This window comes from Haliotis asinina, chromosome 2 (assembly GCF_037392515.1).
Source record: "Haliotis asinina isolate JCU_RB_2024 chromosome 2, JCU_Hal_asi_v2, whole genome shotgun sequence".
In the NCBI taxonomy this organism is placed as follows: domain Eukaryota; kingdom Metazoa; phylum Mollusca; class Gastropoda; order Lepetellida; family Haliotidae; genus Haliotis; species Haliotis asinina.
In genome coordinates, this window is record NC_090281.1 from 139,784 (window position 1) to 428,141 (window position 288,358).

General features: G+C 40.6%; 1 protein-coding gene and 2 pseudogenes across 2 annotated transcripts; 2 read left to right on the top strand and 1 right to left on the bottom strand.

The window, feature by feature from the left end:
• The first annotated feature begins 2,933 nt into the window (after positions 1 to 2,933).
• On the top strand, positions 2,934 to 236,941 carry LOC137273094 (G-protein-signaling modulator 2-like). 2 transcript variants are annotated; one of them, XM_067805542.1, is made up of 15 exons: positions 2,934 to 3,055; positions 19,150 to 19,349; positions 60,674 to 60,897; positions 119,823 to 119,958; positions 157,102 to 157,244; positions 191,444 to 191,567; positions 196,360 to 196,475; positions 198,656 to 198,920; positions 201,510 to 201,601; positions 201,711 to 201,775; positions 202,346 to 202,422; positions 211,866 to 212,015; positions 213,455 to 213,620; positions 221,106 to 221,299; positions 234,216 to 236,941. In XM_067805542.1, exons 2-15 carry the CDS (start codon positions 19,344 to 19,346, stop codon positions 234,399 to 234,401), a joined length of 1,944 nt encoding a protein of 647 aa, XP_067661643.1. In that variant the 5' UTR covers positions 2,934 to 3,055; positions 19,150 to 19,343; the 3' UTR covers positions 234,402 to 236,941. The 2 variants fall into 2 exon arrangements, with proteins under 2 accessions (XP_067661643.1, XP_067661642.1); XM_067805541.1 differs by lacking the exon at positions 2,934 to 3,055 and adding an exon at positions 5,953 to 6,077 and having other exon boundaries at positions 234,216 to 234,764.
• On the bottom strand, positions 151,828 to 155,341 carry LOC137272176 (uncharacterized; annotated as a pseudogene).
• A 261-nt stretch (positions 236,942 to 237,202) lies between the features above and the next one.
• On the top strand, positions 237,203 to 238,373 carry LOC137273095 (uncharacterized; annotated as a pseudogene).
• The last annotated feature ends 49,985 nt before the right edge of the window (positions 238,374 to 288,358 follow it).

Genomic DNA, 288,358 nt, shown 5'->3' on the forward strand with positions numbered 1-288,358 from the left:
TCTTGATATATTCTCCCCTTTCACACTCATCATAGAAGTCTTCTTTTCCTATTCAGGCAATGAAAACACCTCAAGAGTACACCAAATTTTACCCGGGGTGTCAATACACTGGTTTGACGAACACATAGACCAATATTGTCGTATTGTTATACAACGGGATACCACGGGTCCTATAAACCGCTTAATAAACCTCAGTGGGGTTTTTATTACAACAGAAAATTCTATTAGACTCTCACCTATTACCCTGACTACTAGAATAGAACTTGTAGACTTAAAATTAATTTATAGAGTATTAACTGAAACCCAATTAAAATATCTTTCAAAATATATATTATAGGATGGGTCTGTACCCAGTCGTAGAGGAAGTAGCGAAGACGCTGGAAACCGTAGATGGGTTCCGCTTGAGGCAGTTATGTGATGTGAAACGCCAACTAGAACAAGACCGTGACACGCGGAAAGCACTATGTAAAAAGTACAATAGAGCTTTCAATATCGTGGACGGGGCTGACACTACCCTTATGGTAACCAGCATGGGACTAGGTGCGGCAGGCGTTGGGTTGTTAGCTACCATCGTGGCCGCACCTATAGTGCTAGGTATTGAAATAACAGCTGGGGTGGCAGGGTTGGCAGGGTTGGCGCTTAAGCTAGTATCACGCAGACTGCATCGTAAGGCATTGAAACACGACGAGATCAGGGTTCTGGCCGAAGCAAAGCTCAACACAGTGAGTGAGCGTATTTCCACGGCACTCTCTGATAGTAAGATCTCAGAAGAGGAGTTTCGTTCAATCCTCTCTGAACTCACAAAATATAACGGAATGAAACAAGATATTCGGTCCAAGTCTCGTAAGTCTGCTATCAGCGAGGACGAGAAAAAATAGTACATAGAACAGGGGATACAAAAAGCCCAGCAAGCCTTTATTACGAACACCAAAGTGATCGTAGGCGGTTCACGTTAAACTGTTTCATCGATATAAACGTGACATAGGCCGCCAACTTTTTGTAGTAGGGGTAATAGTAGCAAGAGCTAAGGGCCCAACCAAAGCCTTAGTTAGTAAATAAGGCGTTGTAGAGACTTTTTTTAAAAAGTGGGATCCAGATAGGGCCCTAGTGAGGTATCTATACCAGCCGGGGGAACACGAGGGTGATAGCCGTAAGCGGGCCACCGATCCTATATGGTCAGTCAAAACTTACAACATAGATAAAGTGGATATGAAAGCCGACGAACCTAACTTGTACTACTTGAGGGATGGGCCGGGTAGGGGGTTTGTAAGAGAAGAATTATTGATCGTACCGTACGGCACAGTGTTACCTCCTACCAACACACAGTAAACTGTTTCATAGGCACGCCAACTTTTTTGTAGTAGGGGTAATAGTAGCAAGAGCTAAGGACCCAACCAAAGCCTTATTTAGTAAATAAGGCTTTGTAGAGACTTTTCTTGAAAGTGGTCCAGAACCCCCATTGTATATACTACTTCAACACAAATTACATTATGAGAAAATTAATGCCCCCTCATAAAAATTGGACTTTCCAAGTTTGAAATGTTTCACGGTTGAGATGCAATCATATAAACAAAATTTTGCAATATTGTACATGTCAGTGCAACAGTATTGTTACAGGAAAGACGCTTAATAAATATATGCTCCAAGTCCTAATATTTAAAGTCCTTTCCCCGCAACTCTCAGTCAATAGAACATCTGGAACTTTTGTCATCATGAGAACACAGGGAGTGCCAAAGAACATGCAGAAGTTTGGGTATCTTGGCATCAGGGATCATACATTATTTCAAATTTGAGGCTGTACTTACGGGAAAGAATAATATCTGAGGGACAGCCACAAAACATGTCTCATTTTAAAAAAAATATGAAGTCCTTATGTGTGTGAACTAAACAGTTAATACACAGCCCCCGAAAGTTAACTAATTTAGTGAATTTGTATCAACATTGATGAAAAATTGCAATAAATTTGAAAAAATATTTATGTAATTGAGCAGGGACAAGAATTCCTGCATTTTTTAAAAACGACTCGCTTATAAATGTGTATGGTGTGGCGAGAACATGCCAGAGTGGGATACTGTGAATCATCTGTAGCACGCCATTTTTTGTTGTAAGCCCGCTAGTTTGCAAAGCTTTATGTTAAGTTGTTATATTGAGGGCTTCCTCAACTTTCATAACAAAAATCACGTGTACGTCCGGGTTTTCTCACAGAGGCTACGCCCCTGATGAAGCCAGCAGGCACACTATCATGTCATGCTGTCACGGTATGTGGGTCTGTGGTCAGTAGCATCGTGTTTCCATGTTTATTATGGAAACTCGATTCACATAGTGAAACATCATTCAACTATGTCGACAGCTGACCTTCGAGTGAAGATAAATGTCAAATTAGAACGTGATTATGAAACCATTTTCGAATAACTGAGCATGAAGTGTGAACCTTTTCATGGTCTTATGTCAGTGTAGTTTCACAATGTTCAACAGCTAATCCTCCGAAAAGCCACTTCATGAATCACAGTATGCGAGCAAATGCAGACTTCGGTACGTTCTTACACTAGGTTTTCTTCTTACAACATAATTTTAAATGATAGCGCGTCTTTTTAGCAAAGCTCAACACAGCGACTGACCTAACAGGTACAGACGTCGATAATGAAGCTGGCGGTAGCACGCCATGAACTTGAGCTTGTATTTTCTCCCGCGATGCAGGAAAAGGGAACTAGTTTCCACAGAACGTACTACATCCTAGAATCTATCGATTCACGACAGCGAACGAGGCATCCGGATATAAATAACTTATACAGAGGTGATTGACTTTTTTTAAACGCCCTTGATTGTCCTCTTTTTATCAGCCCTGCGGACCGTATTTGTCACTGTTTGTAAATGTGACCTACATGTAGGACGAGCCCTCTGTGATATGTCTGTTGGCGTGTGGTTAAAACCACACATAAGGTACAGTGGTGCCACTAGTGATAATGATGTTTAGGTTGTTTAGTTGCACATACAGGCTTCTTGACAAGTGTGATGAGATTGTTTAATTGCACTTACAGGCTTCGTGAAAAGTTTGGTAAGGTTGTTTAGTTGCACGTTAAAGGTTCATGAGAAGTGTGTCTAGGTTTAGTTGAAGTGTGGTGAGGTTTAGTTGCACGTACAGTCTTCGTGACAGGTGTGGTGAGGTTGTTTAGTGGCACTACAGGCTTCATGACAGGTGTGGTGAGGTTGTTTAGTGGCACTACAGGCTTCGTGAAAACTTTGGTTGCACACGTTAAAGCTTCACGAGTTAATTAAGTGTGTCTAGGTTTAGTTGCACGTTAAAGGTTCATGGCAGGTGTGGCGAGGTTGTTGGGGGACATATGACTTGAAAAAAAATGTGGTGATGTTTATGGAGGGCATAGGCTTTGAGAAAAATGTGGTGATGTTTATGGAGGGCATAGGTTTTGAGAAAAATGTGGTGATGTTTATGGAGGGCATAGGTTTTGAGAAAAATGTGGTGATGTTTATGGAGGGCATAGGTTTTGAGAAAAATGTGGTGATGTTTATGGAGGGCATAGGCTTTGAGAAAAATGTGGTGATGTTTATGGAGGGCATAGGTTTTGAGAAAAATGTGGTGATGTTTATGGAGGGCAAAGGCTTTGAGAAAAATGTGGTGATGTTTATGGAGGGCATAGGTTTTGAGAAAAATGTGGTGATGTTTATGGAGGGCATAGGTTTTGAGAAAAATGTGGTGATGTTTATGGAGGGCATAGGTTTTGAGAAAAATGTGGTGATGTTTATGGAGGGCATAGGTTTTGAGAAAAATGTGGTGATGTTTATGGAGGGCATAGGTTTTGAGAAAAATGTGGTGATGTTTATGGAGGGCATAGGTTTTGAGAAAAATGTGGTGATGTTTATGGAGGGCAAAGGCTTTGAGAAAAATGTGGTGATGTTTATGGAGGGCATAGGTTTTGAGAAAAATGTGGTGATGTTTATGGAGGGCATAGGTTTTGAGAAAAATGTGGTGATGTTTATGGAGGGCATAGGTTTTGAGAAAAATGTGGTGATGTTTATGGAGGGCATAGGTTTTGAGAAAAATGTGGTGATGTTTATGGAGGGCATAGGTTTTGAGAAAAATGTGGTGATGTTTATGGAGGGCATAGGTTTTGAGAAAAATGTGGTGATGTTTATGGAGGGCATAGGTTTTGAGAAAAATGTGGTGATGTTTATGGAGGGCATAGGCTTTGAGAAAAATGTGGTGATGTTTATGGAGGGCATAGGTTTTGAGAAAAATGTGGTGATGTTTATGGAGGGCATAGGTTTTGAGAAAAATGTGGTGATGTTTATGGAGGGCATAGGCTTTGAGAAAAATGTGGTGATGTTTATGGAGGGCATAGGTTTTGAGAAATATGTGGTGATGTTTATGGAGGGCATAGGTTTTGAGAAAAATGTGGTGATGTTTATGGAGGGCATAGGTTTTGAGAAAAATGTGGTGATGTTTATGGAGGGCATAGGCTTTGAGAAAAATGTGGTGATGTTTATGGAGGGCATAGGTTTTGAGAAAAATGTGGTGATGTTTATGGAGGGCATAGGTTTTGAGAAAAATGTGGTGATGTTTATGGAGGGCATAGGTTTTGAGAAATATGTGGTGATGTTTATGGAGGGCATAGGTTTTGAGAAAAATGTGGTGATGTTTATGGAGGGCATAGGTTTTGAGAAAAATGTGGTGATGTTTATGGAGGGCATAGGTTTTGAGAAAAATGTGGTGATGTTTATGGAGGGCATAGGTTTTGAGAAAAATGTGGTGATGTTTATGGAGGGCATAGGTTTTGAGAAAAATGTGGTGATGTTTATGGAGGGCATAGGTTTTGAGAAAAATGTGGTGATGTTTATGGAGGGCATAGGTTTTGAGAAAAATGTGGTGATGTTTATGGAGGGCATAGGGTTTGAGAAAAATGTGGTGATGTTTATGGAGGGCATAGGTTTTGAGAAAAATGTGGTGATGTTTATGGAGGGCATAGGTTTTGAGAAAAATGTGGTGATGTTTATGGAGGGCATAGGTTTTGAGAAAAATGTGGTGATGTTTATGGAGGGCATAGGTTTTGAGAAAAATGTGGTGATGTTTATGGAGGGCATAGGTTTTGAGAAAAATGTGGTGATGTTTATGGAGGGCATAGGTTTTGAGAAAAATGTGGTGATGTTTATGGAGGGCATAGGCTTTGAGAAAAATGTGGTGATGTTTATGGAGGGCATAGACTTTGAGAAATATGTGGTGATGTTTATGGAGGGCATAGGCTTTGAGAAAAATGTGGTGATGTTGTTGGAGGGCATAGGCTTTGAGAAAAATGTGGTGATATTGTTGTAAGAAGAAAACTGTCGTGGGATGGTAGACCAGGAGAAGCCTTGTGATCACGAAATTGTCCGCACTTTGTGGTCGCATCTATTAGCGCAGCTGCAACCCTCCCCATGGTTTTGTGATGCGAATGCTCTTAAAAGCAATATGGTCTCTTGGCTAAACAACCGAATGCACGCCAGAAATACACATATTCTTAGTCTCTGAAATAACTCCCCTTTGAAACCTGTCGGTGACAAAACAATCCAAGTATCACTTATGCGACAATGTTAAAATGTTAATGTCTAATGATATGAAATAACGCAGCATAAGGTATTAACAACAACTGTTCAAAGATCAAACATGTTCATTATTTTCTTATACAGTTCACTACCTCTTGGAGATGACGGGCTAGCAAAAGTCACATATGACGTCATTTAACTGTTTTTGTGAAACTAGTACATAATGACCTATTGTAATTGTTAATGACGTCACTATATTGCAGGCTACAATATGCTAGTGACAACAAATGAGAAATATGGAAACAATTTTCTAGAACAAAGCCAAACTCGGTAGGGTCGTATTCGTTCAAAGTTAAACCGGGCCGCCAGGAGTTCGGACTGGAGGCCGCCAGTGTAATATTGCGCGAGGGTAATAGTACAACTCTAACAAACGGCCTTCCGCCCGAAGCATCAGTCATGTCAATGTTTACTAAGTGATTTCAGTAATCAGCTGGTAATTATCAGTGGTTGTGCACAAAATGAACGATGAATCGAAGAATATGGTGAGTTGGTATTATATTATTCCAGAAGGTGTGTCTCAAAATATACCTTATCTCCGACGAAATATTTAACGCGGCTAGCATCTCACCTGTCACAAATGATTATTATCCGTGTTACTTTAAATTCTAAATTCGTACCGGTATACTGGCGTTATTCCATATTCATCTTACTAACACAAACACCTTATCTTACTTATGGTAAGCGAATTGATATGAAATGCCTAGCATTGCATCCATCAGCTACATTTCAGCTTTGTTTGCACAGCAGATTCAGGATAACCCAGCATATAGCACTCCCCACAGCGACAGTTATCACTAGGTTCAGTTTTACTATTGAACATTTCGCAAGCGTACTTCGGGGAAATCATCATGAACGCCCCTAGACATTAGACAGATAGCGACTGTTATTAGCCCCAAATTGCCATGTGTGTACTGGAAATAAAAGAATGAAATCTGCTTCATGTGTGGAATCCTGGTAGTTCAACATGATCCAGAAAGTAAACAGTATGTAAACCGATTTTGACAACACTCTGTTAACTTCTTTGAAAGGTATATCCTGGCTTTTAACAAGTTAAAACTGCCTGCGTACCAGCTGTCTCCACTTCCTTGTTACAGCACATGTACATATCTGATTGTATCAGATTCTTTGTTTTTTGGAACAGCATTTTCAGAAGGATCTTGGATATCCCAAAATATTTCCATTCATTGGTTTCACATTAATTTCAGACTCTCTGTGCGCATGCGCAGAGCGAGTAAAAATATTTACTGGTCAAGTTCCGGTTTGGTCGTATGCTTACTGATAGTGTAAATACACTCAAAACAAAATGATTAAATAATAATTATTTACTAGTGACAACTGTTCACAGCTGACTAAATACATCGATTTACATATGCTTTTCAGTTATTGATGTCCTATTTTGGTCGCAGTTGCATCAGAAATGTGTGTTTTGATAGTAGTGAGAAGGGGATGTGCGGGAAGAATGGAAGTGGTGAGATGCGTTTATACAAGAACAATACTGACATAAATCAAACTATTTATTTCACTACTCCAGGTCTTTTGTACATACAGGTATAAAAATAAGTTGTAATAGACCTAAACCTGTGTATTTGGTTTGATTTTTCGTTTTCTTTAGAGTGTGTTTACACAATTGGTGTACGATTAAAGCAGAACTTGACCAGTAGATATTTTTACATGCTCTGCGCATGCGCACAGCGAGTCTGAAATTAATGTGAAACCAACGAATGGGAAGTAAGCAAAAATTCAAATCAGTAGAAAAAATGTTTGTATTTCACTCAAATAATGATGTCAGAGTCTGGGGATGTCATGTGATTGACATAGCCGGGGGTAACTTACATAAAAGTACTAAAAAGTTAGACCGACACTATTATATAAACTTGTGTTATAATAACATGGTTTTGCAGAAAATTGCAGAAAAAAGATAACTACAGCACCATTTGAACAGTTTTCTGTAACCATTGGCTGTATCGCTGCATTGTCGGCTGTTGGCTGCAGTGATAAATACTGGTTGAGTTGCATGGTTAACACTTAAATAATCTGACAAGATTTATATTATAGTTTCCTGTCAACAGACATATCCACATAATGGATGGTGAGGGCTGTGTTGTGTCTAGATTGGCTGCTGTGTCTGCTGTGTCTGCTGTGTTCCAAGGTTGTGAGTGTGGGCTGGTATCCATAGGAATGTTATATTTTTTATTTGTTGTTGGAGTGAGTGAATCTGTTGGTGATGTCATGAATTAAGACATTTCGTGATTTTGAGTGTTTATTTCAGAGTTGTTTGATGGAGCTGAGTGAATCGGTTATTATTAGGTAGTTAATGGTAGGGAGGGAGGGGGTTAGTTTGAGTGCAGTGAGGATAGCTGTTACTTACATCTTCCTACATAACCTCTGTTCTAATATGACCCTTTGATGGTGCGAGTATTCAAGACTCGTGATTGGGGGCAATCAGATTTAGTAGTGCAATCAGCGACCTTGTTTCTAAAGTGATCGTTCGAAAGATATCGGTAATTTCCGGATGCATCGTGAAAACTAGAACATTTTCCCAAGCGCGATACTCGAATGTTTCTTCTGTCATGTCATGTTTGTTCCTACACATTGCTTGCATTTGTCAAGTTGAAGCTAAGTCGATGGAACATGTGTTCTGATTGGACAGAAAAAAGGGAGATAAATCTGCTGCCATTTTTTGCCGCTAGGGTATTTTATGAGAACTGCGAAATATGGCCGTATTAGAACAGAGGTCCGTAGGAAGATATGACAAGTAACCTCTGTGGGAAGAGAACGAGGCGGCATAGTCCAATTTCAAGTCAATAAGCCTTTATATATCTTCATAAGTGCTTGCTTGTTGGCACCCAAAGTTGTACCACTAATAGCTCTCATGAGGTTTAAATCTTTTTGACCAAGCTATTAATTTGGGGTGTCCATGTTTAGTGTTGGTCAAATAATACCACTAAGAATTTCACTTCTTTTCTGAATTGAATTTCTTGGTTATTAAAGTTTATTTTGGGAGTATAATTTTGCATCCACTGTTTGAATAGTATGCCCACTTTTTTTTACATTTATGTGGAACCCCCATTATTGGGCGCACTTTTGGATCTAATTTAGCATTTGTGTGTTTGTACTGTGACTTGGTTCACTGAGGTTGAGGAAGTCCAAAATGAAATATCATCAGCGAATTAAGCTTTTGAAATTTCTTGCCACTTATCCGTAAAGATAACATTTATCATGAGGTTAAATAATGTTGGTGATATTGTGTGTTGAGGGAGAGAGATATGGGTCCGAAACTTGGTTGTGCGGTCTAAGTAAACTTAGCCTTGGTGCTTTTTGTTACACTTCACTACTGACTAACTGAGTGTAAGAAAACCTTATGGGAGGTTGCATCAAGCAATCGCCAAAGTGGACATTCGCGCACACCTTTTGAACTTTTTTTCTTGAAAAGGATCCTAGGCGAATGATTCAGAATGCTATTTAGCATGCACTCGCTTGCAGGTGATGCACATGGCGCACGTTTCAACCATGACAACGGTGAGTAAACAGTCTCTGAAAATAGTGTTTTTGGCAATATTCAAGGATGTCATCTTGTGGAAATATTAGCTAATGGTAACCATGTCAACAGAATCCCCTAGAGCGTATATACTGCAGGTCAAATATCTGCATTTTATGCGGATTTTTGTTTGTGGAGAGATCTATGTTGCTCAAAGGTTACCCTCTACTAGGGTTTGTTAGACTCAGTGGTGGAGTGGTGGAGACTAAGTGAGACTGCTTTGTTGTGAGATTTGATAATTATTTGTCTGTCCTTTAAGAAATCATGAATGAAATTTAGAATTCTCCTGTTTATGGCATTTTCCTGTAATGTTTTTCAAAAGGCTGTTATGTGAAACCATATTGAAAGCTTTATTGAAATCAATAAAGATGACCAGTGTGTATTGTTTTTTTTGCTTGGGGTACCTTGTTCCAAATGTAAAATATGGTCTAAAGTTTGTGGATTTGGAGTGAAGCCACTCTGGTCCTGCTTGATTAGGGTATGGGTCAGGATGTGATGTTTGAGCCTACTGGTAATTAGGGCTCCTTGCTGCTAAGCAGGAGACCTATTGTAATCATTCGTGTTTTTATTATTTTGTTTTACAGATTGAGATAGAAATGCAGCAGAGAGGGTTTGGGTCATCCTGGCACAGTCAGGCTGGTCAAGCTCATCATCAGCTCAGGGCCCTCGCCCCCTCTACATGCAGCCCAGACAGCGAATGGGACTTCTCCAAGGAAACACTGCCTAGTCGAACCCACCTAGAACTTTTCGGAGAATATGGAGGCTCTCCAACACTGCAGCCTTCTACATTACCCAGATTGTCAGAAGGGCTGTGATCCCGGTGGAGAACCCGGGCACTCTCCTCATCTGCGCCAAGAGATCAGGAGGTACCAAACCAAAGGCCCCGAAAACAATGGGAAGCCTGACGATAGTGTACTTGGGATGCAATCGAGACATTTCAAAGGCGAGGTCTGCATATTTATCATGCTTTTCCTGAATCTTGCCAATCACATTGCTGTCAAAAGGGACAGAAAATTCTATGATATAAATAATTTCATTGGTTTTATCAAAAAGGACAAGATCAGGTTTGTTAGCTGGAATTCGTCTCAGGCTGTATATTGGCCTATTCCAGAGAAGTTTGAAAGCATCATTTTCCAGGACACCCTGGACATGTTCATGGTCGTACCATGGATGGACCTCGGAGTCAAAGCCACAGGCATGGCGGAGACGATAGTAAAAGCAGCAAGCCATGCCATCATGTCTTTTACGATATGCTGTTTGTGCCAAGGAAGGGCATCCACTGACAAGATGTTGGACAGTCTCTGTAAATTGATTGCAAAGACGACATTTCATATTGATATTTTCTTTAAGAATAACATTGTGGCGATTGCGAGTGGGAAGTGACTGGTCCTGAGCAGCAAAAAGGAAGCCCTCAGTTTCACATTTGAGACCAGCCGACTTCATCCAGGCAAAGGAGTTGGTTGGATTGCTGTTCTGTTCCACACACTGCATGTACACAGGATGCAATGGCTTCTCAGACAACTTCTCCACAAAGGACCAACTCTGGGCAGACTTGGTGAAGGACTTCACCTGGTTTACTCCCATCACTGTACCGTCCAGCAGTACATCACCATGAGCAAAATCAACTTCAAATTTCAGATTGTGTCCAACAACCTTGGCACGCTTAAAATAGCTGTGGAATTCCTTGCTTTCATCATGAGTCTTGACGTGCATCACTAGAGGATCATCTGATAAATAAGTATGTGCAAAAGTGCACAATAAAATTCTATCATGAAGAGCTTCCACATTAATCAAACCCCGACCTCCCGAATTGATTGGCATATATAAGCGATTAAGAGAGGAACGAGGGTGGTGTGCTCTGTTATCAACTACTCCAATGGAATAGGAGAGGACTAACACAGCAAAAGTATTGGTGGCTTTGACCTTGTTTCGAGCATTTAGCTCTGAACTCCAGATTTGCTTTAAACGAGATTTATACTCGGCCCGAAGTTTATCTTGAATCTGGGCATTCTGGAGCTTGTCTCGAGCTTGCATTCCAAGATAGGTGTAGGCCTGATCTTCCACAAGATGCTCAATAACTCCTCCCCCTTGTAACCTGACCAATCCATCATTAGTTACCTTGCCACGTTTCAAATGAAGAGTATTACATTTGTCGAGTCCAAATGTCATGCCGATATCATTAGAGAAGGACTCGACAAGGAGAACCTGTTCTTTCAAATTGGTCTCCCTTTTGGCAAGGAGCTCAATGTCATCCATGTAGAGGAGATGAGTAAGAGGTGTTATGGATCTGTGCTGAGGAGGTCTGGGATGGTACCCTTCCTCCCTGTTGAGGAGAAAACTCAAAGGATTTAAAGACAGACAAAAAAGCAAAGGACTGAAGGAGTCCCCCTGAAATATTCCCCTTCTGATTGGAATAGATTCCGAAGTCTGCACCTGCCCTTGCGAGTACATCTCAAGCTGAGTCGACCAGCAACTCATTAAAGACTTGAGTAAATCAAGTAGTCGTTCAGGGAGGTCAATACACTGAAGAGACTTCAGAATCCATTCGTGAAGGACAGAATCGTATGCCTTTTTGTAGTCTATCCAGCACATGGAGAGGTTGCGGTGGTATGTTTTAGCCTCTTCCAAAATCATTTTCTGTACAAGAAGTTGATCCTTGCACCCCCAACATCCCTTTCTCGCCCCCTTCTGCTCTCTGTAAATTATCTCATTGGAAGAGCACTAAGATGACACGAGTTTTGTCAAACACCCTGTGAATAATTTGTATTGAGTATTTAGACATGTGATAGGGTGGAAGTTTTTGGGATCAGTCAAGTCTCCCTTTTTGGGAAGGAGTATTGTGCGACCTTTGCAGAACCATGGAGGAACATGACCTGTGTCCACAAAAAAATTAAAACAATGAAGTAATGGCGTTTGGACATAGGGAAACAGTTTCCAATACCGGTTTCGAATGCCATCAGGCCCTGGAGCTTTATTAGATTTGGACTTTTTAATGACACTTTTCAGGCAATCTGGTGAGATGTAACAGACAAACGACCTAGTTACTCTGTCATGCATTGTATGGTCATAATCATCGACCCATGGTGCCTCCAGGTTACAGTTGCTGGGTACAGACCACAACTGTTTCCAGGACCTTTCATTGGCATCCATGGGAGGCCGTTTTTCATGCTCATCATCACCACTTGTTTTAAGCTGCCGATAGAATTGCTTTTCATTAATTCTAAAAAGTTTATTTTGTTTGATAAATTTGGTTTTCTTTTACCATTTTTTCTTTCTTTCAGTCCAAACTTTTATTTTTGCCTTAAGGGAATCGACAATTTGGAGAAGTACCTTTTGTTTTGTTGTCTTGTACTGTAATTTTAATTTTCTCCATATTGCCTTTTGCCGTTTAGACATGGGATTCCCTGATGATCTTAATTTCAGGCACAGCTCTATCCAGGAAATATGTTTTCTGGTTTCTGTTAGTTTTATTTGAAACCGGTTTTTCTTTGGTTTATTGTTCTTAGTATTGGGAAACTGTGAAGTTCCACCAAGGTTCGAGCGGCAGCATAGACACAACAATTTACTTTATGTAACGAACAGTCCGCAGGAAGTTTTAAAGTGATAATTTCATTAAGTAAATCAGTTTCATTTTTCGGAAAAGTTGTTTAATTGGCCTCCGTTTCTCTAAAGGTAAATCACAAATTTCCTCATAAATAGAAGTAAACAAAATATAAACAGGATTTTCGGTAAGGTCTGCAACTGAAGAAGAGGAAGAATGAGGGGCCAATTGGCTCTTTCTTGGAAGAGTTTCCACCAGGAAGAGGAAAGAGGTTCACACGGACGTCCATCAGAAGTTTTGGGTCTGCTGCCACTTGAGCATTTTGCTCTTGCAAAGGTTCCTGACGTGCACCAGTTGTGGGCTGATCTGGCTCACGGGGCATGAGATGTTTTAGCTGCCGGAGTTGATCTCGAAGATTTTGCTCCGTCAGGTAAGCATACATGGGCATGGCATTGTCCCAATGCAGCTTAAGCGACTTGCCATTTATGCGTGGATTATCAGGCCATCCAGTCGCCATTGCGCACTCAAGTAGCGTGGATTTTAGATGTTTTGACCAAGATATTCTTGGTCGGGTTCTGCGCCTTCCCCTGGGGCAAGTCCCATCTCAAGTTTGGTTGGTGTCACTACCGGAGGAAGGCTGACTGGGCTGCGGAGTTGAAAGATGGTTTACTCCTTGTCTGTCGGTAACCCAGTAAAAAACCAGCTTCGGGGGGTCAGCCCTAACTGGGTGATGTACGTTTGGTTCAGGGAATAAAATTCCCCTATCTAGGCCCAGCATGAAGAGGCGTACATCATCAGGTCCCATGTTTTTATTGTGTTTTACAGATTGAGATAGAAATGCAGCAGAGAGGGTTTGGGTGATCCTGGCACTGTCAGGCTGGTCAAGCTCATCAGCATGTTTTTATTATTATTATGTTTTACAGATTAAAAATTGAAATGCAGCAGAGAGGGTTCGGGTGATCCTGGCACAGTCAGGCTGGTCAAGCTCATCATCAGCTCAGGGCCCTCGCCCCCTCTACACGCAGCCCAGACAGCGAATGGGACTTCTCCAAGGAAACACTGCCTAGTCGAACCCACCAAGAACTTTTCGGAGAATATGAAGGCTCTCCAACACTGCAGCCTTCTGCATTACCCAGATTGTCAGAAGGGCTGTGATCCCGGTGGAGAACCCGGGCACTCTCCTCATCTGCGCCAAGAGATCAGGAAGTACCAAACCAAGGGCACCAAGAACAATGGGGAGCCTGACGACAGTGTACTTGAGATGCAATCGAGACATTTCAAAGGCGAGGTCTGCATATTTATCATGCTTTTCCTGAATCTTGCCAATCACATTGCTGTCAAAAGGGACAGAAAATTCTATGATATAAATAATTTCATTGGCTTTATCAAAAAGGACAAGATCAGGTTTGTTAGCTGGAATTCGTCTCAGGCTGTATATTGGCCTATTCCAGAGAAGTTTGTAGCTGTCATTTTCCAGGACGCCCTGGACATGCTCAGGGTCGTACCATGGATGGACCTCGGAGTCAAAGCCACAGGCATGGCGGAGACGATAATAAAAGCAGCGAGCCATGCCATCATGTCTTTTAAGATATGCTGTTTGTGCCAAGGAAGGGCATCCACTAACAAGGTGTTGGACAGTCTCTGTAAATTGATTGCAAAGACGACATTTCATATTGATATTTTCTTTAAGAATAATGTGGCGATTGCGAGTGGGAAGTGACTGGTCCTGAGCAGCAAAAAGGAAGCCCTCAGTTTCACATTTAAGACCAGCCGACTTCATCCAGGCGAAGGAGTCGGTTGGATTGCTGTTCTGTTCCACACACTGCATATACACACGATGCAGTGGCTTCTCAGACAGCTTCTCCACAAAGGACCGACTCTGGGCAGACTTGGTGAAAGACTTCACCTGGTTTATTATTATTATTTTTTACAGATTAGAATGAAAATGCAGCAGAGAGGGTCCGGGTGATCCTGGCACAGTCAGGCTGGTCAAGCTCATCATCAGCTCAGGGCCCTCGCCCCCTCTACACGCAGCCCAGACAGCGAATGGGACTTCTCCCAGGAAACACTGCCTAGTCGAACCCACCAAGAACTTTCCGGAGAATATGGAGGCTCCCCAACACTGCAGCCTTCTGCATTACCCAGATTGTCAGAAGGGCTGTGCTCCCGGTGGAGAACCCGGGCACTCTCCTCATCTGCGCCAAGAGATCAGGAGGTACCAAACCAAGGGCACCGAGGACAATGGGGAGCCTGACGACAGTGTACTTGGGATGCAAGCGAGACATTTCAAGTTATTATTATTATTATCATTATTATTATTATTATTATTATTATTCTTATTTATTATTCTGCCGGATTTTGTACCAGAGCTACAAAGAGCACCAGTGGACAGAATCGCTTGAAAAAAATCAGGCAGACGCCCATCGAGGTGTAGATATACTCCATTAAAATCTCATTGCTGTAGGCCCAATAGCAAAGGGGAGATAAATCAAAATCGATTAAATTTTTTCAATTTCAACTTCAAATATCTCCAAAACTACTGATCCTACAACTTCCAGAATTCTTGAGCAGATGCGCAATCGAAATGTCTAGAATTTCGCCTGGACGGGTCGAGTCGCTAAAATACATTGTTTGGCCACTATTTTGGATTCGAGTTTTTGGTGCTGTTTTTCAAGCAAAATCCCGACTGCTTTGCTCCCAAAATCTGCTGCACTCAAACTACAAGAGCTACGGCTTTCAAACTTTCCAGACTTTGTGGCTATCTTGACAAGTTAAGTCGCTAAAATGCACCCTCTGGCCACTGACAGAGCATGCTTTTAGTAAAAGATCAAAATGACATTTGACACGTGCCCCAAATGAATGATAAGAGTGCGAAACAAAGTCGGTCACAGCTTCAGACAGGCAACAGCGGTAATCATGCAAAATGGTTTGAAAGAATGTACCAGGGACGATATACAATACTGGCTCTAAAAACCTACAGGTTTCGACAGATTAAGGAAATAGGCACTTCTTTATATCACCGACGGCCCAGGGATCCGCGAGGGAATGTTTGTAAAGTTCCTGGAAATTACCCTCACTAAGCATATGACAATTATAGCCGCTTCTTCAATCACTCTGGTGAACTGTTTCATGGAGACAAGTTAGAGGACTACACACCACCACTCACCATAGTCTGCATGTTCAAAGTTGAATAATATATGTATAAATATATGTACTTTTGTGTATGTAATAGCAATTCTGATATTTAATGTGTGAATGGGTTGATACGCCAGCAGTTTAATGAGGGGGGCCCTTCCGAAGCGCAGTTGGTGTAATCAGGGAGCCTATATATATAGAGAGAGTTGTTGTAGAGTGTCCCTGGTGTGATCGCTAATACACTCGGAAACGTATGGAAATAAACTACTTACCCCTCATTTTGAAAAAAGAGATAATGGTCATGTTTGTAACTGATTTTTGCAATATAAATTGTTTTCAAACCTTTGCTGCATAAATGCCGACTCAGTAGTTGTACATTTCATGTCTTTTCTTATCCGACGCATGATTTTGCATGTATTTCTCGTGCAGGAATGTGCGTTTCTCCTCTCGTAGTGTGGTGGTATCGCCAAGTTATCGATATGTTTGAGTACTTTATGCACATAAAATATGCGCATCGTAAATGTTAAAAGTACTATCGCTAACTGGATAAAGTTTAAAATGGTACAAACGCTGTGATTACTGACAGTTAAACGTGATTCACAGCTTGTCAAGTACGTTTCGGCATGCAATGCAGATGAAGAGTATAACAATGTAATGTTTGGAAAAGAACGAATAATAGTAAGTTTTGAATACTTTAGCAGTATTCAGTAGACAGGAGCAGTTTGATTGACACATTTATATGAAAAGGTGTAAGAATCTTGTATTGACTCGAAGGTTAGCGCTTGTGTTGTTTCTGATCACTTTTTAGTTTGGGCCACGATCCATGTCATCATTATTTTGGACACATTGGAGTGTGGTCAATTGTACCTGGGTAATATTTCCAAATGAGCTATTTACAGTCAAGTCCTGCTTCTTATCTCTGATAACAATATTCCACTAACAAGGATGAAACTGTCGTTACATTTTCTTACAAAGTGAACAAATGTATATTTGGTCACGGATATTATAAACCAAACTTTCTTAGTAACACATCTATGTTGAAGCTGACTGCAGCTGTTCCAGATGCAGAGGAGCTAGACGGTGAAGAGCTTTAAGCACAAACATCAGTTTCTGAAAGCCTTATAAGATGGCCGTAATATGCTTATGTCTGCATGCTCCTTTTATCAATCTTGCTGCTCAGTTCTCTACCTTCTGAAGTTTGCTCAGGCATAGTTAATTGATCCAGACAGCAATGAATTACAATAATTAGGCCATAATTTCACAAAAGCGTGGACAAGTGTCTTAGTTTCCGCAATGCATAAATGCCACTTGATTTCCATGATAATTCGCAGGAGGTAGTAAGCAACTGTGCTTCATGTACTGTGTACAAAATGGCATCCAATAAAAGGCATTCGTCACTGAAGCTGATATCATTGGCCTAAACCTGACAGACAACTCTGTATCATCTGCATACTAGGGAAACTTGTTCTGTTAATAAATTTTCTAGTTTTGTGACTGTTTGAACAAAGATTCCTTTTCTTTTCAGATTCATGATATCTAAATGATATTTTTCAATCAAAGAGAAAAGGTTTTGAGTACAGCTTCTAAAAACTTTCAGTAGTTCCAGACGAAGAGCATTCGAGTATTAGTGATGTCATTCATATTAACTAACCATTACTACTTTCAGTGTTAACATATGAGTTACAAACAGCTGAGTTGTATTCAAAGCAAGGAGCCTTCATCGTTGCTTGCAACTATATTTCTAGTTTTGTTACGGTTAAAAATGTGCTGTGACAAATGGTGTAAGAAGTCCCTTTAAATCCAACACAATACATCACCAGGAAGTCTGATATTTTCAATAATTTGTATTCAGCAGAAACAAAGGCAAGATACAAAAGATTCACAAGAGAGGTTTCATGTGCAATGCAACTGAGTCAAATCTAAAGTAATGGGCCACAAATATAATGTCAACTCACCGAAGTCTTGATGTGTGAGTGAGAAACAGTTTTTTGAATGTAACACAGCAAGCGGTCAGGCAGCAGTTATGTAGGTCAACCATTCACAGAGGCAGGTTGATATACTCCAATTAATCTGTGTGTGTCCCCCATGTTAACACGACAACCAGCCTTAATATATAAAGTCATACGACCATACAACCATCGCCATCAATGTAGAATTCTCTGGGTCAGCCATGTGTTTACCTCAATACATTTTCAAACGGAGGTAACTCTAGAGTACTACCTTAAAGACCTGCCGATAAAATAATACCACTCAACATTTATGATTTGAGATGTGACCAGTTATAATTATCATTCAAAACTTTAAACGTTGTGTCCCAAATAATAATTATTACTTAATCAATAATACAATTTACAAAAAAACACTCTCGTAACAGTTTCCATTGTTTTATGTAAGTGGGAGGTGAGTGAGATGGGTCTGAAAGAATCTGGAGAATTGGTGGGTTTCCCTGGTTTTAGGATTGGCACCACCTTTGGAGTTTTCCAAGAAGTAGGTAAGTTTCCTAAGGTCCAGATATGATTGAACAGTGTGACAGTGATGTTTAGCATGTTTGTGGGGAGTTGATTTAGTTTTGTGTATGGTATGTCATCTGAGGCTGTTTTCTATGTTGAAGTGCTGATTTGAGTTCATGGATGTTGATTAGTTTCTTGATGGGTAGGTGTCTGTGGGGTTGCTCCGGTGTGTGGGGTGTGTGGTTCTTAGTGTTGTCTTGGAATTGTAGTGTGCAGTTGGTGGAGCTGCATATGCTTTATCTTTATTTGTAGGGAGGCCCGGAAGGTTTGGTTGAATGTTGTTTTTTTTTCAAATTTGTTCCACAGTTTCCTAGAGTTGATTTTGCCTCAGGGTTGAGCAGAATTTACGCCAATGTTGTTTATCTGCCCTGATGATTTGTTTTGTTTTGTTTCTTCGTGTTTTCACCATATGTAATTTTGAATGGTCCCTGATAGATTGATTGAGCACCTTTTTCTGCCTTTCTGGCTGGAATCTCCTTCTGTCATGGTGATTATGGACCATACGTATCATTATATACTGATGGCGATAGCAAAGAGTGTTCACCAACTTTATTAAAAAATCTAAACATCTTTAATCCCTGGTTTGGGTTTGTTTCCTTTGTTCGCGCGCTTGAGAGAGAGAGAGAGAGAGAGAGAAAGAGAGAGAGTTTTGAGATTATGAATGTCTAACTGGTGGCATCTCCTACTGTCATGGTGATCTCTGATTTGTCTGTTTACATATGTGTGTGTGTGTGTTGTAGCAGTGTTTTAAATTGTGTGAGTTCACGTTATGAATGCCTAGCTGGTGGTATCTCCTACTGTCATGGTGATCTCTGATTTGTCTGTTGCAGTGACCTCATCCCTTGGACTTGATGGTGCCACCTTCGTGCTGCCACAGGCCTTCACCTTTGTGCTGCCATGGGCCTTCACCTGCATGCTGTCATCATTATATGAGGCTGCAAAATTTTTGAACCATAGCTTTTTACAAATATAACCTTTACCTTGACAAGAAGTGACATAGAGAGGACGGAAGGACTCTTACACAATGCAGGTTAGACACTTTGGATTGTTTTCACACTAGTAGTTTTTGTAACGTGTCAATTATGTCCGACTCTGTCATAATGTGTCGGCGTCACTGTCATGTTTCTGTGACTCTGTCATGATGTATCTGTGACACTGTCCTTATGTTGTAGTAACACTTTCATGGTTCCGTGACACTGTTATGTTGTGTCTGTGACTCTCATGGTTCGGTGATACTGTCATGATGTGTCTGTGACTCTGTCATGGTTCTGTGACACTGTCATGATGTATCTGTGACCAGGGATAATCTACAACAGGGATTGGTCACTCCCTTGCTTTCTCTACCATTTGTACCTATTAACGTGTGTCTCGTCATGCTCCAACTTACTTGGCTCGTTCCCAGCACTACTTTAGCTGTGCTTACCAGAACTTCAGCTGGTTTATTGTATCAGTCGGAAATTTACAATGAATGAATGAATGAATTATAGTAAGAAATATAGTTGCAAGCAACGATGAGGGCTTCTTGGATGTTATTCAATACAGCCATTTGCATCTGTGTCGTACTTCCAATAGTAGTCATGGCTGCAGATAATATAGATAGATACTACTGCCAGTAATGGAAAATGCGTAATTCTTTATCTTTAAATTCATGTTGGGTTTGAAACACATTCTACCAGTCTTAAAACATCAAAAGAAGAAAGATAATGGTTGTCACTTTGAATTCTTATTGGCTTTGAAACAGATGGTACTTGTATTAGAACATCAAAAGAAAAAAATACTTGGTGGTTGTCCATTGAGTAATCAAAGAATGCATATGGCACAGCGATCTGTTCAAAATGTCCAAAATATTCAATGCTGGTACATTTCAACTCGGCTTACACAGTGCACACACTCTTTTTAAAAAACAATTTAGTCCACACGCAATGAAAATAAATTTCAAAACATCTTGAGAAAGAATAATTACATAGATATAGCACCCACATGACTGAATAACTCAACCTATTCATGGTGTGTGATAAGTGAGTGGAAAGCTTTAATCTGGCCTCTCCAAATGGACAAATACTAGTATATTACTCCAGGACCGGTGTTGTACAAAAGATATTAAACCTATAGAATTCCACTGAAATTTCTACACCACATCTATACTAAGAAGGAATTAATGTTTATGAACCTAACTGACGATGATATTTGCTCTTTAGGAAGACTTGTCATTGTGAATATGTAAAACAATTTTGGGAGAGTTTGGAACTGTTTTGAATGCCCATATTAATATGGATATAACTTTGGATATGAATCAGTTCCTTTTGGCTATCGAGGCCAACATATTCTGCTGAATCACTTAATCCTACCGAGCAAAAGGCATATTTTTCTATGCAATCTAAAGGGTAACACCTTATCAATGGATAAGGTTATAAATAACATAGACAATTTTATGCCATTGAAAGGTTTATTACATGTAAGAACAACAACTATAATGCCTTTGAAAACAAATGGCCTCCAGTCACCCAAAGATTAATTACAGATATTACATATAGTATTGTCTTTCAGCCATAGTCACTTCTCGGTGTTAACAATGTACAATCCCTGAACTCTGCAGTTCACGCATACCTTACAACCTTAATTAGATGAATTATGTATGATTGTTGTAGACCAAACTGTCCCTGTGATGACCTTATTAATTACGACGTGGAAAACGTTATAGCATAAGTAATAGACAACTTCTCAGTTTCAAGTTAATTTATCTATGGAAAAGCAGTAAATAAGCTTTGAGTTAAAAAGTACATGAACTTGGGCGCATTCATAGGAAGTCTGTTGTATTTAACCAAGTGAACATACTCATTTGTGATTTTGAAGAGTTTGCAAACAGTTGCAATTATGATTCTCTAAGGAACTTTTATATGCTTGAACTTGAAATAGTACGAGCAAGTTGGCCTACCACACTGCTGCTTAGCGAGACGCTGCAGATTTGTTTACTCGCGACCTTGAACGAATTTCACGTGCATTTCATGCTCATGCAAAGACAATGAGGGTGAAAAGGAGAGAGATGCAAGAAAATTGATTTCTAATTAGCCTTGATCTTGAAATGCATTCAAATGCATGTAAAATCATTTATAATATAGAAGGAATACGGAAGCTTATCGGCACGAGATACATCAGGTTGTAGATATGCTAAATCACACACCTAAGTATTTTAAATGACTAATAAAACCTGAACAAAATGACTATTTAATCTTTCTATGGTTGATGCGGCGTAAGTTATGGTTGCGTATGTTTGGAATGTAGCTCTTTGGGCTGTGCTGTAAAAAACTGATTAGTGATTTATACATATAACTATACACACCATAACTATCAAGACAAGACATGTATATAGAACCGAAGGCAAAATACCGCGGTTCTACTTATATCTCGGTTTATCGTTTCACAGATGAGAAATTGCCAGTTTCAAAAGGATGAGTGAAAAATCTATGGGACCTGTAAAAAATGTTATTTTACTTCTGGCATGATGCATAATGACATGCATATATTTTTTGCACATTTAATACATTTTAGACCAGCCACTCGGCTGTGTCGGATTTTCAAAAATATCTAATCTTTTGCGAGACGCATGGAATTATTGCCTACATCTGTTCCTCTTTGAAGTGGAAAATAATTGTAGTTTAGGTTCGCAAGCTTAAAAGCGCCATATTCGAAAGTTAAGTTTGTGTGTCAAAAGTTTAATTAACGCTTATATATCATAATTCTAATAGGGAATTTTTATAGTGTGACACGCTACACAGTGTAGATTTGTTAACATCTGTGAACTCGTTAATTAAACCATGGGCTGGAACTCAGTGTGAAACAATGCCATTTGTCGGTCATTTCTTTAAATGACACCGGCAAGTCAGCCTATCGCATCGGTGCCTGGCGAGACGCTCCCGATTTGTTACCTCCCGGCTTGGAATGAATTTCACGTGCATTACATGCTCAAGCAGAGATAATGAGGGTGAAAAGGAGAGAGATGCAAAGAAATGAATTTTTACTTGATCTTGATCTTGAAATCCATTCAAATGCATGCAAATTATTTATAATATTGAAAGAATACGGAAGCTCGACCGAAAATATAGTATAAGTAATTATAAGTTACATTCATGGTTTCCTTGCGGCATCGGTAAATATCCACACTGTTTTAGGCAAGGAGACTCATCGGAGGCTCCAAGCCTAGAACAGAAGGGATGTTAACTGATACACTTCGGCCTTTGCTTCTTGATGAATTTACTTCTATGAATCGACGTCTGCACTACAGAACACACAAAACCTTTAACCTTTTCGCATTTTGAGTTAGTTGTCAGATATATTCATAGGCCTGTAAAAGGAGTTTCAGCAAATAACTCTAATTAATTTCCAGTTGAAGCTCAGATCAAATGTATCTGGTAAGCGCTAGCTCTTTTGACATACACAAAGGCACGTTATATTTATATACACAGAACTCATAGATATCGCCAACTTTGAACGGAACGACTGAACTTAGAGACAATAGTGAGTGCTGGTGTGCGATCCTGTGAGAAAGGTGTTTGAAAGAGCAGCCGTAATCGTGCACACGCTTTCCTTCAGATTTTCGTGCTCTTTCCAAGGGTTAAACGTTAAATGTTGCACCAACTTTTGACACATTCCGCCGCGTATCCCTGGGCCGTCGGTGATAAAAAGAAGTGCCTATTTCCTTAATATGCAGAAACTTGGGGATTTTGATGGCTGGTATTGTTTATGGTGATGTGTACATAGAGGCAAGCACTTTCGATAGATATTTAAAGCGGTCTAAGCAGAAATATTAGTAAATTTCCTGCGCACTCTTTTCTTTCATTTGGGGCATGTCTCAAATGTGTTGTCTTCGTTTTAGCTAATGCAGCGTGTATCGCCGTCAAAACGGTGCATTTTAACAACGATGTCGTTGCGTAGGGTGGTGCCTAGAGACAAAGCATGGCAAGTTTGAAAGCGGTAGCTGTTGTAGTTGTAGTGCAGCAGATTTTGAGAGCAAAGTAGTCAGAACTGGGCTGAAAAACAGCAGCAAAAACTTCAATCGCAAATAGCGGCCAAACGGTGCATTTTAGCGACTCGACCCGTCCAGGCGAAATTGTAGACATTTTGATTGCGCATCTGCTCAAGAAGTTTGGTAGTCATTGCAGCAGTAGTTTCGGAGATATTTGCATTTCAAATGGAAAATTTCGAATTAATTTTGATTTATCTGCCCTTTGCTATTGGGCCCACAGCCTAGAGATTTTAATGGGGAATATCTACACCTCGGTGCGCATCTGCCTGATTTTTTTCAAGCGATTCTGTCCACTGGTGCTCTTTGTAGCGCTGGAACAAAATCCGGCGGAAAAATAAATAATAATAATAATAATAAAAACATCAGCAATTACAATAGGTCTTTTGCCTTATGGCAAGACGTCCTAATTAAGAGCAAGAATTGCATGAATGGAAGAAAGAAAGAAACAATATAAGAAAGAAGTAGGTGAATGAATGAAAAAATACATGATACACCACAGCCTTCCCTCCCCCAAAAATTGTTAAAGAATGCAAAAATATCGCGAGAACAGATGTGTTAACTCCAGCTGTCCTTTTTAGAAGTCTACTTTGAGACGTTTTTGTTCACATTAATAATTAATTCAGATATGTTATTCCATCCGGGGAATGGAATGGACATTAACAGAATGTTAACTGACTCTGTCACACACCCCTCAAGAACAGAAAGTGTAAAACTGTCACAGAGCGTTCTAAACACCTTCCAAATAATAAGATCAACAAGAAAGAAATAAGTTATGGAACTGTAACATAAGCATCAATGACGGACCAGATCAGATCGGCGATATGTCATATTTTTCACACACCTCAAATGCACCCTAACATTTTGTTTTAGATTATGAAACTATCACTATTACTTACAAACACATTTCACCTGAAAGTTTATTCCCCTCATAAGAATTAACGGTGTATGTGAAAGGTGCTTTTGAAGCTATAACTAGAAACACTCAAACAATGGCGAGTTGTATTTCAATGGCGGATCAGATCAGCGATATGTCACTTTTTAACACACCCCAAACACACCCTAACATTCTTTTCTAGATTATGAAACTATCACTATTACTTGCAAACACATTTCACCTGATAGTATGTTCCCCTCATATGAATTAAAGGTGTATGTGAAAGCTGTTTTTGAGGAAATAACGGGGAGTGCTCAAACAACGGCGTGTAGCATTTCAATGGCAGGTCAGAACAGACTGGTGATATATCATATTTTTCACACACCTCAGTTACACCCTGACAAGTTTTTTAAGTCATAAAACTATTACTGCTGCTTGCAAATACCTTTCAACTAAAGGTATGTTTCCCTTCTGAAACTTAATCGAATGTATGAAAGTGGTGAATCGAGAATAGAAGTGAATCGAGAATAGAAGCCAGTGAGCTATAACATACCAGTCTAAGTAAACTTCAGCTATGTTCGCATGGTACATGATTTGCACATGTGTAAGCTTGCACCCTAATGTATATTTACATACATATGCAAAAGCGAATTTACTATGCGTTCGCATGAAGAAAAAGGTGTGTGTGTGTATTGTTAGGGGGGTAAACAACTTGTTGCCATTTGATCATTCAGTCTCTAACCTTTCCCATGTAAGGATACCATGTAACAACCTGGTTCTAGGGCAGAGGAACAGATACAGAATGGATCCATACTATGGCTAACCTGTTTGGCATGGGCAAGTCAACAGTGTATGACTTTATACACCAAGTGTGCCATATCCTAGTGGATCACTTAATGGAGACCTATGTTATCTTACCCAAGGATGAGGAGCTGGATCTTGTGATCCAAGGTTATGAAAGGCGATGGAATGTTCCAAACTGTGCTGGTTCCATAGATGGTACACATATACCCATCAAGTACCCCAAAAGAAGCCCACGGTGATTACTTGAACCGAAAAGGCTCTTACTCAATTGTAATGCAAGCCATGTGTGATCATCAGGATGTATTCCGTGATATAAACATCGGTTGGCCGTGTCCATGACGCTAGAATCTTTGTAAATTCAGAAATATTTCACAAAGTTGAGTCTGGAAAACTGTTTCCTCAGTTTCACAAAAGGGTTAACCCCCCAGGAAGAGATTTTAATCTCTCAACTGTTATTCTCGGATATGGAGCCTACCCTATGACGAAATGGCTTCTGAAGCCATACAGCAATAACCATTTCTGTGAACCCTGCTCATTATCCTTAGCTGAAAACAATGAGTGCTTTCGTGGTGATTGAATCTTTGGAGGAGCATCCTCTGTTTCAGGGTTTATCTGCACTGGTTAAAGGTCTTGGCTCTTGCTCGTGGTCAGAAGGAAGAGTGTTATCCCTTTTTGTCAGCCTCTGTATCACCAGTAACCCCAGACACTTCTGCATCAGGACCAACCTGTGTATCACCAGTAACCCCAGACACTTCTGCATCAGGACCAACCTCTGTATAACCAGTAACCCCAGACACTTCTGCATCAGGACCAACCTCTGTATCACCAGTAACCTCAGCCACTTCTGCATCAGGACCAACCTCTGTATAACCAGTAACCCCAGACACTTCTGCATCAGGACCAACCTCTGTATCACCAGTAACCTCAGCCACTTCTGCATCAGGACCAACCTCTGTATAACCAGTAACCCCAGACACTTCTGCATCAGGACCAACCTCTGTATCACCAGTAACCTCAGCCACTTCTGCTTCAGGACCAACCTCTGTATCACCAGTAACCTCAGCCACTTCTGCATCAGGACCAACCTCTGTATCACCAGTAACCTCAGCCACTTCTGCATCAGGACCAACCTCTGTATCACTAGACACATCAGTAACTATGTCATCGTGGGTTTTATCTATTGCAGAGTTTTCAGTGATCTTCACAGGAGAGGACGAAGGTCTACATCCGAATATTTCATCAAGTTTCTCAAAATGCTTGCAGAGTGAACGGCCTCTACCATTCTTCTTCAGTTTTCCCTTACACATCCTGTAGCTTTTTTTGAGAGCATGCAATTTCACTTTACATTGTTCTGGTGTCTTTTGAAATCCATAGTCCTAAAGGACTAAAGAAATAGTCCTGTAAATACCTGTATTGTTGGTTTTAGGATCATCTAGGCTTTCCTCCACATGTAACTCATGTCAGATGTTCAACAAAGGTAGTGTTTGTTGTTTCAAAGGCATTTGAAGTTGGTGGAATCAAACTAAAAATACTTTATGGTTCAACTTCTTTATTATACAAGGTCACAACGTTTCGAGACAGTTCCTAGTCTCTTCTTTGGGTGAAGTGAAGAAGAGACTAGGAACAGTCTCGAAACGTGACCTTGTATAATAAAGAAGTTGAACCATAAAGCATTTTAGTTTAAGGCTAGTGTTTCATCGTCTGACCAGGACGTGCCCCGCATCTTGACCCTCTCTGTCATTTTGGAAGTCTGATGCACGAAGAAGCACTGTGAGGGAGACGCCAACAATTCCCGCCAAATTTGTAAATGGATCTTATGCAATCCTGGCCTCTATAAAAGTTTTATAAAAGTTCATCTTTCGAGACAGAGTTATTTTGCACATGTGCAAAGTTATTATGCGTTTGCATGGACCAATTTGCTTGCCATGCAAATTTGCACATGTGTAAAAGTATATTTACACCTGAGTCAAATCAGATGCAAATTTACTTCCAGTGCAAATTTGCATGGTGTGTAAATTGTGTCCGCATGAACTAGTTTGCACATGTGTATTTTATTTGCGTACGTATGTATATTTACATGGTGTGCAAATGGGTCCATGCGAACAGGGTATATTAGTCTCAGAGTATTTCGTTAAACTCCCCCACTGAATCTAACAAAACCTAGTAGAAGGTCGCATCAGATAACCATCCAATCAAACGCGAGTCAGTTAGATAGATTTAACCATTTAACAACGTCTGTAGCTGAAACATTTAATCATTTCGGATTGGGATACATATTTTGTAACTGACAAATTTAATCGTTTCGGATTGCGATCCATATTTTGTATGCCCAAGGGGCAAGGGAGGTAACTTGAAAGATGGGAATGATAGTGGACCATGTGCTTCGCTGCGGTGAAGATGGAACTTTGTGGGTTTACAAATTTTGTGAGTATAATTTTTTAATTACAAGTAATGTAATACGCAGTTTGTATCTATTACAGTTATATGCATAAACCTGCTTCATTTAGTCACAAATGTGCAGCTATTTCAGTTTAGGAACGTGTGGGTTAGCCAAGCTTAGCGTCATGTTTTTCACGTGTTTATTTTTTCTTGACTGTTACACGTGAATAGTACCCTCATATTTAGGGTCTTTGGACATGTAGGAATTTCGGTTGGTCTCGCAGAAATAATTTCACACTCTGTCATGAACTTGTGAATCATAATGTTCCATGTTTAATGCGTTGCATTACACCAGCCAGTGTTTGTAATGTTCGTTTCTGGCTACTAGAGTAAGTGTATTTCATCTACAAAACATTATCCGAGGATACATTGTTTACCATGATTATGTAATTGGGGGGAACATTTGTCAGTAGGTATTATGTACTATAAAGTATAAAACATCATGTTTTAGCTTGAACCGACTGCCGCGATGACGACGGCGATGATGATGATGATGATGAAGATGATAATGTGGAAGAACACGAGAACTAATGAACACTGTGGTGTATGTAATGATGATGAGATGTCGAGTACAAGAAACAAACTGAACCCATTTGTTTGTTGAAGTATAACAACGGCTACTGTTTAGGGATCGGAAAAATCGGATCGGATATTACAAAATATTCAGGTTACCGACACTGATCTCTCCACAAATAAAAGTCTGTATATAACACAGTTATTTGGACGTGCTGTATCTGCACTTTGAGGGTTTCTGTTGACATGGTTACCATTAGCCAATATTTCCACAAGATGACATCTTTGAATATTGCCAAAAACACTATTTTCAGAGACTGTTTACTCACCGTTGTCATGGTTGTAACGTGCACCATGTGCATCACACGGAAGCGAGCGTACGCTAAATAGCATTCGGAATTGTTTGGGTACGAACCTCTTCGAGATAAAAAGTTCAGAAGTTATGTGCAAATGTCCACTTTGGCGATATGCTAAGCTGTGTTCTGATTGGTCAGCCTCAAAGGTTACCTGACGCAACCTCCCATAAGGACTCAGTAGTGGAGTGTAACGAAAAGCACTGAGGATAAGTTTACTTAGACTGATAACATACCGGCTTGAAACTGTAGTACAAATCTACTGTCCTAATGTGGACACTAATACCAATTATTTGACTTAAAGGTCACATGCAACGTAAAACATAACTTTGCAGATTCTGATACCTTTCGGTATGCACTTACAGAAACAAATCATAAAAAATGCCAATTCAACCTATAAAGTTGAAAAAAATGCGATGGAAAAAAAGCCAGCGAAATCAGAGTTCAAACGTTTCACTAAATTCCCCCCAACGCTGGGGGGAAAACTGGTTTCAACAGGTGTGCAGCAAAGAAGTAGGTTCGCGGAGCTTGAAACGGTATGCATGCCCAGCGTCTGAGGTCATGAGCAGTAGTCTAATCTTGGCTGTGTACACAAAGAAGTAAATAATCTACTCGTTACGTAGAAAAACTTGTTGATTGTGGTAAGCAGTCTCTGTCACAGAGAAAGCTCAGTGTCTGGTTTATTCACACCTATATATGTCTGCCTGCCCGTCTGCTAAAGACAACATGCAGTACACAGCTTCAATCATTGACCACGTGCAATTTGAACTTAACACCAATCAGACTATACGACATAAAGAAAATAAGTTGATTTATGACTCGTGCACCCGAGTCCCGTCTCTGCCACATTATGTAATCAGGCACGTGTGATACACATGGCATGTTTTTATGTCTGTGGGTTGCAAACAAACTACATTAATTTTTTTCGGATGACTGGATCTGATAGAAACTGGTGCAAACGCTTGTCAGTTTCAAGTCCTGCTTTGTACTTTGACGAATGACAGATTCCAACCACACAGTAGTTTGTCTCTACTGACATGATTTTTGATTGGATCGAGCGCAAATTCAGAGAACATGTATTTTCAAAACCCAACATCTCTATATACATTCGTCATGGATAACGACTTGTTTTAGTGTATATGATTTTGTTTGACGATAGTATATGAATCCATACTGAAACAACGCATCAAGCACACAAAAAGAAGTTGTTAGAAGTTTGATGGGCAGTTTATTCGGTTCCTCATATAAAACGCATCCGGCTGTCAATCGAGTAATTCAGGTATATTAATGAAAATTTACATTGTTTATGTTTGTCTTGTAATTAACCTCTGTACGTGTGAAATTATCTGGATATTTTTTGATAATAATGTTTATTTTTCTATCTAGTACTAATGAGCCGAATATTTTTTCATTTGTTCCTTATTTAGTGACACACAAACTGTTTGAAATCACACACCCTCTTATCAGCACCTTATGCTGAAATTAATTCAGCAGGCTAGAGGTTAAACAGGCTTGCTACTAACAAAGGTATCAAAGTTTTGATCATCTGCGTCAAGCTGTCAAAGTAACAAATAAGTCAACAAAATTAATCTCTGTATTTGTCATACCCAATTTAGGGGCGGTGGGGTAGCCTAGTGGTTAAAGCATTGGCTCGTTACGTCGAAGACCCGGCTTCGATTCCCCACTTGGGTACAATGAGTGAAGCCCATTTTCTGGTGTCCCCCGCCGTGATATTGCTGGAATATTGCTAAAATTGCTGCAGATTGTTAAGGAAAATGTCAATTTTTACTTCAAATATAAACTTAATGGTCCTAATGTGAGCACACAGCAAATCTAGATTTGCAAAGACAAAGACCTACTAGATATATTGGGTATTTTCAAATTTGTATTGAATTGTCTTTGCAGTTACATAACTTGTCTCTCCAGGAACAACCTTTTACAAAAATAAGTATAGCTGCATTCAGAAGAGAAAGTGTAAAACATGTTTCAGTTTCAGCATATATTGACCTTAGATCTTTATCACAATTAAGCTGTTAATGATTTTGACATTAAAATAAAAAGAATATGTGACTAATCAAGATATGTTTCTTTGAAGTGACGCTGAAGGTCTTTCCAATAACATAATAGCTGTTACAGAAAAGACTGTTATTTGAGAGACAAATTGTAAAAGTAAATTCAGAAAAAAATAATGACTATTCCCTTTCCCATTTCAGACAACATCCTTGTGTTGTAATTATGGTTCCAAATGCAAAGAGAAACACATATTTTTGGAAAATTGTTTGTTTCTTTTGTTAATTAATGTTACTTAAAAGACACCCATACAAAATATTTGCAAATGTTCACCTTTTCAACTTTAAGAGTTTTGTCTTGAACTTAACACCACATGTTTATCACTCTCAACCAGAAGCATGAGGAGATAGGGATAGGGAGTTCCACTTTCACAGGATGAGAGATCGCTGATTATTTCATACTTTTATGGAACTGTTACAGAAGACATTTTTCTTGTATACAAGAGAAAAAGATTTTTTTTACTTCAAAATTCAGCTTGAAAATCACAAACATCTGCCAGAAATGGGGAAAAGGTCTGTTCTTTTCAACTACTCCAGAAACAATATTTTCCTAAATGAAATTTAGTGCACAGCAGACACCTGATATTAGGTTTCTGCACCCGATACATGACAAAATGTATATCCTTTGTTATCCCCCCCGGCATGTAATGCGGGGGGATATATTCGACACCTTGTCTGTCCGTCCGTCCCCCGTCGGTCTGTCCGTAGTCATTTTGTTTCCGGAGCATAACTCAGAAACTGTTGAATGTTTTTAGACCAAACTTTATAGATATAATAATTTCAGCCTATGGTTGTGCCTTTTGCTATTTACAGATTTTTGGCATTTACATTTGTTTTGTTTTTCCATGGAACATTTTGGTGTTATGGCAGGTTGGCTTCATTTCCGGAGCAGAACTCAGCCTAAAGTGGTGCCTGTTGCTATGTACAGGTTTTTGTGATTTATTATTTTCTTTGTTTCCATGGAAACATTTCGGGTATAGTCTCAAAAGTGAGAGGTGTGTTCCATTGCCGGAGCAGAACTCAAAAACTTCTTAATATCTGTCATTGTTAGTTTGTAGATATGTGTGGCAGACCCCAAAGTGGTGCCTTTCGCTATTTACAGGTCTTTATGATGTATTATTTTATCTTTTTCCATGAACACATTGCTGACTTCGTTTCCAGAGCACAACTTGAAAACCATTTCATATGTTTCAAAAGATCTTGGCAGATATACGAGACAGATCTTGAAATGATGTCTTTTTCTGATTACAGATATTTGGCATTTATATTTTTCATGAGTTCCATGGAAACAATTCAGACTTGGTCTAAAAACACAATAAGTAACTGTCAGATGATTTGTCCTTTCAAATATGTGGGGGCCGGGGGGATATGTTATCTTCTGATGACTCTTGTTACAAAAAGGAATAAAATAAGAAGTATTTGGTCTTTTTGTTTGTCATAAAAAATTCCCGAGCTAGATTAGATATTGCTAATGAAGGAGAAATCAGATTTTCATCCCCCTCAGCATGTAATGCGGGAGGATATAGTCGACGCCTCGTTTGTCCGTCCATCCATCCGTCCATCTGTAATCATTTTGTTTCCGGAGCAGAATTCAGAAACCGTTCAATATTTTTAGACCAAACTTGATAGATATAATTTCAACCTATAGTTGTGTCTTTTGCTATTCAAAGAGTTTTGCCATTTTTATGTTTTTTGTTTTTCTATGGAAAATTTTGGTGTTAGTATAATTTTGGGATGGGCTTCGTTTTCGGAGCAGAACTAAAAAAACGTCCAATATTTTTCTGCAAAACTTGGTAGATATGTGTGGCAGACCCCGAAATAGTGCCTTTTGCTATGTACAGGTTTTTGTGATTTATTATTTTCTTGGTTTCCATGGAAACGTCTCAAAAATGAGAGGTGTGTTTCTTCTTAGTATCTTTCAGCAAAACATGCCAGATATTAGTGGCAGACCCCAAAGTCGTCCCTTTTGCTATTTGCAGGCTTTGGTGATTTATCATTTTCAGGGTTTCCATAGAAACGATAGTGACGAAATCTCAAAATGGAGGCATGGGCCTCATTTCCGGAGTACAACTTGAAAACTATTTAATATCTTTCAGCAAAACTTGGCAGATCTTTGAGGCAGACCACAAAGTAGTGCCTTTTGCTATTTACAAAGTTTCGGCTTTAGATCGTGACAAACCAACATTGTTTTACGAGGAAAAGCTTGTGAATGGCTAAAAATTGCAGTGACAAAAGGTGTAAGAAATCTTCTCAGAACGGCCAAGATATAACACTGAGAAGTTTGAAATTTTCAATATTTTTATATGCAGCAGACAAAGACAATAATGTACAGATTTCACAACAGACGTTTCATATACAATGCAAATTGAGTCAAATCTACAATAATTGGTCACAACATAATGTCATCTCACCGAAGTCTTGGTGTAAGAGTGAGAAACAGATATGCAAAATGTAACACAATGAGCGGTCAGGCAGCATTTATGTAGATCAGGCGTTGACGGATATTGGCAGAATAATATACTTCGGTAAATGTGTGTAACCATGTATGTCAACCATGTTGACAACATGTCAACTAGAATTTATATATATATACATTCAGTCATTTCCTGAAACTATCGAGCACATATGACCATCGCCACTAACATGGAATGCTCTAGAACAGTCTCCTGGAAGTAACACAAATAATCGAGGTATAAACTCTAGAGGAGGTAAATTTAAAGCACATCCGGAAAGCTTGCTGCAAAATATGAATACCGCTGAACATTTATGATACGAAATGTGACCCATAATAATTATCATTCAAAACAATAAGCGTTGTGACCTAACAATAATTATTACTTAATTAATAATACAATTTTTAGAAAATACACTCTCATAAAACAAACCAAAATTATTTGAAGTCGCGATGGCTGAACGCGCTAGCGGCTTTACTAAGAAAGTGAAATCCCAAATATGACGTGATGCAAAATTAGTTCACTCGGGACATAAACTTGATATGAAAGGGGAAGCTCGTTTATTATAGTGACCTCTCTAAAATGAAAAACGAAACACGTGCAACCATGAACATCAGGGTAAGTATATACAGAAGCATTCTCATCAGTTTTCAGCTTGATCTCTGACTAAATAATCTGATGACAGAAACCTGAACATCATGAAACCTTTAGATATTCCTGAAAAGCAAAGGCACCAATTCAGACTTTCATTTCTGTACCTGCATAGTGTCAAAATGGAATGCCTTTACATTACAGATATCCATATATTACAAAAAACGAAAAATTACTGTCAAAGGGACGAATGGATATAGTCCGTTTGGCTCAAAAGCAGACCGATGAATTGCAATCTAGCTCAAAAACTACTAAACATAACATCCTCAGTGAAACGCTGATCAAAATCAGAACATCATACCAACTCTGTGAGGTTTTTGCAGAATATTTTTTCTTAAAATAATAAAGTTGTTCAACCAACTATCATAAAAAATATTTACACAGTTCACTATTTGTTACGAGGGAAGAGTGCAGAGAAAGGGACAGCCATGAGTGCGAGAAAGTTTGGAGACAGCACACTACAGGTTGATTAATAATAACTTTCTCGGCACTTGTGCCTGTGCTTCCCGTACACCTTGCTCTGCCTTTCTCTGCACTCCTCCCTCATAATAAACAGTGAACTCTGTCAATATTTTCATGATAGTGTATTAAACAACTTTATTATTATTATTTTTTATGTATTATTTACAAAAATTCTGTAAAAACACTATAGAGTTTTTACGATGTTTAATCATGATCAGTGTTTCATAGAGTATATCATGCTTATCTGTTTTCAAGTTACATAGCAATTCATCGGTCTGCTTTGGAACCAAACGGACTATAGTTGGGGGTGGTATATAACCATGATGAAGGAAAACCAAGTTCTGTGGATAGTTCCATGGGTGCGACGTTTTGGCATAGGTTCTAACACCGTTAACAAGCAAGTGATGTGTAGGCATTAGTACCTACACTAAAACGTCGCACCCATTGCAATAAAGAAGTTGACTATCCATAGAAGTTCTTTTTCCTTTATCTAAACAACTTCTAAAATGCCTTTCAAAGAAATATAACCATGACATTGATTTTAATGTTTGATTTAATGACATTTTGTCTTTAACTTTAAACGCATACATAAAACACAAGATGTCAACGTAAAATAACAGGTGAAAACCATTCATTAATATTAACTGCAGATAGTATAAATGACACGTGTCTCTTCTCATCCCATAATATTCTTACCTGGCGATTTCTTATTCTTTTTCTGTAAAACATATGTGTTTTTATTTATTGTGTTGTCTTTACTGGCGTATCTATCATGATCAATAGGCAGAAGTGGAAATAACCCATTGCCTGACTTCCCAGTCGAGTTTTTTCTGTTGGGCAAGCTAATTTGTATATCACGCTGTACCGGTGTCCAGTTGACTTTCCATCGTTAATTATGTTGTTTGTTTAAATAATCAACAAGAGAATCTGCTGGTATAGTAGAAAAATTATCAGGGCAAGTGATTTTACAAGTGCCCCTGTACTGGGCTACATTAGCTTCAAGAATTATTTCCATGCCTGATAGGGAACAAATCCTTCAGAGGAATTAAGTGTTTTGTTTTTCATCACAGTTTCGGTGGAAAATGGATACCCTTCAGCCGATTTCAAGAAAATGCTGAAATTCACTGAAGTCTGTCATAGTGCAAACAAAGCACATGATATTATACTACATGAAAAAAACCATTTCAATTAGTCCCTGTTAGTGGTACTGATCAACCCCATTTCAAAGGTCTGGCCCATGGACTAGTTGCTCAAGAAAATGCTGAAATTCACATAAGTCTATCATAGTGCAAACAAAGCACATGATATTATTCTACATTAAAAGCACCATTTCATTTAGTCCCTATGAGTGGTACTGATCAACGCTATTTCAAGGGTCTGGCCCATGAACTAGTAGATACCTCCTTAATAGTTTGAACATGGAAGTTTTATTTTGAGTGTTTCCGTTTACCGGTAATTACCAGTATTTTACCGATAAAATATGCCCTGTACCAGTAATCTCAAACGCTGTCGGTTCAGCGTACCTGTGAAAATCATATGCAACTAGACTAGTGGTGATAATCAGATGTTAAAAACACGCTGAACAATAACATCATCTGACATTTTGGTCTCGTCACCATGGTGAAAAAATGATAGTGGAAATACCTCTGATCTAAAGATAGAAGTCACCATAGTAACCTTGACATGCCAATGATTCAGACTGACTGAGAAAGCGATTCGCAACAACTAGTGTCTGGCAGAATTATACGATTTGTTACGGTTGGCTTTCAAAGCACATGTCAAATGGCAACAGGAACGCAGCTGACATTGTCATCTAGTTTTTGGTTGGGGTCAAGGTCATTTGCCACAATGTAAGGCTAATGAAAGCGAGGAAGCAACTGGTGACATTTATAATTAATAGCAGTGTAATGGTGACTGGTTTCACGAATTTTCCTGTTTATGAACAAAAGAATGATCAGAAAGGGAGAGTTCCAGTCTGAGTAAACTTAGTCTCAGTACTTTTCCTTAAACTTCACTACTGAGTCTAACAAACCTTATGGGAGATTGCGTCAGGTAACCTTTGAGATTGACCGATCAGAACACAGCTTACCAAATCGTGAAAGTGGACATTCGCACATACATTTTGAACTTTTACCACGGAAAGGTTTGTACCCGAACGCTTTCAAATGCTATTTTCCGTATGATCGCTAGTGTGTAATGCACATTCAGCATGCTACAATACTGTCAAATAGGACAAATTGTTATGGATAACAACTTCTTTATGGCATGAGAGTGATATTTTGATACAGATTCGGTACAGACATTGGTACAAGAATCTGTATCGAAACGTCACACCCACGCAATAAGGAAGTTATTATCCATAACAATTTGTCCTATTTGTACACCTCAACTTCTAAAATGGCACTCAAACAAGTTACAATACTGTCAGCAGTGAGTAAACAGTCTCTGAAAATAGCGTCTTTGTCAATATTCAAAGATGTCAGCATTTGGCTAATGGTAACCATGTCATCAAAAAGCCCTAAGCATATATACTGCAGGCCAAATACCTGTGTTTTATGCGGATTTTCGTTTATTGAAGGATCAGTGTCAGCTACTAGTGAATTTTTTTAAGTCCCGCCGAACCTAAAACAGTAGCCGTTGTCTGATTGGTAAAATCTGTTTGGCCTTCTCGCATTTGATTGGACTGTCATAGGTCGCTCAAGGAGGCGACCTCCTACTGGGTTTTGTTAGACTCCGTAGTGGAGTGTAATGAAAAGTACTGAGACTAAGTTTACTTCGACTGGGGAGACTTCGAATATGTTTTGCAAAATAACGAAAGTAGCTGGTATATTGAATGGATTTACTTGTGAGTGCATTAATTTACAAAAATCGGCTTTGAAACACCACAGTGATAGAAAGTAATAGATAGTTAGATCATCTGGCTGCCTTTGTGTTTCTTCCTTTTTTTTCTCTTTTTTGGGTGTTTATTTTATCAAGGTCAAGTTATAGTACAGCATGACTGAAAATTGTAATGTACCGAAAAAAAATTCATTGCTGTCGGTACACTACCAATGGTTTGAACAGTTGGTGGAAACTCTTGATTTTTTACGTCAGCTGTCATTTATAATGAAGCTAAAACTAATTTCAAAATGGGCATTTTCCCAGCTGAAGTGAGCATGTAAAAGACCATGGTATACCATGATTCACAGACCTGGTATGGTTGCCATGGTGTAGCATAACTTACCACATCTGGTAAATGGCACCACAGTTTACCATGGTAAAATAAGACCATGGTGTACCATGTTAAACAGTGACTATGGTGTACCATGGTAAACAGTGACTATGCTGTAACATGGTAAACCATGGTAAATGAAAGACCATGGCATACCATGGTGTACCATGGTAAACAGTGACTATGGTGTACCATGGTAAACCATGGTAAATGAAAGACCATGGCATACCATGGTGTAGCATGTTAAACAGTGACTATAGTGTACCATGGTAAACAGTGACTATGGTGTACCATGGTAAACCATGGTAAATGAAAGACCATGGCATACCATGGTGTACCATGTTAAACAGTGACTATGCTGTACCATGGTAAACCATGGTAAATGAAAGACCATGGCATACCATGGTGTACCATGGTAAACAGTGACTATGGTGTACCATGGTAAACAGTGACTATGCTGTAACATGGTAAACCATGGTAAATGAAAGACCATGGCATACCATGGTGTACCATGGTAAACAGTGACTATGCTGTAACATGGTAAACCATGGTAAATGAAAGACCATGGCATACCATGGTGTAGCATGTTAAACAGTGACTATAGTGTACCGTGGTAAACAGTGACTATGGTGTACCATGGTAAACCATGGTAAATGAAAGACCATGGCATACCATGGTGTAGCATGTTAAACAGTGACTATAGTGTACCATGGTAAACAGTGACTATGGTGTACCATGGTAAACAGTGACTATGGTGTACCATGGTAAACAGTGACTATGGTATACCATGGTAAACCATGGTAAATGAAAGACCATGGCATACCATGGTGTACCATGTTAAACAGTGACTATGGTGAAAGACCATGGCATACCATGGTGTACCATGGGAGACCAAGGCATTATGAAACCGTGGTCTACCATGATTTGTTTGATTGGCATTACTAGAAGCTGGTAAGTGATAAGAGGGTAAGATTCTTTATGGATAACAACTTCTTTATTGCATATGATGCGACTCTTGCTTGACAAGGGTATAAGGATCCATACCGAAACGTTGCATCATATGCAATAAAGAAGTTGTTATCCATAAAGAATCTACCCTCTTATCGTGGTCTGCCATGGCAAAAATAGACTATGGTGTACCATGGTTTGCCATGGTTAAAAGAGACCATGGAGTACCTCAGATTACTACTGCGAAAATGAGACCATGATCAGTACACCATGTTCCCACAGCAGATTACCATCGGAATAATCTTTGGTTATTGAGACAGTGGTAAGAAACCAACTACGACATACCACAATCTATGGCATAGAGACCATGGCATAGAGATCAAGTAGAATATCAGACACTTACGAATTCATGTCACATCCATGCACTGAAAAACTGTTTAAATTATGAAGACACATTTTTATTACTAACATTGCCTCAGATATAAATGAAAGACAATTTGACTATAGCTTTTGGAAAGCACAGTGGGATATCCCGTGCAGGTAGTACAAGTCTGAAGGAAACTAGAAGTATATGTCCAGTTGTGGATATGTTCCTCATTTTTCAGAGGACGTTCTTATTAATTATTTGAAGATGGAAATTTGATGTCCTTCAGTCTGTATCTAGGAAAATTAACTCTTTCAGAACATACCTAAGAAAACATTTGACTAAAAATAAAGTCCTTCAAACAGGGACTGTAAATGATCAAGCAAGTCAGCTCAACCAAATTCTTTCGGAAACGCTTGAAGCACATGCACCTGTACAGAGAAGGGTTGTTAACATACGACCTGATACAAGTTGGTATACAGATGAAGTTCGATGCACCAAGCGAGAAAAAAGACACGCTGAGAAACGCTGGAGAAGAACAAACTTGGAGATACATCGCCAGATGTACAAGGCAGCTAGAGATAGGCACAAAGCTCTCATAGTTCAAACTCGTACGCAACTTATTAACTCATGTATTGCTGGATGTTCTTCCAACCCGAAGACTCTATTCATAGAGTTAAACAATCTATTACATAAAAGGATGGACATTCTGCCTAATCATGACAGTGACAAGGATCTTGCTAATCGCTTTGCTTATTTCTTTACTACGAAGATTGAGAACATCCGTGTCAGAACAGAACCAGCCAAGCACAATAACTCAAGATAAAACATTCAATGGGCAGTGCTTTAGTACCATGAGACCAACATCAGAAAGCGAGATAGCACGCATAATAAAGAAACGTCCATCAAAGTCATGTGAATTAGATCCGATCCCAACATGAATCTTGGGCCCTCACTCTTCCCCTTCTTCAGTTGCAGACCTTACCGAAAATCCTGTGTATATTTTGTTTACATCTATTTATGAGGAAATTTGTGATTTATCTTTAGAGAAACGGAGGCCAGTTAAACAACTAAACGTGTCTTTTCCGAAAAATGAAATTGATTTACTTAATGAAATTATCTCTCTAAAACTCCCAGCGCACTGTTCATTACATGAAATAAATTGTTGTGTCTATGCTGCCGCAAGAACTTTGGAGGAACTTCACACAGTTTCCAAAGAAAAATCTCCCAATACTAAGAAAAATAAACCAAAGAAATATCGGTTTCAAGTAAAATTAACAGAAACTAGAAAATATATTTCCTGGATAGAGCTGTGCCTGAAATTAAGATCATCAGGGAATCCCATGTCTAACTGACAAAAGGCAATTTGGAGAAAATTAAAATTACAGTACAAGACAACAAAAGAAAAGGTACTACTCCAAATTGTCGATTCCCTTAAGGCAAAAATAAAAATTTGGACTGAAAGAAAGGAAAAATGGGAAAAGAGACACAAATTTATCAAAGAAAATAAACTATTTAGAAATAATGAAAAGCAATTTTACAGGCAACTCAAGACAAGTGATGTTGATGAGCATGACAGACGGCCTCCCATGGCTGCCAGTGAAAGGTTCTGGAAACAATTGTGGTCTATACCCAGCGACTGTAACCTGGAGGCACCATGGGTCGGTGATTATGACCATGCAATGCATGAGAGAGTATCTAGGTCGTTTCTCTGTTACATCTCACCAGATTGCCTGAAAAGTGTCATTTAAAAGTCCATATCTAATACAGCTCCTGGGCCCACTTGCAGAAAATGATCTTAGTTACAATCAATCTTAGGCCCTTACTTTACAATCACCATACAATTGCCCTAATCCACTTGCACAAAGACGATCTTAAGACAACAAGGATTTAAGATCGCGATCTTAACTAAGATCGAACTTTTCAACGTTGGAGGTAGAAATTTCTTAAACTCCACTCCTGTCTACAGGTGTCTTCAAGTGCGCATAGCATAGAGCACAAATAAAACGTGGAACTGACATTCCTTCCTTAATCGCACAAACAGGTGCATTAACAAATTTGAGTTAGTACTCATGAAAATTAAAAGATAACATAAATTATAAACAAAATTTCCTTATGATACAACACCAAAATGTACTATGATTTGTCAATGGCTGTCAATGAATCTGAGTTTGGCATCTGGTCGGTGTTATTTGGAGTAAAATCCCAAATATATCCCACAAGCATTAGATCTGTAAAGATATGAAAGTGTGACATGACGTTGGGAGTGTTGTGGAAAATACATGACAGGAAAATATGAAAACGTTATAATTCCGTGTGTTTTGTATGTATTGTTAAATACGCATCTACAGTATGTTAATTGCTTTACACTATTTTGTTGATAATTATTTTTTCTGTTTGGCAAAAAAACTTTTTTATGCAAATTTCACATGCCTCATCAAGTGTATTTTCCTGTTTGAAGAATACTTGTATTATATTTAAAATGCATAGATTAAAACTCTATTCTCTCGTCAGAAAGAAACATAAATTTGTACGTTATCCAACTGTAGATTATTGACAGGTCTATGATCGAAAAGAAATATATGTGGAGATCTGCGCTGTCACAATATGACATACATTGTATTGGGGCATGGCAGATTTTTCAGCAACGGTATAATACGCAAAGGGAAACCACTCCCATCTTGCGTTAAAACCAAGATTAGCTGCCCTTGAATTATTGAAAAGGTGATGGCCACTGCTAATTGCATGCAGACAAATTTCGTTACTATCCTTTCCTTGTTTATCAAAAATGTATGGTGTTCATAATTTTTCCAGCACTGAATCTGGTGAGCATTGTACCCTATGATGTCGACTCGATAATGATGTTGTTCACTACCTCAAATAACGATATTTCAGACGTTAGATCGATGTTGCATTCTTAGTGTTGTTGAAGTGTCGAGGCGAATCATACATCTTAAGCAATATAAAAGCGATCCCCAAACGTAATGCTAATTATTTGCATGAAACTGACACCAACTTGAACGCCATTTTGCTACTGACTACAATGATCTTAGCTCCTTACATTTGGTTCCAACCAATTGTAAGTTTTGATAGTAACTTAAAATGATCTTACCCTACAATCTCTTTGTGCAAGTGGATGGCGATTGTAGCCGAAGCCTAAGATCGCGATCTTAAGTACTTACAATAATAGTAGCTTTAAGATTGTTTTGTGCAAGTGGGCCCAGGACCTGATGGCATTTGAAACCGGTATTGGAAACTGTTTCACTGCGTCCAAACACCATTACTTCACTGTTTTAACTCTCTTGTGGACACAGGTGATGTTCCTCCATGGTTTTGCAAAGGTCGCACAATACTTCTTCCCAAAAAAGGAGACTTGACTGATCCCCAAAACTTCCGCCCTATCACATGACATAACATCATCATGAGCCTTACCAGCCTGACTCTACCAGGATCACCTGAACCCTCTCTGCTGCATTTCAATCTCAATCATAATTCACAGAGACTGTCCAACACCTTCATGAAGAATTCATGAACATTAAATGAGACATCTACTTCATGAAGACTTCATGAAGATACTTCATGAAGACTTCATAAAGAATTCATGAATTTTCTGCATGAAGAATTCATGAACATTAATGAGACATCTACTTCATGAAGAGTTCATGAACATTAATGAGACATCTACTTCATGAAGAGTTCATGAAGAGTTCATGAATTTTCTTCCTGAAGAGTTCATGAAGAATTCATGAATTTTCTTCCTGAAGAGTTCATGAACATTAAATGACACATCTACTTCATGAAGATTTCTGAAGAGTTCGTGAAGATACGTTCTGAAGAGTTCATGAAGATACTTCCTGAAGAGTTCATGAAGATACTTGCTGAAGAGTTCATGAAGACCCCTGAAGTGTTCATGAAGACTTCCTTAAGAGTTCAGCCTTTTTGTGCAACACAAGTCACATAATCTGATCATGCCATGCAAATTGGCAGGCAGCATATAAATTCATCACCAATATATGTAACATAAATTAAATATCAAGCAGCAAAGAGGACACAAACAGAAAACTAGATTTTGATGGGATTTCCTTTTTATTGAAATCTTCAGCAGAAAATTCTGATTAGTTATTTAAAAACAGCACAAGAACCTGTATCCAAACATTGTGCTCTAGAATTAAAGATGCTGTCATCCATATATACTAGTTCTATCTTTATTACAGCTTGGATATCAATCAGTCTGTATCGAGGAAACTGAACTTATTAGGAACACCATTTCATGCAGTAGATTGTAATATACAATTTCAGAAAGTGTAATCGCTTCAGACTATGTGTTTTTTACGTAGACAATGAGAGTCACAACCAATGGAGAATTTACAACACGGCCTAAAATCATCTACCTAGAATCTGAAACACAATAAATTTGTAACCAACAACATTTAATCACAGTCTTTCCATTTCAAAAAAGTCTAAAGCAAGTCTTGAAACTTGAAAAAGTCTTGAAAAAATAATTGCTCAAAATGTTAAGTATATATAACTTGTTTTAGATAACTTTTCACCTGATTATAATTAAAGTATTTTAAATGATTTATTTACACTGATGACCTTACATTTTTTTTTCAATACAAAGAATCCATATCAAGTAACAAAACTGGCTTCTAAATCACTAGTCTACATTCATAACCAAATATATTCTGAAATATCTGCATTTCCCAACACTTAAAATAATCAGCACATCATAATATAGAAAAATGAATCTTCATGTAACTGAACCTATATCCAACTTAAATAAAGACTAAACATTGTGGCACATTCACTTTTAATTTACAATCGATAATTATTCCAAAACTGAATGCAAATACGACAGAGAGAAAATGAAATATCCCTAAAAGTGCCTATAGCAATTATCTCCCTTTTCATTATCATTTGAATTTATTTTGTTGTTTATAATCTAAGCCAAATAAACTTAGCACCAAACTAGCACCTTGAACTTTGACACCATCTGCATGTGCTCAGATAACACAACTCAAAATTTTTAAGTCACCAGCGTTACATGCCCCTGTGTAAGTCCCATCGTACACAAAGTTCACGTTATCATTTAGTACACATTACTGACTTTCTGTTTGAGGCTGAGAGATATGTGACCCGTGAAGGTCCCGGGGAAGAATAGGCCTTCAGCAACCCATGCTTGCCATAAAAGGCGACTCAGCTTGTCGTAAGAGGCGACTAACGGGATCGGGTGGTCAGACTCGCTGACTTGGTTGACACATGTCACCGGTTCCCAATTGCGCAGATCGATGCTCATGTTTTTGATCACTGGATTGTCTGGTCCAGACTCGATTATTTACAGACCCCGCCATATAGCTGTAATATTGCTGAGTGCGGCGTAAAACTAAACTCACTCACTCACTGAGAGATATGCATTGTATAAAAACAACACTTGATACACTGCTATATGTTTAAAAAATGTTTCTGTCGTTTTCCTCAAAGAAAGTTGCTTATCCCTTCACCTATGTTTGTATGTGCATATTCCGGCACTCAAAATAATATCAAAATTGTTGTTATTTACGTACCACTCACAGAAATCAACTTGGGATGCATCCATTGGCAGTTAATCTAGTCGATTCCTTTATCTTGAGTCAGTTCTTGACATATCCATCGTTGTGTTATCCACGAAATCCGTGAATCGGAAATACGTTAGTGATATCCATCGGCTGAATCGTTTTCTGATGGCGAAGTTGCATTTGGTGCCTTCTGCCTCACTTCGCATGTGCGAGAGACAGCAGCAGTGGCGTCATGCGGGGAAACGGTAGAGTCTTTCCGTATCGAATGTTTCAAGTTTGAAGTAAAGACATTTTTTGATAGAAAAGAAAAATTAAGTGTAAATATGAATCTTTGGATCAGGAGTAAATCGCATCTATAAATAAAATAAGCTGTATGATTATTGTTATCCGTTCTTGAAGTCGCAATAGATTTCGGAAGAACGAAGGGTGTGGCAGTTTTGGCACGAAGTCGGAACCGAGTATATCACGATCAAGTTACTTCATCATACCAACAGTGTATAATTTCTTATCTTATGAACAACTAATGGCAAGAATTACAGTGTTTAGGTATCAATATCAAAATTAGAACTTGTCAATATACATGTCGTATTATTGTCAACGGCGGGGATCCCGTAAAAAGATGTTCTGAGTTGACGTTCCTTCGTCGATCTTAACGTGGAAGAATAGAATATGCACATGTCCCTGGTATTAAATTTTATTTCATTAGTCTAAACTGACGTTGTTTTAGGGTCATATCGTGCTGGACAGGGAGTGACAGTGGAATGTCAAGAGCATTGAATGTTTTCAATGAGCGGATCTACTTGCGGGTGTAGAAATGTGCCAGAAGCATGGCGATATCAAAATATTTTTCCACATAGCTTTTATTTCTAGTACCGAGTCGACTGTTAATGTTTTTTACTGTCTTATGTTTTTGCTTGGTTATAAACTTTGCGGAAGACATTCTTACAGTAGTAAGGCATCTGCATGCATGCCGGATCGTGAGCAATCATGGGAGAAATTGTATGAAATGAGACGATTTTGACAGGAAAACTTTACTTTATGGAGTAAATGTGAATAAGAAAGACAAGTAGAAAACTCCCACAGTACCAACTGGTTACGCAGGTATTTTAAGAAGGTAAGTTTTACCTTGAACTGTCCCTATGCTACTAAAACAACTGCTCTTAAGGACAGAATTGTTTAGCGTTCTTTCATGCATTGTTTGTTGTATTTATTATGAAACAACAAAGTTAGTAGACAAACACTAGTAATGCCACGAGAGATGGGATTTACAGATAATTTAAACTTAATTAAATATGTTGAAAATATATTTATGCCTCATCTGTAATCGTTTACATAACAACTTATCTAACATGAATAAAAGTATTATAGCTTGTAATATTTATGCTGTATTTTCTTTTTAATGTAGTTTACTCTGGAAATTTGTAATGAATAAGATTAGACTTACTTCACGAACAAAAACTTCAGGAAGTAACATATAACTTCATGAAGCTGACCAAGTCTTCATGAAGTTGACGAAGTTTTCATGAAGTGTGTCTTCATGAAGTAAGTTCATGAAGATTTAAGCTAAAGTTGATGAACACTTCATGAACTCTTCATGAAATTCATGAACACTTTTGCAGGGGCAGAAAGGGGCTACACATACTGTACCTATGTGAGGAATCAAACACAAGTCGTCATTGTGAAGAGCCGAAGGCTCAGGAATATAATCATCTAGCTGAACTTTATCTTCAGTGTTAGTACCATTTCTTCAGAATTGTGCAGTGGAAATCTGAAAAACACACAAACAGCATTTAATATCAGTGTTTCCATTTCAAAGGTTCTGAAGCAAATATTGAAACTGTGATGATCAAATATATAGTAAAAAAATTGCTCAAAATGTTAAGTAATTTAACATATTTGAGATGTAATTTTTCACCAGACTATGATTATGCTATTGAAAAAAATCTTTACACTGATGACTTTAAATTGTTTATTTTTTAGTATGAAGAGTGTATATCGGTAACAAGACATGCATTATAAGTTAAAATACAAAACTGGCTTCTAAATCACTAGTCTACATTCATAACCAACTATAATATTCTGAAATGTCTGCATTTTCCAACATTTATGATAATCTGCGCTATCATAATATAGAAAAGCATGTTTCAAAGTATTTGAACCAATTTCCATGTTAAGTGAATGGCAAAACGTTGTGGCACATTCAGTTTTGGTTTACAAACAGTAGTTATTCCAAACCTGAGTGCAAATACGTTATAGATACCTTTAGATACTGATCATGTGTTAACATAAGTAAGTGGAACATATTTCAGAAAAGCTCAAATCAATGTTAATAACACATTACTGACTTTCCATTTCAGAGATATACACTGTGACTGTGTTTGGTGCCTCTTGCACACTTTGCGTACTCACCCTTGCGAAAAGATCATGAATTCTTCATGAATTCTTCATGAAGACTTCATGAAGTTTCTTCATGAAGAGTTCATGAATACTTCATGAAGAATTCATGAACATTAAATGAGACATCTACTTCATGAAGAGTTCATGAAGATACTTCATGAAGAGTTCATGAAGAGCTCATGAAGATACTTCATGAAGAGTTCATGAAGATACTTCATGAAGAGTTCATGAAGATACTTCATGAAGAGTTCATGAAGATACTTCATGAAGAGTTCATGAAGAATTCATGAAATACTTAATGAAGAATTCATGAAGATACTCCCTGAAGAGTTCATGAAGATACTTCATGAAGAGTCCATGAAGAATTCATGAAGATACTTCCTGAAGAGTTCATGAAGATACTTCCTGAAGAGTTCATGAAGACCCCCCTGAACTGTTCGTGAAGACTTCCTGAAGAGCTTTTTCGGCCTTTTTCTGCAACACAAGTCACATAATCTGACCATGCCATGCAAGCTGGCAGGCAACATATAAATTCATCACCAATAGATGTAACATAAATTAAATATCAAGCAGCAAAGAGGACACAAACAGAAAACTAGATTTTGATGGGATTTGCTTTTTATTCAAATCTTCAGCAGAAAATTCTGATTAATTATTTAAAAACAACACAAAAACCTGTATCCAAACATTGTGCTCTAGAATTAAAGAAGCTGTCATCCATATATACTTGTTCTATCTTTACTACAGCTTGGATGTCAGTCAGTCTGTATCCAGGAAACTGAACTCATTAGGAACACCATTTCATGCAGTAGACTGTAATATACAATTTCAGAAAGTGTAATCCCTTCAGACTATATGTTTTTTAAGTAGACAATGAGAGTCACAACCAAAAGAGAATTTACAACAGGGCCTTTAATCATCTACCTGGAAGTTGTACATGGGGCATCACAATTTATCTCAGAAGACACAGGATGGAAGAACCTTCGGGAAGAGCAGTGGTAACATCACTGAATATGCCCACATTGGTTTAAGAATGGTTAGTGACTGAGTGAGTTGAGTTCCAGCAATATCACGACAAGGAACCCAAGAGAAGGGCTACATACATTGTACTCATGTTACGAATCAAACCCAAGTCTTCAGTGCGAAGAGTGACCACTTTGGCTCAGGAATATAATCATCGAGGAGAACTTCATCTTTGTGTTTCAACATTTGCAGAATCGCCCCCATTTCCTTAGAATCGCCCAGTGGAAATCTGAAAAACATTGCAACCAACAACATTTAATCATAGTCTTTCCATTTCAAAGAGTCTAAAGCAAATACTGAAACTTTGTTGTTTTAAAAAAAAATTGCTCAAAATGTTAAGTATATATAACTTGTTTCAGATACTTTTTCACCGGATTAAATAAACTATTTTAAATAATTTAATAATTTAATTTTACACCTTAAATTATTTTTTTTAATACAAAGATTGCATATCAAGTAACAAAACTGGCTTCTAAATCACTAGTCTACATTCTGCATTTCCCAACACTTAAAATAATCAGCACATCATAAAATAGAAAAACGTATCTTCATGCAACTGAACCTATTTCCAACTCAAATAGATGACTAAACATTGTGGCACATTCACTTTTAATTGACAATCTGTAATTATTCCAAAAGTGAATACAAAAACGACAGAGAGAAAATGAAACATCCCTGAAAGTGCCTATAGCAATTATCTCCCTTTTCATTTGAATTTATTTTGTTGTTTATGATCTAAACCAAACAAACTTAGCACCAAACTAGTACCTTGAACTCTGACACCATCTGCATGTGCTCAGATTTAAGTCACCAGCGTTACACGCCCCTGTGTAAGTCCCATCGTACACAACGTTCACATTATCATTCCGTACACATTACTGATTTTCCTTCTGAGACATACACTGCTATATGTTTAAAAAATGTTTCTGTCATTCTCCCTAAAGCTTATCCCTTCACCAATGTTTGTTTATGCATATTCCGGCACTCAAAATAATTTCAAAATTGTTGTTATTTACGTACCGCTCATGGAAATCCCCTTGGGATGCATCCATAGGCAGTTAATCTAGTCGATTCCTTTATCTTGAGTCAGTTCTTGACATATCCATCGTTGTATTATCCACGAAATGGGCGAATCGCAAATTCATTAGTGATATTCATCGCCTGAATCGTTGTCTGTTGGTGAAGTTGCATTTGGCGCCTTCTGCCTCGCTCTCGCTCTCGCGCTCGAAGACAGCAGCAATGGCGTCATGCCGGGAAACGGTCGCGTCTTTCCGTATAGAATGTTGCAAGTTTGAAGTAAAGACATTTTTTGATAGAAAAATTAAGTGTAAATATAAAGCTTAGATCAGGAGTAAATCGCGTCTATAATAAAATAAGACGTATGATTATTGTTATCCGTTCTTAAAGTCGCAATAGATTTCTGAAGAACGAAGGGCGGGGCAGTTTTGGCGTGAAAGTTACTCCATCACACCGACAGTGTATAATTTCTCATCTTATGAACAAATAATGGCAAGAATTACAATATTTAGGTATCAATATCGAAATTAAAACTTGTCAATATACATGTCGTATTATTGTCAATGGCGGGGATCTCGTAAAAACATGTTCTGAGTTCACATTCCGTTGTCGATCATAACTTGGAAGAATAGTTTATAATGCACATGTCCCTGGTCATAAATTTTATTTCATTAGTCTAAACTGACGTAGTTTTAGGGTCATATCGTGCTGGACAGAGAGTGACAGTGGAATGTGTTCTAAAATCGTGAGCATTGAATGTTTTCAACGAAAAGATCAACTTGCGGGCTATGAAAGCTGTCAGAAGCATGGCGATATCAAAATATTTTTCCACGTTTCTTTTTCTTCTAGTACCGAGTCGACTGTTAATGTTTTTGACAGTTTTATGTTTTTGCTTCGTTATGAACTTTGCGGAAGACGTTCTTGTGATAGTAAAGTATCTGCATGCATGTCCGATCGTGAGCAATCACGGGAGAAATTCAAAGAAATGAGACGATTTTGACAGGAAAACTTTACTTTATGGAGTAAATATGAATAAGGAAGACAAGTAGAAAACTTCCACAGTACCAACTGGTTACGCAGCTATTTTAGGAAGGCAAGTTTTAACTTGAACAGTCCCTATGTTACTAAAATAACTCCTGTTAGGCACAGAATCGTTTAGCGTTCTTTCATGCATTGTTTGTTGTATAAATTATGAAACAACAACAAAAATTACTAGACAAAAACTAGTAATGCCACGAGAGATTGGATTTACAGATAATTTAAACTTAATTAAATATGTGGAAAGTATGTTTATGCCTCATGTGTAATCATTTACATAACAACTTATGTAACATGAATAAATGTATTGTAGCTTGTAATATTTATTCTGTATTTTCTTTTTAATGTAGTTTACTCTGGAAATTTGTAGTGAATAAGACTAGACTTACTTCATGAACAAAAACTTCATGAAGTAACATATAACTTCATGAAGTGTGAAATAACTTCATGAAGTTGAAGAACTCTTCATGAAATATGTCTTCATGAAATAACAAAACTTCATGAAGTGTGAAATTACTTCATGAAGTTGACGAAGTCTTCATGAAGTGTGTCTTCATGAAGTAAGTTCATGAAGATTAAAGCGAAAGTTGATGAACACTTCATGAACTCTTCATGAAGTCTTCATGAACTTCATGAAGACTTCTTGAACTCATGAACTGAGTTTCGCAGGGGCATTCAGGTCTACATGATAGACAACAGCTATGGCATCGTGCCAGGAATGATCGTCTCCATTTGGCTTGTCCTGGAATGGTACGAGTTAGAAGCGGAAACATAGGTTTTTTTGTATAGGGAAACAGGTAGAGACTGGAGTAGGCGTTGTGGGGCTGTGATGCAAGCACAAGGGTGACTAGTTTCGTTCAGATCGGACTCATCAGACAGAGAAGCTAGCAGTGACTGGGTGTATATATACTGTAAGAGAGCTAGTGGTGGTGGCCAGAGATCCGGGAGTGGGACAGGTGGTGTGGCTGGTGGATACTGGAATTGCCGGTGCTTACCGGTAGAGTGCCAGTGGCGGCCGGTGGAATGCTGGTGGAGCCATGGTATGCTGATCAGTGTCAGTAGTGTATCTGGTGGGAGGAGTGTTTTACTAAAGGGGCAACTAATACATACTAAAGGTTGTATGTAACCTCTCATTGTTTAAGAACAATGTGTGCGTCTGAATATGTGGAGAGTCACTTAAGGGTAAATATAGAGTTAACATTTGAATAGCAGATTACTTGGTTTCTGAGACTGATTGTATCAGTGTAGAATCTAGAATGTACGGCCGGAGGGTGGAGCATGTCCATGCTGACCTGTATAAGAGATACTGATGCATTGGGTTGACTCACCAAGTAATGACACAAATTATATAAAAAACTATATAAAATTTGTATACGTGATTTCCCTCACCTGCTGGTGAGATACCCGGGGCCCCGACACTCTGTGATTTGAGTTTTGGGCTTAGTAAAGCAACAACACATATTATGGTTAGAGTATATATAGTATATTCCGAGTGGAAATAACAAGTGTAGTCCAGATTAGTTGAACAGGGAAGCACAACACAAAGGTGATCATAGGCAGAGAATCACTCAGTCACTTTGGTCGCCTTAGTTGTGTGCATAAATTCATTGTCAGTAATGTCAGGTGGGGTCACCGGGATGGTGAGAGTCAGAAGCATCATGGTGGATAAGAGGTCCTGATGCTGTGCCAGAGGATTCACTAGATATTTATACTGACTGAGGATATCATCCAGGGTATTTCTTATTGCCAGGTTGGCATAGGGGTTTCCAGGTACGGTGTTGTATCCTGGAGATGGCATAGATTGGGTATAATGGAAAGACTTCCCAGGGCTCAGTGTAATTAGAAGCATTGGATTAATGTCCACAGACCAATTTGACCAATTTGGTGGAATTGGGACACTACCTCTAAATAGCATGAAAGGGCATTTTTTGTGTCCTTGGACATAGGTGGTTACCTGAGTGAGGAGGTTGCGTGGAGGTGCACTCCAGGTGTCCAGTGGCGGGATGTTTTCCGCTTTAGCTTTCTTGATTTGTGGATCCTTGGGCGGATTCTTGGCATCAGTATCGAGAGGGATGACCTTAGTCGCAAAGTCAGTTAGGCTAAAGGAAGGAAGTTATCTTCCATGTTCGAGAAAGGCTGCATCTTGTAGCTAAGTCTGCTGTGTGTGGTAGGTCTGATGAACGTGTTTGGTTTACTTATGTTCTTATACTTATGTGAACTTATGTTTGGTCGAGAGATGTTTTCGACAGTCGTCAGGGCTCTGGTACGACTTATTGCATATGCATATTCAAATATTTTCATGGGTGAACTAGAACAATCGCTTCTAGCTAATTATCCAGATAAACCGGACTTGTACGTCCGATCCACTGACAACATCTTTTTGATCTGGACACTCGGCACAGACAGACTCGAGAAATTTCTTGAGTATCTCAACTCTGCACACCCTACCATCATATTTACCCCAGAATTCTCGTATTAAAAGGTCGCATTTCTAGACACCTGGGTTTCAACCAAAAACAAACTCAAAACCCTGGAGTTTTCTCTCTATTGTAAACCCACAGATACACACTCCTATTTGCTGTACACCTCATGTCACGCCGACATGTCAAAACCAAAGGTTCCTGTAGCCAGTTCCCCTGCCTTAGGAGAATCTGTTCCACAGAGGCAGAATATGAGAAACATGTGTATCATGTGATCGAGTTACTTCTAAACAGTGAATAATATCTAGTCTTACGAGCAAATAATGGCTAAAATTACAATATTTAGGCATCACCATTGAAATTTAAATTTTTAAATATATGTGTTGTGTTATTGTCAAAGGTGTGAATAAAAAAAAAAAAAACTGTGTATACATTCCTTTGCGATTATGATGTGGAAGGATAGTCTGTGTACATATCTCCGGTCATGAACTTAATTGTATTAGTCAAAATTGAGCTAATGTCTTCATGGTCCTGATGAACAGGGAGTGACAGTGAAATGTGTTCAGAAGTCGAGAGCATCAGTCAAGAAATAAATTTTTTCCCAATTCCGACATTACTTTAATGGGGCATTCAGCTGAAACTGGCAAGATTTATAATGCACATAATTTTCTTTGTATATTTGCTCAACAATGAGTGGATCATATCACTAATTTCAAACGGAATTCAAAGCTGCATTTATTTTTTGTGACGTATTTGAATATAGTTTTGTCATGAAAGTGATAGTGGAAAAGGAAGTGATATTGTATAATATATGTGGGAATAAAGGAGCAAACATTCACCTATGGCAAGCTGGATGTAGTGCCTATATGTTACAGTTTGGTGAAAGAAGGTACTGTTGGGAAAGCAACTGACTCCAGTTGAATGTTATGCAATTTGTTCATGTGGTATCAGTGTTTGTCCAGTGTGGAACTGACCACAGTCAGCTGATGGCCAGGCAGCTGGTGGACTGAAACAGTAGCCTGAACACTGAGACTACACAAGAACTACACCTGTATCTGCACCACATGAAATGGGTTTTAATAAGTTCTAACGTTTCCATGTGTTTATCAGTTGGGCACCATTGACATCATTTCCAAGCCATAGTGTGTTTATTATGGACATAGACCTCTGTGGTAATGTGGAAAATCTGAATCAATATAGCCCAAAATATAAAACAGCTACTTCTGATATCTGTATCGTTTTGGCTATAAAACTACTTGACAAACACTTTTTATGATGTAAAAGTGCAAAACAAAAATTTTAATTTTTATGCACACTTGCCCTTTAAGCTTGCATTTTTGTGAACTTCAGTGGATATCTTTACATAGTCAATGGATAAATCATCATTATACCATGACTTCAGTAAACACTGGATCGTGATTGCCTAATCAAAGTCATTCAGAGATATATAATCACGTTTTATTATCCATACAGTGAAACATAACAGAGTACACAGAAATATGTTGCACACGTGTAATAAACCCTAAAACGAATTTCATTGGTCAGTTATCCAACCATGACCTCCATGACCCCATTGAAATGTACTACTATTTTCATTCATAATTTTTTGCTGCAAATTTACTATGAATGTTCAGTTTTGCTACTACGAGAACAAACCAATGAAATGCTATCAAATACAAAACGTTACAAACAAACATGTTTTCACACACCATGTTTATTGATATGAGATTTTAAGAAAAGGTAAAAATAAACTCGACTCGATAATGACAAGTGGAGCACTGGCGACAAACGACTAACTAATCACAGTGCCCGCAAACAGTTGATTAAGAAGTTGTAGGAGAATAACGTAGCTCCAACACAAATCTTCCATGTGGCTGGACATAAAAGTGTACAGAGTGTAAACAATTATGCACGCTTTTCTGATGCACAATACAGAAAAGGGAAGTGGGAACAGGGAAGTGGGTAATCTCTTGTCTTCGACTTGGAATCAGCCTGCCATACTTCCATGCTCTCTTCACGCATCTTCTATCGTTCCATCATCTGAAATTGTCCAAACTAAATCGATGTCCCAATGCAAAGCCTTGTCTAGTGATATTGTTCACACTATCTTCAGAGTTCCATTATATGGGGGGGCATTCCACATAAATATAGGCAAGTCTTCAGTGGCAGTGAGACCAAGCCCATTACAAAACGTCACCGTGTTGCTCTCTCTCCTCTCAGTGACTCTTCTGACGACGAAAAACTTTCTCACTGACAATGTTTCCAATCATACAATTCTTACAGTTACTTAAGTTGATAAAGATTAAATTTCAATACAAAGTGTGTTGTTATTTTTGTCTTCGTGCAAGTGTAGCTAGTCAATATATTGCGCTCATTACTTAATGGCATTACACAGGGAGTTTATGTCCATAGTGTCGTATCATTGTATTCTTATGTGACCTTGACCTTTACGTCGATCGACAACAGCTGAATTGTTTTACGTGGACTTGTTCAGGAATAAAAAAGTTAGATACAAGTGGATAATAAAGAAACTAACACACTAGCAAGTGTGTCATTGTTTTTATGAAACTCGTGTCAGAAAAATCCATATTTCCATATGGATCCATATGGATTTTTCTGACATGAGTTTCGTAAAAACAATATGACACGCTTGCGAGTGTAATCATCTCTATATATACCACTGATTTTCCAACACTGTTTGATTTTTTTTTTAAATCTTAACAACATAGTTATGGTAGAATGGAGATAAATGTATTGTGTTGGAAAATCAGATGTATTACACAGTATGTTTATCTCCTAATTACTCCACAATTGTTTTTTCTGTTTTCTTTTTTTTTTATTATTTTATACTCTTTGTGAAAATGACTCGTTAAGGTTCAGAACTTCCGAATGATACCTGCTGTAAAACATACTGGCTTATGTATTATTCACAGAAACCTTAAAGGTCACACGCAACGTAAAACACAACTTTACAGATTCTGGTACCTTTCAGTATGCACTTACCGAAACAAGTCATAAAAAGTGCCAATTCAACCTATAAAGCTGAAAAAAAACATGATGAAAAAAAAGCCAGCGAAATCAGAGTTCAAATGTTTCACTAAATTCCCCCCATCGCTGGGGGGGAAAACTCATTTTCAACAGCTGTGCTGCGCTGCGTCCATAACGCATGCGCAGTGAATACTGTAAAATCATTATTATTCGCGGGGGTTTAATTTTCGCGCTTTTCGCGCAAAAAATTATCCGCAAAAATAAAACCTCCGCGAATAATTATGATAAATTGTGGAAATAAAAACAAACAAAGAGCTTTGAGTTTTAGTTTTGTATTGCTAGTAATTTGACTACAAGTACACGTCATTCATTCATGACTCAGTGAAACAAAAAGATAGTTGATTCAACACGTCATTTTCAGTGTCTCTGATTGACACGATACACACGACTTTACTAAATTAAAAATGTCAGGTCACCTGCTACTAGTGAATTAGTCCGAAAGTCCAGCTTGGTGAAATCCGCTTTGGATTAAATCCTTCCTCTTGGATATGTTGTCGTAGGTCTGGATAATCCATTGCACATGTAGTGGTTTGACAATACACGTGCACAGAGCTTTCTGAGTAGCTGATTGGCCGAGCGCGTCACGGGTCGAGGTCACATAGGTCAATGATTTCTTACGCAAATCTCAACATGGATTCTTCAGTGCTCCATTGCGTGTCTCAATGTAGCGGAAGGCCCATGTTTCCCCAGCTAATTAGGCAGGTGACAGGACGACAGCTAGGGTCAGTGTTTTCTTTACAGTTTACAGTTACCTGTGTTATACTCTCGTGATTTCTGTACTTTGATGATGCGCGAAAATTAAACCGCGCGAATTAGTCAAATTTTCTGTTTCCGCGAAAATTAAGCCGCGCGAAAATAAATGATTTTACAGTAGGTTCGCAGAGCTTGAAACAGTATGCATGCCCAGCATCTGAGGTCGTGAGCAGTAGTCTTATCTTGGTTGTGTACACAAACAAGTAAATAATCTACTCGTTACGTAAAAAAACTTGTTGATTGTGGTAAGCAGTCTCGTCACAGAGAAAGCTCAGTGTCTGGTTTATTCACACCTATATGTCTGTCTGCCTGTCTGCTAAAGACAACATGCAATACACAGCTTCAATCATTGACCACGTGCACTTTGAACTTAACACCTATCAGACTATACGACATAAAGAAAATAAGTTGATTTATGACTCGTGCACTCGAGTCCCGTCTCTGTCACATTATGTAATTAGGCACGTGTGATACACATGACATGTTTTTATGTCTGTGGGTTGCAAACAAACTACATTAATTTTTTTCGGATGACTGGATCTGATGGAAACTGGTGCAAACTCTTGTCAGTTTCAAGTACTGCTTTGGTCTTGGACGAATGACAGATTCCAGCCACGCAGTAGTTTACCATCTCTACTGACATGATTTTTGATTGGATCGAGCGCAAATTCAGAGAACATGTATTTTCCAAACCCAACATCTTTATATACATTCTTCATGCATAACGACTTCTGTTAGTGTATATGATTTTGTTTGACAACGGTATATGAATCCATACTGAAACGACGCATCAAGCACACAAAAAGAAGTTGTTATCCATAAAGAATCTTACTTTCTTATGACTGGCTACACTTCTAAAATGCCCATCAAACAGATCATCTTTCTGTACACACAATGAACCCTCAGCATATCAGCAAATGAAACAGCCAATTGGAAGCCGTCGTTACACTTGAGTGCATATCCACCCGCTATGGCTGGGTTCGATCTCCCGGGGACTTAGTCTCGGGGGAAGTAAGCCCAAGTGCAAAATATTGCACTTTTGAATCGCGATTGTACGCTTATAATTTTGTTTATTTGTTTTTTTAAAAGCAGCAATGTATATTATGTGTCATGAATAAGTGATAAATGTGTTTTAATTATGTTTGATTTTTTTGCTGCATGTGACCTTTGAAAAATGGAGGTATTTTCCACTGATGCATCATGTTTTTAAGCTGGATACCACTGTTAGCAGGAAATAGATATCATGATGCATAGTATTTAGGAAATAATTTTCTGATGATATAAAAGGAACATAAAGGTGAAAAAGGGAAGTGGGTATGTAAAATATAGGGAACTACAACAGTGTTACACAATGGAGTAATATGAAATGCTGAACTATAGTGAATAGTGAAAGCACTGAACAGTAATGGAGTATAGCACAGTGTACGGTGTACAGTGACAGTGCTGTACTGTACGGTGTACAGCGACAGTGCTGTACTGTACGGTGTACAGCAACAGTGCTGTACTGTAGGATGTACAGCGACAGGATGTACTGTATGATGTACAGTGACAGTGCTGTACTGTATGGTATAAACTGACTAAATTAACTATACGGTGTACATCAACAGTGCTGTACTGTATAGTGTATAATGGCAGAATTGTACGGTATGACGTATAATAACAATACTGTACAATATAGTGTATAATGGCAGTACTGCACTGTATAGTACATAAAAGCTGTACTGTATGGTGTATAATAACACTTCTATACGTTACAGTGCCTAAAGGCAGTTCTGTAGTGTATGGTGTACATTGACAGTGCTGTACTGTATGATGTACAACGACAGTGTGGTACTATATAGTGTAAAAGTGACAGTACTATACAGTGTGTAATGGCAGTACTGTACTATAAGGTGTATAAGAATATTACTGTACCATACAGTGTATAATGGCAGTATTGTACCGTATGGTGTATAACAACACTGCTGTACTGTTCAGTGTGTAATCCAGCACTATTGCACTGTACAGTGTGCAATGGCAAGACTGTGCTGTGTGGTATATTGAATAACATTACTAATCAGTGTATAATGGCTGTACTGTACTGTATGGTGTATAATAACACTTCTGTACATTACAGTGCCTAAAGGCAGTTCTGTAGTGTATGGTGTACAGTGACAGTGCTGTACTGTATGATGTACAACGACAGTGTGGTACTATATAGTGTATAGTAACACTACAGTACTATACAGTGTGTAATGGCAGTACTGTACTATAAGGTGTATAAGAATATTACTGTACCATACAGTGTATAATGGCAGTACTATACTGTATGGTGTTTAATAACACTATTGTCTATACAGTATGTAATGACAGTACTGTATTACTACCTAGCCCGTAATGGCAGTACTATACTGTATGGTGTATAATAACACTATTGTCTATACAGTATGTAATGACAGTACTGTATGACTACCTAGTCTGTAATGGCAGTACTATACTGTATGATGTATAATAACACTATTATCTTTACAGTGTGTAATGACAGTACTGTATTACTACCTAGTCTGTAATGGCAGTACTATACTGTATGGTGTATAACACTATTGTCTATACAGTGTGTAATGACAGTACTGTATTACTACGTAGTCTGTAATGGCAGTACTATACTGTATGATGTATAATAACACTATTGTCTATACAGTGTGTAATGACAGTACTGTATGACTACCTAGCCTGTAATGGCAGTACTATACTGTATGGTGTGTAATGAGACTATTGTCTATACAGTGTGTAATGACAGTACTGTATTACTACCTAGTCTGTAATGGCAGTACTATACTGTATGATGTATAATGACACTATTGTCTATACAGTGTGTAATGACAGTACTGTATTACTACCTAGTCTGTAATGGCAGTACTATACTGTATGGTGTATAATAACACTATTGTCTATACAGTGTGTAATGACAGTACTGTATTACTACGTAGTCTGTAATGGCAGTACTATACTGTATGATGTATAATAACACTATTGTCTATACAGTGTGTAATGACAGTACTGTATTATTACGTAGTCTGTAATGGCAGTACTATACTGTATGGTGTATAATGACACTATTGTCTGTACAGTGTGTAATGACAGTACTGTATTACTACCTAGTCTGTAATGGCAGTACTATACTGTATGATGTATAATAACACTATTGTCTATACAGTGTGTAATGACAGTACTGTATTACTACCTAGTCTGTAATGGCAGTACTATACTGTATGGTGTATAATGACACTATTGTCTGTACAGTGTGTAATGACAGTACTGTATTACTACCTAGTCTGTAATGGCAGTACTATACTGTATGGTGTATAATGAGACTATTGTCTTTACAGTGTGTAATGACAGTACTGTATGACTACCTAGTCTGTAATGGCAGTACTGTACTGTATGATGTATAATAACACTATTGTCTATACAGTGTGTAATGACAGTACTGTATTACTACCTAGTCTGTAATGGCAGTACTATACTGTATGTTGTATAATGAGACTATTGTCTATACAGTGTGTAATGACAGTACTGTATGACTACCTAGCCCGTAATGGCAGTACTATACTCTATGATGTATAATAACACTATTGTCTTTACAGTGTGTAATGACAGTACTGTATTACTACCTAGTCTGTAATGGCAGTACTGTACTGTATGATGTATAATAACACTATTGTCTATACAGTGTGTAATGACAGTACTGTATTACTACCTAGTCTGTAATGGCAGTACTATACTGTATGTTGTATAATGAGACTATTGTCTATACAGTGTGTAATGACAGTACTGTATGACTACCTAGCCCGTAAGGGCAGTACTATACTGTATGATGTATAATAACACTATTGTCTATACAGTGTGTAATGAGAGTACTTTATTACTACCTAGTCTGTAATGGCAGTACTATACTGTATGATGTATAATAACACTTTTGTCTTTACAGTGTGTAATGACAGTACTGTATTACTACCTAGTCTGTAATGGCAGTACTATACTGTATGGTGTATAATGACACTATTGTCTGTACTGTATGTAATGACAGTACTGTATTACTACCTAGTCTGTAATGGCAGTACTATACTGTATGATGTATAATAACACTATTGTCTATACAGTGTGTAATGACAGTACTGTATTACTACCTAGTCTGTAATGGCAGTACTATACTGTATGTTGTATAACACTATTGTTTATACAGTGTGTAATGACAGTACTGTATTACTACGTAGTCTGTAATGGCAGTACTATACTGTATGTTGTATAACACTATTGTCTATACAGTGTGTAATGACAGTACTGTATTACTACCTAGTCTGTAATGGCAGTACTATACTGTATGATGTATAATAACACTATTGTCTATACAGTGTGTAATGACAGTACTGTATTACTACCTAGCCCGTAATGGCAGTACTATACTGTATGGTGTATAATGAGACTATTGTCTATACAGTGTGTAATGACTGAGTACTGTATGACTACCTAGTCTGTAATGGCAGTACTGTACTGTATGGTGTATAGTGACACTATTGTCTGTACAGTGTGTAATGACAGTACTGTATGACTACCTAGTCTGTAATGGCAGTACTATACTGTATGGTGTATAATAACACTATTGTCTATACAGTGTGTAATGGCAGTAAGTAATGTACAGTGTATAATGTCTTTGCAGTACTGTATGTTGTTTACTGATAGTGTTGTACTGTATGGAGTATGATATACAATATTGTACTGTGTAATAATGCCTCTTTAGTAATGTGCTTTAATGAAGTGTGAACAGTGTCAATTAAATAGATCATCTAATGAAGCAGTGTGTCATGCATGCATGTGAAGCTATTGTAGAGTCCTCCTTCTCCCCCCCGAAGTGAGGCGGTGACGACTGCCCTGGAATATTGATTGTTCTGTGTTGCAGAAGCTGGAATGTAGTTGTATGGAACTGGCCCTAGAAGGGGAGAGACTCTGCAAGGCGGGGGACTGTCACACAGGAGTGCAGTTCTTTGAGGCAGCCGTGCAAGCTGGCACCGACGATCTGAAAACCCTAAGTGCCATCTACAGCCAGCTGGGCAACGCGTACTTCTACTTACAGGAGTATGTCAAGGCCTTGGAGTACCACAAACATGACCTGAATCTGGCAAGGTGGGTGTGTGTTGTGTTGTGTTGTGTCCCTGGTGTCCATGTGAAATCCTTTCAAGTATGTGAACCTGATGTCCTTGTGTAGGTCTGCTGTGTGACTTGGGGCTGTAATGTCATCTGTAAGGCACCCTGTCAAATCTTGTGTCAATGCCTGAGTGAAACCTCCTGGTCTGTAATGGTAACAGCCACTTGCAGTCATCTACTTCATGCTTACCAGATTTTCATAATCATTTAATTTTAATAATTTTCTGTTTACTTGACATGATTGAATATTTTGAGATTGAAAAGGTACTTTGGTGAGAACAGAACTTGGGCTAAAACTGTTACCAAGCAGGAGATTTGACTTTAACTGGGGTAGACGAGTCTGATTTAAATGACCTGTTGGTAACAGCCTTTGCCAAGCATGCTGTTCCACTGTGGTGTCTAGCTTATGTTAATAATAACAGTTTGACCTTGGCTTGTACAGACTTACTAACAGCTGGTCAGTAAAGTAGCCTGGTCATTTTCCATGCAGTAGATAGCTGTGATTTATGTGGTTACATTGTGTTATGGCTGAGCTGTCAGTGCTAAGACAGAAACACTACCTAGGCAGGAGCTAGTGCCTGTGCCTCAGGCATAATTTATCCCCTTAATGTAATTGGTTTGTGATGAAGTGCTTGTGAGAGCAATCGAGTTTTGCCAGTTGAAAAGTAATATATTTAGTGAATGCCAGTAACACAGAGTTGACTGATGACAGTTGACTGAAGAGCCTGCTAATGACAGCCGTAGTGTTCCACTGTAGGCTCAAGGTTACATACATTGTCCACAGTCTCCTGCTTACTCAGTCTGTCTTATGCTTTTCTAAATTGATAATAATGTGAAGAGGTTGTCATGAGCCTAGTGAGCTCTGAGAATTAAAGATGGAGGGTCCAAGATATGCTGTAGCTGCAGCAGCATCTTCCAGTGTACTTGTCTGCGTCTAACATATCCCTGCAGAGAATATCTCTGCATCTTACTGTCTGCTTTCCCGGTGTACTCTCGGTTAGAGGACCCTGTTATGCCAGAGGGTATTGATGTCGGAACAGTGGAAGTTGGTTAAAGCAGGAAATAAGTCAGCTATATTGCTCTTCTCTTAAGGTAAACATTCAATGCTCTGGCGGGCAGTTTTGCAGTTTCAATTCAAACAAGGACCTGGCAGTTAGTAACAAGTATATATTTCTTGTAGTTTGACTAAATTACATGTCAACATGGTGCTTTCACTATGAAAATACAGAGACAGAGAAATGGAACAAAAACCCAATATCTACAATGTGGTTTCTAGTAGAAAAATAGTTTCTAATCATCTTTTTTCAATACTTTAACTCATTAAGCCCTGGAGCCGCTCCACTGCCCAACACCTGGCACCCCTCGCTGACTGCCTGATTGCTGTGACGAGGCTAATTAGTGCTAATCATGCCTGATTTCCCTGGCAGGTCTCGGATATGACAGGAAACTGTCTAGTCTCACAAACAAGTACTGATTATTTAATTGTGTTGTAAAGATGGAAAAGAGGTCGATGTGAATACATATATTACAGCATTTCATGTAATTTATTACATGTGTCTCTTATACCCCTTTGCCAGTGTGTGCTGTATTTTTATCAACACCTACGTGGTCTTTGTAAGTACGAGATGAACAAATATACAAATTCCTCCTGTCTCTCTCATCGTATTGACTGAATTATAATATATTATTTATAATAGAGTTTAAAAAGAGGGGGGAACTTGCATTATAATCGTCTACATTTTTTGCCAATACATTGCTCGTGCTTACTGACTATTTCAAGGAAAGTATCAATAGGTGTGTAAGTGACATGGTGCATATAGAAATTTATAGTTTGTCACTTTGTTCATCTTAACTTAACGCTGTAAACATACATCTGATACGGTGACCATTCATACACATACATACTGCATGATACATTTATCATTACTCGATGCTAAAGAAAGCTTCCCGTCATGTGATGGGATAAAATATCCCGAATGTAATGCATTATATCTCACTTACTCATTATATTGGCTGATACTTTGACCAATCGTATCGTGAAAACCTGTCACATAGGAAGGGCAAGGTGATGGGGCGTGGCCTAAATTTCTGAAGGGCACATTTGGTCACTCAGATTGGATACACTGACTTTTTATTGTATTGTTGACCAGTGGATATGTTGTGTTTTGGTTGTACAGTTTGGTTCAAAATTATTGAGAATAGCTGAAGCATTTCATATTATTAAACGAGAACAAATCAGATAAAATTGAATGTATTGTGAAAGTGAACTTACCTTTTCATGTTGTGTAGGTAACAATTTAATATTTTATCAAGTCTCCTTGAGCTTCACGGCACAGTCTAAGATGGGTAGGCATACTTCCTATCAGAGAGGTTAGTGTCTCGTGAGTTATGCTGTCCCAGTATCGGACCACTTCTCTCTTCATGTCTTCAATTTTTGTCAACCCCTTTTGATTCACACATTCCTTCATCATCCCCCAAATGTTCTCAATGGGATTTAAGTCAGGACTATATGCAGGAAATGGTATGCAGTCACATTTTTCTCCTGAAACCACTGCTTGGCATGTTTTGCGGTGTGTTTAGGATCATTATCTTGCTGCAAAATCCAGTCATTTCCATAAAACACATGTGCACTTGGAAGGAGAAAATTATCTAATATGTTAGTGTAGCGTTGACTTGTCAGATTTCCCTCAAACACACACAGCGGGGTCGTTCCTAATAAGGATATCCCTCCCCATACATGAAACTTTGGGCTGTATTTAGGTCGTCGATACAATGGTGCTGACGCAGACTTTGTCCATATTTTCACATTATTGGGATATACCCATATTGAGCTTTCATCAGTAAAAATCACATTTTCCCAGTCAAAGTTTTCATGTGCCAAACACCACTCAACACGCCTGTCTTTATGTTCTTGTTTCATGAGAGGAGAAGGAATTCCAGTCTTTTTCTCCCATCCAAGATCAATCAAATTCCTTCTAACTGTAGATTTTAATACAACTGTTGATCCCCTTTCTATCATTTCATACCTGATGTTGGAGATGCTTGCCCTTTGCTTTTTAGACGCTAAAATTCCCAGTCGGACGCGATCTGAGAAGTCCAATTTTCTGGGTCTCCCTGCTCCTTTCTGGTGCCCAAAATCCTTTCCCTCTTTAAAATTCTTCCTAATCCTATACACAGTAGAAAGAGGAGTTCCTGTTCTCTCTGCCAATGTATTTACATCATCAATTCCTTGATTACACAACTCAAAAATCAACCTTCTTTTATCTTCAGCAGACATTGTTGACAGTGCTGAGGAAAATGACGTCTGCTACAAATTCAGGGGAGGTAACTCTAATTGTACTATACTCAGTAGGCCAAGATGAGTTACCTCTCTTATACCATTACTTAGTTTTAAGTATCAGTGAATCAGTTGAGGTGTTAGGATAGCTCAAAGTAAGAAGAAAAATTCTCAATAATTATGAACCAGACTATATATTCTCACTATCATGTAACAATTTGTATATTGTCTGATATCGTATCGCTATCAAGGTTCACCAGACTGCACCCATGTGTGCATATACAGTACAGAGAATGAAGCGTACGTAGCACCATCAAGTGGGTTGTCCGACAAAATAACAACACGTTTATTTTACGCTTGTCCCCGGGACAGTCCGTTCAATAAGGGAGTAGGGGCGTGTCTACGTATAAATTCTACCGGAGACTGTTGTTTCAAGACCAAAAGTAGCGCTAAATAATCTTATTACTGTAGTCTGAATGATGATAAGCAAGGGTATCAATACCATGACTAATATGTTATCCTGCTTTTACTGATGATGGATCAACGGAATTTGTTGCTACATGTGATAATTACAGAGAGGTGTCAAGAAACTTTCAATAGCACATAAAGTAAGGGATTATGTAAGTGTGCCTTTCTTCACACATTTGGAATCTTTGTATGTAAGACATACTTAAACCAAATGATGTCCCTTTCTTCACACGTTTGGAATCTTTGTATGTAAGACATACTTAAACCAAATGATGTCCCTCTCATATCATTGTGTGAGATTAAATTGTTCAAAACATCTATCTCAGTGGCAGTAAAGACGAATTTACGCACATGCCTAATGATCTATGAAAGAAGCGTTTTCGCTGATACATTGCTAGTATTTACTGAATATTTTAAGGAAAGTACAAAGCGCTACAATCCGATTATTTTTAACCTGGATAAGCCAGTCCAACTATTGAGTAGAGATGGTATTTATTTGCATATACGTTTTGCGCACACTACTTGTACATCAAAGATTATGTTTCGCTGAACATTTCAATTTAATCTGCACATTGTTAAGAATAAATACCATAATTCAAGTACATGTATTATAGAATTTAAGAAAGTAACACGATACTAATTTATTGTGATGTATACGCTTGAAGTTGAATCTCCCCAAATATTTATGAAGATGGACATACTTATATTTGTTTTGAAAGCAAACGAGGTTCAGAAGATTGACAATGGGCGTGACTCCACAAAACAGGTTGTCCAATGATGTAACAGCGCATTAGTTTGTTTTACACTTGTCACGGGACAAAAGTTTACCTGGACATGCATTCAGCCAGAGGCTGTTATTTTGAGGTTGAAAGAGGTGTTCACATATCTCATTTAGTGTTGTCTGATTGAATGATTATACGCATCAGTTCCGTAACTGATATATTATCCTCCTTTTATTGACGATGGATCTGATACACGTGATCATTACACAGGATAAGATAATTACAGAGATCAAATACAAACGTTTCTTACACAATGCTTATGTAAATTGCATTGAAAAATCACATTTCAAACAAACATGAAACAGCTTGAACAAAATACCCCAGTTACCTTTGTATGGTTTATGTGTACTATATATGTATATTATGAGAAGATGCAAGAGTTATCATTCATCTTCGATTATGTATTATTGTCAACTTTAAAAATCAATAGTCGCAAATGAGTTAGGTCTAAATTAGTAACTTGGTATATTTCAAATCTACACGAACATGAGTGTAACATAGTATTGCTATTTATGTCTACGATTCATTATATGGACTATTACAACGAATGAATGAATGATTTAATTTAGAAGAAGGTTTTGTAACCTTGTCACCGTTAATTCAATCAGTGTGCAAACATAGTATCTTAGTATTCACTCCCAATGACGAGGAACAAACACGTACCTCCTGTAACAACATCTCATGATCCCTTTTCTTGCAGACATGTGTTCATTTGCCTGTATGAGCCACCAACATTGCAAGCAATTGTTATCAAAACACATTAATAGCTCTTCTGATTAACACAGAAAGTAACCTCTCTCGTAAGAAAAGCTAATCTTTCATCATTACTGCTAAATTGATTGAAATTATAGGCACAGTACAAATTTAAAATGTAAAACCCCCAATACGCGGCTCTCGCTGAATGAGAGGTGCTTTTCATAACCCCCAATATGCGGCTCTCGCTGAATAAGAGGTGCTTTTTATTACCCCCAATAAGCTACTCTCGCTGTGAGAAGCTAATTAATTTGCCGCATATATGCGGCTCTCGGCCTTAATGAGTTAATAAGATAAATTCTTTGAAGTTGTATGTTAGGTTATGTTAAAAGGTTTTCTATGGAAAATCTGTACATGGGGCGATATGTTCTATATTGAATGAAGAGGTGTTCTATGTAGAACGGCGTATAGGTAATGTTGCAGTCTGACAGTTGTGTGAGGTGGTCGATATAGAACAGTGTATACATCATGTTATAGTCTGACAGTTCTGTAAGACGTTCTATATAGAACAGTGTATACATCATGTTGCAGTCTGACAGTTTTGTAAGACGTTCTTTATAGAACAGTGTATAAATAATGTTGCAGTCTGACAGTTTTGTAAGACGTTCTATGTAGAACAGTGTCTAAATAATGTTGCAGTCTGACAGTTATGTGAGGTGGTCTATATAGAACAGTGTATACATCATGTTGCAGTCTGACAGTTTTGTAAGACGTTCTTTATAGAACAGTGTATAAATAATGTGGCAGTCTGACAGTTTTGTAAGACGTTCTATATAGAACAGTGTATACATCATGTTGCAGTCTGACAGTTTTGTAAGACGTTCTTTATAGAACAGTGTATAAATAATGTTGCAGTCTGACAGTTTTGTAAGACGTTCTATATAGAACAGTGTATAAATAATGTTGCAGTCTGACAGTTATGTGAGGTGGTCTATATAGAACAGTGTATAAATAATGTTGCAGTCTGACAGTTCTGTAAGACGTTCTATGTAGAACAGTGTATAAATAATGTTGCAGTCTGACATTTCTGTAAGACGTTCTATATAGAAAAGTGCATAAATAATGTTGCAGTCTGACAGTTATGTGAGGTGGTCTTTATAGAACAGTGTATAAATAATGTTGCAGTCTGACAGTTCTGTAAGACGTTCTATATAGAACAGTGTATAAATAATGTGGCAGTCTGACAGTTTTGTAAGACGTTCTATATAGAACAGCGTATAAATAATGTTGCAGTCTGACAGTTCTGTAAGACGTTCTATATAGAACAGTGTATAAATAATGTTGCAGTCTGACAGTTATGTGAGGTGGTCTATATAGAACAGTGTATAAATAATGTTGCATTCTGACCGTTTTGTAAGACGTTCTATATAGAACAGTGTATAAATAATGTTGCAGTCTGACAGTTCTGTAAGACGTTCTACATAGAACAGTGTATAAATAATGTTGCAGTCTGACAGTTCTGTAAGACGTTCTATATAGAACAGCGTATAAATAATGTTGCAGTCTGACAGTTCTGTAAGACGTTCTATATAGAACAGTGTATAAATAATGTTGCATTCTGACCGTTTTGTAAGACGTTCTATATAGAACAGTGTATAAATACCCAGCTGAAATAAGCATGAAAAAACCATGGTTCACAGACCATGGTTTCCATCGTCTAGCATGGCTTACCACATCCGGTAAATGGCACCACAGTTTACCATGGTAAAATAAGACCATGGTCTACCATGGTCAACCATGGCAGAATTAGACCATGGTAAGCCATGGTCTACCATGGTGGTGGTAAATGGCACCACAGTTTACCATGGTAAAATAAAACCATGGTCTACCATGGTAAAAAGTGACTATGGTGTACCATGGTAAACCATGGTGAAAGAAAAACCATGGCATACCATGGTCTACCATGGTAAACCAGAATAAAATAAGACCATGGTGGACCATGGTGATCCATGGCAAAAATAGACCATGGTTAACCATGGTCTACCATGGTAACAAAACACCATGGTGGTAGTAAATGGCACCACTGTGAGTTTACCATGGTTGAGTAAAACCATGGTCTACCATTGCAGAAAGAGACCATGGTGTACCATGGTTTGCCATGGTAAAAGGAGACCATGGTGTACCATGGATTACTACTGCAAAAAATGAGACCATAGTAAGTACAGCATGTTCATTAGATTGCACAACAGTTTACCATCAGAATAACCTTTGGCTATTGAGACCATGTTGAAAACCAACCATATCACACCACAACCTACATAGAAAATTGATATAGCACAAAGACCATGGCATAGAAATCAATTAGAATATCATATATTAAAGAATTAACATAAAAAAGACAAATGGTATGTGGACATGTTCATCTTTTTTCAGAAGACATTATTATTTATTATTTTAAAACAGAAATGGGATGTCCTTCAGTCTGTATCCAGGAAAATAACTCTTTCGGGACAACATTTCATGCAGTAATATACAATTTCAGAAATCCCATTAGACTATATGATTTAAAAGTAGACACAATGACAGTCACGACCAATACAAAATTTACACGAGTGCCCCAAATCATCTACCTGGAAGTTGTACAGGGGGCATCACCATTTCTCTCAGAGGAGACAGGATTATACACACATGTTGGAAGAACCTTCAGGAAGAGCTGTGGGGACATAACAGAAGATACCCACATTGCTTCAGGGATAGTGCATGAGTGAGTGACTGACTGAGTTTAGTTTTGCTCCACTTTTAGCAATGCTCCAGCAATAGCACGGCGACAGACACCAGAAAGGGGCTACACACACTGTACCCAGGAGAGGAATCGAATCTAAGTCTTCAGTTTGAAGAGCAAATGGCTCTGGAACATAACTTAATCTTCAGTGTTTCAACATTAGTACCATTTCTTCAGAACTGTCCAGTGGAAATCTGAAAAACACACAAACAACATTTAATAACAGTGTTTGAACCCCATTTCAAAGGTTCTTGTGTTGTTTAATTGTATATTTATAACTGCTGAAAAAATGTTAAGTATTTTCCCATACTTCGGATATTTTTTTCACTTGAGTATTATACTAAATCATGTTCTTTAAAAACATTTCTATACATTAATGACTTTGAATCACTTTCTTTTAATGTGAAGAGTGTATATCAGTAGCGAAACATGCAATAGAAGTTAAAACACAAAACTGGCTTCCAAATCACTTGTCTACATTCATAACCAAATACAATATTCTGAAATGATGCATAACATTTCATAATACTTATAATAATCAGCACTATCATAATATTGATAAAAACGTATCTCAAAGTATTTGAAGCTATTACCACGTTAAATGAATGGCAAAATGTACTGACACATTCAGTATTGGTTTACAAACAGCAGTTATTACAAAGCTGAATACAAATTTATACGATAGAAAGAAAATGGAATGTCCATAAACATGCCTATAGCAATTACCTCCCTTTTATGATCATTTGAGTGTATTTTATTGTGTGTGTAATGTGAGAACAAACGGAATCTTTCAGGCTGACCTTACAGGCACCGTGAACTTTGACACCTTGTGCTACACAATTTTTAAAGTCATAACGGTTTTTAAAGTACCGTTAGATACTGATCGTGTCTTAACATAAATGAATGGAACATTTTTTTTTTTTTTTCATAATTTCTTTATTTTTGTTGCATTTTTACAGTCATGCATACTCATTTACAATTCATGAGAACTAACTAAAAAGCAAATGACAACTCGACCAATATTTATAAAATCTGTCGATGTTTGAATTTATGGAGGCTGCATATTTAGTTAGTCTATAATAATCTATTAGCTCCCTTTGGATTTCTTTGAATTTTGGCGCTTTCTTTTGTAATCTCCTGGTGAATATGCAGTGCTTAGTTACTAGTGTGATAATGTTAAGTGGGTTATTATTTCTTTCGGTATAGCCAAAGAAAACCATTTCTTTTGATATATTTATATTTATCTGAGCTTCTGTTAGCAGCCACCTTTTCAAATCATTCCAAAGGGAATGTATGTATTGGCATTCCCAAAACAAATGGACTATAGATTCCTTTTCTGATGAACAATAGCTGCATAAATCACTTTCAACGTATCCCATTTTATAGAGGCGAGAATTTGTAGGTAGAATATTGTGTAGAATCTGATACTGAAACCATTGGAACTTAGTAGAATCAGTGCATTGAAAAACTAACAAGTTATAGCTTGTGCGCTCTCTGTCATTGATATTATGGGATAATATATGTTCCCATTTCGCAAAATTTTGGTCTTTGCATTGATACTTTTTTATCAGAATTTTGTAGAAGTATTGTGAACCTTTCTGGGTTTTTAATAAATGAGCAATATGAAATGGTAGTAAAGGATATGCAATTTTGTGTATTTTTGTAATATTTTGTTTCCTACAGTATTGTTTAATAGATTATAATCCATATAATCTAAGTAGTTTATGGAGATGGAGTTTAGCTTACAAAAGTCTCCATAAGAGTAAAATTGTCCCTTTTCATCGATAAAATCGTTTATATATTTTACACCTACTTTGTACAATTTTTCTATAAAGATCGCGTTATTTCCTACATGTATGTTATCGTTGAACCAGACAGGTTCAGACATAATGTCAGTATTAGTTAAAGTAGTTTTGTTCAGGCCCTCTATGAACAACCACCATCCTTGTATTAAATCTTTGTAAAAGGGATTATTTATGTTGGAAACGAGGCGTACATATTGTTGTTTACTCAAGATATCATATATACTATGATTTTTGACGCCGGGAGTATTTAGGAAAAACAAACGAGTCCATTTAGCGTTAGTAGTAAAGGCTCGTCGTAACATACCTAGCTTCTGAGAGTATATAGTCTCTCTTATATTAGGGCATTTTATTCCCCCATCGGCTTTATCACAAATGATTTGAGATCGTTTTATCTTATCAGGTCTATTACCCCAAATAAAATTAAAACATTTTTTTTTAAATTTGTCAATAACACTGTCAGGTGGATTTGGGAGTGAAGAGAACAGGTGGTTGAGTTTTGGAAGTATCATATTACATAAAAGCTCAAATTAACGTTCATCACACATTACTCCTTCCGTTTGAGAGATATTCACTGAGAATGTACGACATAAACACTTCATACATTGCTATATATGTTATTGTTACATTGTCTTACGTCATTCTAATCAAAGAGTGTTGCTTACCCCTTTACCTATGTTCGTATGCGAACCTTAAGGTACTCAAAACAAGTTAAATATCGGGGCACTCAAAACGATTTTAATATTGCTGTTGTTTACTTACCGCTCGTGCTCATCTCCATTGGAAATCAACCTGCGACGTATCCATCGGCATAAATCTAGTCTATTCCTTCTTCACATATCCAACATTGGATTATCCTCGAAATCCGTGAATCGCTAATACGTTAGGGTATTCTTCGCTTAGATCGTTGTCTGTTGGCAAAAGTTGTGTTTGGCGCCTCTCGCTCGCTTTGCGCGCTAACACAGGTCTATGTGACACATAGCACTAGCAGCAATGGCATCGTGCCGCGAAGAGATCGTCCCCATTCGGCTTGTCCCGGAATGGTGCGAGTTAGAAGTGGAAACGTATTTTTTAAGAAATATATTAAAGCCAACACGTTTTCATAGATATATACACATAGATCTACTACGACCAGGAATATAATCGTAACTGCATATGTAATAAATAAGCTGTACGGTTAGCGCTCATGAAGTTGCAATAGATTACTGAAGAACGAAGGGCGTGGCCGTATTTGGCGCGAAAATCGGAGCCATGTACCGCGCGATCGTGTTACTTCACAACAGTGGATAATTTCTAATCTTACGATGTAATAATGGCTAGAATTACAGTATTTCGGCATAAACATCGAAATTTGAATAAATATATATGTCGTATTATTTTCGACGGTGGGAATTGCGAAAACTTGATGTTCTGTGTGCTCACGTCCCTTGATCGATTTGATCGATCTGTGGAAGGACAATTTATGTACATATCCCCGCCCATAAATTTAATTTCAGTAGTCAAAATTGACCTAATTTCTTAATGGTCGTATTAGCACGTGGTGAACAGAATGTGACAGTGAAATGTGTTCAAAAGTGGAGAGCACTGATTTTTTTTTCAACGGGTAGATCGACGTACGGGTTTGGAAAGCTGTAAAAAAAAAACATCGATATCAAAATACTTTTCAACATTTCTTTCTGTTTATAGTACCAAGTGAATTGTTTGTTGTTTTTACTGTTTTATGTTTTTGCTTCACCATAAACACTGCGAAAGACGTACTTATAAGTATCTGCTCCCTTGCGATCGAGAAAATCACGGGAGAAATTCAATGAAATGAGACGAATTTGACAGCGTACTTCAAAGTTTTACTTTATGGATAGACTAACAACTAGTCTCTGAAATGAACATATTTTACTGAAAAAAGTTCATATTGAAAATACTATAGCATAATACTATAATAATATAATGAAATAGAGCGCTGAGACTTTCTTCATTTGCAGCCTGAAGTTAAGGGAATCTACAATCCGTGTTTTCTAGACTTACATGGGTATTCTTGGATATATTTACGTCAGGGTCTGTACTTTATGGATTAAATATCAATATTCAGGGCAATTAGAAAACCTCTACAGTATCAACTAGTTGCGTAGCTATTAACAAAAGGTGAGCTTTTCTTTGAACTGTCTATATTGCTGAGACAACTCGTGTTTGACAGAGCATTGTTTAGCTTTTCTGTCGTACAATGTTTGTTGTGTTTATTTTAAAACAAGAAGAAAAAGGCACCCACACACAAAAACTAGTATTAGAGAGAGACGAGATTTACACAGTTTAATGGACAACTTTAAAGGTCACATGCAACCAAAAAATCAAACATTATTAAAACACATTTATCACTTATTCATGACATATAATATACATTGCTGCTTTTAAAAAAACGAATAAACAAAATTATAAGCGTACAATCGCGATTCAAAAGTGCAATATTTTGTACTTGGGCTTACTTCCCTCGAAACAAGCCTGCGGGAGACCGAACCCAGTCATAGCGGGTGGATATGCACTCAAGTGTAACGACGGTTTCCGATTGGCTGTTTCATTTGCTGATATGCTGAGGGTTCATTGTGTGTACAGAAAGATGATCTGTTTGATGGGCATTTTAGTAGCATAGCCAGTAACAAGAACGTAAGATTCTGTATGGATAACAACTTCTTTTTGTGTACTTGATGCGTCGTTTCAGTGTGGATTCATATACTGTTGTCAAACAAAATCACATACACTAAAAGAAGTCGTTATCCATGAAGAATGTATATAGAGATGTTGGGTTTGGAAAATACATGTTCTCTGAATTTGCGCTCGATCCAATTAAAAATCATGTCAGTAGAGATGGTCAACTACTGCGTGGCTGGAATCTGTCATTCGTCCAAGTACAAAGCAGGACTTGAAACTGACAAGCGTTTGCACCAGTTTCCGTCAGATCCAGTCATCCGAAAAAAAATGAATGTAGTATGTTTGCAACCCACAGACATAAAAACCTGTCATGTGTATCACACGTGCCTGATTACATAATGTGGCAGACACGGGACTTGGGTGCACGAGTCATAAATCAACTTATTTTCTTTATGTCGTATAGTCTGATAGGTGTTAAGTTCAAATTGCACGTGGTCAATGATTGAAGCTGTGTATTGCATATTGTCTGTAGCAGACAGGCAGGCAGGCAGACATATAGGTGTGAATAAACCAGACACTGAACTTTCTCTGTGACAGAGACTGCTTACCACAATCAACAAGTTTTTTTTACGTAACGAGAAGATTATTTAATTGTTTGTGTACACAACCAAGATTAGACTACTGCTCACAACCTCAGACACTGGGCATGCATACTGTTTCGAGCTCCACGAACCTATTCACTGCGCATGCGTCACCGGCGCAGCGCAGCACAGCACAGCTGTTGAAACCAGTTTTCCCCCCAGCGCTGGGGGGAATTTAGTGAAACGTTTGAACTCCGATTTCGCGGGCTTTTTTTTCATCGCGTTTTTTTTCAACTTTATAGGTTGAATTGGCATTTTTTATGATTTGTTTCGGTAAATGCATACCGAAAAGAACCAGAATCTGCAAAGTTGTGTTTTACGTTGCATGTGACCTTTAACAAAGGGATCAGGAGAAACAAACCATGCCTATTTTATTTTCAGATGAACACAGGGTTATTTTTGTTTTGCTTTTCCAGAGTATAAGACGTCAGTTGTTTTGTTTGTGTATCTCTGCAGCAATTATTAGTAAGTATAATCAGTGAATAGTTCCGCTTATGATTATTTTTATGACATCGTGTTCTATTTTTTTTTATTAAATCACACTACATTTTAACACTCACTGAGGTGTTAAGATTTAGTTTTTTAATGCACACAAATGTAAGAACAAGGACCTACAAGATTTGTTATTCATAAATGAAACACAGAGTCATGAAACCATCAGGTTTCCCCTTTTAAATTTTTTATTTATCACAGTTTAAAATGTAAAATTTTTCTGTGATGACCATGGTCTACCATGGACTTTCATGAGATGACCATGGTCAACCACTGCTTTGAACGAGAACACCATGTTTTACCATGGTTTTGTCTAGGATGATCATGGTCTGCCATGGCAAAAGGACAATGACCATGGTCTACCATGGTTTCTGGTGATCACTGATGAGTTGTGATGACCATGGTCTACCATGGTAAAATGGAAAAGACCATGGTCTATCATGGTTACTGGTGACCATGGTCTATAATGACCATGGTCTGCCATGATGACCATGTTAGACCATGGTCTACCATGGTCTAGAAATTTTGGTGACCACGGTTTAGCACGGTAAACCATGGTAATACCATGGTTTACTGTGGTAAGCCGTGGTTGACCATGGTCAACCATGCTGCCGTTTCAGCTGGGTAATGTTGCAGTCTGACAGTTCTGTAAGACGTTCTATATAGAACAGTGTATAAATAATGTTGCAGTCTGACAGTTATGTGAGGTGGTCTATATAGAACAGTGTATAAATAATGGTACGGTCTTACACTTCTGTAAGGTGTTCTGTATAGAACAGTGTATAGATAATGTTGCAGTCTGAAAGTTCAGGTGATAGGAGCATGTAAATTACAATGGTATATCATGGTAAACCATGGTGTATCATGGCTTACCACATCTGGTAAATGGCAACACAGTTTACCATGGTAAAACAAGACCATGGTGTGCCATGGTAAAAAGTGACTATGGTGTGTCATGGTAAAAGGAGACTATGGTGTGCCATGGTAAAAGGAGACTGTGGTGTGCGATGTCAAAAAGAAATTATTGTGTACCATGGTAATAGAAAGACCATGTGATACTAATACCATGGAAAACATGGTTTAAAAATAGACCATGGTATGCCAATTAGAATATCAGATATTAACATTAAAGATCACATGCAACCAAATATCAAACATAATTAAAACACAATTATCACTTATTTATGACAATATGATAATATACATTGCTGCTTGTCAAAAACAAATAAAACAAAATTATAAGCGTACAATTGCGATTCAGTAGTGCAATATTTTGTACTTGGGCTTACTTCCCTCGAAACAAAGTCCTCAGGAGACTAAACCCGGTGATAGTCGGTGGGTGTGCACTCAGGTGTAACAGCGGCCTCCAACTGGCAGGTTCATTTGCTGATACGCTGAGGGCTCATTGTGTGTACAGAAAGATGATCTGTTTGAGGGGCATTTTAGTATGGTGTTTCACAAGAAAGTAAGATTCTTTATGAATAACAGCTTCTTTTATTGTACTTGATGCGTTGTTTCAGTATGGATTCATACACCATTGGCAAACAAAATCATTGACTCTAAAAGAGGTTATCCATAAAGAATGTCTATAGAGATGCTGGGTTTTGTAAATACATGTTCTCTGTTCGATCCAATCAAAAGTCATCTCAGTGGAGATGGTGAACTACTGCAAGTACAAAGCTGGACTTCAAACTGATAAGAGTTTGCACCAGTTTCCTTCAGATCCAGTCATCCGAGAAAAATGGATGGAGTGTTTTTGCAACCCTTAGATAAAAAAACATGTCATGTGTACAAGTATCTCACCTCCCTAATTACATAATGTGGCAGAGACGGGACTCTGGTGAACGAGTCATAAATCAATTTATTTTATTCATGGCATATAAGTTCAAAGCTTTAAGTTCAAATTGCATGTGGTCAGTGATTAGAGCTGTGCATTGCATATTGACAGGCAGGCAGACATATAGGTGTCAACAAACCAGACATTGAGCTTTCTCTGCGACTGAGGCTGCTTTCCACAATCAACAAGTTTTTGTTTGTGTACACAACCAAGATTAGATTACTATTCTTGACATACTCCGGGCATGCATACTGTTTCACGCTCCGCCAACCTATTCACTGCACATGCGTTGTGGGCGTAGCGCAGCACAGCTGTTGAAACCACTTTTCACCCCAACGCTGGGGGAAATTTAGTGAATCGTTTGAACTTGTTTGGCTTTTTTTTTTCACCACATTTTTTTTTTCAACTTTAAAGTTGAATTGGCAATTTTGATGATTTGTTTCGGTAAGTGCATACCGAAAAGTATCAGAATGTACAAAGTTGTGTTTTACGTTGCATGTGACCTTAAAACAAGCCCATTGCACTGTAAACAAACTGTTTAAATTATGTACAAGTCTGAAGGAAACTAGAAGTATATGTCATATATCCAGTTTATTGCTGAGGGCAAATGGCATGTGGGCATGTTCATCATTTTTCAGAGGACATTCTTATTATTTATTTAAGAACGGAAATTGGATGTCCTTCAGTCTGTATCCAGGAAAATAAACTCTTTCGGAAAAACATTTCATGCAGTAATATACAATTTCAGACAGTGTAATCCCATTAGACTGTATGGTTTAAAATTAGACACAGTGAGAGTCACGACCAACAGAGAATTTACATGAGTGCCCAAAATCTACATAGATGTTCAACAAGTGGCATCACAATTTCTTATATAAGAAACAGGATGCACACGAGTTGGAAGAATCTTCAGGAAGAGCCATTCTAAGTAAACTTAGTCTCAGTGTATTTCGTTACACTCCACCACTGAGTCTAACAAAACCTAGTAGAAGGTCACTTCAAGTAAGCTTTGAGCGACCAATTACCGTCCAATCAAACACGAGACGGTTAAATAGATTTAACCGGTTAGAATCAGACAACGGCTACTATTTAGGGATTGGAGGGACTTTCAAAATATTCAACTCACTGACACAGATCTCTCCACAAACAAAAATCCACATACAACACAGTTATTTGACCTGCAGTATATACGCTTTGGAGTTTCTGTTGACATGTTCTGTTACCATTAGCTAATATTTCCGTAAGATAACATCCTTGAATATTGCCAAAAACACTATTTTCAGCGACTGTTTACTCACCATTGTCATGGTCGTATGTGCGCCATGTGCATCACCCGGAAGCTAGCGTACGCTAAATAGTATTCGGAATTGTTCGGGTAGGAACCTTTTCGAGATAAAAAGTTCAAAAGATATGTGCAAATGTGCACTTTCGCGATTTGGTAAGCTGTGTTCTGATTGGTCAATCTCAAAGGTTACCTGACGCGACCTCCCATAAAGTTTTGTTAGACTCAGTAGTGGAGTGTAACGAAAAGTACTGAAGGTAAGTTTACTTAGACTGCAGGAAGAGCAATGGTGATGTCACAGAAGATGCCCACATTAGTTCAGGGATAATGACTCACAGAAAGAGTGAGTTTATTTTTATTCCACTTTTGTATCAATGTTCCAGCAGTATCACGGCAAGGGACACCAGAAACGGGATACACACATTGTGCTCATGTGAGGAGTTGACCCAAGTCTTCAGTGTGAAGAGCAATCGCTCTAGGTCAGGAATATTATCATCTAGCTGAACTTTATCTTCAGATTTACACTATGATGACCATTTCTTCAGAATCATTCAGTAGAAATCTCAAAAACACACCAACAACATTCAGTCACAGTGTTTCCATTTCAAAGAGTCATATGGCAATGTTGAAGCTGTGTTATTCAAATATTTACTTATAATAGTTCAGATTTTTCCTTATCCTGACTCATGCTTAATTGCTTATCTCCTCTTTCTGGCGAAGGTAGTGGAACACCTGAAATCCCTTGAGGTTCCCTTCTAAGACAAGCGGATGTAAAAATACACTCACCCACGAGTAGCCTCCCTTTACCCACGCACATGGTCAGCTGATCGGCCATGATTGTCACTCTCTCCTCAATGCCCGACGAGGGCGGCTGGAAGCACCTTGGGTTCCGCTTGCAGCGATAAGTTTTTCAACTATTTCGGTCCTTTAACTAAATTTATGTTGTATGCTGTATTTGGTTTATGAATATGTATCATAATTGGTTAAATTTGCGATTATTGTGTGTTTAGCATGTAATTCGTCAACTCAGACTTAGTCTCAGTTGATGAAACTTTAATTGAAGTGTAGATTCGTCTGTCAACTGTTACCCCGCACTTAGCTGGTCCGATGTGTAGGCCCATATGTTCTTCCATTATTCGCTGTGAATTTTGCAGAAATTTATCTGAATTTACCTTATAAATTGGTTTTGTTCACAGGCGTGCGAGGGACAGACAGCGTTGATTTTCATTAGTTGTGTCTAAATCAAATGATTTAGCTCCGGGTAACTGTTTATCATAAACTTCTGAAATTCATTCCAGTGACCAGTTAGGCATGTCTCAGGGACTACTCCTTGGGTCCAGCGACTTCTTCCCTAGACCACAGAAGAGAACTTCATCGGAGACGCAGCTGTCGCAGGCTTAGAAGTCTGGATCATCATCATAGTCAAAGACGAAGTTGTCTGCAACAGAGTCGTCGCAGAATCAACATGCTTTGAAGGAGAAGTCCTTCGGCGATCGTCTCCCTACAGGAACGACATATCTACGATGATCTGCCGTTGATTCTACACAACGAGCAGAATATCAACCGGCATAGATATCTTTGCCCCGACTGCATTGTCACCGCTCTGGAGCCCTTATGAGGTTCGTCAGAAAACGCAGACTTCGTCAGCAGCCTTGGTCATTGCAGCAGACAACTTTACAAGTCAGCCATCACTACACTCAACACAGTCGTTCGACGCAGACTCCTTTATGCTACATGAATTAGGGAAAGTGTCAGTTTGAAAAATAACGAAGACTACAATCTTCAACTAAGTCGACTGCTGCTATGTGTGAGCACTCAACTCGACTGCTGCTCCGTGTGAGCACTCAACTAGATCTGAACTCACTCCAGGGGATGAAGAGAAGGCATATGCATGCACCTGTTCAACAAGATCGTCTCCGGCTGCTGCAACTGCTGCTCCGTGTGAGCACTCGACTAGATCTGTACTCGCTCCAGGGGATGAACAAGAAGATTGTCACTGTCGTCCTTGTCATCCCGTTGTAGTTCGGAGAGAGATCCACCTACGTTGAGTGAGTGTACACACACGGGTGAGTGCACTCATGTGAGCGACTATGCTTACGTGAGTGAGAACGCTCCCTCGGGTGAGTGCTCTCACAGGTCTACTTGTCAACTGGGCTACTGCAGGGCTGAATCTACTTCGTAAACAAGGTCTCTTGTCCGCCTCATGGAGTGAAATTTTCCTAAGGCCCTTATATCAAGCCCTGTGGTCAGCGCCCATAATATTGTATGGGAAGATTGAAGAGAGAGCATGGACGCCCAAGACTCCAGAGGAATCATGATGATCAAGTCCATCGATACAGACAGTGGTGCTTAAGCAGACAAGTCATGGTTACACTAACAAGTCCAAGTTCTCCAGAGATCGAGAGACTAGGAGTTTAATACTAGAGCGTCCAGGGACGGAAGAGGAAGTAAACAATGAAGATCGGGTTTGGAACAATTGGAGTCTTCTACTCCCAGCCGTTCCCATACAGTTGTCTCAAGTGGGTGGTCGCCTTCAACTCTACTGGAAGAATTGGGGAATTCTCAATGACGAATTCGTCACAAAGATTCCTCAAGATGACTACACGATACCACTGCAAACTACACCTCTGATCACAAGAGATGATGGTATTATCTTCGGTGGAAAAATTTGGTGGAAACATTTTGACACATCTACCTAGAAGACACTCTGACACAGAGTTTTTTTTGCGCACTTTTACTCATCTGCGCAAGTGCTTGGCAAACCTGAATGCTGGCAAGGGCATCATTGCTCAACAAGATTCCACGATCAATTGACTGCTACACTGGTGATGTCATGTCTACAATTTGATAGGTCCTTGAGAGACAGCGCCCTGCGCAGAATGTGGTGTTACTGTCCCAGTATCATGAAGTCGTCTACATTTAGTTACAGACTTTCATGCTGGAAAGATGTCGATTACACAAAAGATTATGTTGTAAGTGTGTATTTTCTGTATATTTTGTTATTAATTAAGTAATAATTATTATTTGGTCACAGCATTTAGTGCTTTGAATAATAATTATGATGGGTCACATTTCGTTTAATAGATGGTCAGCACTTTTAGGATCCTGGTTTTCTGGAATTTATCTGCTCTTAGTTTTCTATTTTCCTCTTTTTGAATTTGAAACTGAATTTCAAATATTTAAGCCTTTGGTTTGTCCCTATTACAGTACCATTATCGTGTATGGTACTACTGAGTTGCATATAAGAATTTGAGGAAAATGGGTCTAATAGTTTTCGAGATATAGGCTTTGAAGTGAGCATGGGGTTGGTATGGTGAAATATTATAAAGAATTTATAAAGAATATTTTCTTTAATGGTTGGGTATCGAACAGAGTATCCTCAGACTGATTCTGTTATCGAGAACACAAAATTAGTCAGAACTACCAGGACTGGTACTACCTTTTCGTATTTTTTCCCCAGAGAAAGTAGTAGTAGAATCCAGTTTCAGATTTGATAGTTCCAATGTATAGCACTACATAGAGGTGAAGATGGCAACCGAAAAGTAACTTTCCAAAAGTGGGCCTGCGAGTCAGAAAGTCCGTAGGGGCACATCTAGAATATACTGTGGAAAGCAATCTTGACATTGCCAGTGTCGACTATCTTTTTCAAGAATGCCAAAGTATCCTATATAACTGGAAGTGAAGTCTCCACACCACTCACTGGTTCCAGAGAGATTGGAAGAAGCTTGCAAAGAAGTAGAAACTGCTATATGAAGCACAGGCAGATGTTGCCAAAACGTCATATCTATTCTAGAATCTAAAAGCGCAAACATCCATCAACGTGTACAAAGTACGCAATCTAGATTACCAGTTGTCCGACTTTCATTTTTGTGGAAGTCGCGGTGGCTGAGCGGGCTAGGCGGCTGACTTTGTGTGCTGGCGATTAGGTGCCTGACTCTGAGGGTGCGGGTTCGAATGACGGATGGGACTCAACCGAAAAAAGTACTAGCATTTGTACTTTACTAAGAAAGTGAAATCCCAAATATGACATATGTTGCATTTGACCACTTTCTAAATGGCAACGTGTAATCATAGCTTTCGGCCGTGGGAGCCGTGCCAATTTACACTCATCAGAGGGGTACACAAAGTACGCAATCTAGATTACCAGTTGTCCGACTTTCATTTTTGTGGAAGTCGCGGTGGCAGAGCGGGCTAGGCGGCTGACTTTGTGTGCTGGCGATTAGGTGCCTGACTCTGAGGGTGCGGGTTCGAATCCCGGATGGGACTCGACCGAAAAAAGTACTAGCATTTGTACTTTACTAAGAAAGTGAAATCCCAAATATGACATATGTTGCATTTGACCACTTTCTAAATGGCATCGTGTAATCATAGCTTTCGGCCGTGGGAGCCGTGCCAATTTACACTCATCAGAGGGGTACACAAAGTACGCAATCTAGATTACCAGTTGTCCGACTTTCATTTTTGTGGAAGTCGCGGTGGCTGAGCGGGCTAGGCGGCTGACTTTGTGTGCTGGCGATTAGGTGCCTGACTCTGAGGGTGCGGGTTCGAATCCCGGATGGGACTCAACCGAAAAAAGTACTAGCATTTGTACTTTACTAAGAAAGTGAAATCCCAAATATGACATATGTTGCATTTGACCACTTTCTAAATGGCATCGTGTAATCATAGCTTTCGGCCGTGGGAGCCGTGCCAATTTACACTCATCAGAGGGGTACACAAAGTACGCAATCTAGATTACCAGTTGTCCGACTTTCATTTTTGTGGAAGTCGCGGTGGCTGAGCGGGCTAGGCGGCTGACTTTGTGTGCTGGCGATTAGGTGCCTGACTCTGAGGGTGCGGGTTCGAATCCCGGATGGGACTCAACCGAAAAAAGTACTAGCATTTGTACTTTACTAAGAAAGTGAAATCCCAAATATGACATATGTTGCATGTTGCTTATACTATCAGAAACTGAGATAGAAAAAGAGTGGCATTGAATGTTCAAGATAGGATAATTCTTGTGATTGATATTTTGAGAATATGAATAACCTGTGAACCTGCTGTAGTTATATTGATATTAGTTATTATCATGGACATCAAACTTGTACCCTAGATGATTTTGAAATCTAAAGCTGAAAGGTTCCAAATATCAGTGACATTATTTTGTTTATAAACCATTTTGTCTTTAGAAAATAAACTACATATGACTTTTAGTAAAATGGTAGTGACATGCCATCAAAACTGTAATTCAACAAATATTTTCAACAGAAGTCCCCCTCCATCTAAAAACATAAAATCAGTGAGAGGAAAGTATTATTACACATAAATTCTACACAGCCTGTGATACCATTATTTTTTAAAATACCAAGTAATCTATACAATGTATCATAGGCAATGTTTGTTTTAGACAATTCTGAAACTATACACCAATGAAGGAGATGTATATTATTTGTCTTATCAAGTGTTAATGTCCTTGCAACTTGTGATGAAATCCCTAGAAGCCCCTTGCACACAGCTAAGGCAAAAAAAGGAGTTATACTCACCATTCATGTCTCCTCACAAGCAGTGAACATTCTTCCTGCCATGTGTGTAACATCAGTATAACATTTTCCAACTAAATAGGTCTATTTGACAGATTACCCCATTGTAACCTTGACTGATGACATAACTAGCACAGTCACAATAAAGGGGAGATCACTCTCATTTAACCTCAGATCTAGTACTTTCCACACAACATTGTAATAACAGTGACTCAATCTGTCACAATATTTTTTTTTGAGCTTATTACAATAATAGCTAAACATATTTTTGAGTGCCTCCCTATCTGAAACATTGTTACACTATTATTGTCTTAGTATTTTAACTAAAATTTCACTTGTACCATGAAAACATGAAAATGCACAATTGCATACAAATCATGCCATTATCCGCTGAACTATTGGTCTCTACAAAATCAAGGTTTTCTTCCAACACATGCTCCAGTCCTTTGTTTGCCCAAACTTACTGTCGGCATTGCTGCACCTTTTTGCAACAAGAGCACTCTGCTGGATGTTTGTGCTTCTAATAAAATACTGGACATGCTCGTAAACCAAAATCAGCTTCAGCACATTCCATCACTTTCTCCATGTAGCATTGTTGTCTGCTCTTGCAGGAGCAACGCAGACCCCAGAAATTCTACCAGTCTCCGAATGTGCATGCAAAGCTTCGAATATGGTGCACTGTGGCATTCTGCTAGAATGAGACAGGGTCTAGACATTTCAAAAGGTTTTCCCATTGTACTGCTGGTGGTTGTACCAAATTGTTTGCTATTTCTTCTGAGTTGTAGATGTGCGTATAGTGAAATTTCTACAACCATGTACTTACACACCTGAATGCAGGAAAGTTTTTTCAAGTGTTGGTTTGGACAATCCACATAGTCTGCCAGATGTCCACCAATTTGCTCCTGGACATTCTGCTTTGATATTGGAAACTACTTTGTCATAGACCCAGCTGAAATGAGCATGTAAAACACCAAAGTATACCATGGTATACCATGGTAGACCATGGTTCACAGACCATGGTTTCCATGGTCTAGCATGGCTTGCCACATCCGGTAAATGGCACCACAATTTACCATGGTCACAAAAGAGACCATGGTGTACCATGGTTTGCCATGGTAAAAAAACAACCCATGGAGGACAATGGATTACTACTGGAAAAAATGAGACCATGATCAGTACAACTTGTTCGTTAGATCACACAACAGGTAAGAAACCAACCACGACATAGTACAATCTAGGTAGAAAATTGATAGATTCACATACATCATGGCAGAGAGATCAATGAGAATATCAGGTATTGAAGAATAAACATTAAACAAACCTATGCAGTGACAATAAGCTGTTTATTTATTGTCAAACCTTTCCACAGATTTATATGAAACGCAATTTCATGACAGCGGTTGGATAGCTCACTGGGATTGAGGAATATCCAGTGCAGCTAGTACAAGTCGAAAGGAAACTGGAACTACATATCCAGTTACGCGCCTGACATGTTTATCATTTTTCAGAGGGCATTCTTATTAATTCTTTGGAAATGGAAACTAGATGTCCTTCAGTCTGTATCCGGGAAAATGAACTCTTTCAGAACAACTTTTCATGTAGTAATATACAATTTCAGAAAGTGTAATCCCATTAGACAATGTTTTAAAAGTAGACATAATGACAGTCACGACCAAAATCACGACCGAGTCACAAAGTCATCGACCTGGAAGTTGCACAAGGGGCATCACAAGTTCTCTCAGAAGGAACGGGAGGCACACAAGTCGGAAGAACCTTCAGGAATGGCAGTGGGAACATCACTGAAGATACCCACATTGGTCCAATTCAAGGATAGCGAGTGACTGAGTTTAGTTTTACGCCACTTTTAGCAACGTTCCAGCAATTTCATGGCGACGAACACCAGAAAGGGGCTACATACACTGTACCCATGTGAAGAATCGAAACCGAGTCTTCAGTGTCAAGAGCAAATGGCTCAGGAATATAATCATCTAGCTGAACTTTATCTTCACTGTTTCAACATGAGTACCATTTCTTCAGAATCATCCAGAGGAAATCTGAAAAACACACGAACAAAACTTAATAACAGTGTTTCCATTTCAAATGATGTGAAGCAAAGTACCCTGTCGAAAAGTTCATGAATTCTTCATGAAGTTTTCATGAAGTTTCTTCATGAAGAGTTCATGAAAACTTCATGAAGAATTCATGAACATTAAATGAGACATCTTCTTCATGAAGAGTTCATGAAGATACTTCATGAAGAGTTCATGAAGAGTTCATGAAGAATTAATGAACATTAAATGAGACATCTACTTCATGAAGACTTCCTGAAAAGTTCATGAAGATACTTCCTGAAGAGTTCATGAAGATACTTCCTGAAGAGTTCATGAAGACTTCCTGAAGAGCCTTTTCAGCCTTTTTCTGCAACACAAGTCACATAATCTGACCATGCCATGCAAGCTGGCAGGCAACATATAAATTCATCACCTAAAGATGTAACATAAATTAAATATCAAGCAGCAAAGAGGACACAAACAGAAAACTAGATTTTGATGGGATTTCCTTTTTCTTCAAATCTTCAGCAGAAAATTCTGATTAATTATTTAAAAACAACACAAGAACCTGTATCCAAACATTGTGCTCTAGAATTAAAGAAGCTGTCATCCATATATACTTGTTCTATCTTTACTACAGCTTGGATATCAATCAGTCTGTATCGAGGAAACTGAACTTATTAGGAACACCATTTCATGCAGTAGATTGTAATATACAATTTCAGATGGTGTAATCCCTTCAGACTATATGTTTTTTAAGTAGACAATGAGAGTCACAACCAACTGAGAATTTACAACAAGGCCTATAATCATCTACCTGGAAGTTGTACATGGGGCATCACCATTAATCTCAGAAGAAACAGGATGGAAGAACCTTCAGGAAGAGCAGTGGTAACATCACTGAAGATGCCCACATTGGGTTAAGAATGGTTAGTGACTGAGTGAGTTGAGTTCCAGAGTAGTATATACAATGACAGTTCTAAAACACTTTCAAGAAAAGTCTCTACAAAGCCTTATTTACTAAATAAGGCTTTGGTTGGGACCTTAGCTCTTGCTACTATTACCCCTACTACAAAAAAGTTGGCGTGCCTATGTCACGTTTATATCGATGAAACAGTTTAACGTGAACCGCCTATGATCTCTTTGGTGTTCGTAATAAAGGCTTGCTGGGCTTTTTGTATCCCCTGTTCTATGTACTTTTTTTTCTCGTCCTCGCTGATAGCAGACTTACGAGACTTGGACCGAATATCTTGTTTCATTCCGTTATATTTTGTGAGTTCAGAGAGGATTGAACAAAACTCCTCTTCTGAGATCTTACTATCAGAGAGTGCCGTGGAAATACGCTCACTCACTGTGTTGAGCTTTGCTTCGGCCAGAACCCTGATCTCGTCGTGTTTCAATGCCTTACGATGCAGTCTGCGTGATAATAACTTAAGCGCCAACCCTGCTAACCCTGCCACCCCTGCCGTTATTTCAATACCTAGCACTATAGGTGCAGCCACGATGGTAGCCAACAACCCAACGCCTGCCGCCCCTAGTCCCATGCTGGTTGCCATAAGGGTAGTGTCAGCCCCGTCCACGATATTGAAAGCTCTATTGTACTTCTTACATAGAGCTTTCCGCGTGTCACGGTCTTGTTCTAGTTGACGTTTCACATCACATAACTGCCTCAAGCGGAACCCATCTACGGTTTCCAACATCTTCGCTACTTCCTCTACGACTGGGTACAGACCCATCCTATAATATATATTATGAAAGATATTTTAATTGGGTTTCAGTTAATAGTCCATAAGTGAATTTGAATTCTATAAGGTCTATACCACTATTCAGGGTAATAGGTGAGAGGTTAATAGACTTTCCTGTTGTAATAAAAACCCCACTGAGACTTATTAAGCGGTTTATATGACCCGGGGTATCCCGTTGTATAACAATACGACAATGTTGACCTATGTGTTCGTCATACCAGTGTATTGACACCCCGGGTACAATTTGTTGTACTCTTGAGTTGTTTTCAGTGCTTAAATAAAAGAAGACTTCTATGATGAGTGTGGAAGGGGAGAATATATCAAGAATATTTATATTACTCAAACGATTGCTAAATGTTAATTTATTTTTTCCTACAGACTTTAAACTATTTACGGAATTAATAGACATCATGAATCCCCTCTCCGGAATGATGAAATCCCCGATCCAGCTACCGTTGTTACTAATCTTAGAGATCCACTGATTTTTGTCCATTGTGATATAAGGTGAGGCGAGTGTTAAGTTGATCTTCCATTTAGGCTCTTTAAAATCTGATAACGACACCCGTCTGTACACGTTGTCTTTGAAGTGCAGGATATATAAGGCGTCTTCCTCACCAGGCTGATCGAATCCCTCCGTATCTCCTAGGTCGTTAAGCGTAGTGTTGGGTCGATGACTGGTCATTATTATACTATTACGATATAATTTCCAACTGGTTTTTTGATAATAGTTCAGGGGTGAACTTCATACCCATGAAGTGTATGTTGGCAGGTAGGAAGATATTGGTTAGTGATATATTGTTTTCCACGATCACGTTGACCCCCTGCAGACTGGTGTTGGAGTCGGCACCCACCCGCACGTAAACGTTGCAAACTTGATACTGGTGTCGTTTCACCCACCCGAGTTTGATCCCCTTCACGATCTCGACATCATTCCCCGATGGTTCCCCTAGGTAGACTTTGATGATCAGTGTTGAGTTTGCCGGTAGACTCTCTAGTATAGTGACCACGCCTTCGAATTCAGACACCAACTGCAATTTCACGTTTTGTATGGCCGGTTTACTCGATAGCATGTGGGCTGCAATAGTGTCGACTGGGCTGACGACTATGCTACGTCTCTGAGTTGGGACGTAAGCCACGAGCAGGGTTCCATTGTTCACAACTTTGTTTAGGTGGTTGTCTTTGTTATCCGTGAACACGTAGGGAGAGACGAGTCTAATATTGAGAAACCAGTCATCGTTATCGGGTAACAACACCCACTTGTCATCTTCGGTGAAGACGAGCATATATGGTTTGTTTTGGACGACGGTAGTGCTCTCAACATCGTCTAAGTCGAACAGTTTACCCCCGAACGATGGGTATATTATCCAGTTATTATTACCGGTGTTGACAAGGGCGTACTTAGTGTTGACTTTTGCTCTTGCGGTATCTACTATATCACTTAGGGCTCCACCGGAGGTGACTGCAACGCGTTTGTAAATGTTGTTTTTCAGTTGCAAGGCGTACGTTTTACCATCTACTCCGGGAGCGTCGAAACCGCGCGTGTCTCCGAGGTCGGAGATCCCGATATTGACGCATTTTTTCACTCCGGGCCCTTGTGCGCTGGTCATTTTACATGAAGCGTTAAGCTGAGGTATCCTATATTTACAGGATTATGATTTATATCTAACACCGATATTGTCAGCTCAGGTATGTTGCCCTGGATTAATCTCTTATACTGCCGTGGTGAAAACGACTCGGTTCTACCGTCGTTGTATTTCTCAGTTTTCACCGGCACTGCTCTCAGTATAGTGGAAGGGTGACCTCCTTGAATGTTGTACGTTGTGCTCACCTGACCGAGATGAATGTACAGCTCTCGGTACGGTACTAGGTCGGGTAACTTCGTGCCTGTGACGGTTGTTGTTGGTTTTATCTCATCAGGAGACATACCGAGTATCCTCGCTAATGGTCGGCCGAGCCTCAAGGGGTTTCTTCCGTTGTTGATTAACACCACTGTACCGTTTGAGTCGTTCATCTTGAGTTCGGCTCCCAGGGGTTTGAAGACCTCGTCGTTTAGAGAGCACACGCTGTAGTAGCCGTCAGTTATCTGGCTGCGAGTTCCACTGACGAACAGCTTATTGTTGCTGATGTTGATGTTAGTCCATTGCGGTAGGTAGGTGATATCGCAGAGTGCGACTTCGAGTTGGCCTGACGTGTTATCGATCGCGTGCGTCAGCTGAACGGCCTCACCGCTCGTTATTCCTGGAAGTGTTATGTACATGTTAGAGTATATATGCTCATTATATAAGAGTTTTAAAATGTTGTTTTACCCTAAACTGGACGTAGATTTCTCCCCCATGAAGATCGTGGTTCCTTCTGGGTTGTATTTCAATGCCCAGCTTTTAGATGTGTTCGATAAGTATAAGCTTTCGGTGACTAACATCAAGGCAGTCCACGCTTGGTTCAACAACCCTATGCAGTTCTGGCAGAATCAATTAAACTTTGCCGTGTGGTGCGCTACAACGGGGTGTGGTGTGGCATTGACCGACACTCGACGTGGACCGCTGAGTCAGTCTGTGTTCAAGTTCCACGTGTACTACCAGGTCAGACGTATCCTTAAAGAGATCAGCGCCCCACTCCCACAGGACAAAGCGTGGGACGCAACAAACAACCCGTACGATAGACGGGTCTATGAACGTATTTGCAATGAATTCGAAATAAGCCCGAAGACGGATTGGCGTTTGCCGGGGCTGAACCACGGGTTGGGTATTCCTTACAGCGATGGGCTCTCAGTAAAAGCATTTAAGAAAGATTTACTAACAAACTTTATGAAACGAAAAATGTTTAGTACTGGGAATTTTTTCCATGCATTAGATGATATTGTTCCTAAACCTACCAAATATGGGCCAAAACCAGTGAAAGATGCAAGTGATGATTTAGTGAAACGAGGTATACTTAGGCAGGACTTTGCTTTGTCGAGTAATGAATGGAGGGATGATCGTATGGACTTTGAAGGTGGTGTTGCTTTCACAATCCAGAAAGTGGAGCAGTCAACCGCAGATGGGTGGAAAATGTTTATGCTGGACACGTCGAAAGGATTCACTCGTGCCGGGGTAGTCAGGTTGAACGACTCGATTCGAACGTACGTGTGGGCGCTGTTGGGTGCGCAGTCGATGACGCGTTCCAACATCCTCGGTAAGGGAACTGCTTTCGACGCTCAGAAACAGTTCGTTTCCAACGTTGAGGATGCTATCAATTCTCCAGTTGATCTCCCGCGGGCCATCGACCGTTACCAAAACGTGTTAGAATACGCCAGATCGAAAGTCAATTACGTGTTCGGCGTGGGGCTGTACATGGCTCCGAGTGATATGCAACTGAGAGTAAAAAAAGTGGTGGGTTATAACAACAAAATAGTCATAGCCACGTCGGATCAAAAGTTGGGTATCAACCCCGATATTAACACCACCTATATCCCACACATCCCACCACGTGAAACGGGTATAGTGGCGTCACCCCCGGAGTCTAAAGTTCATGTGGAGGTACCCCCCACACACTCTCATATTCAGGCTCAGCAGCATATTGATAGTAAAACGGCCCTGGTGGTTGGTGGGGTAGCTTTGGGACTTATTTGGTTAAAGATTTCTTAGCCGCTACGTACACCAGACCCGCCACGGCGACGATGGCTGCCCACAGGTTTTGACTGAGCCACGTGACAGTTTTAGCCAGAGCGCTCAACAACCACGAGACGATGCTACCCAGGATGCCGGGAAGGGCTTCGGCGGCTTTACCAGCCAGTTTAGCTAGGCCTTCCCCGAGTTTTTTTATCCAGTCTTTAACACCCCCACCGCCACTTGGGGTTCCGCCGCCGGCAGGCACCACAGTACCCCCTGTCAGTGACACCACCAGGGTTGATTTGATGAAACCAAATGCAGTCAGAATGCTGGCGATGGTGATCCCTTGCTCCCGGAACAATATCCGAATCCTGTCTGCTAACGTGGTGTCTCGGTAGAGGACTTGATTGATGGTTTCCCGCACACGGTTGACCTGGGATCGAAGCTTTTCTTTGTAGCCGGACGCTGTCTCCAACCAGACCTGCCTTTCATCTTCCAAATTACGTATTCGTTCCTCGAGGGTGGCTTTCATAGACTCGTCCTCAGTTTCACCGAGTTTTTTCTTTTCATAGGCGATTTTGTCGTCTATCTCACTCACTTTGGCCGTGCTTTTCCAGAGATGACCATGAATGGTTTGCATCAACAGGTCCAACCCCTTCAGTTCCCGAAAGGTAGTTTCGAGGCCCGGGAAGGGCTTGTTCTCGTAATCAGCCAACACCTTTTCAATATTATAAGTCATGTTTTGAACCGATGTGGCGTCCCTGATGCCTTCCAGATCTTGATTGACCTTCGGGGGAATCTTCTTCGGGGGAATCTTACGTCGCGCGCCACCGTAATCTTTGAAACCTAGTTCATCTTGGACAAAGCCAATATCATATTTAGTGACCAATGTTGATAAAGCAAGCGGTTTACTCGTTTTTTGATTAAAGATATCGATCTCCTGGTTATTATATAAAAAACGCAGCTTGCCATTTCTATCGAGGGTAAACTTGGTATAGTCTCGCCACAACGGCTTGATTTTGTCTCTTTCTTCAATTGCGTTGTAATAAGAGTCGACAGTGTCCTTCACGAGTGTGGTAACTGGCGAGAATGAGATCTCCTGCTTGTTTATATCTTCGACAGCCGGCTGTAGGCTGAATGAGGTCTCCTGCTCATCGTATGCCTGGGCACTAGCGCCCCGCATCTCCTCCATAGGTATGTCTACATCCATAGGTATGTCTTCAGCCATTATTTAGTATTAAAAATATATTTCATATATATATAACAATGTACGGCAGAAAATTAGATCCTTTCAGAAGATTGAGAGAGCCATTAGGAGCCAGAGCCGTGCGCCAGTCGGTGACCATCACCAACAATCCCAGCAAGATAGACCAGAATCAAACTCTGCTGGTTAGATTTCCAAACCTTGGTGAGAATGACCTCATTGTACCAGGCACTGTTCGACTGGCGTTCAATATCACGTTGACCTCCGACAACGACAAACGCGAGCTAGTGCGGAACGTGGGGCGAGCTATCATCAAGAAAACGACCGTCAAGATCAGCGGTAACGAGGTGCTGAGCATCGACGACAGCGACGTGTTTCACTGCTACAGGGATCTCTGGAAAAGCGAGGGAGAACGAGTCAATGATGTGTACCAGGGTATCAGCAAATCAACCCGGGCGCGCATAGGGTATGTCTTCACGCAAGACCAGCAAGACAAGCTATCGGACGGTGAAAAGGCCATAGCTCGAGCATACGGGAATCGATTCTGCGTGCCGCTAGACTTCGAGTTGCTCACGGGACACGCGCCGTTTTACCAGGCCGCGCTGGGTGATAGGCTCGAATACGAGCTCACGTTTAACGACTATAGCAAAGTAGTGCGTACGCCGAACGGTGATGAGGCCAGTTATGCCATAGACAACATCTCTCTGGAGTTCGACATGGTCACTAGCCCGGAGCTGGCCAGGCAGGTTCGAAGCCAGTACTCTGGGAAGATGGCTATCCTGTACGATCGCGTACTGAGGCATAGATCAGTCGTGCGAGATAAGAGCGACACTGTGTGGAATATCAACCTGAACGTGCCGGCGCGATCGATGAAAGGTATCCTGGTCGTCCCCGTGGAGGATTACGATCCATTCCTGAGGGACAGCGAGAAGTTTTTCAACCCCGAGATTGAAAAGGTGGAAGTGACCATCGAGGGCGTGCCCAACCGGCTGTTCAGTCATGGTATGAGACCACACCAGCAGTGGGATGAGATAAAAAAGCTACCAGTGGGGGATTACATAACAAAGGACCTGGACCTCGGCTCCGTGCAGATCGGTGAATACCTGACCACCAAGTACGCCCTATGGTTGGACATGCGATCCACGGATGATGATAAACTGCACGGTAGCGGGCGCCGTATAGATAACGGAAGCGAAGGGATAACCATCCAGATTACTAAGAAGGCTCAACCCGCTGGTAAGTTGAAATTATATCTGTACGTTATTATGGACGCGCAACTTAATATAGACAATGGGAGATTTGTGCAAGCCATCTACTAGTGGGGGAGACCCCCACACCCCCTGGGGGTACCCACAACTACCCACTGACCCACACTGCGCCATAGTGTGCGGGCAGACTGGCTGTGGGAAGACCGTTTTCGTGTTGGATATGTTGGAGGGTTACTACAAGGATGTGTTCGATAACATCGTTATCATGTGCCCTACTCTGAGCATGAATAAAACGTACGCGCGACCTTGGGTGATGACGGACCCGGACGTACACAAAATCGACCCTGGAACACGCCTGCAGGACTGGTTGAAAGCTCTTCACGAGAAATTTAAAGGGGAACCGACGCTGTTCATACTGGACGACTGCAGCGCTAATCGCGAGATAACAAAAAAGAGAGACATGCTATCGTACCTGGCCTTCTCCGACCGGCATGCAAATCACAGCGTCTGGGTGCTAACGCAGAAGTTCAACTCGGTGTTGAAAGACCTCAGGGAGCAGACGCGATGGGTGGCCTTATTTCACTGCAAGGACAGGGATTCGTTCGAGGAGTGTTTGAGAGAGAACGATGTGATGAGCAAATTAGAACGGGAACGGGTGAAGAAACAGCTCGCTGAAACTAAACACGCTAAGCTCGTGCTCAAGACCGACCAACCCGTGGCTTATAGAGTGTGCTAAAGCTAAGCAAAGCTAAGCTAAAGCTAAGCAAATGCTAAGTATAGCTATGATATTTGAAGTGTTTGTCGTGTACAACTTAACCTTCATTTCTCTGTGTTTTGTCTGCATCGGGTATTATATAGTTAAAACTAAATCTTACTTGTTATATTATAAGATGGAGTGTGAGGAATTGCTCGAACAATTGTCTGGGGATGATGACAAGCGAGAGAAACTGGTGGCGTTGGCTGTTGGCGGCAAAGCCAAACATTACTTTGGAGACTACACTCCGGATAAAATTCACAAAATGTCAGCCGAAGAAATCGATAAGCTGTACGCTAGATACGAGTCCCGGCTCGGAGCAGAAATGACAAAGACAATAGGATCGGCTATGACCCCGATATACACCGGTATTGTGTCATACTTCCTTCCCATTCCACCAGAGCGCCGACTTTACCTGTGGGAGGACCTAGATAAAGACCCTTTTATCGAACACGCCGTGAGCTCTATCAGCTGCGAGCTGTACCACAAATATGGTATGTTGTTGGCTCCAGTGACGGCGGCGATTATCACGGCAAAGCATTGTCAATTTGAGAGAAAGAATAATAATAATAGTATAGATGGATGCTGCACAGGAAACCCCAGTGGAGGTACCCCCAACAGTGATGGAGGAGACCCCACCCCCAACAGTGAGTCCCGAGGTGACGGTGGAGACTCCTTCAGTGGGGGTACCCCCAACAGTAACCAGGCAGAAGAATCCTAAGAGAGTAGCTGCCGGTAAAAAACGGTGGTGTAACCAACATAAAGTGGCCAACCCAACCCGACTGTTGTTGGCTGTAGGTGTAACTGTTGCCTTGGCTATCTCGTGGTTATACGTGGGGGTACCCTCCCACAGTGAGCCCCCCAACAGTGAGGTGGTAACCCCCAACAGTGGGGGTGTGGGGGTATCCCCCACGGTCGACCCGCATATCATGTTATAATTTTAATATTTTATATCATATACATAATGTCTGAGGGGAAAACGTTCGTCAACGACGCATACCACGCCACAGTGGTCGCCAGTCTAGCCGTAGGGTACGCTCGGTTGACTAAAATGGTGCTTAACCTTTAGCCTGCTGAATTAATTTCAGCATAAGGCGTTAATAAGAGGGTGGGTGATTTCAAACACTCAGTGCGTCACTAAATAAGGGACAACTGAAAAAATATTCAGCTCATTAATACTACATACAAAAATAAACATTATTATCAAAAAATATCCAGATAATTTCAAACGTACAGATATTAATTACAAGACAAACATAAATATAGTAAATTTTCCTGAATTTACCTGAATTACTCGATTGGTAGCCGGATGTGTTTTATACTAGGAACCGTATAAATTGTCCAATTATCGCAAACCGATTTCAATATTCTTACTACTGATATTTCATAAGTATCTGACTTTAATTTCGTATATTTGTATCGGCAAATATCCGCGCGACGACAAATTAAAAAATAATTCTGAAAAGAAAATAATCGAAAACGTTCGTCGTAAACAAATAACATTTTCGATGTCATGACAGGTCTTACTGAAATGGCACTATTACGTTTATTTAAACGTGTCATGTAATGAAAATAGCAGAATAAAATACATGATTCATAAGCATTCATGAGTGCAAATATCAAGTTTTATGGTTCATTAATTTTTGCACAAACCCACAAAAAGACAGTTAAATCGTGTTACGCATACTAAAAAACAAACATGGCGCGCTTCGTCGAACTCCTACATAAAATATAGCTTTTTTGGTCAGAAGAAAGATTACAGAACTCTTCTGTGTAAGACCTGGTGAAAAAGGGAGAATTTCTCATTCTACAAGTGTTCCATGTATCATTTTCCGTTTAGCATGACGAAAGACGGACGAAAATTAAGATCGTGAAATCTAACTTGTTTTCTAGTAAGTGCAAAGGTCACCGGATGTGATGTCACAGACGGGGATTGCCTGATGAAATTCATTCGCTATTGAATATGAACAGAAAAGTTGGAGATATTTCGTCTGAATTTAGCACAAATAACTGTTTAAAGTGATTAATCAGAGCTCATAGAATTTTCTTGGTGTATTTTTGACTATATAATTCGCACATAGCCGAACCAGTTTGACCTTGTATGCTCCCGTGACCCGGAAACAGTAGTCGATCAACACTGCAGCTGCAAGTTTTTAAGTATCTTTTATTTGAATTTTTGTTCATATTAGGCACATTACTTTATTGTCCACTGAATATAAAGATAGCAAAGATATAATTGTGATGCATGTTGATCCCAGCTTATTCTTTTTTTCACATGGTCCAACACAGAAACGTGTACAAACATCATTCTCAACAACAGGTGCGCGGATATGGGCGTGGCATTTGTGTTTTAAAATAACATTCATGCTTTTCTTTTTATGACGATGTAATGTAGTAAGAACTGCAGTATACATGTTTTATAAACAAAAATATATTTTCAGTTATAGTTTCACATGAAATCGGAGATGATTTGATAAAAATTGCTTTCATATTACATGATTGGGAAAATTATATGTCTCACTTTAGAACAAGTTGAATTACATTCATAATTTTATGCAATGAATTAACGTTCTTGATGAATAATTACGATAGATTTGTCAGTGCTTTATGTTTCATAACTGGTTACAACTTTAAATCTTTTCATATACTTTAATATGTTAAATGATATTAATAATATGACAATTATTTTTCTCTCTCAAATAGACAAGGGCAAAGACACTTAAAATCTGTCAATGCATTAGCAACGTGTAAATAACCAAATTTTAATTAATGTCTTTCAGTAATGTGGAAAGCTGACAGTTTTGCACATTTTTTTATTTCAACTACATGTATGCCATAAAATATATGGATAGATGTTACAAATTATTTTGTGTATTTTATTTCTTCATAATATCGTGCCAAAATGTACATCAAATACAAATGAGTGATGAGTTATTTTTGTTTTCAACAGTACCACTTTGTTTGCTGAATTATTTTGAATCGCATGTGACAAATAATGTCATTTATGTTGTTGAAGTAACAGTACATGTAAATTTATCAGAAAATGTTATCATTTGATAAAAGAGAAACCATATACATATAAGAAGTTATATTGTCTCTGGTGAAAGTAAACAGGCTTCATATTCTGTAAATATATATTATTCTACCTTATTGTCTTTTCCTGGGTTTAGGAACAATGTCACAATATGAAATGGGTCTAATGAACTTTCAAGGATTGTTTCTGTTTGCTGAAGTGTCTGATGATGATATACTCCAATTATTTAGTGTTCAATAGCCTAAACCATCATGAAACAAGAAACATGAAGGACAGTCTTCCTTGAATAACAAAATGCCAAGGACTGAGCAGTCTTCCGTTAAAGATCTGGAAGTATTTGATATATATGTCTTTGCCATATACACATGGCAATGAAAAAAATCCAAATTGAAATCTTAAAGAATATCTCCAAACTGGACAACAAAAACCACTCACTGCAGAGCTCAGTATTAGGAAAAAAGAAATTTACTTGCCACCACATGATTACCTTGATGCCAAAGACTAACATAGGTTGCACCTCCTACTCAACACTTAATTATCTGTCACTTGTAGTTTTGATATTCCATATTCAAAACATCACTACAACAAAATTATTCTAGATCTGGTATGATAATTTCATATTACTTCATGAAATTTCATCACAAGAAAAAAATAAGTCTGTCTTTCGATCACTGTCAGTGTAATCACTGCTCCAAGAGTTTGGATCATCAGTCTGTTTCCCAGATGAAGTCTGTTTTAACAGTAAAATATGAACATAGACAGTGTGCAAGTAGGTAAAAAGTATGGCCATAAACATGAGGTACATTTTGCAGTTCAGATTGCACTAGTGCAATATCTAAAAGCTCTATGGAACCACGGACTGAGCCACATGACATGATTTTTTAATACAAATATGCACACACGTCAAACAATTTGATCTGAAACATTACCTGCATTATACTAGGCAGAATTAACTCCGAAAGCTCTGCTGTTTGGAGTAACAAAATAATTTCAATTTTGCTCCATATTCGTGAACAAAAGATGTGATGTTTAGCTGTTTTAATGTCTAAAATAAATACTGATTCACAAAGACGATGACAGTTGTTTTCTAAGCAGTAATTAATTTTTATGAAATACATTTACTGTACATTACATTCTCACACTAGCTCTGGTTTCGTTCGTTTCTGCAAAAGGAAAAATGATTTTTTTTCATGACATCTTCAATCATCAAAATTGTACTTCTTGTAACGATATACACGGAAGAATATTCTGTTATTGTTACGACACACTGACAATTTATATGTCTCCCCGTGTCAGAACATTCTTTGAAAAAATAGACCGCGAAAATCATCGACTTCAGATTTGCTAAACTAAAGATCAACACATCGACGGCTAACTTCAGGAGAAATACTACAACACAAGCGACAAATGACAACTGCTATTGAACACAACTAACAGTAAATGACTGAGGATGACTGAAAGGTAATTCTGGTGTATAGTATTGATCTTACGGGAATTTGAATCAGTTTAGAAAATGTATCAATGGTCGTTTTCCAACTCGTTCACATTTTACTTCCACGAGTGCCATGCCGTGTACGTGCTTCCGGTTTCATCAAGGGTGGGTACAATTACAAATATTGTGATACTGTTTCATGATCTGCATTATATAGGTATTGAGTCGTTTTCTTGCAATGTATATGAGTTCAGATTCTGCTTATGAACGCATATTTTCAAACATCCTTCGTATCTTGTCACTTAGAAAGACCGCGAGTTTGGCCGCGCCCTTTCGGGTCACCAACGGCTGTCAACTTTGTGAATGTTGGAAGGTTTATCAAACCAAATCAAAATAAAATCGCTAAATCTGGTAATTTCTGTGCAGAGGCAATAACATTTACCTATTCACACCGTGTAATTAATTCCAGATAAAATAACTGGATATGTCAAAAGGATGGCACATTTTCTTCGGCATCACGATACATGTGGAGTTGTTTGTTTACCGCCGTTGCCATGATCGTTTCTATTCGTCCAATCGATGATATAACATTGAGATTGGTTGTGTTTATATTTATTTGAGCCGAAAGTTACTAATTTTTAGAAAATGGGAAACTTATGAGCTTTCTCTTCGTCAAGGAACAAAAAATATCGATTAAACTATCAAAAAATATTTCATTATGAAGAAAATATTAGACTGGGTACCACACGGCGTGGTGCGCTGGAAGTCAACAATAGCCGGTATTTTCGACTGCGTGCTGAGAAATTCGGCGATCTCATTTTTAATTCGCGGGCGTTTCGTTTTAAGGTATATAAACGTATTGAACATTACATATTTAAAAAGGTGAGAATTAGCACATTCCATACATCATTCATATGACACGTAAATCCGACTCATTGAATAATTATTGCAAGTTTTATTTGGAGATGTCATTATCCTGCACTCCTGTCGAATGGGTTCGACGGTAGCATTGAGAGGATTAAACAACCAACTATCAAGCTAGATTTCAACCTGCAGGATATGGGTATGCTTATAATGAACCTTGGTATGGCGATGGCCACAAAAGACATCCTAGTAAAACAAGGGATAATACCTGAAAATATAATGAAATAAATATAGGATGGCCACGATAGCTATGATGGCCGGTGGGGCGTTAGTGAATGCCCTGGCATTTTCCGGGAGTAATTTCGTCTTCTCGAAACTACGAGATGATCACGCAATACAGGAAGAAAGGAAGCGGCACGATCTCGCTACTGAGAAATTACAAAGGGCACAGGCCGAGTACGCTAAAAAACGCCTCCAGAGGATCGATTTTATTAACGAACAACTCACGCGTGAAAACCATGCCGTTCAAACATTCAACGATGTCGATGAAGCAATGAAAGAATACTACCTACTAACTGGTAAACGATTGGAACCGCTCAATAAACCCACACTCGCTCAGTACTACACACCATCCAAGGGACAAATGAATCGTGAACTGGTCTTCATAGTGTTGGGTATAGCAGCTACTGCGTTGGTTGCTAAGCAATTAAATTAAAATACCTATATAAGTAAACATGAGACCCGCTCCATACCGATGCGAATACATACTTATGGGGAAGACCGAGGCCTGTGGTAGGAAATGCAGGAATCAGGGGTTCTGTTGTTTCCATATGGGAAGTCCTAACTACACGTGTTCTGTGTGTGGTATCGGGGTTAAAGGGCACTACTGTCTATGTAAAGCTCACGGAGCGAACGTAGTCAGACATCAACTCATCTACGAGAATAAAAAAGGCTACATAAAAGAACGTAGGCGACTGCTCAAGATAGACTCCAATTAAATGTTACTGTGAACCAATTAGACATTGGTTCTCTTAGGTGTAAACACTATGGCTACTGTGCGCGAGCTGAAGCGGGTCGCAAAACAGAGAGGTGTGATCGGGTATTTTCGAATGCGGAAGTCAGCATTGTTGAGATTACTAGGTTTAGAAGCCCCTCCTACGGTAACACAATTAAAAGCTCAAGCAAAACAGCTTGGATACACGGGTTATTCAAACCTGGGGAGAGCCGGGTTAACCGCATTGTTATCACATACCCCCGTAGCAAAACCTCCCACTGTAAAACAACTGAAAGCCGAGGCACACGATTTGGGTTTAGGCGGGTATTCCCGTATGAGAAAACCACAGCTTGTAGAATTATTACGACAGAATAGAGCTATTGACCTACAGTTCGTGCGCACTGAGCGCGCTGTAGGCAACTATTTGAGAGGTTGGCGCATGCACGTTGATAGAAACATAGACATTACAGATATCAAGCCTCTGATAGCTGATAAGGTCAACCAGGAACTAAATAACCTAGGAAGTATCAAGTTTCAGATCACAGTGAAAATGTCGCTCGATAAGCAGGTTGGGGGCCCCACAGGGGCCACTGAGTATGTTCAGCCTTACTTCCGAGGTAAACAAGAGGTTGTCACACATACAGAGACCATTGACGCATCAATCGATACCAGTTTTCAGCAGATACGAGAATACCTAGAACGCTACACACACTTGGGGTCCGGGTGGGCTGTAGATAAAATCGATAATGTCTATCTAGACATAGCTAACTACGTGCCGTTCAGAGGCGGGTCATACCTAGCCTTGCCTCCCTACTATAGGAACAAACATGCCATAGTAAACGTTAAGAATAGAGGAAACGATTGCCTGAGGTTAGCTATCAGGTCAGCCTTATTTCCAGCTGACACTAATCCGAACAGGCCTTCTAATTATCCTCAGGATGATGGGCTCAACTGGGATGGTATAGATGAACCCACCCCCATATCCCAGATCACTAAAGTAGAAAAACAGAATAATCTGGCTATAAATGTCTTTGGGCACGAAGGTAACAAAACAATAGTACACAGGGTCAGCCCGGTGAAGGATCGCCAAGTTATCAATATATTCATGATCCAACGAGGTGACAAGTATCACTACACGTGGATAAAACATCTCAGCCGGTTGTTGCACGACCAGTCGAAACACGATGGGGAAAAACACTTTTGTGTACGATGCCTACACGGTTTCAGTCGAGCTGATTTATTAGAATCCCACCGGGATGATTGTCAAGGTGTGGGGCAGACGGCTATACGAGTCGACATGCCTAAGGAAGATAACAAAATCCTAAAATTCAGTAACCACAAGAACCAACTGTCTGTGCCTTATATCATATACGCCGACTTCGAAGCCTTGGTTGTGGGTGGGGATTCCACCAGTGATGCCGCCGGCGAGGCTCCCTTCACCCACAAGACACAAGAGCATAAAGCCTGTGGGTTTGGATACATTGTCGTCCGTTGTGACGGGGAAACGAAAGCTCCGGTAGTGTATAGGGGCCCTGATGCGGCTGAAAGGTTTCTAAAGTGTTTGCAGGAGGAAGAAAAAATTATTAGGAATGCATTGTATAAAATCGCTCCCATGCGTCTGACCCAAGACGACAAGCTAGCTCACAAGCGTAGCACTAAATGTCACGTGTGTGACTCACCACTTAACGGTGATTCGGTGAGAGATCACTGCCACATAACTGGTAAGTATAGAGGCGCCGCTCACAGCGCGTGCAACCTCAAGCTTAAAATCAACCCTAAGACAATAAACATCCCCGTTGTCTTTCACAACTTGAGAGGGTACGACTCACACTTGATCATGCAGGCCATCGCGAAAATCGATGGTAATATAACGTGCATCCCCAACAACATGGAGAGATACATCTCCTTCAGCTTAAACGGACTTAGGTTCATTGACTCGTTTCAGTTCCTCCTGTCGTCACTCGACAGTCTGGTCAAGGCCAACAATACCTTCCCTATCACCGATCGATACACAGACGCCGAGACTAGACCCCTGCTTATGAGGAAGGGTGTGTACCCCTATGAGTACATGGATAGTTGGGTCAAGTTCACCGAGACCAGACTACCCCCTATTGACTGCTTTTATAGCAAGCTGAATGAGGCGTCTGTCTCACGAGATGATTACTCACACGCGACTAACGTAACTGGGTTGTAAGAACCTGGGTGATTATCACGACCTGTACTTGAGGACAGATGTACTGCTGTTAGCCGACGTGTTTGAGACGTTTAGGCGGACGTGTTTCAAGCAGTATAAACTCGACCCCGCATGGTATTACACCAGCCCAGGTCTGTCGTGGGACGCCTTGCTTAAAAAGACCGGAGTTAATTTGGAATTGCTCACAGATTACGACATGCACCTATTCATTGAGAAAGGCTTGCGAGGTGGGATTTCCATGGCATCCAAACGATACGCGAAAGCAAATAATCAATACGTGAAAGGTTACGATCCTAACAAGCCAACCAATCACATTCTCTACCTCGACGCAAACAACCTGTACGGCTGGGCCATGAGCCAGTATCTACCTACAGGGGGATTCGAATGGGTACCCCACGTTGATGTTATGGGGGTTGCACCAGATTCGAACAAAGGTTATATCCTCGAGGTTGACTTAGAGTATACCAAGGAATTACACACATCGCACAACAGCTACCCCCTGGCCCCCGAACGTATGAGGGTTAACCCAGACTGGATGTCTGAGTACCAACATAACTTGTTAGGTGGGCGTGTGACAGACGTTGAAAAACTCGTGCCTAACTTAATGAATAAGACCAAGTACATCGTTCACTATTGCAACCTACAGCTGTACCTGTCGTTGGGTATGAGGCTGACCAAAATACACAGGGTGCTCATGTTCGACCAGAGCCCATGGATGGAGCCCTACATCAGAATGAACACAGACCTACGAAAAAAAGCCACCAGTGATTTTGAGAAAAATCTCTACAAGCTCATGAACAACTCGGTGTTTGGTAAGACTATGGAGAACCTGAGGAAACGCGTGACCGTGAAGCTGGTTCGGTCGAGTGAGGAAGACAAGCTCAGGAGATTGATAGCCAGTCCGGCATTCAACCGTAGTAAGATATTCACAGACAACCTGGTTGCCCTACACATGAAGAAAAGCCACATAAAATCCAACCGGCCTGTTTACGTGGGGATGAGCATCCTCGATTTATCCAAACACCTGATGTACGACTTTTACTACAACGAGCTCAAGAAACAGTACGGCGACAGGTGTGAAGTGCTGTACACTGACACGGATTCCCTGCTGTTAGAAATTCGAACCGAGGACGTGTACGAGGACATGAAAAAACACCTCGATTTATACGACACCAGCGACTACCCTAAGACCCATACCATACACAGTACGGTAAATAAAAAGGTCCTAGGTAAGATGAAGGACGAGTGTGCTGGCACGCCCATAGCCGAGTACATAGGTTTGAGACCTAAGATGTACTCCATACTGAAAGCCGACAATAGTGAGATCCGGAAGGCTAAGGGGGTTAAGAAGTATGTGGTGAAACAACACATCAAACACGCCAGATTCAAGGAAGCCCTGTTCAAGACCCGTACCTTTAGGCATAAAATGAACACACTTAGAAGTGATGGACATAAGATATACGGACTGACTATAAACAAGACGTCCCTGTCGCCTATGGACACGAAACGTTGGATAGCTATTGATGGGATAAACACATACGCGTATGGACATGAAAAAATTTGAGGCTATTTACTACAGCCCGCGTGGGTACTGGAAAGGAGCTAGCGCAGTAGATAAGCTAGCTAAAATAGCGCGAGTACCCCCGGAGGAAGCCAAAGCGTGGCTTGAAAAACAAGCCCTGTGGCAGATCTATTTGCCGGCACCACGCTACGTGCCTAGAAGGAGGTTCGGTATTAACATACCTAATAGCGTTCACCAGGCAGACCTACTGTTCCTACCCCACGACAAGAGGTACAAGTATGCCTTAACCGTAGTGGACGTAGCCAGTCGTTGCAAGGAAGCCGAACCCTTGACCACGAAAGATTCGGCCCAGGTAGCCAGAGGATTCGAACGCATATACAAACGCAGCCCGCTGACGTGGCCAACAGAGCTGCAAGTTGACCCAGGACGGGAGTTCATGGGTGCCGTGTCACAACTGCTAGCCAAACACGATACAAAGGTCAGGCGTGGCACGGCCGGAGCCCATCGCAGCCAAGCCATAGTTGAGAGATTTAATAGGACTTGTTCGGCTATCAGTATGCTAGGGAGATGGCCACCCCTGGAAAACGATCGACTGAATGGGTCACGAGGTTACCCAAGGTGGTGTCGGCAATCAACCATGAAGTCACCCGTCTCACCGGTAAGAAACCGGCAGACGCTATCAAACTAAAATCAATAGTTGCAGAGTCGGCCGCTCCATTGCGTGGGAAGGAGAAACAGATACCAGATAGGGCCCTAGTGAGGTATCTATACCAGCCGGGAGAACACGAGGGTGATAGCCGTAAGCGGGCCACCGATCCTATATGGTCAGTCAAAACTTACAACATAGATAAAGTGGATATGAAAGCCGACGAACCTAACTTATACTACTTGAGGGATGGGCCGGGTAGGGGGTTTGTAAGAGAAGAATTATTGATCGTACCGTACGGCACAGTGTTACCTCCAACACACGTTAAGTAGTAGGGGTAATAGTAGCAAGAGCTAAGGGCCCAACCAAAGCCTTATTTAGTAAATAAGGCTTTGTAGAGACTTTTCTTGAAAGTGTTTTAGAACTGTCATTGTATATACTACTTCCAGCAATATCACGACAAGGAACCCAAGAGAAGGGCTACATACATTGTACTCATGTGACGAAAGTCTTCAGTGTGAAGAGTGAACACTTTGGCTCAGGAATATAATCATCGAGCAGAACTTCATCTTTGTGTTTCAACATTTGCATGATTAGGACCATTCCCTCAGAATCGCCCCATTTCCTCAGAATCGCCCAGTGGAAATCTGAAAAACATTGCAACCAACAACATTTCATCATAGTCTTACCATTTCAAAGAGTCTAAAGCAAATATTGAAACTTTGTTGTTTAAAAAAAAATAATTGCTCAAAATGTTAAGTATATATAACTTGTTTCAGATAATTTTTCACCTGATTAATTAAACTATTTTAAATAATTTAATTTTACACCGATGACCTTAAATTATTTTTTTTAATACAAGGAGTGGCCATATCAAGTAACAAAACTGGCTTTTAAATCACTAGGCTACATTCATAACCAAATATATTCTGAAATATCTGCATTTCCCAACACTTAAAATAATCAGCACATCATAATGTAGAAAAACGTATCTTCATGTAATTGAACCTTTTTCCAACTCAAATAGATGGCTAAACATTGTGGCACATTCACTTTTAATTTACAATCGGTAATTATTCCAAAACTGAATACAAGAATGACAGAGAGAAAATGAAACATCCCTGAAAGTGCCTACAGCAATTATCTCCCTTTTCATTTGAATTTATTTTATTGTTTATAATCTAAGCCAAGCACACTTAGCACCAAACTAGCACCTTGAACTCTGACACCATCTGCACGTGCTCAGATTTAACCCCTTGGATGTCGAGTTTTTTTTCAGGCGCACATTTTCATAAGGTTTGAAAAGTGAACGTTGTGCGAGAATTGCGCTCGCGTGGTCCTGGATCTGCATATGGCTATAAAATTGCACAGAAATGTAGAATGTTTAATTTCCTATCTGTTGGTATAAATATAACTGCGGCTACCTCAGGGGTTTGAGAAACAGACACTGCTAAAAGTTGTCCACAACTTTTGTATGTGTTGAAAAACAGTAAAATTCTCAGTTTTTTATCATGCACCAATAAAAGCACACTGCTACGATTTTTTAATTTGACATCTTTACGGAAAGTGTGAGCGAAGAAAATACAGCTTGATATCTGAACGACATAAGTGTATATGAAATGGATGTATGTGCTAATGCATAACGTCATACTCACAAAATCAAAAATGACCTGCAATAAATGTCAAAAATCGATTTTCTTCTATGACGTCAAACGTCGACAGAGAGGTCATTCACGTATAAAGATAAGGGGGCATAACTCCGCTATGGTTTACATTAGGTCAATGTAACTCAGATCACATGGAGAGGATTTGCTGCGGATACGGACAGCATATTTTCGTTATGTTTAGTTCACAGTGAACCAAACTATTCCAATACAAAGTTCCCCAATGTGAGAGGATACCTTTTGGTAGTTTCACAATTTGTAAGAAAAGATGTGAATGTACTACATCAAAAAGCAGGTAATAGCGATTTCGATGACCCTATCCAATATATAATTTAGTTCTTAGATTCCCATATTCTCCTGTTTGAGTAGATGTATTTTGATTAATTTTCCATCATTATTAACAGAGTAACAGCCACATTTTCAAATGTAATGAGACAACTGAAATTAATGCGATATTTTAGTAGACGTCACAGCATGTTTTGTGCATTTTGTGACGTCGGAAAGAGACTACTCTGGTTGCCGATTAGTATATATCTAACCTAATCTCCACTCAGTGTTTAAAAGATCTCGGCTTCTGTGTCAGAATTCAACATTTTTTAGCCAAAATGTAAAATGAATGGTTTTATCACTGAAATAGTGTCCTGAATATATCAACAATTACACAGTTTTACTACATATCTTATTGTGAGCAACACGCACACCTGTCCAGCATCAGTTTAGCGTAAATCAAAATTTCACAACACCTGAATATTCATTAGATATTCATTTAGGAAAAATACTTTTCCTCTTATGATTATGAAATTATTTCACTTCATAAGTATGCAATGAAAGGTACAAAGAGATCTCTTTTTCAGTACAGAAGTATTAGAATATGGACGTAAGGTTTGTCCAAATTAGGAAATGACCTGGTTTATATATTTTTAACAATTTTCGTATAAATATTGTTTGAGTTAGATATTCTGCCATATGATGTGTTCTAATTTGAATTGACTTTATTATCGCAAAAAAATAATAATGAATCATAAAACATTTTTGACAAACTCGCACCTGGTTAATCAATATTCATAGTTGTTTTGTTTATAAAAACGACACAAACCAATACAATGAAGAAGACAATTCCTTTAAATATGTGTGCCCCTACATTTCATAAAATGTACAATTCATTTTCATTAATATTATCAGTTTTACTTATAAGTTGGAATTAAATCGCTTTTTATTAACCTGTTAATATGAAACTACAATATTTGTCCCAACCTATTGAATATTGTACATCACAGGAACTAAAGCACATGTTGCAGTAGTGGCTACATGTGATCTCCCAACACTTGCTTAGAAGCTCAAAATGTGGTATAGTACACTTACTGAGTCAGTTTCCGATGTAAATATTATTCAAACAATCAAAAGCTTTCAAAGAATGAAAACGCATACCTTATATCCACATATGATATGATGTTGAACATCGATATATGTAGATACTGAAATCAGTTTCATGAAAAAAATATATGAACGATACGCAAAATATATATCACAACACTAAAAGTGCAATCGGAATGGTATGGCCATTGTGTTTACTCTTGTTCAATCGACCTTCACCTCAAAGAAATTGCCTAATGTGTGCAACAATGTTGACGTGTGACATCACTACCTATGACCGATTTCTTTCAAAATGGCGGCTTCGCTGACAAGGGTACACAGGATTTTGCGAGGACTTTTTCCTTGATTCAGGGATCTTTTGTACGTAAATGTGAGATGTAAGTAATCAGAATTATTCTGACTATCTGTGTATTGTTATGTGTTTGTGTCATTTACATTGTAATTGACGGGAGAAGCCAGAAATGCCGATAAGTACCGTTGTCGTTCTGCGTGATTTTGCGTCATGGCGCCACGCTGCACTAAAAGTTTGACAGTGTCTTATGAATTACCAAATGATTTAATTGTATCTGTATTTAATTTGCTATTTCTTGCTACGATACTCTTCCCCTGAATATACTAAGCGTATTGAGCCATTGTAAGCAATTATTAGACGTCTGGATGTTGGAAAATTTCCGAAAATGCTACGCAGTGTAAAATTGGAATTTTTCTTTGTTTACATTTCAAACAAGCGCTGTCTTTCGAGCACAGCGTTCGTTTTCATGTCAATTATCTTTCGTTTCGTTTTACCAAGACCGTTGGTATTGGTGACAAAGTCACCATTTGTAATTTGATTCTAAGATGTGTGGGGAAGTCAATGATGCATTTCTCGCAGCTGACTATGAAATATACGTGATGTTATAGGTGTCTCAATACCGACCTTCTCCAAACGTGATTTTGTAAACACTAACCAATATGGCGGAAAGCGCACTTCGGCGTTCGTGTAAGTGTGTTTTCGAAAACCTCCCAACCGATTCAGGGTTCATCGGCAGTGTTTCAGAATTATCATTACTGGTTACATGAAAACTGGATATCAGTGATCATTAATATACTATTTTTGAAATTCATTACTCCCAGTAATTATCCGATTTTCACACTTCAAAACATTCTGCAAATAATGCTGTGAATCTCGATTTTGTACAGTTTGAAAAATGACGAAATTTACGATGAAGCCTATTTTGAAAGGCAATTTTAAGTACTTTAGCTTGGTCTGCGATAATACTGGATGGTATCAAGAAACAGGGAATTTTCCGCAGAATTCAAAACTGCGAAGTATTTATATATGTGCGGTATGTTTAGAATTTTATTGGACTTCAAAGTGAGGGATGTAGAGGAGGGACATAAATGTCCCTGTGGCATCCAGGGGGTTACGTCACCAGCGTTACATGCCACTTTGTAAGTCCCATCGTACACAAAGTTCACATTATCATTCAGTACACATTACTGATTTTCCTTCTGAGACTAAGAGACATACACTGTGTAAAAACAACACTTGATACACTGCTATATGTTTAAAAAATATTTCTGTCATTCTCCTCAAAGAGAGTTGCTTATCCCTTCACCAGTGTTTGTATATGCATATTCCAGCACTCAAAATAATTTCAAAATTGTTGTTATTTACGTACCGCTCATGGAAATCAACTTGGGATGCATCCATAGGCAGTTAATCTAGTCAATTCCTTTTTCTTGAGTCATTTCTTGACATATCCATCGTTGTATTATCCACGAAATCCGCGAATCGCAAATTCATTAGTGATATTCATTGCCTGAATCGTTGTCTGTTGGCCAAGTTACATTTGGCACCTTCTGCCTCGCTCTCCCGCTCGAAGACAGCAGTAATGGCATCATGCCGGGAAACGGTTGCGTCTTTCCGTATCGAATGTTTCAAGTTTGAAGTAAAGACATTTTTTGATAGAAAAGAAAAATTAAGTGTAAATATAAACCCTTAGATCAGAAATAAATCGCATCTATAAATAAAATAATCTGTATGATTATTGTTATCCGTTCTTGAAGTCGCAATAGATTTCGGAAGAACAAAGGGTGTGGCAGTTTTGGCGCGAAGTCGGAACCGAGTATCTTGCGATCAAGTTACTTAATCATACCAACAGTGTATAATTTCTCATCTTATGAACAATTAATGAATTACAATATTTAGGTATCAAAATCGAAATGCGTTATAGAGAATTCGTTATTCACGACTTTTTTATATGATAACATACAGTGGTTTATTCGGGACTTTTAAAACAGTTCGCTATAGACGTCAGTTCGTTATATCTGTGTTCGTTATAAAAGTATTCTACTGTACATGTCTTATTATTGTCAACAGCGGGGATCCCGTAAAAAGATGTTCTGAGTTCACGTTACTTCATCGATCTTAACGTGGAAGAATAGATTATGCACATGTCTCTGGTCGTAAATTTTATTTCATTAGTCTAAACTGATATAGTTATAGGGTCATATCGTGCTGGACAGGGAGTGACAGTGGAATGTGTTCTAAAAACGAGTAGATCTACTTGCGGGTTTAGAAAGCTGCCAGAAGCAAGGCGACATCAAAATATTTTTCCACATAGCTTATATTTCTAGTACCAAGTCGATCGTTAATGTTTTTGACTGTCTTATATTATTGCTTTGTTATAAACTTTGCGGAAGACGTTCTGACGATAGTAAAGTATCTGCATGCCCGATCGTAAGCAATCACGGGAGAAATTGAGTGAAATGAGACGATTTTACAGGAGAACTTTACTTTATGGAGTAAATATGAATAAGAAAGACAAGTAGAAAACTTCCACAGTATCAACTGGTTATGCAGGTATTTTAAGACGGTAAGTTTTACCTTGAACTGTCCCTGTGCTACTAAAACAACTCCCCTTAAGGACAGAATCATTTAGCGTTCTTTCATGCATTGTTTGTTGTATTTATTATGAAACAACAAAAGTTACTAGACAAACACTAGTAATACCACGAGAGACAAGATTTACAGATAATTTAAACTTGATTAAATATGTTGAAAATATATTTATGCCTCATCTGTAATCGCTTACATAACAACTTATCTAACATGAATAAAAGTGTTGTAGCTTGTAATATTTATTCTGTATTTTCTTTTTAATTTAGTTTACTCAGGAAATTTGCAGTGAATAAGATTAGACTTACTTCATGAAGTGTGAAATAACTTCATGAAAATGACGAAGTCTTCAGGAAGTGTGTCTTCATAAAGTAAGTTCATGAAGATTTAAGCTAAAGTTGATGAACACTTCATGAACTGTTAATGAAGTTCATGAACTGTTAATGAAGTTCATGAAGACTTAATGAACTCATGAACTGAGTTTCGCAGGGGTGTGCAGACTTGGTGAAGGACTTCACCTGGTTTACTCCTGTCTCTATACCGTCCAGCAGTATATCAACATCAACAAAATCAACTTCAAATTTCAGATTGTGTCCACAAGCTTGGCACGCTTAAAATAGCTGTGGAATTCCTTGCTTTCATAGTGAGTCTTGACGTGCATCACCAGGGGATCATCTGATAAATTAATATGTGCAAAAGTACACAATAAAATTCTATCATGAAGAGCCTCCACACTGATCAAATCCCGACCTCTTGAATGGAGTGGCATATATAAACGATATTATTATGATTTGTTTCATTAAATTTACACTGGTTTGTCGTGATGATTGCTGCTGTCACAGGGGCTAGATACATGCAGTATTTGTGATACAAAGCACAACTAAGGTAGCTCAAGGCATTATCGATTAATAGGTCTCTAAGTCCTCCCACAAATAGAGTCGACGTTCAGGTGGGATTGATCAAAGTGCGACGCTAAGCCAATGTAAATCTGTGTAATAGTAGAACCTGTAACTTTTATCATCTCAGCCCTGAGTTGTACCTCATACTTAGTGTATAATTTATTTAGTTCCTCCTCTGACATTTTCTGAGTTTTGTCAGCAGTGACGTATTTTCCTAAATATTGTTTTCCCTTACCACGTTATCAGTCTGTCATGCTGCTTGTTGTCCTTCTGTTCATCTAATAACATCTACTCTAGTAATTCATCACACTCCATTTTATAATATAGTAATCAAGTTTTTATTTTTAAAAAATAATATCCAACATACACTAAACGCATAGAGATAAAGGTTAGATTACACACGACTAGAACTTCAAAAGACGTCATTTTACTAAAAATTACTAGAACATGACTAAAAGTTACTGAACCATTGCTAAAGATTGCTGAAACATTACTATAATTTTATTATAAACAAAGGCCGGCCGCAGGCCATTACTAAAATTTACTAAACTATTACTTGGTAATCCACTGGTTGGTCGGTTTTCAGCACAAGCTTGGCATGTTTAGTTTCAGCGAGTTGTTTGTTCAGCTGTTCCCGGTCTGGTTTACTCATCACATCGTTATCTCTCAAACACTCCTTGAACGAATCCCAACACATCTGCTCCCTCAAATCTTTGAACACAGAGTTGAATTTTTGTGTCAGCACCCAGATGCTGTGATTTGCATGCCGACCAGAGAAGGCCAGGTACAATAGCATGTCTCTCTCTTTTTTCTTATCTCTCGATTAGCGCTGCAGTCATCCAGGATGAACGTCGGTTTTCCTTCCTTTAAATTGATTGTGAAACAATGTTAACTACTCTTGTAGCTGTGTCCCTGGGTTGACTCTGTGTACGTCTGGTTCCGTCATGACCCAAGCTCTATCCTTGAAAGTCTTGTTCATGTCTGTAGTAGGGCACAAGATAATGATTTTATCAAATACTTCCTTATAATATCCCTCGCACAAATCCAGTACGAAAACTGTCTTCCAACATTCCATCTCCCCGCATATTATAGCGCAGTGTGGACTATGAGGTAGACCCCTATAGTAGGGGTGTCCCCCACTACTAGATGGCTTGCATGAATCTCCCATTGTCTATATTAAGTTGTGTGTCCATAATTACATATAAGTATAGTTTTAAGTTACCAGATCTTTGAGCCTTCTTCGTTATTTGAATGGTTATACTCTCGCTTCCGTTGTCGACACGACGCCCACTACCGTGTAGAATGTTATCATCTGTCAATCTCATATCCAACCACAACGCGTACTTTGTTGTTAAGTAATCACCGAAATTCATGGAGTATAGATCCAGGTCACTGGCCACGTTGTTGACTATTGAGTTTCGTTTGATCGCCAGTAGCTTCATTATTTCGTCCCACTGCTGGTATGCTTTCATTCCATGGCTAAATAACTGATTAGGCACTCCCGCTATAGTCACTTCTTTTGGTGATTTCTGGGTTTAAACATTTCTCGCAGTCTCTATTGAATTGGATGTATTCATCCATGGGTATGATTAAAATACCTTTCATCAATCGCACTGGCATGTTCATGTTGATATTCCATACCGTGTTGCTCTTGTCACATACTGTCATTCTGTGTTGCAGTATCCTATTGTATAGGATGGTCATTTTTCCAGAGTACTGATTTCGAATCTGCCTGGCAAAATCCGGAGTAGTCACCATGTCGAACTGAATAATGAGATGTTGTCGATCTCGTAACTACCCTCATCACCGTTCGTCGTATGAATGACTTTGCTGTAATCATTGAATGTTAGTTCGTATTCCAGCCTGTTGCCCAGTGCGGCCTGGTGAAACGGTATGTGCCCAGTTAGCAAGTCTAGTGGGATACAAAAAGTATTCCCATACACTTCAGCAATTACTTTTTCACTATTCGATAGTTTAGTTGTCTCTTCTGGTGTGAATGCATACCTTATACTTAACTTATTTGATTTTCTGCTGCTGATTCCTTGGTAGATGCTGTTGTCGCGTTCTCCCTCACGTTTCCATATGTCTGTGTAACAGTAATATACATCGCTGTCGTCTATGCTAAGCACCTGGTTGCCACTAGTTTTTATGGTGGTCTTCTTGACTATAGCATGGCCCACATTATTCACGAGCTCCCGTTTGTCGTTATCCGAAGTCAACTTGATGTTAAATGCCAATCGTGCTGTCCCTGGCACTATGACATCGTTCTCACCCAAGTTTGGGAATCTAACCAACAATCCTTGGTTCTGGTCTATCTTGCTGGGGTTGTTTGTAATAGTAACCGACTGGCGCACGGCTTTCACGCCTAGTGGTTCTCTTAATCTTCGAAAAGGATTTAGCCTTCTACCGTATTAGATTATTATATATCTAATATAATTTCTAATTATGGACGATATTGAAATTAAAGATTTTGGAGCTACTGCTCCTCCTGATGTTGATTACGACGAAGATACTTCGTTTACTAAGTTGAGCGACAAACTTTTAAAACCAGCAGTAGACGATTATTATGATGGATTAAGAAGCCATACAAACTACATCGAGCCTCAGAGTTGAGATTATTCAAATTTTTTTATAGATAAAAAGGGCATTCTACGCCTTAAGGATAAGCCGGAAGTTGACCTCATTACCAGGCGCACTAGAAAACCACTTGCCTTGTGAACTCTAGCCTGTCGCCATAGTACTGAATTTATCTGTGAAAAACTAAACATGCAGGACTACGGTGGTGCAAAATGGAACCGAAGGTCGTTCAAGATTTGCAAGCTACCATATCCGAACGGAGCTGTAGTGGTGACATTACACAGCGTGCTACAGAAGCAACGGACAGCATCGATGCCGGGGTTTAAATTTCCAATGAGGGTACTGTATGGCCTAGATGAAGCCTTGAAACACATATGCGGAGAAGTGAGTGAGTGAGTTAAAATTTTACGTCACATCGGCAATATCTCAGCCATATCGTGACGAGAACATTTAATTCTGAAATGAAATATATGTCTATTATAAAACCTGTCAACGAAGGACAGTAAAACAACTAGAATATCACAGATGAGAATATAAAACTAGTAACATATGCGGAGAATTCGCAAAGAACATGGGAAAACTGAACGAACTCGACGAGCATATAGCTCATGAGAAAAAGAGACTAAGCGAAATGGAAGACGAGGATATAAAGAGTCGTATCAAGGAACGAATTAGTAATTTAGAAGACGAGAGATGCACTCGATTAGAATCCGCTTCCTTGAATTGTGAACAGCTGAGATCCCATATCAGCCGCATTCGGGAAACAATCGATAGAATACTGAATGAGGAAACCAAGTTGGCCGACTGGATATGAATATTGTTCCGAGAGCAAGGCATCACCATTGCCAGTGTTCTGACAGCACTGGGCTTCATCATATCAACTATTGTACTGTTACTGGAGGGGGTTCCCACAGTGGGGTTCCACCACACTCCACACCAGGTGGTGATGCCATAGACATCTGAATTCACTTGGAGAGGCTCTGGCTAAACTTGCGGGTATGGCTGCCAAAGCCCTGCCCGGTATCCTAGCTAGTATCGTATCGTGGCTGCTCAGCATGCTGGGTAAAACTACCATGTGGCTTGGTCAAAATCTGTGGGCATTCATCGTCGCCTTGGCTGGGCTGGTGTACATTTCGGCAAGGGAATTTTTAGCCAAATGAGACAGAAGCCAACTGCAACATCTCCAACAACCAGCGCTGTGTTACGATCGATGTGCTGTTGATCGGACACCTGCACAGTGGATGATACTGTGGGGTCCACACCTCCTGGATTAACCCTTGGCTCTGGTGGTGATACCACAGTGGGGGTTCCCCAAGTGTGTGGGAGGCATTGATGTCTGCATTAACACCCAATTTTTGGTCGGCTGTGGTGATGATTATTTCATTGTTGTAGCCTGTTATTTTTATTGATTCTCAGACGCATATCACTCGGAGACGCATATCACGGAACAAGTAGTCGACTTTTGACCTGACATATTGCAAAGTGTCTTGGTATCGTTTTATAGCACTAGGTAGATCTACTGGTGATGCAATAACATCCTCAATGTTAGCCACAAACTGTTCCAACCATCTTCCGAACTAGGAGGCTGCTCCACTTTTTGAATAGCGAAAGCAACACCACCTTTAAAATTCATACGATCATCTCTCCATTCATTACTTGACAAAGCAAAGTCCTGCCTAAGTATACCTTATTTCAGTAAATCATCACTGAGCTCTTTTACTGTTCTCGCACCAGAAAAGATGTCAATATCCCCTGCAGTGGCAAAATCCCCCCCCCAATGTTATGTGTACAGTGAAGCCTCGTTAATCCGGACGGTTGTGTTTTTCAGCAAATTCGTCTGGAATGCGAATCATCTGGACTACTGAATAAAATCCCACGTCTCAGAGTTTCTTCCCTTTACCATTACAAAAAAGACACGACTCTGAATTAAACAAATCATAAACATTTAATGTTATAAAGCTTATAAAATGACCAATAGCAAGCACAACAATACAAAAAAGTTTCTCAAAAGTTAACAAGAGTTCATCATGTCAACTCAATGTTTATTGTTCCCAATGACTGAGGGCTGTTACGTAAACATCGCCCGGGAGGCAAGGGAGGCGTTGTTACCGTTCGTGAACATGATTTACAGTGTCCGGACAATGAAGCAATTTACTGTTTGTTTTACTGATTGGTTACAGCTATTCAGCGTCCGGTTCCGGAAACCGAATTTCCGGATTACCGAGGCAAAATATATAGGCATTAATTGGTAACAAGCTAAAATCGTCCGGGAGACGAGACATCCGTATTATCGGCATCCAGACTAACGAGGCTTCACTGTATTAATTCCCTAGCTTGGAACGCCTAATCCATGATTCGGCCCCGGTAAATGCCAGTCCATCTTCGGATCAACACTGAATTCATTACAAACTCATTCGTATGCCCGTCTATCATACGGATTGTTTATTGCATTCCATGCCATATCCTTATGTATTGGTGCTCTTAATTCTTTGAGAATATGTCTGATATGGTAGTATATGTGAAATGTACACACAGGTTTACTGAGTTCATCACGTCTAGTGTCTGTCAACGTCAAACCACATCCAGTCGTCGTGCACCACACTGCGAAATTGAATTGATTCTGCCAGAATTGCATTGGGTTGTTAAACCATGCGTGTACAGTGTTCACGTTTGTGGCAGAAACCCCATAATGTTCAAACACATCCATGAATCCGGCTTTGAAATACGAACCATCCGCATCAACAAAGATTTTCATGTTTGTGAAGTCGGAGGCATTTATGTTGTCGTTGTGGGGCTAACGTACTTCGGGTTTATACATATTATTACTATATATAATTTATATTAAAATATGTACATTACTCTTCCAGATATAACGAAAACCATTCAACTTATACACGCTATTGATAACACATCTGGGAAACTCGAAATAGCACTATGTGATATCACCTACCACCCTTGATGGACAAACATCAGCAGGTGGAAAAAAAATATTGTGTTGTACATCAGTGGAGCTGAACAAGCAATAACCGATGGTTACTACAGTGTGTGTTCTCTCAATGATGAAATTTTCAAAGAATTAGGAGCTGAACTTAAAATAGATGACTCAAATGGGTAGTGTTAAACAACAGCAAGGGAAAAAACACACTTAAACTCAGTTAACCATTGGCGGAGATGCTAGGGGAAAAAACACACTTAAACTCAGTTAACCGTTGGTGGAGATGCTAGGGGATCTGCCACCATTTGAAATACCCATACCGCGAGCTATGTGTCCATCTCAATCAGCTTAGCACAACGGATAATGTACAAAATGAACGTTATTCCACGTTGTCGAGGGCTGTCCCAGTTAAAACAGAAAAATACAATGAGGGCCACACCGAGTCATTTTCATCGCGTCAGTATAAAAAATTGATAAATGGTAATATTTCTGAATTAAAAATAACAATTTTAGATACAAAAAATAATACCATAGATTTAAGTTACTTTAGCGTAACACTGCATATACAATAATGGCTAGTAATCAAGGCCCAGGAATGCGAATAAAAAGATGCATTAATACAAGTTTGTCAGACCTAGGTGATACTACTGAGTTTGATGACACAGAAATACACGCTTTTAAGCCTATAAACAACATTAACACGCATGTTGAAGTCCCCGTCGTCAGTGAATCTGGTAATACTAAGACTTTTTAACCTAGTTACATCAGGATCTGACAGCAACACACAATACCATATAGTTCGCAACCACGCAGATGAATGGAGAATATACCCAACGTTTGGTGGTAAATTGCTCGATTTAGAAGACTTCAACAGAACAAAAACCAGAGATCAGTACAAACTGTACTATCTAATATTCACTGACGACAACAGGTGGATGATGTTACCATCTCAAATCAACTGGCTTCTCTACGTAACACTAATTTCTTCATACGTTTTCATGGAAAACAAAGACCACTACCTAAACAAAGTTGTAAATAACGGAATCCTGCTCGTGGCTTATGTCCCATCACAAAGACGCAGTGTAGCCATCACACCAGTCTCCAGTAGAGAAGCCCACATGCTGTAGTGTAAACCTGGAGAGAGCGCGGTATTACAGTTGGTTACTGAATTCGATGGTTGACTACTATCCTGGAAAGCCTTTCCGGGAATTCCACGCTAGTCATTTAGGTCTACGTAGGTGAACCATTGCAGAGTGATATTGAGATCGTGAAAGGAATCAAACTCCGGTGGGTTAAAAAACACCAGGTCCACGTTTGCTCAATTTACTTACGGGTGGGGGGTGATTCACACACCAGTCTGCAAGGTGTAACGGTGATAGTGGAAGACACTTTATCTCTACCCAAGATTTTTCTATCCAAGCACATCAATTTTATTAGTTTAAAGTTCACACTTGAGATATTATCAGAATAAACTATGGTAAGCTCTAATGTAACACTCAATGATCTATGAGACACCAAGAGATTCAATTTACCTGGTGAGGAAGCCACACTGTACCTCTTATACAGTCATCCCACTAGCAGATTTTACAGAACTTGAGTGGCTAATTAAAATAACACTAACCAACCCTTACATCATTTTTAATCAGAATGATTACGTTTCCAAAATTACTAACAATGGCATCCTTCTCACATCCTTTAATCCCTTAAAAGATAATTCTATACAAGTGTTACGAATACCAGGTCACACTGGCATTATGCTAGCCCCAGTCTACTCGAATGCCAGTTTAGTCATTCACAGTATATATGATTACTAATGTGATTTTTTTCTGGATTCATATGGTATGAAACCACACACAACACTAATTATAGACGTATATCTCACAGAAATTTCCAAGCCCAGAATACTTTTAGATGGTCTTAGAATATTTTGGTTTAAAAGGCTTGAGAATAAAAGCTGTCGAATCTTAATAAGACAAGACTATAAGCAATCAATAAGCCTCGATAGTATTCGTATTATGGGTGAAAACACACCTATTAATATCTCACCCATTTACCTGTACGATAATATAAACCTTATAGGCTTAAAATATATCAATAAAAAATTAAATGACAGATAATTAAAAACTAATTTATAAACTATATTATAGACAAATAGAATGAGGCTGTATCCAGCCATAGGTGAAGAAGGAAACAAAGGGAAGTGTAGACGGATTTCGACTGAAACACATATGTGAAATTAAACATCAGCTAGAACAAAAGCGTGATATCTGGGCATCAATACATAAAAGATACAATAGAGCTTTAAACTACATAGATGGTGCTGATACCACCTTTAATGGCAACTAACATGGCATTAGGAGCATTTGGAATTGGGCTGTTGACAACAGTCGTAGCAGCACCTGTTTATAGAGAGTAGTATAGGGAATAGGGAGTTTTGGGCCACCACCATATATGGGGAATTCCCTGTGGGGTTTTGTCCCCACACATTTAAACTCACAGTAATTATTTTATAGGTATACCATTGTGTGGGGTTTCCCCACACCTCTGTAAATTTATACGTGAATGGTTTTTGCAGATGAAAAGTAGTTGTATAATTAGTCTCAGATGTGGTGTACTTTTTTCTTTTCCCTGCAAATTTGCAGGCAACTTGGCCATGTGAGCTAAAACCACCATTCCCTATACTGCTACTGCACTGTTGGTGTCACTCTGCGATTGGTTAGACTATTGTGCTGCTAGTGTCACTGTGTTATTAGTTAGACTACTGTACTGTTGGTGTCACCATGTTATTAGTTAGACTGTTCTATTGCATACCCACGGTAACTAAGGACAGTAATATAGGGGTGTGATACGGATGATGTGAAATTGTGTATTGCACTCTAGATTCCACATTGAACCCCTTCTTGTTCTACTTTCTCCAAAGGTCATCATTTCTTTGTTTTCTTAAGCTCCAGAGTAATGCAAGATGAGATGTTATATGATCAATATAGAACATCTTACTCATCCAGTAGGATGTTTTAATTTGACACGGAGATGTCATCGGAGCAACAAGTTGAACAGACAATACAAAACATCCAAATGTAATATGTATGTATTCCTTGTATTATTCTGTGATGGTGTGTTTCAGAGCTCTAGCTGACAGGATGGGGGAAGCCAAAGCCAGTGGCAACCTGGGAAACACTCTAAAAGTCCTTGGGAAGTTCGATGAGGCCATTGTGTGCTGTGTCCGACATCTGGATATATCCCGAGAAATAAGAGACAAGGTGAGTCAGTTGTCATGTTGTTATTACTCAGCTGCAGGAGTCGTGTGCAGAGGACCTCAACTGTTTGTCAGTTTAGGTTTACGCTATTGTGATGTTGTGCTTTCTGGCCTGGATGCAGTGGACCTCAGGATTAACAGGTGTATGTTAACTTCAGCTCCCTAGTATGGTGATCTACTTTATGTTTAATTTTTAATGTCATGTTTAATTTTAACTTGCATTATTTTGGATGAGTATCACTTTTTACATTTATGTCCATTTTAGTCCACTGTCACAAAAAAAGTTTTCTTGTGGACCCGAGTATTGTTAAATTCTGACATCAGAGCAAGGTATTGCTAAATTTCAACATCTGGTAAATAGTCAAAATAAAATAACAACACAAAACGTCCAAAAGTACTTGAAATTGTGTGTATCATCCCTGCTTACTCAGTTCATGTGTGCTGAGCAGGCACAGTATTTGATGGTATGATCACTTTCAATCTGTGTAAAAACAGTCTTGTTTTCTTTTGACTTTCGTGGCTGTCTGTTAGTCAAAGCATTTGGTTATCGCACTGAAGACCCAGGTTCGATTCCCCACTGGGTACAGTGTGTGAAGCTCTTTTGTGGTGTCCCCTACCATGATTTTGGTGGAATGTTGCTGTAAGTAGCTTAAAACTCACTCAAATGACTCGCAATTACTGTTTCCTTGCTTGCAGTGTCTACATACAGTTTGTCTTATCTTCAGTTTATTATGACAAAGTTATATTGATCATTTTCATGAGACATAGACTTTAATGTTGTTCTCTTTGTTTTATGAAACATATAATATTTCAGATTCCCACCTGTCCTATGTTCAGTTATGTCCTTCATATTCTCGTTACACGGTAGATATCTGCCTTCAGCAATATTTTAATTGTACTGGACAACTTCTTGGTGGATATGTACTTGTTTTACAGTTCCAAGATAAGTGGTTACGAGTCTTTATACATGGAAGGTTGTGGCTTGGATTAACAGTTATGTCATCATAAAGGGTTTTAGTGAACGCTGTTTTGTATGAGATATTCTACATCGTAATGAGTGTAGATGAGATATTCTGCACCGTAAAGAGTGCAGATGAGATATTCCATGTCATAACGTGTGCCGGTGGGATATTCTACATTATAATGTGTGCAGATGATGTATTCTACATTATAATGTGTGCAGATGGGATATTCTACATTATAATGTGTGCAGATGATATATTCTACGTCATAATAAGTGCAGATGAGATATTCTACGCCTTAATGAATGCAGATAAGATATTCTACACCGTAAAGAGTGCAGATGAGATATTCCACGTCATAACGTGTGCCAGTGGGACATTCTACATAATTAGTGCAGACAAGGCTTAGTACTGCAGAGGCAGCAGTGAAATATTTTTGAAAGTGAATGAATACAGGTTGCTGTTGAAGGGCAGTGTGTTACAGGGTGATAAGGAGAGTATCTTGTCAACATAAATTACCTCATCAAGAAGATGCATAGACATCATCTGTGGTGGTCAGTCTGACGGTTGTTGTTTGTGGGGACAAGACCTGGTACTCTAGAAAATTTGATAGTCATATATAAACTTAATCATGGTGAGGTCATTTATACTCAAAGATAGATGTAACTTTTTGTGTTTAATGGGCACTTTAAATGTCGTGTTAGAACTTGCAGTGACGCAACTGATTCAACTTTCATTGAGTTTGAGTGAAACAAAACATTGTCAAAAATAGCGAAAAACAAAAGTGTTGAAACTTAAAAGTGTCTAATTCAGGACAGCCATTTTCGAGATATTCCTAAAAAAATTAAAACTTTGTAGCCAAGCCGTATTGGACTTATTTGTTATGTTTTAGTCACTACCACAGTCTATATTGTCAACCACCCTGTTCATGTCAATGCTCGTCTTTAAGTGACACAATGTCCAGCAGGAGGTACCACACCATGGAATGTTTCACTCTGATACTCATGTCCTGCAACAGGCAGACAATCAACAGTGCATGCAGACTGGGGAATGGGTAGAGGTCACTCCATCCTTCTTGCTCCCTCACCAGGTCGTGGATAGCATTCCCATAACAATGAGCGTTTCCAATGACCGGCAGTATCCTTCTCGCGGTCATTTCTTCTGCATATATGTGAGTATATATATACATATATGCTCATATCTATCCAGAATGCAGAAGATATTCTCACCGTAATGAGTGCAGATGAGATATTCTACGTCATAATGTGTGCAGATGGGATATTCCACATTATAATGTGTGCAGATGATATATTGTACATTATAATGTATGCAGGTGGGACATTCTACATTATGTGTGCAGATGATATATTCTACATTATAATGTGTGCAGATGATATATTCTACATTATAATGTGAGCAGATGGGATATTCCACATTATAATGTGTGCAGCTGATATATTCTACATTATGATGTGTGCAGGTGGGATATTCTACATTATATTCTACATACAGTTTTTTATAACAATGGACAGGCAAAGACTCTAAAATGGACAGAGAGAGAAACAATAGCATTTCCTTGTACAGTGATGACAGACACAGCCAAGGGGGATGACCAATAAAGGCCACAAATATCATATACAATGTGTGACAAAGTGGAACAGGGTGGCTGACAACACAATGTACACTGTGATGGTGATAAGGATTTAGAATGCAGATTAAAAAATAACAAATAAGTCTCATGTGGCTTATCTAAAAAGGTTTTTGTTTTTTTAGAAATATCTGGATGATGGTTGTCCTGAATTAGACACTATAACAAAACAAAACAGCACCATGTTTAACTCAAACTCCCAAACACAACAGCCTACTGCATGTGGAGGATAGACTTCCTATGCAGGTTATAGCAGTGTTTCCTTTAGAAGCAACAATAGACAGTATTGTGGCCTCACAACTTCTTCACCATGCAACAGGGTATACTGTGAAGTGCCCATGACATTGGCGCCAACTGCATGGTTACAGGATGGTGAATCCATAGAAAGTGTGCTGTCACCAGGTGTCTCCTTCTGTCATTCACTGACTGAGGGACTGGTTCCAGACCACACAGAGTACAGGACAGACCTTCCTTGGAAGACCTAGGAAAACATCAAGGGCATATGGCCAATATGTTGTGCTCCAAGCCTTTGGGAAGTGATTTACAACTGCCAGTGTCCAATTGCCACGAGCTGCATAGGAAGTCTGTCTTCCACATGCTCTTGGCTGTTGGTGGTGTGTTTCAAAACCTCTGTTTTCCACCGTTTTTGACAGTGTTTCATTTCACTCAAACTCAACGAATATTGAATTTAGTTCATTCACTTTATGTTCTAACATGTTTCAAGCACCCATTAAGCGCTCAAAAAGCTGCTTTTACCTTAAAGTATATATCACCTCACCATGATTAAGTATAAGTATGCCTGTCAAATTTTAGGGTGTTCCCATACTTTTTGTTTGTTGTAATTATTGTCAGAGTATAAAACAGAATGGAAATTGAGAAAAAATGAAATGTTGATATAAAACTGACACTGTTAAGTAACACTTTTAAGGTATTGAAGTCTGTGGCAGTATGGAGACTGATTTTTGGCTTTCAATGCTGCTGTAGTTTAGGACTTCTCAGGGAGCTGCTGATTATAGTGAGTGAGTTTGCAATATTATCATGTGATATTATTTAGGCTGACAATACCTTGTTTTCTGACGTGGGAAATACTCAGGGATGAGAAATTTCCGCGGATCCGCGGAAATCCGCGTTTTTTTACATCCCCAGAGTCATTTTTCTGAAACGTCTAAATATATATACAGTGTTAATATTGATTTTAGAAGCCATATTTAGTGTGTAAAATGCCAAAATCCCAGGAGCTTCCGGGGGGCTTCGCCCCCCTGGGCCCCCGACCAGGCTCCGCCCTGGACCTGGCTAGACCCCCGACTAGTTTTCAGCTGTAAATGAAAATTTCCATTCTCATCCCTGAATACTGTGACAGTATACATGTACTATTTTTTCTTAAAAAAATGAGCCATGCCCACTGAACCGGACTACTTTTGGCATGTAATGTGGGGGGATATAGTCGACGCCTCATCTGTCCGTCCATAATCATTTTGTTTCCGGAGCATAACTCAGAAACCGTTCAACATTTTTGGACCAAACTTGATAGATGTAGTAATCTCAGCCTATGGTTGTGCCTTTTGCTATTTACAGATTTTTGACATTTATATTTTTTTTGTTTTTCCATGGAACATTTTGGTGTTAGTCTAATGGTGGGGTTGGCTTCGATTCCAGAGCAGAACTCAAAAACCGTTCAATATTTTTCTGCAAAACTTAGTAGATATAAGAATCAGAACATTAAGTGGTGCCTTTTGCTATGTACAGGTTTTTGTGATTTATTATTTTCTCGGTTTCGATGGAAACATTTCTGACATAGTCTCAAAACTAAGAGGTATGTTTCGTTTCTGGAGCAGAACTCAAAAACTGTTTATTATTTTTCTGCAAAACTTGGTAGATCTATCAATCAGAACCTGAAGTGGTGCCTTTTGCTATTTACAGGGTTTTCATGCTTTATTTTCACGGGGAAGAAATGACCTCCTATACCGGGTTCAGTCTCTGATGGAGCCACCTAGGTTCAGGTTCCGAGGTGGGCACATTTGCATGATACCCTTATACAAGATACTTAGACCCAAATTATCTCAGATGCATAATGGGTACCCGTCAGGATGTGCTGGCAATGTGAGTGTTTGGTTCATTGTGCCTAATAGGCAGCATGGTTGTATGATCCGTAGGGAGATGAAAGAATATAAGCGTGATAGTTTCCTATGACTTATATGTAGGGCCATATGAGTGGACTATGTTACTATGTCATGTCATGTTCCACTTTGTGACGTCACAGACAATGCTGTTCATTACTGACAGTCAATACAAAACATGGGCCACTTAAAAGCATTCCATGTCAATGATAGACGACGTAATGAATGATGTTTGCAGTAGATGAATTTCAAGTCATCATTTTCCTTTAGCATGTGGATTCAGATGCCTGTCTGTCCTACGCCCTGGTAATCATCCTGATACAATTCTAGCAGGTCGACTCATGTTAAGCCGTGCAGGCACTGTTTGCAAAAGTATTTCTTTTCCTTGTAGTTCGATTGGTCATACAACAATGCGCTGAAATGGTTGATCCACGCATAGTGATAATTGTCTCCTCGCTGGATCATGAATACATCGATGGTTTTGTGTCCACATTCTTTCTCAAGGGGACTGAACTGATGTATCGTTTCATTCCCTTTAGGTCCAAAGGCGTTGATATGGCTATGCAGCCATTCTGGGTTTTTTTGTTTTGGATATCTCAGAGATGGGCGTGGGTTTGTCTACGCTGTCCCAGTTGAGTCCGTTGTCTTTTGGATAGCTGGAAAGTCTGTCCGAATGCGAGTTGGTCGGAAACATCACAACAATCGTCACCTTTGTTTTTGACGTTCACCATGACTTTTTATTGAAGTACAGGGGCATGTTCAGGTACAGTGTTTGAAGGGTTTGTACTTGGCTACATACAGGTACACTGTGTTGACCATGTCCACAGCCTAAACTGAGCCCATGTCCATGTAGTGTTTCAGGGTTTCTTGTTTTTGTGTGAGCAAGGTGTCAATGGAAGTGTCGACGGTCTCAGTTGCAACTTCTTGTTTGTCTCTGAAGTAAAGCTGTATGTGTTTTGTGGTGCCGTCCGTCAGCTGTTTGTCCAGTGACATTGTCACCATGAGTTGAAATTTTAGGCTTCCCAGATGGTTCAGTTCCTTTCCGACTTTGGCGGTGGTCCGGGATTTGAGGTCATCAACTTTAATATTTTTGTTGACGTTCATTCTCCATCCTCTTAGATACTTTTATGTGGCGTGCCTGGTCAGCACGTATTCCAGTTCCAGTGGTTTGCGTTGCTCCAGCAGTTAAAATAGCTTTGCTTTCCTCATGCGAATAACCTCTTACTCAATGCTCCTTCACCAGGAGCTTGAGTTGTTTCACTGTGGGAGATGGTTTGTGAGGAGGAATGACAAGCGACTTCAACAGCTGAGGTTTCTTCAAATGGGATTACTCCTTGTTCTTGGGCAAGCTTTTTCAGTTCTTGAGCAGTTGGCGTTGCTGCTATGTTCTGAAGTGAAATCTCTGATAGGATCTGGAGTTTCGCTGTGTTCAGAAGTGAAGTCAACTCTCTAATAGGGTTTCACATATCTGAAGGGTTTTCCACAGTGTTGGTGTCTCGCTTGCATACTATGCCTCGCTATTAAGCAGTAGCAACCCCACCAAAACGTTGGATAGTTAAACTTTCAGACTGACAAAAAAAATTAAGAATCAGTGAAAAAATGTGGGCCTTGCAGCGGCGATAATGGCATTTGATGCCTTTGCAGCACACTTTACACGTTTAGTTGATGAAATCTTTTCACATGGTCATCATGTGCATGCCTCGTTATTTGGCAGTGCATTTCTTGTAGCAGGTCTCAGTTTTGCCGAGAAGGATATACTTGCCCGTCATCCCATGATTTTTGTATATACGCATGTAAAGGACAAGGTATGATAAGGGTGGTTTTTGGCCCACTAACAGAATTGGCTGAAAACATGTTATTTGTTTAGAGACAACTTAGCTTTGCATAAAATAGCTGCATTTTACATGATCTGAGGTGTAATTTCACTGCAGAGGGGCCCAAAATGGGTTTTATGTTCCCATGAAAAGTAACAAGAAGTCTGAATATCACTGTGCCATAATGACTTATTTACAACTGTCATTTTATTTACATACAAATTACAGCAGTTTTTAGACAGGTAGTCATGCTGAGAAACATGTCAATGTCAAGCATATTGTTTTAACCTCAAGGGGCCCAATTAGGGTTGCAAAACATTGTTAAGTCAATTACTTGTTAATTGTGTCCCCCAAACTGAGTCATTATTCACAGCATTCTTTGCAAGTGTAATCCATGGGTCAATTTTACAACATGTAAGCATGATAACCAATCATGTTGTACTAAGATTCACAGGGGCCTGTTTTGGGTAAAGGTACATTTTGGGCACAGCTTCATTTTAACTAGTAAGTGTTACAAGTCAGCATTTACAACCAGTTTTAGCAAATATACATCTCAATCATCAAGTAGTATAGGGAATGACAGTTCTAAAACACTTTCAAGAAAAGTCTCTACAAAGCCTTATTTACTAAATAAGGCTTTGGTTGGGCCCTTAGCTCTTGCTACTATTACCCCTACTACTTAACGTGTGTTGGAGGTAACACTGTGCCGTACGGTACGATCAATAATTCTTCTCTTACAAACCCCCTACCCGGCCCATCCCTCAAGTAGTATAAGTTAGGTTCGTCGGCTTTCATATCCACTTTATCTATGTTGTTAGTTTTGACTGACCATATAGGATCGGTGGCTCGCTTACGGCTATCACCCTCGTGTTCCCCCGGCTGGTGTAGATACCTCACTAGGGCCCTATCTGGATCCCACTTTTTAAAAAAGTCTCTACAACGCCTTATTTACTAAAAGTTGGCGGCCTATGTCATGTTTATATCGATGAAACAGTTTAACGTGAACCGCCTACGATCACTTTGGTGTTCGTAATAAAGGCTTGCTGGGCTTTTTGTATCCCCTGTTCTATGTACTTTTTTTTCTCGTCTTCGCTGATAGCAGACTTACGAGACTTGGACCGAATATCTTGTTTCATTCCGTTATATTTTGTGAGTTCAGAGAGGATTGAACGAAACTCCTCTTCTGAGATCTTACTGTCAGAGAGTGCCGTGGAAATACGCTCACTCACTGTGTTGAGCTTTGCTTCGGCCAGAACCCTGATCTCGTCGTGTTTCAATGCCTTACGATGCAGTCTGCGTGATACTAACTTAAGCGCCAACCCTGCCAACCCTGCCACCCCAGCTGTTATTTCAATACCTAGCACTATAGGTGCGGCCACGATGGTAGCCAACAACCCAACGCCTGCCGCCCCTAATCCCATGCTGGTTGCCATAAGGGTAGTGTCAGCCCCGTCCACGATATTGAAAGCTCTATTGTACTTTTTACATAGTGCTTTCCGCGTGTCACGGTCTTGTTCTAGTTGGCGTTTCACATCACATAACTGCCTCAAGCGGAACCCATCTACGGTTTCCAGCGTCTTCGCTACTTCCTCTACGACTGGGTACAGACCCATCCTATAATATATATTTTGAAAGATATTTTAATTGGGTTTCAGTTAAAAGTTTATTAATGAATTTGAAGTCTACAAGATCTAGCTTATTAGTCAGGGTAATAGGTGAGAGGCTAATATACTTTTCTGTTGTAATAAAAACCCCACTGAGGCTTATTAAGCGGTTTATAGGGTCCGCGTAGGTATCCCGTTGTATAACAATACGGCAATATTTGTGTAAGTGTTCGGTTTGCCAATGTATTGACACCCCGGGTAAAATTTGGTGTACTCTTGAGGTGTTTTCATTACCTAAATAGGAAAAGAAGACTTCTATGATGAGTGTGAAAGGGAGTAATATTTTATCAAGATATTTACTATAAAAATTATTGCTAAATGTTAATTTATTTTTTGGTACAGACTTTAACATATTTTTTTCGATACCAAGAGTTATCATGTATAATTCACCCTCCGAAATGAAATCCCCGGGCCAGATACCGTTATTCCTAATCTTAGAGACCAACTCCAATTCTTCCACCCCATCTTTTAATGTGATATAAGGTGAGGCGAATGTTAAGTTGACCAGCCATTTGGGCTCTTTTAAATCTGGTAACGGCACCCGTCTGTACACGTTGTCTTTGAAGTGCAGGATGTATAATTCATCTTCCTCACCAGGCTGATCGAATCCCTCCGTATCTCCTAGGTCGTTAAGCGTAGTGTTGGGATGACTGGTCATTATTATACTATTACGATATAATTTCCAACTGGTTTTTTGATAATAATTCAGGGGTGAACTTCATACCCATGAAGTGTATGTTGTCAGGCAGGAAGATCTTGGTTAGTGATATCTTGTTTTCCACGATCACGTTGACCCCCTCCAGACTGGTGTCGGCTCCAACACCCACCCGCACGTAAACGTTGCAAACTTGATACTGGTGTCGTTTCACCCACCCGAGTTTGATCCCATTCACGATCTCGACATCATTCCCCGATGGTTCCCCTAGGTAGACTTTGATGATCAGTGTTGAGTTTGCCGGTAGACTCTCTTGTATCTTGACCACGCCTTCGAATTCAGACACCAACTGCAATGTCACGTTTTGTATGGTCAGTTTACTCGATAGCATGTGGGCTGCCATAGTGTTGACTGGGCTGACGACTACGCTACGTCTCTGAGTTGGGACATAAGCCACGAGCAGGGTTCCATTGTTCACGACTTTGTTTAGGTGGTTGTCTTTGTTATCAGTAAACACGTAAGGGGAGACGAGTCTAATATTGAGAAACCAGTCGTTATCAGGTAACAACACTCACGTGTCATCTTCGGTGAAGACGAGCATATATGGTTTGTTTTGGACGACGGTAGTGCTCTCAACATCGTCTAAGTCGAACAGTTTACCCCCGAACGATGGGTATATTATCCAATTATTATTACCGGTGTTGACAAGGGCGTACTTAGTGTTGACTGTTGCTCTTGTGGTATCTACTATATCACTTAGGGTTCCACCGGAGACTTCAACGCGTTTGTAAATGTTGTTTTTCAGTTGCAAGGCGTACGATTTACCATCTACTCCGGGAGCGTCGAAACCGCGTGTGTCTCCGAGGTCGGAGAGCCCGATATTGACGCATTTTTTCACTCCGGGCCCTTGTGCGCTGGTCATTTTACATGAAGCGTTAAGCTGAGGTATCCTATATTTACAGGATTATGATTTATATCTAACACCGATATTGTCAGCTCAGGTATGTTGCCCTGGGTTAATCTCTTATACTGCCGTGGTGAAAACGACTCGGTTCTACCGTCGTTGTATTTCTCAGTTTTCACCGGCACTGCTCTCAGTATAGTGGAAGGGTGACCTCCTTGAATGTTGTACGTTGTGCTCACCTGACCGAGATGAATCTACAGCTCTCGGTACGGTACTAGGTCGGGTAACTTCGTGCCTGTGACGGTTGTTGTTGGTTTTATCTCGTCAGGAGACATACCGAGTATCCTCGCTAATGGTCGGCCGAGCCTCAAGGGGTTTCTTCCGTTGTTGATTAACACCACTGTACCGTTTGAGTCGTTCATCTTGAGTTCGGCTCCCAGGGGTTTGAAGACCTCGTCGTTTAGAGAGCACACACTGTAGTAGCCGTCAGTTATCTGACTGCGAGTTCCACTGACGAACAGCTTATTGTTGCTGGCGTTGATGTTAGTCCATTGCGGTAGGTAGGTGATATCGCAGAGTGCGACTTCGAGTTGACCTGACGTGTTATCGATCGCGTGCGTCAGCTGAACGGCCTCACCGCTCGTTATTCCTGGAAGTGTTATGTACATATTATAATATATAAATTATATATTATAATATGGATTTAGCACACTTGAAAATCGTGGTGGAAGGTAGTACGGGGTTTAAAACAACCTTTATTAATATCTTTGAAAACTATATCGTGTCCGTTAATAACGCGCAGGCGGTGGTAAACTGGAATCAAAACCCAATGCAGTTTTGGCAGAACCAACTAAACTTTGCTGTGTGGTGTGCGACGACAGGGTCGGGTGTGACACCAGACTACGGTATAGACGAACTGAGTAAGGCAGTCATTTTGTTTCATATTTATTATCAAACGAGACGAATATTGAAGGAAATAAGTGCTCCTCTTCCCCAAGATAAAGCGTGGAGTATGACGAATAACCCCTATGATAAACGCGCTTATGAACGTGTTTGTGGGGAGTTTGAGATTCCAACGAATAAAGACTTTCGCCTTCCTGGTGTGAACCATGGTCTCGGTATAGTTCTCGTGTACTTCTACAGGTCCGGAACATATTATGCCGGTTCTAAAGATGGTTCATACAACCCAAACCGTCATACATTTACAGGCCCCACAACGAATGAAAAGATCCATGTCAGCTGTATAAAGCAAACCAATCCTGATGCAGCCACAGCCTGGACTAAAATGATCTCAAAAACATCGAAAGAATTCACTCGTGCTGGTACAATACGCTTGAACGACTCGATTCGAACGTACGTGTGGGCGCTGTTGGGTGCGCAGTCGATGACGCGTTCCAACATCCTCGGTAAGGGAACTGCTTACGACGCTCAGAAACAGTTCGTTTCCAACGTTGAGGATGCTGTCAATTCTCCAGTTGATCTCCCGCGGGCTATCGACCGTTACCAAAACGTGTTAGAATACGCCAGATCGAAAGTCAATTACGTGTTCGGCGTGGGGCTGTACATGGCTCCGAGTGATATGCAACTGAGAGTAAAAAAAGTGGTGGGTTATAACAATAAAATAGTCATAGCCACGGCGGATCAAAAGTTGGGTATCAACCCCGATATTAACACCCCTTATATCCCACACATCCCACCACGTGAAACGGGTATAGTGGCGCCACCCCCGGAGTCTAAAGTTCATGTGCCCCCCACACACCCCCATATTCATGTGGGGGTACCCCCCTATCAGCAGCATATCGATAATAAAACGGCCCTGGTGGTTGGTGGGGTAACTTTGGGACTTATTTGGTTAAAGATTTCTTAGCCGCTACGTACACCAGACCCGCCACGGCGACGATGGCTGCCCACATGTTTTGACTGAGCCACATGGCAGTTTTAGCCAGAGCGCCCAACAACCACGAGACGATGCTACCCAGGATGCCGGGAAGGGCTTCGGCGGCTTTACCAGCCAGTTTAGCTACGCCTTCCCCGAGTTTTTTTATTCAGTCTTTAACACCCCCACCGCCAGGTGTGGGAGTTCCCCCACCGGCAGGCACCACAGTACCCCCTGTCAGTGACACCACCAGGGTTGATTTGATGAAACCCAATGCAGTTAAAATGCTGGCGATGGTGATCCCTTGCTCCCGGAACAATATCCGAATCCTGTCTGCTAACGTGGTGTCTCGGTAGAGGACTTGATTGATGGTTTCCCGCACACGGCTGACCTGGGATCTAAGCTTTTCTTTGAAGGAGGATGCTGTCTCCAGCCAGGTCTGCCTTTCCTCTTCCAAATTACGTATTTGTTCCTCGATGGTGGCTTTCATAGACTCGTCCTCAGTTTCACCGAGTTTTTCCTTTTCATAGGCGATGTGGTCGTCTATCACGCTAATTTTGGCCGTGCTTTTCGCGAGATGTCCGCGAATGGTTTGCATCGTCAGATCCAACCCCCGCAGTTCCCGAACGGTAAATTCGAGCCCCGGGAAGGGCTTGTTCTCGTAGTCGGCCAACACCTTTTTAATATCATAAGTCATGTTTTGATCTGATGTGGCGTCCCTGATGCCTTCCAGACTTTGAACTAACTTCGGAGGATACTGCTTAGGTCGCGCGCCACTGTAATCTATGAAGCCTAGTTCATCGCGGATAAAGTCACTCCCATGTCGACTGCTCAGTGTTGATAAAGCAAGCGGTTCTCTCTTGCGTTTTTTCACGAGATCGATCTCCGGGCGAGCCTTCAAACGCAGCGTGCCATTGCTGAGGGTAAACTTGGAATATTCCCTTCCCAACGGCTTGATGTTGTCTCTATTTTCAACTGCGTTGTAATAATCGTCGACGGCGCCCTTAAGGAGCTCGTCACTTTGCGAGAATGAGGTCTCCTGGTCATCATCGAATGCCTGGGCACTATCGCCCCGCATATCATCCATAGGTATGTCTTCATCCATTAGTATTAAAAATATATTTCATTTATATAACAATGTACGGCAGAAAATTAGATCCTTTCAGAAGATTGAGAGAGCCATTAGGCGCCAGAGCCGTGCGCCAGTCGGTGACCATCACCAACAATCCCAGCAAGATAGACCAGAATCAAACCCTAACCCTAACCCTCAGATTTCCAAACCTTGGTGAGAATGACCTCATTGTACCAGGCACTGTTCGACTGGCGTTCAATATCACGTTGACCTCCGACAACGACAAACGCCAGCTAGTGCGGAACGTGGGTCGAGCTATCATCTTGCTGGAAAAGCAAGGGAGAACGAGTCAATGATGTGTACCAGGGTATCAGCAAATCAACCCGGGCGCGCATAGGGTATATCTTCACGCCAGACCAGCTAGACAAGCTATCGGACGGTGAAAAGGCCATCGCTCGAGCATACGGGAATCGATTCTGCTTGCCGCTCGACTTCGAGTTGCTCACGGGACACGCGCCGTTTTACCAGGCCGCGCTGGGTGATAGGTTCGAATACGAGCTCACGTTTAACGACTATAGCAAAGTAGTGATTACGTCGAACGGTGATGAGGCCAGTTATGTCATAGACAACATCTCTCTGGAGTTCGACATGGTCACTAGCCCGGAGCTGGCCAGGCAGGTTCGAAGCCAGTACTCTGGGAAGATGGCTATCCTGTACGATCGCGTACTGAGGCATAGATCAGTCGTGCGAGATAAGAGCGACACTGTGTGGAATATCAACCTGAACGTGCCGGCGCGATCGATGAAAGGTATCCTGGTCGTCCCCGTGGAGGATTACGAGCCATTCCGGAGGGACAGCGAGAAGTTTTTCAACCCCGAGATTGAAAAGGTGGAAGTGACCATCGAGGGCGTGCCCAACCAGCTGTTCAGTCATGGCATGAGACCACACCAGCAGTGGGATGAAATAAAAAAAGCTACCAGTGGGGGATTATATAACAAAGGACCTGAACCTCGGCTCCGTGCAGATCGGTGAATACCTGACCACCAAGTACGCCCTATGGTTGGACATGCGATCCACGGATGATGATAAACTGCACGGTAGCGGGCGCCGTATAGATAACGGCAGCGAAGGGATAACCATCCAGATTACTAAGAAGGCTCAACCCGCTGGTAAGTTGAAATTATATCTGTACGTTATTATGGACGCGCAACTTAATATAGACAATGGGAGATTCGTGCAAGCCATCTACTGATGGGGGGTGCCCCCAGGGGTACCCACAACTACCCACTGACCCACACTGCGCCATAGTGTGCGGGCAGACTGGCTGTGGGAAGACCGTTTTCGTGTTGGATATGTTGGAGGGTTACTACAAGGATGTGTTCGATAACATCGTTATCATGTGCCCTACTCTAAGCATGAATAAAACGTACGCGCGACCTTGGGTGATGACGGACCCGGACGTACACAAAATCGACCCTGGAACACGCCTGCAGGACTGGTTGAAAGCTCTTCACGAGAAATTTAAAGGGGAACCGACGCTGTTTATACTGGACGACTGCAGCGCTAATCGCGAGATAACAAAAAAGAGAGACATGCTATCGTACCTGGCCTTCTCCGGCCGGCATGCAAATCACAGTGTCTGGGTGCTAACGCAGAAGTTCAACTCGGTGTTGAAAGACCTCAGGGAGCAGACGCGATGGGTGGCCTTATTTCACTGCAAGGACAGGGATTCGTTCGAGGAGTGTTTGAGAGAGAACGATGTGATGAGTAAATTAGAACGGGAACGGGTGAAGAAACAGCTCGCTGAAACTAAACACGCTAAGCTCGTGCTCAAGACCGACCAACCAGTAGCATATATAGTATGCTAAGCAAAGCTAAGCAAAGCTAAGCAAAGCTAGCCAAAGCTAAGCATATAGCTATGATATTTGAAGTATTTGTCGTGTGCAACTTAACCTTCATTTCTCTGTGTTTTGTCTGCATCGGGTATTATATAGTTAAAACTAAATCTTACTTGTTATATTATAAGATGGAGTGTGAGGAATTGCTCGAACAATTGTCTGGGGGTGTGGGGGATTCCCCCAAGCGAGAGAAACTGGTGGCGTTGGCTGTTGGCGGCAAAGCCAAACATTACTTTGGAGACTACACTCCGGATAAAATTCACAAAATGTCAGCCGAAGAAATCGATAAGCTGTACGCTAGATACGAGTCCCGGCTCGGAGCAGAAATGACAAAGACAATAGGATCGGCTATGACCCAGATATACACCGGTATTGTATCACACTTCCTTCCCATTCCACCAGAGCGCCGACTTTACCTGTGGGAGGACCTCGAGAAAGACCCTTTTATCGAACACGCCGTGAGTTCTATCAGCTGCGGGCTGTACCACAAATATGGTATGTTGTTGGCTCCAGTGACGGCGGCGATTATCACGGCAAAGCATTGTCAATTTGAGAGAAAAAATAATAATAATAGTATAGATGGATACTGCACAGGAAACCCCAGTGGGGGAACTGAGGGAAACCCCTCCCGAGGTGACGGTGGAGACCCCTTCACAGGAACCAGTGAGGGAAGTGACCCCAGTGGGGGTACCCCCAACAGTAACCAGACAGAAGAATCCTAAGAGAGTAGCTGCCGGTAAAAAACGGTGGTGTAACCAACATAAAGTGACCAACCCAACCCGACTGTTGTTGGCTGTAGGCGTAACTGCTGCCGTGGTTATAACATGGTTATACGTGGGGGTACCCTCCCACAGTGAGCCCCACAACAGTGAGGTGCCTCCAAACAGTGATGTAACCCCCACTATTGACCCGCATATCATGTTATAATTTTAATATTTTATATCATATACATAATGTCTGAGGGGAAAACGTTCGTCAACGACGCATACCACGCCACAGTGGTCGCCAGTCTAGCAGTAGGGTACGCTCGGTTGACTAAAATGGTGCTTAAACAACCAACTATCAAGCTAGATTTCAACCTGCAGGATATGGGTATGCTCATAATGAACCTTGGTATGGCGATGGCCTCAAAAGACATCCTAGTAAAACAAGGGATCATACCTGATAATATAATGAAATAAATATAGGGATGGCCACGATAGCTATGATGGTCGGTGGGGCGTTAGTGAATGCCCTGGCATTTTCCGGGAGTAATTTCCTCTTCTCGAAACTACGAGATGATCACGCGGCTGAAATACAGGAAGAAAGGAAGCGGCACGATCTCGCTACTGAGAACTTACAAAAGGCACAGGCCGAGTACGCTAAAAAACGCCTCCAGAGGATCGATTTTATTAACGAACAACTCCAGCGTGAAAACCATGCCGTTCAAACATTCAACGATGTCGATGAAGCAATGAAAGAATACTACCTACTAACTGGTAAACAATTGGAACCGCTCAATAAACCCACACTCGCTCAGTACTACACACCATCCAAGGGACAAATGAATCGTGAACTGGGCTTCATAGTGTTGGGTATAGCAGCTACTGCGTTGGTTGCGAAGCAATTAAATTAAATACCTATATAAGTAAACATGAGACCTGCTCCATACCGATGCGAATACATACTTATGGGGAAGACCGAGGCCTGTGGTAGGAAATGCAGGAATCAGGGGTTCTGCTGTTTCCATATGGGAAGTCCTAACTACACGTGTTCTGTGTGTGGTATCGGGGTTAAAGGGCACTACTGTCTATGTAAAGCTCACGGAGCGAACGTAGTCAGACATCAACTCATCTACGAGAATAAAAAGGGCTACATAAAAGAACGTAGGCGACTGCTCAAGATAGACTCCAATATATCCAACAGTGCGTGAAACAGCCGCTTAAGGGTTACCTCCCTTTACTGTGAACCAATTAGACATTGGTTCTCTTAGGTGTAAACACTATGACTACTGTACGCGAGCTTAAGCGGGTCGCAAAACAGAGAGGTGTGATCGGGTATTCTCGAATGCGGAAGTCAGCATTGTTGAGATTACTAGGTTTAGAAGTCCCTCCTACGGTAAAACAATTAAAAGCTCAAGCAAAACAGCTTGGATACACGGGTTATTCAAACCTGGGGAGAGCCGGGTTAGTCGAATTGTTATCACATACCCCCGTAGCACGTCCCACTGTAAAACAACTGAAAGCCGAGGCACACGATTTGGGCTTAGGCGGGTATTCCCGTATGAGAAAACCACAGCTTGTAGAATTATTACGACAGAATAGAGCTATTGACCTACAGTTCGTGCGCACTGAGCGCGCTGTAGGCAACTATTTGAGAGGTTGGCGCATGCACGTTGATAGAAACATAGACATTACAGATATCAAGCCTCTGATAGCTGATAAGGTCAACCAGGAACTAAATAACCTAGGAAGTATCAAGTTTCAGATCACAGTGAAAATGTCGCTCGATAAGCAGGTTGGGGGCCCCACAGGGGCCACTGAGTATGTTCAGCCTTACTTCCGAGGTCAACAAGAGGTCGTCACACATACAGAGACCATTGGCACATCAATCGATACCAGTTTTCAGCAGATAGGAGAATACCTAGAACGCTACACACACTTGGGATCCGGGTGGGCTGTAGATAAAATCGATAATGTCTATCTAGACATAGCTAACTACGTGCCGTTCAGAGGCGGGTCATACCTAGCCTTGCCCCCCTACTATAGGAACAAACATGCCATAGTAAACGTTAAGAATAGAGGAAACGATTGCCTGAGGTTAGCTATCAGGTCAGCCTTATTTCCAGCTGACACTAATCCGAACAGGCCTTCTAATTATCCTCAGGATGATGGGCTCAACTGGGATGGTATAGATGAACCCACCCCCATATCCCAGATCACTAAAGTAGAAAAACAGAATAATCTGGCTATAAATGTCTTTGGACACGAAGGTAACAAAACAATAGTACACAGGGTCAGCCCGGTGAAGGATCGCCAAGTTATCAATATATTCATGATCCAACGAGGTGAAAAGTATCACTACACGTGGATAAAACATCTCAGCCGGTTGTTGCACGACCAGTCGAAACACGATGGGGAAAAACACTTTTGTGTACGATGCCTACACGGTTTCAGTCGAGCTGATTTATTAGAATCCCACCGGGAGGATTGCCAAGGTGTGGGGCAGACGGCTATACGAGTCGACATGCCTAAGGAAGATAACAAAATCCTAAAATTCAGTAACCACAAGAACCAACTGTCTGTGCCTTATATCATATACGCCGACTTCGAAGCCTTGGTTGTGGGTGGGGATTCCACCAGTGATGCCGCCGGCGAGGCTCCCTTCACCCACAAGACACAAGAGCATAAAGCCTGTGGGTTTGGATACATTGTCGTCCGTTGTGACGGGGAAACGAAAGCTCCGGTAGTGTATAGGGGCCCTGATGCGGCTGAAAGGTTTCTAAAGTGTTTGCAGGAGGAAGAAAAAATTATTAGGAATGCATTGTATAAAATCGCTCCCATGCGTCTGACCCAAGACGACAAGCTAGCTCACAAGCGTAGCACTAAATGTCACGTGTGTGACTCACCACTTAACGGTGATTCGGTGAGAGATCACTGCCACATAACTGGTAAGTATAGAGGCGCCGCTCACAGCGCGTGCAACCTCAAGCTTAAAATCAACCCTAAGACAATAAACATCCCCGTTGTCTTTCACAACTTGAGAGGGTACGACTCACACTTGATCATGCAGGCCATCGCGAAAATCGATGGTAATATAACGTGCATCCCCAACAACATGGAGAGATACATCTCCTTCAGCTTAAACGGACTTAGGTTCATTGACTCGTTTCAGTTCCTCCTGTCGTCACTCGACAGTCTGGTCAAGGCCAACAATACCTTCCCTATCACCGATCGATACACAGACGCCGAGACTAGACCCCTGCTTATGAGGAAGGGTGTGTACCCCTATGAGTACATGGATAGTTGGGTCAAGTTCACCGAGACCAGACTACCCCCTATTGACTGCTTTTATAGCAAGCTGAATGAGGCGTCTGTCTCACGAGATGATTACTCACACGCGACTAACGTACGGAATAAACTGGGTTGTAAGAACCTGGGTGATTATCACGACCTGTACTTGAGGACAGCTGTACTGCTGTTAGCCGACGTGTTTGAGACGTTTAGGCGGACGTGTTTCAAGCAGTATAAACTCGACCCCGCATGGTATTACACCAGCCCAGGTCTGTCGTGGGACGCCTTGCTTAAAAAGACCGGAGTTAATTTGGAATTGCTCACAGATTACGACATGCACCTATTCATTGAGAAAGGCTTGCGAGGTGGGATTTCCATGGCATCCAAACGATACGCGAAAGCAAATAATCAATACGTGAAAGGTTACGATCCTAACAAGCCAACCAATCACATTCTCTACCTCGACGCAAACAACCTGTACGGCTGGGCCATGAGTCAGTATCTACCTACAGGGGGATTCGAATGGGTACCCCACGTTGATGTTATGGGGGTTGCACCAGATTCGAACAAAGGGTATATCCTCGAGGTTGACTTGGAGTATACCAAGGAATTACACATATCACACAACAGCTACCCCCTGGCCCCCGAACGTATGAGGGTTAACCCAGACTGGATGTCTGAGTACCAACATAACTTGTTAGGTGGGCGTGTGACAGACGTTGAAAAACTCGTGCCTAACTTAATGAATAAGACCAAGTACATCGTTCACTATCGCAACCTACAGCTGTACCTGTCGTTGGGTATGAGGCTGACCAAAATACACAGGGTGCTCATGTTCGACCAGAGCCCATGGATGGAGCCCTACATCAGAATGAACACAGACCTACGAAAAAAAGCCACCAGTGATTTTGAGAAAAATCTCTACAAGCTCATGAACAACTCGGTGTTTGGTAAGACTATGGAGAACCTGAGGAAACGCGTGACCGTGAAGCTGGTTCGGTCGAGTGAGGAAGACAAGCTCAGGAGATTGATAGCCAGTCCTGCATTCAACCGTAGTAAGATATTCACAGACAACCTGGTTGCCCTACACATGAAGAAAAGCCACATAAAATTCAACCGGCCTGTTTACGTGGGGATGAGCATCCTCGATTTATCCAAACACCTGATGTACGACTTTTACTACAACGAGCTCAAGAAACAGTACGGCGACAGGTGTGAAGTGCTGTACACTGACACGGATTCCCTGCTGTTAGAAATTCGAACCGAGGACGTGTACGAGGACATGAAAAAACACCTCGATTTATACGACACCAGCGACTACCCTAAGACCCATGCCATACACAGTACGGTAAATAAAAAGGTCCTAGGTAAGATGAAGGACGTGTGTGCTGGCACGCCCATAGCCGAGTACATAGGTTTGAGACCTAAGATGTACTCCATACTGAAAGCCGACAATAGTGAGATCCGGAAGGCTAAGGGGGTTAAGAAGTATGTGGTGAAACAACACATCAAACACGCCAGATTCAAGGAAGCCCTGTTCAAGACCCGTACCTTTAGGCATAAAATGAACACACTTAGAAGTGATGGACATAAGATATACGGACTGACTATAAACAAGACGTCCCTGTCGCCTATGGACACGAAACGTTGGATAGCTATTGATGGGATAAACACATACGCGTATGGACATGAAAAAATTTGAGGCTATTTACTACAGCCCGCGTGGGTACTGGAAAGGAGCTAGCGCAGTAGATAAGCTAGCTAAAATAGCGCGAGTACCCCCGGAGGAAGCCAAAGCGTGGCTTGAAAAACAAGCCCTGTGGCAGATCTATTTGCCGGCACCACGCTACGTGCCTAGAAGGAGGTTCGGTATTAACATACCTAATAGCGTTCACCAGGCAGACCTACTGTTCCTACCCCACGACAAGAGGTACAAGTATGCCTTAACCGTAGTGGACGTAGCCAGTCGATACAAGGAAGCCGAACCCTTGACCACGAAAGATTCGGCCCAGGTAGCCAGAGGATTCGAACGCATATACAAACGCAGTCCGCTGACGTGGCCAACAGAGCTGCAAGTTGACCCCGGACGGGAGTTCATGGGTGCCGTGTCACAACTGCTAGCCAAACACGATACAAAGGTCAGGCGTGGCACGACCGGAGCCCATCGCAGCCAAGCCATAGTTGAGAGATTTAATAGGACTTTGGCTGAGCGCTTGTTCGGCTATCAGTATGCTAGGGAGATGCCCACCCCTGGAAAACGATCGACTGAATGGGTCACGAGGTTACCCAAGGTGGTGTCGGCAATCAACCATGAAGTCACCCGTCTCACCGGTAAGAAACCGGCAGACGCTATCAAACTAAAATCAATAGTTGCAGAGTCGGCCGCTCCATTGCGTGGGAAGGAGAAACAGATACCAGATAGGGCCCTAGTGAGGTATCTATACCAGCCGGGGGAACACGAGGGTGATAGCCGTAAGCGAGCCACCGATCCTATATGGTCAGTCAAAACTTACAACATAGATAAAGTGGATATGAAAGCCGACGAACCTAACTTATACTACTTGAGGGATGGGCCGGGTAGGGGGTTTGTAAGAGAGGAATTATTGATCGTACCGTACGGCACAGTGTTACCTCCAACACACGTTAAGTAGTAGGGGTAATAGTAGCAAGAGCTAAGGTCCCAACCAAAGCCTTATTTAGTAAATAAGGCTTTGTAGAGACTTTTCTTGAAAGTGTTTTAGAACTGTCATTCCCTATACTACTCATCATATGTTATTACAATAACTAATCATGTTGCACTAAAAATCACAGATCTTGACCTCAAAGGGGCCCATGTCGGATGCAATTTCATTGTCAACACAGGTTCATATTAACACCATGCAAGTGTTAAAGTCAGTATTCAAAAGACTTCACAGAGTAATTATTCACAACTTACCCACTTTAAAGATATAAAACATCCACTATTACTCTTCATTCACACAGTCATCAATCTCAGTTTCTGATTCACTGTCAAGAACTGCAGTATTCAAGAGTGTATAAACCTAAAGTAGATCAAAATATATAAAATATGAATTTTAAAATATTGGGAACAAAGGCAACTAGACTGACTTGAAAAGGTGAATGGTCAGTGTCTTAATAAGATTTACATGATGTTAATTAAAGCTTGTTTCAACAGTGTACATAGATTACCAAAAACTGCAGAAAAAAATTACAATATTTGGATTTGATGTGAAACAGTTTAGTTAAACATTGTAGACTGGATAAACAAACTTTGAAAAAAGCAAAGAAAAGTTACATGGATTTGAACCTGCATGTCTGATAACAAAAAAACCCCCCCAACAGTCCACTTTTGCAACCATTAGTCCACATATTCCTTTGCCTCACCATGTGAATTTAAGCTTATATATTACACTTTACAACTGTGTATACATGACTTGTTTGTTTGTGTTCATCATCTGCAAGACCTTGATACAATGTTCTTATTCTAGCTAAAAAAATCCTTTTCATACAGTTAAGTGTAGTCATTTTGGTTAAATGAAATCTAATAGGTCATTGGAAACATCAAGGTGTATAAGGTCTTGGAAAATGCATAGGTTTATACATGGCAATCCTGTTGAATGACAGTGTTATTTTGACAGTGAGAGGGGACTCAAAGGTGTTTGATAAATAGATGACAGAAACACTATGATCAAATTCTGACATAATAACAAAGATTCTCAACTTTACAATGCTGCTTGATCATATTTTGAAAATCTTCAGATATCTTCTTACTTTTCTAGCAGAGACCAACAATCAAAAACCAATGTTTACCTCTCATAAATCAGCCTTGCGAGTGCCTTATGATATTGAAAATTTTAATAAAGATGTTTGATATGTGTATTTTAGAGCACAAAACCATTTAAAATATAATGTACCATGGCACAGATGTGTAAATGTGATGGATTGTTTTTAAAGATGTTATTTGATGTCAATGTTTAATTTTTGAGATGTTGTATGGGGCAATTTCATAGACCGAAAAAATATGTACTTTTTTAAAGATTTTTATGTGAGCAAAAGCGTTACCCACCACAATTTTTTAGGTGTGCATTCTAATTTACTCTCTTCATATGTGGTGAAAAAATTGGGATGGGTCACGCTTTTGCTCATACTTTTCTATCACTCTGAAAATCAGAAAATGTAGGTTTCTAGATGATATTGTAAAATATGTTAACTTTGAGGTCTTCCAAGAGGAAAACTAACAACATTTAACACATAAAAATGCAATTGGAAGTAACTTCAACAATTAATTTAGCCCTTTTTATGCTAAAATTATCGTGTTGTAAAATTTTGATAATCATGACATGTTGTGGGCCAATAAGGGCCTCTATCATACCTTGTCCTTTGTTCTAGTCTAATTGTTTGACAATGAATGTGGTCATGACCAAATCCATTGCCATGAAGATCAGCTCATGTTCTTTCTGCGTGTAACAGCATAGCTAAATTTGCATTAAAAATGGCGGCTGTTGATTCCAGTAATTAGTATGTTCAGCAATTTGTGTTTCGACAGCAGTATTTATTGCTCGTGCCCACCTCTATGTTATGTCAGTTTGTAGCCCACTTCTCATAGTATCGTTACATTACTGTTAGTGTTAAGTAAGTTTTGGATACACTGAGAGCTTAGTGTTTTCTCAGTCTGTTACTATGAAAGTAGTGAAAAATAACTACTTTATAATTATATATCTCTTGCACGTAGGAGTTAGTAATATTGTATCATGAAGTTCGATAGGTTAGTTTCAGATCTTTCTGTACGTATATGATGAAGGATGCTATCCTTTTTGCATACATGCATGAGAAGGCAATTAGAGTATTTTAGAAACACAGATTTACCAACGAATTGAATCTGGACTGGCGATGATAGGTTGTTTTCTCCAACGTCCGCTTCGGTCGTACTTAAGCGAGAGGACCAAAATAGTAGAGGGTCAGTAGGTCATAAGCATGTAAACAACACACACGTCAGTCAGGCGCACACGTCAGTCACATTGGATACCTAGTGGAATATATGTTGGACACTTGGGGAAATTTACACTCTGGACATGGAACAGTCGTCTTAAAACTGAGTGAGTACCTTCTCTAGTGTTCCTAAGTTGGGGGAAGTGCGACTGCCATGTGTCAATCTGAGCATGTTGAAGTTTTATATTACTGACCTTAGCCATTGAAAACTCAGAGTTGGCCTACATAATAATTAGTTTACTGCCTAGTGCCAGTCAGAGCACTGACAGTGACTGAAAGAGAGACTCATTTTTTTCATGTCATGAAATGGTATGAAGTAATATGAAATTATCATACCAGACCCAGAATAATTTTGTTGTAGTGATGTTGTGAATATGGAATATCAGAACTACAAGTGACAGATAATTTATTGTTGAGCAGGAGGTGCAACCTGTGTTAGTCTGTGGCATCAAGGTAATCATGTAAGGTGGCACCAGAGACAAACAGATTTCTTTTTCGTTATACTGAGATCTGCAGTGAGTGGTTTTTGCTGTCCAATTTGGAGCTATTTCATTATGATTTCTGTTTGGAATTTTTCATTGCCATAAGTATGTGGCAAAGACATATATCAAATACTTCAATACCCTAAACAAAAGATGTAGCAGGGCGTGGAGTCATCCCACAGATGATGATCCTTACCTTGTCAGCTTGCTGAAGGGGTTAACCTCTTTGGTCATTTTGACAAGGCGTCCGACTTCGGATCAGAGGGTCCGTCGTTCGAATCCCAGCACGGGACTCGAAAATTTTGTGGCTACTACATTGACATTTCTTGTTTTATGATGGTTTAGGCTATTGAACTCTAAATAATTGGAGTATATCATTATCAGATACTTAAACAGAAACAGTCCTTGAAAGTTCAATAGATTAATTTCATATCGTAGATCCTAAAACCAGAAAAAAATAATGACGTAGGATAATTTCAATTTACAGAATATGAGGGCTGTTTGCTTTCACCAGAAATCATATAATTTTATTACATACATATGTTTTCTTTTTTCATAACATGAAACTGTTACTGCAACATCATAAATGACATTAGTTATGTGTGATTCAAAACAATTCACCAAACAAAGAAGTACTGTTGAAAACAAAAATAGTTCATGAGCTATTTGTATTTGATGTAGATTTTAGCAAGATATGTATAAACAAAATGCACAAAATAACATGAAACATTTATCCATATATTTTACGGGACACATGTAGTTGTTTTAAAGAATTATGTAAATTGTCAGTATTCCTCATCACTGAAAGACATTAATTGAAAATTGGCTAAGACATTTGCTGATGTGTTGTTCCATGGAATCTATGGTGCCAGGAACACGAGGAAGATCACATCAGATTCTGATGTCAACGTGGCCACTTGAGGAGACATGATAAAGTCATCAAAAAAATAACGACTCATTTTAAAATATTGACTCAAAAGATTTACCCCAACAAATTCAACTGCCGAAATTCTTGAACCCCAGTTCATATCTGTGTGAATGTGACAGACTTGCCTTCCCCATGAAAATTAGGATAGAGGAAGTGTCCTGAAAAATACAAATCACATCATTTTTACAACCACCTTTTGAGTTCATATCAAGAAAGATTTCTATAAAATTACTGCAGATTATTTTGTGTGATGGGTATCTCCATCATACAATCACCTTATGAGTAAACACAATTGAGTATAGAAGTAGTATCAAACTAGATGTAGTTTTATGTGTCATTATTTTGATGAGGTTTGGTTTCATTTCAGAGAATTTGGCTTAAAGCGTGAGTGAAAATACTTTCAGTTCAACAACCATTACAGCTGGTGAAATGCGATTCCCATCTGGTTTTGAAATCACTTAGCAAACTAGGAATTAATTTCTTCGTGGCAGGATGTTTGTAGGAAGGTTAATGTTCCTGTTCTGTAAGTTGTAAATACCAGCATCATTGGATGTTACACATTTCTTGTTCTGACAATTTTTCATGACCTGCATCGTAGAGATGGAAACTAGTTAGAGTCTCTTCACATCTTTACATTATCCTTACAGTGAGCCCCACCCATACACACCCTCCTTGAAACAATCACTGCATCATTCACCCCAACTGCTCTCATTATCCTAGTTTCAATTACCCCCCCCCCCCTCACATTACTCTCATTACCACCCACAACCTATCCCTTATCTGTCACATTGACTCCCAGTCAATCACACCCACCTTCGCCATCACTTCTACCCTTGTCCATTACCCTCATGATCCATCAACCACCTTCTCTGTAACTCCCAAGTCATCCATCCTCCTATTTTGCATCACCCCTCACTCTCTTCATCCCTTCCCCATCCGTCCATCTTCCCATCCCACCATTACGTCATTGCATAAACATCATAGAACTATGAGATCCTCTTAGTTCTATGAATGCACAGTGTTCTCTAAGCTTGACCTTCGCCAGGGCTACCAACAGCTAACATTAGACAATGCCTCCTGAGATGTCGTAACCTTCTCAACTCCATGGGGAAATTACAGACCAAAAACTCTTCCTTTTGGAGCCAGATCATCACAAGATGTCTTTGATGAGACCATGTACAGGATATTTGGAGACATCCCGTTATGTTTGAACAACAGAGGTGACATACTTATTGGAGGTAGAGGCATTGAGGAACATGATGCAACACTCAGAACCGTACTGAAAAGAGCATCTGACTATGGCATAACTATGAATAGACAGAAGTGCCAATTTCAAGTCAAAGAGATTGAGTTCTATGGATATGTTTTCACAGAGGGAAAACTGAAGGCAGCACCCAATAAAGTAGAGGCAGTCAGGAAATGCAAGAGACCCACATCAAAAGAAGAAGTCCGTAGTTTCTTGGGAATGACAGGATTTCTTTCCAAGTTCATACCTAGATACTCCAGCATAACAGCACCCTTGAGACAACTTACACTGAAGGAAGCTAAGTTCGTGTGGGAGCAGGAGCAGGAATGAGAGTTCGAGAGGTTAAAGCAAAAGATCACAGAAGACAATACAGTAGCCTACTTCAACCCACAGAGACCTATTACAGTCAGAGTTGAAGCCAGCTGCCGTGAGGGATTGTCCACAGGATTGTTCCAGACAACTGAGAAGTGACTGCAACCAGTACACTTTATCAGCAGAACCATGTCACTGACTGAGAAGAGGTATAGTCAAACCGAGAAAGATGCACTTGCTGTGAAGTGGACGAAACAGAGATTTAGAATGTATCTGTTTGGGGCACCAAGATTCAAAATTGTGACTGCACACAAACCCATAGTACCAATGTTCAACAGAGCAAACATGAAGTTGTCACCTAGAATAGAGAAATGGGTGATGTAGATGTAGGATGCAGATTACGAGATGGTTTATGAACCAGGACGAGATGAGAAAGACCCACTTGACTTTTTATCCAGACATCCACTGCCAGAGAAGGGAACAGTAGTGCGGAAAAAGTCATTAGACACATAACAGACACAGAGCATGCATTTGTCATGAAGAGAATAGTAGAAGAGACCAGCAAGGATCCTCAGCTACAGAAGGTAAAGAGAAGAGCTCAACTTGAAGATTGAGAGAAGTACAAGACTGATCCAGACATGGCACCATTCTACTTGGTAAAAGATGAAATTACAGAGATAGGAGGACTAATGTACAGACTGAACAGAACAATAGCACCACGGAGCCTGCAGAGGACAGTCATTAAGGCAGCACACAAGCTTGGACATTTGGGGACGACGAAAACCAAGAGAATGCTGAGGGAGAAGTATGGGTTTCCTAACATAGATTCTATGGTAGAGACCATCACTAAACAGTTTTATGAATGTCAAGTCACCAACAAAGATCACCACAAAGAACCAGTTAAAGTGACAGATATCCCAAAGAAGAAATGGCACACCATTTCAGTGGACTTCGGAGGACCATACCTGGACGGCCATTACAACCTTGTAGTTATAGACAAACGCACAAGATACCCAGAGGTAGCAACAGTCAAGTCAATGTCAACTTCGTCCACGAAGAAACACCTGAAGCAGATGTTCATGACACACGGTGTACCCAATCGTGTCAAGACAGATAATGGACCACTATTCAGTTCTACAGAGTTTGTAGATTTCGCTAGAGAGGAAGGTTTCATCCATCATAGAGTCACTCCATTTCGTCCCAGAGCAAATGGAGAAGCGGAGAGCTTTATGAACAATGCCAGTGAAAACCGAGAGACCATGCTGAATAACATGTTAATTGGATATCGCTCGACACCACACCCAGCAACAGGTATATCACCATACAAAGCACTCATGAACAGGGAGGTGAGGATCAAACTGGATTATGAAGATCTCACTTTGCCAACAAAAGAGGATGATGATATTGCAGAGAGAGACCTGGACTATAAACTGAAAGCAAAAAGAGATGCAGAAATTATATTCTCAAAAGAACACAGTATGATAGTATGGGACTATGTACTACTTAAACAGAAGAGGAACAAGTGGAGTGCATCATATGAGCCGATGTTCTACATCATCTACAAGATAAATGGATCCTCGATATCAGCTAGGAGATTGAGTGACGGTAGAGAAGTAACAAGGGATTCAAGCCGTTCCAAACAGGTGAATGCTGTTGTAGAAAACATGAACACAGAGACTGAGACAAACAACTGGAGGGAGAACCTGATGCAAACTACTGAAACGCACAAGTATGCACCAGAGACAAGTCAGCCAGCGGAGAATTTACACAATGTACTGCAGCAACATCACCGTGGACAATGATGTCAACGTTACCTGCAACAACGATGTCAACGCCACCTGCGACGACAATGCCAAAGCCATCTGCAACAGTGTCAACCCCACCTATGACACCTTCAAGAGCAACCCAACGCAAGACAACTACACCAACAGCGACGACTCCACCAGCGATGACAACCCCATTGGCAGCAATCACGATCCCACCACCACCATCAGCAGCAACACCGACGACGACAACCAGGCTGAGACCAAGTCGTGTGAGGCAAAAACCAGCATATCTCAGTAACTATGTAACTTAATGCATGTTAATTATGTGTACCTGAGATGACCCGAGAAGAACAAGAGACATGAACTTTTAAAGTACTTACCTTATTTGCTTTATTATCCAGAAGAGGAGAGAAATGATAAATCTCTATTTGTTTCAAGGACACTTAAAGTTAAAAGAGAATATCTTGATAGAATAATCATGATTTATTTCAGTTGATTATAGTGAAAGACTTCAGAGACTTTGATTTTATTTAACTATATTCAGAAAGTGGGTATAATTCACTTTATTATGGTAAAGCATCAATCTAAGAAGAAAGGGAGAAATGGTGTAATCTGAAGCCCTATTGACATTTTACGAGCGCCTCAGGCAGCCTCACTGTATTTAGGGGCATGTAACTCTAATCTTGATGAGTAGTAAAAGTGACTGATGCGAGTCGCGTGTTGTGTTCTATCTGCACGCTACCAGAAGATTACAACAGGAGCTACATGTTTAGAATGGTTGATTTCAAATCCAAGTTTTTCTATAAGATTTGTAAGGCAATTAAGGGCGTCCTGACAAAGCGCTTCAGTCATGCTGATAATGGCAAAGTCATCCAAGTATACATAACATCATCTAAGCCCCTTCTTTTCATTATCCCTGTGATACTGGACGATATGCGCTGGAATATTTCAGTACTTCTTGCAGAACCAAAAGGAAGTCTAGTATGAAACATGTACAAGTGATTTGCTTTGTCAGTAAATTTCCATTGTAGTCCTAAAGTCTCATAGCACTCGGGATGAACTGGCACACTTCTATAAGTGTTTTTCAGATCGACTTTCTCCATAAAGCCATTGGATGTAAGCATTTCCACAGCTTTATCGATACTGTAGTAAGCTATACAGTTATTAATCACATGGTTGTTTACAGACCTCCTGACTACAGTCAAGTACTACATGCACATCGTCTTCACCCTTAGGCACTGCCGCTAAGCTATTTACAATCATTGGTTTGATGTTAGTTTTAATGTGTCTTCCATGAGCCACTTCATTCATGATTATCTTTTCGACTTTAGCATGATTGTCAAAGGCTGATTTTGAATTTTGGCATATTACATTTTGCAAGACAGCACTTGTTTATGACCCTGAAACCACTAGCGATTCCGTCTAAAATGAAGTCTTTATCATGATCATATGCTAGTTACTGTTGCCATACATGAAGGCGCTCTGTGAAAGGGTTAGGATAAGGACTCACATTTGACGAGGCTGCTTGTGGCTGTAGGAGTTTCCCACAGCTGCTTGTTGTACTGGGTCCAGTGTTGTCGAGGCTGGTGCTGGTGCTGGTGCCGGTGCCGGGTATCCGGATGTCTCCACTGGGGATTGGGGCTGTGGCACTGGATACACATGTGGACATACTTACAACATGGAAATCTGCAACCACTTGGGCTTTGAAAGTTCAAGCATATGGTATCATTTTGGCTGGTGCCCGTATTGTAATATGATGGTCTGGTTACTCTTTTATCCCTGTTATCCTTCTTATCCAGGTAGTAGAAGATTGTATGAAAGTCAATATCACGTCATCTACTGTGTTTCTCTGCCTGAGCTTTACTATACATGTGGCCAAACATCATGATCGAGGACACTATGTGAGTCTGAATGCATGCTGTATACTCTAAATATTCTGTTAACTCCTGGAAGTCCAGTTTACCCTTGCTGGCGAGTTTTGATAGGATTCTAGTATTGGAAGATATCCACTGGGGCATTGAAACTTCTTCAGGCTTCAGTTTTGAATTTCTGTTTTTTACAATGAGCTGGGATCCTTCTGGAAGATTTACATATTCCTTGTTTTCATAATTTACAATAGGGAAATTTACAGTCACGAAATCTACTATAAATAGTGGCTTCTCACCTGATGTTCTCCTGGGTAGCTAAACCTGTATGTTACCATGTGTTGAGAAGGTCTGTGAGTAGGGCAGAGCCAAGGGCATCTAATAGCGAATTCAGCTCCGTGTTAGTGACTGGGGACCGGGTGGTTGCTTGGTCCGTGGTATGAACGTTGACAGCAGTGTCTTGTAGATTTAGGTGCTTGATTTCGTCCACACGTTTTTCTTTTAAGTCCCAATTCTGAAATATCTGTAGCAGTGAGTTGTCCAAGTTGTTGTGGTGACTCAAACTCCTCATCCAGGAGAATGTGTTCTGTTTTTTCACTATGACCTTTACTTTGTAGCCACTGGGTAAAACTCTTGGCTATGGTGCACTCGCTGTTCGCTGTCCGTCAGCTGATGTGATACTAACACTGCAGACTCAAGTGGGGTCTCACCTGGCTGCTGCACGCACAGGGACACTCGGATGTTGCCGCTCACTTTCGAATGGAGCCGAGTTAAACACAAAATGATTTTTATGATCTCATATAGATGAGGCTTCATTGCCTTTGAAGGCTGTTCGATCTGAAATTTGTTGAGCCATGATATCATATCATCTTTTTCACTGTTTGATGTTGGGGCTTCACTGTCGGGGTCCTGCACTCTGTGATACGGGGCATTGTCCATGACAATAAAAGACTTCTCTGGTAGAGCTGGTACCAAGTTTTTAACCCAAGCAAGGAAAACAGCACCATTCATCTGGGAAATGTAGTCTCTGTTATCTGTAAAATTTGCCCTGAATACCAAGTCGCAACCTGGGAGAAAGCCTTTGCTGGAGCAACCAGCAATGAGAATGATTATTCTCCAACCCCTTATTCACATACAACAAACACTTACATAACATGGCATGCTGTACGGTGCACCAACTGAGACCACAGTTTATTCGTAACCGAATAATTATGTAATTGCTACAGTTATACCAGAGTACATTCATTTAGACTTAGATAACCCGTCGTCTCATCACATCACAAAATCAGCTTCAAATCTGCACACAACATCTCAAGGTTACATGTTGGACAGCTCATGGCAATTGCTCCCCGATGACTCACGTATTCTAACGGCTCGCCAGCCTGGACATGTCCGTCCCACTCAACAGTCCCAGTCATCGGTCTGTAACATGACACGAGAATTAAACATTCAGTATAGACCACATGCGTATATACAGACAGTGTATATATCCACTCACATAAACATCACATAACATACAGGACACATCAAAACTGACCGCTGGTGCACCGCAGCTGAGAATAATCTAATTCAAATTTTTCCTCCCTTTTATACCTACCAGAGCGCCCCCATACCTATAACATTACTTCCCTTTGTTGTATTTTCCGACGCTAGGAGAAAGAAATTTCATTCTAATTCGTGCCTCAAACGAAAGAAATTATATTTCTCCAACCCCTTATTCACATACAACAAACACTTACATAACATGGCATGCTGTACGGTGCACCAACTGAGATATAAAGAACGGGCAGATTTACAATCCAAGCGAAAGAGAAACTTTTAAACGCTTCTCAATATCATCTTTTACATAACCATCTTTTGCATTTTCACTTTTCCATCTGCCATGGCGCTTAAACATTCTATCTGGAATGCCATTGTTTGCGGCTGCAGTCGCTCCGCCTGCTCTCAGGCTATGCAGACCAAACTTTGATATATCACTAACATGTGAACTAAACGCCTCAATGAAAAGCTCTCTCAAACGTGAATATGACATCGGCTTATTATCACCTCTCAAAATGTAACCATTTTTAGTCTTACTCATATTTCTGAATAAAAATTCAGGATCTTTCAATTTGGTAAGCTTCAAATATCGCTCCAACCATGCTACAGGGCACTTATTTGTACCTGTCCGGCCTATAATAATCCAGGCCCCATCTCTGTAGACATCAGTTTTTGATTTCTGAATAAAAACAGCCATGTAAGCTTGATAAAATACAACATCATTCCGAGTTATCGCTAATAACTCCGACGATCTCATGAAACCTGAATAGGCTAGAAGACACATTACAACAGTTCTCATTTTATACAATGAACATTCATCAGCATTGTCTGGTACAATCTTATTCAACAACTCAACTGTTACAGGCTCTTTCTTACAAACAGGCTTGGTTAACTTCCTCTTAGCGGCTTCAAGTACATTTCTCACTAGCGTACTCTCTGTGGGGCTTTCCAAACCAACCAAAACATGGGCATGTCTCAAACTATAGTAAGCTGTCTGAACAGGTGAGAAAGATTCACTTTGCTGACACATCGCTAACAAATATAAAGAACAGTGCAAAGGTGATAAGGGCATATCTGTCGACATACCATGGGCCAAAGCCCATTTCTTCCATGCTTTAAAGCCGTAATCATACTTCTTATTTGTGGAGTTTGCTCTCGAGCAGGACAAATGCTCTGGAAGACTTCTCACGAGCGCCCTCATAGGTGGAGGTAAAGTCAATATCTCACTTCTATATACATGTTCAAACACACCTGCAACACGCAAACAACATCAAATTTCCACATGTAAAGCCATCATGTTGAATTTTAAATCCTTTACTCCAAACAACCCCCCAAACTGTCTGCTTGGTACATATGCTTCCTTACAAGTGGGAAGATACATCCAATCTTTAACTTGGGGTATAAATACCCTATTAGGGCACAAAATAGGCCAGAAGTTAGCTGAATACCATACAGGAATCACGAGAGTTCCCTTGGCATGACACTCTCTCATGTGTTTAAGAACACGTGCAATCATACATATAGGAGGCACTATCCAGTTATTGTCGTCACCCCAGGACACGGATAAAGCATCCACTCCGTCACTTCCCGGATTCCAAAATCTGGAGTTAAACCTTACAACTTTAGTATTGTAATATGAAGCAAATCTGTCAACGTCAAATGGGCCCCATTTGGCAGAGACGTGTTGAAACACATAATCCTGGATACCCCAGTCATCAGCATCTACTATCTTACTCAGATAGTCAGCACGCTCATTGTCTAACCTTGGTATCCACTGCATGTCAACTCTGATATTATATTCATTACACAGCCAGAATATATCTAAAGCCAAAGCTTGAAGATCAGCTTTCATGCTACCTTTGGACACAATCGACTCTACATTTTTATTGTCAGTAAACCATTTTACTTTGTGAGATTCCAAAATGGAAACGAAACTTTTCATAACCAGAAACACTGCCTTCAGCTCTCTCCAAGTGGAGCTTCGTGACGCTTCTAGTGCTGACCACTGACCATGTGATATGGCTTGCCCAACTTCTACACAGTACCCACCGAAACCAGAATTACTAGCATCACTGTAAACTACCCGTGTAGGAATGCTTGCATAGCATAGAGTGCACTTACTGAGTCTGTCAATATGCGCAGCCCAAAATTGTAATTGATCTCTACTCAAATGCGATAGCACCACAGGTGCCTTCCACGATGAAGCCTGGAGAGTCTGAATACTCAGAAACTTTGTCATTAGTTGACACAAAGTACCAACAACCATCTTCATAGCAACTATCTGTCCAACAACCGAAGCCAAGCTCTTCACCGGAACTGGTACAGTAGAAGACAGAAGTTCTCCTATACTTTGCTTAAGCTTACAAATCTTCCGTTGAGGGATGGACAACTTCATGTGTCTGGTATCTATGATAAAACCCAACCATTCGATCTCCTGAACCGGCTTCCATAGTGACTTTTCTGCTTTTGGAACAAAACCTGCTTTTAACAAATCTTGTTTGACAATTTGGCCAACAATTGTCGTTTCACATTCGGAAAAACTTGACAGGATCCCATCATCTAGGAAAGTAACAATCTTGTAACCTTGGAAACGCCAAAACTTTACCAACTGTCTGGTAACCTTGGTAAACACATAAGGAGCTGTACTCAAACCAAACGGAAGGACTAGAAATTTAAAATACTTCTTGTCTATTCCTGATCCCCATGCAAATCCTAGAAACTGCGTATGTTCATGGTAAATATCAATATGGTGGTATGCAGAATGAATGTCGAATTTCACTAGCCAATCATTCTTTTTTATGTACAACAATGCAGTTCTCCAGTCTTCATATTTAACTGAAGCCTTCCACAAATGTTTATTCACTCTAGACAAGTCTAAAATAAGACGCTTCTTACCAGAGTGTTGTACAGCTACAGATAAAGGATTAACAACGTAAGGCTTATCTGAACACTGAACAATCAACCCTCTGCGCAACAAATCTTGAACAGCCGATGACACGAAGTCAGAATTCTCCTTAGCAGATCTATTGTTCCTTATATTCATTCTTTTTGGGGTAGAATAAAAAGGTATTTTGTACCCGTTTTCAATAATGTCTACTACAAAATCAACAGCACATATTTCTCTCCAAAACGAAACATGACGTTTTAGTCTACCCTTCACAATTATATCTAGCCCATCTTGTTCATATTCATAAAAGTCATTTGTAAGGCCAGGTTCATCAACGTTTACAGTATCATCACATAAGGTATACTCAACTTCAGGTTCTGCTTCCTTGGAACGTATCCTACTCTCTGTCAAGCTTCCCACGTTGCTGTGTTGTGTTGCTGAGCAAGGGACACTGACGTCTCCAATGGCTGAACTCGCCACACATGAAGCACGCTCCAGACCTTTGACCTCGGCCACGAAAATTACTAGACTGGTCACCAGCATGGGAATCCACTGAAACCTGAGTGACTGTCGAGGAAGGACGCTGGGTCGACTTGTAGGGATGCAACCGTGCGGAACGAGACGCCCTTGTCTTGATTTTCTTAATGGCTTTGCTTTCCGCTCTGTTGATTCTTTTGTCGTCATCAGAATCTGACGCCAATTCATGAGCCACATAATTGCGCACTGTTTCCCAACCCCCCTCTGAGGAATCGGCTATCTTTATGTGCTTGTTTCTTGTCTGGAACCTGGAAACTTCTTCATTAATCAATTCCAAGGCGTAATCAGTCTTACCATATTGAACTGCAAACCGTATTGTTCTAAGTTTTCCAAAGCTTCTGAATTAAAAGAAAACTGAATTTTGTTCCCTTCTCTTTTCCACTGATAGTCCCTCTCAGCATTCAATTTATGCAATTCTTTTGATGTTTTATGAAACTCATCTCGCAGACCTTCAATCTTCTCATTAACTGCCTTCCTAATTTCAGCTTGTGATTGATCCAACTTTTTCAAAATGGCATCTAACTTGTCACTGTCAGTGTTGACTCTCGCGGGACCGTCCATAATCAAAACTGACCGCTGGTGCACCGCAGCTGAGAATAATCTAATTCAAATTTTTCCTCCCTTTTATACCTACCAGAGCGCCCCCATACCTATAGCATTACTTCCCTTTGTTGTATCTTCCGACGCTAGGAGAAAGAAATTTCATTCTAATTCGTGCCTCAAACGAAAGAAATTATATGTCTCTTTCCTTTCCCTAGGGGGCAGTTTTCTACATGAACCATTATCACCCCCATCGGGTACCCACAGCCTGCTGGCAGTGTGCAAGGCATTGACCCAGGTCTTGTCCAAGTAGACTGGCTCAAACCCTTCGCTGTGCTTCTTTATTACCCTGAGAAATTTTTTCTCATGTGAATGATATCAGGGCATTCACAGAGTACTGACCTATTCTCCCTGAAATTTTCTTATTATGATACTCGAAAGAGTTTAAGAGTCACCAGAGTGTGTACTTTGATACTCTTAGGTTGTGTTCTCGAGTCAATTGTTTTTCTTAAATTTTCAGCAACATGTATTTGTTTTTAGACAAGAGCTTGTTCATAGACTACCTTATAAGGTTCTTTTGAAAGTTGTCCAAATGTCATAATTTGTGTGATTTTGAGACGACCCCTACTTGCTTTGCATCACCCCGACAATGTTTGTGTTCCAGAACATTTGTCAGTACCCTTGCTGATACTCTTAAAGCTTTTGATGCCTGCTCATAGAATTTTTTTAAAGGCATGAAATGGTTTATATGACAAAATGTTATGGATGTCAAGTCTTCTTTTTTGTTTTCATGATGTTTCTGGGCTATTCCTTGCCCCTTCGTCAGGTGGATGACGAAGGGGTAAGGAATAGCCCAGAAATCTTGTGAAAACAATAAAGAAGAAGTTAACATCCATAACATTTTGTTTTGTATATTAGAATACTGACTTCTAAATGCCTCTGAAGAACCTCATAAAATGGTGTGCCCCTTTCGGCTTCAGTGCAGAAAAAATGGTCCACTTTAATCATCGGTCCATTTCTGACTCAAACGGGCTGTAGAAGAGAGCTTCTTGTAGGGAACTGTCTGTTGCATATTGGCTATGTTACACTGTATTCATGCTGTCTTTTGTAGGCAGATGAGGGAGGAGCTCTGTAACTACTGTAACTTGGGTCATGTTGGCTATGTTACTCTGTATTCATGTCTGTTGTAAGCAGGCGAGGCAGTGGCTCTGTACTGTACTGCACTGTAACTTGGGCCATGTTGGCTATGTTACTCTGTATTCATGTTGTCTGTTGTAAGCAGGCGAGGCAGTGGCTCTGTACTGTACTGTACTGCACTGTAACTTGGGCCATGTTGGCTATGTTACACTGTATTCATGCTGTCTGTTGTAGGTGGGCGAGGCAGGGACTCTGTACTGTACTGTAATTTGGGCGATGTTGGCTATCGTACACTGTATTCATGTTGTCTGTTGTAGGTGGGTGAGGCACGGGCTCTGTATAACCTTGGCAATGTTTACCATGCAAAAGGGAAGCATGTTGGCCGGAGCGGCCACCAAGACCCAGGAGAGTTCCCGCCAGAAGTCAAGGATTGTTTACAGAAGGCTGCCAAATACTATGAGTAAGTTATGAAGTCCGCATAGTGTGTGTAGCTCACTGTGAGATGTAGAGAATGTATGCAGTTCACTGTGAGATGTAAAGACAGTGAGTCGCTCACTCTGATTTGTAGAGAGTTTTGTAGCTCACTCTGAGATATAGAAAGTGTGTGTAGCTCACTGAGATGTAGAGAGTAATTGTAGCTCACTGTGAAGTGTAGAGGGTGTTTGTAACTTACTATGAGATATAGAAAGTGTGTGTAACTCACTGTGAGATGTAGCAAGTAATTGTTACTAGCTCACTGTGAGATGTAGAGAGTTTGTGTAGCTCACTGTGAGATGAAGAGAGTGTTTGTTACTAGCTAACTGTGAGATGTAGGGTTTGTGTAGCTCACTGTGAGATGAAGAGAGCTTGTGTACTGTGTATACCCGCGTATAATGTGATCCCCCGCTACACCCCTTCAAAATTGAGGATAAATCATATACCCTGTGTATAATGCGACCACAGATGAAGCACATCATCGGCGCCAATTAAAAGTGTTTTTGTCATGCGTTGTTGTTTTTATACAAAGCTTTGTGGAGCATATTACTCCAAAACAACCTAGAATACATCCAGTATATACGTATTTTTCTTGCGTTGTTGTTTTTTCTAAAACATACTTCTCTGAAGGAAAGTAACTGCAGTGATAATTTAAGTTAAATATATGAAAATATCGAAGTAATATGCTAAAAAGATAAATGAAATATGAGATGATCCCACTCGTGAAACACGGAAGTGTTTGCAAACCGTGTGCAGAGTTTATATTTCTAACGCAGAGTGTCAACCAGCGAAACCTACGCGATGTGTCGAGTTTCTGCACCCAAGTTCTTAGTATACGGCACAATCAGTAACCAATTCTAGTGGTATAAGGAGTGAATTGCTGTACCTTTGTGTCCATGGTAAACCGGATTTCGCGGGAAAATGGCTACCATTTACCAAGTGAGGTGAAAATGACGATCGTCTAAAAATATTCACTCGTCTGTAAAGAAGAAATTTCGAATGGGAACAAATTGGGAATGGTTGAAAAGAGCGCCCCCTATGACCTAGCTTGATTTTCCAGTGTTTATGACAATTTGTCATTCTCATGTCTGTTTTACCGTCAGCTGGCTTGAAAATTTGGATCGATGGTCATTTCAACTTTATTTGCAGAGAATATACGTTAAAAACAAGGACACGAGATACAAATGGTCTTTTTTCGGATATTAACAGTTATTTCCAACTAAATGCGAAGTTTTCTTGTGAAGTGCTGGGATGGCTATCTAATGCCGTTTGACATCGTCAGTGGAAACTGAAACTGAAACAGCTGGGAAAAACGTAAGATCTTATACCCCATGTATAATGCAACCCCCTTTCCTGACCCCCTCATTCTAGGTACGAAAAACTCAACCCATTAAAAGTCCCATACCTCACCCACCTCCACAGTTTGCTAAACTCCCAACAACTAAACAACAAGCAACACCCACCTCCACAGTCTGCTAAACTCCCAGCAACTAAACGACATACAGCACACACCTCCACAGTCTGCTACACTCCCAACAACTAAACGATATACAGCACACACCTCCACAGTCTGCTACACTCCCAACAACTAAACGACATACAGCACACACCTCCACAGTTTGCTAAACTCCCAAGAACTAAACGACAAACAACACCCACCTCCACAGTCTGCTAAACTCCCAACAACTAAACGACATACAACACCCACCTCCACAGTCTGCTACGCTCCCAACAACTAAACGACATACTACACACATCCCCACAGTCTGCTAAACTCACATCTAAACGACATGCAACACACACCTCCACAGTCTGCTAAACTCCCAGCAACTAAACGACATACAGCACACACCTCCACAGTTTGCTAAACTCCCAACAACTAAATGACAAACAGCACACACCTCCACAGTTTGCTAAACTCACAACTAAACGACAAACAGCACCCACCTCCACAGTTTGCTAAACTCCCAGCAACTAAATGACATACAGCACACACCTCCACAGTTTGCTAAACTCACAGTCTTTGAAGGGCATTTATACTGGCTTCCAGCTTTCGTTAAGTCATTCCACTTGTTACTTTGTTATTGTTTTACCTGTACATATAAATACAGCTCTGTACCCCATTCTCAATCACCTGATGAAGGAGTAAGCATTAACTCCGAAACGTTGTGTTCTCATATAAAGAAGTTGATATCCATAAAATCTTCATCCTCACAACAACTAAACGAGATACTACACACATCCCCACAGTCTGCTAAACTCACATCTAAACCACATGCAACACCCACCTCCACAGTCTGCTAAACTCACAACTAAACGACATACAACACACATTCCCATAGTCTGCTAAACTCACAACCAAACGACATACAACACACACCTCCACAGTTTGCTAGACTCCCAACAACTAAATGACATACAGCACACACCTCCACAGTCTGCTAACCTCCCAACAACTAAACGACATACAGCACACACCTCCACAGTCTGCTACGCTCCCAACAACTAAACAACATACAGCACACACCTCCACAGTCTGCTACGCTCCCACCAACTAAATGACATACAGCACACACCTCCACAGTCTGCTAAAGTCCCAACTAAACGACATACAGCACACACCTCCACAGTCTGCTAAACTGCCAACAACTAAACGACATACAGCACACACCTCCACAGTCTGCTACGCTCCCAACAACTAAACGACATACAACACATATTCCCATTATCTGCTAAACTCACAACCAAACGACATGCAACACACCTCCACAGTTTGCTAAACTCCCAACAACTAAACCACATGCAACACCCACCTCCACAGTCTGCTAAACTCCCAGCAACTAAACGACATACAGCACACGCCTCCACAGTCTCCTAAACTCCCAACAACTAAACGATATACAGCACACACCTCCACAGATTGCTAAACTCCAAATAACTAAACGACAAACAGCACCCACCTTCACAGTCTGCTAAACTCCCAACAACTAAATGACATACAACACCCACCTCCACAGTCTGCTAGACTCCCAACAACTAAACGATATACAGCACACACACCTCCACAGTTTGCTAAACTCACAACAACTAAACGAGATACTACACACATCCCCACAGTCTGCTATACTCACATCCAAACCCCATACAACACCTACCTCCACAGTCTGCTAAACTCCCAACAACTAAACGACATACAGCACACACCTCCACAGTCTGCTACACTCCCAACAACTAAACGACATACAGCACACACCTCCACAGTCTGCTACGCTCCCAACAACTAAATGACATACAGCACACATCTCCACAGTCTGCTACGCTCCCAACAACTAAACGACATACAGCACCCACCTCCACAGTCTGATAAACTCCCAACAACTAAACGACATACAGCACCCACCTCCACAGTCTGCCAAACTCGCAGCAACTAAACAACATACCGCACACACCTCCACAGTCTGCTACACTCCCAACAACTAAACGACATACAGCACACACCTCCACAGTCAGCTCCGCTCCCAACAACTAAATGACATATAGCACACTCCTCCACAGTCTGCTAAACTCCCAACTAAACGACATACAGCACACACCTTCACAGTCTGCTAAACTCCCAACAACTAAACGATATACAGCACACACCTCCACAGTCTGCTACGCTCCCAACAACTAAACGACATACAGCACCCACCTCCACAGTCTGATAAACTCCCAACAACTAAACGACATACAGCACCCACCTCCACAGTCTGCCAAACTCGCAGCAACTAAACAACATACAGCAAACACCTCCACAGTCTGCTACACTCCCAACAACTAAACGACATACAGCACACACGTCCACAGTCAGCTCCGCTCCCAACAACTAAATGACATATAGCACACTCCTCCACAGTCTGCTAAACTCCCAACTAAACGACATACAGCACACACCTTCACAGTCTGCTAAACTCCCAACAACTAAACGATATACAGCACACACACCTCCACTGTTTCCTAAACTCCCAACAACTAAACTACATACAGCACACACCTCCACAGTTTGCTAAACTCACAACAACTAGTCTTTGAAGGACATTTATACTGGCTTCCAGCTTTCGTTAAGTCATTCCACTTGTTACTTTGTTATTGTTTTTCCTGTACATATAAATATAGCTCTGTACCCCATTCTCAATCACCTGATGAAGGAGTAAGCATTAACTCCGAAACGTTGTGTTCTCATATAAAGAAGTTGATATCCATAAAATCTTCATCCTCACAACAACTAAACGAGATACTACACACATCCCACAGTCTGCTAAACTCACATCTAAACCACATGGAACACCCACCTCCACAGTCTGCTAAACTCACAACTAAACGACATACAACACACATTCCGATAGTCTCCTAAACTCCCAACAACTAAACGATATACAGCACACACACCTTCACAGTTTGCTAGACTCCCAACAACTAAACGACATACAGCACACACCTCCACAGTTTGCTAAACTCACAACAACTAAACGAGATACTACACAGATCCCCACAGTCTGCTAAACTCACATCTAAACCACATGCAACACCTACCTCCACAGTCTGCTAAACTCCCAGCAACTAAACGACATACAGCACACACTTCCACAGTCTGCTACGCTCCCAACAACTAAACGACATACAGCACACACCTCCACAGTCTGCTACACTCCCAACAACTAAACGACATACAGCACACACCTCCACAGTCTGCTAAGCTCCCAACATCTAAACGACATACAGCACACACCTCCACAGTCTGCTACGCTCCCAGCAACTAAACGACATACAACACACATTCCCATAGTCTGCTAAACTCACAACCAAACGACATACAACACACACCTCCACAGTTTGCTAAACTCCCAACAACTAAACCACATGCAACACCCACCTCCACAGTCTTCTAAACTACCAACAACTAAACGACATACAGCACACACCTCCACAGTTTGCTAAACTCCCAACAACTAAATGACATACAGCACACTCCTCCACAGTCTGCTAAACTCCCAACTAAACGACATACAGCACACCTCCACAGTCTGCTACGCTCCCAACAACTAAATGACATACAGCACACTCCTCCACAGTCTGCTAAACTCCCAACTAAACGACATACAGCACACACCTCCACAGTCTGCTAAACTCCCAACAACTAAACGGTATACAGCACACCCACCTCCACAGTTTCCTAGACTCCCAACAACTAAACGACATACAGCACACACCTCCACAGTTTGCTAAACTCCAAATAACTAAACGAGAAACAAAACCCACCTCCACAGTCTGCTAAACTGCAAACAACTAAATGACATACAACACCCACCTCCACAGTCTGCTAGACTCCCAACAACTAAACGATATACAGTACACACCTCCACAGTCTGCTACACTCCCAACAACTAAATGATATACAGCACACACCTCCAGTCTGCTACGCTCCCAACAACTAAACGACATACAGCACCCACCTCTACAGTCTGCTACACTCCCATCAACTAAACGACATACAGCACACACCTCCACAGTCTGCTAAACTCCCAGCAACTAAATGACACACAGCACACACCTCCACAGTTTGCTTAACTCACAACTAAACGACAAACAGCACACACCTCCACAGTTTGCTGAACTCCCAACAACTAAATGACATACAGCACACACCTCCACAGTCTGCTAAACTCACAACAACTAGTCTTTGAAGGACATTTATACTGGCTTCCAGCTTTCGTTAAGTCATTCCACTTGTTACTTTGTTATTGTTTTACCTGTACATATAAATATAGCTCTGTACCCCATTCTCAATCACCTGATGAAGGAGTAAGCATTAACTCCGAAACGTTGTGTTCTCATATAAAGAAGTTGATATCCATAAAATCTTCATCCTCACAACAACTAAACGAGATACTACACACATCCCACAGTCTGCTAAACTCACAACTAAACGACATACAACACACATTCCCATAGTCTGCTAAACTCCCAACAACTAAACGATATACAGCACACACACCTCCACAGTTTGCTAAACTCCCAACAACTAAACGACATACAGCACACACCTCCACAGTTTTCTAAACTCCAAATAACTAAACGACAAACAACACCCACCTCCACAGTCTGCTAAACTCCCAACAACTAAATGACATACAACACCCACCTCCACAGTCTCCTATGCTCCCAACAACTAAACGATATACAGCACACACCTCCACAGTCTGCTACACTCCCAACAACTAAATGACATACAGCACACACCTCCAGTCTGCTACGCTCCCAACAACTAAACGACATACAGCACACACCTCCACAGTCTGCTACACTCCCATCAACTAAACGACATACAGCACACACCTCCACAGTCTGCTAAACTCCCAGCAACTAAATGACACACAGCACACACCTCCACAGTTTGCTTAACTCACAACTAAACGACAAACAGCACACACCTCCACAGTTTGCTGAACTCCCAGCAACTAAATGACATACAGCACACACCTCCACAGTCTGCTAAACTCCCAGCAACTAAACGAGATACAGCACTCACCTCCACAGTCTGTTATGCTCCCATCAACTAAACGACATACAGCACACACCTCCACAGTGTTCTACACTCCCAACAACTAAACGATATACAGCGCACACCTCCACAGTTTGCTAAACTCCAAAGAACTAAACGACAGACAGCACCCACTTCCACAGTCTGCTAAACTCCCAACAACTAAATGACATACAACACCCACCTCCACAGTCTTCTACGCTCCCAACAACTAAACGACATACAGCACACACACCTCCACAGTTTGCTAAACTCACAACAACTAAACGAGATACTACACACATCCCCACAGTCTGCTAAACTCACATCTAAACCCCATACAACACCTACCTCCACAGTCTGCTAAACTCCCAGCAACTAAACGACATACAGCACACACCTCCACAGTCTGCTACACTCCCAACAACTAAACGACATACAGGACGCACCTCCACAGTCTGCTACGCTCCCAACAACTAAACGATATACAACACACGTTCCCATAGTCTGTTAAACTCACAACCAAACGACATACAACACACACCTCCACAGATTGCTAAACTCCAAAGAAGTAAACGACAAACAGCACCCACCTCCACAGTCTGCTAAACTCCCAACAACTAAATGACATACAACACCCACCTCCACAGTCTTCTACGCTCCCAACAACTAAACGACATACAGCACACACCTCCACAGTCTGCTACAGTCCCCACTATACGACATACAGCACACACCTCCACAGTCTGCTACACTCCCAACAAGTAAACGACATACAGCACCCACCTCCACAGTCTGATAAACTCCCAACAACTAAACGACATACAGCACACACACCTCCACAGTCTGCTAAACTCCCAGCAACTAAACAACATACAGCACACACCTCCAGTCTGCTACACTCCCAACAACTAAACGACATACAGCACACACCTCCACAGTCTGCTCCGCTCCCAACAACTAAATGACATACAGCACACTCCTCCACAGTCTGCTAAACTCCCAACTAAACGACATACAGCACACACCTTCACAGTCTGCTAAACTCCCAACAACTAAACGATATACAGCACACGCACCTCCACTGTTTGCTAAACTCCCAACAACTAAACTACATACAGCACACACCTGCACAGTTTGCTAAACTCACAACAACTAAACGAGATACTACACACATGCCCACAATCTGCTAAACTCACATCTAAACCACATACAACACCCACTTCCACAGTCTGCTAAACTCCCAACAACTAAACGACATACAACACCCACCTCCACAGTCTCCTATGCTCCCAACAACTAAACGATATACAGCACACACCTCCACAGTCTGCTACACTCCCAACAACTAAATGACATACAGCACACACCTCCAGTCTGCTACGCTCCCAACAACTAAACGACATACAGCACACACCTCCACAGTCTGCTACACTCCCATCAACTAAACGACATACAGCACACACCTCCACAGTCTGCTAAACTCCCAGCAACTAAATGACACACAGCACACACCTCCACAGTTTGCTTAACTCACAACTAAACGACAAACAGCACACACCTCCACAGTTTGCTGAACTCCCAGCAACTAAATGACATACAGCACACACCTCCACAGTCTGCTAAACTCCCAGCAACTAAACGAGATACAGCACTCACCTCCACAGTCTGTTATGCTCCCATCAACTAAACGACATACAGCACACACCTCCACAGTGTTCTACACTCCCAACAACTAAACGATATACAGCGCACACCTCCACAGTTTGCTAAACTCCAAAGAACTAAACGACAGACAGCACCCACTTCCACAGTCTGCTAAACTCCCAACAACTAAATGACATACAACACCCACCTCCACAGTCTTCTACGCTCCCAACAACTAAACGACATACAGCACACACACCTCCACAGTTTGCTAAACTCACAACAACTAAACGAGATACTACACACATCCCCACAGTCTGCTAAACTCACATCTAAACCCCATACAACACCTACCTCCACAGTCTGCTAAACTCCCAGCAACTAAACGACATACAGCACACACCTCCACAGTCTGCTACACTCCCAACAACTAAACGACATACAGGACGCACCTCCACAGTCTGCTACACTCCCAACAACTAAACGACATACAGCACACACCTCCACAGTCTGCTACGCTCCCAACAACTAAACGATATACAACACACGTTCCCATAGTCTGTTAAACTCACAACCAAACGACATACAACACACACCTCCACAGATTGCTAAACTCCAAAGAAGTAAACGACAAACAGCACCCACCTCCACAGTCTGCTAAACTCCCAACAACTAAATGACATACAACACCCACCTCCACAGTCTTCTACGCTCCCAACAACTAAACGACATACAGCACACACCTCCACAGTCTGCTACAGTCCCCACTATACGACATACAGCACACACCTCCACAGTCTGCTACACTCCCAACAAGTAAACGACATACAGCACCCACCTCCACAGTCTGATAAACTCCCAACAACTAAACGACATACAGCACACACACCTCCACAGTCTGCTAAACTCCCAGCAACTAAACAACATACAGCACACACCTCCAGTCTGCTACACTCCCAACAACTAAACGACATACAGCACACACCTCCACAGTCTGCTCCGCTCCCAACAACTAAATGACATACAGCACACTCCTCCACAGTCTGCTAAACTCCCAACTAAACGACATACAGCACACACCTTCACAGTCTGCTAAACTCCCAACAACTAAACGATATACAGCACACGCACCTCCACTGTTTGCTAAACTCCCAACAACTAAACTACATACAGCACACACCTGCACAGTTTGCTAAACTCACAACAACTAAACGAGATACTACACACATGCCCACAATCTGCTAAACTCACATCTAAACCACATACAACACCCACTTCCACAGTCTGCTAAACTCCCAACAACTAAACGACATACAGCACACACCTCCACAGTCTGCAAAGCTCCCAACATCTAAACGACATACAGCACACACCTCCACAGTCTGCTACGCTCCCAGCAACTAAACGACATACAACACACATTCCCATAGTCTGCTAAACTCACAACCAAACGACATACAGCACACACCTCCACAGTTTGCTAAACTCCCAACAACTAAACCACATGCAACACCCACCTCCACAGTCTTCTAAACTACCAACAACTAAACGACATACAGCACACACCTCCACAGTCTGCTAAACTCCCAACAACTAAACGAAATATAGCACACACCTCCACAGATTGCTAAACTCCAAAGAACTAAACGACAAACAGCACCCACCTCCACAGTCTGCTAAACTCCCAACAACTAAATGACATACAACACCCACCTCCACAGTCTGCTACACTCCCAACAACTAAATGACATACAGCACACTCCTCCACAGTCTGCTAAACTCCCAACTAAACGACATACAGCACACCTCCACAGTCTGCTACGCTCCCAACAACTAAATGACATACAGCACACTCCTCCACAGTCTGCTAAACTCCCAACTAAACGACATACAGCACACACCTCCACAGTCTGCTAAACTCCCAACAACTAAACGGTATACAGCACACCCACCTCCACAGTTTCCTAGACTCCCAACAACTAAACGACATACAGCACACACCTCCACAGTTTGCTAAACTCCAAATAACTAAACGAGAAACAACACCCACCTCCACAGTCTGCTAAACTGCAAACAACTAAATGACATACAACACCCACCTCCACAGTCTGCTAGACTCCCAACAACTAAACGATATACAGCACACACCTCCACAGTCTGCTACACTCCCAACAACTAAATGATATACAGCACACACCTCCAGTCTGCTACGCTCCCAACAACTAAACGACATACAGCACCCACCTCTACAGTCTGCTACACTCCCATCAACTAAACGACATACAGCACACACCTCCACAGTCTGCTAAACTCCCAGCAACTAAATGACACACAGCACACACCTCCACAGTTTGCTTAACTCACAACTAAACGACAAACAGCACACACCTCCACAGTTTGCTGAACTCCCAACAACTAAATGACATACAGCACACACCTCCACAGTCTGCTAAACTCACAACAACTAGTCTTTGAAGGACATTTATGCTGGCTTCCAGCTTTCGTTAAGTCATTCCACTTGTTACTTTGTTATTGTTTTACCTGTACATATAAATATAGCTCTGTACCCCATTCTCAATCACCTGATGAAGGAGTAAGCATTAACTCCGAAACGTTGTGTTCTCATATAAAGAAGTTGATATCCATAAAATCTTCATCCTCACAACAACTAAACGAGATACTACACACATCCCACAGTCTGCTAAACTCACAACTAAACGACATACAACACACATTCCCATAGTCTGCTAAACTCCCAACAACTAAACGATATACAGCACACACACCTCCACAGTTTGCTAAACTCCCAACAACTAAACGACATACAGCACACACCTCCACAGTTTGCTAAACTCCAAATAACTAAACGACAAACAACACCCACCTCCACAGTCTGCTAAACTCCCAACAACTAAATGACATACAACACCCACCTCCACAGTCTCCTATGCTCCCAACAACTAAACGATATACAGCACACACCTCCACAGTCTGCTACACTCCCAACAACTAAATGACATACAGCACACACCTCCAGTCTGCTACGCTCCCAACAACTAAACGACATACAGCACACACCTCCACAGTCTGCTACACTCCCATCAACTAAACGACATACAGCACACACCTCCACAGTCTGCTAAACTCCCAGCAACTAAATGACACACAGCACACACCTCCACAGTTTGCTTAACTCACAACTAAACGACAAACAGCACACACCTCCACAGTTTGCTGAACTCCCAGCAACTAAATGACATACAGCACACACCTCCACAGTCTGCTAAACTCCCAGCAACTAAACGAGATACAGCACTCACCTCCACAGTCTGCTACGCTCCCATCAACTAAACGACATACAGCACACACCTCCACAGTGTTCTACACTCCCAACAACTAAACGATATACAGCGCACACCTCCACAGATTGCTAAACTCCAAAGAACTAAACGACAGACAGCACCCACTTCCACAGTCTGCTAAACTCCCAACAACTAAATGACATACAACACCCACCTCCACAGTCTTCTACGCTCCCAACAACTAAACGACATACAGCACACACACCTCCACAGTTTGCTAAACTCACAACAACTAAACGAGATACTACACACATCCCCACAGTCTGCTAAACTCACATCTAAACCCCATACAACACCTACCTCCACAGTCTGCTAAACTCCCAGCAACTAAACGACATACAGCACACACCTCCACAGTCTGCTACACTCCCAACAACTAAACGACATACAGGACGCACCTCCACAGTCTGCTACACTCCCAACAACTAAACGACATACAGCACACACCTCCACAGTCTGCTACGCTCCCAGCAACTAAACGATATACAACACACGTTCCCATAGTCTGTTAAACTCACAACCAAACGACATACAACACACACCTCCACAGATTGCTAAACTCCAAAGAAGTAAACGACAAACAGCACCCACCTCCACAGTCTGCTAAACTCCCAACAACTAAATGACATACAACACCCACCTCCACAGTCTTCTACGCTCCCAACAACTAAACGACATACAGCACACACCTCCACAGTCTGCTACAGTCCCCACTATACGACATACAGCACACACCTCCACAGTCTGCTACACTCCCAACAAGTAAACGACATACAGCACCCACCTCCACAGTCTGATAAACTCCCAACAACTAAACGACATACAGCACACACACCTCCACAGTCTGCTAAACTCCCAGCAACTAAACAACATACAGCACACACCTCCACAGTCTGCTACACTCCCAACAACTAAACGACATACAGCACACATCTCCACAGTCTGCTCCGCTCCCAACAACTAAATGACATACAGCACACTCCTCCACAGTCTGCTAAACTCCCAACTAAACGACATACAGCACACACCTTCACAGTCTGCTACGCTCCCAACAACTAAACGATATACAGCACACGCACCTCCACTGTTTGCTAAACTCCCAACAACTAAACTACATACAGCACACACCTGCACAGTTTGCTAAACTCACAACAACTAAACGAGATACTACACACATGCCCACAATCTGCTAAACTCACATCTAAACCACATACAACACCCACTTCCACAGTCTGCTAAACTCCCAGCAACTAAACGACATACAGCACACACACCTCCACAGTCTGCTAAACTCACAACTAAACGACAAACCGCACACACCTCCACAGTTTGCTGAACTCCCAGCAACTAATTGACATACAGCACACACCTGCACAGTTTGCTAAACTCACAACAACTAATTTTTGAAGGGCATTTATACTGGCTTCCAGCTTTCGTTAAGTCATTCCACTTGTTACTTTGTTATTGTTTTACCTGTACATATAAATATAGCTCTGTACCCCATTCTCAATCACCTGATGAAGGAGTAAGCATTAACTCCGAAACGTTGTGTTCTCATATAAAGAAGTTGATATCCATAAAATCTTCATCCTCACAACAACTTAACGAGATACTACACACATCCCACAGTCTGCTAAACTCACATCTAAACCACATGCAACACCCGCCTCCACAGTCTGCTAAACTCACAACTAAACGACATACAACACACATTCCCATACACAAGAAAAAAAATGGTGATTTACAAAAATTTACAAAATTTAAATGGCATCTTTACAAACATTTACAACGATTGTAAAGGTGATGTTTACAAGGTTTGTAAACTTTTGTAAATTTAGGAAGGATTTTACCACTACTTCTTTCAATTTTTCCATTTCTCAAGAATTCCCATGACTCTGTATACTTACTAATTTATTATTTTTTTTTGTTCTGTTAGAGTTCTTACTGTTGATATGCATAATAGATCTTGCATGTGACATATTTATTCATGAAAACTGAATGGAATAATGGAAAGGAATAAGCCATAATTTGTATAGTCCATTTATGCTTTATATCAATGCAACTGCGTCTGGTGCATGAAAACATGACGGTTGATGTGTACGGCCAGCATTGATCTATATACCAAGTACTTGTGACTGTTAAAACAGATGTCTTGCCTTTGTTCGAGATCATCATCCCAAGCTCATTCCGGTGATTTTACCACTCTACTCCGTGGGAACTATATGCATTCTCTAAATAACACCTGTCACTAGACCTTTTATGTTGGTGCTCATTAACGGTGTTATGCAATTGGCGTATTCAAGAAATCTCATAAACATGTCAATAGATAATTGGTTGTGATGTCAGTACGTGTGGATTGAGCAAATACTCAAATGAATTAATACAAATCATTGTGTAACAAGATTTATATAATCATTTACAAGAAGTATGTTACAGAAAACATGAAAACATGACGGTTGATGTGTACGGCCAGCATTGATCTATATACCAAGTACTTGTGACTGTTAAAACAGATGTCTTGCCTTTGTTTGAGATCATCATCCCAAGCTCATTCCGGTGATTTTACCACTCTACTCCGTGGGAACTATATGCATTCTCTAAATAACACCTGTCACTAGACCTTTTATGTTGGTGCTCATTAACGGTGTTATGCAATTGGCGTATTCAAGAAATCTCATAAACATGTCAATAGATAATTGGTTGTGATGTCAGTACGTGTGGATTGAGCAAATACTCAAATGAATTAATACAAATCATTGTGTAACAAGATTTATATAATCATTTACAAGAAGTATGTTACAGAATATTTAAATAGTGTGTGCCGGTCTATCATTTGTTTGTTTATGTTCGGCGTACATAATTTTTTAATTTATCATTCATACATAAAACATAACTTACTTAACTGTACACTCTGTTTTGCATTTGGTAACTTTCGCAAATATAAGAAATTCTTAAAGTGCTACACAATCATACATCATCAGTGTCAACAGTGATAGTTCACTTTATACACAACTGACTCAACAAGATGGGGAAAAAAATTTCCATACTCTGTCATGGTCTTCCTTTCTGCTTGAAGATGTTTTTGTCTTAAGTCTATGGTTACTTTGGTGAGCATCCACAATTTTACCATCAAGACACCAAAAATAATTATCTTACCAATAACATTCTCATAAATGCTCTATATTAATACAATTAGTTTGTATGTGTGGAATGCACTTTACAAAGGTAAATAAACCAAGCTCTAATACAAGATTATCATATGACAAACCACGAGGTTAATTCTTCAATCATGTTTAGTATCAAATCTAAAAGAAGAAGTGACGAAGAGGTAGGCAGATCTTAAGATGGACAGATTATTAAGATCAGATAATTCACTATTTCCATATAAGATTGTCTTCAAGCTTTACCCATGTTTGTAATTCAAATTTATATACATATGTGACAACACATTCTGCATTTAAATTTTGTATTGTATATTGTATGGTACCGGGGTCGATATAAACTGTAAAGCTGTTCACAATCCCATTTCATTTTTTTTTCAATAAAAAACAAACACAATAATTAAGCACAAAAAATGAGATATGTAAATCATTCCCTCTGCTGGTGATGGCTGTGTGGGATTAGTTAAAACCCAGTTGAGCATGCCTTATAATCCTCTTACTCTTAAAATAAACAGCTTCAGTCCAAAGAGAATATCACTAGTGGGATTATTTGGCTGATTTGAGTTAGTGTTTTGATAACGCTTAGTCTTGATGAACAATAGTCTATTTCAACAGCATGGTCATTTGGTAAAATTCATATTAAAGTGACATACCTTTATTTACATGTTTCACAAACCGTTGTGTACACGTGCACTGTCCATTGTATTTCTTGGTTGGAGAAGTTACAGAGAGGAAAAGTAACTCAAAGTAATTTGATGCCCTTTTGAGATCTAAATACATATATGAACACCCGATGGGAAAATGCAGTTGATCATTGCACACCAACATACGGACATTTTTGCTGTCGTGAATTTGAGACTTTACATCTACAAAGCCGTTCAGAATGTCTGTCAGCGATATTTCTTCAGAGGGCACATTCAGCTCAGGTGAGTATATTGCAGATGACGCAAGTATAATATTTGTAAAATCAGTAAGGCAGTCCTGATGCCACGTGTTCCTTCCTTGAGAAATCTTACACTCAAGACTACCATATCATTTAGCAGGGAGCTCAATACACAGAGTCGTAGAGTATCCCTGCCATTCAGTAAGTGTTTAGTATATTGAATCACGATATGAGAACAACAGCCCGACTAATTGGCTGATCAAAGGTTTACTACATGTCATAAATATCCTTCCTGGGACTTAATCAGGCTATGGGGGTGGAATATATTCCCCAGGTAACACCAGCTGTTTTTTTGTGGTAGAGCTGAAGGATTACCTGTTGCATGTAATTTCAATTATAATCTATAATTAGCATAAGACTGATTTTGGACGTATTCTTACAGACGTAAAACGTTCTGTTTTATGTTTTAAGACATAGGTTTCATCAAAAACAACAATGACGGAGCAATACAGACTAATCCCAGTATTTATGCATATACATATTTTGGGTTCCAATATCACACGTCATTATATGGATGGAATAGTGACCTTAATAGATATATCCTTTTCAAAATCGCTGAGGCATTTCAAAATCAAATTTAAGACAAATACATTTTAAAAACTAAATTGATTGTTTATCTCTTTGTAAATGTTTGCAACGTTTTCAGACAGGAAATTCTTATACGATGTTGTATTAGCAGTAATTCGACTTTATTTAAGACTTTAGTTGTAATACCTGCTAGTCATTTTGTTAGGTTTTTCAAAATGCTAATTGCATTTTTCCCATGAATTTACTTTCACAGACAACTGTGAGGCAGGCTCTACGGAATGCTGAGTCTGTAACAGGAATGACCCTAAATCCACAACAGATGTAAGAATATAATTTAATATGATTTAAATACAGTAAATACAGAGTTTCAATGCATTAAACCATTCAACAAGTAAAACTTCAGGTGTTTCTACAATAATCTCGACATGTATTTATCTTCATTGTGCAATAAATTTTGAATTGTATTTTTTCAGGTTGGAAACAGGACAGAATAAGGACGCTAAGGCAGCTCTCCCTGTTATTCCGCACGCTGAGTTTCAAGGTATTGCAGTTCTGCTTAATGCTCTGTCCTATATGCATCAGTGCACAGCAAAAAATGAGCACAACCTACTGTCATATAAATAAGAATGCTCATTTCTTGAGCTCCAAACGTGAGTTTTGTTGCACAATAAAATTATGCAACAAAATGTGATGTTCAAGGGCGATTTTGTTCAACCGTTTGAATCGGTTGCATGTGTTTGGTGACGACGTCTTGTTATAATTCTGTAATCACTCTATAATATACGTCAGTTTTATTGAAACATAAAGTTTCTGTCAGGTTATTGTATCTTGTTTGTTGCAGTGGCTATGACAAGATGTTTGCAGACAAAAAAGGAAAGCGTCTCAAGTAAGAAAAACAACCAAAACAAACACAGTGATGTCATGAGAAAATGTTCCAGAAAAACTACAGTAAGTAAACATGAAAACCAATTTAACTAGCTTTCGGGAATCAAGAATTAGATGAAACTGTTTTAAGAGGATGCACTATGTAACTTAGCTTACCATCAATTAACAAGGAAGAAGGCATATTAATTGATGAATCTCAGCTGAGATGATATCAAAGCATTAGGCCTTGTTAATTAATGAACCCTTACTGGCATGAGTTGCTCATCAATGAACAAGGGATTAGGCCTTGTTATGTGTTGAGGCTTTGTTCAAGGCTGGGAGATACAGTAACAATCACCCCACAGTATTAATCTTAGTCTGTCGTACAAACCCTGAAGTAAATATATCCAAGAAAGCCCACGCAAGTCTAGAAAATGTGGCAAGTCTAGATTTCCTTAGCTTCAGAAAATGAAGAAAGTCTCAGGGCTCCATTTCATTATTTTTTTCACTATGAACGTTTTTCAGTAAAATATGTTCATTTCAGAGACTAGCTAGTAGTCTATATTAATCCGTGTGATCTTTCAAAGGAGAAAAAAGGTTGTACCATACAACACCTGTGTTCTAATGCACTAAATACACAAGTATCAATAATACTTGCTATGAGATTATGAGAATAACCATTGATTCTATTTTCACATTGGTTTACCATTCACTTAATGCAAGTATAATCATATTGACTGTTTTCTTCAGAAATCAAGTCGAAGGGATGCGACAGGCAGACCTCCCGAGCCATAAGAAAGCAAAATATGAACCAGCATTAAAGAATGCACAACTACAATGCTACCCCATTGTTTTTTTATTGTATATTTGATAATATTGTGTAACATGTTTTCCGTAAATTTGTAAATGGAATGTTTTTGTATGAAATTTAATCTTCCTCTTTCTTGTTGTAATCTGTAAATAAACATCTAGTGTAAGCTTGACACTGTCTATTTGTTTTGGGGTAATTTCATTCGCATGAAAGACATTACCACTATAAAAGTGAAACAAATGCTGCATTATAGAATACCATTTCCATCAACACTGCAGTATTGACCACGGAGCACTATCAAGCGAACATCAAATTTATTTCAATGTTATCATACGCTAAATTCCTTGTTCATGCGTCATGAAACAAATTCAGCACATTACAACTTTCACCACCTAAACAACCCACTCCTCGGCACATTATCGCGATGATGACACTGCAACATGTCAAACCAGCCTACAACTCAGCAGAAACAATTTCAAAATGTTTTTTTATCCAATTTTGTATCCAAGAAAGATGCAGTACAGTTGCGGGGGAAATGGAAGCAGTGTGACTCGCCACACCTCAAATATGGTTCCTATGCCATATGAATAAAATGACAATGCACAACGCCGAACGAAGGCCATTCTGTGTATTTTACAGGCACAAGGTGGATAAGAACTTACTAGTATTGATCACGAGATAAAAAAACCCCAAAACATATGAAATATCAACATGTCAAATATAATAAGTAATAGCACTAGTAACATATATTCCATTATATCAGTTCTACTGTTTGTAATCAAATAAATAAAATTTCAAGCGTACAATCGCGATTCAGAAGTGCAATATGTTGTACCAGGGAGCCTATATAGATCATTGTAGAGTATCCCTTGTTGTACTTGGACGTTCGTCCCTCGTAACGAAGCCCGCGGGAGACCAAACCCAGTCATAGCTGGTGGATGTGCATTCAAGTGTAACGACGGCAACCGATTGTCTGCTTCATTTGCTGATACGCCGAGCGCTCATAAGGTGGGGCCCATAGTGTGTTCAGAAAGATGTATTTGATGGGCATTTTAGAAGTATGTCGAGTCACAAGAAAGTAAGATTCTTTATGGATAACAACTTTTTGTATTGTATATGATGCGTCGTTTCAGTATGGATTGATATACCGTTGTCAAACAAAATCCTATACACTATGTTGTTATCCATAAAGAATGCATGTAGAGATGTTGGGTTTTGTAAATCTCTGAATTTGCGTTCAATCCAATCAAAAATCATCTCAGTAGAGATGGTGAACTACTGGAAACTGTCATTCGTCCAAGTACAAAGCAGGACTTGAAACTGACAAGCGTTTGCACCAGTTTCCGTGAGATCCAGTCATCCATGAAAAATGGATGTAGTTTGTTTGCAACCCAGAGACATAAAAAACATGTAATATGTACAAGTATCACACCTGCTTTATTGCATAATGTGGCTGAGACAGGACTCGGGTGCATGAGTCATCAATCAATTTATTTTGTTTGTGGCGTATAGCCTGATAGGTGTTAAGTTTAAATGGCTTGTGGTCAATGATTGAAGCTGTGTATTGCATATTGTCTTTAGCAGACAGGCAGCCATACATATAGGTGTCAATAAACCAGACATTAAGCTTTCTCTGTGATAGAGGCTGCTTCTTACAATCAACATGTTTTTTTTATGTAACGAGTAGATTATTTACTTGTTTGTGTACACAACCAAGATTAGACTACTGCTCACGACGTCATACTCCGGGCATGCATACTGTTTCAAGCTCCGCGAACCTATTCACTGCACATGCGTTATGGGCGCAGCGCAGCGCAGCACAACTGTTGAAACAACTCCTTCCCCCAGCGCTGGGTGAAATTTAGTGAATCGCTTGAACTCCGAATTCACGGATTTTTTTTCCATCGCGTTTTTTTTTTTTTCTTTGTAGGCTGAATTGGCATTTTCTATGATTTGTTTCGGTAACTGCATACCGAAAGGTATCAGAATCTGCAAAGTTGTGTTTTCCTTTTTTATGTGACCTTTTAGAAAGTTTCGTTCCATGAGATAACCGGTCAAAATAATACAACATATCAAAAATGTCCTATGCTCCAGGGTGGGCAGTTCTCTCTGGAGGTCTTGATGTTTCTTTTTCTTTGGGACAGTGTCTGGCCAGCACTATGTTGCACCATGTTCAGTTTATTAATTTGCGTCCCCAGTCCAACATGAAATTTATCTCCTCAAAAACGTTGGGATGGGTTTTTCGAACAAGTTACTTTAACCTCCCATGCCAACCTCTTACCTGTGATTTGTCCAGGGCACATTTCTGTCATGGAGTTCCATTCCTGAAGGTTGTAGTTTAGTTATGTTAAATATAGCAGTATGTGTTAACTGCATCAGTATCCTACCCCTAACAGAGTGACCACTCTCCACTGAACAGTGGTCTGTCCCACTCTCATTTCAAGCCCCAATTACCTCATTAATTATGTCCAGGGGTCAAACTGTAATTAGCCTTTGGGATTTATTAGGTGTGAATTTGAGGCCTTGCGGACCGTTTTACCATCACCCACCAGTTATCTCCCCTTGTGGATCTTTACAAGTTGTAAATGTCTTGTAAACATCATCTTTCCAAACTTGTCAATGTCTTGTAAACATCATCTTTACAAGAGATTTACAAGCTTGTAAAGGTGCACTTTTTTTCCAGTGATAGTCTGCTAAACTCACAACCAAACGACATACAGCACACACCAACAGCACCCACCTCCACAGTCTGCTAAACTCCCAACAACTAAACGACATACAGCACACACACCTCCACAGTCTGCTAAACTCACAACTAAACGACAAACAGCACACACCTCCACAGTTTGCTGAACTCCCAACAACTAAATGACATACAGCACACACCTCCACAGTTTGCTAAACTCACAACAACTAGTCTTTGAAGGGCATTTATACTGGCTTCCAGCTTTCGTTAAGTCATTCCACTTGTTACTTTGTTATTGTTTTACCTGTACATATAAATATAGCTCTGTACCCCATTCTCAATCACCTGATGAAGGAGTAAGCATTAACTCCGAAACGTTGTGTTCTCATATAAAGAAGTTGATATCCATAAAATCTTCATCCTCACAACAACTTAACGAGATACTACACACATCCCACAGTCTGCTAAACTCACATCTAAACCACATGCAACACCCGCCTCCACAGTCTGCTAAACTCACAACTAAACGACATACAACACACATTCCCATAGTCTGCTAAACTCACAACCAAACGACATACAGCACACACCTCCACAGTTTGCTAGACTCCCAACAACTAAATGACATACAGCACACACCTCCACAGTCTGCTAAACTCCCAACAACTAAACGACATACAGCACCCACCTCCACAATCTGCTACGCTCCCAACAACTAAATGACATACAGCACCCACCTCCACAATCTGCTACGCTCCCAACAACTAAACGACATACAGCACACACCTCCACAGTCTGCTAAACTCCCAGCAACTAAACGACATACAGCACACACACCTCCACAGTTTGCTAAACTCCCAACAACTAAACGACATACAGCACACACCTCCACAGTTTGCTAAACTCACAACAACTAAACGAGATACTACACACATCCCCACAGTCTGCTAAACTCACATCTAAACCACATACAACACCCACCTCCACAGTCTGCTAAACTCCCAACAACTAAACGACATACAGCACACACACCTCCACAGTCTGCTAAACTCACAACTAAACGACAAACAGCACACACCTCCACAGTTTGCTGAACTCCCAACAACTAAATGACATACAGCACACACCTCCACAGTTTGCTAAACTCACAACAACTAGTCTTTGAAGGGCATTTATACTGGCTTCCAGCTTTCGTTAAGTCGTTCCACTTGTTACTTTGTTATTGTTTTACCTGTACATATAAATATAGCTCTGTACCCCATTCTCAATCACCTGATGAAGGAGTAAGCATTAACTCCGAAACGTTGTGTTCTCATATAAAGAAGTTGATATCCATAAAATCTTCATCCTCACAACCACTTTACGAGATACTACACACATCCCACAGTCTGCTAAACTCACATCTAAACCACATGCAATACCCGCCTCCACAGTCTGCTAAACTCACAACTAAACGACATACAACACACATTCCCATAGTCTGCTAAACTCACAACCAAACGACATACAGCACACACCTCCACAGTTTGCTAGACTCCCAACAACTAAATGACATACAGCACACACCTCCACAGTCTGCTACGCTCCCAACAACTAAATGACATACAGCACACACCTCCTCAGTCTGCTACGCTCCCAACAACTAAACGACATACAGCACCCACCTCCACAATCTGCTACGCTCCCAACAACTAAACAACATACAGCACCCACCTCCACAGTCTGCTACGCTCCCAACAACTAAACGACATACAGCACCCACCTCCACAGTCTGCTAAACTCCCAACAACTAAACGACATACAGCACACACCTCCACAGTCTGCTAAACTCCCAGCAACTAAACGACATACAGCACACACCTCCCATTACAAGCTGCATTCATGACAAACCCCAACGCATCAGACACTACCCTAAACACCACTCTACAACAATTACCCGAAGGCACCAACAAACCCATCATAGCAAACAGCACAATGAACCACATCAACGCCAACTAACCCTCCCACACCCACATATGCATAGATGCCTTAATGAACCCCAGTAAACACTGGACTAGGCATGTACAACAAAAAACCCCTGTGACAATCAACCTCCACTACAGCAATCACGCCACAATAAATACTGCAGAACTAACAGCCATCCTCACTGCACTGCACCTAATCCCCTCCCTACCCTAAACTACCTTTCTTATCTTCTCTGACTCACCCAGCTCCATCAAACAAATACACAAGATGCACTCAAAATCACATCCTGATCTGACCCACAACATAGTCATACAAACAAACTCACCAAAACGCCTAAACATAAACATTACATTTATATGGATCCCCAGTCACTCAAACATACTTGGAAATGACACAGCAGACACAGCAGCGAAACAAGCAACAATCCACAGGTCACTTGACATCAACTTCCACACCTCTAAGACAAAAATCAAACAACTCAAATCAAATGTCAAATCTAACATACAAACTTCCAGCACAACACTAACAAATCAACATGGGTCAAATCTATAATACAATCACCAATCAGTAAAATTCCTACATACTCCAACATTATACACATTGACATGGCCATTAGCAGACTCATTACAGGCATCACAAACTTAAATCACCCTCTCCACAAACAGACAGATGGCCTATGCACTCACTACAACACACAAGAAGACATAAATCACATATTCACTCACTGTATAGAGATGGCCTATGTACTCACTACAACACACAAGAAAACATAAATCACACATTCACTCACTGTGTAGAGATGGCCTATGCACTCACTACAACACACAAGAAGACATAAATCACATATTCACTCACTGTATAGAGATGGCCTATGTACTCACTACAACACACAAGAAAACATAAATCACACATTCACTCACTGTATAGAGATGGCCTATGCACTCACTACAACACACAAGAAGACATAAATCACATATTCACTCACTGTATAGAGATGGCCTATGTACTCACTACAACACACAAGAAAACATAAATCACACATTCACTCACTGTATAGAGATGGCCTATGCACTCACTACAACACACAAGAAGACATAAATCACATATTCACTCACTGTATAGAGATGGCCTATGCACTCACTACAACACACAAGAAGACATAAATCACATATTCACTCACTGTATAGAGATGGCCTATGCACTCACTACAACACACAAGAAGACATAAATCACATATTCACTCACTGTATAGAGATGGCCTATGTACTCACTACAACACACAAGAAGACATAAATCACACATTCACTCACTGTATAGTCTGTTTAGCTCAAAAGCAGACAGATGAATTTGAATGTAACGGAAAAACTAATAAGCGTAATATACTCAATGAAATGCTGATCATAATCAAAACATCATACCATCTCTGTAAGATTTTTGCAGAATTTTTGTCCTAATAATAAAAACGTTGTTTAACTATCATTAAAATATTGACACAGTTCACTGTTTATTACGAGGGAGGAGTGCAGAGATAGGCACAGCCAGGTGTTCGAGAATCACATGAACAAGTGCTGAGAAAGTTATTTATTCATTAACTCATTAAGCCCAAGAGCCACTTCACTGCTCAACACCTGGAACCCCATGCTGATTGCCTGGCTGGCTGTGGTGAGACTATTTAGGGCTATTCATGCCTGATATCCCTGGCAGGTTTCGGAGATTACAGGAAACTCTCTCGTCATATGAGCAAGTCCTGATTGTTTAATTGTTTAATTGCGTTGTAAAGGTATATGTTGAAAGAAAGCAGGAGTGAATACATGACATATATGTAACGTTTTACATGATTTTATTGCACTTTCTCTTGTAGACTTTTGGTGGCATGTGTATGTGTATTTTCTTAACACGTCTGCATTCTTTGTATGTAAGACATACTTAAACAAATTGTCTCTCTCATATCATTGTGTGAGGTTAAATTGTTCAAAACATCTATGTCAGTGGCAGTAAAGAAGAATTTACACACATGCCTAATAATCTTTTATGAAAGAAGCGTTTTCACTAATACGTTGCTGGTATATACTGAATATTTTAAGGTAAGTACTAATAGGCTAGTGTGTGACTTACGTGTAACAGATTCACAGTTTGTCGCTTTGGTTCATCTAGATTTAGTGCAGAAAATATACGTTATCACACGAACATACATGTGTACATATTGTATAATTCTATTCCCTGCACACACATAAGACAAAGGGTCATGGGATGGGTGTCATCAAAGTTCCCGAATAGGACGTTTTGTATCTCAACTGTTCAACATAGTGGCTGATTTGTTTTCTATGACCAGTTGTATCATGTGTCACATAGGAAATGACAGGTGATGGGGCATGGGCTAAATTTCTGAAGAGCACATTCAGTCACTAGACAGCTTGGATACAGATTGACTATTGGTTAGATTGTTGACCAATCGATATGCTGGATTTCAGCTTTATCAGCTCTGGCTATCATGAAAAAGTTTGTGTATCGTGAATGTACGTAGTCATAAGGATGTCCTAAATGTACACGTAGGACTAACAAGCACTTTGACGAGTTTATTTTTCTTTAAAGCGCTACAATCCGATTATTTTTACCCTGGATAACCCAGTCCAGCCATTGAGTAGAGATAGTATTTATTTGCATATACATTTTGCGCACACTACTTGTTTACATCAAACAATGTGGCTTGCTGAACATTTGAATAAAATCTGCACATTGTTACGAATAAATATCATAATTCGAGTACATGTATTATAGAATTAAAAAAAGTTACACGATACTGATTTATTGTGATGTATAGACTTGCAGTTGAATCTCGCCAAATATGTATGAAGATGGGCATACTTAAATTTGTTTTGAAAGCAAACAAGATTCAGAAGATTGACAATGGGTGTGACTCCACAAAACAGGTTGTCCAATGATATAACAGGGCATTAGTTTGTTTTACACTTGTCACGGGACAAAATTTTACCTGGACATGCATTCTGCCAGAGGCTGGTATTTTGAGGTTGAAAGAGGTGTTCATATATCTCATTTAGTATTGTCTGATTGAATGATTATACGCATCAGTTCCATAACTGATACATTATCCTTATTTTATTGACGATGGATCTGATACACGTGATAATTACACTGGATAAGATAATTACAGAGATCAAATACAAACGTTTCTTACACAATGCTTATGTAAATTGCATTGAAAAATCACATTTCAAATCAACATGAAACTGCTATAGCAAAATGCTCCAGGATAGCTATTCTCGAAATGTTCGTTGCCCTACGAACACCTTAAGCCCATTCCTAACACATTGACTACGATCAAAGTTAAGAATGTTTAGGGCTACGAACGTTTCAAGAATAAGGGCCCAGTTACCTTTGTATGGATTATGTGTACTATATATGTATATCGTGAGTAGATGCAAGAGTTATCACTTCATCTTCGATTATGTATTATTGTCAACTTTAAAAATCAATAGTCGCAAATGAGTTAGGTCTAAATTAGTAACTTGGTTTATTTCAAATCTACATGAACATGGGTGTAATACAGTATTGCTATTTATGTCTATGATTCATTATATGAACTATTACAACGAATGAATGAATGATTTAATTTAGAAGAAGGTTTTGTAACCTTGTCACCATCAATTCAATCAATGTGCAAACATAGTATCTTAGTATTCACTCCCAATGACGAGTAACAAACACCTCCTGTAACAACATCTAATAATCCCCTTTCTTGCAGACATGTGTTCATTTGCCTGCATAAGCTCCCCGACATTGCAAGCAATTGTTATCAAAACACATTAATAGTTCTTCTGATTAACACAGAAAGTAACCTTTCACTTAAGAAAAGCTAATCTTTGATCATTACTGCTAAATTGATTGAAATAATAGGTACAGTATGAATTTAAAATGTAAAACGCATATGCGAGTCTCTCGCTGAATGAGAGATGCTTTATGCTGACCACCATGTGCGGCTCTCGCTGTATATAAGGTGCTTTTTATTACCCTCTTTTTAATCCCCCTGACATGTAATGGGATCGGATATAGTCGACGCCTCGTCTGTCCATCCGTCCGTTCGTCCGTCCGTCCGTAATCATTTTGTTTCATGAGCATCTCAGCCTATGGTTGTGCCTTTTGCTATTTACAGATTTTTGGCATTTGTATTTTTTTTTTGTTTTTCCATGGAACATTTTGGTGTTAGTCTTATGGTGGGGTGGGCTTCGTTTCCGGAGCAGAACTCAAAAACCGTTCAATATTTTTCTGCAAAACTTGGTAGATATATCAGTCAGAACCTAAAGTGGTGCCTTTTGCTATGTACAGGTTTTTGTGATTTATTATTTTCTCGGTTTCCATGGAAACGTTTTGGACACAGTCTGAAAAGTGAGAGGTGTGTTTCATTTCCGGAGCAGAACTCAAAAGGCATTCAATATTTTACTACAAAACTTGGTAGATATATCAGTCAGAAGCTGAAGTGGTGCCATTTGCTATGAACAGGATCCTGTGATGTATTATTTTCTTGGTCTGAAAAGTGAGGGATGGACTTCGTTTCCAGAGCCGTTCAATGTTTTTCTGCAAAACTTGGTAGATATATCAATCGGAACCTATAGTGGTGCCTTTTGCATTGTACAGGTTTTTGTAATTTATTATTTTCTCCATTTCTTTGGAAACGTTTCGGACTTACTCTCAAAAGTGAGAGGTGTGTTTCGTTTCCGGGGCAGAACTCAAAATCTTCTTAATATCTGTCAGTGTTACTTGGTAGATATGTGTGGCAGACCCCAAAGTGGTGCCTTTTGCTATTTACAGGTTTTTATGATGTATTTTTTTCTCGGTTCCATGAACACGTTGCTGACTTCGTTTCCAGAGTACAACTTGAAAACCATTTCATATCTTTCAAAAGATCTTGGCAGATATATGAGACAGATCTTGAAATGGTGACTTTTTTTTCTTACAGATATATGGCATTTATATTTTTCATGAATTGCATGGAAACAATTCAGACTTGGTCTAAAAACACAGTAAGTAACTGTCAGATGATTTGTCCTTTCAAATATGTTGGGTCTGAGGGGATATGTCATCTTCTGATGACTCTTGTTATAAATGAAAGGTGCACTACAAAAATTGCGCTTGAAAATGCTAAGAAGGATTATTTCTGTAAAAAAATCACAGGGAGTTTGTTACCAAAGCAACTGTTCTCAGTCACTAATGAATTTATCGGAAAAAAGAAAACTACACCTCTTCCCAACAACTTTCACAGTTCGTGATATCATCTTACAGTCGCCTAGCAAAAGTTGTAGTTTAGACCCTATTCCAACCTTGATCACAAAGCAGCACATTGCTGAATTGACTCCTGCAATAACTGCTATGGTCAACAGAGCTCTTTCCACTGGCATTGTTCCGCAAAAATTCAAAGAGGCAATTGTTATACCCCATCTGGATAAGGCTGGACTGGATACGAACAATATAAAAAATTTCCGTCCCATGTCGAATCTGCCTTTTGTCTCAAAGGTACTAGAAAAAGTTGTTCTGAGACAACTGTTGGAACATCTCAGTGATGTAGGGCTTCAGGAAATACACCAGTCCACTTATGGGCAGAATCATAGCAGCGAAGCTGTAATTAGTGTTGTCAACAATGTACTGCTACAGACTGATGAAAGACACGTCTCTTTGACGGCTCTATTGGATCTGAGTGCAGCGTTTGATATCCTGGACCACTCAATTCTATTAAAGCACATGGAAATAACATATGGCATTTGAGGTACTGTGTTAGCATGGTTTAAATCTTATGTCAGTGGACGTCAGTGGAGTTGAAACTGATTCTATGCAGTCCGACCCCAGTTCCCTTATGTATGGAGTTCCACAGGGCTCTGTCCTGGGGCCAGTATTATTTACTTTATGTGCTCAACCACTCTCAGAGGTCATCTCTTCCCATGACTGTGAATTTGAGAAATATGCAGACGACACCAAACTGTCAAAAAGTGGTCTTCCACAGGACTTCTATGTGGTCAAACTTGGCATCCAATCATGCATTGATGACAGTTTGGAATGGATGCTCCGTAATAAACTGAAATGGAACACTGAAAAAACAGAACTTATGCCAGTTGGTGCACCTAACCGTCTAAGTCTTCGTGAACTTCATGAACAGTTCATGCAGAGTTCATGAAGTGTTCATCAACTGAGAGTAAATGTAGAACTTACTTCTTGAAGATGTTGTCAACTTCATGAAGTTATTTCACTCTTCATGAGGTTACATTTTACTTCATGAAGTTTTTGTTCATAAAGAAAGAAAAATCTTATTCACAATACATTGCCAGATTAAAGAAAAAAATGTAGAATAAATGTTACAAGATAAATACTTTTATTCATGTTAGACAAGTGGTTTTGTATTAAAGGTGAAGCAATAATATATTTTCAACATTTTTAATAAAGTTTAAATTATCTGTAAATCCTGTCTCTCGTGGTATTACTAGTTTCTGCCTGGTTGCCTTTTGTTGTTGTTTTATGATAAATACATCAAATAATGTATGAAAGAACATTAAACAATTGTGTGCCAAACAGGAGTTGCTTTAGTAACATAGGGACACTTCAGAGTAAACTTACCCTGTTTAAATAGCTGCGTAACCAGTTGATACTGTGAAAGATTTCTAATTGTTTTTCTTATTCATATTTACTCCATAAAGTAAAGTTTTCCTGTCAAAATCATCCCATTTCATTGAATTTCTCCCGTGATTGATCACGATCGGGAGGCATGCAGATAATTTATTAATGTAAGTATGCCTTTTGCAAAGTTAATTGCGAAGCAAAAACATAAAACAGTAAAAACATTAACAGTCGACTTGGTACTGGGAGTAAAGAGAAATGTGGAAAACTAATTTGATGTCGCCATGCTTGCATGGAAGCTTTCTAAACCTGTATGTACATTGTCATCAATGAAGGAACATGAAGTCAGAATATCCTTCCATGCTGTTGACAATACAACTAGATAATTGTATTGCACCAATATTCAATTAGTTAGGGTCATTGGATGTCCATCGCAACGGCACACTGGATGTCAGTCTCAACTCTTGCAGCCTACCAGGCGCACCGAGTTAATGTGGCTTTCCAATCCTTACGAGGTACTTTGTCCATGTTTACTGCATGTTGCTGTACCCACAACTAGGTGTTTGCATGTATTTGTGTGGTCACCATCTAGTCATCTACCAATGGATTTGTGGGTTCTTTTAAGTGCGCAGGGTTGTGTACTGCACAGTAGGGATTGAGGAACACAAAGTTGACCCCAAGGTTTTTCATACCCGGTCACAGAGGGGCTTGATCCTGGCACCTCCAAGCTTGCTGGATTAGTAGCCTGGCGCTTGAGACAGCTCGCCCACCATGCCCCCAATAATAGGACATGTATATTGACAAATTCAAATTTCGATAAAGATGCCTAAATATTGTAATTCTTGCCATTATTTGTTCATAAGATGAGAAATTATCCACTGTTGTTATGAAATAACTTGATCGCCTGATATGCGGTTCCGACTTTTGCGCCAAACACAGCCACACATCTTTTATCTGTAATCTATTGCAACCTCAAGGACAGATAACTCTAATCATACAACTTATTCTATTTATAGCTGTGATTTATTCCTGGTCTAAGTGTTTTTATTTACACTTAATTTTTCTTTTCTATAGATATGTTTCCACTTCAAACATTCAACATCCATTTCCTGGCATGTTGCCATAGCTGCTGTCTGTAAACGCGTGAAGCACAACTTCGCCAACAGACAATAATCCAAGCGATGAATATCACTAATGTATTTGCGATTGACGGATTTTGTGGATAATCCAATGATGGATATGTCAAGAACTCACGATGAAGGAATCAGCTAGATTTATTGCCTATGGATACATGCCTAGTTGATTTCCATGAGTAGTACGTAAATAACAGCAATATTGAAATTATTTTGAGTGCCGGAATATGCACATATGAACACAGGTGAAGGGGAGGAGAATGACAGAAAGATTTTATAACATATAGCAGTGTATCAAGTGGTGATTTTATACAGTGTATATCTCTCAGTCTCAAACAGAAAGTTAGTCATGTGTACTGAATGTTAATATGAGCTTTGTGTATGTTATTTCACACATCTATCACTCCGTAACAAACCCTCTGTCTCAAACACTCCATGAAAGACATTCTTTCTCACACAATATCACAGACCTTCTGTCCCAAAGTCACCACAACGGATTTTCTTTTCTGTATCACGCACACCTTCTGTCTCACACAGTCCATGACAGACCTGTCATTTACACACACCACAGCATACCTTCTGTCTACACCAGGACATATCATCTGTCTCACACTCACCATGACAGGCATTCTGTCTCGCACAGACCATGGCAGACCTTCTGTCTCGCACACATCACAATAGACCTTCTATCTCGAACACATCAAGATACACCTTCTGTATCACGCACACCATGACAAACCTCTCTTATACTACTATACACCTTCATTTACATGCACCAGGACATACCTTCTCTTACATACACCAGGACATGCCTTCTCTTACATACACCAGGACATACCTTCTCTTACATACACCAGGACATGCGTTCTCTTACATACACCAGGACATCCCTTCTCTTACATACACCAGGACATGCCTTCTCTTACATACACCAGGACATACCTTCTCTTACATACACCAGGACATACCTTCTCTTACATACACCAGGACATACCTTCTCTTACATACACCAGGACATGCCTTCTCTTACATACACCAGGACATACCTTCTCTTACATACACCAGGACATGCGTTCTCTTACATACACCAGGACATGCCTTCTCTTACATACACCAGGACATGCCTTCTCTTACATACACCAGGACATACCTTCTCTTACATACACCAGGACATGCGTTCTCTTACATACACCAGGACATACCTTCTCTTACATACACCAGGACATGCCTTCTCTTACATACACCAGGACATACCTTCTCTTACATACACCAGGACATGCCTTCTCTTACATACACCAGGACATACCTTCTCTTACATACACCAGGACATGCGTTCTCTTACATACACCAGGACATGCCTTCTCTTACATACACCAGGACATGCCTTCTCTTACATACACCAGGACATGTCTTCTCTTACATACACCAGAACATAACCCTCTCTTACATACACAACAGATTCTGTATCACACACACCTGTCTCACAGAAGTATCTAATGGTACTTAAAAGAAAAACAACAAAAAACAATGTTGTGACTGAAAAAATTGGAGTTGTGTTATCAGAGCACATGCAGATTGTGCAAAGTTCAAGGTGTTAAGTAAGATTGGAAACACAACAAAATATATTCAAATGGTAATGAAAAGGGAGATAATTGCTATAGGCACTTTTTAAGATGTTTCATTTTCTCTCTCTCGTATTTGTATTCAGTTTTGGAATAATTACTTACTAAAATTAATAGTGAATGTGCCACAATGTTTAGCTATGTATTTAAGTTGGATATAGGTTCAGTTACTTGAAAATACATTTTTCTATATTATGATATGCTGATTATTTTAAGTAATGGGAAATGCAGACATATCAGAATAATATATTTGCTTATGAATGTAAACTAGTGATTTAGAGGCCAGTTTTGAGTTTTAATTCCTGATGAATGTTTTGTTACTTGTTATATTATGGACTCTTTGTATTAAAAAAATAATTTAAAGTCATCAGTGTAAATAAATCATTTAAGATAGTTCAGTTATAATCAGGATAAAAGATCTGAGACATGTTATAAATGCTAAACATTTTGAGCAATTATAATTTTTTCTTGTAACAACACAGTTTCAATATTTGCTTATGACTCTTTGAAATGGAAAGACTGTGATTAAATGTATTTGGTTACAAGGTTTTTCAGATTTCCACAGGACAATTCTGCTAATCATGCTAATGTTGAAACACCAAGATGAAGTTCTGCTAGATGATTATATTCCTGAGCCTGAAGTTCACACTTCTGTTACGGTTAATAATTTGCTGTGACAAAAGGTATAAGAAATCCCCTCAGAACCAGCAAAATATAACACTGGCAAGTCTAAGATATTCAGTAATATGTATTCAGCAAACAAGGCCAAGATACAAAAATTCACAAGAGAAGTTTCATGCACAATGCAACTGAGTCAAATCTAAAGTAATGGGTCACAAATATAATATCAACTCACCAGTCTTGGTTTGAGAGTGAGAAACAGTTATGATCAATGTAACGCAGTGAGCCATCAGGCAGCAGGTATGTAGGTCAAGCGTTGACGGAGAGGCAGGCTGGTTGATTTACTCCAGCTAATCTGTGTGTGTCCATCATCAGCCTAGTAACCAGCCTTTAGCTACAAAGTCACTGATTCCAGAACATTCAAGCACGATATGCCACCATTGCCATTAAGGTAGAATTTTGTGACTTCCGGAAATACATCACATACTCAAGGGAGGTAACTCTAAACTGCTACCTGCTGCCAAAGTACTAAGAGCATGGAATTATAAATGATACGAAATGTGACCCAAAAGAACTATCACTAGAAGCTCTTGACATTGTGACCCAATAATAATTATCACTTAATCAGTATTACAATTTACAGAAAATACATTCTTGTAACACTGAATCAAACTGAAGACTTGGGTTCGATTCCTCACGAGTACAATGTGTGTAGCCCTTTCTTGTGTTCCTTGCCATGATATTGCTGGAACATACATACTAACTTATAATTCTTGAACCAATGTTGGCATCTCCTGTGATGTTACCACTGCTCTTCCTGAAGATTCTTCCAACTCGTGTGCATCCTGTTTCTTCTAAGAGAAATTGTGATGCTGCTTGTACAACTTCCAGGTAGATGATTTGGGGCCCTGTAGTAAATTCTACTTTTAAACCATAGTCTGAAGGGATTATGATTTCTGAAATTGGATAGTACAATCTATTGCATGAAATGGTGTTCTGAATTAGTTCATTTTCCTGGATACAGACTGATAGATATCGAAGTTGTAGTAAAGATAGGACAAGTATATATATGGATGACAGCTTCTTTAATTCTAGAGCACAATGTATCAATACAGGTTCTTGTGTCGTTTTTAAATAATTAATAAAAATTTTCTGCTGAAGATATGAATGAAAAGGAAATCCTATCCAAATCTAGTTTTCTTTTTGTGTCCTCTTTGCTGCTTGATATTTAATTTATGTTACATCTATTGGTGATGAATTTATATGTTGCATGGCAACTTGTCAACGTTGTATCAACTTAAATTATAATTAAATTATTCACATATGACAATCAGCTGCACAATGTTCTCTTACGTAACTTGTGCTTATGGTATGCCATAAACCGGAGGCCATTGTATGCTGTGTGGGATAGTTCTTACCACAGAATATCATGATAGCCTAACATGTAATCAATGTGGCCATGGTATACCATGCTTGCTAATCGGTATGGCCTGCCATTAATATTTAAACCATGGCATACCATGTTCAGTGTCACTATGCTAGTTAGTGGTGTCATTTACTGTGGCCATTGTCTACCATGGTATATTGACTCACTATGTAGTGTAGTGGGTAGAGATAGTTTGTCATTGTGTGATCTAATTGTTACTTTTGTATATCAAACAGAGAAAACCTGACCATTGTACGGGAACTGGGTGATCGCGCTGCACAGGGTCGTGCATGTGGAAACCTGGGCAACACCCACTACCTCTTGGGCAACTTCAGCCAGGCCATCAAGTTTCATGAAGAGGTGATTTCACCAGGGCATATCTATAAAATACACTGCAACACACCTTTTATCTCAACACACCATGACACACTTTCTGTCTCACACAATACAAATCTTTTGTCTCACCAAGCCAGATCTTCTTTCTCACACTCAGTAAAACAGACCTTCTGTATCAAACACCATGACAGACCTACCTCACACACATCGCAGCAGACCTCCTGTCTCACACACACCATGACAGACCTGCCTCACTCACACCACAATAGACCAGGTTCTGTCTCACACACTTTGTGACAGACCTACCTCACACACCCTGCAACAGACCTTCTGTCTCACATACACCATGACAGAACTGCTTTTCACACACAACAGATCAGGTTCTGTCTCTCACACACCGCAAAAGACCTTTTGTCTCATACACATCATGACAGACCTGCCATACACAAATGGCAACAGAGCTGTCTCATACACCATGACAGACCTGTGTCACACTCAACAACAAACCCTCTGTCTCAAACACTCCATGACAGACCTTGTCACCATGACAGACATTCTGTGTCATACTATATGACAGACCCTCTGTCCCAAAGTCACCACAACAGATTTTCTTTTCTGTATCACACACACCTTCTGTCTCACACAGTCCATGACAGACCTGTCATTTACACACACCGCAACATACCTTCTGTCTACACCAGGACACACCATCTGTCTCATACACACCTCAACAGACCTTCTATCTCATGCACAAAATGGCAGATCTTATGTCTCACACTCACCATGACGGCATTCTATCTCACACAGACCATGGCAGAACTTCTGTCTCACATACATCACAATAGACCTACTGTCTCAAACACATCAAGATACACCTTCTGTATCACACACACATCACAACACACCTTCTGTATCACACACACCATAACAGACCTCTCTCTATACTACTACACACCTTCTTTTACATGCACCAGGACATGCCTTCTCTTACATACACCAGGACATAACCTTCTCTTAAATACACCAGGGCATGCCTTATCTTACCTACACCAGGACACACATTCTCGTACTTACACCAGGACATACCTTCTCTCACCAGGTCATAACCTTCTCTTACACAAAGACATGCCTTCTCTTACATACACCAGGACATAATCTTTTTTTTGCATACACCAAGACCTGCCTTCTCTCACCAGGTGACACCTTCTGCTACGTACACCATTACATAACCTACTCTTACAATACACCAAGACCTACCTTCTCTTACATACAGCTAGACATTGTGAAGCCCATTTCCTTGTGTTCCTCGCTGTGTCTCAAACACTCCATGACCTTGTCACCATGAAAGACATTCTTTCTCACACAATATGACAGACCCTCTGTCCCAAAGTCACCACAACAGATTTTCTTTTCTGTATCACATACACCTTCCGTCTCACACAGTCCATGACAGACCTGTCATTTACACACACCGCAACATACCTTCTGTCTACACCAGGACATACTGTCTGTCTCACACACACCTCAACAGACCTTCTATCTCATGCACAAAATGGCAGATCTTTTGTCTCACACTCACCATGACAAGCATTCTGTCTCACACAGACCATAGCAGACCTCCTGTCTCACACACATCACAATAGACCTTCTATCTCGAACAGATCAAAATACACCTTCTGTATCACACACATCAAAACACACCTTCTGTATCACACACACCATGACAAACCTCTCTCTATACCACTACACACCTTCTTTTACATATGTAGCGGCCACAAAATTTCCGAGTCCCGTGCTGGGATTTGAACGACGGACCTTCCGATCCGAGGTCGGACGCCTTGTCCACATGACCAAAGAGGTTAACCCCATCAGCAAGCTGACAAGGTAAGGATGTCATCTGTGGGATGACTCCACGCCCTGCTACATACAACGTGGGGCTGAGCACATTCATATCACATTTGAACAAAATAAACCTCAGTACCCAACTATGCGGCCCGGGACGTGCCTTCTGTTGACGGGGGAGTATGTAGCAGGGTGTAGAGTCATCCCACAGATGACATCCTTACCTTGTCAGCTTGCTTACGGGGTTAACCTCTTTGGTCATGTGGACAAGGCGTCCGACCTCGGATCGGAGGGTCCGTCGTTCGAATCCCAGCACGGGACTCGGAAATTTTGTGGCCGCTACATTGGCGCCCAACGTGGGGCTGAGCACGCTCATATCATATTTGAACAAAATAAGCCTCAGTACCCAACTATGCAGCCCCGGACGTGCCTTCTGTTGACGGGGGAGTATGTAGCAGGGCGTGGAGTCATCCCACAGATGACATCCTTACCTTGTCAGCTTGCTGACGGGGTTAACCTCTTTGGTCATGTGGACAAGGCGTCCGACTTCGGATCGGAGGGTCCGTCGTTCAAATCCCAGCATGGGACTCGGAAATTTTGTGGCCGCTACACATACACCAGGACATAACCTTCTCTTGCATACACCAGGACATACCTGACATACCTTCTCTTACATACACCAGGACATGCCTTCTCGTACATACACCAGGACATAACCTTCTCTTACATACACCAGGACATACCTGACATACCTTCTCTTACATACACCAGGACATATCATCTCTTACATGCACAAGGACATACCATCTCTTGCATACACCAGGGCATTCCTTATCTTACCTACACCAGGACATACCTTCTCTCACCAGGTCATAACCGTCTCTTACACAAAGACATGCCTTCTCTTACATACACCAGGACATGCCTTCTCTCACCAGGTGACACCTTCTGCTATGTACACCATTACATAACCTACTCTTACAATACACCAAGACCTACCTTCTCTTACATACAGCTAGACATTGTGAAGCCCATTTCCTTGTGTTCCTCGCTGTGTCTCAAACACTCCATGACCTTGTCACCATGAAAGACATTCTTTCTCACACAATATGACAGACCCTCTGTCCCAAAGTCACCACAACAGATTTTCTTTTCTGTCTCACACAGTCCATGACAGACCTGTCATTTACACACACCGCAACATACCTTCTGTCTACACCAGGACATACCGTCTGTCTCACACACACCTCAACAGACCTGTCTCATGCACAAAATGGCAGATCTTATGTCTCACACTCACCATGACAGGCATTCTGTCTCACACAGACCATGGCAGACCTTCTGTCTCACACACATCACAATAGACCTATTATCTCCAACACATCAAAATACACCTTCTGTATCACAAGACACCGTCTGTATCACACACATCACAACACACCTTCTGTATCACACACACATCACAACACACCTTCTGTATCACACACACCATGACAAACCTCTCTATACTACTAAACACCTTCTTTTACATGCACCAGGACATACCTTCTCTTACATACACCAGGACATGCCTTCTCTTACATACACCAGGACATAACCTCTCTTACATACACCAGGACATAACCTCTCTTACATACACCAGGACATACCTTCTCTTACATACACCAGGACATGCCTTCTCTTACATACACCAGGACATAACCTCTCTTACATACACCAGGACATACCTTCTCTTACATACACCAGGACATACCTTCTCTTAAATACACCAGGACATAACCTTCTCTTACACACACAAGGACAAAACATGCGGGCTATAGTAAGATGGGCCATACTGGGAGGTTACCGTTTTTAACAGTGTTAATGAAACTAAACTTGAACGATGGCCGACTCAAGTGTGTGAGACAGGATATGTCCAAATACCGCCTAACCCACTGTACTTTTGGTCCACATAGACTTAAAGTCCACAATGTCCTAGAGACGTCTTACAATATTGTGTACAAATCAATTCTCCAGGAAAAGTTGCAAATCATTATGAACTCTATGAAAGACACTTTAATGACTATGTCATATAGTTCTACACTGAGGGCATTATATGTACAGCAAGAATCAGTTCTTTTCCACACTTTAATTTTTTTCATGTTAATATGTCTGTAAAGTCGAACTACCGCCAGATGATGAAATGTGTCTTTCTTTCCTGGAGGTGAAATACGTGTTACCGAACACATAGATGAAATGACATGGAGATGTATGGTTATCCTATTTTGTAAATACCTGTATTCCATGGTATCCTCACTCAATTGTATATTGTAGATCCTTCATTGCCCTAGCCCTGTACATGAATGTACCCGCCTTGTGAATATGTTGTAAATATTTGATGCATATGATAATATTCTTCGGATTTGTTCATTCATTGATTCATTCTTTCAAACACCAGGACATGCCTTCTCTTACATATGCCAGGACATGCCTTCTCTTACATACACCAAGACTGACTTTCGCTTACATACACCAGGACATGCCTTCTCTTACATACACCAAGACTGACTTTCGCTTACATACACCAGGACATGCCTTCTCTTACATACACCAAGACTGACTTTCGCTTATATACACCAGGGCTGACTTTCTCTTACATACATCAAAACATGACCTCTCTTACATATGCCAGGACTGACATTCTCTTACATACACCAGGACATGCTTTCCCTTACATACACCAGGACTGACTTTCTCTTACATACATCAAGACATGACTTCTCTTACGTATGCCAGGGCTGACATTCTCTTACATACACCATCACATAGCCTTCTGTTGCATACACCAGGACATGCCTTCTCTTACATACACCAGGACATGCCTTCTCACACACCTTCTGTTTCACAGACCAGGACATAGCTTCTGTTATTTACACAAAGGTATACCTGTCACACACACCTGATGACCAGATAACTGCATTCCTGTTTCTTACAGAGACTTGCAATTGCTAAGGAGTTTGGAGATAAGGCAGCTGAGCGCCGTGCATACACCAACCTGGGGAATGCGCACATATTTCTGGGAGAATTTGAGATTGCAGCAGAGCAATACAAGTAAGCTCCTGTGTTGGGTGACCAGTGTTTGTTGGGTTCCAGCGTAGTTGCAGCAGAGCAATGCAAGTAAGTTCCTGTGTTGAGTGACCAATGTTTGTTGGGTTCCAGTGTAGTTGCAGCAGAGTAATACAAGTAAGTTCCTGTGTTAAGTGACCAGTGTTTGTTGGGTTCCAGTGTAGTTGCAGCAGAGCAATACAAGTAAGCTCCTGTGTTGAGTGACCAATGTTTCTTGGGTTCCAGTCTAGTTGCAGCAGAGCAATACAAGTAAGTTCCTGTGTTGAGTGACCAATGTTTGTTGGGTTCCAGTGTAGTTGCAGCAGAGCAATGGAAGTAAGTTCCTGTGTTGAGTGACCAGTGTTTGTTGGGTTCCAGCGTAGTTGCAGCAGAGCAATGCAAGTAAGCTCCTGTGTTGAGTGACCAATGTTTGTTGGGTTCCAGTGTAGTTGCAGCAGAGCAATGCAAGTAAGTTCCTGTGTTGAGTGACCAATGTTTGTTGGGTTCCAGTGTAGTTGCAGCAGAGCAATGGAAGTAAGTTCCTGTATTGAGTGACCAATGTTTGTTGGGTTCCAATGCAAGTAAGTTCCTGTGTTAAGTGACCAATGTTTGTTGGGTTCCAATCTAGTTGCAGCAGAGCAATGCAAGTAAGTTCCTGTGTTGAGTGACCAATGTTTCTTGGGTTCCAGCGTAGTTGCAGCAGAGCAATACAAGTAAGTTCCTGTGTTGAGTGACCAATGTTTGTTGGGTTCCAGCGTAGTTGCAGCAGAGTAATACAAGTAAGTTCCTGTGTTGAGTGACCAGTGTTTGCTGGGTTCTAGCGTAGTTGCAGCAGAGCAGTACAAGTAAGCTCCTGTGTTGAGTGACCAATGTTTGTTGGGTTCCAGTGTAGTTGCAGCAGAGCAATACAAGTAAGTTCCTGTGTTGAGTGACCAATGTTTGTTGGGTTCCAGTGTAGTTGCAGCAGAGCAATACAAGTAAGTTCCTGTGTTGAGTGACCAATGTTTGTTGGGTTCCAGTGTAGTTGCAGCAGAGCAATGCAAGTAAGTTCCTGTGTTGAGTGACCAGTGTTTGTTGGGTTCCAGTGTAGTTGCAGCAGAGCAATGGAAGTAAGTTCCTGTGTTGAGTGACCAATGTTTGTTGGGTTCCAGTGTAGTTGCAGCAGAGCAATACAAGTAAGCTCCTGTGTTGAGTGACCAATGTTTGTTGGGTTCCAGTGTAGTTGCAGCAGAGCAATACAAGTAAGTTCCTGTGTTGAGTGACCAATGTTTGTTGGATTCCAATCTAGTTGCAGCAGAGCAATACAAGTAAGTTCCTGTGTTGAGTGACCAATGTTTGTTGGGTTCCAGTGTAGTTGCAGCAGAGCAATACAAGTAAGCTCCTGTGTTGAGTGACCAGTGTTTTCTAGACAGACTCAGTTTTCTGGTCTTTGAAGGGCATTTAGAAGTGAAATACATAAGAATGAAGATTTTTATGGATATCAGCTTCTTTATTATAAGAACACAAGGTTTCGGAGTTAATGCTTATAATTACTCCTTCATCAGGTGAATGAGAATGGGGTACAGAGCTATATTTATATGTACAGGTAAAACAATAACAGAGTAACAAGTGGAATGAATTAACGAAAGCTGGAAGCCAGTATAAACAAGCACTGATAAGAAGCCACCATTTATGATAACAATGAAGGAAGCCAATGGTGATACATTACGCATGATTGGATGATGTTTACATAACACATGATTCTGGATTAAGGATGATGTACATGATTTACATGAGGGTTGATTTGGTAAGGATGTACACGGGTAGATTGGCTATACATTGGCACACTGTAGTGTAAACACTAAGGAATTGCATAGATAGAATGTGCAAAGATAGATGAGATTAATTTATCAACAAGTACAAGGCACTTGGTAGGTACACTCCTTGGTCAGGGTTGGTTGCTGGTTTCTGTCTCCGGATCTCGATGGCCATGTGTAGTTTCCTTTGGTGCCAGTTGTTGTTGGTAGTTAGTATCCTAGTGTCCTCCCATCGAACTGAATGTCCAGGGTTCTCACCTGATGAAGGAGTAAGCATTAACTCCGAAACGTTGTGTTCTCATAATAAAGAAATTGATATCCATAAAAATCTTCATTCTCAGTTTTCTGGCTTCCATAAAAGTGACAAGCATTAATTATCCCTTTTTTCAGGAAGAGTTTACAAATTGCAACACAACTAGAAGACAAGGCCCTGGAGGCACAGGCCTGCTACAGCCTTGGCAATACATACACATTACTACGTGACTATGAAAAAGCCATTGAGTACCATATGAGACATCTACGAATTGCTCAAGAATTACATGACCGGGTTGGGGAGGGACGGGCCTGCTGGAGCCTGGGCAATGCCCATTCAGCCTTAGGGGAACATGAAGCAGCACTAAAGTTTGCAACAAAACACCTGGACATATCTCGAGAGGTAAGGTGACACCTTACACCACAGGCACTTGGGCAGGTATATAAGGCAGTAATTGAGTTTAAATAGTAATTTCTGGATATGTAAAGAACATGTTTCCAAGAGACATCCAAGTCATAAAGAGTTTCTCCTTACTGCCAGGCTGTACTTGTCAATGCAGTGAATTTGCATGGTACTTTCCATGTTTTCTTTACCTGTGAATGGTTTATGTGAAAACAACCCAAAAGAAATTTCTTCAGAAAGGTATTTGTATTTAGTATGAGTGAATGAGTGAGGTTTTATGGCACTTTCAGCAACATTCCAGCAATATCATGGCAGGGAACACCAGAAAGATCCTTACTGCCAGGCTGTACTTGTCAATGCAGTGAATTTGCATGGTACTTTCCATGTTTTCTTTACCTGTGAATGGTTTATGTGAAAACAACCCAAAAGAAATTTCTTCAGAAAGGTATTTGTATTTAGTATGAGTGAATGAGTGAGGTTTTATGGCACTCTCAGCAACATTCCAGCAATATCATGGCAGGGGACACCAGAAATGGGCTTGACACATGGCACCCATATGGTTAATCAAACCCGAGCCTTCAGTGTGACAAGGGAACGCTTTAACTACTAGGCTACCCCACTGCCTCTGTTACTTTTGGACATGAACCACTCATTTTCCAGTTCCAGGATAAGGAACAATCTTTGTATTACCTTACCCAACATATGCTTTAGAAAGAAAGTGTTCAGGGACAGAGAAAGTAAGGAGACATCTGCTTTCAGAAGCTATAACAGGTCTTGGTTTTTACTTCATCTGTCATTCTCCTGTGCTGATATGAAAGTCCCAACATGTTCACAATGAATTTAAGTTTTTTTAAGAATATAATATGGGTGTTATTCAGTATGATGGCTAAATTTCGCTTCAAGTGCAAGCAGTGGAAAGGATTAGGTAAATCAAACTGGGTCCATATTGCATTGTACTATTTAGAAATCCGCTATGAGTGATAGAGGCTAGTTCAAATTGTCTGTTTTTATCTAGATGTTTCACTGCTGTTTGTCATCAGATTTTATATTTTAAATATGTTTATCTATTAAAAATCCAATTCTTAAGTGTTGTGAGTGGTGTTATCTTTTCACCAGTCATATTGTGTCTATACTTACGAGGGTTGGCTGAAAAGTACTCATTGCTACCAATGAGGACAATCATTTAGTGAATCATAGACACAAGAACTACAAACATACTAATAGTTTTATCTCAACTACAGCTCTTTTGGTAAACCTACCCTCTGAAATCATCAGAAATGGACAAAACTGAATACAGGGCAGTCATCAAGTACTTGCAAAAGAAAGGGATGTCCCCAACACAGATACATTGTGACATGGTCTCCACTCCAGGGGATGATGCTCATTCATTCTCCACAGTAGAGAAGTGGGCTGCAGCAGAATTTAAGCGTGGCAGACAAAGCCTTGATGATGACCCACGCTCAGGAAGGCCTTCAACAGCAACCACTCCAGAAAACATCACGCGAGTGCTCGATATGTTGATGGATGATTGACGATTGACTACTCGACATATTGCAAGTGTAGTAGGCATCTCTCATGAGAGGGTTGAGCATATTATCACCAACGAATTAGGAATGACTAAAGTTTCTGCAAGATGGGTGCCAAAGCTCTTGACAACAGAACAGAAACGTGTCAGGTTCCAGACGTCCCTTGACAGTTTGCGTCGTTTTGAAGCAGATCCCGATGATTTTGTGGCACGATTTGTAACCATGGATGAGACCTGGATACATCACTTTCAACCAGAAACAAAACTACAGTCAAAACAGTGGAAGCATCCTGATTCACCAGCTCCGAAGAAAGCCAAGTCTGTTCCTTCAGCTGGAAAGGTGATGGCATCAGTCTTTTGGGATTCCAGGGGTATTCTGCTCTTTGATTATCTTGAAAAAGGTCAAACTATCAACAGCAGATACTATGCTGATCTACTGAACCAGTTGCGAGAAGCAATCAAAGCCAAACGACGAGGGATGATCGCTAAAGGTGTCCTCTTCCACCAAGACAATGCGTCTGTTCACAAATTAGTGGTTGCCATGTCAACAATCCGCGATTGTGGCTTTGAACTCATTGACCATCCTCCTTATTCACCTGATTTGGCTCCTTCTGACTTCCACCTGTTCCCCAAAATGAAAAAGGAACTCGCCGGTCGCCATTTTGCAAGTAATGATGACGTCATTTCCGCTGTGACTGATTTTTTTAGGGTAGCTGAAGAAGATTTCTTCCTGACTAAGATTCGGGCCTTGCAGCATCGCTGGCAAAAGTGTGTGAACTTGGAAGGGGACTATGTAGAAAAATAAATTACAAACGTGGACTTTGTAACTTTTATTCACAGTGAGGCTTAGAACTTTTCAGCCAACCCTCGTACCATTATGCTTGAAACATGAACCCCTGAACATCTCCTTTGAGCTAACCTGTTAGCTCACCTGAACATCTCCACTGAGCTAACCTGTTAGCTCATCTGAACATGTAACTGACCTGTTTGGTCACCTGAACACTGCCGGTGAAGTATGTTGACCAGCTTCTATAACTGATATATGTTGGCCATGTTACTTTTAGATTGGTGATGAAACAGGACAGATGACCGCAAAGATGAACCTTGTTGATCTCCGTTCCGCACTAGGCATGACAGATCACAGCAAGGAGAACAGGTAATGATAAAACCACTTGACACATGGAACAGTAATTGGGGATACTCCTTCAATAGATGCGTTAACTAACTGTTAACTAACTTCTGATGATATCGATTAATTATTCCAGTTCCTGTGGTGTGCTGTCTGACTTGAGGGATGCAGGAGGGAAGGATGTTAGTGATGTGGCTCTAGGTAAGATTACCGCAACTTGTCAAATGGCAGCTATTCAGTCTCTTCTATTACAGGCACTTGTTACATGGTAGCTAATGAGTCTGTTCTACCACAGGCACTTGTTACATAGTAGCTAATCAATCTGTTCTACCACAGGCACTTGTTACATGGTAGCTTATCAGTCTGTTCTACCACAGGCACTTGTTACATGGTAGCTTATCAGTCTGCTCTATCACATTCATTTGTTACATGGTAGCTTATCAGTCTCTTCTACCACAGGCACTTGTTACATGGTAGCTTATCAGTCTGTTCTACCACAGGCACTTGTTACATGGTAGCTTATCAGTCTCTTCTACCACAGGCACTTGTTACATAGTAGCTAATCAATCTGTTCTACCACAGGCACTTGTTACATGGTAGCTTATCAGTCTGTTCTACCACAGGCACTTGTTACATGGTAGCTTATCAGTCTGTTCTACCACAGGCACTTGTTATATGGTAGCTTATCAGTCTGCTCTATCACATTCATTTGTTACATGGTACCTACCATGTCTTATTATGTTAAGGAAGTTTTAATCTCTGTTGTTCCAGGACGTCGCCCAAACCGTGCACGAAGATTCAGTATGGAAAACATGGAATTAATGAAACTAACTCCAGATAAAAACAAGGTAGTTATTTGATTTGGTAACCTTTGACAGAACAGTACAGTGCAAACTGTTACACATAGTGTTACCTAATGGAGCAATGCTAATTGTGTGTTAAGCTTTGTTAGAATGGAATAGTACTGATTGTGTTAGCTTGTTAGAATGGAATAGTACTCATTGTGTTTGGCTGTTAGAATGGAATAGTACTCATTGTGTTAGCGTGTTAGAATGGAATAGTACTCATTGTGTTAGCCTGTTAGAATGGAATAGCACTCATTGTGTTTGTCTGTTAAAATGGAAGAATGCTGATTGTGTTGAGGACTGAAGAAAGCTGAGTGTGTTAATCTTTATAAGAATGGAATAATATTTATTATGTTAACTTTTGTTTTGATTGAAGAACACTGACTGTGGTCACCTTTGGTAGAGGGAAGAGTACTGATTGTGTTAAGAATGGAAGACTGCTAATTGTGTTAAGAATGGAAGACTGCTGATTGTGTTAAGAATGGAAGAATGCAGATTGTTTTAGCGTTTGTTAGAATGAAAGAGAGTTGATTGTGTTAGTATCAGTTAGTAAGCTAATTTAACAGTGTACAACTAAATTTGCGAGGCAGGGAGGCTAATTATATCAACATAAAGCAAAAATACTAAATATGCTGCCTGCACCTGGAACACTTAACCTTCAATAATACGAATAGCAACATCTAGTATCCCTTTGCATGAACATCTTGTGTTATGGTAATAACAGCAGGAGCATGTTGATCTTTGGATGGTGGGTCATGTGTTTGGTCATTGACAATGTGAAATTTGCAGTGGCATTATCAGACATGATGCTTTTGATTCAAAAGTATTTGTGTACTAAATACCAGACTTGTTTCATACCCCCAAAAAATTGGCATGTATGAGCTCCAGACATAGCAATATGGGGTGATTCATTGATATGTCTGTACTAGCTCAAGACCTTGCAATTAAGGGTGATTCACTCCTATGTATCTTCTAGCTCAAGACCTTGCAGTCAAAGGTGATTCATTGATATGTATGTACTAGTTCAAGACCTTGCAATCAAGGGTGATTCTCTTATATCTATTATACTAGCTCAAGACCTTGCCATCAGGGGTGATTCTTTGATATGCATGTACTAGCTCTGTACATTGCAATCAGGGATAATTCATTGATATGTATGTACTAGCTCTGGACATTGCAATCAGGGATAATTCACCAATATGTATGTTCTAGCTCAAGACCTTGTAATCAGGGGTGATTCATTGATATGTATGTACTAGCTCCAGACATGGATATCAGGGGTGATTCACTGATAAGTATGTACTAACTCAGGAACTTGCAATCAAGGGTGATTCCCTGATATGTGTATATACCAGCTCCGAACATTGATGTCAGGGGTAGTTCACTGATATGTATGTACTAGCTCAAGACCTTGCAATCAGGGGTGATTTTGTTTTGAAATTGCTTTCCATTGCCAATCTAGCCACACATAATTTCACAGAAATAATGAAAAGCATGTTGAGGACAGTCTTGATTAAGTCTATGAATTTTTAAGCTTATCCTATCTCACGTTATGCAGCTCTCTTCTTATTCTTCCACTATGTGTGGAACATGCTTTAACTTAAGTTACGTTAAAACAAAAGTTGTTGGCCTTTGACCATCCAACCTCTGTCCTTACGCCGATATCAACACCTGTATTCAGTAGCCTATCATCATTAAGCTCATGCAGCACACTCCAACACTCTCGTGACAGCTTGTACTTGTCGTTCTCTTACTTGTCACCTGTGGCTATGGAGGTATTTGACAATTTGAGAATCTGACTTTTCCATGTACTTTCTGTGCCAACTTGGACAACAAGGTGTTTTCTGAGTATAGGAGGAAGGCTTCCTGCTGGCTTGTTGACAGGGATAGATGCAGGAGGGTCCCTCTGCTGGCAAGAAATAAAAGATCGACCGCCAAAAGAGGTTGTGGTCTTATCACTGGCAGGAGTTCATTCTTGATCATCTTCTGTGGTCGATGCACATTCCCCACAGATTCCGTCTGCCATTGGCTTGTACACGCTGCAGTCCATTGCAGTGCTATCCCCTTGGTGCACCGCTTCGGTTGAGAGTGGAGTCTGATTTGAAAACACGTCTCTCGCACCAGTGTGTTCCAGATCCATTTATTCAGCCACTTGCCTCCAGTGCACCGCTTTCGTTGACAGCATTATTCACAGTTGCTTGTGATATTGAAGCTCCATGTGCTCTGTATTATTGCTGCAGCCAGTGCGACGTTTGCTTTGTGTGTGGCGCTTTCGTCCAGTTCGGTGTTTCCATCTGATGCATGGCTCTCTACCAGTCTTCTGCTTTCAGCTAGTGTGTCACTCCCAGTGCAGTGATTTTGTTTGGTGCACCGCTTGCTACCAGTGCCACACTTGCTCATCACAGTGTACAGCTTCAGAGAGTTGCAGCGAGATGCATGCATGCTGTTGGCCTACTAAGTGCACCTCTTCAGTCTTTGGTTGTTTATGTCAGAACAACATTTGCCTAGTTGTGGGAGTGTGGCAGTTCATTCCTTTTTCGAAGACAGTTGTCTCTTCTGCTTTTGCCATTTACCTATCCATCTGCAAATCATGGCATTCCGATGGTTTCCTATGCCATGCTTACAACGCCACAGATTGTGGCTTCTGCTGTGTCTACATCTCCTTTGGTGAATGCTATGATTACCTCTGCTTCTACGATGTCTGCACCGATGAGACGTATACTGCCTGTATCCTGGAATCCGGCGTCATACGCAAGCAGTCGTTTCGGCTTTAGAGTTACCGGCTCCTCCTCCTTCATTGATTCCAGCATCCACTAAAGTTCACATTTCGACAGTTCACATCATCCTTCTGTGCCATCTTCTTCCTCAGAGTGTTCCCATCATCCAGACAGTGGACCCAGAAGTGTGACAAACAATGACTTTGTGATATCAGAAAAAGACTTGGTTCTTCTGCCCCTCAGTTGTGCCCATCCAGATTTCTCCTGTAGGTTGATTAGACTTGGGATTTATGCCCCCAACTGCATTGTTTTAGAAGATTCTTATGTCCTCAACATACTGACAACAGGATTTCAACTTCCGATCGTGGGAAAGCCTCCCCTTACAATCTGGCTCCGGCTCACAGGGCGTATTCCCCTCAGCAGAGGGCTGTTCTACAATCCACAATGGAGACATTACTGTAGCAAATCCTTGGACCCAGCTCCGACCGAACCGGGGTTCTATTCTCCAATATTCTTGGTCCCCAAGAAATACTCGGACAAGCTAAGACTTATCTTCAACACGAAGATTTTCAACAGGTTGTATCTTCCGTCTCCACCTCATTTTTAGATGGTCTCATCTTCACAATATCTTCATAGGGAACCAGAGCATGTTTACACCAAAGTGTGGCAGACTGCAAGACCAGTCTAGTGTTGCATGCCGGGAGGATCGACATTCTGCTTGCTGACCTCTACTCTTCAAGCAATTATGTCAGTGAAATTTCCAAATACCATCACAAGTGTGTAGTTAGCACAATAGATAAAATAAGTTAAAAAATTTGGAAATTTTAACTATAAATTGTAAGCCCAATGGAGGGGTGGGCTTCGTGCAATATTTTTCTACAAAATGTGGTGGATGTATCAGAACCTACAGTGGTGCCTTTTGCTATTTACAGGCTTTTGTGATTTATTATATTTGGATTCCATGGAAATGATTTTGATTTCGAATATCTTCTAAATATCTTTCAGCAAAACTTGGCAGATATGTGAGGTAGACCCCAAAGTGGTGCCTTTTGCTATTTGCAGATTTTTGACGATTTTTTTTTTTTTCTTGGTTTCCATGAAAACAATTCAGACTTAGTCTCAAAACTGAGGGATGGGCTTTGTTTCCTGAGCACAACTCAAAAAAAGTCTTCTGCAGAGACATCAAGTCGCATGTTGTCAGTTCAGTGCTCATACATGAAGTGATACTTCTGTGGGTCAACAAGATTATCTCTGCAATTTGAATTGAGACATTTTTATGTAATTATTTTGAATATAACAACTACAAGAGTTCCATCTTTTTTACAGATAGATGTTTAGAAAAAAACAAAAAACGTTTTTTTACAAACACTTTTAATTAGTTGAGGCTGTTTGAATAATTATCATGTGTATTTCAAAACTACAGTTATAAATGTTGTGATAACTTCCAAATTTCCTCCAGTGAAGTCACCCTTCAAGTGCTTTATTTCATCAGAACTTCAATATCCAACTAGGCAGAGTCGTACATGTATCATATACATGTGCTTATTTCTTATCTCAGGCTTATTTCTTATCTCATTTCGGGCACTACTTTAGTTGCAGGTGTGCATGCTGATCATAATGCGTTAGTATTTGTTATGACACACTGTAGTCAAAGGGTAGTTCTGTTTTCTTGAATACACTGATATTTTATATCTACTAGATATTAAAAGTAAATCATGTACTTTGTGGGCATTTTCATGACAATAATTTATTGTTCATAGTTTTATATCATTATTGAGTAGTGTGAAATTGATATCAATTCTCTGCATTCATAATAATTTAACAAAGGTGACCTAAAAACATATTTGTATTTTGCTGTTTAAACCCACACAGCTTGTGAGATGTTTATTGGGCCTGACTATTGTGTTCCTATTGATTGTATATGGTATCAGGCTAACTGCCCCCCATCCATTGTGCCCCCTGGGTTGTCATTTCTCACTTTAGCCACTACTGCTTCTCTCAAGTCAGGTGCATGTGTGTGATCATGCAGACGACCTACTACTTCCCCCTCTTTAACTTTAACCTTAGCCTTACACTGACTGCGTCTTCTCTTCACACATTGGGGCGGTGGGGTCGCCTAGTGGTTAAAGCGGTCGCTTGTCCCACTGAAGACCCGGTTTCGATTCCCCATATGGGTACAATATTTGAAGCCCATTTTCTGGTGTCCCCCGCCGTGATATTGCTGGAATATTGCTAAAAGCAGCGTAAAACTAAACTCACTCACTCTATTCACACATTCATAAGAGTTAGCTCCACCCTGTAAGTCTTTCTGATGAACATACACGAATCCTTCTAAAGCTAACTTGGCCTTCGCCCTCTGACTTGGAATCCACTCCATGATTGTGAAACGACTGGCAGGACACCTTTTCCACAGTGGTTATATGCCAGCATAATCAGAGATGATGGGATTAACTAATCTGCATTAGGTGTATGGTGGTCAGTAAGGCCATCAGAATGTTTTTTCCATGATATCCTGGGGTTTTCAAGATGTAACTCCAGATTAAGTGAAAGTTTTAACAGCAATTAATGATTTCAGCTCATCTAGCAAAGGCCACATTACTGAACAGCCGTCTCCAAGATTAACTTTCTCCAAGATAACATGAGATTTATAAGCATTTTGAACATATGAACTCTAAGTGAATCTGAAGACTGAAATATATATATAGTGGAAACCTGATAAGTAAACTTTCAAGGGACTCGTCAAAATTGTTTACTTACCAGGTTTTTTACTTATCCAAACTTATTGATATCTGCAAATGACAGAGTAACTTACAAGATTTGTAAGTAATATAACATGTTTTATTGCACCAGTCTACTCACTGATACTCCCAAGCTACATATAACAATGAACAACTCATCAGGGCTGGCCTCCAGTTGTCAGTGTATTGTAAACTGCTTACGCCAGAGCAAGCTGTAAGTGGGAGATGTTTATTTACCTGGTGACTGACACATGTCCCTCATGTCTGATCATGTGATGATCGCTAATTTAGTTATCAGGTCTTGTTTGGTCAGTGATTTACTTCCAGGGACCATGTGAAAACGTTTACTTAAGCGGTATTGTTTACTTATCCAATTTTAGTTAACAGGACTCACTTGTCACAGGGGGCAAATAGCCTAGGGGGCAGTTGTCCAGGGGGCACAATGGACGGAGGGCAGATAGCTAAGGGGCAGTTGTCCAGGGTCAGTTGGACCCATTGTATATATTGTACCTATACCTTGAGTAACAACAAGTGGAGGACTACCATCTAGATCTGTGTGAAAACTTGGGTTTCCTATTTCAAGATTTACTTAGGTAACCACCAAAAGCGGCTTCAAACAGAGGAGTTTCTCCTATTTTACTTTGTGCTATTTTCATATTTTTAACACTTATCCAACTTCAAATTTTTCTCTTATTCAAATAACCAAGGAGTTGGATCAACCTGGAGCAAAAGTTTTAATCTCCTTTTAACACCCAGCCCAAACACACCTATTTCCATCTATTGTTCTCTTAGTTTATTTCTTGTTGTCTGCGAGTGAAGACGTCATGGCTTTCAGAGAGCAAAGGTGCAACATGTTTTGGATACTCAAGAAAAATACAAGTGAAGTTTGGGCAAGAATGAACCCCATTCCTCATGTGTTGAGTGTATTAGCTCATATTATCGCTTGTTCTTGAGGTAGAGTTAGGGTTTGGGCATGAGCTACTTGTGACAGCCAACAGCAGTAGATGAGTGTATTAGCTCATATTATCGCTTGTTCTTGAGGTAGAGTTAGGGTTTGGGCATGAGCTACCTGTGACAGCCAACAGCAGTAGATGAGTGTATTAGCTCATATTATCACTTGTTCTTGAGGTAGAGTTAGGGTTTGGGCATGAGCTACTTGTGATTGCTAACAGCAGTAGATGAGTGTATTAGCTCATATTATCACTTGTTCTTGAGGTAGAGTTAGGGTTTGGGCATGAGCTACTTGTGACAGCCAACAGCAGTAGATGAGTGTATTAGCTCATATTATCACTTGTTCTTGAGGTAGAGTTAGGGTTTGGGCATGAGTTACTTGTGACAGCCAACAGCAGTAGATGAGTGTATTAGCTCATATTATCGCTTGTTCTTGAGGTAGAGTTAGGGTTTGGGCATGAGCTACCTGTGACAGCCAACAGCAGTAGATGAGTGTATTAGCTCATATTATCACTTGTTCTTGAGGTAGAGTTAGGGTTTGGGCATGAGCTACTTGTGATTGCTAACAGCAGTAGATGAGTGTATTAGCTCATATTATCACTTGTTCTTGAGGTAGAGTTAGGGTTTGGGCATGAGCTACTTGTGACAGCCAACAGCAGTAGATGAGTGTATTAGCTCATATTATCACTTGTTCTTGAGGTAGAGTTAGGGTTTGGGCATGAGCTACTTGTGACAGCCAACAGCAGTAGATGAGTGTATTAGCTCATATTATCACTTGTTCTTGAGGTAGAGTTAGGGTTTGGGCATGAGCTACTTGTGATTGCTAACAGCAGTAGATGAGTGTATTAGCTCATATTATCACTTGTTCTTGAGGTAGAGTTAGGGTTTGGGCATGAGCTACTTGTGATTGCTAACAGCAGTAGATGAGTGTATTAGCTCATATTATCACTTGTTCTTGAGGTAGAGTTAGGGTTTGGGCATGAGCTACTTGTGATTGCTAACAGCAGTAGATGAGTGTATTAGCTCATATTATCACTTGTTCTTGAGGTAGAGTTAGGGTTTGGGCATGAGCTACTTGTGATTGCTAACAGCAGTAGATGAGTGTATTAGCTCATATTATCACTTGTTCTTGAGGTAGAGTTAGGGTTTGGGCATGAGCTACTTGTGACAGCCAACAGCAATAGATGAGTGTATTAGCTCATATTATCACTTGTTCTTGAGGTAGAGTTAGGGTTTGGGCATGAGCTACTTGTGACAGCCAACAGCAATAGATGAGTGTATTAGCTCATATTATCACTTGTTCTTGAGGTAGAGTTAGGGTTTGGGCATGAGCTACTTGTGACAGCCAACAGCAGTAGATGAGTGTATTAGCTCATATTATCACTTGTTCTTGAGGTAGAGTTAGGGTTTGGGCATGAGCTACTTGTGACAGCCAACAGCAATAGATGAGTGTATTAGCTCATATTATCGCTTGTTCTTGAGGTAGAGTTAGGGTTTGGGCATGAGCTACTTCTGACAGCCAACAGCAGTAGATGAGTGTATTAGCTCATATTATCACTTGTTCTTGAGGTAGAGTTAGGGTTTGGGCATGAGCTACTTGTGATTGCTAACAGCAGTAGATGAGTGTATTAGCTCATATTATCACTTGTTCTTGAGGTAGAGTTAGGGTTTGGGCATGAGCTACTTGTGATTGCTAACAGCAGTAGATGAGTGTATTAGCTCATATTATCACTTGTTCTTGAGGTAGAGTTAGGGTTTGGGCATGAGCTACTTGTGACAGCCAACAGCAATAGATGAGTGTATTAGCTCATATTATCACTTGTTCTTGAGGTAGAGTTAGGGTTTGGGCATGAGCTACCTGTGACAGCCAACAGCAGTAGATGAGTGTATTAGCTCATATTATCGCTTGTTCTTGAGGTAGAGTTAGGGTTTGGGCATGAGCTACAACAGCAATAGATGGAGCTGGGGGGTGTTTGGGCATGAGCTACCTGTGACAGCCAACAGCAATAGATGGAGCTGGGGGGTGTTTGGGCATGTGCTACCTGTGACAGCCAACAGCAATAGATGGAGCTGGGGGGTGTTTGGGCATGAGCAACCTGTGACAGCCAACAGCAATAGATGGAGCTGGGGGGTGTTTGGACATGAGCTACTGGTGACTGCCAACAGCAATAGATGGAGCTGGTGGGTGTTTGGGCATGAGCTACCTGTGACAGCCAACAGCAGTAGATGAAGCTGGTGGGTGTTTGGGCATGAGCTACTGGTGACTGCCAGCAGCAATAGATGGAGCTAGGGTGTTTGGGTATGAGCTATTCGGGACAGCCAACAGCAATAGATGGAGCTGGTATGTGTCAGGACAAGGTCTTAGGAGACCCCATGGTCGTTGCAAGAACAAGAGAAAGTGCATAACATGCAGACGGATAGTATTACTGCAGTGTATGAAACTCCTACTAAAAGCCAGGAAGCCCACAGAGCTGATCACTGAAAAGTGTTGCCGGCCCTGTTAACATGTAACCAGCCCTGTATTAAAGCATGAAATTCTGATATGGTGTTAAAATACAGTAAATAATGAATTACTCATAGTTGGATAAACTCAAACATGTGCATTTAATAAAACCATGACTTGGTGGTCACTTTTGATTCACTTAGTGTCACAGCCATCTGAATGAAAAAAGCAGAAAAGAACAACATTATTCATTGGCTGAAAGCATTGTCTGGACCAGTTTCATTTAGTGTTAGATAAATGGGTAGGTTGACCTGTGGAGGTTACAGTTTGATTGATCATGAACTATACAAACATCATCTAGTTACCACAATGGTGAATTATTTTGCGAAATATTATCCCTAGTCAATGACATGGTCAAATACATAACCTTGGAAATTGTTTTGGCACAAAGGGACGGCTTTTAAAGTCGATAACCCCCTCATATAACCAGCAATAGTATTAGTATATATATTTAGGGCTTTGTACAAAATGCATATACAAAGGCCCTTTCCAAGGAAGAAAATCTTTAATACATGTAACATGATGACTGTTAACCAGCAGCAGAATGTTTCCAAGGTGGGCGGAGGAGCTCGGCCCAAGGTACAGAAGTCAGCCAGCATTGCTACAGAGATGTCCATGGACGCGCCCAGGGAAAAGGCAGCCATTGTTCGCCCCAAAACTGCAGATTCTGTGCTCCAGGAAGAAAAGGTAAAACTCCACAAACTATCTGTTACTACGGTTACTTTATGTACGTGGAAAGTGTGACCAGGTGGCTTGTGTCTCGATGCCAGGGATTATTTATAGAACCACCTGGTGTCATAAAGGTGTGAACACCAGCTAGTCTGAAGGTGTGACCTGTTAATTTCTGTCCCAACAACAGGTGTTTGAAATAGAACATCTGATGTTCTGAAGGTGTGACTGCCTTGCGGCTTGACAATACAGTATAGGTTGATTGTTTGACCATGTGGTGGGTTGCAGGTATGAATGCTTAAGCCATAATTCTTGAGTATATGATGCATTATTACAGAGTAATTGCCAGATTGTTTGACCATGTGGTGGGTTGCAGGTATGAATGCTTAAGCCATAGTTCTTGAGTATATGATGCATTATTACAGAGTAATTGCCAGATTGTTTGACCATGTGGTGGGTTGCAGGTATGAATGCTTAAGCCATAATTCTTGAGTGTATGATACATTATTACAGAGTAATTGCCAGATTGTTTGACTGTGAACCCTGAGGTAGCATGATGCAGTAATCTTCTTGGCTTCAAGGGTTGAACACCTAGTGTGTAATCATAATCACATTGTTCATTGACAAAGTAACCTCCTGGTGTCTTGACATAATCGTGCCTTGACAAAGTGACTGCCTTGTGGTTTGACAAAGTGAATGTCCTGTGCCTTGACAAAATGTCTGTCAGGTGGCTTGTATAGTGTATGGTAGGTGCCTTGACAAAGTGAACACCTCATGCCTTCACAAAGTCAGTGCCTTGTGGATTGACAAAGAAACTACAGTGGAAGCTGTCAAAACTGGCATCTGTCCAACCCTGCAAGTTGTCAACACTGACATAAAATCTTAGTCCCATCCGTGACTTATACGTTTGTCAGCAGTTTAACAATTCAGCTCATTGTTTAAACCGGATTGTTTCTTTCGTCCCCATGAGTGCCTGTTAAGACAGCTTTCACTGTACCCTTTGTAACTTGACAACATGACTGTCTGGTGGCTTGATTGTCTGAGTGTCTTCCTGGTGGTTTGACAAAGTGACTGCTCGGTGCCTTGAAAAAGAGTCTGTATGGTGGCTTGACAAAGTGACTGCCTGGTGCCTTGACAAGGTGACTGACTGGAGCCTTGACAAAATGAACTCTTGGTACCTTGAATTTGTGACTAGCTGGTGACTTAACAAAGTCAGCATCTGTCAGTCAGTATGAAGGCTTGAACGTGTGAACACGATTCCTTGCAGATGTGAATATTGAATAGCTTAGAGGTGTGAATATCAGGTGTCTTGGTACCTCATTGCTTGCAGTAGAATGGCATTGTGCCCTGTCTTTAAATGTCCGGGAGCTTGAAAGTATAACTGCCTTGTATATCAAATGTATGAACTCATGAACCCCTTCTATACTCACTCACTTACTCTATTACTGGTATTTCAGGATGAGACTTCTGATGACGACAGCTTCTTTGATCTCCTTAGTCGGTTCCAGAGTCGAAGGATAGATGACCAGAGATGTTCCTTTCGTCTGTCAGAACCGACGGCTGCCACCCCTTCCACAGCCACCACCCAACCTCAACCCAACGGTCAAGCCCTCTCCTCACAAGGTGAAAGCATTGAGTCTACTTTAAGAACAGACCATTTTGTTTGAATTGAGCTCTTATGTAATTGTTTTGTGAGTGCCACTGTTCCTGAATTTCTTGACTATGTGCTTGACTGAAAGATTGTCTTATGTCTGATGTACATGCTCTACATTGTCCCAAATTATGCTGTGATTGGGACCTTAATGATGTGGTCGGATGTTGCTGATTTTTTATCTGATTTAGTTGTAGATAATAAGTGTTCTTTGATTCTGATGTTTATGGGCTTGGAGGTTTCACCTACATATTGCTCGCCACAGTCGCAGTTAATTTTGTAGACGACACCTTTCGGTAGCTGATTTTGTTTAGAGGTGTTCCTGCCATTAGCTTTCAGCAGGGTTTTCAGTGATGTAGAGCTGGTAAATAGATTTCAATGCCTGCTTGTTGCTTTAGGAGATGGCTGATGTGGAAGGAGGTTTTTCCAATGAAGGGCAAAGAGATACGAATAGGTGCTGGTTCAGGTTTGTTGGTGGCCTCTTTTCTTGTTGGGTGGAGTGTGGATCTGATAATTTTATCAACAAACTTTGACGGGTAGTGGTTAAACTTGGTGAAAACATGGTGGAGTTGCTCTATTTCTGCAGTACGACTGTTGGAGGAGAGGTTTATGGCCTGTCTTGTGAGGGTAGAGGTTTTCAATGGGTGGTTGGAGTATGGGTGGATGAATGTATTGATCAGAGTGGGTTGGCTTTCTGTAGACACTGGTTTCTATCTTGTTGTTACAAGGACATCTAGAAAGGGAAGCTGACCATTTGTTTGTGTTTCTAGGGTGAACTGGACCCGGGGGTGCTGTTGGTTGAGGTGTTGGAGGAGGGTAGCTGGGTCTTGGTCTTGACGTAGGATGATAAAGGTGTCGTCAAACTTTCTGGAACAGCAAGTAGTTTGATGGTTGAGGTGCTGAGGGCTTGCTTTTCAAAGGAGGTCATATAGAGTTCGGTGTGTAGTGGGGATAGAGGGGAGCCCATGGGCCGGCGGTGGATTTGTTCATAGTAGTCTAAGTGTCTAAGTGATGCACGCAGAGGTCAAGGCGATGATGGAGTCAATGGTGAGGTTGGTGTCAAGGGGTGTTTCCAGTTCAGAGATGCGTTGCCCGAGTATTTGTAGGGGTTCATCTTTGGGGACACTTCTGAAGAGGTCCACAACATCATAACTTAGGATGTAATTTTCAGGAGTTTAGTACAGAAGTCACTGGAGTCGGAGATAAAGGAGTCTGCTGTTTTTGTCCGAGTGGGGCAAGGATCTCTGTTAGGTGTAAGGCGGTGTTGTAGAACACAGTGTCTCTGGTTCACACAAGCAGTCTGGCCTTGGGTGGAGTTTTGTGGATTTTTATGTTGGTTCTGGCATATGGTGGCTGTGTGTTCGATGTTGTTAGCTTGTGGTATAGCTGCTGGCTAATTTGGTTCTTATCTTTCAGTTGGCTGAGGCTGGCTTTATGTTGGTGGTTGAGTTTAGCAGTGGGGTCTTTCTTGATCTTCTGGTAGGTTGTCGGGTCATGGAGGATCTTCTTGACCATGTCCTTGATGACTATCAGATCTCCTAATGAAACTCAAACAGAGGAATCATCTGTTACTAGGAGATTTCAATCTTCACTATGATAACCCCCATGACTCAACAGCGAAGAAAATTGTCAAGCTTCTGGAATCTAGTCCAACATGTGGCTGAATCAGCCCATCGATCTGGACCTTATTCTAAATAATTTAATAATATAATTTTACACTGATGACCTTAAATTATTTTTTTTTAATACAAAGTGTCCATATCAAGTAATAAAACTGGCTTCTAAATCACTAGTCTACATTCATAATGAAATATATTCAGAAATATCTGTATTTCCCAACACTTAAAATAATCAGCACATCATAAAATAGAAAAACATATCTTCATGTAACTGAACCTATTTCCAACTCAAGTAAATGACTAAACATTGTGGCACATTCACTTTTAGTTTACAATCGGTGATTATTCCAAAACTGAACGACAGAGAAAATGAAAAGTGCCTATAGCAATTATCTCCCTTTTCATCTGAATTTATTTTATTGTTCATAATCTAAGCCAAACAAACATAGCACCAAACTAGCACCTTGACAACATCTGCATGTGCTCAGATAACACAACTCAAAATTATTAAGTCACCAGCGTTACATGCCCCTGTGTAAGTCCCATCGTACACAAAGTTCACATTATCATTCAGTACACATTACTGATTTTCTGTATGAGACTAAGAGACATACACTGTGTAAAAACAACACTTGATACACTGCTATATGTTTAAAAAATGTTTCTGTCATTCTCCTCAAAGAGAGTTGCTTATCCCTTCACCTATGTTTGTATATGCATATTCCGGCACTCAAAATAATGTCAAAATTGTTGTTATTTACGTACCGCTCAACTTGGGATGCATCCATAGGCAGTTAATCTAGTCGATTCCTTTATCTTGAGTCAGTTCATGACATATCCATCGTATTGTCCACGAATTGCGGGAATTGCAAAGTCATTAGTGATATTCATCGTTCCGTTGTCGATCATAACTTGGAAGAATAGTTTATACACATGTAACCTGTCGTAAATTTTATTTCATTACTCTAAACTGACGTAGTTTAGGGTCATATCACGCTGGACAGGGAGTGACAGTGAAATGTGTTCTAAAATCGAGAGCATTGAATGTTTTCAATGAGAAGATCAACTTGCGGGTTAAGAAAGCTGTCAGAGGCATATCAAAATATTTTTCCACATTTCTTTTATTTCGTCAAGCATCCCCTGCGAAACTCAGGTCATGATTTCATGAAGACTTCATGAAGTGTTCATCAACTTCAGCTTAAATCTTCATGAACTTACTTCATGAATAAAAACTTCATGAAGTAACATACAACTTCATGAAGTTGAAGTCTTCATGAAATATGTCTTGTGTGAAATTACTTCATGAAGTTGACGAAGTCTTCATTAAGTGTGTCTTCATGAAGTAAGTTCATGAAGATTTAAGCTGAAGTTGATGAACACTTCATGAAGTCTTCATGAACTTCATGAACTCATGAACTGAGTTTCGCAGGGGATGCTTGACGTAACATCAAATGCGTGAATAGAGAAGATTTTCGTCATGATCTTCTGCAGTGTGACCTCTTACAAAAGAACTTTTCATATGCTGAGTTCTTTTTTTACTCATACGACACCACCATGACTCAACTCCTTGAGAAACATGCACCCAGTGCTATCAACAGTATCCCAGAGAGATTGAGCATCCCTTTCTACTCCAAGGAAGTTGCTGCTGCCAGGAAACAGAAAGACTGAGAGGAATTGGCAAAAGTCTAAACTGTATGTCGAGAGACAGATCTTTAGGTCAGCACGGAACTCAACAACCATGATGATCCGGAAAGCCAAGGCAGATTATTGTCTGTCTCAAGTGAAGGAGTCTATGGCACGAAGGCACTCTATGACTTCATGTCATCCCTTCTGGGGAAGAAGGACTCTAGTCTTCCACACACTTCAGATGTATCAACTCTTACAGAAGAATTTTGTAATCTCTTTTCAAACAAGATTACCAAGATCCACCTGGACTTAGATGGAACTGTTCCAGCCTCCATTCCACAACTCTCACATTCCTCTTGCCAGGCTCATCTTGACAACTTTATACCCTTGAGTGAGGCAGAAGTTAGAAAAATCATTGCGCAATCAAAACAAACCCATGGATCCCATTCCAACACGGTTGATGCTTGAATTCCTGGATATTCTTTTGCCAGTTTTTACCAAGATGATAAACCTCAGTCTTTCGGTTGGTTATGTCCCATATTCTTTAAAAAGTGCTTTAGTGAAACCTATACTGCAGAAGAATGGACTGGATACTGAAGATCTGGCTAATTATAGACCCGTATCTAACCTTTCCTATGTGTCGAAGCTCTTGGGAAAGGCTGTCAAGACTCGTCTTGTGACACATCTCAGTGACAATGGTCTTTATGATCCTTTCCAGTCGGCTTATAGACCAAATCATAGCACAGAAACAGCACTGATCAGTGTTATGGATACTCTACTTGAAACAACAGACTCAGGGCAAGTTAGCATGCTTGTTCTTCTCGATCTGTCTGCAGCCTTCTACACTTTAGACCACAACACGCTCATTGCATGTTTAGAGGACCGTTTTGGTGAGCATCAATATTATTATTATTATCATTATGTTTTACAGATTAAGATAGAAATGCAGCAGAGAGGGTTCAGCTGGTAAAGCTCATCATCAACTCAGGGCCCTCGCCCCCTCTACACGCAGCCCAGACAGCGAATGGGACTTCTCCCAGGAAACACTGCCTAGTCGAACCCACCAAGAACTTTCTGGGGAATATTAAGGTTCCCCAACACTGCAGCCTTCTGCATTACCCAGATTGTCAGAAGGGCTGTGCTCCTGGTGGAGAACCCGGGCACTCTCCTGATCTGCGCCAAGAGATCAGCAGGTACCAAACCAAGGGCAAGGGGATGCAAGCGAGACATTTCAAAGGCGAGGTCTGCATATTTATCATGCTTTCCCTGAATCTTGCCAATCACGTTGCTGTCAAAAGGGACAGAAAATTCTATGATATAAATAGTTTCATTGGTTTTATCAAAAAGAACAAGATCAGGTTTGTTGGCTGGAATTCGTCTCAGGCTGTATATTGGCCTATTTCAGAGAAGTTTATAGCTGTCATTTTCCAGGACGCCCTGGACATGTTCATGGTCGTACCATGGATGGACGTCGGGGTCAAAGCCACAGGCATGGCAAAGATGCTAATAGAAGCAGTGAGCCATGCCATCATGTCTTTTAAGATATGCTGTTTGTGTCAAGGAAGGGCATCCACTGACAAGGTGTTGGACAGTCTCTGTAAATTCATTGCAAAGACGACATTTCATATTGATACTTTCTTTAAGAATAACATTCTGGCGATTGCGAGTGGGAAGTGACTGGTCCTGAGCATCAAAAAGGAAGCCCTCAGTTACACATATGAGACCAGCCGACTTCATCCAGGTGAAGGAGTCGGTTGGATTGCTGTTCTGTTCCACACACTGCATGTACACAGGATGCAATGGCTTCTCAGAAAGCTTCTCCACAAAGGACTGACTTTGAGCAGACTTGGTGAAGGACTTCACCTGGTTTACTCCCATCACTGTACCGTCCAGCAGTACATCACCATCAACAAAATCAACTTCAACTTTCAAATTGTGTCCAACAAGCTTGGCACGCTTAAAATAGCTGTGGAATTCCTTGCTTTCATCGTGAGTCTTGGCGTGCATCACCAGAGGATCATCCGATAAATAAATATGTGCAAAAGTACACAATAAAATTCTATCATCAAGAGCTACCACATTAATCAAACCCCGGCCTCCTGAATTGATTGGCATATATAAACGATTAAGAGAGGAATGAGGGTGGTGTGCTTTGTTATCTGACATGATCCTTCTGGTCAGGCGGTCAAGACTCTAGATGTCCTGTTTTGTCCAGTCAACTACTCCAAAGGAATAGGAGAGGACTGGCACAGCAAAAGTATTGGTGGCTTTGATCTTCTTTTGAGCATTTAGCTCTGAGCTCCAGATTTTCTTTAAACGAGATTTATACTCGGCCCAGTTTATCCTGAATTTGGGCATTCTGGAGCTTGTCTCAAACTTGCATTCCAAGATAGGTGTAGGCCTGATCTTCCACGAGATGCTCAATAACTCCTCCCCCTTGTAACCGACCAATCCATTATTAGTTACCTTGCCACGTTTCAAATGAAGAGAAATACATTTGTCCAAATGTCATGCCAATATCATTAGAAAAGGACTCGACAAGGAGAACCTGTTCTTTCAAACTGGTCTCCCTTTTGGCAAGGAGCTCAATGTCATCCATGTAGAGGAGATGAGAAAGAGGTGTTGGGGATCTGTGCTGAGGAGGTCCAGGATGGTACCCTTCCTCCCTGTTGAGCAGAAAACTCGAAGGATTTAAAGACAGACAAAAAAGCAAAGGCCTGAAGGAGTCCCCCTGAAATATTCCCCTTCTGATTGGAATAGATTCCGAAGTCTGCACCTGCCTTTGCGAGTACATCTCAAGTTGAGTCGACAATTATTATTATTTTTAACAGATTAAGATAGATATGCAGCAGAGAGGGTTTGGGTGATCCTGGCACAATCAGCTCAGGGCCCTCACCCCCTCTACACGCAGGCCCAGACAGCGAATGGGACTTCTCCCAGAACACACTGCCTAGTCAAAACCACCAAGAACTTTACGGGGAATATGAAGGCTCCCCAACACTGCAGCTTTCTGCATTACCCAGATTGTCAGAAGGGCTGTGCTCCCGATGGAGAACCTGGGCACTCTCCTGATCTACGTCAAGAGATCAGGAGGTACCAAACCAAGGGCACCGAGAACAATGGGGAGCCTGATGACAGTGTACTTTTTATTATGTTGTGGAAGTCTGGAGGGTTCAGGATGACTGTGGCCTTGCCCTTGTCGACTGGGGCGATGGTGATGTCCTTGTCATTTCGGAGGTCATGGATGACTTGTTTTTCGACAGCTGTCAGGTTGGGTGGTTGAGGGCTGGCTTTGGCAAGGACATTGGTTACCTGGTGTCGTAAGGAGTCAATCAACAGAGATCAGGGATATCTCATCCCAACTGCATACAATGAACTGATATAAGTAACAAATTTGAGCTCACCAGCCATCATTACTAATTACCCTATCAGCCATGTATACTTTGTTTCAGCTACAGTCACCACTGGCTTCCTCTTATTGTGAGATCATTACCATCATCCATTGTTGTTGTTGTTAACTCCCCTTTGATTCATACCTACATGTTGTTATTGCTTTATCCTTCTTCATGTATATAAGTCTGTTCTGTGCTGTATTACTTCACTCTTGCTTGACAACGGTGTAAGGATCCACACCGAAACGTTGCATCATATGTAATAAAGAAGTCATTATCCATAAAGAATCTTACTCACTTATTACTCACCAGCTTCTAATAATGCCAATCAAACAAATCATGTGCAAGAACAGTATATACATCTGGTGTATACTATTGTTATTTCTGGTCTACTCTGATATTTTTGGATTAAAACATAAATATTATTTCTACAGTATTTCATTTTAAGTTACTTACAATATGACACCTCTGAGAACTGAACACTGAACTGACAATTTCCAAAGGTGAAATTATCTTCAAATTCCAATTAATTCTTCAATGTAGTAAACAAGAAATTGTAATCCATAAAGCTGTATGTTGCATTATCAGAGAAGTTTGGTGTCACATTGTGCCTATGTAGCCAAGTAAGGCGAGGTAACTCATAATAGCAGTCCTTGAATTTTTTTTTTTAATTTGAGAAATCAGAAATATGTTTCAAGAAAATAAGGCTAGTGTTAATGGTAATCTCGGAATGATTGCCATTGTTGATACATTTCAAATTCACTTTCTTCTTTATGTAATGAGTAGTTAAAGTAAGAAGAAATTATCTTTCCCATTGCAGTTGCCTCCCCTGGCACAGATGATTTCCTGGACATGGTGGCTGGCATCCAGGGATCACGCATGAACGATCAGCGAGCAGAGTGTCCCTCATTCCCCGGCCTCAGTTCACACGCAGTGATTGGGCAATTACTCCAGCAGAAGTCTGACGACAGTGTCCCAGATGACAACTTCTTTGAGATGCTGATGAGATGTCAGGTTAGAGCTGTCTTTGGTATTTGAAAGGTATTCAGACACATGGAAGTGCATTTACATTTCATGGTTATACTGTGCTAGGAAGCTCCAGGGATATCAATTATATCTGCATTAATTTCTTATGATATGCATTTTGACACATTGACAATCATGTTCGGGAGCAAGATCATCCAAGACATGAAAGAAAGAATTGCAGAAAAGTGAGTTTAAAGGATTTTTTACACTGCACATTGTCCATTTTCGCTCTTAATGAAATCCCTGGGTTTATATAATATACACAAACTACAACATATGTTATATTTGTGTTTCCACTTTCTTAGTAAAGTACAAATTCTAGTACTTTTTGAGTTGAGTTCCATTCGGTATTCAAATCCAGACCCTCAGAGTCAGCCACCTAATCACCAGAACACAAAATTGGGCACCTAACCCACTCAGTCACTGCAAATTCCACAAACATTAAATTTGGACAACTGGTAGTCTAGACTGCGGACTTAGTCTACCTCTCTGATAAGTGATAATTGGCATGGCTCCCACGGCCAAATGATATGATTTAGAAGGTGGCCAGATGTAACATACTATATTTGGGATAGCATATGTTATATTTGGGTGTGTGTTCAAATCCCAGATGGGACTCAACTAAAAAAAGTAATAGTATTTGGGTGTGTGTTCGAATCCCAGATGGGACTCAAATGAAAAAATAGTATTTGTACTTTACTAAAAAAGTGATTTCAGCAATGTTTGATCAATGTATTGAGCTTGTTACGCAGTGTTCAATCAAAACTAAACTGCTCGCCAATCTAACAGATACAACATGGAAGGGGTCGTCAAAAATACGACCGCTCACATCCGAAGTTCTACCAAACTGTCTTGAAAACTGCTATCGGGGAAAAAACTCGTGCAGGCTCAACTCCACGTGTTCCACGAAGTCAAGAGTGTTTTCGCGAATGTTCGTATTTCAGAAACATAACGCAGGCGAATACTCTACATTCACAAACACCGTTCCTTCTCCTGAACATTCCCCCCTACAAATGATAGATCCAAGTCTATCATTTCAAATGAGTGAGTTTACTTTTACGTCGCATTCAGCAATATTCCAGCTATAAGGCGGCGGTCTGCAAATAATCGAGTCTGGACCAGACAATCCAGTGATCAACAACATGAGCATCAATCTGCACAACTGGGAACCAATGACATGTGTCAACCAAGTCAGCGAGCCTGACCACCCGATCCTCCTGTTAGTCACCTCTTACGACAAGCACAGTTGCCTTTTATGGCAAGCATGGGTTGCTGAAGGCCTATTCTACCCCGGGACCTTCACGGGTCCATTTCAAATGAACGAATCAATCACAAAACAGTACATAATATATAAACATATGTGACAATGACGCAACTAAACTTCAGAAAGTCCACACATTTCCTTAAATACAAAGAAACACATCCTGAAAGAAAGTTCTTGTAATATCCAGTCCTGGAAATGGAAAAAATGCAAGTCTGTTCATAACACTTCGTAAGTATGATGCTCAATGTCACAAAACACAGTTTATCTCCTGAAAAACATGTCAATATACAGTCAATTGAATACTTCCCTTTAATGACTATGTCCTGGCTTCGATTCCATCGAATCTTCTATCTCTGAATTGTTCTTTAAATCCTCCATCCATGAAATCCTGAATTCTTCCATCAACAGTCTTTAATGCTTGAGTATTCCACACAAATTATGTTTCACTTAATTCCATGAATCCTGTTTCTTGAATCCTTCTGCTGCTCCTCTATGAATTCTTCTGCTGCTTGAAGCTCCTCTATCCGCTCCTTGAATCCTCCTGTTGACCTCCTGTACGTTTCTTGAAGCATTCTTCGGTGTTGGTTTCTGACACATTCCATTCAAGTGGACACACCTTTGTCACTGGTCTTGTCATAACGCCTTGATTCGTCTGTATGTCGACAACTCGAACGTGCCCATCTCTGCCTGGATGTGTCTTTATGATTCGTCCTGTGATCCAGCTCCTTCTTGGTGATTGCGGGGAAACAACCACAACGACATCGTCAACCTCAAGATCACGACTTGGTGTAAACCATTTCTTCCTTACTTGTAGAGATGGAAGCCATTCAGACATCCACCGTTTCCAAAAGTGGTGTACAAGTTCTTGGACTCTTCGCCACCATCTCCTTGGGCTGAATTCTGCATAATCAACTGACTCTGGAGCAAAGTTTCCACCACACTGACCGTGAAGAAAATGATTTGGTGTAAGTGGAACGTCATCATTTGGGTGTGTGCTTTGGTAGGCCTTGAATTGATCAATGATTCAGCGCCAGTAAAGGCAGTGATAAGTTCTTCATCAGTAATGTCACTATTGCCTAGGATTGCATATATAGCTCTTTTTGAGGCCTTGATCATTGCTTCAAAAATGCCACCAAAATGCGGAGCATATGGTGGGTTGAATTTCCAAACAACTCCACGATTTGCCAATGAACTTTGGATATGATTTCTATCAAGTTGGTCTACAAGTAGTTTCAGCTCTTTGACAGCTCCTGTAAAATTTGTTCCATTATCTGACACCACAACACTAGGCAAGCCTCGGCGGTTTACCATCCTGTAAAAGGCATTTAGGAATGAGTCGCTGTCAAGACAATATACCATTTCCAAGTGCACAGCTCTCGTTGCCAGGCATGTGAAAAAACAAAGATAGCGCTTAACTCTTTGTTTTCCTCTACCTTGTATTGTCATGAAAGGTCCTGCAAAATCAACACCAGTTTGATCAAACGCCCGTAACGAGTACTTCAGTCTAACCTGTGGAAGTGGAGCCATAATCTGCACAATAGGCTTCGCCTTGACTCTGCGACACCATGGACATTCCTTTTCATATTCACGGATTTCTTCGCGAGCAGATATGATCCAGTAATGTGCAGATAGTAATGCAAGAATCTGGTTTGTACCAATGATGTGCTTTCCATCTTCATGGCATTTTTTCACTATCAGTTTTGTTACCCAGTTTCTCCTTGGTAATACTATGGGGAACTTTGCATCAAATGGTTAAAACTTGGCATGTTGCAGTCTACCTCTACATCTGATCAACCCATCTTCATCAAGCATGGGATCCAGTCCAATGAGTTTACTGCTTGTCGACAACTGGTTTCTATTTTCCAGAGCTGAGACTTCCTTGTTAAATTCTTCCCTTTGTGCACGGCTTATGTGATAGATCTCTGCATCAAGAAGCTCCTCATAAGTAAGTTCTCCAGAGATTCTCAAACTTAGTTTAGACCTACCGTTGTTCACGAATCTACAAACCCATGCAGTAATCCTTAGGAGTTTTTGCCAATCTGAATGTCTCCTTGCATCAAGCCGCCAACACCAGTCAGATGTCACTATTGTATATGACTGCCTTTTCATTTTTCTAGGCATTTTCACTTCACAATCATCTGATGCTGGTGTCATCACAGTTTGTGTTGGTTCTTCAGCTACATCTTCTTCCAGAAAGTCAGGCTCCGACATCCATGCTTTGCCTTTAAGATCAGCAATTGTTGCACCCCTAGACAGAACATCTGATGGATTTTGAAGGGAAGGAATATACTTCCATTGACTAGGAGTGGTGTATTCTTGGATGAAAGCTACACGATTGGCTACAAATGTTTTGAACTTGCGGCTGTGGTTTTTTATCCAACACAACACATTTTGACTATCTGTCCAAAGTGTCACAGCAGCAATATTCATTTCAAGAGCTTTAAGAACAGGCAAGATCAACTTGACTCCTAATACTGCCGCCACCAACTCCATTCGAGGAATGCTGACTGATTGTAGAGGTGCCACCCGACTTTTTGATGCTGTTAATCGACTGGTCTTTGTCCCATTTTGATAGGTAGTCACACTATATACAACTGCCCCACATGCTTTTTCTGATGCATCAATGAACACATGCAATCTCCTGTTTTCAATGTCCAAATGGTACTGCAAGCACCTTGGAATGGTAACACTTTCTAATTCTTTCACTTGGCTGCACCAAAGCAATGCTTTTTGTTTCAAATCAGTTTGAAGCTCTTCATCCCAATCTAAGCCCTTAAGCCAGATTTCCTGCATTAAGATTTTTGCTGTGATGATGAATGGTGCCACAAATCCCAATGGATCGAAAACCTTAGCCAATTCTCTTAGAAAACCTCTCTTTGTAAGTATCCAGTTGTTTTGTGCATTGGTATTATGAAAGCTGAACTCATCATCTTTAGCAACCCACGTCATCATCTTTAACAACCCACGTCAGACCAAGTGTTTTAGCAGTTGGCAACTCGTTTCTACCAAGATCAACTTCAGTAGCTCTGTTTTCTATTGGAACTCTCTTCAAGACTTCAGGAGAATTGCTTAGCCACTTTCTTGCACACATTCCTGCATTTCGCCACAACTCAGAAAGCTGTTCATACAGCTCAATGGCTTCCAACTCATTTCTAACAGAGTCTATGTTGTCATCCATGTACGTCGATTTTAACACAGTTTCAGCAGCTTTTGGTAAAGTGTCTTGAAATCGTCGGGCATGTTCTTGTGTGATGTACTGAGCTAAAAACGGAGAAGCATTGACTCCAAATACTACTCGCGAGAACTGGTAAATATCTGGTCTCTCATTCTGATTGTTTGATCTCCAAAGAAATCGAAAGAATGACTTGTCTTTTGGCAACATTTCTATTTGAAGATACATTTCTGTTATGTCGCATACTATGGCTACTGGGTATCTTCTAAAGCAAAGCAATATCTGAAAGAGATCACCTTGTAGTTTGGGACCTTGGTGAATAGTGTCATTCAGTCATTTTGCAGATGCATCAAAGACAATTCGGACTTTCGTGGCTTCCCTATCTGGACGCACGACAGGAAAATGGGGTAAATACCATCCACGTGATGAATTGTTTTCATCAAGAGACACCTTTTCAATGTATCCTTTCTCAACATACTGAGATATGATACCATCATAGGTTACAGCAACCTGTTCATTCTTTGATAACTTCTTCTCAGTGTTACAGAGGCGTTTGTAAGCTATATCCCAGTTGTCTGGTAAAGGACTCACACTCTCCTTCCAGGGAATGCCAATTTGATATCGGCCATTTTCAAACTTGACTGTGTCTTTCACAGGTGCTAAGACAGATTCATCATCCTTGGTAAGGGTTGATGTGACAGACAGAACGTCCTCAACTTCCCAGAGTTTCTGTAACATTGAACTCAACTCAATTTCCCTATTGTCAGTGAAATATGTGCCTGCACTGTGACGAACATCTCTGAATCCTGGTATTCTACCAACACAGGTCCACCCTAAGGGAGTCAGTCGTGCTATTGGATCACCTTCTTTACCAATGATATCCTGATAGGACCTATGTAGTTCAAGATAGTCCATGCCAATAAGGAGATCTATCATATGAGGAGACTTAACCTTAGGAAAATCAATGTTTTCAATGTGTTTCCACCTACCTGCATACTTCCGCCAATCAACAACTTGCATCTGTCCAGTAACCCTAGTTGTTGTCAAGGCATATATTGTAGTATTAACTGATCCATCCAAACTCTCTAAGCCAACCTGAACTGACATGGTGTCCAACATTTCATGTTGCCCATTGAGGACATTAACAGAAACTTTTTGTGAAGGACCAGATAAGCCTAATTCTAAGGCTGCATCCCTGTTCATATAAGTCTGTGTACTGGCATCATCTAATAGTGCATTAACAATAATTCTTTTGTTTCCATTCTTAAGAACTACTGGCACTGTCCTCAGTGACAACAACGTTGACCTGCTGGATTCAGATGAGGACATTGTAACTACAGGTGGAGACTGTGTGTCATGCTGTTTTTGATTTTCAGTTTCTGTGGCTTCACTTCGTTTAGTCGAGTGAAGAAACCTGTTGTGTGATGCAGTACAATTATCTATTCCACATGTGATTCTGCGATTACAACTTTTAGCCTGGTGGTTAGTGCCAAGACATCTGAAGCAAAGGTTTAATTTTTTAGCAATTTCCCATCTATCGGGAACACTCATCAACTTGAATTGTTTACACTTCCAAATGTGATGGCTGTTTTTACAGAGAGCACACTGAACTCTTTTGTCAGTCTGTCGATCACCAAAGAACGAAAATGATTTGCTCTGACCTCTAGCTATAGTCTTTCCCTTCTGGGATAGACCATGCAATGTTTCTGATGCCATAACACTAAATTCAGCCTCTTGCAACACCCATTCACGCAGTGTTTCCACTGACTCTTGGCATTCTCAATCAAATACCCATCTGTGATAATCAGTTAACATGGACTCTGTCATTTTCTTTAGTAACTGATTGTATAATGCTCCACTGCCTAACTCTTCTAGCCCGTCAGTATCTCTAAGATTGATCACGACTATGTCCAACATGTCTGCAAACCTCTCAATATCCCTAACATTGCCAGGACGAATGGGCCTAAAGTTGGACACCTCTTACAACTGTAAGGTAACTTGGCGTCTTTTGCCACCATATTTCCTCTCCAATCTATCCAGTGCTACGTCATATGCAGCCGCACTATGACCCAAGTCTTGAATGACTTTCATTGCTTCCCCAGTGATGTACTGACGTAACTGTAAGAGCTTATATTCAGATGTAGCTGGAGCCTTGTGTACACAAGCCATGAACGCCGCTTTGAAACCTTCATACTGTTTGACATCACCCGAAAAAGTAGGAATGGAAACGCGTCTCAATTGCCTCCACATATCATTTCCCAAATTATAACTGCTCGTCGCTACATTTTCTTGGGAAGCTGTGTGCCTAACATGTTCTTGTGTTGGGGTTTCCGGCCTTTACAACTGACCTAAATCAATTGCATTGGCTTGTGACATCTGACCTGATTTAGCATCAATTAACCTAGACTGTCGTTCAACTTGCTGTGTGTGAGAATTGACAACAGGAACATACTTTCCTTTTTCAACCCTAAACAATCTAGACATTCCAGTTCTACCACTGCTAAATGAACTCGCATCTGACCTAGCTCTCAAACACTCTTGAGCTCGTTCTTGTACTCCATTCCCAGTTACTTCCATTTGGGTAATCTCGTCTGTAACTTTTGTCATGTTATCTCTATCTCCTATTCTTTGAAATGTTACAGACAACGACACACATATTTCGATAGCCCGAAGCTGATGTTCATTAACTATGTCACTTGCATTTCTGATTTCTCTCCGGTTCTGAACATTCTGTTCATCAATAAGTCTCTCAAGTCTATTGGTTGCTTTAGTAAATGCAGATTTCGCTGTAGCCTTTTTGCGTTTAAGTTCTGCTATCTCGGTTACATAGTCACGGCCGTCATGGTTAATCTGTTTTGGTTCGGTTTGTGACATGTTTCAGTGTGTATGATTAACTAACTAATAGTGATCTAATCACACTGTACAATTGTTCACTACCTAACTTCAATTAGACTTACCTTAAAGCATCCGCACAACAACAACCACTAACGTGCGAACTGAACCCTATTCCCAGATATAACACAACACTAAACTAAACAACCACGCTCTGCTACCATTTTTGTTACGCAGTGTTCTATCAAAACTAAACTGCTCGCCAATCTAACAGATACAACATGGAAGGGGTCGTCAAAAACACCAAACTGTCTTGAAAACTGCTATCGGGGAAAAAACTTGTGCAGGCTCAACTCCACGTGTTCCACGAAGTCAAGAGTGTTTTCGCAAATGTTCGTATTTCGCAGGCGAATACTCTACGTTCACAAACACCGTTCCTTCTCCTGAACAGAGCCTGTCTTCAGATATACATCGGTATGGAAAGGTGAACACTTGAAATGGTTACTTTTAAGGATCATGATTTTATGAAAGTTGTTTGTAATATCCAACTTTATTTCAGAAAATGTGACTTATGATATTATTCAGTGAAGGTTATAGTGTCGAGATAACTTTTTCTATGGAATAATACCATTATGGTAGTCGTTAGTTCATCAGTCCACACTCGCTACAGGTGTACCCTAAATTTGATAGTGATCTTTTTGGAAAAGTCAGTATATTATCTCAGGTATGGTACAGTCAGTATGAGTTTCATCCCATTTTCTGTGTAATGCATCAGTTGTACATAGTGATACTTACTGTAAATCATGAAATTAATGTGTCACAAATTCAATGCAAGTGTGAGGGTCTAGCCTAAAATATGTCTCGAAATTAATATGAGGTCAAAAATCTGTGTTGGATATCAAATGTGACATCCGGAACCTTTAATGTTCCTTTTCTTTTCACACTTGTTATTTACCACGTAACCTGAATTGAAGCAATCAATGGCATTGAGCTGACAATTTGTTTTCATTATGCTGACTTGTTTAATCACATAATTTGAAAAGAAGACGAAGTCGACAGTTGTTCTTGTAAGTTTACTTGCATTCAGATTATATCGTCTGCATTCGCAACATATGCAAGTCAAGGTAACTGGCATGGCACACTCACACACGGGCAGCACATGGTTATATCAAAATTTGCAAGCTAAGAGCAGAACGAAATCGGGTGCTTGTGGTGGGTGTATGTAATTATTGAACTGTCAAGAAACGAAAATGGAATAGGCTTCTTTATGCTTGAAATTCAAAAGTCACATAATTGCTTTCTGGCATAATTGGTTGCCAATACTTGTCTTATAACAACATTTATAAATGTAATCCAACAGGTGAGAAAAGATCACAAAATAATCCTGTGTGGTTGGAGAATGTCCTGTCTGTCTGTCTGTCTGTCTGTCTGTCTGTCTGTCTGTCTGTCTAATGTGCTTGAGCAACTTTAAAAAATGACCAGTGATTGTAACCAGTGATAATTGCATGTAACTTGAGATATGTATAATGAGGAAGTGACCTGTATTGGTGTAATGTCTAGTGTCAACGCTTCTGCTATTGTTACATACTAGTAATATGCCGATGAATAAGTTCAATTAGTGTTATGAAAATTAGTGCTCATTTGTGAATTAATGTTATGAGAGAGGTCTAAATTGTTGTTACATCCCACTAACACCTCGTTGCCAGGGGCACCCTTTCAAGAAAGTGTCCTGTTAATTATCGATATCAGGACACTTTCTTGAAAAGTGTCCTGATATCAAATACAAGGACACTTTCGAAAATCTTCAATAAGCTATATCGTGACGTCATCAAGATGTTGAAACAATTATTTTATTATAACATTGCCAAATATATCTGTACAAACTGAATTGAAAACATCTTGAATCTAACAAACAGAAAAGTCAAGACGATTTATTCGTTTATTCAGTGCTATTCAGAATACAATTTCAAAGGATGTCCCGTCTGGTTTTTCACATTTGATAACAACACTTTCACATTTGATAAAAATCTGTCTTCTGGTTGCTGTGGTCGGCATCGGCATCGTCGACAGGGACATCAGCTTGTTTTCCTTCTGGCTTCTAAGGTGGAGGTGGTCGGAGTTTGTCAGATATTTCCTTGTTGATTTCCTCAGAGGCGCGCTTGTAAACCCTCACAGCATTGCTTCTGTGGCCTGTTAAGCTGCTCGTCTAGCTTGGCGTTGAAAAGGGTTGTCTCTAAAGTGACCTGGCGAAAGAAATTACCATTTGGCTTTCTAAAACATACATGTTTTATTGGCACACCAAAAACACTTTCAGTTTGCGGAGTTAGCTAAATGGTTTTGTGTTTGTATACTACGAGAAAAAACGATTAATCACCATCCCAGTTTTCAATATCAAATGATCTACTTAACATTTCAGAACTGGATTTGGGAATGTTTCTTAACTTTTTTGTCGAGTACAAGAGTTTCATGAACTAAATAGTCATGAAATCTAATGAATTATACCTTTCCGGAGTGGCCAGTAAATCTTCCATGCAGACCTCGCACATGGTCTTGAACATTTTCTGCAATGTGTCTATCCCAACTGTCTGTTGTGAATATCGCAGTTTTCCGTCCTTAGCTGCCAGAGGTCGCCTTTAGAAGGGACCGTCGGCCGGTATTGCTACCAAGTAGGTCTTGAGCAGTCCCACAAAACATCGTGGATTGTCAGGTTGGGCGTATTGCTTGAAATCCCTGAAACAAACACTTGATATATTCACTCCTGGCGACTAAAATCGTATAAACATACTTCAATTCAAACTTCGGATGTGATTGATATATTTACTGTCGAAACGAAAATGTTTTCACCCATTAAATATTTTCTGATGAGTTTTTCACGTAAACTACCTTTTGTCGTCTTAACGCCTTTTGGTCTAAATATGCCCAGTTCTAGGGTTAATACGTCGAAACACTTTTGAAGGTTCGAAATGATAAGTAAGACACATTTAAGACAGAACATGTGTTCCTGTCTCAGTATACATGTAAGGTAAATACTCACTTGAACTGAATCTTTAAATTCACCGGTCACTGGTTCACCAAAGCGTCGTCGCTCTTGACTAGATGTAAGTTCAAAGTCTTCTCTGTCCTCAAAGTCAATTTGAGACAACAGCTCCTCTCCATCCTTATCGAACTCCATGGGTCAATAAAGGTATAACACGTGTTTTGCTTTTGTACCTGGAAATTGCACGTGCAGGAACGCCATGCTCGTGCATTTTGAATGAGCCAGTCAAATGACTTGCGAAAACTTTCGTAGTACTACAGATTTCATTCACTAAAGCTGGAGGGGCACAAATATGGTTGTGGAAATTAACAATGTTTTGAGAATTAATAAAGATATATATTGTTTTCACTCGGTATTAGTGAGATGTAAGTCACTTATTACCACAGTTTCCGAGTTGCATCGTCAGGTATCAGGGTGGTTTTGTCCGTGGGGCCCTTCCTCGGCTTCGCCTCGGATGGGCCCCACGGAAAAAAACGTCCTGATACCTGCCGATACAATGCGGAAACTGTGGTAATAACTATTACTTATATTCTGTCTTACGAAGAATAATGCAACTACTCTGTGTGGGCATGTGTGAACCCAGCTGTTTGTACAAAGGGGTTCATAAATTCCTCATGTTTTATGTCATTTATTCGCATTCATTTTCATCCTAATTATTGTTCATTGGTACAGAGAGACAAACAGAGAGACACACAGTGAGACAGTCATCATTTTCATCAAGCCCTAACACACATCAATTCACATACCATTTTAACATTTATCTGATACTACTAATATTTTTTTTAATTTTTTTTAATAATTATGTGTTCTCTCTAACCACCTTGTCGATATGTTGCAAGTTCTCATTTGTCCATGTCACATGGAGCCTAATCCATCAAACTATGTCAGGGTCTAGGTGAGGCCTGGAACATTCTGTGTAATCTACAGGCTCAGTCACGGTCTAGGTGATGCACAGAACATTCTGAGTAACCCACACGCAAAGTCAACATCTAGGTGAGGCCCAGAATATTCTGAGTAACCTTCAGACTAAATCAAGGTCTTTAATGAGGTCCAGAACATTCTGATTAACCTACAGGGCCTCGATTTTTAAAGCTGTTAGCACTAAGATAATCATAAGTGCCATACATTAGCATTACGTTATGACTATCTTAGCGCTAAGAGAGCTTCCAAAATCTAGGCCCAGACTCAGTCAAAGTCTAGGTGAGGCCCACAACATTCTGAGTAACCTTCAGGCTAAGTCAAGGTCTAGGTGAGGCACGGAACATTCTGAGTAACCTTCAGGCTAAGTCAAGGTCTAGGTGAGGCACGGAACATTCTGAGTAACCTTCAGGCTAAGTCAAGGTCTAGGTGAGGCAGGGAACATTCTGAAAAACCTTCAGGCTAATGCTGCCAAAACTGCAAACAAAGAAAATCAGGAAAAATCACAGAAAATGCTGATGAACCTGCAAACAATCAAATTTGTGATACTTCTCAATTTTTTACATTGTGTTCTTGAATATGCTCGCAAAGTGGAGTTTGTTATTCCAAACTGATGGTTCTGGTCTGCACAACATCCAAGATGCAGTAGAGGTGAAATCATTGTCCCTAAACAAGATATCTACCGATCCAGAATGTTTGAAAGCAACTATGATGAAAGGAATCCCCATCACAGAAAATACACATGAATGAAATGAGTACATGAACGAAATGAGTACAGTTTCAAGGGCCATGTGTTAGGGGTTCTAGAGCGAGAAAGAAATCGTTCAAAAACGAAAGTTGTATCTTAAGATGAGGTTGAAAGTGCAGTGTTGGAAGCTAAAGGAATTGTCACCACAGTTAAAGACATTGCTTCTAGGTTTGATTTGAAAGATGGGCTTTCTGCAAATGCCCATGTTTTGTATCCAGACTACTGGCCCAATAAAGCTGATTCATTAAATCTGTTTGGTGATGAGATCAAAGAACTAAAGAACTTTTAACATATGGCATATTTGGGACTACACTTACTTAGTAAAGTACAAATTCTGGTACTTCTTTTGTGTTGAGTCTCCTCCAGGATTGGAACCCACACCCTCAGAGTCAGGCACCTTAATCACCAGCACACATAGTCAGCTGCCTAGTCCACTCAGCCAAAGCGACTTCCACAAAAATGGGAAGTGTAGTCCCAATTATGACATATGTTATATTTGACCACTTTCTAAATGGCATTGTGTAATCATGAAAGAACTTTCAGTCACTATGAAGAACCCCTTACAAGTAAAGGTTACATCTTTGATAATGTTTTCAGTCAGTTGACATCTGCAAAAATTCAAATGCTCAAATTACTCAAATATGCTCTAGAACTTGGCTACATTGGTGTGTGGACATACAAAAGTCAAGTGAGACGTGCATTGGGTACCTTAATTGCACAGAGAGGCCCATATAGGCAGGTGTTTGGTACCTTCATTAAATAGAAAGTTCATGCAAGACAGGTATTTGAGTACTGTGTAAGAACATAAAGGTCAAGTAAGACATGCATTGGGTATCTTTAGTGAAAAGACAGGTCAAGTGGTATTAATGGAGACCATTGTGTGTGGTTAAGATTGATTGTGGACATCATTACTGTGGTCTGCTCTCTCAACAGGCATCTCGCTTGGAGGACCAGAGAAGTGCCCTGCCCCAAAGGCCAGCCGCACCCACCGTGCCCGATGAAGACTTCTTCAACCTGATCCAGCGTGTGCAATCCAGTCGACTAGAGGAACAACGCACATCCATGCCAACAGACTCAAAGCCAAACTCTGATTCATCCAGGAAAAGCAAGAAGAAATGATAGTGTTGATGGTTGTGTGTGCGAGTGCAGGGCTGGTTCATACAGTTGACTGTCATGCTCAACACTGCCCAGGGCACCTGCAACACATCTGCCTGACAATTTACCTGACACAAGTCATTATCTGCCTCATTGTGTGCCAGTGAACAAACAGATGTGCATATTCTATCCATAAACAATTTTGTCTATATGTCGTTTTCAGCTGAACATATTATCTGCAATCCCAGCATACATAGTTACCTTACATGTGGAGCTCAACGATGAAACTTGATATCAATATGCCAATTATCTTTAGCAGATAATCTTTGTCTTTATTACTATCAGTAATTCAATGGGAAAATGTAGCGTGAACAGGTCTTGCCATTTGACTTGTTTAGTTACCTTCTTTGTAGACAACATCTCCCTTCCTGAGACTACGAGAAAAAATTACAACCCCACTCCCCCTGCAAACTGATGGAGATGATGTGTTTGTTTGCATAGATTACATCAGTGTGTTGAGGCTGTTTGAATGTACCATATTTTCTTGAGTATTTTCTTGAGTATAATGCACACCAAAACATAATGCACAACCCCACTAAGGAGTTCAGTATTAAAGAATAGATTTCAAGTATTATGGAAAGATTAAGTTATATCGTATCCCTTCAGCAGATTCAGCTATAAACAAACAAAAGTTAAAAAAATATTTAAAATTTGTGATAGAATTCTCTAGACATAATGATGTACCATTTGTATTATATCTGCTGTTTTGCTGGACATTTGTGTACATGCAGAGCTTAAGAATATTATTTGTATTTACTCAAGAATTAATCTGAAAAAAGCAATCTGCTGTATACGTTTTCTCCTAATCTGCTGATGAATCATTTTTACATATCCAGTGAACAAACTCAGAATAATTTAGTCACAGTGATCAGAAAAAATATACCTGAGCTATTATTATTTAGAAATCATCTGGAATGTTATGTTAAAATATTGAATGTTCAAGTTCGAATAAGTATTAAATGATAATGTGCATAGGTTTTTGATGTAGCTGATTGCGTTGGTAAGATATTGTTAATCTCTGTAACTACTTGTCAAGTACGTCTAAGGCTCCCTTCCTCAGCCTTTGTAAAACATTTGTCAGATCACATGTGTGCAATATACTCAGGAAAATGTGCTACTCCACAAACCTTTGCCACATTGCTGGGCTGAGAGGTGAGACTCAGCTTGGAAGTACCAGAACCAGAAATGTTGTAGGGAATGTACATTGCCATATGGGAGAATTGAACAAATCTGAAGATCTAAATGTTATGGAAGGATTAACCCTAACCCTGTACCAGAACCAGAAATGTTGTAGGGAATGTACATTGCCATATGGGAGAATTGAACAAATCTGAAAATCTAAATGTTATGGAAGGATTAACCCTAACCCTGTACCAGAACCAGAAATGTTGTAGGGAATGTACATTGCCATATGGGAGAATTGAACAAATCTGAAAATCTAAATGTTATGGAAGGATTTGGATATTCACTTTACTCAGGTTATTGTAACTATCTCGGGTTAGCACGTTGCAACCACAAGTATACTTGTAGTATCAATGTCTGCTCAAATTTTCAACCATGAGGTTATCTCATAGTTACCTCGGTGGTATTTGAAAATAAGTTTCACATGTTGGCAAAAGAAGCACAAGAAGCAGTCTTAAAATGCGGGCTACAAAGAATGCCAGGAGATGTTTGTTTATTGTGCCTATTTTGACAACATGTGAAACTTCCTATAAAATACCTTTGATATAGCTAGGTGACAAACTGGAATTAATACTACGAGTATAATCGTGAGAGGCAGTCAAAGTGTTGAAAGCAATGTTTTCCTTTCTCTGTCTTTAAGAAAGTGTGTGTGGAGGTCTCATACCAAAATTGTGGTTGTGGAGACCATCTCACAATACTGTTTGGTGGTTGTGGAGACCATCTCACAATACTGTTTGGTGGTTGTGAAGACCATCTCACAACACTATTTGGTGCTTGTGAAGACCATCTGACCAACACTGTTTGGTGGTTGTAAAGACATCTCACAACACTGTTTGCTGGTTATGGAGACCATCTCACCGACGCTATTTGGTGTGAAGACTATCTCACCAACAATGTTTGGTGGTTGTGGAGACCATCTCACCAACACTGGTAGTTGTGTAGACCATCTCACAACACTGTTTGGTGGCTTGTGAAGACCATCTCACCAACACAGGTTTGTGTTAGTGAAGACCATCTCACCAACACAGGTTGGTGTTTGTAAAGAGATCTCACCAACAGAGTTTGGTGTGGATGTGTTAAAATCAGTTACTGCAAAGAGCTTTTGTGGAAGACTGGATGCAATGATATCCTGACTTTGTGGATTTGGCCAGGTAGTATATGCTGCAAGAATATACTGGGTAATATTGGAGGATGAAGGTTGAGGTTAGCCATGTGAGCCTCCAGGCAGCAGCCACACAGTGCAAACGGTTGCAAATAGATGCCTTACAGTCAGTTATATTTTATGTTGAAAGATTTTGCTAAATAAAAATGCATTACCCAGAGTTTATTTAGGCTCAGACGATCTTCAGCACTGTCTAAACCAACCCTCACTTTGTATGGTTAGCCATCACTGTCTAAACCAATCTTCACTTTGTATGGTCAATCAGGACTTGTGAACAGGATTTGGTGGTCAGCTCATGCTGTTGATCATTGGTTTTATTATCACTGGTTTGATTATTTACAGACACCACCAGAATATTGCTGAGTGCGGTGTAAACTCGCTCACTCACTGAGCCAGCGCTGTGTGAACCATCCTTCAACCTGTAGACACACCCAGGGAAGGCCTAGCTGTAGACACTCCCAGTGAAGGCCTGGCTGTAGACACTCCCAGTGAAGGGCTGGCTGTAGACTCTCCCAGTGAAGGCCTGACTGTAGACACTCCCACTGAAGGCCTGGCTGTAGACTCTCCCAGTGAAGGCCTGACTGTAGACACACCCAGTGGAGGTCTAGCTGTAGACACACCCAGTGAAGGCCTGGCTGTAGACATACCCAGTGAAAGCCTGGCTGTAGACACTCCCAGGAAAGGCCTGGCTGTAGACACACCCAGTGAAGGCCTAGCTGTAGACACAACCAGTGAAGGCCTTGCTGTAGACACACCCAGTGAAGGCCTAGCTGTAGACACACCCAGTTAAAGCCTGGCTATAGACGCACCCAATGAAGACCTGGCTGTAGACATACCCAGTGAAGGACTGGCTGTAGACACACACAGTGAAGGCCTGGCTGTAGACACACCCAGTGAAGGCCTGGCTGTAGACACACCCAGTGAAGGCCTAGCTGTAGACACACCCAGTGAAGGCCTAGCTGTAGACACACCCAGTGAAAGCCTCACTGTAGACACTCCCAGTGAAGGCCTGGCTGTAGACACACCCAGTGAAGGCCTAGCTGTAGACACACCCAGTTAAAGCCTGGCTGTAGACTCTCCCAATAAAGACCTGGCTGTAGACATACCCAGTGAAAGCCTGGCTGTAGACACTCCCAGTGAAGGCCTGGCTGTAGACACACCCAGTGAAGGCCTAGCTGTAGACACACCCAGTTAAAGCCTGGCTGTAGACTCTCCCAATGAAGACCTGGCTGTAGACATACCCAGTGAAGGACTGGCTGTAGACACACCCAGTGAAGGCTTGGCTCTATACACACTCAGTGAAATCCTCACTGTAGACTCACCCAGTGAAGGCTTGGCTGTAGACACACCCAGGGAGGGTCTGGCTGTAGGCACACCCATGCCCAGTGAAGACCTGACTGTAGACACACCCAATAAAGGCCTGGCTGTAGACACACCCAGTGACAGCTGCATCATGTTAGGGATTAGATTGGAAAGGGCTGCCATATATCAGTGTATGAAATAAGCCTAAACCAAAAAACAAGAGATTCTATTTGGTAAAAAGACCAATAATTTAATAAAGGCCATAATGGCCTGCAAATATTTGAAACTGCCGGTCCAGAGTTAACACGAACCCAGTTCATTAATTACAACAGCAACCGATGCTGGACCTCCAGGCTGTGATTATTTGCTGCGAGACACCAAGATAATGTGAATTTACTTAGAGTACCTACTGTTCTTATCCAGACCATTGGACTGGCAAGCTGTAAAGTTAAACAGTCCGTCAGAAATATGGCTGGTTTCAGGTGGTCAGATGGGCCTTATTTCATACACTGGTTATATTTGTACTGTATATCATTACATTTGTAAATATAGAGCATTCACTTTGACTTTATCTTATGCATTGTAGATACAATTTTGATTGTAATTATGTTAAATGTCTTTTAACAATCAAATAACTTGGTTCAAATGAATGCCGTGTATGAGTCCAGGCTTTTAGTGTGCCAAACTGTAAGATATGAGAAACCAGTTTATCAAGACCTTGACAAGGACCCCTGTGGCTCACTGGTCTGTCCAAGTAATTGAGATTGATTCAATGAAGAATATGTGAGGTCTGACATTGACATGAGAAAATACAGTGTAAAGTTAGACACTGAGGAAAATCACATGGCTGTAGGCTGACGTGTTCCAAACATCAGAGGTTCAGCAATTTCAGCTGTTGCTGACATGGTCTCCATGCCTAGTTACCACACTTGGCTGTTGGTTGACATGGTCAGGCCTGGTTATCTGAGGTACCACACTTGGCTGTTGGTTGACGTGGTCAGGCCTGGTTACCTGAGGTACCACACTTGGCTGTTGGTTGACGTGGTCAGGCCTGGTTACCTGAGGTACCACACTTGGCTGTTGGTTGACGTGGTCAGGCCTAGTTACCTGAGGTACCCGACTTGGCTGTTGGTTGACGTGGTCAGGCCTAGTTACCTGAGGTACCCGACTTGGCTGTTGGTTGACGTGGTCAGGCCTGGTTACCTGAGGTACCACACTTGGCTGTTGGTTGACGTGGTCAGGCCTGGTTACCTGAGGTACCACACTTGGCTGTTGGTTGACGTGGTCAAGCCTGGTTACCTGAGGTACCACACTTGGCTGTTGGTTGACGTGGTCAGGCCTGGTTACCTGAGGTACCACACTTGGCTATTGGTTGGCTCTGTGGTTACGTTGAAGTGGTAGACACACTAAACCGTCAACATACAACGTTGATGGTATCTTTAACTGAACTCACTCAAGGGTTAATGAATGTACCATGATACTAAGAGCATTTTCAAAGCCTGTTGAGTTCAGGTGCTTTCTATTGTTTGGAAAGATCGCAAAGTGTGTTGTCTTTCATTCGATTGTCTTTAGACATAAAGCATTGTGAGGTACAAGACCAGTGATCTCTTGAATGAGTGTCCTATGGTTGTTTGAAGGGAAGGCATTGACATGACTACAATGTCATTTAGAAAGTGGTCAAATGCGTTCCGCATTCCTATGTAATATTTGAGATTACTCTTTTTCTCGGTAAAATTACAGATTGCAGTACTTTCTTAGGTTGAGTTCCATCCAACCCACACAGCACATAACGTCAACGATGTCACCCTACCGGCGATCTCGGCTTCTCAGACAGTGAGCTGAATTCTGGAATGTGACTCAGCCTAGCAAAATCTCTACTTAACTGAGAAAGTGTAATCCCAAATACAACGAACCTTGCAATTCCATGTTTTTAGATATTTGCCTTGAAACCTTATAGTGTACTTGTGTTGACACTGTTTGCTGTACAGGCAGAGCCATACAAGATAGCATGCGTGTGTACAGAGATGGACACAGACAGAGGTATGCCCTGAAAACATCCTGGATCACTGAAGGAGTGTTTTATGAAGTTCTTAAGAAGCCTTTGGTTGTGGATATTCCTGACAAGTCTTTTTAGAAAATTACTCCAGAGCATGTTGTATGCCAGTCTCATGGGCAGACATGTTTTCTTTTCTTTGTATAATTCTTAAAGTCACTTTTGTAAACTTGCTGCAAGATAAACTTCTTGGATCAATTGATTGCCAAGCACACAGAGCTCCGATGTAACTAATTAGACTTAGCCGGTCATTGTTGTGATAGTAGTATACAGTCAAACATGTTTCAATGATAAACAATATTTTTGTGAAATCATTTGTATTTATCCAGTGTTTCCAGCATGCCAAATTACAGGTTAGGAGCCATTGGCCGCTGGCGTTACATATACACAAGATAAGTAAAGAAGTGCCTCAGTCCAATATTCATATTTCAGATGCATTGTTTCATGGCAATGGTATATTTTTCTTAAATTATGTATCCAGGATCCAGTTGTAAGGCTCTTCCAAAGAATCTGTTTCCAAGGTAAACTGCAAAATCTGTTACTACCTTATTTTGGGCTATGTTAAGTCTGTACTATGCAGACATTTTTCAAATACATGAAGCAGATTTTATAAGTGCTTGTTGTGCCAGTGCTTTGCTCAATGCCTGGTATGGTCAACTAGGAACAGGGAGGGAAGTGTATACAAGACTTGCCCTTCCAGTTTCTTGGACATGGAATATGTTGCATGTGTTGCCGTAGTAGATACTGTAGGTTGAAGACAAACTTTTTGACTACATCCATGATAAATATAGGACCTGCTGCTTTTGTACATGTATTGGGGTCATATGGACATGGACGGGGAGGATCTAGACAGGATCATCATCTATTTCACTGGCCATGTGGACATGGCTGTCAAAGAAATGTGTTGTAGCATTCACATGGACCATATCAACATGTCGTATTAACATGCAGGTGTTACTGGCATGAACGGTGATGTCAGTGTTGTGATCAGTATAGAGCTTTGGGCTCCGGTTCCTCTGCTGAACACCTGGTGTGCTGTCTGGTTGAGACTCATAGACACCTGGTGTACTTTATGGTTTGGTTAGAAATGAAATACCTGATGGGCAGTCTGATTGATCAAATGAACACCAGGGATGTTCTTTGACTTGGACAGATGCGTGGTCTGTGTTCATTATATTGAGCACCTGTTGTTAGCCTGTAGGACAGGTTAACACTTGGTGTCTATTAAATAAACGAACTATGCATGTGTCTGCATTAGAAAAGCACATGTGGCGCTATCTGCTTCAAGTAGACATATCACCTGGTGTTTGCAGCAGGCAGTTAAACACCTGGTGTCTTCAGAAGCATCAGTTACTACAAGTAGAACATCTTTTTACCCTTGTAGAATATCCAACAATAGTACATTTCAACTGGAACAGAGGTGTCTTTTATCTCACCTCTCAGAGAATAAAGTTGATTTTGCAAATCATTTCCCTTGTCATTTTTATCTCCCCGGGATGTACTGTGGGAGGATATAGTCAACCCCTTGTCTGTCTGTCTGTCTGTCCATCCATCCATCCACCTGCCTGTCCGTCAGTAGTGGTTAATAATGGTGGGTCAGTGTTTGCATTCTTAATATAAGTAGAGGAATCAAAAATGCAGGGTAGAGGCATTACTGTGAGCCAGTAGTAACTGCAAAAACTAAGTGTTAGTGAATTTATTGTGATGGCTCTCAGTGTCAATGATTTATATGAACACATATAAATACTATAGAAATGTTACAGTATATCAGCAATAACTGGAAGACAAAGTGCGTATGGATTAATAGTGTTGGCTGACCATACTGTGCATAAATACAGACGCACACTATGCCAGGTAGAGGCATTGCTGTGTATCTGTGCAATTGCTGAGTGCTTATGGATTAGTGGTGTTGGCTCTCATATTTCTAAACTTAATAGAAATATAGATATATACTATGCAAGGTACAAACATTGCGTGATGTCAGTAAATTCATCATATCTTGCGACACATAATGAGACTTACCATGAGGTATAAGCGGCTATATATATATATTTCTTTCTAAAATTATCACAAGTATCACAGACAAACAGAACATGTAGCTCATCTTCAATAAAATATTTTTTCTTACATCTACGAAATAAACAAACCCTATCCTTATATTCTTTCTTATTGTATCTACTGGTTTCTATAGCAAGACCATAGTTTCAGCATCTAAATCGAGCCACTGAAGATCGTAAGCAATACGGAATATCATCTGACAAATATAATTCTACATTTAACAGTGATTTCAACTGTCTATAGTAGTTACACTGGAAGGAAGTGCTTAAACTGGAAGTCCATGACTGTTGCAAATTATCTAATAATCTTTATCTGACCAAAGACATGAAAGATCTTTTGCAACCAACCTGCTGGGAAACCCATACAAAACCAAAACCATCTCTAAATAAGATATCTCGGATACGTGTGACCCAAGTAGTACAGCCTACATTTTCGTTGGACATGAGCATCTGATGACACTGGTTTTGTAACAGTATTCTTTTCAACGTTACGAAATTATTTGCAGTGCATGTGTAAACAGAGACCATATGGTCTCTGGTGTAAACTGTATGGAATATTTTGCAAAATCTGATTTAGAACAGTTTACTGAAGTAAGTATGTTTGCATAAGTGAGTCTGTTGAAAAGCGTTTCTCCAAAATGCATCCATGTGTGAAACTGTTCGTGTACATATTAAACGTGACACCCAAACTCACCAAAAGGCACACTTATCACAAAAGGCACGTGCTCCACATGGGATGTAAGAGAAAAAACACGTGGTCAGTTTAAGTAGTATATACAATGGGGGTTCTGGACCACTTTCAAGAAATGTCTCTACAAAGCCTTATTTACTAAATAAGGCTTTGGTTGGGGCCTTAGATCTTGCTACTATTACCCCTACTACAAAAAGGTTGGGTGTCTATGAAACAGTTTACCGTGTATTGGTTGGAGGTAACACTGTGCCGTACGGTACGATTAATAATTCTTCTCTTACAAACCCCCTACCCGGCCCACCCCTCAAGTAGTACAAGTTAGGTTCGTCGGCTTTTATATCCACTTTATCTATGTTGTAAGTTTTGACTGACCATATAGGATCGGTGGCCCGCTTACGGCTATCGCCCTCGTGTTCCCCTACTACTTAACGTCTGTGCCTATGTCATGTTTATATCGATGAAACAGTTTAACGTGAACCGCCTACGATCTCTTTGGTGTTCATAATAAAGGCTTGCTGGGCTTTTTGTATCCCCTGTTCTATGTACTTTTTTTTCTCGTCCTCGCTGATAGCAGACTTACGAGACTTGGATCGAATATCTTGTTTCATTTCGTTATATTTTTTGAGTTCAGAGAGGATTGAACGAAACTCCTCTTCTGAGATCTTACTGTCAGAGAGTGTCGTGGAAATACGCTCACTCACTGTGTTCAGCTTTGCTTCGGCCAGAACCCTGATCTCGTCGTGTTTCAATGCCTTACGATAAAGTCTGCGTGATACTAACTTAAGCGCCAATCCTGCCAACCCTGCCACCCCTGCCGTTATTTCAATACCTAGCACTATAGGTGCGGCCACGATGGTAGCTAACAACCCAACGCCTGCCGCCCCTAGTCCCATGCTGGTTGCCATAAGGGTAGTGTCAGCCCCGTCCACGATATTGAAAGCTCTATTGTACTTTTTACATAGAGCTTTCCGCGTGTCACGGTCTTGTTCTAGTTGGCGTTTCACATCACATAACTGCCTCAAGCGGAACCCATCTACGGTTTCCAGTGTCTTCGCTACTTCCTCTACGACTGGGTACAGACCCATCCTATAATATATATTTTGAAAGATATTTTAATTGGGTTTCAGTTAAAAGTCTATCAATGAATTTGAAGTCTACAAGTTCTAGACTACTAGTCAGGGCAATAGGTGAGAGGCTAATAGAATTTTCTGTTGTAATAAAAACCCCAAGGAGGCTTATTAAGTGGTTTATAGGACCCGTGGTATCCCGTTGTATAACAATACGACAATATTTGCCTTTGTGTATGCTAAACCAGTGTATTAACACCCCGGGTAAAATTTGGTGTACTATTGGGGGGTCTCCATTGTCTGAATACTCAAAGAAGACTTCTATGATGAGTGTGAAAGGGGGGAATATTATTTCAGGATTACTAAATGTTAATTTATTTTCGAAGAAAGACGTTAACCCATTTTTGTTAGTTCTTCTTAATCCACTGTCCGGAATGAAATCCCCGGGCCAGATACCGTTATTCCTAATCTTAGAGATACGCCCCAATTCAGTTAATGTGATATAAGGTGAGGTGAGTGTTAAGTTGATCAGCCATTTGGGCTCTTTAAAATCTGATAACGACATCCGTCTGTACACGTTGTCTTTGAATTGCAGGATGTATAATTCATCTTCCTCACCAGGCTGATCGAATCCATCCGTATCTCCTAGGTCGTTAAGCGTAGTGTTGGGACGATGACTGGTCATTATTATACTATTACGATATAATTTCCAACTGGTTTTTTGATAATAATTCAGGGGTTAACTTCATACCCATGAAGTGTATGTTGTCAGGCAGGAAGATCTTGGTTAGTGATATCTTGTTTTCCACGATCACGTTGACCCCCTCCATACTGGTGTCGGCTCCAACACCCACCCGCACGTAAACGTTGCAAACTTGATATTGGTGTCGTTTCACCCACCCGAGTTTGATCCCCTTCACGATCTCGACATCATTCACCGATGGTTCCCCTAGGTAGACTTTGATGATCAGTGTTGAGTTTGCCGGTAGACTCTCTAGTATCTTGACCACACCTTCGAATTCAGACACCAACTGCAATGTCACGTTTTGTATGGTCAGTTTACTCGATAGCATGTGGGCTGCCATAGTGTTGACTGGGCTGACGACTACGCTACGTCTCTGAGTTGGGACATAAGCCACGAGCAGGGTTCCATTGTTCACGACTTTGTTTAGGTGGTTGTCTTTGTTATCAGTAAACACGTAAGGGGAGACGAGTCTAATATTGAGAAACCAGTCGTTATCAGGTAACAACACCCACTTGTCATCTTCGGTGAAGACGAGCATATATGGTTTGTTTTGGACGACGGTAGTGCTCTCAACATCGTCTAAGTCGAACAGTTTACCCCCGAACGATGGGTATATTATCCAATTATTATCACCGGTGTTGACAAGGGCGTATTTAGTGTTGACTGTTGCTCTTGTGGTATCTACTATATCACTTAGGGTTCCACCGGAGGGGATTTCAACGCGTTTGTAAATGTTGTTTTTCAGTTGCAAGGCGTACGATTTACCATCTACTCCGGGAGCATCGAAACCGCGTGTGTCTCCAAGGTCGGAGATCCCGATATTGACGCATTTTTTCACTCCGGGCCCTTGTGCGCTGGTCATTTTACATGAAGCGTTAAGCTGAGGTATCCTATATTTACAGGATTATGATTTATATCTAACACCGATATTGTCAGCTCAGGTATGTTGCCCTGGGTTAATCTCTTATACTGTCGTGGTGAAAACGACTCAGTTCTACCGTCGTTGTATTTCTCAGTTTTCACCGGCACTGCTCTCAGTATAGTGGAAGGGTGGCCTCCTTGAATGTTGTACGTTGTGCTCACCTGACCGAGATGAATGTACAGCTCTCGGTACGGTACTAGGTCGGGTAACTTCGTGCCTGTGACGGTTGTTGTTGGTTTTATCTCGTCAGGAGACATACCGAGTATCCTCGCTAATGGTCGGCCGAGCCTCAATGAGGTTCTTCCGTTGTTGATTAACACCACTGTACCGTTTGAGTCGTTCATCTTGAGTTCGGCTCCCAGGGGTTTGAAGACCTCGTCGTTTAGAGAGCACACGCTGTAGTAGCCGTCAGTTATCTGACTGCGAGTTCCACTGACGAACAGCTTATTGTTGCTGGCGTTGATGTTAGTCCATTGCGGTAGGTAGGTGATATCGCAGAGTGCGACTTCGAGTTGACCTGACGTGTTATCGATCGCGTGCGTCAGCTGAACGACCTCACCGCTCGTTATTCCTGGAAGTGTTATGTACATATTATAATATATAATTTATATATTATAATATGGATTTAGCACACTTGAAAATCGTGGTGAATGCAGATGGTACGGGGTTTAAAACAACCTTTATTAATATCTTTGAAAACTATATCGTGTCCGTTAATAACGCGCAGGCGGTGGTAAACTGGAATCAAAACCCAATGCAGTTTTGGCAGAACCAACTCAACTTTGCTGTGTGGTGTGCGACGACAGGGTCGGGTGTGACACCAGACTACGGTATAGACGAACTGAGTAAGGCGGTTATTTTGTTTCATATTTATTATCAAACGAGACGAATATTGAAGGAAATAAGTGCTCCTCTTCCCCAAGATAAAGCGTGGAGTATGACGAATAACCCCTATGATAGACGCGCTTATGAACGTGTTTGTGGGGAGTTTGAGATTCCAACGAATAAAGACTTTCGCCTTCCTGGTGTGAACCATGGTCTCGGTATAGTTCTCGTGTACTTCTACAGGTCCGGAACATATTATGCCGGTTCTAAAGATGGTTCATACAACCCAAACCGGCATACATTTACAGGCCCCACAACGAATGAAAAGATCCATGTCAGCTGTATAAAGCAAACCAATCCTGATGCAGCCACAGCCTGGACTAAAATGATCTCAAAAACATCGAAAGAATTCACTCGTGCTGGTACAATACGCTTGAACGACTCGATTCGAACGTACGTGTGGGCGCTGTTGGGTGCGCAGTCGATGACGCGTTCCAACATCCTCGGTAAGGGAACTGCTTACGACGCTCAGACACAATTCGTTTCCAACGTTGAGGATGCTATCAATTCTCCAGTTGATCTCCCGAGGGCCATCGACCGTTACCAAAACGTGTTAGAATACGCCAGATCGAAAGTCAATTACGTGTTCGGCGTGGGGTTGTACATGGCTCCGAGTGATATGCAACTGAGAATAAAAAAAGTGGTGGGTTATAACAATAAAATAGTCATAGCCACGGCGGATCAAAAGTTGGGTATCAACCCCGATATTAACACCCCCTATATCCCACACATCCCACCACGTGAAAAGGGTATAGTGGCGCCACCCCCGGAGTCTAAAGTTCATGTGCCCCCCACACACCCCCATATACATGTGGGGGTACCCCCCTATCAGCAGCATATTGATAATAAAACAGCCCTAGTGGTTGGTGGGGTAACTTTGGGACTTATTTGGTTAAAAATTTCTTAGCCGCTACGTACACCAGACCCGCCACGGCGACGATGGCTGCCCACAGGTTTTGACTGAGCCACATGGCAGTTTTAGACAGAGCGCTCAACAACCACGAGACGATGCTACCCAGGATACCGGGAAGGGCTTCGGCGGCTTTACCAGCCAGTTTAGCTAGGCCTTCCCCGAGTTTTTTTATCCAGTCTTTAACACCCCCACCGCCACTTGGAGTTCCCCCGCCGCCGGCAGGCCCCACAGGGGTTCCTCCCACCAGTGACACCACCAGGGTTGATATGATGAAACCCAATGCAGTCAGAATACTGGCGATGGTGATCCCTTGCTCCCGGAATAATATCCGAATCCTGTCTGCTAACGTGGTGTCTCGGTGGAGGACTTGATTGATGGTTTCCCGCACACGGCTGACCTGGGATCTAAGCTTTTCTTTGTAGCCGGACGCTGTCTCCAACCATGTCTGCCTTTCATCTTCCAAATTACGTATTCGTTCCTCGATGGTGGCTTTCATAGACTCGTCCTCAGTTTCACCGAGTTTTTTCTTTTCATAGGCGATGTGGTCGTCTATCTCACTCATTTTGGCCGTGCTTTTCCAGAGCTGACCACGAATGGTTTGCATCAACAGGTCCAACCCCCTCAGTTCCCGAAAGGTAATTTCGAGACCCGGGAAGGGTTTGTTCTCGTACTCGGTCAACACTTTTTTAATATCATAAGTCATGTTTTGATCCGATGGGGTGTCCCTGATGCCTTCCAGACCTTGAACTAACTTCGGAGGAATCTTAGGTCGCGCGCCACCGTAATATTCTAAGCCTAGTTCATCGCGGATAAAGTCAATCCCATATTTTCTGGCCAATGTTGATAAAGCAAGCGGTTTTCCCGTGCTTTTATGCACGAGATCGGCCTCCGGGCGAGCCTTCAAACGCAGCGGGCCACCCGTATCAACAAAAAACTTGTCATAGTACCTTCCCGGCGCCTTGATGTTGTCTCTATTTTCAACTGCGTTGTAATAATCATCGACGGCGCCCTTAAGGAGCTCGTCACTTTGCAAGATAGTAGCAAGATCTAAGGCCCCAACCAAAGCCTTATTTAGTAAATAAGGCTTTGTAGAGACATTTCTTGAAAGTGGTCCACAGTGGTCGCCAGTCTAGCCGTAGGGTACGCTCGGTTGACTAAAATGGTGCTTAAACAACCAACTATCAAGCTAGATTTCAACCTGCAGGATATGGGTATGCTCATAATGAACCTTGGTATGGCGATGGCCACAAAAGACATCCTAGTAAAACAAGGAATAATACCTGATAATATAATGAAATAAATATAGGGATGGCCACGATAGCTATGATGGTCGGTGGGGCGTTAGTGAATGCCCTGGCATTTTCCGGGAGTAATTTCCTCTTCTCGAAACTACGAGATGATCACGCGGCTGAAATACAGGAAGAAAGGAAGCGACACGATCTCGCTACTGAGAAATTACAAAGAGCACAGGCCGAGTACGCTAAAAAACGTCTCCAGAGGATCGATTTTATTAACGAACAACTCCAGCGTGAAAACCATGCCGTTCAAACATTCAACGATGTTGATGAAGCAATGAAAGAATACTACCTACTAACTGGTAAACAATTGGAACCGCTCAATAAACCCACACTCGCTCAGTACTACACACCATCCAAGGGACAAATGAATCGTGAACTGGGCTTCATAGTGTTGGGTATAGCAGCTACTGCGTTGGTTGCGAAGCAATTAAATTAAAATACCTATATAAGTAAACATGACACCCGCTCCATACCGATGCGAATACATACTTATGGGGAAGACCGAGGCCTGTGGTAGGAAATGCAGGAATCAGGGGTTCTGTTGTTTCCATATGGGAAGTCCTAACTACACGTGTTCTGTGTGTGGTATCGGGGTTAAAGGACACTACTGTCTATGTAAAGCTCACGGAGCGAACGTAGTCAGACATCAACTCATCTACGAGAATAAAAAAGGCTACATAAAAGAACGTAGGCGACTGCTCAAGATAGACTCCAGTGTGTGAAAGGGTTACCTCCCCTTACTGTGAAGCAATTAGACATTGGTTCTCTTAGGTGTAAACACTATGTCTACTGTACGCGAGCTGAAGAGGGTCGCAAAACAGAGAGGTGTGATCGGGTATTCTCGAATGCGGAAGTCAGCATTGTTGAGATTACTAGGTTTAGAAGCCCCTCCTACGGTAACACAATTAAAAGCTCAAGCAAAACAGCTTGGATACACGGGTTATTCAAACCTGGGGAGAGCCGGGTTAACCGCATTGTTATCACATGCCCCCGTAGCACGTCCCACTGTAAAACAACTGAAAGCCGAGGCACACGATTTGGGTTTAGGCGGGTATTCCCGTATGAGAAAACCACAGCTTATAGAATTATTACGACAGAATAGAGCTATTGACCTACAGTTCGTACGCACTGAGCGCGCTGTAGGCAACTATTTGAGAGGTTGGCGCATGCACGTTGATAGAAACATAGACATTACAGATATCAAGCCTCTGATAGCTGATAAGGTCAACCAGGAACTAAATAACCTAGGAAGTATCAAGTTTCAGATCACAGTGAAAATGTCGCTCGATAAGCAGGTTGGGAGTACCACTGAGTATGTTCAGCCTTACTTCCGAGGTCAACAAGAGGTCGCCACACATACAGAGACCATTGATACATCAATCGATACCAGTTTTCAGCAGATACGAGAATACCTAGAACGCTACACACACTTGGGGTCCGGGTGGGCTGTAGATAAAATCGATAATGTCTATCTAGACATAGCTAACTACGTGCCGTTCAGAGGCGGGTCATACCTAGCCTTGCCCCCCTACTATAGGAACAAACATGCCATAGTAAACGTTAAGAATAGAGGAAACGATTGCCTGAGGTTAGCTATCAGGTCAGCCTTATTTCCAGCTGGCACTCATTCAGATAGGCTTTCTAGCTATCCCCAAGACGATGGGCTCAACTGGGATGGTATAGATGAACCCACCCCCATATCCCAGATCACTAAAGTAGAAAAACAGAATAATCTGGCTATAAATGTCTTTGGGCACGAAGGTAACACAACAATAGTACACAGGGTCAGCCCGGTGAAGGATCGCCAAGTTATCAATATATTCATGATCCAGCGAGGTGACAAGTATCACTACACATGGATAAAACACTTTAGCAGGCTGTTGTATGACCAATCGGCACACAGAGAAAAGACCCACTTCTGTGAACGATGCCTACATGGCTTCACCCGAGCTGATTTATTAGAATCCCACCGGGATGATTGTCAAGGTGTGGGGCAGACGGCCATACGAGTCGACATGCCTAAGGAAGGTGATAATATCTTAAAATTCAGTAACCACAAGAACCAAATGTCTGTGCCTTATATCATATATGCCGACTTTGAAGCCTTAGTGGCTGCCGCCGGCGAGGCTCCCAGTGGTAGCTTCACCCACAAGACACAAGAGCATAAAGCCTGTTCGTTTGGATACATTGTCGTCCGTTGTGACGGGGAAACGAAAGCTCCGGAAGTGTATAGGGGCCCTGACGCGGCTGAAAGGTTTCTAAAGTGTTTGCAGGAGGAAGAAAAAATTATTAGGAATGCATTGTATAGAATCGCTCCCATGCGTCTGACCCAAGACGACAAGCTAGCTCACGCTAGTAGCACTAACTGTCACGTGTGTGACTCACCACTTAACGGTGATTCGGTGAGAGACCACTGCCACATAACTGGTAAGTATAGAGGCGCCGCTCACAGCACGTGCAACCTCAAGCTTAAAATCAACCCTAAGACAATAAACATCCCCATTGTCTTTCACAACTTGAGAGGGTACGACTCACACTTGATCATGCAGACTATCGCGAAAATCGATGGTAATATAACGTGCATCCCCAACAACATGGAGAGATACATCTCCTTCAGCTTAAACGGACTTAGGTTCATTGACTCGTTTCAGTTCCTCCTGTCGTCACTCGACAGTCTGGTCAAGGCTAACAATACCTTCCCTATCACCGATCGATACACAGACGCCGAGACTAGACCCCTGCTTATGAGGAAGGGTGTGTACCCCTATGAGTACATGGATAGTTGGGTCAAGTTCACCGAGACCAGACTACCCCCTATTGACTGCTTTTATAGCAAGCTGAATGAGGCGTCCGTCTGACGAGATGATTACTCGCACGCGACTAACGTATGGAATAAACTGGGTTGTAAGAACCTGGGTGATTATCACGACCTGTACTTGAGGACAGATGTACTGCTGTTAGCCGACGTGTTTGAAACGTTTAGGCGGACGTGTTTAAAGCAGTATAAACTCGATCCCGCATGGTATTACACCAGCCCAGGTCTGTCGTGGGACGCCTTGCTTAAAAAGACCGGCGTTAATTTGGAATTGCTCACAGATTACGACATGCACCTATTCATTGAGAAAGGTTTGCGAGGTGGGATTTCCATGGCATCCAAACGATACGCGAAAGCAAATAATCAATACGTGAAAGGTTACGATCCTAACAAACCAACCAATCACATTCTCTACCTCGACGCAAACAACCTGTACGGCTGGGCCATGAGCCAGTATCTACCTACAGGGGGATTCGAATGGGTACCCCACGTTGATGTTATGGGGGTTGCACCAAATTCGAACAAAGGGTATATCCTCGAGGTTGACTTAGAGTATACCAAGGAATTGCACACATCGCACAACAGCTACCCCCTGGCCCCCGAACGTATGAGGGTTAACCCAGACTGGATGTCTGAGTACCAACATAACTTGTCAGGTGGGCGTGTGACAGACGTTGAAAAACTAACTTAATGAATAAGACCAAGTACATCGTTCACTATCGCAACCTACAGCTGTACCTGTCGTTGGGTATGAGGCTGACCAAAATACACAGGGTGCTCATGTTCGACCAGAGCCCATGGATGGAACCCTACATCAGAATGAACACAGACCTACGAAAAAAAGCCACCAGTGATTTTGAGAAAAATCTCTACAAGCTCATGAACAACTCGGTGTTTGGTAAGACTATGGAGAACCTGAGGAAACGCGTGACCGTGAAGCTGGTTCGGTCGAGTGAGGAAGACAAGCTCAGGAGATTGATAGCCAGTCCGGCATTCAACCGTAGTAAGATATTCACAGACAACCTGGTTGCCCTACACATGAAGAAAAGCCACATAAAATTCAACCGGCCTGTTTACGTGGGGATGAGCATCCTCGATTTATCCAAACACCTGATGTATGACTTTTACTACAACGAGCTCAAGAAACAGTACGGCGACAGGTGTGAAGTGCTGTACACTGACACGGATTCCCTGCTGATGGAGATTCGAACCGAGGACGTGTACGAGGACATGAAAAAACACTTCGATTTATACGACACCAGCGACTACCCTAAGACCCATGCCATACACAGTACGGTAAATAAAAAGGTCCTAGGTAAGATGAAGGACGAGTGTGCTGGCACGCCCATAGCCGAGTACATAGGTTTGAGACCTAAGATGTACTCCATACTGAAAGCCGACAATAGTGAGATCCGGAAGGCTAAGGGGGTTAAGAAGTATGTGGTGAAACAACACATCAAACACGCCAGATTCAAGGAAGCCCTGTTCAAGACCCGTACCTTTAGACATAAAATGAACACACTTAGAAGTGATGGACATAAGATATACGGACTGACTATAAACAAGACGTCCCTGTCGCCTATGGACACTAAACGATGGATAGCTATTGATGGGATAAACACATACGCGTATGGACATGAAAAAATTTGAGGCTATTTACTACAGCCCGCGTGGGTACTGGAAAGGAGCTAGCGCAGTAGATAAGCTAGCTAAAATAGCGCGAGTACCCCTGGAGGAAGCCAAAGCGTGGCTTGAAAAACAAGCCCTGTGGCAGATCTATTTGCCGGCACCACGCTACGTGCCTAGAAGGAGGTTCGGTATTAACATACCTAATAGCGTTCACCAGGCAGACCTACTGTTCCTACCCCACGACAAGAGGTACAAGTATGCCTTAACCGTAGTGGACGTAGCCAGTCGTTACAAGGAAGCCGAACCCTTGCCCACGAAAGATTCGGCCCAGGTAGCCAGAGGATTCGAACGCATATACAAACGCAGTCCGCTGACGTGGCCAACAGAGCTGCAAGTTGACCCCGGACGGGAGTTCATGGGTGCCGTGTCACAACTGCTAGCCAAACACGATACAAAGGTCAGACGTGGCACGGCCGGAGCCCATCGCAGCCAAGCCATAGTTGAGAGATTTAATAGGACTTTAGCTGAGCGCTTGTTCGGCTATCAGTATGCTAGGGAGATGGCCACCCCTGGAAAACGATCGACTGAATGGGTCACGAGGTTACCCAAGGTGGTGTCGGCAATCAACCATGAAGTCACCCGTCTCACCGGTAAGAAACCGGCAGACGCTATCAAACTAAAATCAATAGTTGCAGAGTCGGCCGCTCCATTACGTGGGAAGGAGAAACAGATACCAGATAGGGCCCTAGTGAGGTATCTATACCAGCCGGGGGAACACGAGGGCGATAGCCGTAAGCGGGCCACTGATCCTATATGGTCAGTCAAAACTTACAACATATATAAAGTGGATATAAAAGCCGACGAACCTAACTTGTACTACTTGAGGGGTGGGCCGGGTAGGGGGTTTGTAAGAGAAGAATTATTAATCGTACCGTACGGCACAGTGTTACCTCCAACCAATACACGGTAAACTGTTTCATAGACACCCAACCTTTTTGTAGTAGGGGTAATAGTAGCAAGATCTAAGGCCCCAACCAAAGCCTTATTTAGTAAATAAGGCTTTGTAGAGACATTTCTTGAAAGTGGTCCACAGTGGTCGCCAGTCTAGCCATAGGGTACGCTCGGTTGACTAAAATGGTGCTTAAACAACCAACTATCAAGCTAGATTTCAACCTGCAGGATATGGGTATGCTCATAATGAACCTTGGTATGGCGATGGCCACAAAAGACATCCTAGTAAAACAAGGAATAATACCTGATAATATAATGAAATAAATATAGGGATGGCCACGATAGCTATGATGGTCGGTGGGGCGTTAGTGAATGCCCTGGCATTTTCCGGGAGTAATTTCCTCTTCTCGAAACTACGAGATGATCACGCGGCTGAAATACAGGAAGAAAGGAAGCGACACGATCTCGCTACTGAGAAATTACAAAGAGCACAGGCCGAGTACGCTAAAAAACGTCTCCAGAGGATCGATTTTATTAACGAACAACTCCAGCGTGAAAACCATGCCGTTCAAACATTCAACGATGTTGATGAAGCAATGAAAGAATACTACCTACTAACTGGTAAACAATTGGAACCGCTCAATAAACCCACACTCGCTCAGTACTACACACCATCCAAGGGACAAATGAATCGTGAACTGGGCTTCATAGTGTTGGGTATAGCAGCTACTGCGTTGGTTGCGAAGCAATTAAATTAAAATACCTATATAAGTAAACATGACACCCGCTCCATACCGATGCGAATACATACTTATGGGGAAGACCGAGGCCTGTGGTAGGAAATGCAGGAATCAGGGGTTCTGTTGTTTCCATATGGGAAGTCCTAACTACACGTGTTCTGTGTGTGGTATCGGGGTTAAAGGACACTACTGTCTATGTAAAGCTCACGGAGCGAACGTAGTCAGACATCAACTCATCTACGAGAATAAAAAAGGCTACATAAAAGAACGTAGGCGACTGCTCAAGATAGACTCCAGTGTGTGAAAGGGTTACCTCCCTTTACTGTGAAGCAATTAGACATTGGTTCTCTTAGGTGTAAACACTATGTCTACTGTACGCGAGCTGAAGAGGGTCGCAAAACAGAGAGGTGTGATCGGGTATTCTCGAATGCGGAAGTCAGCATTGTTGAGATTACTAGGTTTAGAAGCCCCTCCTACGGTAAAACAATTAAAAGCTCAAGCAAAACAGCTTGGATACACGGGTTATTCAAACCTGGGGAGAGCCGGGTTAACCGCATTGTTATCACATGCCCCCGTAGCACGTCCCACTGTAAAACAACTGAAAGCCGAGGCACACGATTTGGGTTTAGGCGGGTATTCCCGTATGAGAAAACCACAGCTTATAGAATTATTACGACAGAATAGAGCTATTGACCTACAGTTCGTACGCACTGAGCGCGCTGTAGGCAACTATTTGAGAGGTTGGCGCATGCACGTTGATAGAAACATAGACATTACAGATATCAAGCCTCTGATAGCTGATAAGGTCAACCAGGAACTAAATAACCTAGGAAGTATCAAGTTTCAGATCACAGTGAAAATGTCGCTCGATAAGCAGGTTGGGAGTACCACTGAGTATGTTCAGCCTTACTTCCGAGGTCAACAAGAGTTCGCCACACATACAGAGACCATTGACGCATCAATCGATACCAGTTTTCAGCAGATACGAGAATACCTAGAACGCTACACACACTTGGGGTCCGGGTGGGCTGTAGATAAAATCGATAATGTCTATCTAGACATAGCTAACTACGTGCCGTTCAGAGGCGGGTCATACCTAGCCTTGCCCCCCAACTATAGGAACAAACATGCCATAGTAAACGTTAAGAATAGAGGAAACGATTGCCTGAGGTTAGCTATCAGGTCAGCCTTATTTCCAGCTGGCACTCATTCAGATAGGCTTTCTAGCTATCCCCAAGACGATGGGCTCAACTGGGATGGTATAGATGAACCCACCCCCATATCCCAGATCACTAAAGTAGAAAAACAGAATAATCTGGCTATAAATGTCTTTGGGCACGAAGGTAACACAACAATAGTACACAGGGTCAGCCCGGTGAAGGATCGCCAAGTTATCAATATATTCATGATCCAGCGAGGTGACAAGTATCACTACACATGGATAAAACACTTTAGCAGGCTGTTGTATGACCAATCGGCACACAGAGAAAAGACCCACTTCTGTGAACGATGCCTACATGGCTTCACCCGAGCTGATTTATTAGAATCCCACCGGGATGATTGTCAAGGTGTGGGGCAGACGGCCATACGAGTCGACATGCCTAAGGAAGGTGATAATATCTTAAAATTCAGTAACCACAAGAACCAAATGTCTGTGCCTTATATCATATATGCCGACTTCGAAGCCTTAGTGGCTGCCGCCGGCGAGGCTCCCAGTGGTAGCTTCACCCACAAGACACAAGAGCATAAAGCCTGTTCGTTTGGATACATTGTCGTCCGTTGTGACGGGGAAACGAAAGCTCCGGTAGTGTATAGGGGCCCTGACGCGGCTGAAAGGTTTCTAAAGTGTTTGCAGGAGGAAGAAAAAATTATTAGGAATGCATTGTATAGAATCGCTCCCATGCGTCTGACCCAAGACGACAAGCTAGCTCACGCTAGTAGCACTAACTGTCACGTGTGTGACTCACCACTTAACGGTGATTCGGTGAGAGACCACTGCCACATAACTGGTAAGTATAGAGGCGCCGCTCACAGCAAGTGCAACCTCAAGCTTAAAATCAACCCTAAGACAATAAACATCCCCATTGTCTTTCACAACTTGAGAGGGTACGACTCACACTTGATCATGCAGACCATCGCGTGCATGGTATAATATAAATAATATATATATATATTATATAACAATATAACGTGCATCCCCAACAACATGGAGAGATACATCTCCTTCAGGTTAAACGGACTTAGGTTCATTGACTCGTTTCAGTTCCTCCTGTCGTCACTCGACAGTCTGGTCAAGGCTAACAATACCTTCCCTATCACCGATCGATACACAGACGCCGAGACTAGACCCCTGCTTATGAGGAAGGGTGTGTACCCCTATGAGTACATGGATAGTTGGGTCAAGTTCACCGAGACCAGACTACCCCCTATTGACTGCTTTTATAGCAAGCTGAATGAGGCGTCCGTCTGACGAGATGATTACTCGCACGCGACTAACGTATGGAATAAACTGGGTTGTAAGAACCTGGGTGATTATCACGACCTGTACTTGAGGACAGATGTACTGCTGTTAGCCGACGTGTTTGAAACGTTTAGGCGGACGTGTTTAAAGCAGTATAAACTCGATCCCGCATGGTATTACACCAGCCCAGGTCTGTCGTGGGACACCTTGCTTAAAAAGACCGGAGTTAATTTGGAATTGCTCACAGATTACGACATGCACCTATTCATTGAGAAAGGTTTGCGAGGTGGGATTTCCATGGCATCCAAACGATACGCGAAAGCAAATAATCAATACGTGAAAGGTTACGATCCTAACAAACCAACCAATCACATTCTCTACCTCGACGCAAACAACCTGTACGGCTGGGCCATGAGCCAGTATCTACCTACAGGGGGATTCGAATGGGTACCCCACGTTGATGTTATGGGGGTTGCACCAAATTCGAACAAAGGGTATATCCTCGAGGTTGACTTAGAGTATACCAAGGAATTGCACACATCGCACAACAGCTACCCCCTGGCCCCCGAACGTATGAGGGTTAACCCAGACTGGATGTCTGAGTACCAACATAACTTGTCAGGTGGGCGTGTGACAGACGTTGAAAAACTAACTTAATGAATAAGACCAAGTACATCGTTCACTATCGCAACCTACAGCTGTACCTGTCGTTGGGTATGAGGCTGACCAAAATACACAGGGTGCTCATGTTCGACCAGAGCCCATGGATGGAACCCTACATCAGAATGAACACAGACCTACGAAAAAAAGCCACCAGTGATTTTGAGAAAAATCTCTACAAGCTCATGAACAACTCGGTGTTTGGTAAGACTATGGAGAACCTGAGGAAACGCGTGACCGTGAAGCTGGTTCGGTCGAGTGAGGAAGACAAGCTCAGGAGATTGAAAGCCAGTCCGGCATTCAACCGTAGTAAGATATTCACAGACAACCTGGTTGCCCTACACATGAAGAAAAGCCACATAAAATTCAACCGGCCTGTTTACGTGGGGATGAGCATCCTCGATTTATCCAAACACCTGATGTATGACTTTTACTACAACGAGCTCAAGAAACAGTACGGCGACAGGTGTGAAGTGCTGTACACTGACACGGATTCCCTGCTGATGGAGATTCGAACCGAGGACGTGTACGAGGACATGAAAAAACACCTCGATTTATACGACACCAGCGACTACCCTAAGACCCATGCCATACACAGTACGGTAAATAAAAAGGTCCTAGGTAAGATGAAGGACGAGTGTGCTGGCACGCCCATAGCCGAGTACATAGGTTTGAGACCTAAGATGTACTCCATACTGAAAGCCGACAATAGTGAGATCCGGAAGGCTAAGGGGGTTAAGAAGTATGTGGTGAAACAACACATCAAACACGCCAGATTCAAGGAAGCCCTGTTCAAGACCCGTACCTTTAGACATAAAATGAACACACTTAGAAGTGATGGACATAAGATATACGGACTGACTATAAACAAGACGTCCCTGTCGCCTATGGACACTAAACGATGGATAGCTATTGATGGGATAAACACATACGCGTATGGACATGAAAAAATTTGAGGCTATTTACTACAGCCCGCGTGGGTACTGGAAAGGAGCTAGCGCAGTAGATAAGCTAGCTAAAATAGCGCGAGTACCCCTGGAGGAAGCCAAAGCGTGGCTTGAAAAACAAGCCCTGTGGCAGATCTATTTGCCGGCACCACGCTACGTGCCTAGAAGGAGGTTCGGTATTAACATACCTAATAGCGTTCACCAGGCAGACCTACTGTTCCTACCCCACGACCAGAGGTACAAGTATGCCTTAACCGTAGTGGACGTAGCCAGTCGTTACAAGCAAGCCGAACCCTTGACCACGAAAGATTCGGCCCAGGTAGCCAGAGGATTCGAACGCATATACAAACGCAGTCCGCTGACGTGGCCAACAGAGCTGCAAGTTGACCCCGGACGGGAGTTCATGGGTGCCGTGTCACAACTGCTAGCCAAACACGATACAAAGGTCAGACGTGGCACGGCCGGAGCCCATCGCAGCCAAGCCATAGTTGAGAGATTTAATAGGACTTTAGCTGAGCGCTTGTTCGGCTATCAGTATGCTAGGGAGATGGCCACCCCTGGAAAACGATCGACTGAATGGGTCACGAGGTTACCCAAGGTGGTGTCGGCAATCAACCATGAAGTCACCCGTCTCACCGGTAAGAAACCGGCAGACGCTATCAAACTAAAATCAATAGTTGCAGAGTCGGCCGCTCCATTACGTGGGAAGGAGAAACAGATACCAGATAGGGCCCTAGTGAGGTATCTATACCAGCCGGGGGAACACGAGGGCGATAGCCGTAAGCGGGCCACCGATCCTATATGGTCAGTCAAAACTTACAACATATATAAAGTGGATATAAAAGCCGACGAACCTAACTTGTACTACTTGAGGGGTGGGCCGGGTAGGGGGTTTGTAAGAGAAGAATTATTAATCGTACCGTACGGCACAGTGTTACCTCCAACCAATACACGGTAAACTGTTTCATAGACACCCAACCTTTTTGTAGTAGGGGTAATAGTAGCAAGATCTAAGGCCCCAACCAAAGCCTTATTTAGTAAATAAGGCTTTGTAGAGACATTTCTTGAAAGTGGTCCAGAACCCCCATTGTATATACTACTGTTTAGTTTTGGGGGCTTAAGTTTCATTGTGAAAACTTGCCTCGATAGTATTGGGAGAATATTAGTTTCTTGAGCGCAATTGTTGGACATTTAGTATTTAGAAATTTAGTTTTTAAGACATTTAAACCTTAGCTGAGCATATTTCAAACTAGCCTGAAATTTACTTCATTTTGTGAATACATTTCCTGTTGAAGTAGTTTCTGGGTCCCTTCAGTTCGTTTAGTTGGTTTTCACTGTAAATATTATTTAATTTAGTTTTGGCCCAAGGTCGAAATATTACCTAAAGCCACCCAGTTTATTTTTTTACTTGCACATAGTTTCTAGGACCCTTTCAGTTCGTTTAGGTGCATTTCTTTTTTGACTTTTTTTTTTAAAAATAAAGACTTCCACTGTGCATTCCTTCGCTACATGTTTGGTAGCAGAACGTGGTTTGAAACTCATTTTAGTTCGTATATGTAGGTGTTTAGTTCACATTGTACATTAGGTTGTGAAACAATGTGGCAGTGTCGTTAGTCAAAGAAGAAGTGTCAGTAAACTTGAATCTGATTCAAAGGTAGCCCACCTTTAAAAGAAAAAGAGGGCTGCTAAAACTAAGGCAACAAACAAACTGTCAGGCTTGTTAGAACAAGATTATCCCAGTCGCAAGACTGTTAGGGGATCAATAGATCAGGTTTGTTCCTTACAAAATAAAGTCTTAAACATTATCTGTAATTACGCTCTTGTCTACCAATCAGCTGGAGATCTTGAAAACTTTAAGAAAACAAAGAGATCCAGTTGAGGAAACTATTGATGAAATGGTCACTAAAGGACAAGTATTTCTAAACAACACTCTTAGTTCTACTGTTTCGTCACACAGTGGTTATTCTGGTGTTGCAAATTTGTTCAAGGACGAAGCAGTTTCAAAGCAAGTAAAGCAAGGCAGTCAGTCTTTATTAAGCAAAGTAGATACTGCAAATGTAAAACCTAGTGTTGTGATCTGTAATTCAAATCTTATTTCGCTTCCTTAACTCCTTACCCACTTGGCAATACCACTTTTTGAGAATGTCATTTATACACTGACCCGGGCAATTTTTTAATACAGCATGGAAACTGCTTAACCGTTGTTGTTTTTGTGTTCAAGCAGAAATTTCAACATTTTGGCGACGAGGATGGGATAAAGGAATGCAAGGCCTTCGCACAGAGGAAGACAAGTAGTTTCAATTGAAACTTGCGGTAAATAATATTGAACTTTGACACGGTGATATTATCGGTTTTCGCACACGTGTTGACATGTGAACTTGCCTTGAACTGCTAATAATAGCTATTGAACTTTAGTGTGAATTGAAAAATCATGCCAACTGTTGGAGTTTTGCCAGAGTTTGACTCTAAAAAACATAGCTGGGAAGAGTGGTGTGAGTTGTTTGAACAGTACTTGATTATAGTTGATAGCAAATAATATCAGAGCGGAAGCTATGAAAAGAAGTATTTTGTTAACTTTATGTGCACTCTCAACTTATCAGATGATTCGTGCATTGCTGCAGCCAACACCTCATTCCGAGAAGCGTTTTAATGACCTAGTTGAATTTCTGAAAAATCATTTCAACCCTAAACCTTCAGAAGCATTTTTGAGGTTGAAATTTAACACCAGGGATAGATAGAAAGCTCGGTGAAAGCATTACCTCATATTTAGCACAACTCAGAAAACTGAGTGAGAACTGTAATTTTGGAGATACCCTTAACACAGTGCTAAGGGATAGGCTAGTGTGTGGTGTGTCAGATGAGAACATTCAAAGGAAATTACTCTCTGAAGTTAATTTGACATTTGAAGATGCACTGAGGACAGCTGAAGCAGTGGAAATTGCAAATAAAAATCTTCATGATTTTCATGGTGGTAGACATGACCCTTCATGTCAAGTTCAAGTGTCAACAAGTTACAAAGGAAATCTAACTATTCTTCAGACAGGCAGTCTCAAAATAGTAAGAGACCTTGTTATCGTTGTGGTGCAGTTTATGCTCAATATGATGAGTTTTGAATTTTCTGTTATGTGAATCTCCACCACAACATACTGACACCGGTTCTTCAGCTACGTTGTTAAATGAAGGTACTGCTAAACAGTTGGGAATTGTCAACATTGGAGGAACTAGCGCTAACTTAAAGGGATACACTGATCATAAAGTAGAGATTCTTGGAAGAGCAGTAGTATCAGTGCTGTAACGGGAAAAGACACATAGTCTGGAGTTAGAAATAACCAAGGGTACTAAACCAGATCTTATGGGTAGATCTTGGATAGAATGTTTGAATTTTGATCTGAGATATATTACTGTCAACTCACTCTCTGAAGAACTCACACTTGATAGTGTTTTGCAAAAACATGCAAGTGTCTTTGATGAAGGACTGGGTACCTTACCAGGTTACCAGGCTCGTATTTACATCAACAGTGATGCACAGCCACGTTTCTTCAAACCATGTTCAATTGCTTTCGCATTGAAGTCAAAACATGAAGATGAATTGAACAGACTTTTGTCAGAAGGCATAATAGAACCTGTTGATTTTTCTGAATGGTCTTGTCCCATTGTCCCTGTTATGAAGCCTGACAATACTGTGAGGATTTGTGGAGATTACAAACTAACTGTTAACCAATATTCCAAGGTAGAGAATTATCCAATTCCAACTCTAGAGGATTTGTGTTCCAAATTAGCTGGTGGACAGAAGTTCACAAAGCTTGATATATCTCATGTGTATCAACAGTTGGTCCTGGATGAGGAATCAAGAAAGTTTGTTGTCATAAACACTCATAAGGGTTTGTTTAGGTACACCCGTTTGCCGTTTGGAGTGTCATAGGCTCCAGCCATATTTCAGAGGACAAGAGAGAATGTCTTGCAAGGATTAGACTACTCAGCTGCTTATCAAGATGACATCATCAACTCAGGGATGGATGATCAGCATCATTTTAAAGTACTTGACAGCACTTTGCAGCGTTTATCAAATGCAGGTCTTCGACTTCTTAAAGAGAAGTGTGTTTTCATGGCGGACTCTGTTCAATATTTAGGGCACAAACTTGATAGAGATGGACTTAGATCTGTGGAAAAGAAATTGGAATCGATTCAAGATGCACCGGTTCCAAATTCAGAACTTCGCTCATATCTTGGATTACTCAACTACTACCACAGATTTTTACCTAACTTACCTGATACTTTGTCTCCATTGTATGATTTGCTGAGGAAAGATAACCCTTGGAAATGGACTCAGGGTCTAAGAAGATGCTACATTCAGCTGAGTTACTTGTTCACTTTGACCCATTGAAACCACTGCTGCTGCAGTGTGATATGGACTTGGTGTTGTATTGACTCATAACATGCCGGATGAATCAGAACGCCCGGTTGGATATTCATCAAAAAACGTTAACAAGTTCTGAGAAAAATTATTCACAACTAGACAAAGAGGGACTGAGTATTATCGTCGGATTGAAGAAATACCACAAATATTTGTATGGGATTGGGAGGAAGTTCCAAATAGTCACTGACCACATTGATTTCACTCATCAGTGAGAAGAAAGCCATACCTGAAATGACATCACCCAGAGTTCAACGCTGGAGTGTCATGTTACAGGCATATGACTACACTATGGTTCACAGATCTGGATCTGCTCACCCTAACGCAGATGCCTTAAGTAGACTACCTGTTCCTGTAACCGAGCAAGATTTGACTGATGAGAAGCGTGACATGGTGCATTGCAGCTACTCAGAAATTGAAACATTTCCTGTCACCACTGATGAACTGCAAAGAGAGACTCACAAAGACAGAATTTTATTTTCTCTTTAGTGTATGAACATACATCCAAGGGATGGCCTTCAATCATACCCAAAGAACTGAAACAGTATTTCAGAATCAGAAATCAGGGTCAGCGACGTCATCCTGGAATAAATCGGATGAAAGCCTTAGCTAGAGGATATGTCTGGTGGCCTACAATTGACAATGATTGTAAACAATGTGTCAAATGCTGTCGTCCATGTTAAGAAAATCAAAACCAGAAGTCATCTGCACCATTACATCCTTGGGAATTTCCATCATGACCATGGCAGCGTGTACATGCTGATTTCGCTGGACCTTATCGAGGCAAAATGATCTTAGTTGTGGTAGATGCATTCTCAAAATGGATTGAGTGTTCTTTGATGAATACCTCGACAGCTGAAGCCACTGTGTCAAGAGTACGTGGGATATTTGCTATGTATGGTTTGCCAGAAGGTTTTGTGACAGACAATGGAACTAATTTTCAAAACTTCAGGCACAAAAATGGCATTGAACACATTACAACAGCTCCTTATCACCCATCTGCCAATAGATTAGCAGAGCGAGCTGTCAGAACTATTAGACAAGGTTTAAAGACTACAGAGGGAGATTCTTTGCTCACAAAGCTACAGAGGTTTCTCTTTCACTATAGGATTACTCCTCACACCACTACAGAAATTCCTCCAGCTCATCACTTGATGAAGGGGAAATTGAGGTCAAGGTTAGATTTAATGTTCCCAGACTTCAAGGCTCGAATGGGTAAAGCACAGAAACAAGTGACATTGAGTCACAGAGCTTGCTCATTTACAGCAGGTGATCCAGTTTATGTCAGAAATTTTGGACCAGGTCCAAAGTGGTTACCGGCTGTAGTGACTGGACCCCTGTCTTATGTGATTTGTATGGATTGACATAAGCTTGCTCCAGGACATATTGACCACATCCGCATGAGATCTGTTTCTTTCAACAGTGATGAACCCCAGGCTTTTGAGAACTTCCCAAATGAGGGGTATTTACAGGACTTACCAGGCATGAGTAAGGATCAAGTTACTCCAGGAACACCTGTTGCTGTTAAAAAGGAAACACTCAGTGAGTCACTCAATGGTATCGTTCAAAATTCGCTGTCAGTTCCAGCTGAAAACCCCCAAACTTTGGTGCCAATGATGCTTCATTGTTGGAGACAGAGGTTATGCAACCTGCTCCAGCTCGTCGCTGATCAACCCGTACCAGGAAGAGTCCAGAGTATTATAAAGACTATGTATAATCATCTGACCCTGAACTTGACAGATGCATATTCTGCGTTGTCGCATTGTTTCGCGTTGTCGCATTATTTTGCCTAATCACTTTCCATGTGGTTGGGTTTCAAGCTTAAGGAGAAGGGGATGTTGTGATCTGTACTTCAAATCTTATTTCGCTTCCTTAACTCCTTGCCCACTTGGCAATGCCACTTTTTGTGAATGTCAATTATACACTGACCCGGGGAGACACGTGCTCACTACTTTTTGAATACAGCATGGGAACCGTTGCTGTTGTTGTTTTTGTGTTGAAAAACAAGCAGAAATTTCAACACCTGCAAATGTAACTCACGAGAATACCTCTATTCCTGTTCAATTAGACCAAGGTAATGTAGCCGGATTGTGCTGGGTATAGAAGACATCCAAACACAGGCTACAGGTGTGAGGTTTTATTTGCAGAAGAGCAGTTTGACACCCTGTAGCACAATACAATAACAATAAGGCAATATTATAAAAAATTATTGTTCTGTCTCAAAAACATGGCTCATCCTTCATATACAGGTGATTGTTTCGGTCAAAGAGACATAAAGTCATTATTTCAATTACACAAATGGTTTATCAAGGGTGATAACTCATTGTATGTTTCATGTACGTGAGGCATGCCATTAAAAATGAAAAAATATGGTTATGGATTATGTTTCTCGGCACTACAGCGATACATATACTCGGCTACATGTAGAGCAAAGTAGTGTCCCCGAGTGTGTGTTGTCGGTAGTTGCCTTTTGATACAACACCGCCGGTTTTCAGACTTAGATTCTTAGTGAAGTTAGTATAGTTAGTTATGTAGTTCACGTGAATGCTTACACCATTAACATTAGACGTGTGAAAGTAGTATGATAATTCACAGGAAGTACGGGCGGAACTCTTTCCGAGTATACCATACCAACAATATATATTAAATACATCAAAATGTGTTTTAAACATGGCTAAGTCTACCTACATATATACATATAGACTAGCAATAATAATACATATAATACATATTACTAACCTTGAACAATACCAATCATTTATCCCAAAAAATATGACTAGTGTGTACGTCTTGTCAAGGTGGATGAAAAGTGAAGAGTTTAAATTGACCAATGAAAGCAAGGCTTGGGTTAAAACAAAGAGACAATGACAAACATGGAATAAGCTGAAACCCCTTTACATTAATAGGCTGCTCCAATAGCATAGTAAGGAGAAGTTTGAAAAAAAAACTGCTATCCTGCCAACTCTAAAATACCACAACATAACACCAACTTCCAGGTCTAGACCAAATGCTAGATCAGTAACGGAATTATGTCAATCATCACCTACATGTAGCCATGCAATTTTTAAATACGATATACATGGGCATGACTAAAATCTACATTTTTATATCTGTAACTGTTTGTGATGCATGAAATATAAAGTCACAAAATGGATAAATAATGCATAAAACACTGCAAATTTCTACAGCATTTTGATTATCCTGAATTTTGGGCATAGATGAAAATGCTTTGTATTTTTTCTTAATTTTTAATAAAAGGGAATAACATTAAAATATTCATTTATAAATTATTACATTTCAGACACAGAAGTAGTCCTACTAGGATAAGTACATATTCAAGGGCACTTTCCAAATTCTGTGTTTTATTGCATAACTAAAGAAAAGTACATTTTATGATACTGATTATAAATTTCAATCTCCAGTATAATAAATGGCACTGTGTTAAGTGTTGAAGCAACAAAGGTTTACATTTGACTGTTGTTCTGCATACAGCTTGCCTTCACAATAGTCAGATTATTATAATAGTCAGGATAAAACTGATATTTTGTTTAGTAGAGCCTTCTCCTCACGTTTTGATAAAATAAACTGATTTTTCAAACTGTAACACAAATATCCCACTTTAAATTGTAGCTGCACTGTACAATTTTGTATTTCAATCTTTTTTATGTTGATGCACGTGCACTATGATAATAAATTACAGATGCACGACTTTATTCAGCCATTGTACATATTGTCTGTTAAATTTGTTAAAATATAATTGCATAAACATATCTTCAAAGAATTATATGGGGTAAATTCAAATTATGTCATCAAACACATTTTCTTTGTTAGTACCTAGCAAACCAACATAACCTAAAGTTGTTTTAATAACTGTTGAATGAAAATCATCAAACAAAGTTAAAGTTAGATGATATATGGTCTGTCTGTTTGTCAATATATTGTTATCAAAACAAGAAACACATGTGTAATTCTATGTCATGCACATCCTCTTGCGAGGTCAGAATTATATGTTGTTTGTTGAGACAAATCTCTGTATATGACTATTTATATTAAGAACTTCAAGTTGTTATTTTTGTTGTTGTAAGAAATGAATCAATAGATTCAAATATGTAAAATGACTCACAACACTGACTGATTGACTTATGTTACAAGGGGTAACTATTTTATTGCCAACTATAATGACTCTGATGCAACTGAATAACTGCTTGGATAATAGGCCTATAGCACTTTTATAAGTATACATAAAAATATACAGTAGTGTCAGAATTAAAACCAGAATGGATTCAGATGAGTGAGGAACAGCTTCTTAAAACGTAATTAATATACTAGTATTTCTAACTAAGTGTTACATTCTGTACGGATTTTCTTCGGTTCTCAGGGATGTGTAATAATCACAAATTGGCGGTGAGACCTTCCAGGGGATAGTCGTTGGTTGGAAGCGTATCTCCGAGTATGTCCGATTGTTTACATTGAGATTGGTAGTAGTGAGGGAACTATTTGTAGAATTTTAATGCGGCAATTGTTATTGGAAATAAATTGGACCGTCGCTTATATCATTTCAAAAGGAGAGTTATCGACCCTCTCAACAAAAAGATCGCCAGTATTTGTCAGGCGAAGCAGCACAACGTAGGCACATATCTTTGCAGCTGGAGGAAATTGTAAATTTCAGACCAATACGTCCAGGTAAGATTAAAGACTTTGAGAAATTTGCAGACATGTTAGATGCTGTGGTTGTTACCCTTAGGGAAAATGACAAAATGGAGGAGCTCGTGCAGTACCAAAGGTTCATTTTTTAACAACAAAGACAAGAGTCTGTTGAAACCCTCAGAGAATGGGTGCTGCAGGAGTCTGAGTTTTTCACAGTTGCCAGTGAAACAAAACATGGATTATCTGAAAAGTCAAAATCTGATTCATTCTTTGGTGCTGATCGAAAGGTTGTCACCTTTCGTTGTCACATATGCCAGGCCACAAGTCATACTGCACAAAACTGTGTGAAATTCAAAACTTTAGATGTCTCTAGTTGTTGGGCTAAGGGCAAACAGCTAAGACTCTGTTTTCGTTGTTTGGGGCCAAATCATGTCGTGGAAAGCATGTAGTATGAATGAGACTTGTGGTATTGATGGCTGTAAAGCTAACCACCATCATCTGTTGCATGCTTTCAGTAGGAAGCCATCTGATCAAATATTGGAAAACAGGACACTAGCACCATGTTAACCAGCAATTTAAGTCAATATTTCTGTGTTTTAAGAACAATTCCAGTTATACTAAGGAATGGTACCAGGAAAGTAACTGTAAATGCATCGTTAGATGATGCAAGTATACAGACATACATCGACGATGACACAGCTTCAGAATTAGGTCTTCATGGAACTCAGGAAAAGATATGTGTAAATGTGTTAAACAACCGGAAACAAACCTTTCATAGTTCCTTTAGTTGAGCTTGGTTTGGAGAGTGTTGCTGGCTCTGTTGATCTGATGAACAGGCTTGACAGCTTCCAAGGTCACTGGTTCATTAGAAGTGATTGATTGGCAGCAGTGCAAAACACATTACCCTCACTTTATGGACATACCATTTGCAAAACTCCCTCCACGTCCAAAGGTGGATATCTTGATAGGTGTTGATTATGCAGTCCTGCATTGTTCCCAAAAAGACGCCAGCGGACATCCAGGTGAGCCTACAGCCAGACATACGACAACGGGTTGGTGTTGTATTGGCTTCATAAATCAGTTAGCTGGATCAACATGGAACTCCTTCTTTATCCAAAGAAATGAAGATAAACAAGAAAGTTCTTTAGAGGAACTTGTGCATACTTTTTGGGAGGTTGACTCACTTTCAAATACATGTAAAAATTTCAGTATTAAGGATGAAAAGGTTGTAAAAACTGTAGAAAAAGTCTTTGTTACAGCAATGGTCGGTATCAGATGTGTATACCTTGGCGTGACAACATTGACACTCTTCATGACAATTATGACATGGCTCAGAACCGCCTGATTCACACCGAGAAGAAGTTGAATAAAGATGAGGCTATTGCAGAGGCATATTCAGATGTGATAGAGCAGAATGAAGCTAAACGGTGCATCAGGAAGGTGTCTGAAAAAGAGAACGCTGAAACACAATGGTACTTACCTCATTTCCCTGTTGTAAAGCATGATAGCTTGATGTATGCAAGTTTTCTAGGGTCATTTTCGGAATGAACTGTTCACCATTCTTAGCTCAGTATGTAACACAGAGACATGAAAAACGTTATGTTACTGAGTTCCCCCTTGCAACGGAGACTGTTACTGCCTCAATGGACATGGATGATAGTTTAGATTCAGTTGAGACAGATAGTAAAGCGGTCAAACTGTATCCTGTTTGGCAGGAATGCACGCAAGGAAGTGGGTATCCAATTCCTTAATTGTCATGGAAAACATTCCTATTGAAGATAGACTCAAAGAAGTCAATATTTGTATGTTCAAGCTGCCTCAACTCAAGACACTTGGTCCTATTTCAGATCCTGAATGAGATCTTTTCAGATTTGCTCAAAGTAACACTGCGGAAGTACAGTCTTTTACAAAGAGAAGTTTCCTTAGAGAAACAGCTCGGCTGTTTGACCCTTTAGGCCTTCTTGCTCCTTTTACTGTCAGAGAAAATATGCTCTTGCAAGATATGTGGCTACTGGGTGTAGATTGGGATCAAAGCCTTGACCAAGACATTGACGGCAGATGTTGTCAGTGGTATGATGAAATGAAAGATTTGGCATCTTTATCGTTCTAAAGGTGCATCTTGACAAGAAACACTATTGTTCATGTAAAATTTCATGTGGTATACAGTGTTGATGCCAAAGCGAAAAGCATTTATGGTCATCTTGTTGCTTTAAAAGATCGAGTAGCGGCCTTGTCAAAGGGAACGTCTCTATCAACAAAAAGCAAGTTTTTGATGAAAATGGTCTGATTACTCGTGGTGGGGGCACCCGTGGCGAGCCACCTCCTCGTGGTGGGTGCTGGGTAATGCTAAGAGCTCGTCAACACCTCCGTGTGGATCCGGAGGCATATTTGGTCCACCAACCTGTTTGGCGTGGGTTGCGGCCCTGTGTCGGTGGAGGACGGTAGTCTGGTGGTTGAGGGCAATGGGAGCCTGTAACTGTTTCCTTTGCTCAACACACCCCTTCGACCCTTACTTCACCTAGATGGGTAGTTGAATGGGCCCGGTTCAACCAATCGGCTGGTCATGCCGAGCCCTGAGCACTAAATTTCATTGCTCAATAACTATTTGGCTTGGTTTCACTGTACACAATATTGACATTATCGGTTTCGAGTATATATTGTATTCTCTATATGAATTTTCTAACTTGATAAAATTTGCCTAGATACTGATGCCAGAAGGCGATGGATCATGGACCAATCTGGTAGACTGATTACTTGTTTAATCCTTCTGCTGGAGTATATCATCCCAGTATCCTTGGTTCTGCAAGTCGGAGATGCACTTGTATATAGCATTGTCTTTATGATACTCCGTGGTGGGTGGGGAGCTGGGATGATGAATCTATAATACTTCAACATGGCTCTGGAAACCCCAATGAAAAAGAAGCGTCAACTTGACAATGATCCTGATGCTAATGAAGGCTGTCTACCTCTTAATCAAGTTGAATACTGGCCAAGATTTCTGGTTTTAGAATCTCCGGACGAGCAACCAATCAAATTGAATCCATTTGCGATTTCAAAAGGAGTGTATGGTATAGCAGGAGATGTTAAGAATATCAAGCGTATGAGATCTGGATCACTTCTAATTGAACGTGCCAAAAGACAGCAAGCCACCAATTTACTGTCTGTTGATACCCTGGCTGGACTCCCTGTTTCAGTGTCAGTCCACAGGTCACTGAATTCAAGCAAAGGCATTGTAAAGGACCAAGATGATATGTCTGAGTTTGACATTGTTTGTGAATTAAAAGATCAAGGGATAACACATGTGAAACGTTTTACTCGGCGTCAGAATGAATAGTTCTCGGCCTTTGATTCAGTGGAACTGCAGAGGATTGAGGACTAATTTACATGAATTACAGCTATTAGTCCAAGATTTTGCACCTTCAGCGTTATGTCTCCAAGAGACATATTTAAAACAAACAGATACATTTGATCTTCGTCACTTTAATGCATATCATTGTTTTTCACCTCCGGGTGATCGGGCCACTGGCGGATCATCCATTCTAGTCAGACAAAACGTTATTCAAAGCCCTGTTCCGGTTATCACTAATATGCAGGCTGTTGCAGTGAGAATTACTTTACATGTAGCGTTTACACTATGCTCTCTTTATATTTCGCCATCTTCGGCGTTTGCCAAAACCGATCTTCAAGCTCTATATGATCAGCTCCCGAAGCCCTGTATTATATATTTGGAGATTTGAATGGGCACAACCCACTTTGGGGTAGTGTAACTACAAACACTAAAGGTAAGTTGTTGGTGGACTTTTTTTTTATGTATTTATAATGATGGTTCCAACACATATTTACACCCTGGTACAAGTCTGCTCTCGACTTGTCACTCACAAATTCAGAACTACTCAATGAATTTGAATGGTCAGTCCACGATGACCTCTCTGGAAGCGACCATTTTCCCACTATACTAAAATCTGTAACTCCAACTGATGTTCCTCTATCATCAAGGCGGAATTTTGAAAAGGCTAACTGGGCTTTATATGAAATACTGTGTGCTGAAAAACTTAAACCCGAACGGTTTCTTGACGTTCCTGATGCTATTAAATGTTTTTCTGATGAACTCAATTTCATAGCTGATCAGTGTATACCAAAGTCCTCTGCAGTTCCACATATTCGAAAACCATGGTTCAACGATGAATGCAAACAAGCTAGAAAGGCAAGGAAAAAGCTGAACATTATTTCCGTCGCCATCCTATGGTGCATAATTTCAATAAATTCAAGATTTTAAATGCTAAAGCGCGGCGTACTTCTAAACAAACACCAATCTTGGCAAAATTATGTATCCAAAATAAATTAAATACTAAATCTAGTGTCCATCATCTTAAACATGGAGATAATTACTTACTGATAAATCAGATATTGCTAATAAACTGGGTGAAACCCTCGCTAAACACTCTTCCTCTTCTAATTACGTACCTAAATTCCAACAGTATCAAAGTCAACAAGAAAAAAGAATTATTAATTTCAATTCTGATAATGGGGAAGATTACAATGAAACATTTTCTGTTCACGAACTCCATACTGCTCTTGATCAAGCTCATGACACTTAGCAGAGTCTTGTTTAGAGGCACTTTTATCTATTTTTGATGATATTTGGTCTTCACGTAAATTTCCGTCTTCATGGCATGACGCTAAAGTGGTACCAATACCTAAACCTGGACGTGATCATACTGATCCGTCCAATTATCGACCTATTTCACTAACTAGCTGTTCTCATGTGGACCTGGGACAGAATGTGTCCACAACACCCCATTGCGTGTCGTAAGAGGCGACTAAATTGGGCAGCCTGTTTGCCGTGGGTTGCGTCCCGTGTCGGTGGAGGAAGGGATCCTGGTGGTTGAGGGCAATAGGGGCCTGGAACCGTGTTCCTGTTGTCTAACACACCACTTTGGCCCTGACTTCACCTAGACGGGTGGTAGAACTGGCCCGGTTCTATCAATCGGCTGGTCACGCTATGCCCCGGGCATGGACATGTTCATGTTGACAATATATATCCCTTACATTGTATTTTGACACTGAATATTGAGGGTATTCTATTGTAAATAATAATTGCCTAGAGTCCTATGCCAGAAGGCGGTGGCTCATGGGCCAATCTGGTGATACTGACCCCTAAATTCTATGTTTCTTGAGAAATGTGTCATGTACCAAACCAGCCTGGCATATGTTCTTTTAGAATTTTACAGTTAAAACAGTGACGGATCTTTTTACCAGTGTTGGTTCTCATTTAATTAGTTTTTCTTAAAAAGAAATTGATTTTGTTGTTCAATTTTGAACAGTATGTTGTGTAAATAGGTGTATTGTAATGATTGCTAGTTTGAATTAGTAACTTGAATTGTTGGTGGCTGTACCCTCAAAGGGGGTTGAAGTATTGTAAAATTATTGTCCTCCTGAGAGGGTACGTAAGTCCACAAACATTCAAAGTAAATTCTAAATTTCCAGGTTTTTAATCGTAGTATAAGTGTTTTTTTTTTATTGTATGGCTAGATTTCCAAAACTGCTGACGGCTGAGGGGATGATGTAAATCCAGCTAGGGTCCATGCAGGTAGCAAAGGTACTGTAAGTCCCCGTGGTCCCTAGTATTGTGATCTACCTTCAGTTGTTAGCAATCTATAGCCCAGTTTTATATTGTATTGTCCTCTATAGATAAATTATTTTAGGCATCGCTACTAGTTTTACATTCTTTTCTGTGATGTTCTAGTTATTTTAATGTCCTTCGTTAACAGGTTTTTCCAATACTCATATATTCCATTTTAATGTTACGTTCCCGTCACGATATGGCTGAAATATTGCTGATGTGACGTTAAATTTTAACTCACTCACTCACATCTTTTAGATATCATGGCCATTCATGTCTTTATTCACTGGAGTATAACACCTCTGTAGCCCTGGTGTTACAGGCTGGCGTCCACCGTAATGTCATCCTTGTTGACACTCGATGGCCGGTGGGGAGCAGAGTTCTCGAATGTATTTATCCCATCATGTCACTCCACATTCACTCTGTTTCTGCAAGGCACCCATGAAGAGCCACCTCCTCGTGGTGGGTGCTGGGTTACGCTAAGTGCTCTTCTCCCGTGTAGACCCGGAACAGAATGTGTCCATTGCTTGTCGTAAGAGGCGACTAAATTGGGCAACCTGTTTGCCGTGGGTTGCGTCCCGTGTCGGTGGAGGACGGGATCCAGGTGGTTGAGGGCAGATGGGCTTTTAACTGCGTTTTGTTTGCCCAACACACCACTTCGGCCCTTACTTCACCTAGACGGGTGGTTGAGTGGGCCCGATTCAACCGATCGGCTGGTCATGCCAAGCCCTGTGCATGGATTATATACAACCGCACAGAATTTTTATTTGGAATTGTTGAACTTATGGTCTTGGCACCCTTATTCTTGGAACAATATTTGACTTGACTTTGATATGTTTATCGTGAACTTTGCCTAGAGTCCTATGCCAGAAGACGGTGACTCATGGGCCAATCTGGTAGAATCATTAATCTCTTAATTTTTCTGCTGGAGTATATCACCTGTGTATCCTTGGTGCTGCAAGCTGGAGATCTGCTTGTTTTTAGCATTGTTCTTGTGATACTCCGTGGTGGGTGGGGAGCTCGGGTGATGAACAAATATGTCTTAAACATGGAATACCAAACACCCCCCTAAAAAACAAAACGTCCACTCGATGATGTTGGACGACAAGGTGCTTCTACTGATCATTGGCCACAATTTTTGATAATGGAAACTCCGGATAAGACTCCCTTAAAACTTAATCCTTTTGCGGTGTCTAAAGGTATCAACGGAATAGTTGGAGAGGTACAAAACATCAAACACTTGCGTTCAGGATCCATTCTAATTGAATGTAGCAGAAAACAGCAGGCTATCAACCTTTTATCCACCGATATGTTTGTTGGAGTTCCTGTGGTAGTCTCTGCCCATAGAACACTAAATACCAGTAAGGGTATAATCAGAGATAGGGATCGACTGTTGGCTGCTATGTCTGAGTTAGACATTGCTTCTGAAATGAAAGATCAGGGTGTAATATTTGTCAAGCGTTTTACTACCCGCAGAAATAATGAAACCATTCAGACAAATTCCTGCCTCTTTGCTTTCTCTTCACCGAATCCTCCAAAGTCAGTCAAGGTTGGTTACAACAAGATGTCCGTTGACATCTATATCCCAAATCCTTTGAGATGTTTTAGATGTCAAAAATATGGACACAGTGTTAACAACTGTACAAAACCAATAACACGTGGCCACTGCAGTGAAACTACACATGTTACAGAAGACTGTACTAGTAACATAAAGAAGTGCACAAACTGTACAGGAAATCATTCTTCCTTTTCAAAAGACTGCCCAATTTGGAAAAAACAAATGGAAATTACTAAAATCAAATTCACCCAAAATATTAGCTCTGTAGATGCAAACAAAAATCGTTGAATCAACAGCACCACCTGGTTCATATGCATCAGTTGCCAGGACATCTTCGGACACTAACCCACAGGTAAACACCTTATCAGTACCCACCTCCTCAATACATTGTCAGACCTACTTGACATGGGTTAAAACCAACACACCTCAGCCACTCACACCTGAACAGTCTGGCACCCGTGGTGAGCCATCTCCTCGTGGTGGGTGCTGGGTAACGCTAAGAGCTCGCCGACACCCCCGTAGTGGACCCGGGGGGATATTTGGTCCACCAACCCGTTTGCCGTGGGTTGCGTCCCTGTGTCGGCGGAGGAGGGGATCCTGGTGGTTGAGGGCAATAGGGACCTGTAACCGTGTTCCTGTTGCTCAATACACCACTTTGGCCCTGACTTCGCCTAGACGGGTGGTCGAATGGGCCCGGTTCGACCAATCGGCTGGTCATGCCAAGCCCTGTGCATGAAGTATTTTTTATATTTATCAATGCACACATGTCATTTGGAATTGTTGTAACTTTGGACTTGGTTTTTTATCTAGAACATTTTTGAATTTGAAATATGTTGTTCTGTAATTTGCCTAGAGTCCTATGCCAGAAGGCGGTGGCTCATGGGCCAATCTGGTGGAATTATTAATCTTTTAATTCTTCTGCTGGAGTATATCATCCGGGTATCCTTGGTGCTGCAAGCTGGAGGCCCGCTTGTTTTTAGCATTGTCCTTGTGATACTCCGTGGTGGGTGGGGAGCTCGGATGATGAACCAAAATAAACTAACCATGGCTTATGAAAATCCAACAAAAAAACCAAAACGTCCACTTGATATTGACCCTGTTGATAGTGACCATAGACCGTCTGCATCGATTGAGTATTGGCCGCGTTTCATCGTGATTGAGACTCCAGACAAGATACCGTTGAAGTTGAACCCCTTTGCTGTATCCAAGGGTATTCAGGGTATTGCAGGGGACGTGAAGACCATAAGACGCTTACGTTCAGGTGGCCTACTAGTAGAGTGCGGGAAAAAGCAACAAGCAACTAATTTGCTTAACATCAAATCTTTCGTGGGCATTCCGGTCACGGTCTCTGCACACAAAAAACCTTGAACTCCAGCAAAGGTATCGTTAGAGATCGCGACCGATTGTTTGATGATATGTCGGAACGTGATATAGGATCTGAAATGAAGGATCAAGGTGTACTCTACGTCAAGCGCTTTTCAACTCGCAGAAACAACGAAACCATCAAAACGAACACGTATCTGTTTACCTTTTCATGTCCTAATGCTCCCAAATCAGTGAAGGCAGGCTACTGTAACATTCCAGTTGATACCTACATCCCCAACCCTTTAAGATGTTTTAAATGTCAGAAATATGGACACGGTGTGAATACTTGCACATTGTCTGTTGTGTGTGCTCACTGTGGTGAGAAGACACACACAACAGAAGATTGTGACAGTGATTATAAAAAATGCACCAATTGCTCAGGTGATCATTCTTCATTTTCTAAACAGTGTCCAATTTGGAAAGAACAAATGGAGATCAATAAAATAAAATTCACACACAATATCTCTTTTTCTGAGGCCAAAAAACTGGTAAAGAGATCTGATCTTCCAGAAAGTTATGCTACAATAGCAAAAACATCGAGTTCTGACCCGTGAAGGTCCCGGGGTAGAATAGGCCTTCAGCAACCCATGCTTGCCATAAAAGGTGACTATGCTTGTCGTAAGAGGCGACTAACGGGATCGGGTGGTCAGACTAGCTGACTTGGTTGACACATGTCATCGGTTCCCCATTGCGCAGATCGATGCTCATGTTGTTGATCACTGGATTGTCTGGTCCAGACATTATTTACAGACCGTCGCCATATAGCTGGAATATTGCTAAGTGCGACGTAAAACTAAACTCACTCACTCACTCACTCATCGAGTTCTAGCTCTAAAACAACATCAACCACAGGCTGCCAAACTACCTTGACTTGGGTAAACTGTGATTCTCCACAGCCTTTGTACCCTGCCATATCATCACAGACTGAGGAATCACTTCCTAGTACCTCAAAGTCGTCTTCTGATCACAAATCATCAGCATCTCAGTCACATTCAAAGTCTCAATCAACAGCTGATACTCAACAAACGATGAAAAGTAAACCGAAGCCAAAGCCTGATGCTTCAAAACAACAAACTGGCAGAGCTCCTAAAGGGTCACAAAATAAAGTTCAATTGTTTAATAAGTATGGGTCTCTTGAAGACATGGACGTTTCTGAAAACGTCCATTCTAGGGCACATAGCTTGTCGCCCTCCAAAAGAGTGCGGGGTAGATCCCCAATAAATCCCCCCAAAAGATAGTTTATTCCAATAATATTGTACAGTGGAACTGCAGAGGATTAAGGACTAATGTACATGAATTACAGCTATTACTCCAAGATTTCACACCTTCAGCGATATGTCTCCAAGAGACATATTTAAAACAGATACATTTGATCTTCGTCACTTTAATGCATATCATTGTTTTTCACCTCCGGGTGATAGGGCCACTGGCGGATCATCCATTCTAGTCAGACAAAACGTTATTCAAAGCCCTGTTCCACTTAATACTAATATGCAGGCTGTTGCTGTGAGAATTACTTGACATGTAACGTTTACACTATGCTCTCTTTATATTTCACCGTCTTCGGTGTTTGCCAAAACCGATCTTCAAGCTCTATATGACCGACTCCCGAAGCCTTGTATTATAATAGGAGATTTAAATGGACACAACCCACTTTGGGGTAGTGTAACTACAAACACTAAAGGTAAGTTGTTGGAGGACTTTTGTTCTGACAATGATTTGTGTATTTATAATGATGGTTCCAACACATATTTACACCCTGGGACAGGGACCTATTCTGCTCTTGACTTGTCATTGACAAATTCAGAACTACTAAATGAATTTGAATGGTCAGTCCACGATGACCTCTGTGGAAGTGACCATTTTCCTACTATGTTAATAGCTGTAACTACATCTGATGTTCCTCCATCATCAAGACGAAATTTTAAAAAGGCTAACTGGGCTTTATATGAAACACTGTGTGCTGAAAAGCTTAAACCTGAACGTTTTATTGACGTTCCTGATGCTATTAAATGCTTTTCGGATGAACTGAATTCCATAGCTGATGAGTGTATACCAAAGTCCTCTGTAGTTCCACACATAAGAAAACCATGGTTCAACGATGACTGCAAACAAGCTAGGAAGGCAAGGCAAAAAGCAGAACATTATTTCCGTCGCCATCCTATGGTGCATAATTTAAATAAATTTAAAATTTTAAATGCTAAAGCACGGCGTACTTTTAAACAGAACAAACGCCAATCTTGGCAACATTATGTATCCAAAATAAATTCTCGGACACCCATGTCCAAGGTGTGGAACATGGTCCAGAAAATAAAAGGTAAAGGTACTAAATCTACTGTCCATCATCTTAAACATGGAGATCAATTACTTACTGATAAATCAGATATTGCGAATAAACTGGGCGAAAGTCTCGCTAAACATTCTTCCTCTTCAAATTATATACCTAAATTTCAGCAATATCAAAAACAAGAAATGAAAACTATTAATTTCAATTCTGATAATGGTGAAGATTATAATGAAACATTTTCTATTCATGAACTCCATACTGCACTTGATCAAGCTCATGATACTGCTACTGGAGCTGAAAACATACATTATCAACTCCTGAAGCACTTACCAGAATCCTGTTTAGAGACGCTGTTATCAATATTTGATGATATTTGGACTTCCGGGAAATTTCCTTCTTCATGGCGTGATGCCATAGTAGTACCAATACCTAAACCTGGACGTGATCATACGGATCCATCCAATTATCGTCCGATTTCATCAACTAGCTGTGTTTGCAAGACCATGGAACGTATGATAAATAATCGACTTGTTTGGTACTTGGAAACTAATAATCTTATCACAGATATACAATGTGGTTTCCGGAAAAAACAGAAGTACTGTCGATCACTTAGTGCGTTTAGAATCATTTGTGAAAAACGCACTGATTAATAAACAACATGCTGTGTCTGTCATTTTTGATCTTGAGAAGGCATATGACACAACCTGGAAATATGGCATACTGAGAGATTTACATGATTTCAGTTTGCGAGGTCGTTTGCCTGAATTCATTGCTAAATTTTTAAATAACAGGCAATTTCAAGTCCGTGTGGGTTCTACCCTGTCTGATCATTATAATCAGGATCAGGGTGTTCCACAAGGCAGTATTTTGTCAGTCACTCTTTTTAGCGTCAAGATCAACAGTTTATCAAAAGTTTTAAACGATTTAATTGATGGATATTTATTTGTGGATGATTTTAATATTTCTTGCTGCGGTAAGAATATGTATACTATTGAACGGCAACTGCAGCTGTGTTTAAACAAAATTGATAAATGGTGTCTTGAAAACGGCTTTAAATTTTCTAAATCCAAAACTAATTGTATACACTTCTGTCGTAAATACAAACCCCATAAAGAACCAGAACTATTTCTCAGTTGTACCCCTATCAAAGTGGTCAAGGAGGCAAAATTCTTGGGACTTACTTTCGACTCACATTTGACCTTTTTGCCGCATATTAAATCCCTTAAAGCCAAATGCCTGAAGGCACTCGATTTATTAAAGGTAGTTTCAAATTCAAAATGGGGAGGAGATCAATCTACCCTTCTCCACTTATATAGATCACTGATCCGATCTAAACTTCATTACGGCTCCATCGTCTATGGTGGAGCTTGTCAAAGCAACCTAAAACTACTTGATCCTGTGCACCACCAAGGCCTAAGACTTTGTCTTGGTTCTTTTAGAACCTCTCCTATCGACAGTATATATGTCGAAGCTGATGAGCCTTCTCTCAACTTACGTCGTATCAAACTATCTTTACAATACATTACAAAATTAGCTTCTAATGAGTCTAACCCCGCATTTAATTGTGTTTTTAATCCTCCGTATGAAGATTTGTATAACAAAAAGTCTTCCCTTCTTCCGCCTCTTGGGGTCAGAATTAAGCCATTTCTTGCTGCTTCTAGCATTGAGCTGGACCATATAGCTCCTTCCCGTCTTCTTTCTTCTCCTCCTTGGCAGTTGGTTAGGCCACAAGTTGACCTAACATTAACATCTCTTAAAAAATCAGAAACGAATGAATTACAGTATAAACAAGAATATAATCAACTGAAACATAAATATAGCAATTATAAATCCTTATTTACAGATGGGTCCAAGGACGGTGGTGCAGTAGCTTGTGCCACTGTCATTGGATCCAGAACAATATCTTCTAGATTAGGCACCCGTGGCGAGCCACCTCCTCGTGGTGGGTGCTGGGTAACGCCAAGAGCTCGCCGACACCCCCGAAGTGGACCCGGGGGGATATTTGGTCCACCAACCCATTTGCCGTGGGTTGCGGCCCTGTGTCGGTGGAGGACGGGAGTCTGGGGGTTGAGGGCACTGGGGACCTGTGACTGCGTTCCCTTTGTTCAACACACCCCTTCGACCCTTACTTCACCTAGACGGGAGGTTGAATGGGCCCGGTTCAACCAATCGGCTGGTCATGCCAAGCCCTGTGCATAGATTATAAATATACACCTGGAAATTAATCAAGCAACACCCCAATTTTTTCTATTGGAGCAACTTTGAAGTGTTCTGACAATCAAAATATGCCGGGTTGATATAGTTTGACACTTTTTTATTCAACAGACGATCTCTGACAAACAACTTAAAGGGAAAAAGTATCAAGACTTTGCTTTATTGCAACGAAATCCAAATTCTTAAAACTGTCTTAAATTCATGAAAAAATGGACACAATTTACTATTCATCCACAGACGTTGTTGTCAGGTGTATTAACACACATGTCACATGGAAAGAAAGAACAGTCATCTGAGAGTCTGCACACCGACTTTCATCAATATCTAGTGTGTCCTCCCTGCGCACGCACCACCGATTCCAGACGCCTCCTCATTCCTTGGATGAGTCTCCGGATCTGATTCTGGGGGATCCTGTTCCACTCCTCATGCAGGGCAGCCGTCAATTCGTTGAGATTATGGACTGGTGGGTCTCTCTGCCTCACACGACGGCCAATAAAGTCCCACAAATGTTCAATGGGGTTGAGGTCAGGGCTCATGGCAGGCCATGGAATTCTGTCAATTGCATTTTGCCGCAAAAAATCATTTACAGCATGCGCCCTGTGAGGTCTAGCATTGTCGTCCATAAATATGGGTCTCGTTGCCAGAGGATGGTTCTCAAAATGAGGTACCACAGCCCTGTCAAGAACCTCCTGTTGGTAACGAACACCGTTAAGGTTGCCACGGATGGTAATGATATCCAACTTGCAGTTCATGGAAATGCACCCCCATACCATAACGGAACCTCCCCCAAAGGCCACAGTCTCCTGGATGTTCCGTGGAGCCATTGCTGTGTTCCTCTGCCTCCAGACCCGAGTACGACCGTCCACCATGTGCAGCAAGAACCGGCTCTCATCTGAGAAATGGACCTTCCTCCAAGAGGCAATGTTCCAGTGCAAACGGTCATTACACCAGGCCAGTCGGGCTGCCTTATGGGCTGGAGACAGTCTGGGTCGCTTGATTGGCCTCCTTGCCCGGTATCCTGCAGCTTTCAGACGATTCCGAACAGTCCTGTTCGAGATGGGTCTCCCTGGAAGCCACTCCTGTCTCAACCGAGAGCTCGAGTCGAAGGACCTGCGCCGTACAAGTCTCAGTAAAGCTCTGTCCTCCCGGACTGTGGTCTTCCTGGGTCTTCCTGGTCTAGGCAGGTCTTTAACTTCATTAGTGGCCCGGTATTTTTTCAAAAGTTTTGAAATTATGGAATGATGTCGTCCGATTTGAGTCCCGATTTGTCTTAGAGACATACCAGCATTCCTCATGCCGATTATTTGCCAACGAGTGGCCTCTGATAATTTCCTACGTGCCATGACATTGAAATGAATGAAAAACCGAATGCAATCGACAACCTGCGCTTGTAAACACCCCAGGGAAAAAGTGCATTTTTCGAAAGTTGAGGTTAAAGCAATGCACGTGCGCTGTGCAAGCTTCACGCGCGTCATATCAACCCATGAAAAGCTCATGCTGTATGTCAATACATCAAAATTGAATAATCAATCATCAAAATTACTTCGTTAAACTTTGTTAAGTTTTTATGTGTCTTTGAATTTGGTGTTGCTTAATTAATTTCCATATGTATATATCATTGCACAAATATGATTTGAAATTTTGGTCTTGGATTTATTGGCTTCTGAAACATCTTTGATTTTGAATTATGTTGTTTTGTAATTTATCTAGAGTCGTATGCCCAGAAGGCGATGGCTCATGGGCCAATCTGGTAGAGTAATTACTTTATGATTATTCTACTTGAGTATATCATCCGAGTATCCTTGGTGTTGCAAGCTGGAGGCCCGCTTGCTTTAGCATTGTCCTTTGTGATACTCCGTGGTGGGTGGGGAGCTCGGATGATGAACCAATTTACATTACCCATGGCTTATGAAATCCCCCCCCAAGAAATCAAAACGTCAACTTGAAATTGATCCTGTTGATACTGACCATAGACCGTCTTTATCGATTGAGTACTGGCCACGTTTCCTTGTAATTGAAACTCCTGACAAGACACCATTAAAATTGAACCCTTTTGCAGTATCTAAGGGTATTCAAGGTATCGCTGGAGATGTGAAGAATCTTAGACGCTTACGTTCGGGTGCCCTGCTCGTTGAGTGTGGGAAAAAGCAGCAAGCAACCAATCTGATGGGTATTGATTCTTTTGTGGGCATTCCGATCACGGTCTCTGCTCACAAGACCCTGAACACAAGTAAAGGTATTGTCAGAGATCGTGATCGGCTGCTTGCTGATATGTCAGAACTTGACATAGCATCCGAAATGAAAGATCAGGGTGTGCTTTATCTAAAGCGTTTTTCAACACGGAAAAGTAATGAAACAATCCAAACAAATACCTATCTGTTTTCCTTTTCTTCTCCAAATGCTCCCAAGTCAGTGAAGGCAGGTTACTGTAACATCCAAGTTGAGACATACATCCCCAACCCTCTAAGGTGTTTTAAATGCCAGAAATATGGACACGGTGTATCTACCTGTACATTGTCTGTTGTGTGTGCTCACTGTAGTGAGAAGACACACACAACAGAAGATTGTGACAGTGATTTTAAAAAATGCACCAACTGCTCAGGCGACCATTCATCTTCATCGAAACAGTGTCCAATCTGGAGAGAGCAAATGGAAATAAACAGAATAAAGTATACACAAAATATCTCTTTTTCTGAAGCAAAAAAACTGGTGAAGAGATCTGACCTTACAGAAAGTTATGCTACAGTAGCAAACGCATCTGTGCGTAGCCCTAAAATAACAAAATCATCTACAAGCTGCCAAACTACCTTGACTTGGGTCAACAGCGACTCTCCACAACTTCTATACCCAGCTATGTCATCCCAGACTGAGGAATCACTTCCTGGAACTTCAAAGTCTTCTTCTGATCATAAATCATCTTCGCAGTCACGCTGAGTCTCAATCTTCAGCCGATAGACAACAAACTGCCAAAGGTAAATCTAAGCCTAAACCTGATGCTTCAAAACAACAAAGTGGCAGAGCTCCTAAAGGGTCACAAAATAAAATTCAATTGCTTAATAAATATGGGTCTCTTGAAGACATGGACGTTTCTGAAAACGTCCATTCTAGGGCACATAGCTTGTCGCCCTCCAAAAGAGTACGGGGTAGATCCCCAATAAATCCCCCCAAAAGATAGTTTATTCCAGTAATATTGTACAGTGGAACTGCAGAGGATTGAGGACTAATTTACATGAATTACAGCTATTAGTCCAAGTGTTTACACCTTCAGCGATATGTCTCCAAGAGACATATTTAAAACAAACAGATACATTTGACCTTCGTCATTTTAATGCATATCATTCTTTTTCACCTCCGGGTGATAGAGCCACTGGCGGGTCATCCGTTCTAATCAGACAAAACGTTATTCAAAGCCCTGTATCACTTAATACTAATATGCAGGCTGTTGCTGTGAGAATTACTTTACATGTAGCGTTTACGCTATGCTCGCTGTATATTTCGCCGTCTTCGACGTTTGCCAAAACTGATTTGCAAGCTCTCTATGACCAACTCCCGAAGCCCTGTATTATAATGGGAGATTTAAATGGGCACAACCCACTCTGGGGTAGTGTAAATATAAACACTAAAGGTAAGTTGTTGGAGGACTTTTGTTCTGACAACGATTTATGTATTTATAATGATGGCTCCAATACGTATTTACACCCTGGGACAGGGACCTATTCTGCTCTTGACCTGTCACTCACAAATTCAGAACTACTTAATGAATTCGAATGGTCAGTCCACGATGACCTCTGTGGAAGTGACCATTTTCCTACTATGTTAATAGCTGTAACTCCATCCGATGTTCCTCCATCATCAAGACGGAATTTTAAAAAGGCTAACTGGGCTTTATATGAAACACTGTGTGCTGAAAAGCTGAAACCTGAACGTTTTATTGACGTTCCTGATGCTATTAAATGTTTTTCTGATGAATTGAACTCCATAGCTGATCAGTGTATACCAAAGTCCTCTGCAGTTCCACATATTCGAAAACCATGGTTCAACGATGACTGCAAACAAGCTAGGAAGGCAAGGAAAAAAGCAGAACATTATTTCCGTCGCCATCCTATGGTGCATAATTTGAATAAATTTAAAATTTTAAATGCTAAAGCACGGCGTACTTTTAAACAGAACAAACGCCAATCTTGGCAAAATTATGTATCCAAAATAAATTCTCGGACACCTATGTCCAAGGTATGGAATATGGTCCAGAAAATTAAAGGTAAAGGTACTAAATCTACTGTCAATCATCTTAAACATGGAGATCAAGTACTTACCGATAAATCAGATATCGCAAATAAACTGGGTGAAACCCTTGCTATACACTCTTCCTCTTCTAATTATTTACCTAAATTCCAGCAGTATCAAAAACAACAAGAAAAGAAAACTATTAATTTCAACTCAGATAATGGGGAAGATTATAATGAAACTTTTTCTATTCATGAGCTCCATACTGCTCTTGATCAAGCTCATGATACTGCTACAGGAGCTGATAACATACATTATCAACTCCTGAAGCACTTACCAGAATCCTGCCTAGAAACTCTCCTAAATATTTTTGATGATATTTGGACATCGGGTAACTTTCCTTCATCATGGCGTGACGCCATAGTAGTACCCATACCTAAACCTGGACGTGATCATACCGATCCATCCAATTATCGTCCGATTTCGTTAACTAGCTGTGTTTGCAAGACCATGGAACGCATGATAAATAATCGACTTGTTTGGTACTTGGAAACAAATAACCTTATAACTGATATACAGTGTGGTTTCCGTAAAAACAGAAGTACTGTCGATCACTTAGTGCGACTGGAATCATTTGTTAAAAATGCACTGATTAATAATCAACATGCTGTGTCTATCTTTTTTGATCTTGAGAAGGCATATGACACAACCTGGAAATATGGTATTTTAAGAGACTTACATGACTTCGGCTTGCGAGGTCGTTTGCCTCAATTTATTGCCAACTTTTTAAATAACAGACAGTTTCAAGTTCGAGTGGGTTCTACCCTGTCTGATCATTACAATCATGTTCAGGGTGTTCCACAAGGCAGTATTCTGTCAGTCACACTTTATAGCATCAAGATAAATAGTTTATCAAAAGTTTTAAACGATTCAATTGATGGATCGTTATTTGTGGATGATTTTAATATTTCTTGTCGTGGTAAAATTATGCATACTATTGAACGGCAACTGCAGCTGTGCTTAAATAAAATAAATAAATGGTGTCTTGAAAACGGCTTTAAATTTTCTAAATCCAAAACTAATTGTATACACTTTTGTCGAAAATATAAACCGCATAAAGATCCTGAACTGTTTCTAAATGGATCTCCCATAAAAGTTGTAAAGGAGGCCAAGTTCTTGGGAATAATTTTTGACTCGCATTTAACGTTTCTACCACATATCAAATCCCTCAAAACTAAATGCCTGAAGGCACTTGACTTGTTGAAAGTCGTTTCAAATTCTAGGTGGGGAGGGGATCAAGCTACCCTCCTGCAGCTCTATCGATCACTGATCCGGTCAAAACTTGATTATGGCTCCATTGTGTATGGTGGAGCCTGTAGAAGCAACCTAAAGCTTTTAGATTCTGTTCATCACCAAGGTCTAAGACTTTGTCTTGGCTCATTTAGAACTTCACCTGTTGACAGTCTGTACGTTGAGGCTGATGAGCCATCTCTTGAGCAGCGACGTGTAAAACTAGCTTTACAGTATGTAACAAAATTATATTCCAGTGAGTCAAACCCTGCATATAACTGTGTTTTCAGTTCTGTGTATGAGGATGTATACAAAAAGAAATCTTCTCTTGTTCCGCCTCTTGGTTTAAGAATTAAACCATTTCTTTCTTCAGCCGGCATTGAGCTGGAATATATAGCTCCTTCCCGTCTTCTTTCTTCTCCTCCTTGGCAATTGGTTCGACCACAGGTTGACCTAACATTAACAACATTTAAAAAATCAGAAACGAATGAATTACAATATAAACAAGAATATAATCAATTGAAACATAAATATAGCAGTTATAAATCCTTATTTACAGATGGGTCCAAGGACGGTGGCGCAGTAGCTTGTGCCACTGTCATTGGATCCAGAACAATATCTTCTAGATTACCAGACAACAGTTCTATTTTTACCGCTGAGGCTAACGCCATATTAACAGCTCTTAAATATATTCAAAGACGCCATAAACATAAACAATATATAATCTATTCCGACTCTCTTTCTTGCCTTCAGGCGATTAAAAATTTTTCTTGTAAACATCCACTTTTAATTGAAATTATTGAATTATATAATGATCTTGCTACTGGCCAGTACGACATCGTCTTTTGTTGGTTACCCAGTCACGTAGGTATTTCTGGGAATGTGATGGCTGATCTTGCTGCCAAGGCAGCACTCAACAAATCTGTGACACCACTTCTTCTTCCATATTCAGATTACAAAGCTTGCATTAGAACGTATATCCGTGATCTGATGCAGAAGAAGTGGGACACGCAAGTAGGTATCAATAAATTACATGAAATAAAACCGTATATTGGCTACACCTACTTGGGTTGTCAGTCCAGATTTGAGGAGGTCATTATGCGAAGATGTCGCATTGGCCATACGAGGTATACTCACGAGTATCTATTAAAAGGTGAAGATCCTCCGTTTTGTATCCCTTGTGATGAAAGAATCACAGTCAAGCATGTCCTGCTTGACTGTGTTGAATATTCCATCACAAGGGATAAATATTTTAATTCACGAACTTTGAAGGATCTTTTTAATTCTGTTAGCTTTCATTTAATTATTGCATTTTTAAAAGAATTAGATTTGCTAAATGAATTGTAAATAGATAAATATTTTATGCTTGGGAGTTTGAATTAGTAACTTAGAGTGTTAGTGACTGTATCCTCGAGGGGGGTTAAAGCACTGTAAAATTATTGTCCTCCTGAGAGGGTACGTAAGACCCAAAATATTTGAAGTCAAATTTGATCTTCCATTTTGTCTTAGCCGTAGAATATGTGTCATTTTAATTTGTGGCTAATCTTGCATACAATCACCAGCAGCTGAGGGGATGATGTAAATCCAGCTAGGGACCATGCAGGTAGCAGAAGTACTGTAAGTCCCCTTCGCCCCTAGTATGGTGATCTACCTTCAGTTGTTGGTGATCTATATAGCATGTTTTTATATTGTTTTGTCTGAATAGGAATATTAGTTTTAACTTTTCACGCTAGTTTTATTTCTTATTGTGATATTCTAGTTGTTTTACTGTCCTTCGTCGACAGGTTTTTATCATATACATAGATTCCTTTTTTAAGAA

Excerpts from the sequence above, each read along its gene's own strand:
- LOC137273094 (XM_067805542.1), top strand. Across the intron at positions 157,245-191,443 it reads AAGGCTGCCAAATACTATGA|AGAAAACCTGACCATTGTAC; the intron begins GTAAGTTATGAA and ends TATATCAAACAG. Across the intron at positions 213,621-221,105 it reads TCAAGCCCTCTCCTCACAAG|TTGCCTCCCCTGGCACAGAT; the intron begins GTGAAAGCATTG and ends TTCCCATTGCAG.